Below are 237591 nucleotides of genomic sequence, written 5' to 3'. Positions count from 1 at the left end.
ATTGGCCGAGCACATTCTAGTCTCATACTCTCATGTGAAATGGTGACTTGGTGAGGCAAATTCTTTGACAGTGGTGTGAAATTACCTCCGTCTTCGCCTTTTCAATTAGTGGTATCATGTCTCTTCATTGCCATATACAACTTGGTTACTTAAAAACAAGACGGTTCATGTGGTTGTTATCTTTGTTGGGCTGGTGTTGAGTTAGTCATTCCCATTGGCAACCTCGATGTTTTCATGACAACAAAATGATAGTTATTTGCTTTTGTAAAAACAAAAAAGAAAAATAGATAGTTCCATCTTACGAGTTGTGATAACCTTCTTAGGGCTGTTTGGTTCATTCAGATCTGAATGAGTCAGATCTGAATAAGCCTCTGTCCCATTCAGCAACAACAATGAGTCTGAATGATTCAGACCTAATTTTAACCATTCAGATGTTTTTCTGTTTGAAAACAAACAGTCTGAAGTCTGAATGAATCAGATGTTTACATCTGAATGGTTTCATTCAGATGTAAACAAAGAGCCCCTTACTCTAGCTATTTAATAAGTTTATGCCAAAAACCTATATAATACAAAGAAGCAAGCAACACAAAAGACTTCGAAATGCTATGAAGATAAGAACAAGCAATCGCTAATGGTTTAGTGTTTTATTACTTAAATCAGTTCATCCCTTAATCTCATTGTGACCCATTTCTTTCAAATTTATTTTTGGTTTTCATTTGGCCCATCAGAAGTCCATTAAGCCCAATTTATTTGAGTACTTTGCAGTTTGCATCAGATTGTATATATTAACTAAAATGTAGATAACATCGAAACATAAGACAAGTAGTCAACAAGCTGCGCTGTCAAGGGCGAAGCTTTATTGAGGCTCGGGGTGGCCCCGCCCCCCTGTTTTTTTGCGCAATAGTGTAAATTTACCTGTTTTCGGCCGAAAATTTTTATACGTAGTGTAAGTTTAGCTTTTTTTGGCCGAAAATTTGAGCCCGGCCCCCTTGTTTGTGAAATTTGTATACATTTTGAGCTCGCCCCCCCCCCCCCCCGGTGCCTCTGTCCAAGCTTCGTCACTGTGCGCTGCTACAACCTACGCAAACAACAACAAGAACGCTACACAAAATAAACCCTCGTGCACAATCTATTTTGAGTGCTTTGGGCCTTTGGCCAATCAGAAGTCCATTAATCGGATGTGTGTGAAAAGTATTATCCATCGTAACTCATAAATAAACCCATGCACAAAGAACACAAACTAAATTGCATTTTGTTAAACTATAACAAATTAAATAATAAATAATCTTGAGCAAATGACGCTCATATAGCACGAAATGTTTTTACGAACCCTGATGATTGCCCTCTTTGCAATGATCACAAGGAATCGGCCGAGTACATTCTAGTGTCATGTGAAATGGTGACTTGGTGAGGCAAATTCTTTGTCAGTGGTGTGAAATTACCTCCGTCTTCGCCTTTTCAATTAGTGGTATCATGTCTCTTCATTGCCATATGCAACTTGGGTTACTTAAAAACAAGACGGTTCATGTGTTGTTATTTCGACGTATTTGGAAGGACTGTAACAAGACGGTTTTAGAAAAAAAAACTTTCTTTTTACTAGTGTAGGGGTATGGTACTAGACCCGGTTTTACGACCCTAAATTTATTATGTTTGGCTTATTTTATTATATGGACTAATACAATGTTATTGGGCTGAAGGGGTTTTGTGGAGGTAACCCTAACTGGGCTAGGCCCATTAGGGTACCATGATGGTGGCCATGAGGCTCTCTATATAAGGAGGTCTCCACCTCCTTATAAATCGTCATGCTCAATAAGAGCCACCACCATATTTTTGTGTCTGTAAAACAAGAGATACTTGAGATTTCTTAGCAGTCACCTCCACACCCCCAAAAGGCCATTGCAGATCTCAAGCAACCGGAGAAGAAGATCAAGACGTGGTTCGTTCATCTCGACATCCGTGGAAACATCGTCATGGATCAGGTCAGATTCATTTCATGCTTCGACATTGGCGCCATCCGTGGGACAAATAAACGGCCAGATAATAATAATAATGTCAACGAACTACCCTTCGATTTTCGTCTCGGTTCTCAGATCTCTCCCAGATCTGGAAGTTTACAGAAAGAGGCTTCAAGACATGTTCTATTAAAGCTCAAAAAGATCCATAGATCTAAAAGAGGCTTCCAGATCTGTGCAAAAATGAAGCTGAATAGGATTTGTAGATCCAAAAAAGAAACTACATGATTCGGATGATCAAGCCTCCGGATCTGTGATGGTTTTAAATTCTCTCCGCTCCGAGCTTTAGATCTATCTAGATCTGGATTACAGACCTGGATTTTAGGTTTAAAATTACAGTCTAGATTGCGGAGACTTTCGCCGCCATGCACGCGCGCCCGCGAATTCTCACTCCGCGGAAACCACCATGTGGGTTTTGCGCAAAAGACTCGCCGCCATGCATGCCCACAGCAACTCTCCGCCATGCATGCGCGCCCGCGAGTCACCACTCCGCCGCCGTGCATGCGCACTGCCAAGGATCAAGCTTCGCCACCATGCATGCACGCCCGCGAGTCACGACTCCGCCGCCATGCATGTGCAAGCCTGATTTTGATTTTTGCATACATGTTTCACACTTCCTTTTATTAATTTGAGCAATATGGCAACATTATATTGACATCAAACTAAAAATAAAACGAAGTAAAACATACATGCGCGAGCTTCAAGCTCAGACGCGTTGACGAGTTTTAATTCTAAAACGTCAGGGCCTTAACCCAATAATATGAGCCTTAGCTCAAATTACTTATAGCATCCATCCCACGTATTGCGCAGCTCGACCATAACATACCTAAGCACAACTAAGGCAAAGCACATGCCAAAACATAGTTGTTGAGGTTTCAGGTCGGGGCCGCGCATGGGATTATAATGGATATAACACATACTGACGCGTAAAGGCTAAAGAACTCATTCATAATTCCCTATAATAAATGCACGATAACATCGCGCAAAAGAAGAATAACGAAATGCCAAGGCGCGTGTCAGCATATTCAAAATATCGCAAAATAGCTTGAAATATGACAACTATTAAGGGGTACTTAATAATTTCCTGACAACCTTGTTCAAATTTCAATGTGTAAGCATACCTTATATTCAACAAGCACACGCGCGCGCCATCGCGCATGCGCCACCATGGTTCGATGTACCGCCATCACGCGGGCACCACCACGATTCAATACATCGCCATGAAGCAACGGCGCGTCACCACGGATCACAATGCGTCGTCACGGGTCAATAATCCGCCACCAAACATGCGCACAGTCGCGGATTAACATTCCGTCGACATTCATTCGCGCCATGACAAGTGAACATCGCCACCGCGTAAGGTCATTGCGCCACCACGCGTACACGCCACCAGCGGATAACCATCTGGCCGCCATGGTGCATCCCACCATGCATGAGTGCCACTGCTATGAAACAGCAGCGCGCCATCACACATGCGCGCTGGCGTCGAGCACCGCACCACCGCGATCCAACATCAACCAACCACGTGCATTGACGATTCATTTTAACCAAAGGGATGGAATTGCGCGCAACGCGCGTGCAAGAAAAGAAAAAGAAAAACAAGCCCTATTGAAAAAGCAAACTAGTCTAATATATATCTTATCTCGCTCGCGCGAGACAAGACACATTAGACTGGGGGGGCTTGAAGGGGGTATGCACCCGCCTTAACATCGAGCGGGGCGGGTCAACCCACAAAATATAAACGAGGCTTAAAATCAGGATGTAATGAAGACACAAAGCCAAAACCTATGCGCGTAGCGCATATCACATTCGCGCCAAACTTAAAGGTTGGGAATCCTCATAAACCCATAGGCCACGCGCCAAACTTAAAGGTTGGGAATCCTCATAAACCCATAGGCCACGCGCCAAACTTAAAGGTTGGGAATCCTCATAAACCCATAGGCCACGCGCCAAACTTAAAGGTTGGGAATCCTCATAAACCCATAGGCCACGCGCCAAACTTAAAGGTTGGGAATCCTCATAAACCCATAGGCCACGCGCCAAACTTAAAGGTTGGGAATCCTCATAAACCCATCGGCCACGCGCCAAACTTAAAGGTTGGGAATCCTCATAAACCTAAAGGGCCACGCGCCAACGCAGGTTGGACACACCTCATAATTTGCCCGAGGATGGGAACCATGCAATACATCCACTTTTAGTTGATATGTTTTTGCAGGTTCGGCTACGAGTCGCACAAGCACCTATGACATTATTATTATTATCTGGCCGTTTGTGCCTCCATTATTATTTTGAAGACAAGCCGAGATAGTCATCCTGCGCAGAAGAGGCCCTTATGGGCCAGTCATTATCATCATATTATAGCTCGTAAGTCGCCTCGCGCGCAAGCTTAATTATATTATAGCTCGTAAGTCGCCTCGCGCGCAAGCTTAATTATTCTTATAGCTCGTAAGTCGGCTCGCGCGCAAGCTTAATTATATTATAGCTCGTAAGTCGCCTCGCGCGCAAGCTTTATTATTTTTATAGCTCTTAAGTCGCCTCGCACGCAAGCTTTATTATTCTTATAGCTCGTAAGTCGCCTCGCGCGCAAAGCTTTATTATTCTCATAGCTCGTAAGTCGCCTCGCGCGCAAGCTTTATTATTCTCATAGCTCGTAAGTCGCCTCGCGCGCAAGCTTTATTATTCTCATGGCTCGTAAGTCGCCTCGCGCGCAAGCTTTATTATTCTCATGGCTCGTAAGTCGCCTCGCGCGCAAGCTTTATTATTCTCATGGCTCGTAAGTCGCCTCGCGCGCAAGCTTTATTATTCTCATGGCTCGTAAGTCGCCTCGCGCGCAAGCTTTATTATTCTCATGGCTCGTAAGTCGCCTCGCGCGCAAGCTTTATTATTTTTATAGCTCGTAAGCTGCCTCGCGCGCAAGTTATATTACATTATTATCGAGACGCGCACTCTATCTTCTATCAGGCCCCGCGCCACTATTGTTATGATGCGTGCTATATCTTATTCATGCTAGTGCACCATCATTATCATAAGGACCATAACATGTCACCATCATGAAGAAAACCTCCCAAAACTCAAAGACAATAAAGACAAGGCCGAAGAAAAGGGAAAAACCGCCTCATGTCCTAACACACCTCGTAAAATCCAGCGCTCCACCTAAACGCTTGCGCGCCTAGGAGCAACACTGGACTTGGGGGGCTTGTAGGGGTATGGTACTAAACCCGGTTTTACGACCCTAAATTTATTATGTTTGGCTTATTTTATTATATGGACTAATACAATGTTATTGGGCTGAGGGGGTTTTGTGGAGGTAACCCTAACTGGGCTAGGCCCATTAGGGTACCATGATGGTGGCCATGAGGCTCTCTATATAAGGAGGTCTCCACCTCCTTATTAATCGTCATGCTCAATAAGAGCCACCACCATATTTTTGTGTCTGTAAACAAGAGATACTTGAGATTTCTTAGCAGTCACCTCCATACCCCCAAAAGGCCATTGCAGATCTCAAGCAACCAGAGAAGAAGATCAAGACGTGGTTCGTTCATCTCAACATCCGTGAAAACATCGTCATGGATCAGGTCAGATTCATTTCATGCTTCGACAACTAGCATTAATATTGAGGAGATCAAGTTAATTCTCATATATTATATGGAGTTTGGATCGATAGGTGAAATGTGAAGATGGTCTTTGGGGTGTAATTGTGTACCTCATGATCGTCATTTAACTTAGATTTTTATAATTAAATATATATATATATATATATATATATATATATATATAATTATAAGTTATTTTAAACCTTAAATTCCTAAAACATTCTCACTCTCTATTTCTCAGTCATCGCCACTCACGAACATTCACTCTCCGGCTTTTGTTTCACTAAACAGCTCTTATCGTGTTTTATCGTGTATATCAGGTAGTAACAGGCTCGTGTTTGTTTTTGGGATACAGGTTTCACGATAAGTTTTCGTGCCGCATACAGGTATACACATTGTGTGTTCGTGTCTTATCGTGTACGGTTATACACGATATGCCAGCCCTAAGGATATCTCAAAATGTCTTTAATATACAGGGGTATCATAATATTTGCTCGGAATTCCGTTACATAAATTGAAGATACAAAAAAAATATTTTGTACTAATTTACAGTTCGTCAAGAAAATTGAGATAGTAGCTCGACACCCCCCGGCCCTGCCCCCCCCCCCCCCCCCCCCGACCCGGTATAACTTGATGAATTAGTTAATAATATTTTCAAATTAGTTTCCTATATATATTCTCACTATGGTCAACCTCATAACATGAAAAAGTGTAACTCAAGAAGTACAAATGTACGATATTATGTACTACATCTTTTAATGTTTTGACTTTTGTTATAATTATCCATACATGTCGGGATCAACCTTACGAAATTAGAAAAATAATGAATAACAAATTTAATTAACTTATATGATATTTCTGATTAGCTAGTTGTTATATTTGTATAAATATATTTTTAGAAGGTTTTCTAACAGGAAAAACTGTTAGAATATCACTTTTTAATATGAAATTAAATGTCATATGTTTACATAACTTATGAAAAATAGCCCATTATTATTAGAAAATATTATAGAATATATTATTAGAGTTTTAGTATTATAATGTTACCAGATTTAGGAGATTGTATTTGATTATGTTTCCTTGTATTTATCTCATTTTACTCCAGTATATAGTTAATTAATAATACATTATACCTGACGCGGTTTTCATTATTCTACATGGTATTAAAGTCTTAGGGTTCTTTTCATTCTCGTCCTACCCTAGGGACGTTTATACACATATATAATTGACTAGATACCATATCCCTTGAAAAGATAGAGTAAACATATTAGATATATTTAGTTAAAAGATACCAAAAGTTTATCTTGCAGGGGACAGTGATGGTGGTGATGATGGTGCGCGAAGGTGATTCAATGACATAAAAATAGTAAATAGATTAAGTACTTTCAGTTTAAAAAGGTACTCAGAGATAGAAAACCAGATATATTATTTATTGAAGAAGTTGTATATTTTTAACTTTTGTAATATTGTAAGTAATTAAAAGACTTAAGTTTATAAGTCTCTTAGATCTTGAGGCACATCCTTCACACCAAAATAGTAATTTAGAAACTAAGTAGCTAACAACATTTTGGAAGTTACTAAAAAAGTCAACCAATTAAAATTTATGTTGTGGGATATTGTAGAGTTTAGAGATAACATTTGTGATCTAATTAAATAAAATATTTATAAAATGGAATGAATTAGTGGCTTGATGTAACCAAGTAACCATCTATAAATAGTGTATTGGCCCAACTTCTATAATCACAATTGAAGTGAGTCTCTCTCAAATTGACTTTTTTTTATTACATTTTAAGTTAATCTTTCAATGGAGCTTCATCCTACTTCTGTTCTTCTCCTTCTTTCTTGCTTCATGGTTGCTTCTTATGCTCATAATGTCCACCTCTCTACTCTTAACCAATCCCTCATTGTCTCCGATTCCGCTACCCCGGGCAAAGGTTAGCCATGTCAAAACAATAATATTAACATACATATAATCCAGAATTAGTAATTTGTATATATCAAAGGTCAAAACTGATTTATGATATGTACATATTTAAATTTGGGTTTTAATTTTAATTATGCGACTTCCAGTGATTATTTTTCAGTCGATTTTAATCCTATGAAACTAATTCCGTAAAGCCTGATCTTGAGCATTTAAATTGTACTCATGTCAGCTTTGTAGACCACCTAAAAGTTGATTTTCCCGTCTCTATATTCTATTAAATATAAGATGTTATGTGTCGACTTCTGTTAAAGTCTAGATTTTAATTTACCACCCCTCTCTCCTGTTAAAATAATAATTTTCATTCTTTAATTTGCTATATAATTTGATTACAACACAAGTTCTATTTTTTAATTTATTATAAAACGTCTTTAACAAATAAATGATATGTTATTTAAAAAATACTTTAAAAAAAAACATTTATTTAACATGTATAATACAAATGTTACTAGCATGATCTATACATATTTGAAATATAACCACTAACCAGTAACAATTCTTTTTTGTAGTGTTGAAGGCAGGTGTTGATACACTTACAATCACATGGGCATACAACACTAACCTAACAGTTTCAGATGCTAACTACACCACAATTGAAGCCAAGCTATGCTATGCACCTTTGAGCCAAACAGGCCGAGACGATCGAAAAACAGATGACAACCTCGATTTTGACAAGACATGCCCATTCGACATCACAAATGGAACATACAAACGCGCAAACACATTTACATGGACCATTCCAAAAGACACCCCGTCGGCTACATATTTTGTTAGGGTGTACGTCATAAATGCTAAGAACCATGAGATCGCGTATGGTCAGACCACGAATGACCAAAAGACGACCAACTTGTTTCAAGTTGATGGAGTCGTTAGTGAACAAAAGGGGTCAGGAGCGTGGTCGGTGATTGGTAATTCTTTCGGATATCGCTATGCATGGCTTCTTATGCTTGTCTTAATATTGTGAATTGGTTAAAACTATTGTGATATGTTGTCACAAAGGAGTGAAGTTTGATTTGTCATGTTAATAATGTGTTCATCGAAAAATGTTTCGATATTTGTCATGAATGTTTTAAGGATTTGTTCAATTTTACATGTATTTATTGTGTGTTAATTTATCACGATCTCCACCTTTGTTTAATGTTGTTTTGTTTAATGTTGTTTTGACAATAAAAAATAATTAATGTTTCTATACAAAATTTTTAGTTATATTATTATCATACACATAGTATAATTTTAATAGTGAAAAATCATTGAGCGGAGCCAATATTCAAAACTAAATCATATGATCCGAGAGAGGGAAGATATACACTGCGACTTGCGGACGTTCTTGTGTTTGGCTGGGCAGGGGGTAAGCATATGTGTGTCGACCTCACTGGGGTGTCCCCATTGGTGGGGCTGAGAGACAGTGGCTTCGTTCCGAGACATGCGGTTTTGAGGGCGGAATCTAGGAAGGTTGCTAGGCATGAGGCAGCGTGTTTGGAGAATCAGCACGTGTTCATTCCATTTGCCTTTGACACATTTGGATCCCTAGCTCCCGAGACGGTTTGCTTTTTGGAGCGGGTGCAGAAGGTGGTCCATAGTGACTCACAGAGCCCGAGGAACCAAAGATTTATATTTAGTAGAATAGGCTTTGCGATCCAAAAGGGGGATAGCGGCGCAGCTTGTTGCTCTCTTACCCGTTATCCATATGTAATTTGGTTTGTGTTAAATGTTAATAAAAAGACTCTTGTTTCGATTTAATCATATGATATTGAAAGGGTATTTTTTTATGGTGACTTTCTTTTTGTGTTTAGGTCACAGCATCTCTAATTTGAAGACTCTCGTTGTCTGATTCCGGCCAAACTATTTTATTTTAATCGAGCCTAAGCTGGCTTCAAAGTTTAGCTTAATTTTTTTTTTAGATTTCAAAGTTTTACTGAAGTTACTTGCATTATTTTTTTTACTCATGTCAATATTGTTCAAGTTTCGTGATTTTCTTTTTATAAGTACAATTATAAGTACAACTTTTTTTTTTCTTTCTTTTAGGTAAATTAAGTGAACTAAATGAATGGTATGTGAAACATGTTGCTACTATTGTTATTTCTAATATTTAGGCTATTCAAAAACAGGATATAGTTATGTAGAAAAAATTCATTAATATTAACCAAATTTATGCTTATTCTATTTAAGTAACCCTGAAAAATAAGCACTAAATAGTAACTAATGTTCAAATATCTTTTATTGAAGTTAATTGATTTTAAAAAATAACACTTATAAAATTTTGTACTCATAATGTGGAATAATATTTACTTATTTAGGGTGTGTGACTTTCTTAAACATTAAAAACTTGGTTATTATGTGAATGATTTTATCTCTATTTGACTATTTCTATTTAGAAAAGTTCTTATTGATTAAAACTTATTTTAGTTAGTTTAGGAAATAATTTTTTTATGGTTGGTGTTATTATCGTCTTTTATAAATGACAAATGCTAATACATTACAATTTAATAAATAAACAAAATAAAAACTTAATAATAGTTTAACTTAAAGGGTTTGTATAAAATACAAATGACTTTTATCGTGGGAACTGTACAAATAACCAGAGTAATTATATTAACATTAGAGTAATTATTAATACTCTAAAACTTTTGAATAGAGTATTTTTTATCACATGATATTATTTTTTATAACATAATTACTCTAATTGTTTATATGTTAATTTATTTGTATTGAATCTCACCCCTAACTTAAATAAACCATTATTAAAATTATAGTTTTGTAATACTCACTATGATGATATATATAGTTATAAATTACAATTCTGTTATTTAATATAGACATTGTTTAGCATATCAATTTACATTTGTAATTGTCAGCATACGTGAAATAGTGAACAACAACAAATATAATATATTCTAATCTAATCTAACTATACTAATAAAAGAAAATATTAACATAGTTGGCAGTCATTTAAATAATTTATTCTTGGCTAATGTTTACCTTAAAATTTTTCTGATTTCTCTTCTCAATCATCTTACATATCCATAGATTATGGGTCAAAATTATTTTAGCAAATGAGTTATAAATTTTTTTCTAATTCTCTAATCTTCTATCTCATTCATCATGACTATCCAAGAGCCATGAGTCGAAACAATTTTGGCAATGAGTTATAATTTTACTTCTACTTAATTTATCATCTTATTCATCCTAGCTATCCATAGTTATAGGCCAAAACAATTTCAACAAATGAGTTATAATTTTTCTTCTAATTCTCTAATCTTTAACCTCGTTCATCACAGCTATTCATGAGATCATTGGTCATAACAATTTTGACAAATGTTGTATGTAAAGAGATTTTTTCAAATTTGTAAATTTGATGTTATAGACTTCTTATTGTTTGTAATATATATTTTATTTTTTTATCTTTAATTTTGTTCATTTTTTTATATAACGGACCATATTTATTTTTATCATTTCACAAATTTCGTGTATTACATGGGTTTAGAAGCTAATAATAATAATAAACATGGTAAAATATAATTAGGTGGCAATGTAGACATTTCGAGGCTGCTAAACAATCTTCGGATTTGATTTTGTATTTAAAAAAACAGTTTAATATGAACAAGAATAATGGCTATAAATGATATTATATTTTTTGGAAGTTTATAGTTAGTTAGTTATTTAAACCGCCAAAGTTAGGTTTTAAATTTAGATTTTTTTTGAACGATATAATTTAGCTATTTACTTAGTAACTTAAACTCCAAGCTATTCTACTTATAAATCTATTAATTTAGCTATTTACTTAACCTTCAAGCTATTAATTCTACTTATAAATCTATTCCTATAACCCTTATAATCAAATCATAATTTTTGTTAATCATTTATGGCTTCTTCTTATTCATACGGTGTTGTAAACCGAAGTGCAAGGATGTTCACAATCGTGAATGCCGAATCTTGTTACCATCGCGTCGATAGATTAATCGACATCAATCCGCCCCCTCCTGGTGAAATCCGGCAAAAAGTGGAGATCTTTGATTACTATGAAGGCATTAAAACCGAGTTGTATGAAGACGGTCCCCCTTACAAGACTCTTTGGTTGATATTCTCATCGGATAAGGAGTCGGTAGTTAGTTCTCGATTCGTGTGCTATGATACAAGTGGTCAAGAGTTGGATTATGTTGAGACCGAAGCCCATCGTCAAGAGGCTATGAGGATGGCTAGCTTTGTATTGTATTGTGACGGTTTATGTAATGAATCGAATGCGTTTGAAGATGTGGTGAAGAAAAGTGCATGTGTTAGAAAGGAACAAGACGATGATGATGACGACGAAGATGAAGAGGTTTGTGCAATTTGTCTGGACGAGTACAAAGAGGACTGTATGAACGGAACGCTGACATGCTAGCATAGGTTTCATGAGGAATGCATCAAGAATTGGTTGAAAAGAAACAACCTAGGATGTCCAATTTGTAGAGATGATGTTTTTCACTTTTAGTTAATTGTATGTACTACAGTTACAATTGGTAAATATTTTTTTTTTATTATTTTTTTTTTTGCCTAAACAAATTTTGTATGTGTTACCATCAATTAATTGTTGAATTTACAAAGGTTCTTGTATAAACTTGTGTGTATTTGGCTTAACTGAACATAACCGGACCGAAAACGTTATACTAGAAATATATTATATCAAGAATTGATTATAAATATGAACTTGCACTTGTATCATCTGTATTTTTTTCTTTTATTTTACTTAAAATTTCACATGAAAACAATAAACCTATGCAACTATCATATCTTGAATGTGAGTAATAACTAATATTCCATTTCATATTAATAGCATCCATTTTTTAATTGTTGAAATATGAATTCATTGGCAATAATTTTACATCTTATTAAACTAAGTTTTATTATATTGACGATGAAAGTCTTTGAAATAGTGTCACAGAAAGGATTTTATTTACTATGTACTTCTGAAAATAAGCTTTGCATATTGGATGTAAATGAATTAAATAATTTTAATCAAAACTACATAGTTTTGACTGGTTTAGCATGTAAGGTTAGACGTCTAACAGCACCGTATTCACTTTCTCCTTTTAACAAAACAATGACAATTTCGAAATCAACAAAGGTATAAGATAAAACATTATTGTATCCAAGTATTTGGAGTAAAGAGTGATTAATTAAGTTATTTAATACCTTTAATGGTGTCTCCATTTTGGGCCTGGGCTTTACATTTATGCACTCGAAAGTTGGATGCACATGTTATATGAACTAGAGATGAAAAGAAAAACGGTTTAAAATCCAACTTGGTACCAAACCGGTTTTCAAGCTGACCCAACCCGACGGTTCTTATATCAATTCGGACTTTGAATAACCACACAGGTTTAAAACAAATCCGATTTGGGAAAAATCGTTTTCCTTGCCTTAAAACTGTTTTTTACCACGTGTTGACTAAACCGGCTCTGTTTATAACCCGAACCGTTTTTTCTTCTAAATTATTTTTGTACACATCTAATATAAATGAGTCTCTAGACCTCATCTTCATATGCACAAGAATCAAGACTTAATACTATAATATGAAATTACATATATTTTTGATTTTTCATTGTTTAATCTTGTCTTCTAGAATGACTACACAAACTAACCAAGAGAAAATATCTGTTTGTATAACATATAAATTAACACCATGACGTAGTACCCTAATTAAAATAGCTCAGTTGATCAAATGTGTGTGATCGAGTGTTAATTTATATACTTACTTGAATTTGTTAAGGACTAATTTAGACAAAAAAAAATAATGTATCATGTTCATTTAGACGAAAAATATCTGTTTATATGACATTTTTTTTATTTGACCTTTAGATTATTAGTAATGATGCATACTTAAAAGTTAAAAATTAGGGATGACAATGGGACATGTATGGGATGAGTATTGAATAATTTTAGTTTCATACCCGGTTGTAATATTACCTTCATACGTGACCAAATACCGTCGAGTATTTGCGGGATAGCAACCCGTTAGGTGATGGGCATATATGCGTACAAAGGTTTTTTTTCCCTTTTAAAGACCAGTTCGGGTTGATCAAAACCGGTTTGAGGCAAATTGGTTTACTCATAATTTTTTTGGTGGAAAATATATGAAACTTATACAAACGGTTTAGGTCGGTTCAAAACTCAGGGGTCCAAATTGGCGATTTCAGTAGGGTTGGAATCAGGTTGGCTCAAATCGGCCCCGGCCGTATACCGGTTTGGGTTACGAGAGGGGGACCACTATACAGCCTAGCGGTTTGAGTCAGATTGGAACCAGGTTGGGTTCAAATCAGTTTTATAGATAGCATCAGGTCGGGTTACGAACAAGTTTCGAAATCCAAACTATTTTTTAACACATAATTCGCTTATCGAGTATACCCATTAATTTGTTAATAACATATCCGTTAAGGTTTTCAGGTATATTTTTTCATTCTTATTTTATTTTAATATACTTATATTTTATGTTTTTAACTATAAATAATACCATCAAAATACACGTCTTAAAAGGAAAATGTTATTTTATATGAAATGTAGCTAGTAAATGAAGCATTAGTTAGAAAAAATAAATTAAAATTAACATTTTCCGGTATATGGTTTGGATATATGATTTCAGGTAAATCAGGTCGGGCATCACCTAATCATGTATATGTGAAACAACTTTTTTCAATCTCATAACCGTATTTTTATCCCAAATGATTCGGGTTTTTTACTTTAAGTATTCGAGTGAGCTCGAGATTATTTTCAATCCCTATAAAAAAGATAGAGGTGACATGTGACATGGATGTTCATGTAAAGGAGACACTTTTGTTGCCTTTGTTTTCTAAGGGAAATGGAGTCTTCATCAATCTATAACAACCATACTTGATAGAATTTTAACCATAACAAAGCTATTTGTAGTGTTTGAAAAAGGTGAGATGTATACAAACCATAACAGCCAAGTATCAGATGAAAGTGGACACAAATTCTTTCAAGAGCAATTAATCACGACGGGTAGATATAATAAAACGGAATGTCATATATGAAGTCGGATCCACCCTTACAGTAAAATAGTCGGACTATCTGTAACCGAATCATGAATATAAAGATAAACCCAACTTCACTCAAACCTTACGACTCCTATAAGCTAGAGACCAAAATTATAATATGATCATACCATATGGACGAAAACCATAAACATACGAAAACTGTATATGTTATATTAGGATCAGGCAAAACGTACCCCCCCCCCCCCACCGAAAAACCAACTTTCATATATGATTTCGGGTTTCGGGTTTAGAGTTTAGGGTTCGAGTTTAGGGTTTATTTTGTACAAGATATGAAAGATATCAAGATCAACAAATAATATGGGATACAAATTATAAAATGGAAAATAAGAGGTTTGAATTGTATTAATACTTGAAAGGAGGGGGTATGTTTAGTGAAACTAGAATAAGCGTGGATACGTTTAACAGCACCCGTTATATTAATGCAGTTTTACTTTATCATATGTTTAAACATGGATTCACATTCATCCAAGAGACCAAGGCATGGTTGCTATAATCAAACCAAACTTACTTGTGGCTTAGTCAACCTTGGCTGGTGTACCTTTCCCAACAAGGAAAAGTACATTTATTTATGCAAAACTCGAATCCTTTTATTAGTCTTTGGCTCTTTAAATGCATTAGGAGACACCCCACAATATTCCACACAAATGTTATGAGTGTAAACTAAGTCAACTTACGTAACATTGCCACATCTCATCCCTTGAACATGATCAAGAGTTATTTATATACATTTCAAATTCCAACAAGACAGATGGTTTATAGTTGACTTTCATTATTTTAGAATGTATAGAGATTAAACTAATACATGTATTAGTTCATAAATATCTTAACTTGCATCATTGGGCTCTATATATACCTTACTAAGATTCTGAATCTTTATCAATATTCTCATCATCTAATCATCAATGGAGGTTCCTAGTTTCTTGGTTGTTTCTCTTCTGTTTTCGTGCTTTGTAGCGACTACCCGAGGGTCATACTTCTCGCAGCTTAAGAATACTCTTACGGTCACTGCCACACACCCTCAAGGCCAAGGTTTGAATATATCTCCGACTTTAACTTAACACAATCCAAGAATAATATGATCAACTCAAGAAGATATTTTATGAGTAAATTGGTTTTCGGCCATGTGGTTTGTCCAAATATTTGGTTTTAGCCCAATAGTTTCAAATTTGCGATTTTCGTCCCTGTAGTTTCATTTCACTTGCAATTAAACCCGAATTCATTAACCCTGTTAAGTCTGGTCGTTAAACCCATCAGCGTACCCCTCACGTGAGGGGCAGTTTTGTCCTTATTCTCCCCAAATAAAACCCCAATCCTAATTCACATGCCCCCTCATGTGAGGGGTTGAGGTGTATTTGGGAAAAAAAGACAAAACTGCACCTCACGTGAAAGGCACGCTGATGAGTTTAACGACCAGACTTAACAATATTAGTGAATTCGGGTTTAACTGCAAGTGAAATGAAACCACATGGACGAAAATCGCAAATTTGAAACTATTTGACTAAAACCGCAGATTTGGACAAATCACATGGACGAAAACCGCAATTCACTCTATTTTTATTAATTATGATTTGAATTGAGTTTTGCAGTTCTAAAGGCAGGAGATGATCAAATCACAGTGACATGGGGATTCAACCAGAGTTACCCAGCCGGGACAGACTCGGACTACAAGACCGTAAAGGTCAAACTATGCTACGCACCGGTCAGTCAAAAGGACCGCAAATGGAGGAAAACCGAGGACCATTTGAAAAAGGACAGGACTTGCCAGCACAAGATTGTGGCTCGCCCGTACGCAGCTTCAAACAATACGGTTACGTATACTATTAAGAAAGATATACCTACTGGAGTGTATTTTGTGAGGGCGTATGCACTTGATGCTCAGGAAGTAGAGGTGGCATATGGTCAAACCACAGATGCTCACAAAACTACCAACTTGTTTGAGATACAAGCGATCACGGGTCGCCATAAGTCGCTTGATATTGCGTCTATTTGCTTTTCCGCTTTCTCCGTCGTCTCGTTGGCTGGTTTCTTTTACATGGAGAAGAGGAAAGGAAAATCTTCCAAATGAGGTTATTAACAGAAAAACATTATCTAATTTGTCTTTCGCTTTTGTGGTGGTGTTTTGGTTTGATGCATGATAAATAAAAGTATGTTGTAATAGAGATAGTTGTTGATCATGTTTTTTACCTTAAAAGCATATTAAGGAACATGTTCTCTTTCTTGTTTTGAATGTTATTGTACAACACATTGGTTAAGAAAGTGGTTTGGGTTAATCTTTTCAAATTTGTTCATAATTTTAGTAATTTGTATGGGTGTGCGTGGTGCGGTTCGGTGCGGTTTTTGGCTAAAATCAAACAAAGGAACATGTTCTCTTTCTTGTTTTGAATGTTATTGTACAACACATGTGGTTAAGAAAGTGGTTTGGGTTAATCTTTTCAAATTTGTTCATAATTTTAGTAATTTGTATGGGTGTGCGTGGTGCGGTTCGGTGCGGTTTTTGGCTAAAATCAAACCGAAAACCAAAACTTCGGTTTTTGGAGTTTTTGAAACCGTTTGGTTTCGGTTTTGGTTTCGGTTTTTTCCATTTGAGCTTGAAAGTTTTAGGCCGAAAAAAAAGTTGTCAAAAAATAATGAATTTAGGTATAAATAATTTTGTTAATTGTAAAATAATAGACTGTTATACATTTGATCAAAAATACTATAATTACATATTTATTAAATTCTTACAAATTACTTAATATAAAATATAAAAAATTAAAAATTTAGGAATTCGGTTCAATTCGATTTTTTTTACATGCAAAACGGAAACCAAACCGTTAGTGCGGTCTTTACAAAAACATAAAACCAAACCGTCGATTTTTATTTCGGTTTGAATTTTTCAGTTTTTTTGGTTTCGGATCGGTTTTTCCGGTTTCTTGCACACCCCTAGTAAATAGTGTGCTATTTCAGAAGTGAAATTGGTTAATCAACTGCAAGATAAGCATTAGGTGGTGTGAATAGACTAATCTTTTTATATATTACATCTGCATCATGAACACCTCAAGAGTTGACAAAAATAAATAGTGTGACGTACCTTAACTTTGCAGGTGTAAACTGATAGTTGACAAAGAGATATAACAAATCTGGTAATTAAAAAATTAATTAGGGACCACAAATGAATATACTGTGATATTAATTAGAACTTGGAATCTTGAGATAGGTATGCGTAGGTTTCGTAATTTAATCAACTAGGATAGCTTTTGGAATCGTGTATTTCATTGACTGTTAGATTGAAGTATTTCACGCGTATGAAATTAATAATCGGATAAGACAAAGATATTTCTGCAAACAATGAGGATGTTTTTTTCTTTAAAAAAGTAGTAATTTGTCTCGAAAACAGGCGAAATGAATCATTTATATAGGGGTTAAGGTTAAAGGTTCACGACGCTTTGGGTGAAATGCTTCAACTCTTCATTAAAAAAACATGACACTCGGGTATAAGTATAACTATTGGCAGTTACATAAGTAGAAGTTTAGCAGAATATACCATCAGTGAGTTATCACTGCTATGAGTTGCCACTGAACATTAGTCACCACTGAAGCTACTTTGCCATTCTGAACCAAGTTGCCACCGACAACCATTTGCCAGTGATACACGGTTGCAACTGATGATCGGCGGTTCCTACTAACAACCATTTCATGCAACTTTAAACCAGCCTTTCCAATGAAGCTTCTTTAAGGCAAATCCGAGCATTTTCATACCACCAACCAGCCCCCCCCCCTCCCCATGGTCTAGGGGCTTCGCCACTTAGACTCTTGAGGTTCCATGTTGCTCGAAATCTGAATAGACTTGATTGAGTACGGACTTCATAAACCTTGCAGCTAGAGGGGGCAAATTCGACCCATTCACTTGCGAATGGGTCGATTTGGATTCTATAATATGCCGCGGGTCAAAGGATAACGGAAAATGGGTCCAACAGCTCAACTTTGCCCAAAAATATTTCTAATGCATACAAATAGATCTTTTTAATCAAAGATTCAGATTATTATTGCAGCAGTTATTTACAGAAAAATGTGTCCGTGGGACAATCTAATCTGACTCAGCCCGTTAACCCATACTTTAAAAAAACATGTTTCACCCAAACTTTCTTTGACCCGTTATCCAACAGCCCATTTTTAAATAAAAGAAAATCGCATGCCGATGAGTCATTTAAGTACACTGTAGATAGTTGACAATTTATATGATAACTGATACACCTAATAATTGTTAAAAAAAAAAGGAAAAAAAAAAATCATATACTCTACCGCATTAAAAACATAAGAAAATCATACCTGACTCATCAGTTTAATATATTACCATTTGATGTAATTACATCATACTTCTGCAGGAAAGAAGAGTGCATTCACATGACTGAAACACATAGCAGCACTCAGTATGAACTTCAAATAATCCACATTTAATACTTCTGCAGGTGTGCTACATTTCTTATGAGTGCAGAGAAATAATTTTAAAAGAGGCTGGATAACTAATGTAGTAGGAACCATCCGGTTCGGGTCAGGCTAACCTTATAGTTCTGAGTGAAAAAACAACAATATTACTAAAAGAATCTGAATCCATGAATTAAACTAGTCAGGAAGTTGCATGCAATAAAAAATAACTACAGATGACTTTCAACCCCTTCGATATGTCCTCCTAAAGCCAAACTATTTGGTTTGACCCGTTTGAGTTAAAACAAACCAAACCGAGCCATTTTAGTAGATGGATCAAAATTGGCACCTCTAGTATGTATGTAAATTGCAAAAAAGAAGATATAATAATACTTAGGGGTGGGATCCGGTACAAATAAAATTAACGTGATAAACATACAAATAACTAGAGTAATTACAGTTTTGAACTAGAGTAATTATGTTATAAAAAATATAGTGTAATAATAATTAATCTAGTAAGTTATAGTGTAATAATAATTACTCTAGTGTTAACAAAATTACTCTAGTTATTTGTACACTTTTCATGATAAAAGTAATTTGTATTTGATCCAAACCCATAATACTTTGTGGATATATTCATAAAAGAATGCATCATGTACGGATGTATCACTGTTTAATGTTTATTTTTTAATTAAGGAGGGGATCAGAAGAATATAAAACACCTAGGAATTGGAGACTTTGCAGTGTATGATAAGTTATTCAGGTTAACTTATCCTTTGAACATGGACAAGAGTTATTCAACCAGATAAACAGGAACAAGATGTATATACTAATGCAACTGTCATATTAAAAAATCAATATACCACACAAGTGGCTGGTATTTGACTTTCTGTTATATTAGTTAATATACTTGTATTTTAAGATGATTTAGAAGTATTTTATTTCTAGCCAAGTTGATAAGTATCAGTACCTTGCATCATTGGGCTCTATATATAGCTGCACAAATGCGATAATCCGATCATCTTATCATCAGAACCATCATAAGCAAATCGCATTCAATTGAGGTAAAACAAATTGAGGCTTAAAAGTCAACCCATCATCAATGGAGGTTCCTAGTTTCTTGGTTGTTTCTCTTCTGCTCTCTTGTTTTGTAGCGACTACCCGAGGGTCATACTTTTCGCAGCTTAAGGATACTCTTACGGTTACTGCTACACACAACCAAGCCAAAGGCCAAGGTTTGACCATATCTCTGACTCTAACTTTACACAATCCATGAATAATATGATCAATTCAAGAAGACGTTTTCTTAATCATCTTTTATTTGAATTTTGCAGTTCTTAAGGCAGGAGATGATCAGATCACAGTGACATGGGGATTCAACCAGACGTACCCAGCCGGGACCGACTCGGACTACAAAACCGTAAAGGTCAAACTTTGCTATGCACCGATTAGTCAAAAGGACCGTAAATGGAGGAAAACCGAGGATCATTTGAAAAAGGACAGGACCTGCCAGCACAAGATTGTGGCTCGCCCGTACACTGCTTCAAACAATACATTTACGTATACTATTAAGAAAGATATACCTACCGGAGTGTATTTTGTGAGGGTGTATGCACTTGATGCTCAGGAAGTAGAGGTGGCATATGGTCAAACCACAGATGCTCACAAAACTACCAACTTGTTTGAGATCCAAGCAATCACGGGTCGCCACAAGTCGCTTGATATTGCGTCCGTCTGCTTTTCCGCTTTCTCTGTCGTCTCATTGGCTGGTTTCTTTTACATGGAGAAGAGGAAAGGAAAGGCGTCCCAACAGAAATAAGATTATTTTCTGCATACTTAAATCCTAGTCTGTTTTATGTCTAAAAGATGGTTGTTTGTAATACAGTTTTAATCATGTTTGTTTCTTTGAATACAAAGGAATGCATACTCTCTGTTCATGTCTTATGAATAGTGTAATAAAATCTGATAAATATGTGTAATAAAATGAGCTACAGAAATGAAATTGATGAGTTGACTGCAAAATAAACTGAGGTAGTGTGAATAGACTAATGTATTACATATATCTAAATCAAAATGTCAAGGATGGCATCATCAATCTACAGCAGTTGGAAAAAACAATTGGAATGATGTATTGTGTAAGTTGATTTAACAAAAAAAGATATTGCATGTTGATGAGTCCTTCAAGTACATGATGGATAATTGACACAATATATAATAAACCTACTAATGGACAAATTAACTTGGAAACAAATTCATATACTTAACCGCATACACACACACAATATACAAGGAAATTTACACTCCCTCCGTCCCATTAAAAGTGTCCACATTTCTTTTTTATTTGTCCCATTACAAATGTCCACTTTCAAAATTTATTAGCCAATTTCCAAGTTTACCCCTAAACACACACAACTAACATTAATTAACAATATTTATGGACCCAATTTCCAAGGGCATTATTGTCATTTGGTAAGCGAAAAAAACAATAATTTAATCTAATTAAACTTTGCGTTTTTCAAACTAAAACACTTTGACCGGGACGGAGGGAGTAATATATATGGTTATGTTAAGAATTGTTTAAACCATATAATGCACTTGTATGTAATGTTGAATGTGATACATACGGATACGTAGCCACCACACTTTCTCTCTTCAACTACTTTAATGATTATCTATGCACTACGTACAGGTGCATTATGTGGTTCTTGCAGTTTTTAACATATTAATGGCTTATACACACACACGCACGTTGCCAACTAGTTAAAAGTTTGTACCATGTCTTATATAGGTATACTGCTTTACTGCTAGATGGAATAATGCATAGTTGACCATTAAATTAACTTAAGGATCTTTGACAAATAGTTTACATGATAAGCATAATTTAAAAGTGTCATAGGCTATCTTAATTCAGTATTAGGTGTGTATCCTAATGTGCATAGACAAATTATCGTGAGGAAATATATTTCATAAGCTGAAGACATATATGTATACACGAAAGTAATCATGGGACTTCAGGGTTGAAAAGTAAATCATATACAGATATACCACTACTGTGTCATTTAGTATTTACTTTTAAATTTAAAATGGAATCTCAAAAATAAAATATACCTCGGCATTCAGGAATCTGCAGTATATGATACGTTAATCGTGGCTAACTCAATCAATGAACAGCCAGCACAAATCCAAACAAACTGATCCTTTGAACATGGTTAAGAGTTAATCCGCCTGATTAATAGGAAAAAGGTAGGATATATTTATGCAACTGTCATATTAAAAAAGAAAAATCAATGTACTAGTATGCAAGTGGTTTGCATTTGACTTTAGTTAATAAGTAAATTAGGTAGCTTAATAAGAATGGTTTAAAATTAGTTCATTTCAAGCCAAGTTGATAGATAATAATACCTTGTATCATTGGAATCTATATATAGCTTCACAAATGCCATAATCTTCAGATCAGAACCAACATAAGCAAATTGCATTCGATACAGGTCAAACAGATAAGCTTCAAAAGTCAATCTACCATCAATGGAGGTTCCTTCTGGTTTCCTGGTTGTTTCTCTCCTGCTCTCTTGCTTTGTAGCTACTAGCCATGGCGTATACTTCTCGCAGCTCAAGGACACTCTTACGGTAGCTGCTACACACACCAAAGGCCAAGGTTTGACCAAAGCTCTGACTCCCACTTTACAAACCCTTAAATAATACCATCAATTTAAGACGTTTTGTTAATTATTATTATTATTATTATTATTATTATTATTATTATTTAAATTGAGTTTTGCAGTTCTCAAGGCAGGAGATGATCAAATCACAGTGACATGGAGATTCAACAGAACCTACCCAGCCAGGACAGACTCAGACTACAAGACCGTAAAGGTCAAACTTTGCTACGCACCGATCAGTCAAAAGGACCGCAAATGGAGGAAAACCGAGGACCATTTGAAAAAGGACAAGACTTGCCAGCACAAGATTGTGGCTCGCCCGTACAGTGCTTCAAACAACACGTTTACATGGACTGTTAAGAAAGATGTACCTTCTGGAGTGTACTTCGTGAGAGTCTATGCACTTGATGCTCAGGATGTAGAGGTAGCATATGGTCAAACCACAGATGCTCACGAAACTACCAACTTGTTTGAGATCCAAGCAATCACGGGTCGCCATAAATCGCTTGATATTGCATCCGTCTGCTTTTCCGCTTTCTCTGTAGTCTCATTGGCTGGTTTCTTTTACATGGAGAAGAGCAAAGCAAAGGCATCCCAACATAGCTGAGATTATTTATGCATACTTACACATGAAAAAGGCTTCAAGTTTGGTATTATAACAAAAAGATGGTTGTTTGTAATACATTTTAATCATATTTGTTACTTTAAATACAAAGAAAGACGTGCTCTTTGTTCATCTACGATGAGCAGTTACATAAATGTCTTGATTACTTTTCAAATGTCACAATGAAATTGATTTACTACAAATCAAATGAAAACATTCCAGTAACTCAATTGGTTCCAATACATTAACTGATATTTAGTGGTTAAAAACCATTTCAGTGTTGGCCATTCGATCAGTACCAATAAGCGATAACCTATCTTCATACACATCTACGTATCCAAATGCATCTGTGCCAGGTGGGCATTCCAGTGCTGCTTCAAGTACCCGATGATGCACCCCACACGAGTCAATCGAGTGTCCACCTTTATGATCATGGCCACCTAAGCAAACCTTCACACAGTCATACCGATGAATCACATCCATAACTTCATCATAATTCCATAAAAGTGCTTCTTTTGATGAAGCTCCAGGATCTAACGGAATATGGCAGCATACAACAACTTTTTGATTAGATTTCGTCGCATCTTGGAGCGTTTCGTCTAACCATTTCAACTGTTCTTTCCCGACACCTCCATTAAATTTCAAAAACCTTCTTTCAAGACCCACTAACCCATTTGGGCTATTTTTCTCCAAATTAGGGTTTTTATCGTTTAGGAAATTTCAGGCTTCAATTGTGAGAGGATGATCATGAGGCCAACCGATTTCACTAATGTCAAAACCATCAAGAACAATAAATCTAAACTCTGGGATAGGAGAAAAGTCATAGTAAGCACGATCAACATTAGGAAAAGTCAACAACGGAAGCAACTTGCTGCGCGGGAGGTTATAAAGACAGTGGTTACCGATCATATGATACACACGGCCATTAAAATTATCAAACTCTTTTACTACTTTCTTGACAGTTTCTAAAGATTGATCTTTGGGGCAATAACCATCAACAATGTCACCAAGATTTAACGCAAAACTGATATTTTGACGATTGTTCCAGTTTTGAATTGCCTTTTGCAACACTAGAATGCTGTTTCTGTAATATCTAGGAACACCAATAAATAAACGCCCATCGGGAATGTCAGCATACTGCACATCTGAGATAACTCCAAATGAAAAAAGAGGCTGCTTCCCTTGCGATACCAATCCATTTGGGTAGCTCATTGTTCTTTAACTAGTCAATGAAAAGAAATATCAAAATAAGCATGGCAGTTAGTGAGAAACCTATCCGAAACTGAAAAAATCAAAAAAACCAAACTGATAAGGCTGAACGAAGCAAAAAACCGACATTTTGGTTTTATGTTTTTGTAGAAGCCGAATTTACGATTCGGTTTTGGTTTCGCACGTAATAAAAACAGAAATAACCTAACCGAATTTCTAGATTTTCATTATTATATAACTAATTTATAAGAATTTAATAAATATGTAACTCAATTACTTGATCTCAAATGTATGATAACTAGTTAGTTATTTATTAACAAAATGATTTAGGCCTAAATCTATATTTTAAACCAATTTTTTTCGACCAAAAATTTTCAAGTTCACATGGCAAAAGCAAAACCGAACGATTTTCAAAAATCCAAAAAACGGAAAAGTTTCGGTTGTTGGTTTGGTTTTAGCCCTGGTCAGCGATTAGCAGTTCGCCCATCCGTAGTGGGCGATTTTTGAAGGGAACACCGCGCCCCCAGGCGATAAATGGAGCGATGGGGGGGGGGGTATTATTTGTTGCCGGTTTGTGTTTTGTTTTTTTTATTATTATTATATTGTGTGTGTGTGATATATATATATATATGTATGTACATATACGGCTACAACACCATTACACCCCTAAAACAAAAAACCACTCATTTGCTGACCGGAGCGCCACATGGCACAAAACGCCACATTTTGTAGCCACTCCACTACACATAGGCTTACATTTATGCTAATTTTGTAACTACATAGCTACCTGACAAGAGAATTAGACACACTAGGGTTTCCATGTTGTAGAATAAATAGCTTGATCAAGTGTACTTCAACAGTTCAACTGTTAAATATAATAAACTTTTAATATCCGAGTAACGCTATACAGAATACAGATCATGATGTGTTTGTAGAATCTAATAATAATCAAATAATAGGTTAACATTGAATTATAAAATGTACAAGCTAAATTAGAAACAATGACGGCTAATAATAATAATAACAATCGGATTGAAGCTACAGTAATCGGATTAAAAACTTACAATCTTCGATGATCGAATTGAATTGAATTGAATTGAATTGAATTGAATTGAATTTTTAGGGGTTTTCTTCTATTCCGATGATAATGGAGATCAATGTGGAGAGTGCGTGTGAAAAAACAAAACAAAGCAATATAATATGATAATAATATAATATCATTATCATATCATAGGTGATGTTGTATGATACGAAATAATTACGCACTTTAGCAATTCTGGGTTAAAAAAAAATAAGTTCTTTTTTTAAGTATAGCAATAGGTTACTGAAATTAAAGAAATAAAATGTTTGATTTTATTGTGTAGATTTTTTTTAAGAATTTATTTACTATAAAAAGTTCTCAATGTTTTAAAAAATTGGAGGGAACTTGAAAAATGTTAAATTTTGTGTGGTCTAGGCTTCGTAATTATAATTATTCTATTGTCTGTTATTTAAAATTAAATCAATACCGATAATTTTTGTTATATTTGCTGATAAGAAGCCTTTGTATTTTTCAATTTCCTACGTGAATATGTGAATATCTAAGAGAAACTAAGTTATTCACTTTTCTAATAGTAAGAAAGAATTTTAAGGTATAAAAAATGAGTAAATTTATATTTATTCATCTTGTCTAAAATTCAAGAGTGATGTAAATTGTAATATTCATCGGATCATTTAAATTTTAAATCTTGATTGTGCTCTTCAAATTTGAGGATTCCAGAATTGCATTGGTGGGCGAGATTGCTCACAAACCTATATAAGACACTGGTTCTAACATAGTAATCTAAATAAATTATGCTAAACCCACTAGATTAAACATTTTGATTGTATCTTTATCAAAATATGGGCATACTTTTAACCTTTAAAGAATTGGCATATTAAAAACCAACCAATCAAGCAATGTTAATTAAGAACAAAAGATTTGAAAAGTAGTATGAGTCCATGAAAATAACCAATTAAATTAATATACATGTAGCTAAACTTCAGTCGATGACTATAAGCAAGGGATTAATCTTAGCAGTTAGCTCCGGATCAAAAGTAGAGCTAAATCCCAATAAACCGCAAAATGCAGGAGCTAAATCTCATCTAGCGTCTTGGCAACTAAAAATAGAGGTTAAATCTCAGCGACGGCTAAAATTAGCACCATTTACACATGTTTTGATTTGGTTCTTCTTTTCAAGGTTTTTTCACGGCTAAGCTTATTAACGCTTTGATGATTGATTGATTTTAGATATACTTATTTTTTAAAGCCTAAAATTCAATGATAGCTTTACAAAGAAGTAAGTCAGAACGTCTATTTACATAATTCTCCTTTAAATTATTGTTTTAGTTATACAATGGTATTATACTTTGTCGACTTTACATGTTCATTCACCAAGTCTCTTGTTCACTCGCGAGTAACATGGATAGTCCTTGTTCATTCGCTCCAACAATCACTCATGTTACTCGTGTGTGAATAATAGAATTACATGTGTTATTTCTAATACTAATTAAAAACCAAATATGCATTGGAGATAAATAATTAACTCTGAAAATTATAATAGAACTTTTAATATCCTTGAGATACCTTTTCTTTGGTATGCAACTATACATTATATCCAAGACATCTCAACCATTTCTATCACCATGTGTTTGAGTAAATGAGTGACTTAAATTGGAAAACTGTCATAGAATAATAGTGGATTGATAATAAATATAAAAACAAACATTTGCATGCAATTAGAATAATCCAAAATGATGAAGAAATCAACATGAAACAATCACCCTCAGTTGAATTTATTAGTGTTATCATGACAAAATTGCGGACTCCGTAAAGAGTTTTGGCTACTTGTATAAACTAGTTAAACAATGTTATGAAATTTTAATGACAACATACACTGTTATACATGTGTAACATTATGCAGCTCTTCCGTTATTACCAGCACCAAGGATCTGATTAACGAGCTTCTCCGGCAGTTTTTTGGTTGCCTAAAAAAAACAGAATACACGTAAATAACCCACACGTAATTTTTTTTAGTTTCTTTGTTTTATGAATTACGACATTATGAAAATAACTCACCTGATAATGTCTCATATGCAGTATCGGTTCACAACCAACGTCTGCAATTAATTTTCCTTTTGGCGTAAGCAAACTAAATCGTCCAGCTTCATGTCGTGCAAGACCCTCTTTACCAAACAGTAGGCTATTGCACACTTTAAGAAGCGAAGTAAGAGAGTTCATCTGTTGCGTAAAATGAAATTATTAAACTTTATCTAACACAATATATATTTTTATAAACAAAACTAAAAATAGTGCACTCAGTCACTCACCTTCATATATGGACAGGAAGCACAGCCACCATGAAGAGAACACCCCTCGCCACTTGCAACTCCCGGTATTACAGAAACGTTTAATACATCACCCAAATTTAGACTCGTGGACGACTTTTGTGAAACTGTGGTAACGGAATCTGATGAAACTGGAAAAACTATTTCAACACTAACTTTTCCTGTCTTTAAAGAAGCTTCTGAAGAACATAATAATTGACGAACAGCTGCAACAATTGATGTCACCATTCCTGATTCTGTTCCCAACACAAACTGAAGATGATCATCGACGTTTCTATCGAGAGCTTCTTGTACCTGAGTTTTAATGAAATCTAATATGTTTTGGGTGGACCCCACCACCCCCATTCCTCTTCTTTTAGCTTCCATAGCTAATGAGAACATTTCACCCGGGACCTCAAAATGAGCGGTAAGAAACGCATCACAATACATGTCTTTAATCTTTTCCACAACTTCGTGCCCAAAAAGATGATGAACAATGCAAGTTCCGTCCTAAACACAAACAAAATTATAAACATTTATCAATAAGAAATATAAAGTCATAAGCTTTATTACCTTGAAATAATGCAGCTTAGGTAACAATGCTTTGATTGAGTTTCTAGTATGTTCCGGATGTATCTTGGCTATTTCTTCATCTGTCATAACCGTCATCTGCTGAAACAACTCGATGATGTTTGCACCCATGTAAGAATCAGGTCCATACCATACATTTAAGTTCGGTACTTGAGCAAAAGCCTGATAAACAAAACATTAAACAAGTAAGCCACCACAGTAGAGTAGCATTTAGTGAAATAAAACATACAGTTAAAAGAGAATAAAGAATAACCTGTAAGATGGTTTGCACAACATTAGAAGAAGTACAAGTAATCGTAGGCACAAGTTCATGTGAATGAGCTTTCGTTTCTAACGAGGTGTTTATGTAGACAACATGTAACGAAGGAGATGAACTAGAAGCTTCAGAAAGATAGTTCATGTATGCAGGGCTGGATGCAGCATCAGCCAACGAGCAGCCGATCTGTTCATCCGACATCCTGTACACACCAACCTGCAACAACAGTAGACCCATATAACTCGTTAGGTGTATGAAACTATGAATAACAAACAAAACAATATATTTCACATTTTATAATGATGATTACCTCAGGAAAACCTGCTTGATCAAGAATCGCACGAACATTTTCAGACATGAAATCTACCCCTAAAACAGATATGAATTTGCATCCTGCTTTCGCCATGTTAACAGCACTATCAGCCATAACTAACGAGTCCGATATATGAATGTGAGGCCAAAGCTTTTTTGCAGCAGTTAGCACGCCTTGCACCTCCGGATCCATGTAAAAATGTGCAACAACTCCAATTTGCTTCTCCTTTAACAAATTGGCAAGCTCTTGAACCTTTGCATCATCAGGGAATAGATACCTAGCCTGTAATTACACTAAAGTTCAGCTGAAACTAACAATTTAAAAATGCCAAAACAAAAGAACCTGCTCTAATACAATTAAAACCAATGTTACCGATTCGATTTCACCTAATCTAACCAACATATCGATAGTCGGTCAAAGCCAGTCTAGATCTGCTCAGATCGTTCAAAATCGGTCAAATTTCTGTCAAAATCTTTAAAGTATTTGAACAAACTATATTTATTAATCCAATCCGATTAATAAGTTTGAATAACTATATATAAATTTAAAAAAAAATTGTATAAATATATATAATTTTTCAAAACTACACATAAAATTTCCAATCGGATTATCCTGATTAATTGCAAGTCTGCTCCCCACCCCCGACTAGAGGTGGGCAAAAGAACCGGTTAACTGAACCAACCTGAAAACGGTTTGGAACCAATAAGAAATGTAGATTCGGGACCAGTTTGAGATTCTCTCCACCAAAACCAGTTCCAAACCGGTTAACCAAACCAAAACCGGTCAAAAAACTGATCATAAACCAGTTTCAACCCGAAGCGAAACCGATACCAAACCAATTTGACTTTTTGTTGACCAAATCGAACCGGTTTAGGTTTTGGAACAGGTTTTCAAATCTATCAAAATTTGTCAAAATTGGTCAAGATCAATCAAAATCTGACGTATTTAAAAATTTATACTCTGTACTAATTAATCTAATCGGATTAATAATTTTGAAAAGGCATAAAACTTTGAAGAATCAAGTAGTGTAATCATATATACATCATAGTGTAATATAATTACAGCATGGTGCACGTTAATTTAACATGTACGTTAATTTTCCCCTACATACAAAATTCCAATCCGATTAATCTTTTAATCCTATTAATCACTAGTCAGTACCCCACCAATACCTGCGCCTCGGCAAACCCCCCTCTCGCCTCAACACCTTCTCTCGTAATCACCAAACCCGGAAACGCCTCCCCACTCACCCTCCCATATCTCTCCGCCACAATCGCCTTCGTCCTCTTCTGCATACTAACCAACACATTATACCAAGTATTAACCCTAGAATTATAATCACCCTTCACATTATTCACTCCAATATTATTAACACTCAAATCTCCCAAATCCTCCGTCTTCAACTCCAACACCTCCTCCGGCATCGCTCCGTCAAGCACCGAAATTAAACACGAGCAATAACCTCTCGTCACGTCCGAATCACTGTCCGCCGTGAACCTCATCGTTCCGTCGGTGTTCATCTTCACGTCTAGCCACACCTGTGCCGTACATCCCATCACTCGATTTGAAACGGTTTTAATTGATTCGTTAGCTTCCGGTAGAAGCTTAGCGTAGTGTAATAGAAGCTTGACTCGTTCGAGTGAGTCCGGTATGGATTTGAATTCGGATTTGAGAGATTGAAGCTTTGTAAGAGGTGATATATGGTGGTGTGACGTGGAAGATGAAGTGATGGTGACGTCAGAGTAGGATAACATGGACCTAGGGTTTGCAGAGAGGTGAATTGAAGAAGGATTGAAAGAGGTGAGTGGGAGTTTAGTGTTAGTGAGTGTGTTGTTGAAGCGAGTGATGGAAGAATAGGAAGAAGAATATATGTTGAATGATGCAGAGTCCATCTCGCCGGAGAATATGACGGTGGAATACGACGGTGGTGGTGAAGGGAGTACAGAAGTGTTTAATGAAGACGAGTGTGTGTGTTTTTTATATAATCTTTGATTAACCCGCAAAAGGATATAAAAATGGAATAAGACCTTTTAAACTTTTAGATTTATCTAGTATTTTGTAATTTAATTGTGAAATTTCTAATGTTAATAATCAAACTTTTATATCATTATCAATGTCTGGTGTCTCTTATAGTGATCTAGTTTTTCTTAATATATTAAGTGATAAGTATATTTACTATTTAGATGTTATATGGTGTAATTTCAAATTTGTAGGTAAAGTTGTTTGGATTTATGTTTGGAATTAATTTGTAACCGTTTATATGTGTCCATTGGTGTATCTTGTCCATTAATGTTCAGATGTCTGTTTGTCCATTATTATCCATTAATGTTCGCTTATAATATTAACAAACGGACACAAACAAACTTAATTTCTTAATGGACGGACACATTGTGACAATCGTCAATTTCAGGTTAACTCCGTCAATTCAAACTTTAGATCACTGAATCTATAACGCACACCTCATTACATTTAAACTAGGGTTTAAATGACGCTTGACACTTACTACATGTGTAGTCTTTCGGGAATTGCACCGAAACGCAAACGAGTTGACACAAACGATTGGTGAATAAACGAGAAACGTCAAAACAATAATTATGTGATAATTATGTGTTAGGATTATGTGTTATGTGATAACATGTTATATAATGTTAACTCAATGTGCAAAACTAAGTTAATTAAGCTAGAGATGTAACATTTGGAAGTTTAGGGACTAAAGTGTAACATGTTATTATTATATAATATTATCAAACCCTAGCTCCCTCTCCCACTTCTCCCAAACCCGACGGCAACTCTAGACCCCCCCCCCTTGCGATCGGCCTCATATACACACATACAATCAATTATTCAAGCTTTTGATTGGAGATTAAGGTGCTAGGAAGGTATAAACGACTATCCCTTGCATCCTTTATACTTAATTTCGATTTTTAATGGGTTAATTGAAAACCCTAGGGGCCGATTTTTGTATGTATGGTGTTCATATGATTGTTGTTGATTTGATGATGTATTGATGATGATTTGATAACTAGTTTTGATATTATTGCATGTTAATTGTTGTGTCTTTGAGTTTGAGATCAAATAAAACCCTAACTATGTATGTATGGTGTAATTGATATGCATGGATAGTAGTTATGGTATCTAGAATGTTATATGAATGATTTGTGGTCCATAGATAGTTAAATTGTTGAGTTTGGATGCAAACAGTTTCTGGACAGATTGTGTTGTTGATGTTTGATTGACTGTAACGGGTGTAAAAGTGAAAATTGATTGAGATAATTGATACTACAGTAAACTAGGTTGAGTCTAGTTTCTAAAGAATGTAAATTTGCAATTTTTGGACGTGTAAAAGTTAACCTTTATGATTTTACAAAAACGTTGTGCAAAGCTGAGTTGTTAGACCTGCTGTTGGTTGTTTTGTAAATGTTATATCTCATGAACTACGAGACCAATTGGGTTGGTTCTACTTCTGGAAGTTGACTTATTGAGTTAGAAACCTAACCCAAGTGGTCTTGCATTTATTGGATTTTTCGTTTAACGGGAATTTCAAATAACATTCTGTTGCGCATGAATTTGACTGTTATGAGTTTGCTGTAATGATTTGATTATTGTGAGAAACCTATGTGGAATAAAAATATAATAAAATATGTTCTGGAAACCTAAGACATATATGCTTTAGTGATGATTTTTGGTAAATTAATTGAGATGCTATGATCGGTGGAATAGTACAATCTTTCAAGTAGAATTTCTGTCTCGATGAAACTAGTTGCTGAATTTTGTGAAAGTTGCATGAAACAACGTGATTTCTAATTTATTATCGTGTTTTGACCAAATTTCCCTTGCGGGGAATAATTGCTAATTGATTGTCATGATTTGACCAAATTGCCCTCGTGGGGAATAATTGCTAGTTAATTGTTATGTGTGATCAAATTGCCCTTACGGGGAGTAATTGCTAGTGATGTACATTATTAATACATGACACGTAAATAATTGCTCACACACGTATCGTATCACAAATGTACTTGTTAAGGTCACACACGATTCACAAACGAAACACGAAACATGCTGTGTGCATAGGTATTATGTGCCGGGTCTAAAGACTCGATAATATTCCGACACTTAGAAAAGTCTCTTTGTTGTTTTAGAACGCTAGAGAGAGTTTTTCTGTGACGCGCATCTTGGTGATTTATTTTGGGAATACTTCGCAAACAGTGAGTTCACTTACCCCTTTTAAACTGTTTTCAAACGCTTTTCTCTTGGGGGAGATAACATACTCCGAAAACGCATTTAAGATTTTGTTAATATAGATTATATATCACTTGTAAAGACTAAGTGGCAAACGCGTTAACTAAAGTCCTTCATTCACATCGAACCGTTTAATATTGGATAATAGCGAGTCATTGTTGAGTAGTACTACTGGGTTTGACAAACCCCACCCAACGCTAAACTCGACTGGAGGTCGAGTGGGTGTAATCTTGGCTAAACACATATCATGGTCGGGATAGACCTGGTGACAAGGCAAATGATAAACAGTCAGCTTCGGTGTCGAACACTTAGTAATACTTGTTTTATAGGCTAGCTACCTATAGATATATAATTGACATAACACTATCTGGTAACGCAAAACGCTTAACGCAAAACGCTGAATGCAAAACGCTGAACGCAAACGCTAACGCTTTATTTTATTTGAACTCGTGAACTCACCAACCCTGTGTTGACACTTTTAGTATGTTATTCTCAGGTAGCCGAGGCGGGCGCGCGGTTTAGGATAATGCATTGCTTGAAACACTTTTAATTATGCAAACTTATTTTAAACTGTTATCATTGGGTTTTAAGTCGTCCTGGGTGACGCAACATTGGTTTCTATGGTTTTACGCTTCCGCATTTAATTACTCGTAAACGTTTTCATGGTTTTAAAACTTTGCTTTATGGTTTGATTATAACTAATGATTCCGATCCTGTTAGTTCACACCCTCTGACGGTAAAACTCCGTTAGTGGATTTTGAGGGTGTGACACACATGCATGAATTTTCGTTCGGTAGAGTGTTCATGAATTGTCCGTTTGTCAATAAAAAGTTTAACGGACGGACACAAACATATTGACGTCCGATCCGGTTCGGTCTGTGTACACCCCTTATTGCTTTCCTCGAAAATTATAAGAATAAGGTCTCGTTCTATTTTTTTAACGATGACTTTGTTGTGTTTAGACCACTGCGTTTCCTAAATGGAGAGCCAGTTGTTCTACTTCAACCAGACTATATTGTTTTAACTGAGATCATGTTGGTTTAAGAGTTTGACTTGAGCGTTCCCCTAGGAAACCATACCACCTGCTTCCATTGGACAATCGTTGTAAAACCACAATAATGGAACTCTTTGGCGTAACACACGATGAGAGGAAAACCCGGGTGAGCTTGGGATGATAATATGATTTAGAAAAGTCATGCATACCATCAAATTTTTTTATGTGTATATTTCTTAGATATATTTTTTATATAACAAGGTATATTAGATTTAATTTTTTAGTTAACATAGGGTGGAAGCGAGGAGTTTTGAGCTAACATGGAGCGGAGGCGATGGTTTTGAGCTAACATGGTGGGAAGGCAACGGGTTATGAGCTAATATGAAGGGGGAGACGATAAGTTAAGAAGCATACCGTATTGATTTCCTAATGTAGAGGCGAAGACTATTTAATAAAGAGACAAAGAGGATATTTGAAATTTGAAGGGATATATTTGGAATTTCTCTTTAAAAGTGATATTTTCTCATAAATATTATATAGTTTTTGTTCTTTTTTTAATAATTATTATATAATATTATTTTTTTTTGTTAGAATCTTTACCTTTTAGACAAGGAACCACAATTTCACCCAATCACGAGGTATAAGGGCGGCGGACCTTATTCCATGCTTTTGTAGTAAACCTTGACCCACGATGATTCCATGACGTACTGCCACTTACAGTTACCCTTTTGGAGGATTTTATGGTGAGGTTTTGTTTTGTTTTGTTTTGTGGCGAATTTTACTTTAATATTGGTTGCAATCAGCCATTGAGTTCCCTTATTCGGTCCAACACCAACCAAACCTTTTTAAAGGGTTAAAATTATGTAGAGTCAAATAGCACCCCCACCATTACTTTACACATTTCAGCTTCCCAAGCATAGGCGGATCTAGATACTTTGCTCGGTAGAGGAAAAATCGTTAAAAGGACCGTGTTTTGCCCTCTTTTACAAACAACGTGGGGATAATACGTGTTTTTTATATCAGTCTTTCGTTCTTTATGGAAAGTCATGATCACGAATGAAAACTATCTAAATCAGCAAAACGAGATTTGAAAGATGGTGCTTTTGTTTCACAGATCTTTCCATAACATCAAATATAGAACCTGAAAGTTGATTTTAAACCAAGACAATAAGGAATTTAGATTGGTATGCCACTAGTACAAAAATTGAATTGGACATATAACCATTTATTGGTGGACTTTTTGATAGAATTGGGTTTTCAATTAGCTTTTAGAAGGAAAAAGTAGGGGACTTGTGGCTAATGATAGAACTCAAGGGGCCATCTTTAGTATTAGATCTACTTTTACAAGAAATATACAAATAAACTCATGAAATATGCAATAAACTCAGAAGTTGAGTGGGGGCTAATACCCCCGAATGTAAAGTCAATCCGTCACTATTCCCAAGGGCGGCGAAATGATAATCGGTTACATTAGTTGAATTACAACGACAAAAATAACAGTTTACTCTTTACAAAACAATTGGTTAATTGAGACATGGATTTTAGTTTTAGTTGTATCAAGATTGAACCAGAAAGAAGTATACTCACAAGTCCCGAGTAGGCTTGTTCATGGTCCAGTTCTAGTCAACCATTTTTATAAAATTTTCGATCAGACCGTAAGTATGATAAAAAATTTTATGACCCTACAAAATAATCAGATTAATAATTATGCCCTGACGCCACCCCGCGGCCCGTTTGAAATTTTGTCAGTATTACCAAAGAGGTATGTTCACCGAGACGGAGAAAAAACCGAGTATGGGTCGAACCACTGAATCAGATCAGAAATTCAGTCTTGGTGACTTCCATACAATATTTTATGACCCTACGAAATAATCGGATCAATTTATGCCCTGATGCCCCGCAGCGGCCAATTTGAAATTTTGCCAGTGTTGCCAAAGGGGTATGTACACCTAGCCGGAGGAAAAACTCAGTATGGATCGAACAACTAAATCGGATCAGAAATTCGGTCTTGGAGACTTGCATAAAATATTTTATGACCCCACGAAAGAATCGGATCAATAATTATGCCCTGACACCACCCCGCGGCTCGGTCGTAATTTTTCAAGTATTGCCAAAGAGATATATTCATGAGCCGGAGAAAAAACTGAGTATGGGTCGAGTCAATGAATCGGATCAGAATTTCGGTCTTAGAGACTTCCATACAATTTTTTATGACCCTACGAAAGAATCGGATTAATAATTATGCCTTCACTTTACCCCGGGGCCCGTTCTAAATTTTGCCAGTATTGCCAAAAGGGTATGTCAGCGAGCCGTAGGAAAAACTGAGTATGGGTCGAACCACTGAATAGGACCAGCAATTCGGTCTTGGAGATTTCCGTATAATATTTTATAACCCTATGAATGAATCGGATTAATAATTATGCCCTGACGTCACCCCGGAACCCGTTCAAAATTTTGCCAGCATTGCCAAACGGTATGTTCACAAGCCGGAGGAAAAACTGAGTTGGGCTGAACCACTAAATCATATCAGAAATTAGGTCTTGGAGACATCCACACAAAATTTTATAACCATACGAAAGAATCGGATCAATAATTATGCCTTAACGCCACCCCGCGGCCAATTCGAAATTTTGCCAGTATTACCAAAGGGGTATAATCACCGAGGAGGAGAAAAAACCGATATGGTTCGAACCACTGAATCGGATCAAAATTTCGATCTTGGAGACTTCCATACAATATTTTATAACCCTACGAAAGAATCGAATCAATAATTATGCCCTGACGCCACCCTAGGGCCAGTTCGAAATTTTGCCAGTATTGTCAAAGGGGTATGTTCACCGAGCCGGAGGAAAAACAGAGTATGGGTCGATCCACTTAATCGGATCAAAAATTCGGTCTTGGAGACTTCCATACAATATTTTATGACCCTACGAAAGAATCGGATCAATAATTATGCCCTGACGCCACCCCGGGGCCCATTCGAAATTTTGGCAGTTTTGCCAAAGAGGTATGTTCACGAGCCAGATGAAAAACTGAGTATGAGCCGAACCACTGAATCGGATCAGAAATTCGGTCATGGTGACTTCCATTCAATATTCTATGACCCTACAAAAGAATCGGATAAACAATTATGCCCTGACGCCACCCCGGAGCCCTTTCTTAATTTTACCAGTATTGCCAAAGGGGTATGCTCACGAGCTGGAGGAAAAACTGAGTATGGGCCGAACCACTGAATCGGATAAGAAATTCGGTCTTGTTGACTTCCATACAAAATTTTATGACCCTACGAAAGAATCGGATCAATAATTATGCCATAACGCCACCCCGCGGTCCGTTCTAAAATTTAGCAGTATTGCCAAAGGGGTATGTTCACGAGCCGGAGAAAAAACTGAATATGGGTCGAACCACTGAATCGGATCAGAATTTCGGTTTTGTAGACTTTCGTACAATATTTTTTGACCATACGAAAGAATCGGATCAATAATTATGTCCTGACACCACCCCGGGGCCCGTTTGAAATTTTACTAGTATTGCTAAAGGGGTATGTTTACTAAGCCGAAGCAAAAACTGAGTTTGGGTCGAACCACTGAATTGGATCAGAAATTCGGTCATGGAGACTTCAATACAATATTTTATGACCCTACGAATGAATTGGATCAATAATTATTCCCTGGCGCCACCCCGCGGCCTGTTCAAAGTTTTGCCTGTATTGCCAAAGGGGTATGTTAACCGAGCCTGAGGAAAAACTGAGTATGGGTCGAACCACTGAATCGGATCAGAAATTCGGTCTTGGAGACTTCCATACAATATTTTATGACCCTACGAAAGAATTAGATCTATAATTCTGCCCTGACGCCACCTCGCGGCCCGTTCGAAATTTTGCCACTATTGCCAAAGGGGTATGTTCACTGAGGGGAAGGAAAAACTCAGTATGGGTCGAACCACTGAATCGGATAAGAAATTCGGTCTTGGAAACTTGCATACAATATTTTATGACCCCACGAAAATATCGGATCAATAAATATGCCCTGACGCCACCCCGTGACCCGTTCGAAATTTTGCCAGTATTGCCAAAAGGGTATGTTCACCGAGCCAAAGAAAAAACCGAGTATGGGTCGAACCACTATCAGATCAGAAATTCGGTCTTGCTGACTTCCATATAATATTTTATAACTCTACGAATAAAATTTTGTTTGGAAGTCTCCAAGACCGAAATTCTGATCCGATTCAGTGGTTCGACCCATACATAGTTTTTCCTCCGGCTCAGTGAACATACCCTTTGGTAATACTGGAAAAATTTCGAACTGGCCCTGAGGTGGTGTCAGGGCTTAATTATTGATCTGAATCTTTCGTAGGATTATAAAATATTGTATGGAAGTCACCAAGACCGAATTTATGATCCGATTCAGTGGTTCCACCCATACTTAGTTTTTTCTCCGGTTAGGTGAACATTCCCCTTTGGCAATACAGGTAAAATTTTGAACAGGCCACGGGATGGCGTCAGGGCATAATTATTGATCTGATTCTTTCGTAGGGTCATAAAATATTGTATGGAAGTCACCACTACCGAATTTCTAATCCGATTATGTGGTTCGCATCATACCCAATTTTTCCTCCGGCTCGATTAACATACCATTTTGGCAATACTGGCAAAATTTCGAACGGGCCCTAGGGTGGCGTCAGGGCATATTTATTGATCCGACTCTTTCGTAGGGTCATAAAATATTATATGGAAGTCTCCATGATCGAATTTCTGATCCGATTAAGTGGTTCGGTCCATACTCAGTTTTTCCTCCGGCTTGGTGAACATACCCCTTTGGCAATACTGGAAAAATTTCGAACTGGCCCCATAGTGGCATCCGGGCATAATTATTGATCCGATTCTTTCGTAGGGTCATAAAATTATGTATGAAAGTATCCAATAGCGAAATGCTGATCCGATTCAGTGGTTCGACCCATACTCAGTTTTTCTTCCGGCTCGGTGAACGTGTACCCCTTTGGCAATACTGGAAACATTTCGAACTGGCCTCGTGATGGCGTCTGGGCATAATTATTAATCGGATTCTTTCGTAGGGTCATAAAATTATGTATGAAAGTCTCGAAGACCGAAATTCTGATTCGATTCAGTGGTTCGACCCATACTCAGTTTTTCCTTCGGCTTTATAAACATACCCTTTTAGCAATATTGGCAAAATTTCGAACTCTCCCCGGGGTGGCGTCAGGGCATAATTATTAATCCGATTCTTTCGTAGGGTCATAAAATATTGCTTGGAAGTCTCCAAGACCAAAATTCTGATCCGATTCAGTGGTTCGACCCATACTCAGTTTTTTCTTTGGCTCGGTGAACATACCCATTTGGCAATAATGGTAAAATTTCGAACGGGCCCCAGGGTGGCGTCAAGGCATAATTATTGATCCGATTCTTTCGTAGGGTCATAAAATATTGTATGGAAGTCTCCATACCGAAATGCTGATCCGATTCAACGGTTTGACCCATACTCAGTTTTTCCTCCGACTCGGTGAACGTACCCCTTTGGCAATACTAGCAAAATTTCGAACTGGCCCCGTGGGGGCGTCCGAGCATAATTATTGATCCGATTCTTTCGTAGGGTCATAAAATTATGCATGGAACTCTCTAAAACCGAATTTCTGATCCGATTCAGTGGTTCGACCCATACTCAGTTTTTCCTCCGGCTTGGTGAACATACCCCTTTGGCAATACTGGAAAAATTTCGAACTGGCCCCGGGGTGGCGTCAGGGTATAATTGTTGATCCGATTCTTTCGTAGGTTCATAAAATATTGCTCGGAAGTCTCCAAGACTGAAATTCTGATCCGATTCAGTGTTTTAACCCATACTCAGTTTTTTCTCCGGCTCGGTGAACATACCCTTTAGCAATACATGCAAATTTTTGAACGGGCCACGGGGTGGCGTCTGGTCATAATTATTGATCCGATTCTTTCGCAGGGTCATAAAATTTTGTTTGGAAGTCTCTCCAAGACCGAATTTCTGATCCGATTCAGTGGTTCAACCCATACATAGTTTTTCCTCCGGCTCGGTGAACATACCCCTTTGGCAATACTGGAAAAATTTCGAACTGGCCCCGGGGTGACGTTAGGGCATAATTATTGATCTGATTCTTTCGTAGGGATAAAATATTGTATGGAAGTCACCACTACCGAATTTCTGATCCGATTCAGTGGTTCGCCCTATACCTAGTTTTTCCTCCGGCTCGGTGAACATACCCATTTGGCAATACTGGCAAAATTTCGAACGGGTCCCGGTGTGGCGTCAGGGCTTAATTATTGATCCGATTCAGTGGTTCAGTCCATACTCAGTTTTTCTTTCGGCTCGGTGAACACACCCATTTGGCAATACTGGCAAAATTTCAAACGGGCCACGGGGTGGCGTAAGGGTATAATTATTGATCCGATTCTTTCGTAGGGTTATAAAATATTGTATGGAAGTATCCAAGACCGAATTTACGATCCGAATTTATTGATCCGATTCTTTCGTAGGGCTGGCATATCGTGTATACCCGTACACAATAAGACACGAACACGAAATGGGTATACCTGTACACGACACGAAGACTTATTGTGTACCTTTAACCCAAACACGAACACGAACCTGTTAATACCTGGCATACACGATAATATACGACAGTACACGATAATAACTCTTTAGAAACACATATTTGACAACATTTTAGCGAAAAAAAGTCGACGAAAGTTCATAAAAGTATTAAAATAAAACATAAATCCATGCTCCTTAACAAATTTAAGACAAAAACACATAGAATTCTAATCAAAACATATATTTAAAACAATATCAAGTTCCAATTGGTCTTTCTTCTCATTCCAAAAAATCAAACCTACACACAAAATAAGTATAGTCAATTAGTCATATTAATCATGGACAATTGGACATATTCATATAGTTTTATCAAGTAACATTATTTGAAAGTTTTAGAGTGAGGTACCTTAGGATTGTTCATTGTTTTTAGCGAGCAACACTACTTGAAGCATTTGGAGTTGGTACCTTAGGATTGTTCACCGAGTTTGAAGCATTTGATTCATAACTAATAGCAAGCGCCATTATATCTTCAGTGAGCTCTTCCACACTAACTTTGTTAAAATCTACAAAGTACAAACAAACATATATATTATAAAATTAATAATATAATATTATGTATAAAACTTATAAAAATCAAGCAAAGATGGACATTACAAAAATCTCCATGTAACCAATCTTTTGTGCATATTAAAGCCTCAACGGTAGCTTTACTTTTGTGCATATTACAAAAATCTCTCTTTTCTTTCTTTTTGTTTTCTCTTTGACCCTTATTTGTTATGGTTTATATCCTCTTCATCCACCAAACGAACCTCATCATCCACATCCATATCCATTGAGAAGTCATCTTCTAAATCAATTTGGATAGAATCACTCTCCGTCTAGAATGAATAAAGAAAAAAAATACATAAAGTTACACAAAAATAAAATCAAACTTGAACCAAAATAAGTATAGTTGAATCAACAAACATACCGTTATTTTGGCTTTCTTATCCTTTGCCTTTTCCACCTTCTTTTGTGGGTCACTCATAATTACCTAAATAGTAAATACTAACAAATGTGAGCCATCAAAAGTTCAAACCAAATAAGTAAAATAACTAAACTAAAACAGCCCTATAATAGTATTAAACTCATGTTACTAAACTCAGCAACCCACTGAGTCACCAACTCGTTCACCTCAATCAGTCAATCTCAAAATCACCAAATCAATTTTATTTTTTTACACAAACTAACAAACCCTTTGGTACAAAACAATAATATGAATTAATGACCGACAAAAGATGGATTTAATGTTTATGAGATGAATTGCAACAAAACAATAACTTACCAAGAATGAATGATGAACGAAACTGGAGGCGACGGGTGATGGCCTGCTGAAGATGAACGATGAATGGATTTAGTAATAGCCTAAATGAATGATGAACGGAACAAAACAATAACTAACCAAGAATGGATTCAGTAATAGCCTGCTAAAGATGAACGGAACTGAACGGAACGGAACTGGCGACGGGTGATGGCGGCGACGGGTGATGGCCGGCATGAGAAGGAAGGCCGGCGACGGAAATTATGGTAATGGCCGGCGACAGCGTGACTGCGTGAGAGGGAGGGGTTTTGAGAGTGACGGCTGTAAGTAAGAATTAGGGTTAGGGATAAATGTATAACGAGATATAATATAAGTTATAAGTATATATATATTTTATAATTTATTTAATATTAAAAATAACCATGTACTAACAGGTACCTAACAGGTAAACAGGTATTATACCTATTTAGACATGAAAATTAGCAGGTAATTTCGTGTCTACCTGTTTAGTACATGAAACCTGTTAAGGCCTTTGTAACATCGTGAAAATTTCGAGTTCAAAATGTCAACTTTCCAAAGTTAAGGGAATGAAATGGCACACCGTCTGCCACGTAGCGACACATGGCAGACCTACTGTCTGCGACACCAGGGCTACGTTGCGTTACGCGACGGGTGCCCTGAAGGCGGTCGTGTACCGCGATGGGAACCAAATTTTCGTCTATAAATAGCAGGTCCGGAGTTTCATTCTTGGCACACCAAAATCAGCTCTCAAGTCTCTCTCTAACATCTCTCTAAGTATTATAAACCCGACCCTCGATCCACCTCGATTTGCGTGCCCCGATTCCTCGTTTGTGTACCAACGTTTCCTCGAAGTGCGTGCCACCCTCCACCCACATTCAATCAAGTAAGGCGTTTGTTTTCGAAAGGCATGCCATCGATTGTCAAAGATTGGTGCTATCGTTGGAGTGCCAAAGTTGATCGAGAAAGTAAAGCGGCGTCGAAGTGCTGCTCGAATTCCTAATTTTTTAAACGCCATCAAGGTTAGGCGTAATGTCAATTGAATATAATATAATATTATATTAAAGGCTTAAGCCTTAAGTCGAGGTTATACTCGATGCCTCGATAAAAGAAATACAAACATAACAAAGAAATGAATAAAGAAATATTGTGATAGATAAATATATATTTGTGTGCAAGTATATATATATATATATATTCTTTGTTATGAAATTATTATTTAAGTAATAAGAAGTATTCTTAAATAATGAAAGAAAAAGAGTACGTTTTCTTGGAGAAGAAGAAACGTCGGGTTTTATATAAACTAAAGGTTTATAATTACTTTTAAACTAAAGGTTTTCAAGTAAATGAGATATATGAACTAAAGGTTCATCGAGGTATAAAACAAGACTAAAGGTCTTAAGCCGGATTGTATATCCGACTAACAAATATTTATACTCGTACTATAGGTGCGAGATAAAGAAGGGAAAGACCCTTGGACGGTGAGTGAAGCCGATCCTAAATCGAAAAGGTGAATACGCCCCCAAACTTTTAAACTTGTTTTAAAATGAGTCAACTTGTTATATGAAATTTGTTTACAAGGAACTATGTGTTCCTAAAACCGTTATAAATAAGGGTATGAACCTAGCCCTCAGGCTGTGGTATGCGTGTGTTTGGATCCTTACATAGGTGGTACTACGCGATGAATGGGCACATCGCACCACCCATGGTCGTAGGACGCTCTCCTGCAGGGAGTACGACTGTTGTGTATATTTACGGGTACTTAACTAAGTCGAACGCTGTGGTGTTTGCTGATGTGACCTAGAGTAGAGGCTCGTGTTTATAATGTTTTATTTGACTTTTTTATTCCTAAGCCACGTTGGGCTGAGGCAGGCGTAGTCTCGAGGAGTAATAAAGTAAAAGAAAATATTTTGCGTCAGCATGTTCACCAGCATTCGTTGCTGACGTATTTTCTTACATTTTGCAGGTGAACAAGAATAGCGTTTGGGATGTCGAAGAGCTATATTTAATCCGATGGCTCGGATTTTATTTTGTATAAACTTAAATATATAATGGTGGTTTTGTAATATAAAAACAAGTAATCCTTTGTACTTAAGTTCGGGAATCTTTAAAACCCCGACTTTTGTTTATATAAATATTTACAACTTAAATCCACAAGTTTTATAAGACTTCCGCTAAAGTAACGTAGCTCTGATTTATTAACACTTTTGGTACCAACTATTGATCATACTCCTAGGCATAAGATAGGGGTGTGACAGCCTTACCTGTTACCTGTTAAAGTCGTGTAAGTACGTGTCGTGTATTCGTGTCTGGTGTATAAATTGCCAGCCCTACGTCGGGGCATAATTATTGATCTGATTCTTTCGTAGGGTCATAAAATATCGTAATGAAGTCACCAAGACGGAATTGCTGATCCGATTAAGTAGTTCGGCCCATACTCAGTTTTTTTCTCCGGCTTGATGAATACCCCTTTGGCGATATTGGAAAATTTTCGAACGGGCCGCGGGGTAGCCTTAGGGCATAATTATTGATCCAATTCTTTCCTAGGGTCATAAAATACTGTATGGAAATCACCAAGACCGAATTTCTGATCCGATTAAGTGGTTCGACCCATAATCAGTTTTTCCTCCAGCTCGGTGAACATACCCCTTTGGCAACACTGGCAAAATTTCGAACTGGCCCCGTGGTGGCGTCCGGGCATAATTATTGATCCAATTTTTTCGTAGGGTCATTAATTTATCTATGGAAGTCTCCAAGACAGAATTTTTGATCCGAGTCAGTGGTTCGACCCATACTCAGTTTTTCCTCCGGCTCGGTGAATATACCCTTTTGGCAACACTAGAAAAATTTCGAACGGGCCGCGGGGTTGCGTCAGGGAATAATTATTAATTCGATTCTTTTTTAGGGTCATAAAATATTGTGTGGAAGTCACCAAGACCGAATTTCTGATCCGATTCAGCTGTTCGACCCATACTCAGTTTTTCCTCCGGCTCGGTGAACATACCCCTTTGGCAATACTGACAAAATTTCGAACGGACCGCGGGTGGCGTAACGGCATAATTATTGATCAAATTCTTTCGTAGGGTCATAAAATATTGTATGGAAATCTCCAAGACCGAATTTCTGATCCGATTATGTGGTTCGACCCATACTTAGTTTTTCCTCCGGCTTGGTGAGCATACCCATTTGGCTATACTGACAAAATTTCGAACAGGCCGCAGGGTGGCGTTAGTTCATAATTATTGATCCGATTCTTTCGTAGGGTCATAAAATATTGTTTGAAAGTCTCCAAGGCCGAAATTCTGATCCGATTTAGTGGTTCGACCCGTACTCAGTTTTTCCTCCGGCTCGGTGAACATCCCCTTTGGCAAAACTGGCAAAATTTTGAACAGGTCACGGGGTGGCGTTAGGGCATAATTATTGATCCGGTTATTTCGTAGGGTCATAAAATATTGTATAGAATTCTCTAAGACCGAATTTCTGAGCTGATTCAATGGTTCGACCCATACTCAGTTTTTCCTACGGCTCTGTGAACATACCCCATTGGCAATACTGGCAAAATTTCGAACGGGCCGCGGGATGGCGTCAGGGCATATTATAGATCAGATTTTTTCGGAGGGTCATAAAATATTGCTTGGAAGTCTCCAAAACCGAATTTCTGATCGATTCAGTGGTTCGATCCATACTCAGTTTTTCGTCCGGCTCTGTGAACATAACCCTTTGGCAATACTAGCAAAATTTCGTACGGGCCGCGGAGTGGAGACAAGGCATAATTATTGATCCGATTCTTTCGTAGGGTTATAAAATATTGTATGAAAGTCTCTAAGACCGAATTTCTGATACAATTCAGTGGTTTAACCTGTACTCAGTTTTTCTCCAGCTCGGTGAACATACCCCTTTGGCAATATTTGCAAAATTTCGAAGTGGCCCCGGGGGTGGCGTCAGGGCATAATTATTGATCCGATTCTTTACAGGGTCATAAAATATTGTTTGGAAGTCTCTAACACCGAAATTCTGATCGATTCAGTGGTTCGACCCGTACTAAGTTTTTCCTCCGGCTCGGCGAACATACCCCTTTGGCGATACTGGAAAAATTTAGAACGGACCGCGGGTGGTGGCGTCAGGGCATAATTATTGATCTGATTCTTTCGTAGGTTCATAAAATATTGAATGGAAGTCTCCATACAATAATTGAGTATGGGTCAAACCACTGAATCGGATCAGAAATTCGATCTTGTCTTTTATATATATATATGCCTTGACGCCACCCTACGAAAGAATTGGATCAATAATGATTCTTTCGTAGGGTCATAAAATAACTGAGTATGGGTCGAACCACTGAATCGGATCAGAATTTCGGTCTTGGTGACTTCCATACAATATTTTGTGACCCTATGAAAAAATCAGATCAATAATTATGTCCTGGCTCCACCTCGTGGCCCGTTCGAAATTTTGGCAGTATTGCCAAAGGGGTATGTTCACCGAGCCGAAAAACTGAGTATGGGTCGAACCATTGAATCGGATCAGAAATTCGGTGTTGGAGACTTCCATACAATATTTTATGACCCTACGAAGGAATCAGATCAATAATTATGCCTTGACGCCACCCCGCGGCCCGTTCTAAATTTTGCCAGTATCGGCAATGAGGTATGTTCACCGAGCCGGAGGAAAAACTAAGTACGGGTCGAACCACTGAATCGGATCAGAATTTCGGTGTTGGAGACTTCCATACAATATTTTATGACCTTACGAAAAAATCAGATAAATAATTATGTCTTGACGCCACCTCGCGGCCTGTTCGAATTTTTGCAAGTATTGCCAAAGGGGCATTTTCACCGAGCCGGAGGAAAACTAAGTATGAGTCAAACCACAAAATCAGATCATAATTTCGGTCTTAGAGACTTCCATACAATATTATATGACCCTACGAAAGAATCAGATCAATAATTATGCCTTAACGCCACCCCGCGGCCCCGTTCGAAATTTTTCCAGTATTGCCAAAGGGGTATGTTCACCGAGCCGGAGGAAAAACTGAGTATGGGTCGAACCACTGAATCGGATCAAAATTTCGGTCTTGAAGACTTCTATATATTATTTTATGACCCTACGAAAGAATCGGATTAATAAATATGCCCTGACGTCACCCCGCGGCCCGTTCGAAATTTTTCCAGTATTGCCAAAGGGGTATGTTCACAAAGCCGGAGAGAAAACTGAGTACGGGTTGAACCACTGAATCGGAAAAGAAATTCGGTATTGGAGACTTCCATACAATATTTTAGGACACTAAGAAAGAATCAGATCAATAATTTTGCCCGGACGCCACCACGCGGCCCGTTCAAAATTTTGCCTGTATTGCCGAAGGGGTATGTTGATTGAGCCGGAGGAAAAACTGAGTATGGGTCGAACCTCTGAATCAGATCAGAAATTCGGTCTTGGAGACTTCCTTAAAATATTTATGATCCTACGAAAGAATCAGATCAATAATTATGCAAGAAGCCACCCCGGGGACCGTTCGAAATTTTGCAAGTATTGCCAAATGGGTATGTTCACCGAACCGGAGGAAAACTGAGTTCGGGTCGAACCACCGAATCGGATCAGAAATTCGTTCTTGGATATTTCCATACAATATTTTATGACCCTACGAAAGAATCAGATCAATAATTATGCCTTAGCGCCACCCCTCGGCCCGTTCGAAATTTTGTCAGTATTGCCAAAGGGGTATGTTTATCGAGCCGGAGGAAAAATTGAGTATGGGTCGAACCACATAATCGGATCAGCATTTGGTTATTGGAGATTTCGATATAATATTTTATAACCCTACGAAAGAATCGGATCAATAAATATGCCCTGACGCCACCCCGCGGCCCGTACGAAATTTTGCTAGTATTGCCAAAGGGGTATGTTGATAGAGCCGGAGGAAAAACTGAGTATGGGTCGAACCACTGAATCGGATCAGAAATTCGGTCTTGGAGACTTCCAAGAAATATTTGATGACCCTCCAAAGGAATCGGATCAATAAATATGCCTTGACGCTACCCCGCGGCTCATTCGAAATTTTGCGAGTATTGCCAAAGGGGTATGTTTACAGAGCCGGAGGAAATACTTAGTATGGGTCAAACCAATGAATCGGATCAGAAATTCAGTCTTGGAAACATCCATACAATATTTTATAACCCTACGCAAGAATTGGATAAATAATTATGCCCTGACACCACCCCGCGACCCGTCCTAAGTTTTGCCAGTATTGTCAAGAGGTATGTTCATCGAGCTGGAGGAAAACTGAGTACGGTTCGAACCACTGAATCAGATCAGAATTTCGTGTTTAGAAACTTTCATACAATATTTTATGACCCTACGAAAGAATTGGATCAATAATTATGTCCTGGCGTCACCCCGCGGCCCGTTCAAAGTTTTGCCAGTATTGCGAAAAGGGTATGTTCATCGGGCCGGAGGAAAAACTGAGTTCGGGTCGAACCACTGAATCAGATGATAATATCGGTCTTGGAGACTTCCAAGCAACATTTTATGACCCTCCGAAATAATCAGATCAATAAATATGCCCTGACGCCACCCCGCGGTCCGTTCGAAATTTTGCTAGCTTTGCCAAAAAGGTATGTTCACCGAGTCTGAGGAAAAACTAAGTATGGGTTGAAACCACTGAATGGGATCAGAAATTCGGTCTTGGATAATTCTATACAATATTTTATGACCATACGAAAGAATCAGATCAATAATTATGCCCTGACACCACCCCGCGACCCGTTCTAAATTTCGCCAGTATTGCCAAAGGGTATGTTCACCGAGCCGAGGAAAAACTGAGTACGGGTCGAACCACTGAATCGGATCAGAATTTCGGTCTTGGAGACTTCCATACAATATTTTATGACCCTACGAAAGAATCGGATCAATAATAATGCCCTGACGCCACCCCAGGGCCCGTTCGAAATTTTGCCAGGATTGCCATAGGGGTTTGTTCACCGAGCCGGAGGAAAACTGAGTACGGGTCGTACCACTTAAACGGATCAGAAATTCGGTATTGGAGACTTCCATAAAATATTTTATAACCCTACGAAAGAATCGGATCAATAATTATGCTCTAACCCAACCCCGCGGCCCGTTCGAAATTTTGCAAGTATTGCAAAAGGGGTATATTCACTGAGCCGGAGGAAAAACTGAGTATGGGCGGAACCACTGAATCGGATCATAATTCGGTCTTGCGATTTCCATACAATATCTTATGACCCTACGAAAGATCGGATCATAAATATGCCCTGACGCCACCCCGCCGCCCGTTCTAAATTTTGCCAGTATTACCAAAGGGATATGTTCAACGAGCCGGAGGAAAGACTGAGTACGGGTCGAACCACTGAATCGGATCAGAATTTCGGTCTTAGAGACTTCCCTATAATATTTTATAACCCTACGAAAGAATCGGACCAATAATTATGCCCTGACGCCACCCCGGTGCTCGTTCAAAAATTATTGCCAAAGTGGTATGTTCACCGAGCCGGAGGAAAAATTGAGTACGGATCGAATCACTTAATGGATCAGAAATTTGGTATTGGGGACTTCAATACAATATTTTATGACCCTACGAAAGAATAAGATCAATAATTATGCCCTGACGCTACCCCGCGGCCCGTTCTAAATTTTTTCAGTATTGCCAAAGAGGTATGTTCACCGAGCCTAAGGAAAGTCTGAGTACAGGTCGAACCACTGAATCGGATCAGAATTTCCATCTTGGAGACTTCCATACAATATTTTATGACCCTACGAAAGAATCGGATCAATAATTATGCCCTAACCCAACCCCGCGGCCCGTTCGAAATTTTGCAAGTATTGCAAAAGGGGTATGTTCACCGAGCCGAAGGAAAAACTGAGTATGGGCGGAACCACTGAATGGGATCATAATTCGGTCTTGTGATTTCCTTACAATATCTTATAACCCTACGAAAGATCGGATCATAAAAATGCCCTGACGCCACCCCGCGGCCCGTTCTAAATTTTGCCAGTATTGCCAAAGGGATATGTTCACCGAGCCGAAGGAAAAACTGAGTACGGGTCGAACCACTAAATCGGATCAGAATTTCAGTCTTGGAGACTTCCATATAATATTTTATAACCCTACGAAAGAATCAGATCAATAATTATGCCTTGACGCCACCCCGGTGCTCGTTCAAAAATTATTGCCAAAGGGGTATGTTCACCGAGCTGGAGGAAAAATTGAGTACAGATCGAACCACTTAATGGATCAGAAATTTGGTATTGGAGACTTCCATACAATATTTTATGACCCTACGAAAGAATAAGATCAATAATTATGATCTGACGCTACCCCGCGGCCCATTCTAAATTTTTCCAGTATTGCCAAAGGAGTATGTTCACCGAGCCTGAGGAAAGACTGAGTACGGGTCGAACCACTGAATCGGATAAGAATTTCAGTCTTGGAGACTTCCATACAATATTTTATGACCCTACGAAAGGATCAGATCAATAATTATGTCTTGACACCCCCTGGTACCCATTCGAAATTTTGCCAGTATTGCCAAAGGGGTATGTTCACCGAGCCGGAGGAAAATATGAGTACGGGTCGAACCACTGAATCGGATCAGAAATTCGGTATTGGAGACTTCCATAAAATATTTTATGACCCTACAAAAGAATCGGATCAATAATTATGCCCTAACACAACCCCGCGGCCCGTTCGAAATTTTGCAAGTATTGCAAAAGGGGTATGTTCACCGAGCCGGAGGAAAAACTGAGTATGGGCGGAACCACTGAATCAGATCATAATTCGGTCTTGGTGATTTCCATACAATATATCTTATGACCCTACGAAAGATCAGATCATAAATATGCCCTACGCAATCCCGCGGCCCGTTCTTAATTTTTCCAGTATTGCCAAAGGGATATGTTCACCGAGCCGGTGGAAAGACTGAGTACGGGTCGAACCACTGAATCGGATCAGAATTTCGGTCTTGGAGACTTCCATATAATATTTTATGACCCTACGAAAGAATCAGATCAATAATTATGCCTTGACGCCACCCCGGTGCTCGTTCAAAAATTATTGCCAAAGGGGTATGTTCACCGAGCTGGAGGAAAAGTTGAGTACGGATCGAACCACTTAATGGATCAGAAATTTGGTATTGGGGACTTCCATACAATAATTTATGACCTTACGAAAGAATAAGATCAATAATTATGCCCTGACGCTACCCCGCGGCCCGTTCTAAATTTTTCCAGTATTGCCAAAGGGGTATGTTCACCTAGCTTGAGGAAAGACTGAGTACGGGTCGAACCACTGAATCGGATCAGAATTTCAGTTTTGGAGACTTCCGTACAATATATTATGACCCTACGAAAGGATCAGATCAATAATTATGCCTTGACACCCCCTGGTACCCGTTCGAAGTTTTGCCAGTATTGCCAAAGGGGTATGTTCACCGAGCCGGAGGAAAAACTGAGTACGGGTCGAACCACTGAATCGGATTAGAATTTCAGTCTTGGAGACTTCCATACAATAGTTTATGACCCTACGAAAGGATCAGATCAATAATTATGCCTTGACACCCCCTGGTACCCGTTCGAAATTTTGCCAGTATTGCCAAAGGGGTATGTTCACCGAGCCGGAGGAAAAACTGTATATGGGTCGAACCACTGAATCGGATCAGAAATTTGATTTTCGAGACTTAAATACAAAATTTTATGACCCTACGAAAGAATCAGATCAATAATTATGCCCTACCGTCACCTCGCGACCGTTCAAAAATTTTCAAGTATTGCCGAAGGGGTATGTTCACCGAGCCGGAGGAAAAACTGAGTACAAGTCGAAGCACTGAATCGGATAATAATTTCGGTCTTGGAGACTTCCATAAAATATTTAATGACCCTACGAAAGAATCAGATCAATATTTATGCCCTTACGCCACCCCGGGGCCTGTTCGAAAGTTTGCCAGTATTGCCAAAAGGGTATGTTCACCGAGCCGGAGGAAAAACTGAGTATGGGTGGAACCACTGAATCGGATCATAATTTCGGTCTTGGTGACTTCAATACAATATATTATGACCCTACGAAAAAATCAGATCAATAATTATGTTCTGACGCCTCCCCGCGACCTGTTCTAAATTTTGCCAGTATTGCCAAAGGGGTATGTTCACTGAGCCGGAGGACAGACTGAGTACGGGTCGAACCACTGAATCAGATCAGAATTTCGGTCTTGGAGACTTTCATACAATATTTTATTACCCGACGAAAGAATTAGATCAATAATTATGCCCTGGCGCCACCCCGGTGCCCGTTCGAAATTTTGCCAGTATTGCCAAAGGGGTATGTTCACTGAGCCGGAGGAAAAATTGAGTATGAATCGAACCACTTAATCGGATCATAAATTCGGTCTTAGAGACTTTTATACAATATTTTATGACCTTACGAAAGAATAAGATCAATAATTATGCCCTGACGCCACCCCGCGGCCCGTTTTAAATTTTCCCAATATTTACAAAGGGGTATGTTCACCGAGCCGGAGGAAAGACTGAGTACGGGTCGAACCACTGAATCAGATCAGAATTTCGGTATTAGAGACTTCTATACAATATTTTATGACCCTACGAAAGAATCGGATATATAATTATACCCTGACGCCACCCCGGTGCCCGTTCGAAATTTTGTTAGTATTGTCAAAGGGGTATGTTCACCGAGCCGGAGGAAAAATTGTGTATGGGTCGAACCACTGAATCGGATCAGAAATTTCGGTCTTGGATACATACATACAATATTTTATTGTCACACCCCGGTTTAGGGCCTAGGTGTGTGACCACAAATTGGTACCTGTTTTGTAAATATATCTGAGTTGCGGTTTATTTTTAGCGGAAGACTTTTGGTTTATAATAAGATATTAATTTATTTGAAAACTTCTCGGATAATAAATACCCAAGTTTTTGATATATAAAGCTTGTTGAAATACCGTTTCAATATTTTTAATATAAAAAAAAACTGAGCCATCATTACCTTGCGAGCATCTAACTCCATGAATGTCTTGATAAATGTACTAATTTGTATTCCCTGAAATGTGGGGAAAATACGTCAGCTATATGCTGGTGAACACGTATGACTCAATAAAATATTTGAATGACATTACAATACAAACATAGTTTTCTTGACAATCTCAGCGGAAGCATTACTACTTCCGGTATATGTACCACTGCCCTACACACATAAGGTATTCTCCGAGCCAATCGGCCCTGAACTGAGAACTGGTCATGACAGTTATGTTTGGATCCAGACACATGCGTATTCGGTCTGAGTTGATTTTATTCTCTACTTTGTATTATAACGTTTTAGAGATCACATGATCTCATGTATACATTTGATTGACTCGTTAAGACAAACACCCGTTCATCTTATCGAGTATAAATATGTTTTGACTAGTTGAAAAGGTTAACGTATTAACGTTATAAAAGGTTTGAACGTATTCACCTGTGACTGTCTGTTCTGAATGATATGGTGATCTCGTTTGAAACCTTGACTGTGAATGAATGAATGATTGATTGATGATTGACCTATAAAATAGTCCTTGTATGTTTAAAGCTTATGTAAACATATTTATGATAAAGGTTTGGGCTATGCCCCTGACTATGGTCTAAGCCATGTAATATAATAAAATAATGACTTAGGCAGAAGCCCTACCTTACACGGGTATTCGAAGTTCTTATTACTAAGATTGATTGAGCAACACTTCCACTCTCTATCGCGTTCTAGAGCTTAGATTGTTGGAACCTCAGAGCTTGACATGCACTACGATACTTGGCACGCAAAACGAGGCGACATATGGTGGTCTTCGTGTCGTGCACGTACTTCGAGATAGAACGTCGGGTTATTTTTCCGGTGGCACGCACTTCGAAGTATCGTCGGTATATGGCACGAATTACGAGGTGACGGTTGTCGGGTCGGGGCACAGAAACCGAGGTAGTGAGAGAGTAATTCTAGAGAGAGAAAGTGAACTGATGTGAGAAAATGAGATGCCATGAACCCATATTTATAGGCTGATCTCGCAACCCATCGCGATACGCGATGGGTCTCGGTGATCCCGTCGCGTATCGCGGTGCCATATATTCTACGCCGCCTTACAACAAGCTGACACGTGTCTTACCGCGTCATCAAGGTCCATCGCGATACGCGATGTCCTTTGTTCTGGGTTCATCGTGTAGCGCGATGGCTTCCTGAATTTAATTTTTTTTATCATTTGTTTTGTCATGAAACTAAATCAAACGCATGCTATTTGTTTGAAGATATGGAGATCTTTGTATGGTATATATAGAAGGTGTTGGGTCGGTTTGTTTATTGAGATATTTTCTCAATCATATTCATAACACATATGCTATATTATTTGTGTTGAATCATAACAATAAAGAAACGTGGCTTGCAATACACCACTTACTCCCTAATATAATTTGTTGTTTCTAGTATTATATATTGAAGTTAAATAATGAGTCCACGGTATTAGTTTCTTCAAGTTGAAGATTGTGTGTTTCTAATTTTATGGATTTAATTTATTATTTTTAAAAGACCATTTCTTCACTAAATATTCAACTAGTAATATGAGCTCATTTTCTCATAACGAGCTCATATGTTTTATCATTTATCAATGTCAGAGAAGTTTTCTCTTTCTTATGTGGAATATATGAACCTATTTTTCTTATTTACTAATTTTAGAGAATAATTTTGATCCTTCAACTTTACTAAGTTGTCAAATTTGGACCAAAACTTTGGGGATGTTACATCCTCCCCACCTTGGAATGAATCTCGTCCACGAGATTCGTTGAGTGTTTTCTTGCTTATCGATTTGTTAACAGATTCTTTCTAATCTGTTTATTGAGCTTAACTCGAACTATTTGAATGATTGCTATTCCCGATTTGTTGTTAACTTACATCTTTGGGTGATGTATTCAGTTAATAGTTCAGAATATCATAAGTAGTTGTAAAGGGGTATGTTCACCGAGCCAGAGGAAAAATTGAGTACAGGTCGAAGCACTGAATCGGATCAGAATTTCGGTCTTGGAGACTTCCATAAAATATTTTATAACCCTACGAAAGAATCGGATCAATAATTATGCCCTTACGCCACCCCGGGGCCCGTTCGAAATTTTGCCAGTATTGCCAAACGGGTATGTTCACCAAGCCGGAGGAAAAACTGAGTATGGGCGGAACCACTGAATCGGATCATAAATTCGGTCTTGGTGACTTTCATACAATATCTTATGACCCTACGAAAGAATCGGATCAATAATTATGCCCTGACGCCACTCTGCAGCCCGTTCTAAATTTTGCCAGTATTGCCAAAGGGGTATGTTCACCGAGCCGAAGGAAAGACTGAGTACGGGTCGAACCACTGAATCGGATCAGAATTTCGGTCTTGGAGACTTCTATACAATATTTTATGACCCTATGAAAGATTCGGATCAATAATAATGCCCTGACGCCACCCCCGGTGCCTGTTCGAAATTTTGTTAGTATTGCCAAAGGGGTATGTTCACCCAGTTTACTGGATAGAATCATCTATCTCGAGCATGGATCCACATCTTGAAAATTCCTGTTCGATGAGATTTAGTGTGGGGAAGGAGCGAGAGGTTTCGAGTTCTCGAGAAATGGTGAAGTGTGTTGGAGAAAGAGGTGATGGTAAGCGTAAGTTTGAGAAGGTTTGTGGAGTTAGAAAGAAGAAGACTAAGGTTGACGAATGGTCGGTTCATGATTCGATATCTTTGAGGGCATTGGAGTTCTACCAAGGTGGAGGAAGCTCCACTCTGTCCGCCACGTGATTCGCATAAACATGGGTTCTTGAGTGAGAACTCAAGTGTAGAGTTTGTATAATTTCTTTCATTTTATTTTTATTTTCTTTGAGTCACTAACGTATTTTTTTTGTAGTTCTTCTTTGTTTTGTGTTTTGCTAGGTAAAAGAAAGATTGTATGAGCTAGAGAGACGATCCCCCAAGGAAGAATTTAATGAAAAAGACAAGTGTGGGGATGGAGCAGTGGAGCCGTATACTTCATGCTTATTTATTTGCTCCTGATTATTATATTTATATATTTATTGGTGAAACACTCTAATTGCTTAATATCTATCATTTTGATAAGATACATTTATAGACAAGTTTGTTTTGTTTTGCCGCTTACGTTCGTGAGAGAAGGAGTTACCAATTGCTGAGCACGTTAGTAGTTGGAGGGAATTCATGGAAGAAGACATTGGCATCATATTTCATTCGCATATTACCACTAAGTCTTTTCCACTATCTAGCTTATTAACCTTTTTATTTTGCTTTTGTTTTTAATTTTTAAGTTTTTAGTTTTTTGTAGTCCGACTTTATTTTATTTTTATTTTTATTTTAAGTCGTCCTTATCCTTGCATTGAGGACAATGTAAAATTTAAGTGTGGGGATAGGATATTTGAGTCATAGTTTAAATTTAAAAAAAATTGAAAAATGTTTTAAAAATGTCCCTTGAATTTAGTTGTTTGCGTTAAAGTAGGAGATGATGATATTTATCGGGAAATTGGTTTTTCAAACTACTGATAATATGAGATAAATAAAAGAAAGCGCACTTAACTTGAGATGTGTCGGTAGGCTCAGCCTTGAAAATGAAAGGGCAATTTGATAAAATGGTTAAAACGGAAATCTTTTGCGGGTAAAGCGATTTGTCCATGGAAGATAAGTAATGAAAGGTCGGTCATACTCAAGCCTCAAATTTTGGTATGAAAAAAATGGAAATATTATGAGTTTTAAAAATATGAATACGTTATCATATGATGCTTGGGTAGGTTTAACGTTAGAGTATGTCATATAGCCTGTGATATAAATCTTAAACTGTTAGTTTAGTGTTTTACACCTCATTGGCGTATGGTTTTATAACCTTAAATCTTGTATTGATGGGATGCTTCGGGTCCGAAGACCATGGGTCTGTATGCAATTTATTCATCTGGGTATTCACAATTCCTAAGTGGGGTTGTGGATATTTAAAATAAAGCTATAAAGAGCAAACCCTTATAAGTCTATAAACCATGATCACAAAAGTACAAAAGTACAAATACACTACAAACTTGATCATCTACGTTGTTAGCCATGTGGGGTCCTCTTGCTCGCGTCTCATTACCATTAAGAAACGGATCACAAGGGACACGCTACATGTAAGCCTTACAGATGAAATTTTGCATATCATCTATGGTGATGGGTTCGGGGTATTGCTTGATAACGGGGGTATGTCATGTTGTGGGGAGCACTAGCTATTAAGTAATTGAACCTTAATCGTATCTAATGGCTGCTTGGTAGACTTTGATGCTTCAGCTTAGGTGGATAAATAATACCCTTGATCGTCTTAACTATTCATGAAAAAATAGAGCAACAAAAGTTTTAATTCTGCTAATTTTAAGGTTTAAGTCAATCTGGGGTGGTCTGGTCCGGTAAAAGCTGAAAATAAGCGGGTCTTAATTGTGTAAACCACTGAGTAATATTATTGTCGGATCTTATTTGTCTCGGTAAAGATTAAGGCATGGGTTTAAGTGGATAACAATATCGGTGATCGCGGTTTTTGCGTTCTTCTAAGCTTTAAAAATTAAATTTTATGTTTTTAAGACCGTATTTTCCGATTCTGATCCAACTGCATCAGACTTTTTCATGTACGAAAAAAGAGTAAGTGTGGGGATATTTGATATACATTTATTTATACATCTTGAATCCCTTGTAAAGTTTTGTTTATTTAATGTTTTGAGTTTGGTTTAGTTCGTGTTTTGTTTATCTTTTATTATTTAAGGTCTTGAGTCAAGTATTTTGTATTTATAGTGTTTTAAATTGTTTGGTGTCTTGCATGTTAAGCTTTAATTTTTTCTATCATTTCTTGTGAAGTTTAAGTTCGATTCTACTCATCATTGGTTACATGATTAGTTCACTTAGAGTTTTGATTTATTTTCATGTAGATGGTGGCTTGTGAGTCAAGGAAAAGAAGGCCTAGAAGGTTCCAATCGTTACTTGGAGTTCAAGGAAGAAGATTTATCAAGATTTTACAAGATATATAATAAAAAAAAGGAAGAAGAAAAGAAAAAATCCCATCCAGAAATGCACCGCGCCGCGCGACCGGGGAAGCCAAGGCCCGTCGCGCGGCGTCTAGGGCTTCTGATCTGCGATTTTTACAAGCTAAGGCCCAGTTCGCGTTATATAAATATATTTTTAAAACCTGGACGAAGATAAGACGAGTTCCGGCCGATTTTGAGAGATAAACCAAGGGCTTGGAGGAGTTTTAAGCTAGGAATCAAAGAAGATCATCAAGCTTTCATACGAGTGTTCAAGGGTCGATTAAGACGAGTTCTCTCGTTCCTTTTCATTGTTCTTGTTCATTATTTATCATGTATTGCTTCTTTGTTTTCAATACTTGTTTAGGATTGTTTTTAATAATGATTTTAGGCTACACTTCATGTCTACCTAGGTTTGATGAACATGTGTTGATTTGATTCTTGCTTTGGACAATTGATTTGATTATGGTTTCGTTATTTTAATAGTAAAAGACTTGATTTTGCTTTCATGATGCATATGAATGTTTATTATCTTGGTTGATTATTAACTATTGCTTTACATAGATCTTTTATCTTTTGATTGTGTTCTTTAGATTTAGGGTTTATGTTTAATCATTATTTGGTGTTTTGATTATTATGGTTGAATAGGCATATTAGATCATAGAAGCTAGGTGATAGTTGGTTAGGGTTTTAAATGTACTGCTAAATTCCAATAGCTGTAAGGTGAGGAGTTGTTCATGTGTCTTGGTCAATCGCATGCTAGGATAGATTAGTGACAATATTCTTGCTTATTGTGTTGGTCCTTGTTCATGATGTCGTGTTTAGCTTATTAAGTTATCTAGGGCTTAGTGTTTCGTAAGATTGCTTGCTTTAGATACTATTAATTAACCTTAATTGATAACTGTAAGGAAATCAATATAACTGATTGCTTAATAATCTAATAATTATTCTTTAGAATTTTACTTGATGCGATTGAGGATCCTTTAGGGTTTGTTAGATGAATACGTTTTGAAATCAGTTTCCATATCATGTTATTTGTCCATTGCTTGATGATTGCTGATACATGGGATTCTTACCTAGGTAGATTCCTTCTCTTATTGGTTTCGATCTTGTGTTTTATTGCTTATTTCTAGTTTACTCGTTCATTTAATTTCTTAGTTTAATATTAGTTTAAACCCCCCCCCCCTTAAAACATTTATAATAAATAGTCGTGTCATAAGTCGAGTCTAATTAGCTAATTAACGTTATTTATATAGTCCTGTGGGTTCGATATTCCGGACTTACTTAGCTTTAGTACAATTGATCGGTTCACTTGCCGGTGTTTTGTGTAGTTGAGTCTTAAGTCTAGTTTTTATTACTTGTTAATTTAGTTAATATTTAATTGACTGTTTTAAGCACATCAATTTCCAAAGGGGTATGTTCACCTAGCCGGAAGAAAAACAGAGTATGGGTCGAACCACTGAATAGGATCAAAAATCCGGTCTAGGAGACTTCCATACAATATTTTATGACCCTACTAAAGAATCGGATCAATATATATGCCCTGACGCCACCCCGCGACACGTTCGAAATTTTGCCAGTATTGCCAAAGTTGTATTATGTTCACAAAGCCGGAGAAAAAACTGAGTACGGGTCGAACCACTGAATCGCATCAGAAATTCGGGCTTGGAGACTTCCATACATTATTTTATGAACCTACGAAAGAATCGGATCAATATATATGCCCTGATGCCACCCCGCGGCCCGTTTGAAATTTTGCCAGTATTGCCAAAGGGGTATGTATGTTCACAAAGACGGAGAAAAAACTGAGTACGGGTCGAACCACTGAATCGGATCAGAAATTCGGTCTTGGAGACTTCCAAACAAAATTTTATGACCCAACGAAAGAATCAGATCAATAAATATGCCATGACGCCACCCCGGCGGCCCGTTCAAAGTTTTGCCAGTATTGCCAAAGGGTTATGTTCACCGAGCCAGAGGAAAAATTGAGTATGGGTCGAACCACTGAATCGGATCAGAAATTCGGTCTTGGAGACTTCCAAACATTATTTTATGACCCTACTAAAGAATCGGATCAATATATATGCCTTGACGCCACCCCGCAGCCAGTTCGAAATTTTGCGAGTATTGCCAAAGTTGTATGTATGTTCACAAAACAGGGGAAAAATCTGAGTACGGGTCGAACCACTGAATCGGATCAGAAATTCAATCTTGGAGACTTCCATACATTATTTTATGACCCTATGAAAGAATCGGATCAATATATATGCCCTGACGCCACCACACGGCTTGTTCGAAATTGTAAGGCCCCGTTACCGGTAGCCCTACTTTCGTGTTGGATTTACTCATAAACGTAGTTCCAAATATCAGAGTTAATTAAAGCATTCACGGAATATAAAAGATTTCATAAAACATTTCATAACAAAACTCTTCTTGTCTTAAAACATCATTTTATCTTTCAAAATAAACGAAACATTAAACTTAAACGTCTTGAGTCTTCCGATGCCAGCCTCTTATTCAGTACCACGTGTCTCCTCAAGCGAGCTGCCTCATCCTACTCACCTGCGTGCATACTAAAAGTCAGCTACGCTGAGTGAGTTCTAGTTAATCATACACTATACAATACACATAAACTTATATTCTTTCATTCATGCTTTCATACTTTCATACTTTCTTTTGTATTAACTTACTTTCATATCTTACGTTATAAAGAGCATTACGCCCTACATTCCTCGAGTATTATTAGGGCTCGGTACCCTCCTTCCTCGAGTATTATTAAGGCTCGGTACCCTCCTTCCTCGAGTATTATTTGGGCTCGGTACCCTCCTTCCTCGAGTATTATTAGGGCTCGGTACCCTCCTTCCTCGAGTATTATTAGGGCTCGGTACCCTCTTTCCTCGAGTATTATTAGGGCTCGGTCCCTCTTTCATCGAATATTAGTAGGGTTCGGTTCCCTAGTTCTCGAATATTAGTAGGGTTCGATTCCCTCTTCGTTACCATACAACCATCCTTTCCTTCTTTAATTAACTTTATCACATTCATACACATAAGCATACATATCATACTTACCTTATACTTAGCGTTACAACCTGACAGTACGTGCAATATCCGAAGATCGTTCACGTACCGTCAAGCCATCATTCATACATATCACATCATTCACATAAGGCATACACTTATCTCTTAGGATAAGCGTATTAACAAACATATCGAGTATGCACACAGCCCCGAAAACATAACACATAAATGGGGCTAGAAACTCACCTGAACACGGTTACGTTCACCGTTAATCGTAATCCCTTTCTTCAGTTGTGCACGGCTGACTGTATAACAAGTATACATATCAATTAACTATCACTACTCATATCATCTTTCTAGTCTTAATTACTACCCACAACGAACGGGGGTCCGGGGGCAGCGCCCCTGGCAGCGAGGTCTAGGGGCGGCAGCCCCTAGCAGGGTCCAAGGGGCAGAGCCCCTGGCTGGGGTCGAGCTGCCAGGTCAGCTTGGAAAAATTTTATTTACATTAACTGTCTTAACACATTTTCCATTAGGTTTTTAATTTATTTTCTAAGTGAACTTAACTTTAGGCGAAGTTAAACCTTAGGCGAACTTAGCTTTAGGCGAAGTTGTCATCAGGCGAACTTAGCTTTAGGCGAAGTTGTCATCAGGCGAACTTAGCTTTAGGCGAAGTTGTCATCAGGCGAACTTAGCTTTAGGCGAAGTTGTCATCAGGCGAACTTAGCTTAGGCAAAAATTGTCATCAGGCGAACTTAGCTTTTAGGCGAAGTTGTCATCAGGCGAACTTAGCTTTGCAGGCGAAGTTCATCAGGCGAACTTAGTTTGCAGGCGAAGTTGTCGGCTGCAGCTACTGTTCGTCCTTAATCGTCTTCGTTTCTTAACCAAATAACTCGATTTAGGTATCCACGGAATCGTCTGACCAGCGCCTACAAACCCCAACCATCAAATCGACCTAACATCGATGTTTAAAGGGTGCGATTTAGGCATATAGGTTAAGGGTTCTTTTATCAATCGATTAACCCATCAAATCGTAACCATTTTCAGTAAGTTTAGCTTTGTTGGATTCGTTTTTTCCACACAAACACAGATCTATCATTTCTATACTAATCCAAACCTAAACGAACAAGTTCTCGATATAAACGTACCGTAAATGAGTCGAACTACGAACACGAGCTGGTCTTGTTGCTTTGGTTCGTCACGACAATCTAGCACCAACAAGCTCGGGTCCTCGCCTTTGGATCTTGGTTCGGGTTGTGTGTGTTTTGGAGTGTGTAGAGATTAGGATGGATAAATGGATGGAATGGAAAGGATTGGGGTTTAAGGGGGTATTTATACTCCCTTAAGCCAATGGACTGAAGGCCCATATTTCCTTTTGGTCCATATCTAATCCCATCTAATTATCCTACTAAGTCTTCATATTTTGCTATTATTATTATCGTTCCACTAACTCGTTTATTTCACCCGACAAAATAATATAATAAATATTACTTTAGAAATTTCGGGATGTTACAGAAATTTTGCCAGTATTGCCAAAGGGGTGTGTATGCTCACAGAGCCGGAGAAAAAACTGAGTACGGGTCAAACCATTGAATCGGATCAGAAATTCGGTCTTGGAGACTTCCATACATTATTTTATGACTCTACGAAAGAATAGGCTCAATATATATGCCCTGACGCCACCCCGCGGCCCGTTCGAAATTTTACCGGGATTGCCAAAGGGGTATGTATGTTCATAGAGCCGGAGAAAAAACTGAGTACGGGTCGAACCACTGAATTGGATTAGAAATACGGTCTTGTAGACTTCCATACATTATTTTATAACCCTAAAAAAGAATCAGATCAATATATATGCCCTGACGTCACCCCGCGGCTCGTTCGAAATTTAGCCAGTATTGCCAAAGGGGTATGTTCACTGAGCCTGGAGGAAAAGCTGAGTACGGTTCGAACCACTGAATCGGATCAGAATTTCGGTTTTGGAGACTTCCATACAATATTTGATTCTACGAAAGAATCAGATCAATATATATGCCCTGACGCCACCCTGCGGCCCGTTCGAAATTTTGCTAGTATTGCCAAAGGGGTATGCATGTTCACAAAGCCGGAGAAAAAACTGAGAACGGGTCGAACCTCTGAATCAGATCAGAAATTCGCTCGTGGAGACTTCCATACAATATTTTATTACCCTACGAAAGAATCAAATCAATAATTATGCCCTGACGCCACCCCGGGGGCCCGTTCGAAATTTTGTCAGTATTGCCAATAGGGGTATGTTCACCGAGCCGGAGGTAAAACGGAGTATGGGTCGAACCACTGAATCGGATCAGAAATTCGGTCTTAGAGACTTCCATACAATATTTTATGACCCTACGAAAGAATCGGATCAATATATATGCCCTGATGCCACCCCGCAGCTCGTTCAAAATTTTGACAGTATTGCCAAAGGGATGTATGTTCATAGAGCCGGAGAAAAAACTGAGTATGGGTCGAACCACTAAATCGGATCAGAAATTCGGTCTTGGAGACTTCCATACAATATTTTATGACCCTACGAAGAATCGGATCAATATATATGACCTGACGCCACCCCGCGGCCCGTTCGAAATTTTGCCAGTATTACCATAGGGGTATGTATGTTCACAAAGCCGTAGAAAAACTGAGTACGGCTCGAACCAACGAATCGGATCAGAAATTCGGTCTTGGAGAATTCTATACATTATTTTATAACCCTACCAAAGAATCAGATCAATATATATGCCCTGACGCCACCCCGCGGCCCGTTCGAAATTTTGCTAGTATTGCCAAAGGGGTATGTTCACCGAGACGGAGGAAAAACTGAGTACGGGTCGAACCACTGAATCGGATCAGAATTTCGGTATTGGAAACTTCCATACAATATTTGATGACCCTACGAAAGAATGAGATCAATATATATGCCCTAACGCCACGCCGCAGTCCGTTCGAAATTTTGCCAATATTACCAAAGGGGTATGTATGTTCACAAAGCCGGAGAAAAAACTAAGTACGGGTCGAACCACTGAATTAGATCAGAAATTCGGTCTTGGAGACTTCCATACAATATTTTATGACCCTACGAAAGAATCGGATCAATATATATGCCCTGACGCCACCCGGCGGCCCGTTCAAAATTTTGCATGTATTCCAAAGGGGTATGTTCACCGAGCCAGAGGAAAACTGAGTATGGGTCGAACCACTGAATCGGATCAGAATTTCGGTCTTGGAGACTTCCATAAAATATTTTATGACCCTACTAAAGAATCGGATCAATATATATGCCCTGACGCCACCCCGCGGCCCGTTCGAAATTTTGTCAGTATTGCCAAAGGGGTATGTATGTTCACAAAGCCAGAGAAAAAACTGAGTATGGGTCGAACCACTGAATCGGATCAGAATTTCGGTCTTGGAGACTTACATACAATATTTTATGACCCTACTAAAGAATCGGATCAATATATATGCCCTGACGCCACCCCGCGGCCGTTCGAAATTTTGCCAGTATTGCCAAAGGGGTATGTATGTTCACAAAGCCAGAGAAAAAACTGAGTAAGGGTCGAACCATTGAATCGGACCAGAAATTCGGTCTTTGAGACTTCCATACGTTATTTTATGACCCTACGAAATAATCAGATCAATAATTATTCCCTGACGCCACCCCGTGGCCCGTTCTAAAATTTGCCAGTATTGCCAAAGGGGTATGTTAACCGAGTCGGAGGAAAAACCGAGTATGGATCGAAACACTGAATCGGATCAGAAGTTCGGTCTTGGAGACTTTCATACATAATTTTATGACCCTATGAAAGAATCGGATAAATAAATATGCCATGACGCCACCCCGGGGCCCGTACGAAATTTTTCCAGTATTGCCAAAGGGGTATGTTCACCGAGCCGGAGGAAAAACTGAGTATGGGTCGAACCACTGAATTGGATCAGAAAATTGTTCTTGGATACTTCCATACAATATTTTATGACCCTACGAAAGAATCGGATTAATAAGTATGCACTGACGCTACCCTGCGGCTCGTTCTAAAATTTGCTAGTATTGCCAAAGGGGTATGTTCACCGAGCCGGAGGAAAAACCGAGTATGGGTCGAACCACTGAATCGTATCAGAAATTAGGTCTTGGTGACTTTCTTACAATATTTTATGACACTACGAAAGATTCGGATCAATAATAATGCCTTGACGCCACCCCGCGGCTCGTTCGAAATTTTTCCAGTATTGCCAAAGGGGTATGTTCACCGAGCCGGAGGAAAAACTGAGTATGGGTCGAACCACTGAATCGGATCAGAAATTCGGTCTTGGAGACTTCGATACAATATTTTATAACCCTACGAAAGAATTGGATCAATTATTATGCCCTGACGCCACTCCGCGTAGGGCTGTCCAAACTGCTCGCCACTCGCCGCACGTTCGTCGTTCGCTCGAATTTTGCTCGAAAAATGCTCGTTCGATTTCGGCTCGGTTTGGAAGTGAGCCGTTCGGCTCGGTTCGGTTTAAAAGCAATCCAAGTACGAGCAAAGCCTCGCTCGGTTTGGTTCGGTTCGTTTTGCTCGAATTATTTTTTATTTATTAGTTTTATATATAATCTTAATGTATATATATATAAAAGTATACTATTTTTAAAGTTTTTAAAATTTTCCTCTTTTGTGTTGAATTCAAAGTTCAAATTTAAACCATAGCCACTCGTTTTATATATGTTTTGATGTTAACTATGAGTTGTATACATTTTATAGGTGAAAGTTTATACAATTTAGAGTTAAAAGTCTTGAATTAATGATATTTTGAAATTTTACAAATTTAAAATTGGAAACTTTGTACGAAATCAAGCAAAACAAAACCGAACCAAGCCGCTCGATTTCAAAACCAAACCAAGTTCAAGCATAAAGATATCGCTCGTTTCTTTAAATTCAATTCGCTCGATTCGGCTCGTTTTCAAACCAAACCAAGTATGAGCATGCCCGCGTTCAGTTCGGTTCGGTTCGGTTCGTGAACAACCCTAACTCCGCGGCATATTCTAAATTTTGCCAGTATTGTCAAAGGGGTATGTTCACCGAGCTGGAGGAAAAACTGAGTATGGGTCGAACCACTGAATCGTATCATAAATTCGGTCTTGGAGACTTCTATACATAATTTTTTGATTCTACGAAATAATCAGATCAATAATTATGCCCGGACGCCACCACGGGGCCAATTCGAATTTTTGCCAGTATTGCCAAAGAGGTATGTTCACTGAGCCGGAGGAAAAACTGAGTATGGGTCAAACAACTAAATCGGATCAGCATTTCGGTATTGGAGACTTCCATGCAATATTTTATGACCCTACGAAAGAAGCAGATCAATAATTATGCCCCGACGCCACCCCGGGGCCCGTTCGAAATTTTGCCAGTATTTCTAAATTGGTGTTTTCCTCGACCCAAAGGAAAAACTAAGTATGGGTCGAACCACTGAATCGGATCAGAAAATCGGTCTAGGAGACTTCCGTACAATATTTTATGACCCTACAAAAGAATCTGATTAATAATTATGCCCTGACGCCACCCTGTGGCCTGTTCGAAATTTTGCTTGTATTGCCAAAGATGTATGTTCACCGAGCCGGAGGAAAAACCAAGTATGGGTCGAATCACTGAATCGGATAAGAAATTCGGTCTTGGAGATTTTCATACAATATTTTATGACCCTACGAAAGAATCAGATCAATAATAATGCCTTGACGCCACCCCTTCGAAATTTTTTCCAGTATTGCTAAAGGGGTATTTTCACTGAGCCGGAGGAAAAACTGAGTATAGCCCGAACCACTGAATCGGATCAGAATTTCGCTCTTGGAGACTTACATACATTATTTTATGACCATACGAAAGAAACAGATAAATAATTATGCCCTGGCTCCACCTTGGGGCTAGTTTGAAATTTTGTTAATATTGCCAAATGGGTATGTTCACCGAGTCAAAGGAAAAACTAAGTACGGGTCGAACAACTGAATCGGATCAGAAATTTGGTTTTGGAGACTTCCATATAATATTTTATGACCCTACGAAATAATCAGATCAATAATTATGCCCTTACTCCACCCCGCGGCCCGTTCGAAATTTTGCCAGTATTGCCAAAGGGGTATGTTCAACGAGTTGGAGAAAAAACTGAGTATGGGTCGAACCACTGAATCGGATCAGAAATTCGGTCTTGGAGACTTCCATACAATATTTTATGACACTACGAAAGAATCGGATCAATAATTATGCTCTAATGCCACCCCGCGGCCTGTTCTAAATTTTGCCAGTATTGCCAAAGGGGTATGTTCACCGAGCCGGAGGAAAAATTGAGTATGGGTCGAACCACTGAATCGGATCAGAAATTCGGTCTTGCTGACTTTCATACAATATTTTATGACCCTACGAAGGAATCGGATAAATATTATGCCCTTACGCCACCTCGCGGCCCGTTCGAAATTTTTCCAGTATTGTCAAAGGGGTATGTTCACCGAGACAGGGAAAAAACTGAGTATGGGTCGAACCACTGAATCGGATCAGAAATTCGGTGTCGGAGACCTAAATACAATATTTTATGACCCTACGAAATAATCGGATCAGTAATTATGCGTGTTTAGTGGATAACTATTTTCAAATGAGTTACTCTTTTGTACATCTAGATGAAAGATGAATGTATTATTTTATTTTGTGTACCAACAAGTTTTGCATGCATTTTGCATGTTTGTTAGGACTTTTTTAAAGAGACAAGTAATGATTTGATTATTAATATTGTTCTTTTAAGGAAGTTAATTAAAAGCTTTTATAAAATTAAGCTTTTGGCATTAGAGGTGCACAAAATCAGTTATGGGTTCAAAATTAGTTTGGATACCGGTAAAAACCAGATTCATTAGCCAAAAGAGATCAAATTAACCTGTTTCAACTTTCAACAAAAGAGATCAAATTTATTGCAAACAGTTGGTTTAGTTTGGTTCAATTTTAATCGGTTTGTGGGTTACATCGGTTTCAGTTTAAAACCTTTTAGGAATATCAAGTTGCCATACTGAAGTTTTAGAGGATACATATTATATACTTTTATTTTTTTAAAAATAAATTTATTTTTTTTGTTAGAATTTTTACCTTTTAGAGTTTTAGGCAGGGACAAGGAACCACAATTTCAGCCAACCACAAAGTATAATAAGGGCGGCGGACCTTATTCCATGCTTTTGTAATAAACTAAATCTTGACCCACTGCCACTTGCAAGTTGCAACTAGTCTCATTGGATAGTTTTATGGTGAAGTTTTGGTTTGTGGCGAATTTTTATATTTATGTCAAAATCAGCCCTATTTGAGTATTTGGTTCAACACCAACTAAACCTTTTTCAAGGGTTGAAATATTATGTAGAGTCAAAAATCACCCCGCAATAACTTTACACATTTCACTTTCCCAAAGGCCAAAGGGCGGCTAAATGATCGTTAACACTAACCAAAGTTAGAGCCATGAGCGATCACCACTAGGGCTGTTCACGAGCCGAGCGAAACTAAGCGAAGGCTTGATCGTTGCTTGGCTCGTTTACAACTAAACCGAAACGAGCCAAAATCGAATCGAGCATTTTTCGATCGAACATCGAGCGATTTCGAGCACTATTTATTGCTTTTTCACTTTTATATTTTTAATATGAAACATGTTTGAAGGTTGTAAACTATATATATTTTATAAATAAATTAGTAGTTTTTGTAAATTTTTATTAAAAACAAGTTTGAAGTAAGATATAATGATCATGTAAACAAACTTCTAGTATTCTAAAAACTTGAAACGAACAGATAAAACTATAAAATTGACGGAATATGAAAAGTTTTTAATGGATAAAAATAATTGTAAGCTTATATTTATGTGTTTTATCTATATATTTATATATTTGTTCATTATAATTATATATAAAATAAATTAAAAATATTCGAGCCGAACCGAACCGAGCAGACCATTGCTCATTGTTTGGCTCGTTTACAAACCGAACTGAGCAGAGCGACTCGTTTTCAATGGAGCGAAAAACCGAGCAAGCATTTTCCGAGCAATATCCGAGCGAGAGGCAAGCAAGTTCGAGCGACGAGCGATTTGAACGGCCTAGTCACCACTTCAACTCATAGCCCAATATTTTTCTTTTAGGTTCAGCCCACTTCATGAACTTAATGTTAACGTTATAGTGATATACTCCATATGTCCAAATGTCCAATATCTAATATCCAACCCAGTCATTTTATTCTTGGGTTGATTAACAGATTTTTTTTATTTATCTTTTTTCACGAATTGTAATACCGAGTTGCTAACTCATATCAAAAGAATCTTCCTTCCCTCCATCGGTACCTCCCAATCGAACTTGTGCAAAAGGTTAGCCAACAAATTATCATTTGTCACCATTCCAACAATTTTGTCCAAATTATACTCGAGCTACCCACTGCCCGGTACCCGCGCCCATCCCCACCTCCCTAACAAGTTTGTCATCATCAAATATTACACTCTAGCTAATTTTGAACTTAGATGTTGGATGTTTGTTTGACCTAGTGGAATGGGAAAATAGATATTTCTTCATCATCAACTATCACACTCTTAATTATTAATTTTTTTGGTTTCAAAAACTTCCAAGTCATCTATAAATAGATCACATTAAAATACTAAAAGCCGTAGAAGATATTCAAGATACCTAGAAATTAACCATGGTACCATTGGTGTACATTCTAGCCTTGTTACTCCTGTTATTATTTCTCTTCAAATTACTCTACTTCACTAAACCATCTTCCACCAACAAAAACCTACCACCTTCACCACCAAAACTACCCGTGATCGGAAACCTCCACCAGATTGGTCCACTCGTCCACCGCTCCCTTCATTCATTGTCCCAAAACCTAGCCAGTCCAGTTATTCTCATCCACCTGGGCTCCGTCCCAACCCTTGTCGTCTCATCAGCTGATGCAGCCCGTGAAATAATGAAAACCAATGATCTTATATTTGCTACTAGACCCGACTCAAAATTGTCTCGACGACTCCTCTATGACTTAAAAGAAGTCTCGATGGCACCTTATGGTGAATTCTGGCGGCAAGCTAAGAGCATTATGGTTCTACATTTACTAAGCAACAAAAAGATCGAAGATCATCGTGAGACTAGAGAAGAAGAGATTGCCATTGTTGTTGACAGAATTAAAAAATCAAAGGTAAAATGAAAACCCCGTGAGATGTTTATTTATTATTAATCAACTATATATAATGATACAGTAAAAACATAATTAATGAGAATGAATATTATCGAGGAAGCCTAACTAAATCATACATTTTAGTAATGATATAAATATAATTACAACAAACACTAACTAATATATTGTATGTGATTATAGGTGGTAGATTTGAGTGATGTGTTCATGAGGTTTACCAATGATGTGGTGTGTAGGGTAACGTTTGGTAAAAAGTATAGCGACGGGGAAAGTGGGAGGAAGTTTAGGAAGATGTTGGATGAGTTTTTTGAGGTGCTCGGTAGTCTAAACTTCGAAGATCTTGTTCCTTGGCTTGCATGGGTGGATCGGTTTAGAGGGTTAAGTGGTAAAGTCGAGAGGGTTGCTAGAGAGATGGACGAGTTCTTGGATGGTGTGGTGGAGGAGCGGTTGAGGGATCATTCGACGACGAATGGCGACAATGGTAGAGAAGAGTTCATTGATATGTTGATAAAGATCCAAAAAGAAGATAAGATAGGTGTGGCTCTTGACAAGCTTGTCATTAAAGCACTCCTCTTGGTAACTAATTTTCCATCCATTTTATGCTATGCATTAAGAGATAGGACACAAAGTCATTTGAGTGAATTATTGGTTATCTATATTTCTTTTGTAAATGATAAGATAGGCCAGGGTGGCTCTCCATAGGCTTTTCAAACCAACCTTAGATTCTTGCATAAGTCTTTGTCAGGGATTTTCAAGCGAATATACGGACACACTCATCCGGTGCATGATTGAACCAGGGCGGTACCACATTAGATGAGGCGGGTGTCCCTATGCAGTACGATGTGACACATCGTTCTCCATGATTTAACTACCTACATATCAACGTTTTCAATCTCTTCTTATTCCTATCTCTAAACAATCTTTCAACTATGAAAACACTCTTTTTTTTTCTATCCCATATCCCATCCGTTACCATTCTTTAATATAATACATATAAAATCACCCATTTAAGTAATATAAATTAATGTTTATATTTTTTGTCTTATGATTTTATTTGTGCTAAAATAGCTTTAACACCATCTATAAGGCAAATTAAGTCAAATACTTGTTATTGTAGAGAGGGGTAAGTTAAGTCAAATGTGTGGTTCTAAAATAGATTTAGTGGTTAGCACAATGAATTCTTAATACTTGTTATTGTAGGATGTTTATACCGCGGGAACAGATACAACTGCGATAGTATCAGAGTGGGCATTTACTGAACTTCTAAAACATCCAAGGATTTTAAAGAAAGCACAAGATGAAGTAAGGACGATTCTAAAGGATAAGCAACAAATAAACCAAGAAGACATAGATAACATGACGTACTTGAAAGCCGTCTTCAAAGAAACTCTTCGGCTTCATCCACCCGTCCCAACTCTACTTCCTCGAGTAGCTAGGCAAGATGTAAAAGTCATGGGATTTGACGTTAGCAAAGGAACTAGGATTTTTATTAATGCATGGGCTATTGCAAGAGACCCTAAAGTATGGGATGACTCCAACGAATTTCGGCCTGAAAGGTTTTTTAATTACAATATTGACTTCAAAGGGCATGATTTTGATTTGATTCCATTTGGTGCCGGAAGGAGGGGATGTCCGGGGATGGCCTTTGGAATGGCGACAAATGAGAATTTGTTGGTTAACCTTTTGCACAAGTTCGATTGGGAGCTACCTGATGGAGGGAAGGGAGAATCGCTTGATATGAGTGAACAACCTGGCATTACAATTCGCAAAAAGATTCCTCTTTTAGCTATTGCGACACCAGTTTCTTCAATTAACTCTTATACGCCCCTAAGTAATCGGTGTTTAAAGTGGATTTTGAGATTGTGCAAATTGCAAAAGGAACTTCTAGTGTAAATTTACTACTATTGATGCTTGCACCAAAAGTTTATGTATTAATATTTATCCTTATATGTTGATGGCCCTAATGTTTTTTGTAATATTAGTTTGGGAATGAAGAATGGTCATATACAAATGTTACCCAAAACAAAAGTGTCAAAAGTAAAAAAGTGCAGGGACGGATGTGTAATAGTAATAATAAATAATTGGATTTTGATCAATTACATAACTTGGCAAAATTATACAAGAGAACAATGAAGAGACATCATATGAAGGGGTAACACCTCAAAAGGTTCCGGATCAACATAAGGACATGGACCGATATCACAAATCAACTTGGCAAGACTCTCCTAACCATATCACATAATGATCGGCAAAAATCCCCGACTAGAATTAAGTTACAAATCCCTTTCGGAACCTACTCTAACAAACCAAAACATAATGGTAGTGACATGAAATGGTCCAGTTAGGTACCGATACTGATGATGTCATAGGATGACGCTTTGTATGTATGTATGTATGTACATTATTTCAAGTGATGTTGAAGGAACTTGAGTATTCTCAATATGTTTGTATTATTTACTTAACTTTCTCCTCTCTATACTCGTATCTTCATCGTGATATCACTCAATGGAGTAGTTGTTATCGGGTTATTCGATGCTGATAAATGCTTACTTTAACATCATAAGCATTCTAACAATCAAGATTGATATTGTTATTGTTATTATTACTATTCCAAATCATTTAGGTTGAAGAAACTAATAAAAAGACAAACAGGTTAACATTAGGGGACAAATATCTATAATTTTCAATATTGGTACTCCACCCTGCCCTAGATCACTTTATGTCACTATCATTATACTATAATTTATTAAAGCGGGGAGGTATTGAGTTCAAGCTTCATATGTGACAAATATGAGGACAAACTGATATACGAGTTTCCCTTCGGGGACGTGCCACTCTGGAGCCCCAAGGTTCCGTACTCGAAGAATAAAAACCTAATTAAAAAAGTGGCTCGTCAGTGATCCAAAACCTAATTAAGAAAGTATTTATAAGTTGCAAAAGGGTCAAATTTATATAGAGTTGAATTTTGCAATCCAAATGTCTATTATCAACCACCATATAATGATATTCAATGGACCGCTATAAATTGAATGAACAAACAAATGAATTAAACGTTCTCACACATGCTATTGCTAAATCGTATCATAATTATTATTTAATCATTTGACTAAATATGTTTGGTTAAATTAAAATTATGGTCCCATCTCTTGAGCCCCTTGCCCGTTATCAGGGTGTGGCGTCCAAAGGGGCTCATGCCCTTAGCGTAATGGTTTGATCGATGTAGGTAAATAGAGCAAAGGATTGTGGATGTGGCTCGGTGCCCACTACAACCACATGAAATTGGCTATAAAATATTTCAGTAATTTTTAGTAATTTGTGTGTTTTTTTCCCCAGGAGTTTCTTGAACGAGTTTCTTGTTCAAGATACTAATCTTGGCCCCCCTCTTTAGTTCATTCAAGTTATATTGCTTGATTTGTGTCCAAATCAACCAACTTCTTATAAAAAAACGTAAGTTTTTTTAAGTTTGTGAACAATATTGTTTTGGTACGATTTAGCAACATGATCACAATTACGAGTATGTTTTATGTTTTTTTTCTTCTAAATTTAATGTTATGTTTTTTCTATATGTTTTATTTTTTTTTTACTAAAAATGTAAGTGAGTAAAGTGAGCTAGGATCTGACTGGTACTATACTGTACAGTTGTTGAAAATACCGATATCAAATTCCTAAAAGTGGGTACTGAATGCCTTACGTTCGTACCGATTTTTTTGTAGTACATTGCATTATTAGAAAACCTGAACAATGTTTGAGTCGTAAACTTGGTTTATAAAAGCGTGCCTGAGGCGAGGGGCTCTTCGCTTTAGGCTAGTCAAAGCAAGCAATGTTTAAAAGGCGAGTTTGAGGCGAGATTATTAGGCAAAAAGCGACCTAAGGCGAAGTTGAGGCGCTCGCCTTTTGTACACAAGTGGATTTTCAACAAGGAGATACAATGATATTTTATCTTATACCGTTGTGATGTTACAGTCAACATCGTCTTTGTTGAAAATAAACGTGGGCTTATGGCTTAGTTGTGAATTTGTGATGTTTGCCATTTCGAAATAAAAGTGGTGGATTAAATTACAGTAAATACAAGGGTATAAGGATTTGATGTACAAAAAACTATTCTTAAATAGAAAGAAGAACTACCGTGACCTTGCTCGCTTACAAAATGAATCGAGATTATGAACCGAACCGGCTCAGATCGGCTCATTTATTTTAATGAGCTGAAAAATTGAGTTCGAGCTTGGCTTTGTAAAAAGCTCGAGTCAAGTAGGGTCATTTGTAGAATTAAATATTATAACTCAATTCTAGTACTAACATATTTGTAGAATTAAATCTAAATTTGCACTTAGCTTCTTTAATTGTTATTTTTTTTTAATTTGTATTAAGATTAATCTACTATTCTAATAAAAGAAAATAACTGTGACACATGTCAGTTTGTGGTTAAACCTCATTACATTTTCCCTCCAAAATCAAGATCTTAATTGACCCTAATATATGTCATATTTACTTTCTTTTTACATTCTATTTACATTATATCTATACATTTGTCATATAAATTTATAAATTATAAATATATGTTTTCAATCTATCAATTTATTTTCTCGATTAATTTAGTAAACTATATATTTTTTAGGTTATTTAGTAAATATATATCAATCACTTTCATATATAACAAAGTTTATCATATTTAATTTCTTGATTTTTTATGAAGGATTGTTTCGGGTTTTGTGAAACTTAATTTTGATTTATACAGTCAAAAGTTAGTAGATAGATTGTTTGATACAAGTTAAATACATTTGTGTCAAAAATTGTTACGGGTCAAAATGAGCAATCTGAGTATCTTTAAAAGTTTGATAATACAAATAGATTTATCGTGAGATTTATTACGTGTTAAAAGTGTTGACTTGAAAATGTCAATCAGATGAAAGTTAGAATTTTAAACACGATTCGGGTTTCAAATTTATTTTCATTGACATTTTTGAAAATAATCAAAAGGTTCGGGATTTGGTAAATTGACTATTTTTTCCCTCGACTATTATAATTAAAGAAAAGATAGTGAGCACTCCCGACATGTCACCCCATGCATATCAATGTTTCTAACTTTTATCAAATTTGAAACATTTGTGTCAACATTAACTTTTCCTTTAATGGTGATCAGAACGTTGTATGGGAAGCATGTCATGTAAAACTATGCTCAAATGAAGCAAATTATACATAAAATTGAATGAGTTAACATGCTATTTTTTATGTTGTCATTATGGCAAATTCGAGAAACCTCCTGAAACTTATCAAGATCTTTCTCATGGCGTGACTCAGAAAAACATAATTATTGAAAAACATCCGTCATTATAATTTAATGTTCTCATTTCCTTCAATGGGTTGTAAATTGGTAAATATATCAATAAATGTAATGATCATTCGGTTTTAAGCCGTTGGTCAGAACTACTATTGTATGAGAGTCTTCTTCCTGAATTCTTTCAATTATACATATATGATACTGACAATGAAAGTTTCAATAAAAGGAGCATTCTCGAGTACATTTTTTAAGTTCATTTAAAAAAATCATTTTGTGGTATAAATAAAATCATATATGTACATATAGTATAGATATAAGCATAGATGTAACACATTTTTTATATATGTTATACAATTCTTTGCTTTACTTGTAATTTTATAATTTATATAATCTCGTATATTACATGGGCTCTAAATCTAGTTTTCAATATATTAGTAACTTGATTGAATATGAGAGAGTTGTATATGTGTAACATCCTAAATTTTATAATATTAAATAAAGAAAGATTTCGTTGAATGGTCCGACATTTAATAATATTAGCTAATATTAAACAAGAACGGATCATGGACTTAGATTAATTAAGATGGATTAAGGGTAATGGGCCTTAGGTCCATGGGCTTTAAGGGATATAAATATCCCCTTAAACCATCCTAAAACCCTAACTATCATTTCCATCTTTCATAAATCTCTACACACTCAAAAACACACACATACACTACACCTCTTACGGCCGAGAGAGAGGGAGCGGATTCGAGTCCAAAAATCAAGCCGACCACTATTAGATCTTCAATATACGAGATAACCAAGCAAACCGCGACCACACCGAACGTATAAAATGTATGTTTTGATCCTAAAGATTTCGTTTTTATAAACGTTTAGTCTTGAAACTTAGAACGCGAGTAGATCGGGTATAAACGAAACATAAAGTTGTAAACTTGATGATAAATACGAGTGTAATGAACCCGAAAATGGAAACGGCTCGGTTAATGAACCCTTAACATTAGTATTGAACGTTTTTACCATAAAGGTCCAAACTTTGCGTCATTCCGGGCTAAGTTTTATCCAAAAACAACCATAGGAATGATCGCGGGTTAGTCAAATACCATACCCATGGATTTCTCGGTAAAACGATGATGATTTTGGGGATTTAGGATGAACAGTGGCGGCGGCTGCACAACTTCGCCTGCAGGCGAACTTCGCCTGCAAGCAAGTTCGCCTAATTGATAACTTCGCCTAATTGACAACTTCGCCTAAGGCTAAGTTCGCCTAATTGATAACTTCGCCTAAGGCTAAGTTCGCCTAATTGATAACTTCGCCTGGCATAAGTTCGCCCTTGACAACTTCGCCTGGCATAAGTTCGCCCTTGACAACTTCGCCTGGCATAAGTTCGCTTAAGGTGTAACTTCGCCAAGTTAACTTCGCCTGATGATAAGTTCGCTTAACACTAAGTTCGCTTACAGTAAGTTCGCTTAATGTTAAGTTCGCTTATTGTTAAGTTCGCTTAATGATAAGTTCGCTAGAATTAGCAAATTAGAAAATAAATGAAAAACCTATTGAAAAATGTGTTAAGACAGTTAATGGAAATAAAATTTTTCCAAGCTGACCTGGCAGCTCGACCCCAGCCAGGGGCTCTGCCCCTTGGACCCTGCTAGGGGCTGCCGCCCCTAGACCCCGCTGCCAGGGGCGCTGCCCCCGGACCCCCGTTCGTTATGGGTTATATAAAGAAAGAAATACAACATGAGTAGTAGTAGTTAATTGATACATGTAAAATTATACAGTTAGCCGTGCACAGCTCAAGAAGGGAATAATGATTAACGGAGAGCGTAACAGGATTCAGGTGAGTTTCTAGCCCCATTTATGTGTTATGTTTTCGGGGCTGTGTGCATACTCAATATGTTTGTTAATACGCTTATCCTAAGAGATAAGTGTATGCCTTATGTGAATAATGTGAAATGTATGAATGATTGCTTGATGGTACGTGAACGATCTTCGGATATTGCACGTACTGTCAGGTTGTAACGCTATATATAAGGTAAGTAAGATATGTATGCTTATGTGTATGATCGTGATAAGTTAATAAAAGAAGGAAAGGATGGTTGTATAGTTGTATGGTTACGAAAAGGGTACCGAGCCCTAATAATACTCGAGGTATGATGTATGGTTGTATGGTAACGAAGAGGGAATCGTACCCTACTAATATTCGAGAACTAGGGAACCGAACCCTACTAATATTCGAGGAAAGAGGGTACCGAGCCCTAATAATACTCGAGGAAGGAGGGTACCGAGCCCTAATAATACTCGAGGAAGGAGGGTACCGAGCCCTAATAATACTCGAGGAATGTAGGGCGTAATGCTCTTTATAACGTAAGATATGAAAGCAAGTTAACACAAAAGAAAGTATGAAAGTATGAATGAAAGAATATAAGTTTATGTGTATTGTATAATGTATGATTAACTAGAACTCACTCAGCGTAGCTGACTTTTAGTATGCACGCAGGTGAGTAGGATGAGACAGCTCGCTTGAGGAGACACGTGGCACTGAATAAGAGACTGGCATCGGAAGACTCAAGACGTTTAAGTTTAACGTTTTGTTTATTTTGAAAGACAAGATGTTGTTTTAAGACAAGATGTTTTTGTTATGAAACGTTTTATGAAAGCTTTTATATTCCGCGAATGTTTTAATTAACTTTGATATTAGAACTGCGTTTATGAGTAAATTCAACATGAAAGTAGGGCTACCGGTAACGGGGCCTTACAATATGTACACGCTTCAAAGCATTTGCCTTATCAATTCAAACAAATAATAAAAATACATATTTTATAATTATTGCATGGGCAACACGTCATTATGTTTCTTTGTTATTTGTTTAACGATCAACAAAAACTTTATTGATGAAGCAAAATCATATATACAATAATCACACCCAATTACATACGTCACGAATTATTAACAAAACGAAAAAGAACAACAATCCCAATTCACCTCTATTAGCTTTTCTCTATTTTAAGGGCCTTTCAAACCGCTCGTCGTTCGAACTTGTTTGTCGCTCGCTCAAAAATTGTTCGCTGGTTTTTTCACTTGACTGTAAACAAGCCGCTCTGCTCGGTCTGGTTTGCAAACGAGCCAATCAACGAGCAAAGGTCTGCTTGGTTCGGTCCGGCTTGAATATTTTTAATTTGTTTTATATATAATTATATATGAACAAATATATAAATATATAGTCAAAACACATAAATATAAGCTTACAAATTTTTAACCTCTTTAAAATTGTTCTATTCCGTCAATTTTATAGTTTTATTTGTTCGCTTCAAGTTTTTAGAATATTAAAAGTTTGTTTACATGATCAATTTATCTCACTTCAAACTTACTTTTAATAAAAATTTACAATCTATTACACGTTTGTCTAAAAATTACTAAATTATTTATAAAATATATATTTTACAACCTTCAAACTTGTTTTTATTGAAAATTTTAAATGAAAATGAAATAAATAATGCTCGAAATCGCTCGATGTTCGATCGAAAAATGCTCGATTCGATTTTGGCTCGTTTCGATTTTCGCTCGGTTCGAATTTCAACCGTTCAGTTCGGTTCGGTTGTAAACGAGCCAAGCAAGGAGCAAGCCTTCACTCGTTCGAGCCCTAATTTTTTTTACCCAAAATATACTAAACTTCTTTATATCTTCCTTGATTCTATTTATGAATACTCGTTTGTTGTCAAATAAATCTTCGTTTCTGGTCTTCCAACGTCATTATCTTTCCAATTAACACATATAAATATGTCACTCTTTCTACTCCGACAATTTTCATAATAATATAAACTAAAGATATATAAGTTGAATTTTCTTCTAGCTAATTTTCCACAAGGTATCTTATCTTATATGTTGAATTTTTGTTTGATCTAGAAGAATAGGAAAAAGATATTTTTTCATCATCAAATATCACACCCTTAATTTACTAATTTTTTATATTTTCAAAATCTTCTATTCATCTATAAATATACAACATTAAAACACCAAAAACCATATATTATATCTAGTAATTAACCATGGTTCCATTGGTGTATATTCTAGCCTTGTTACCCCTATTATTATTACTCCACAAATTACTCAACTTTATAAATCCATTTTCAACCAACAAAAACCTACCACCTTCACCACCAAAACTACCGGTGATAGGCAACCTCCACCAGATTGGTCCACTCATCCACCACTCCCTACATTCTTTATCCCAAAAACTAGGCAGTCCACTTATGCTCATCCACTTGGGCTCTGTCCCGACCCTAGTTGTCTCATCAGCCGATGCAGCCCGTGAAATCATGAAAACCAATGATCTCATATTTGCTAGCAGACCCGACGTGAAATTGTTTCGTAGGCTCCTGTTTGACTTAAAAGAAGTCTCGGTGGCACCTTATGGTGACTATTGGCGGCAAGTCAAGAGTATTATGGTTCTCCATTTGTTAAGCAACAAAAAGATCGAAGCTCATCGTGAGATTAGGGAAGAAGAGATCGCCGTTGTTATTGACAAAATCAAGAAATCAAAGGTATATTAAAATGAAACAGTCGTAAGATGTTATTTATTATTAATCAACTATATATATTAACGACACAATTAAAAATGATATATAATTACAAAGCAACTCTAACCAAAATATACATAAAATAACTATCAAGGAAGGCTAGCTAAAATCATATTTTTGTAGTTATAATAAAATCAAGAAATCAAAGGTATAAAAAATGAAAAAGTCTTTATTTATTATTGATCAACTACATATTAACGATACAATTAAAAATGAATAATAATTACAAAGCAACTCTAACTAAAATATAAAGAGAATAAGTATCAAGAAAGCCTGACTAAAACATATTTTGTAGTTATGATAAACATAATTGTAATAAACACTAACTAATATATTGTATGTGATTATAGGTGGTAGATTTGAGTGATTTGTTCATGAGGTTTACCAATGATGTGGTGTGTAGAGTGACGTTCGGGAAAAAGTATAGCGACGAGGAGAGTGGGAGGAAGTTTAGGAAGATGTTGGACGAGTTTTTTGATGTGCTCGGTGGTCTTAACTTCGAGGATCTTATTCCTTGGCTTGCATGGGTGGATCGTTTAAGAGGGTTTAGTGGTAAAGTCGATAGGGTTGCTAGACAGATGGACGAGTTCTTGGATGATGTGGTGGAGGAGCGGCTTAGAGATCATTCGACGACGAATGGCGACGAAGGTAGAGAAGCGTTCATTGATATATTGATAAAGATCCAAAAGGAAGATAAGATGGGGGTGGTTCTTGACAGGCATGCTATTAAAGCACTCCTCTTGGTAACTAATTTTACATTTAAAGTGATTTGCATTAAATTAATTATTTATTATTTTAACAACTAACGAATAAACCCGGATGCCCCTTGATCTCAGACAGTTCTAGAAAAAGCCCGTCGTCTAAAAGCTCACAGTGATAAAACCCGATTGAGATCAGATTTAAACTTGATATCTTGATATTTAGCGCAAATCTATTAAGATAGGATAGAAAGTTGTTATAAAAACAAAGTTAGATTTGGTTTTCTATATTTCTTAAATGATAAGATAGGGGTGGCTCTCCATTGGCTTTCCAAACCAACCTTAGATTCTTAATATTCTCTCTTTTCACATCAAAATTTCAATTTTATACTTTTATCATATGTCTCATCCGTTAACATTTTTGGGTTGTATAAGCTTGGATGAGTTGTCTTACAATCAATATTTTGGGGAGCCCCTATTGAACGAATATATTTTTACTGAAAAATTGAGTATCTAGCAGAAGTCTTTGCACAGGTGTTTCAATCGAAATTATGGACCTTGTTCCAATGTTGTATGTGGTGACACATGATCAGCATCTCGATCCCTTCTTGTTGCCATACCCACCACCCTTACGGTGGATGAGTCGTCTTTCAAATCCATGTTTTTCACTATCAGCAATCTAGCATCAGCCTTCTCGATCTATTTTTCCCTTCTCTGGCGATGGTGGACGGCTAGCAGTGATGGTTGGTGGCAGTAACAAAGACGATGGCTAGCAATGGTGGTAGTGGGGGTGGTAGCGACGATGATGATTGTGGTTGGTGGTGGTGGAGGTGATGTAGCGTGATAGATGGAATGAAATTGTGGTGTTTTAGGGGGAATAAATTGAACTAATTAATAGGTCATTCAATTCCATTTACCAACCAAACACGGTTTTTTTTCATTATCTCACAACGGGTCATTCCATTCCACCATTAATTCATGCATATCAAATACTATCTAAGGGTATTGATTTGACAGTAGGGTTAAATTAGGTAAATTGTGAGTTTATGAAATAACTTTAGCACACTATATAACAAAATACTTGTGATTGTAGGATGCTTATACCGCAGGAACAGATACAACAGCGATAGTATTAGAGTGGACATTTGCTGAACTTCTAAAACATCCTAGGGTTTTAAAAAAAGCACAAGATGAAGTGAGGATGGTACTTAAGGATAAGCAACAAATAGAACAAAAAGACATAGATAGCATGATGTACTTGAAAGCCGTATTCAAAGAAACTCTTCGGCTTCATCCACCCATCCCAACTATACTTCCTCGAGTAGCGAGCCAAGATGCAAAAGTCATGAGATTTGACATTAGAAAAGGCACAAGAATTATCGTTAATGCATGGAGCATTGCAAGAGACCCTAAAGCGTGGGACAACCCAAATGAATTTCGACCTAAAAGGTTTTTAGATTGCACTACTGACTTTAAAGGGCATGATTTTGATTTAATTCCATTTGGTGCCGGGAGGAGGGGATGTCCAGGGATTCTTTTGCAATGACGACAAATGAGAATCTTTTGGCTAACCTTTTGCACAAGTTAGATTGGAAACTACCTGATTGAGTGAAGGAAGATCATCTTGATATGAGTGAAAGACCTGCTGGTGCTATCATTCGCAAAATGATTCCACTTTTGGCTGTTGCGACACCATTTTCTTCTTAACTCTTACATGTCCATAAATTAATAAAGTTAATATATGTATATAAGAATTAAGCATTTTAATTTATCATCATTAATTACGTGTCAACACTACTTATCAATTTTATATAATTATACTGTAGTTCGAATACTAGTAGTTCGAGTATGATACTACTTCGAAATATGTATACCATCTTTGAAGAATATTCGAATATGATCAAACAAGGGGTAATAATTAAGCCAAATGTGAGTTTCTAAAATAGCTTTAGGACAATCTATAATACATACTTGCTATTGTAGGATGCTTATGTCGGAGGAACAGATACAACATCAGCAGTAATGGAGTGGACATTTACTGAACTTTTAAAACATCCTAGGGTTTTAAAGAAAGCACAAGATGAAGTGAGGATGGTTCTTAAGGATAAGCAACAAATAAACCAAAAAGACATAGATAACATGGTATACTTGAAAGCTGTGTTCAAAGAATCTCTTCGTCTTCATCCACCAGTGTCAACTCTTCCTCGAGTAGCAAGCCAAGATGTAAAAGTCATGGGCTTTGACGTAAAAAAAGGAACTAGGGTTATTGTTAATGCATGGACCATTTCAAGGGAACCTAAAGTGTGGGAGGACTCCAATGAATTCCGACCTGAGAGATTTTTAGATAGCAATATTGACTTCAAAGGGCATGATTTTGATTTGATTTCATTTGGTGCTGGTAGGAGGAAATGTCCGGGGATTGCTTTTGGAATGACAACAAATGAGAGTTTGTTGGCTAACCTTTTGCACAAGTTCGATTGGGAGCTACCTGATGGAGGGAAGGAAGATCATCTGGACACAAGTGAAAAACCTGGTGCTACTATTCGCAAAAGAATTCCACTTTTAGCTGTCGCAACACAAGTTTCTTCTTAACTCTTATATGTCCCTAAGTAAATGTTGTTAAGATATGTTTTTAAGAATTAAACATTTTTGTTTATCGTCAATAATATAAGACAATGGTTTTTTTTTAATATATGTTAACAAAAGAAATAATTATGTCAAATATGAGCGTGTTTAAGCCCGTTTAAGGTGAAGATATACTTTGAAATGTGAACTTAGGGACTTCTAGTGCAAATTTACTATTCTTGATTTTTGGGACAAAGGTTTTTGTTTAAAGTTATCCTAATATGTAAAAGAAGTTACAAAGATGATTGACAATTTTTATTAGTATTAGTAATAATAAATAACCGGATTTTGATCAATTACAAAACATACAAATTTGTTCAAGAGAAACACTAAAGGAACATCACATGAAGGGGTAACACCCCAAAAGGTTCCGGACTAACATAAAGACCGGGAACGATCATATGCGATCGACATGACTCGCCTAACCGATATCACATATCTGATATCGGCAAAAGGCTCCTATTAGAATTAAGTACAAGTCACTACTTGGGTCTAATGTACTAAGCCATAACAAGATGATAGTGACATAAAATGGTCCTGACAGGGTATATGTGTCCGATTAAAAAAATTAATTAAAAAACAAATATCTGAATATCAGGCTATTATTTATAAGTTGCAAAATTGTCAAATTCAGGCAAAGTTAATATTTGCAATGTAAATGAATATTACCAACAAATAATTAATGATATCAAAGGAACGCACAAATACAATGAATTAAACCAACTCATAAACCCATTTGCTATGGCTATGTCCCTACTTCACACGCTACCATTGCTTCTTTCTTTTTTTTTCTTTTCCGTATTTTTGCTTTATTTTTTAACGAGGAACTACAATAATCCTAAACGACAAATTTTTTTTTCAACACTAGCTTCATACTCAAGGATTAACACATGAGACTTTCCACCAAGAGGCATAAATCTACCATTGGCCAACTACCCAAGTGGTAATATGCGGTACTACACAATCAAACCTAATAACACTGGTTTTCGATTTTCATTATAAATAAAACATTTTTACATCCATAGAAATTAAAATAATTTGAAAAAAAAAATATACAAACAAAGCTAAATAATATAATACTAAATATACGAAGACAAAGTCACAAACTAAGTTTATACCCGTTTCTATCCGGATTTTTCAAAATAGTAAAATTAACTAAGTTTATACCCGTTTCTATCCGGATTTTTCAAAATAATAAAATTAGCGCACCCTAAAAAACTTCTTACAGTTATGAATGCAATGAATACTTAAATATTATTACCAAAATGGTTTCGTATCAATGTATCATTTATCAATAGAGTTTTCTAAAAGATATAACACAGGTTTTACCCTAGATAAGTTTGTCTTGAAACAGCACGTTAGCTAGCTTTTATGACACCAGGCGTGGAGGAGTGGTTAGCTGAAGGCAACACACTGGTGATACCGTAATCTGTATCAACTATCTTGATCCGTTTTAAGTTAACAAATTACGATGGGTCTCAAGGTTTTAATAATATCGATATTGATGCTAGTAAGTATATCCTTGATTTGAAGCTGAAACTGCTAACTAACATAAATGCGCTAACAATGAATACGACGCCTGAAGATGGATATCTACTTTATATCACCCTTCGTTCGATGAATACCTACGTTATTGATTTAAATATAAATAAAAATCGAAAAATTATGTTTGAAGCATTATATATGTTAGGGTGTTGTCACCTCTGAAAGCATTATATATATTATGACCTCCTACAATAAGACAGTTGTCTCCATTCTACATTCCTACCATTACACATTTGTTCATCATCATATATTCTTATTTTGGTCATATTTTATATGCAACACACTAAACACGCAAAAACCGATTCAGTCACATGTTTTAACAAATGACAATACAAGCACCTTTACAATGTCGGAAACAGCCATCCGTTAGTAGCCACGTAACTGTGCTTCCCTACTTGTGAGCGGAACATAACGTACCGAAGTCTCGGTACGAACAGTCACAGAACCGTCCTCGTTTTTGTCAACAACTTTCAGTTCCTGAAATATGTTTCCAACTGGAATAATCAACCTTCCCCCTGGTTTCAACTGCTCTATAAGCGCCTTTGGAATCTCCGGTGCTGCTGCCCCAACGTGAATAGCATCATAAGGAGCAAACTCCGGCCACCCTTCTCTGCCATCTGTCATCATAATAATAACAATAATTCATAAGCATCAAATAAATAAAGATTGAAGTGATGAATAAAAGTCTGATGACTCACCACCAACATTCAAGGCAAGAGATCCATCTTTAAGTAACTGAGCAGCTGCACTTTTTTCAACATTCTTAATAGACATTGCAACGAGCTCGGGAATATGCTCAACACCAACTGCACGTCCCTGTGGCCCCACCATGAGTGCAAAACATGCAGTCAAGTACCCCGTTCCTACATAGGTTTTGATATATGATGTAAATCGATCATATATATAGCTAGTGATTTGAAAAGAAAAGAGATAAGTACCTGAACCAACATCTAAAGCGTGCATTCCAGGCTGTAAGTTTTTCTCCAACAACTGAAGGCAAGTAGCATGCATATGAGGTGCAGAGATGGTGGCGTTAAAACCTATTGCCATGGGACTGTCTTCATAGGCTGGAGCTCCATCAGGTACAAACAATGCCCTGTCAACAGCCTCCATTACTTCAGCCACTTTCTTGGACTGAATAATTCCATAACGTTGCAAATGCTCCACCATGCCTTTATTCTTATTCACACTACCTCCTGACCAGAATCGCTGTATGCAAATACAAAAGAATAATCAGCTAAAAGTAACATGTGATTATCACCTGTCAAATTGAATGTCAGGCAGCAATGTTATCATGAAATAAAATCTTTCTAACTCATCTATCAAGCCAAATGTTATCAAACAGCTCTCAAATTTTCCTCATCAACTAATACTTCTCAATGTTATTGATGATAGGCTAATACTCAGAATGTATTTCAAGCACACTAACAACTATAACATAAGCTTACAGTGAAAAATCATATCCCATAAGTACTAAAATGGATCAGCATTTTCAATCATCAATCAACCAAAATAAAAAAATTAACAATAGTACAAGCAACATAAATATTTAATGACCAGACAAGAAATTAAACCATACTCGATAAACAAATAATTTTAAGTCCTCTAGTTGACTAGTTTAGTTATTCAATTCTTAGCAACACAGACATATGGCCTTCTTAAAGTTTCTAATGTTAATTGCTTGCCTATCAATAATAATAAATTATGAGAATAATCAGAAAACAAAAAAATATCCAGACTAACATATCATAGAGAAACAGATACAATTCAGTTACACATTCATCAGCTTTGAAAGCATGAACTTATAGATTATAGTAGCATTCTTCTACAGCGATAAACCTCACAATCATTTTACTGTAGAATTCTGGCCTAATTTTTCAATTACTCATGCTCCATATTGGAGAAATCTGAAGCCAGTTACTCATTTCCACAAACTGCTTTTGCTCCTATACTGACAGTATACCTAATTACATCCAAAACACACCATACCTAAACATAATACTAGAATAGGATCAACAACACACAAAACAATACAAATAATATTAGTATACCTAATTACTGTATCTAATAAGGGGGTGTTTGGGATTCCTTATTTTACCTCCTTATGACTTATATAAGTTATAAGTTACAAAAAAAATGTTTGGATATACAAAAGTCCTTTTCAATAACTCCTTATTTACAAGCTTAAAATTTAAGTTTTCATAAGTTAGACTTTACTAACTTATCTTCTTATCAATATCAGATTTCCCATTACACCCTCCTTCCACCATTCCACCCAGCATCAGTTACCATCGCCTACCCCTGCCAATATCTAAATACATGTTCTTAATTCAATTCTGACCAAATAATATCAACCCTCCAGAATCATCAATTTCTGTTACTCAGATTCATCTTTTATTCTTTCATCATTTAAGCTTTTGAATTCAAATTCACAAGCTTTTTTAGAGAGAGAAAAACCCAATTCGCAATTTGGGGTTTCTTGATTTTGCAACCCAGAAGTTGAATCTGGAGGAATCTTGTTATTACCCAATTGGGTTTGTTCTGTATGTATGTATGTATGATCCTAATTAGTTTGTGGAATTGGTGTGTTTAATTGTAAGTATGTAAGTATGTATGTATGATCCTTATTCACTTGTATAAAAATGTCCTTTTTGGTCATTTTACATCAATAAGTTAATCCAAACACTTTTTTTAAAACTCCTTATCAAATAGTCACAATACCTTTTCTACTTATCACAAAAAGTTCTTTTCACCTTAAATGAGGAATCCCAAACACACCCTAAGTGCTAAGGTGGATCAGCAATTTCAATAACCGCCCAAAATCAGAAACTATAACAGTACATATATAATATAATGTACAATAATCAGACAATAAACAAACTATGCTCAGACAATAGCAAAATGCAGACCCTATTATTGACTAGATTAGTTATTATGCTAAACTATAGCCCTCTTGAAGTTTCTAAGTTAAGTTCTTGCCTATTACTGAGGATCAATTATGTGTGCAATCAGAAATCTAACAAACTATAGACTACATATCATTTATGCAGTCGATATCGCCGATATATCGGTTATCGGTCCCTTGGCGATATATAAATCAAAATATCGGTTCAGATAATTGGTACCGATAATATCAACGATATTGACCGATATTGGACTAATATTTGTCCGATATATCACCGATATTCCCGATATCAGTGTTTTAAGTCTTAATTATCAACTTTTAGTGTTCAATGTAAGTGTTTTAAGTCTTAATCTATTCTTAATTGCTACAATTGTTAGTGTTTTGCGATTTGCAAATGGTTAATTTGTTAATGGTGGGAGACTATACTGAATTATTAGTATTAAATTGCTATATATATGAATTTTACATGATATTAAAATTACCGATAGTCCACCGATATCTCAGACATCGGTCCTTGACCGATATATTTTTCCGCATTAACTGCTTAGCATATCAATGTTTTAAACTATAATAGTTTATGTAAGACATTCAAGGTTTTTCAGCATTATGTGCTCGTAGAGAAACAGATACAATTCGATCGATCTCACCTTAAAAACGACATTGATTATGAATGAATTAAGTAAATTATCTTCTTAATCTCCAACGTCAATCTCTCGTTATATCTATCTTCTTCAATTATTAGCGATCCCGTTCACGACAAACTCCAACCTAATATTTCAATCACTCATGCTCCAAATTCTATTGTAGAAACTTAAAGGCGGTTGGTTACTCATTTCCACAAATTGCTTCCTCCTATCCAAAACACTACATATATATCTAACAAATTTATTCGAATACTATTAAACCACTCCATACACAAACAGAAGCTACATGAACAATAATCACAAAACAGTAAGCAGCTGATACAGAATACATATACGTATGAACGAAATTCGAGTCACCGAGAAACATAACTACAATTAAAATGATTACCTCCATTCTACGGAAGAGTGAGTTCCCCGTGAAGTAACACGGATTTAATAGACCTAGACCGCAATATGATGATGATGACGACGTGGATTTGAATAGAACGGTGCACGGCGGATGACGGCAGAATAACGACGGGAGAGAACGGTGGATTAAAGGTGGGATATGGCGGAAAGTGTACGCTACAACTGAACTAGACATTTTTTTTTTTTTTTTTAATTTTTTTTATTATCGTTATTCGGTTGAAGGTTCGGGAATACATCCACGCGTTACCGACTTGGTTCGGTGACACGTTCCATATTGTTCTGGTGGGCTTGTTGGACTTATGATAATTTAGGCCCAAACAAAACCGGACCGATTCTCTAACTGGTTAATAACCGATAACTCTCTAAGCGGTTAATACTTAAAAAGCCACTGGTTAGTAACCGGTTTTTCATTTTGGCTCCAGAACTGGTTAACCCGGTTTTTTTTTCTCGGTTATAAACCGGTTAAGGTTTTTTGCCTGAAACCCGGGTAGTACCCGGCCCGACTAGCAGGTCTAGATAGTTAGTTGACCATTAAGTTACTTGGTTTACGTCGTTTCAAATAACTGGTTAACCGATCTGTGCATGTCTACTCACACGTAGAGGTGAGAAAAACGGTGTAGTCCTAGTAAACCGGTACCCAACCAAGCTCAAAATGATTTAAAAACTGGTTTGGGCCAAAGAGGTATGTAACCTGATCCAACCCGTAGGTTTTGCACCAGTTCGTATTCTCATTCTAAACTGGTTTATAACCCGAACCAGTAGTAAAAAAATTGGATTTCAAAACCGGTATGTAACCCAGCCCGAATCGGTTTGATTGTTTGGATTTTCGTCTTTCAAAACCGGTTTGTAACTCAAACCGATTTTGACCAGGGTTGATCAAACCATGCCGGTTTTGAACCCAAGCCGGTTTGGATTAAATCTGATTTGTGCGTCTAACTAAAAAGGTCCACGCGCTCCAAACGTATATGAAGTAGAATGCTACATTAACGCCTTCACAAGATACTTGAATATTAGAATCATTAGTGATCATGGTACGGTGACTTTTTCAGGCAACGACACTGATGGAGAAAACCATATCACTTTAGTGGTGATCAGCAAAAAAAAGGAGAAGAAAGGGTTGTGACCGATAACACTTTTGACTTTTTGATGATAAAATTTTGTACGCTTTTTATTTTTATTTTTTAATTATAAGGAAGTGTTAAGGCTAATATGACTTTTCATATCAAGTATGTATCAAATGCGTATGGATATTGGCTATGTATTTAGGCAATGAAAAAGAAATGTTTGGTTATGAAATTTTGACTTCTGATTATGCATCTTTGACTTGTTCACTTTATGGTTTTAAATGATTTTTCTTAGTGCACCAAGTTGTCACCTGGTATGATTTTAAAATTGCAACGAATATACATTACGAGGTTTAAACTTCAAAAATTTGATTTATTTGATAACCCAATATCTACATTTATTTTTCTTAATTGGTATATTTTGACCCGTACTGCTATAGTCACAGTCTATTCTTTCTTAAACCAATTAAGTTTTTCTTCAAATGAATGATCAATCCTAATTCAAACTCATTCTAACTCGAACATGTTCCGACTTGTTACCCAATCCGGCCCCTATATTTCAAAGATTAATGAAATTGATATTTGTAAGGGAAACATTATGCATATTGTTTAATTGTAAACTAGACGGGTGCCCGTATAATGCAGCGGGAAACACATAACTTTGTAATCATGTAACAAGTTTACGGGTGTTCGTTACTCGATTTGAAACCGAAAAATGTTCAAACAGGTCATTGGTTTGATTTCACAATTGATTTTTTTTATTAACTTTTGGCCGGTCGTTTTCAATTTTCAAAGGTCCATTTCGCTTTTTCGACGACAAAAACCAGTTACTAACGGTTTGACTCATGGTTTAATTTAAAAATCATCGTAACCAGACCGCAAACGCCCCTACGTAAAATGTTATTTTTTTAAATGAAACAAACTATAACAATATGATACTCAAATTAAAGAGAAAAACATGCTCGTTTTTATGGTGTAATTTCTTTAAAAAAATATTAGCCTATGAAAAAGTTATTAATGTTTAAAAATCATGAGGGAAGTTAAGTTATAAATGAAAATAAAAATAATATAAGAGTGAAAGAATAAGGATCATAGTTGTAACTATTTTTAAAATTTACAAAAGTTAAGCAAAGTAAAAGGGTCAATGTTGTAACTATTATGTAATAACCGTATATGATTTTTTTAGTTAACAAGTTTGCTCTTATCCTATATGTATTAAAGGTTGTACTATGTGTTGATTGACTTGTAAATCCTTTAAAATTAAGATGTCTTAATTTGCCCTCCTTTCATACATTATATATAGTATTATTTTATGTCTTACGATTGGAAAGGAGAAGGGTATTTTTTTCATAGACCAAGTAAACGACGACTTTGACTTTTAAATTTTTAATAATCTCAATGTTTTCACTTACAGTTTACACTACATAATAGTGTTTTGTTATTCGTTACAGATGGGCCATGACATCAGGCCCGATTGACCCGTCGTTAAACTATTCCGACTGTTTTCTTTAAAAATAATATTCAATTTAGATATTTAAATTTTAAATATCCACTTTCACTTAAAAAAAGGGCAAAAGTTTACCAAATTGTAATAGATAATTAGATGCAGACTTTTATATATACTTTTCTAAAACATGGAATATTAAATAATAATATAATAAATAAAGTTTTATATAATTACTTATTTATATAAAAACCACATGACATCACTGACCCTTATTAGAAACTATGTTCATTACACACCCTTCCTAATCTGGGAAGTAAAATGATCTTATTTTTCACGTAACGAAACAATATTTCGTTAAAAAGTAGTTTTTATATCAAAATGATAAGCAAATAGGCAAAGTTGTGTCGCAAAATATTTTTGAATAGTAAAACTAAATTGTTTAATAATTGCATCCACAGATCTTAGGGTCCTAACTCATAACATTACTATTCATGACCTGCTGAACACGACTAAGTAGCTCCACAAACTCAGACGCAAGGAAATCAAAAGTATCAAACACAAAAAGTATAAGGGAAAATTCCCAAAATAAGTGTTTATAAAAACGTTTTTCAGGCTTTAGGTGCCATTTGCAAGTAATTCCTAAAATATGTATTATAATCTAGTCGTGACGAGTAGTTTGTATAACCAATTAAAACTTGACACGTGTCTTTAAACTAACTATAACGAGCAGATTTACTAACCATTTACTCGTCACGACTAAATAAGTTTTATGCCTCGTAATCAACACCCACGAGTAATCCATAAGTTCTTTAGTCGCGGGTAGTAGATTGTAAGGTTAAACTAGTCGCAGCGAGTTAACTACTAATAAACTACTCGTGTAGGGAATGTAAACCAGGTAAACTAGTCGCCGCGACTAAATGACTTATGAATTACTCGTGGGTGTTGATTACGAGGCATGAAACTTATTTAGTCGTGACGAGTAATTGACTAGTGAACCGCTCGTTACGGTTAGTTTAAGGGCATATGGTAAGTTTTAACTGGTTCTACAAACTACTCGTGTGTAATCATAAACTACTCGTCACGACTAGTTTATAATACCTATTTTAAGAATTTTTTGCAAATGACACTTAAAATCTAAAAAACATTTTCATAAACGATTATTTTGAGAAATTTTCCAATATTTTAACAAGGGTAGTACAGGAAATCCACAAGTAGCAACTTGTTGGAAACTTACCAAATTAGTCAACAGTCAATACTCAAACATAAAGCCCACACCCCAACTCTCACAACATCATCATCATCATCATCATCATCATCATCGTACTCAGTATATCCCACCAATAGCTTTGGTAGGGTCTGAGGAGGGTAAGATGTAGACAGCCTTACCTCTACCCTATAAGGATAGAGAGGCTGCTTTCGGTGAGACCCCCGGCTCGATAGTAGTTTTGCATCAAGCGTTGGACATAAGGCACATAGCACTCAATCATCGGGACACCGGCTGATCGGTGCATGTACCCTTGTCTTTCGGCTATCAACGCCACTACATGATGCCTGATTAACCGTCCGTCACTTTTAACGTTATTTTCATGATATTAGTAAAATAACGTCAAAATTAGTGCAATTTCACTTTTGCCCACCCGAGGGTTCACACATATATACATCATATGTGCGCACCACAAGCAGGGCTAACCCCAACTCTCACAACATGACAACTATATCATATTATCATCACAAATACAAGATGCAAAAACATGTTTTTCAATCACAATCACAATCACAATAATAATAATAACATCCATCATCTCCGGCAATGACCACCGTATACCACCACCTCTGCTTCATCACCTTCACAACTCTCATATTATCAACACAATCCAATTCAAATAACTTAACCCTCTTACCAACCGACCACAAAGCCCTCGTATCAATCCACACCGACCTTGGTATCGGCATCCGCAACACCGCCGGAATATTCTATGAACACCGGATCTTCAACACCACAACCGTACTCCGCGTCACACGTATAACCCTCAACCACCGTAGACTCAAAGGCTCAATATCTCCAGCAATCGGAAAGCTAACAGAACTCAAAGAACTCTCAGTACACAACAACCACCTTATTAACCAAATCCCAGTTTCAATCTCCGGCTGCCGGAAACTTGAAACTCTTAACCTTCGTAACAATAGATTTTCCGGTCAAGTTCCGGTGGAGTTATCTTTGCTTGTTCGTCTTCGGGTTTTGGATCTCGCCGGAAATAAATTCTCCGGTGGTTTAAGTTTCTTGAAGTGGTTTCCCAACCTTGAAATACTGTCGTTAGATAATAATATGTTCACCGGAAAAATACCCGCTTCGATTCGGTCGTTTCGGAACCTCCGGGTGGTTAATATCTCCGGCAATGGGTTCCTTGATGGCCCATTGCCGGTTTTGAACCACTTGGAGCTTGTTCCAAAGCGGTATGTGTTCGCCGAGTCAAATCAAATTAAAAATTATAATAATAATACTGGTACCGGTACCGGTACTGGTAATGTTGATAATAATAATAATAGTATAGGTACTGGTACAGGTACTGGAAATGGTAATGTTGATAATATTAAGGCTCCAGCACCCGCGCCAGCTGGCGCGGGTGCTGGGTTTGGTAAACATAAGGACAAGAAGAAGAAAGTGATACGATGGGTGATCGGGTTTGGGGCTGGGACGATAGCCGGGATAATATGCGGGGGGATATTTTCGGTTTTGTTTAAGTTGGTTTTGAATATGATTAAAGGGAGAAAGAATGATTCGGGTATGGCGATTTTTAGTCAGCTAATTAAAGCGGAAGAACTCGCGTTCTTGGAGAAGGACGATGGAGTTGGATCGTTACAAGTGATTGGAAGAGGGGGGTGTGGTGAAGTGTATAAGACGGAATTACCGGAAAGTAAAGTGAAGACGATTGCCATAAAGAAGGTAGTGCAGCCTCCAAAGGATGCTGCTGAGCTTACTGAGGAAGATACAAAGCTTTTGAATAAGAAAATGAGACAGATTAAGTCGGAGATTCAAACGGTCGGGCAAATTAGGCATCGGAATTTAGTCCCGTTGCTAGCCCATGTGTCGCGGCCAGACTGTCATTACCTTGTTTACGAGTTTATGAAAAACGGTAGTTTACAGGATATTTTGCAACAAGTTAAAGATGGTAACCGGGAACTCGATTGGTTAGCTAGACATAGGATTGCATTGGGAGTTGCAGCCGGGCTTGAGTATCTTCACTTGAGTCACACGCCTCGTATTGTTCATAGAGATTTAAAGCCTGCGAATGTTCTTTTGGACGATGATATGGAAGCTCGTATTGCTGATTTTGGGCTTGCGAAGTCAATCCCGGATGCTGACACGCATATGACGAGTTCCAATGTTGCGGGGACTTTAGGGTATATCGCACCTGAGTATCATCAAACGTTGAAATTTACTGATAAGTGTGATATTTATAGCTTTGGAGTGTTGTTGGCGGTTTTGGTGATGGGGAAGCTTCCGTCGGATGAGTTTTTTCAAAGGACGTCCGAGATGAGTATGGTGAAATGGTTGAGGAATGTGATGACGGGTGAGGATCCGAAACAAGCGATTGACACGAAGTTGTTGGGAAATGGGTACGAGGAGCAAATGCTCCTTGTTCTTAAGATTGCGTGTTTTTGTACGCTCGATAATCCGAAAGAGAGGCCTAATAGTAAAGATGCTAGACTGATGTTGGCTCAAATCATTCATTAAAGGTTTGCAATGTGAGAATATAGAATAAGTGAAAGAAGATATAGTAAATGTTTCTTATTTTATCAGTATGTCATTTTTATTACTTGCAACTCCTTTTTGATTCAATCCAAATGCTTGTAATTGTATTTATGTTATGGAACATGTAGCATGATTTATATCAAACAATTTTTTTTTCGTTGCGGATTCGTATAACACCTTCCTTTCGGTGAAAAAAACGCAGACTTAGGAAGTGTTTGTGATCGCTTGCTAAAACTAGTTATTTGAAGTTTGGTTGGATAGGAGTGTCGAAGAATGCTTAATAAAACGAAGGGTTTGAGTCATAAGGTTGGTAGCCCGGTAATAAAGACAACGTCTTTTAAACAACTTAAAAAATTCGGGTTTAAATCCTGGAAAGCAGAAATTTGCCTTTCCATTTAAATAAAAAAAGAAATAAATAAGCATTTATTTTCAATCAAAATAATTAATAATTAAATAATTTGTAAATTAATATTCAAAACTCAATAACGAACTATTGACTTGGTAAATTGAGTAGACTTTGAACATACCCGCCCACCCACTACCTACCATTTCTTTCTATGTTAAATAATTTAAATCTTATTATTATTATTATTATTATTATTATTATATTCCATTGGCATCTTGAATTCAATCTTCAACTATTCCACATATTGCAAATCCTAACCGGTTAACAAAACTGGAAACCGAATCAAACCAAAACCGGTTATTAACCGATACGGTAGAAACCGGTTAATACTTAGTAACCGATTGAATACAATGGTTAGGAACTCGATTTGATTTTAGAGACAATAACCGATTTGTAACTTAACCAAACATAAGTTAATACAGTTCGTTTTAACAAAGTCAATTTCAATAGGTTATTGCCAGTTTACCAGTTATAACTAAACCAATAATAACTAAACCAAACCGGGTTACTTAGGTTATTGGTACTAACCGATTTTGACCATTTGACCGACAACTGGTTATAGTTAGTAACTGATATTTTAACGGTTGATAATAAACACCAACAATGTACTTAGAGATGTTCAAAACGGTTTGGGACTAGGAACCGGAACCGGTTCCTAACCGGTTCCTATATTCAAAACCCCATTTTAAACCGGTTCCAGGCTCGAACCGGTTAGGGAACCGAACCGGTTCTCCCACCCTCGGACCCCTAACCTATCTAACCGGTTCTTACCGGTTCCTAAACCGGTTCCTGTACTGTAACCGGTTCCAACCGGTTACAGTGTAAAAAAAAATTTTTTTTTTCGTTTTTCGTTTGCGATTTGGATTCTAAACTACGATTCGTATTTGTATAACATGAAAAATAAAAAAAACAATTAACATTAAATTCATTTTATTTACTTTAAGAAGTTCAAAAAAAAAAAGGTTACATGTTTTAAAATCTTCAAAAACAAACTAACAAAACATTAAACTTATAAATATAAAGTTGTGACATATTATTTCTAGAAAAGCCTTCTTGTTCGTCGTAATTATTGAGCGGCGACTTCTTCCTCGGAATTATTTGTAGAAATGCCTTCTTGTTCGTCGTGCACTCGAACATCAAGTGGTGTTTCATCTTCGAGAGTGGTTACGTGTTGAATACGATCGATTGAGTCCAAGTGATCCTTTAAGCAAATGCACATCTCCACCGACTCCGAATTTAGTCTTGTTCTTCTCACCGATATTACCCTGCCACTAAGAGAAAAAGCGGATTCCGAAGCTACCGTAGAAGCTTGGACGGTTAGTAAATCACGGGCCATGGTGGCAAGAATCGGAAACTCGGTTTCCTTTACCTTCCACCAAGCCAAAACATCAAAAGTGCCATATTCCTCTTCGGATAAACTGGTAGAGTAATCATTTGCACTATATCTTCCTAGTTCGCTTGAAGGGGTGTTACCCCTTTGTTTTTTAGCGGTTACGTTGCGAACGGTGTTCATAAGGCTAGTCATGGGATCTCGTACTCTAGTAGCACTTGAACTTGATGAAGACCCCCCCGGCATAGGCATGTGTATGTTTGACCCATATTTATTTAAATAAAAGTCATACATAAATTTGAAATTCAAGTTAAAATAATTTTTTGCCTCTGTTGAAAAGTTTGGGTCAACTTCATGCATATCTAAGGCTGAAAAAATTTCGTCTATCACACATTCAACCCCCGTAACATTTAACATTGGGTTTAAAGCGGCGGCGCAAGTAAAAACCGGTGGCAATTCAAGAAAGTATTTTTTTAATTTAAACTTCATTGGTAATATGATGTTTGAAAACATTGGACTTTTATTTTCAAATTCTTTAAGATTGTTAACCATTAAAAATAACTCCGAAAGAACCAAGGGACTTGTCGGATAATACGTTCCCGATAGTTTCGTAGTTGATGTTTTAAAAACTTCAAGAAAAGTCGATAAGTCATTGATAATTTCCCATTTCTCATTTGAAAAGGGGATTGCCAAATCATTCTCGGCAAGACTAGAATGAAACATTTGTAAATTTTCTCTTTGTTCCAAAGCACTTTGAAACATTATGCAAGTGGAATTCCATCGATGAGGTACATCCCAATTAGCTCCCAAAGCTTTTCTTCCCGTATCTTTACAAAATTTTCTATATTCCATTTGTCTTTTTTTACTTTTCTTAAAAACTTCATGTATCATTAGTCTAAAATCGTTTATAACCGATGTAACCTCATCCGAAGCAAGTCCGTCTTGCACGATTAAATTAATGATATGTACAACACACCTTGAGTGAAAAAATACACCATTGCAAATCGGCGTATATTTTAATTTTAATTTATCAACCGCCGATGTATTATTCGACGCGTTATCAAATGCCATTGAAAATATTTTATTTTCTAGTTTATAAGTTTTTATAACATAATCTAAAATTTCAAACAAATTATCTCCCGTATGTGGATACTCAAAGTGTTCGAAAGCAATGGTGCGTTTCATCATTTCCCACGATAACGGGTCTACCCAATGAGCGGTGACACAAAGATAAGATTCGGGTAGACCATGTGGAGCCGACCAAACATCACTAGTTAAGTTTATTCTCGTATTTATATTTTCAAAATATGCAATTAGTACCTCTTTGGCCTTCTTCCACAATTTTAAACAATAACGTTTAAGAGTATGACGACTTACGTGAGTGTATTGTGGTTGAAGCGTATCTCGAATCATGGCGGTTAAGCGAGGGTTGTCGAAGTGGCTAAACGGCAAAGCTTCTTGAATCACAAACTTCGCCATACGATCTTGAACTCGATTAATTTGGTATGTAAATATTCCGCCTTCACTATCCATTTGCGTTTGTTGCGAATCGACGTTCTTTTTCAACGCCTTGCAATACGGTTTTTCGATGTGTTTCTTCAAATTTGAATTCGAAAGTGGGTTTAAATAAATCCCACAAAACTTGCACCGAGCCTTCAATGAATGGTCACTCAATTCAACCAAATCCCAATTGCACCAAATCTCTTGATTATGATTATGAGGTACAATACGAACGAAACTTGGTTCGGCGTTGGAACCTTGACCAACCGATGATTGTGAGGCAGCCATAACAACAAATATGAATATAGAAGAAGAGAAAACAAGAGATTAGAGAACTCAAAACGTTGTAATAGCGTTTTTTTGTATTTTTTTGCGTTCGGGTTTGCGTTTTGAGTGTTGTGATGAACCCATGACACCAAATACCTATTTATACTAGTAGTGGGGTGCTTGGGGGAGCCAAAAAAACGGCTATTTTTGACCCCAACGGTCAAAAAACGGCCAAAAAACCGATTTCCAACGGCTATACTCGATCCAACGGCTAGAACCGGTTAGGAACCGGTTCCGGATGGAACCGGTTAGGAACCGGTTCCGGTTCCTACCCGCCCCCACTCAGAAATGCAAGAACCGGTCATGGATCATCGGGTTGAATCAGATAGGGTCCGGTTCCTACAAAAAACGGGTAGGAACCGGTTCGGTTCCGGTTCGGGTCCACCGGTTCGGTTCCAGGAACCGGTTTATTTGATCATCTCTAAATGTACTTAACTTACGCCTAGCAAACTCTTGTTTAGCTGATTAAAACAAAAAACTTTGATCCAGCCCAGTTAGCAATCAACCAGATTATAGCCCAGTAGAGCAGGGCCAATTAGCCCATTTATAAAATTCAAGTTCAAATTACTTTAGGAATTAGGACTTTAGGTCCCATTGTCCCAACTGCATACACACTATCCATGATACACAAAGTGTGAGTCGTTAAATTTCAATAAGTTAATATAAAAATTTAACACGTTAAAAAGTTTCTAGTTCTTTTTTATTTTTTAAAAAATGAATATAAGGAATTGTCGGGATTCAAGTATCGTCACGACTGGGTTAGAGATGTCTTATGGGATGTGCTTAGGCGTGCTGAGATCTCAACCAAGAAAGAGGCACCTGTTAACTTTCTGACTGATCCGCGAGAGGGGAGATCTACCCTGCGTCCTGCAGACGTTCTTGTGTTTGGATGGGCAGGGGTAAGCATACGTGTGTCGACCTCACCGGGGCGTCCCCATTGGTGGGGCTGAGAGACAGTGGCTTCGTTCCGGGACAGACAGTTTTGAGGGAGGAATCTAGGAAGGTTGCTAAGCATGAGGCAGTGTGTTTGGAGAATCAGCACGTGTTCATTCCTTTTGCCTTCGACACATTTGAATCCCTAGCTCCCGAAGCGGTTCGCTTTTTGGAGCGGGTGCAGAAGGTGGTCCACAGTGACTCGCAGAGCCCAATGAACCAAGGATTGATCTTTAGTAGAATGGGCTTTGCGATTCAAAAGGGGATAGCGGCGCAACTTGTTGCTTGCTTACCCATTATCCAGATGTAGTTTGGTTTGTGTATAGTAATTATTGTTCTTAATTAAAAAAAAAACTTATTTGATATAATATTCTCAATAAATATTAGTTTAAGTAACGAAATGTATAAAAGTTTGACGTGACAAGAAGATTTTTTTATCTGTATGAAGTGTTTTACACAATATCACAATATCTTAATGTTTTACTTTATAAGTTGAGCATGCGTTCGGCCATTCAGGGGCGTACCCCCCTAACCTTGTACTGATAATTTATATTTATAAAAACAAACTAGTTTTTGGCCCGCGTGTCACGCGGGTTACTTTAGACTTTTTTAAATAATAGGTTATGTGAATATATAAATTCATTGTTTTCTTCTAAAATTTGAACATGCTCAACTCTACTTTTTTATCTTTTTATCTCCTGTTCATATATTAATCTCTTAAATCTTGACACCTCTAACAAACAGTCATAATTCAGAAATTCATATTCATACAATAAAATATACACTCTATAATAATCATTTTCTTCTTCGTTTGTCAAATGTGACAATCATTATGTATAGTAATTCAACCCAACAAAATCCATTGAATTTCATGTTTGTTGTTATTATTGTTGTATTTCATTTTCATTATGTTGAGAATTTTAAATTTTTTAGTTCTATTATTAAGTTTAGTTTAAGAATTTTAGTACATTTGTATGGCCTTGATGTGGCGTACTTGTTTTGTATTCGCTTCTTTATACACATCTTTACCAAGAAATATTGTGTAATTGAACAAGTTGATTTTCAGCTTCTTGACCCATTTAAGTGTTAATTTCCGCAGGTCTCACATAGGTTAGGATCAACCTGTTTTCATGAAACGGGTTATAACATATTTCAGATGATAACCCAACTGAATGACTTACGACACTTGTGGTGATGCTGACATAATGATAATAATAATATTCAATTTTGTTTTTATTTGGTCGGTTTATGTAAAAATAAGTGAATGATTTTGGTTAACAAAGTTTGGACGTGTAGTTTTTTTATAGATCAGTTGAGGACTTAGCATATTCAGTAGATATGTTCATTCAGAGAGATGGATCTTTTGTCAATTAATTTATTACATGGCAGATTAATATATAACTCACTAATATAAATTTAAATAATATATTTGAAATATGTGAACCTAATTCAAATGAACATGTTATCCTTGCATGCAAATAATCTTACTCGAAACTCTTCTTCTGGTGCCTAAAATCCAGATCCGACACTGCCTTCTAGTGGTGCGATACATGGTTTAACATATTATAAAAAGTTGTAAGTTTCAAAATTTCGGAGTTTTCTATGTTGCGCTGCGCGCCGCCAAATTAAGTTCCATTGTTTCTATTGCCGTTGTTCCGCCTTCAACCTAATTTGCAACATGAATTAGTGAATTTTCACTTTATACATACATATGCATTATGTATGCACATACAAAAGAATAAGAACATCTAAATAAGAAATTACATCTAATATGTATAAACCTTCTATACAAAATATAGTAATATAATATTTAAAATTCAAATAAACAAACATAAATGAACATGAAAATAAAATAACCGAACAAAATATGTGCTCATGTTCGTTCGTTTAATTAAATGAACACACATTTTTTGTTCAGGTTCATTAATGAACTTGCCGCCGAACAACAAACTGTTCACTAAGCGTTCGGTTCAATTATATGCCTATAAAACACTAATTTACTAATATGTATAAAATAACAACATTAATGACTAAATTAGTTAACCACTGTGTATCTTTCATATCTATATTGAATGTAACTTTGGATTATACAAAAAATACCCTTTGAGCCATTACCCGTCTCTACCATTAGGGATATTGTCATTTTACAACTTCTCAACATAAACGAAACCAAAATGATAGTTTGATACATGGGCGGGCTTTAAGCTGAAAACTGACATGAAAGACTTATGCAAATATGCTAAAGAACAACATATACACTATAAAGTTAATTACTTGATTCTCTTCAATTACTTTTCAGTGTTTGGTTACAACGATTAAAACGCTGATCTCACCATAACGAATGGTTTCAGTTGAGTTCGCGGGTCAACTGAAGGCCCTAACTTTAAGTGTGTCATTTGAAGTTACATTTGTTATAATAGATTCACTATAAATAGCTATAAGAAAATAGATAAATAATTAATATTAATATTGACACAACACATGTACATAAATAATGTTAATTTCACCCATCACTGTAATTAAGCATTACAGTAGAAATAACTGATTGTAAACCTGACAATTTTGATAAAGTACTTGATAGTTATTTTTGTAGAATGTCAATAGCATAGCTTACCATATAATAATTTTGAAAGCTTCTTCCCTGTTGATAAAACCGAACAACTGCAAATGCAAGATCCTTCACGGGCCAATGTGCAAATCTTCCTCCCAAAGTTGTGTACCTTGCAAATAAATGAAAAACATATATAAAAGAATTGTGTTGGTATGTATTGAGCACGTACAAAGATGTATTCAAACGCCTAAAGCTTAAAAAAATAAATGTTCAAATTTTGAGAAAGCATATAAAATGTGTTTAAATTTGCCTTGCATCTGTCTCAATTTTGTTGTCCAAAGTACTGGTTTTTTGTTAGAGTTAGGTTTAAAACAATCACAATAGTATCCATTGCAGGCATCTATATGTAGGAAATAGTGGAGACACATTTAGAAACCCAGATCAGATAAATGAGTTAACAATATCCTTTGGAATAACTAAAACCCATGTCCAAACATAACCAGGTTGTGAAGTTAGGTTCAGTCTATATACAAGTAACAAATGGGTGGGGTGGGTCAGACGGATTTGGTTACGGATCAAAAGATGATAAGTATTTGTGGTTCGAAGCAGGCCAGGTTGGTTTGTCTGGTCACACGTTTTGTTCAAACTTAAATCTTCTTAGAAATAACCAAGTGTATCAATTATGTATAGAACTAATTAATTTATTAGTTATGACGTCTTTGACCATAACACTTTCTTTGTTTTACAAATACAATTATTTGATAAATATATATATGAACATTAGCTCCATGTAATAGCAAAAAATTAATCAAACAGAAAAGAGTTTAATATCAAGTTTAAAACCAATAATGTTTATATAAACGTAGGAATGAATGAATATATACCAATTACGTTGTTCTGTTAGATAAATTTATAAATGTTACTTTTATGTTTTACTTGCATATTATATATGTAGATTATGAAAAGTGACAAGGTTTTGTTGTCCAACTCAATGACCTAGCTACCTTATAACTCTAGTAAGAACGGAGGAATCGGGAAACAGAGGCAAAACGTTTCGTTTTTGTCTATGCGCCAGAATCGTATTAATCCAGAAGGCATGAGAGCGGGTTCTATTTTCCATGGAGACACTCTATTTGGACAAGGAATGGAAGACGTTTAACAACCCCTGACACGAAACTGTGCACTCTGGACAGCAGCATATCGTTAAACTAAAACTATTTAAAATCTTTATTCTTTGTGGCATTTTATCGAACACCTTGCGGGCTTAAAACTTATCTATCAAGATTGTTAAGTTACATGTCATATTGTTTACCAAAACACTATGTTAACAAATATTGATCCATCTGAGACAAAATAATTTGCAATCAATAAAAATCAATATTGGTTTTCAACTTTACGCAAAATATGATTTATCAAAACTATTGAGATGTTCACAGGTTGTCACAGTTGAGAAGAAGACTCACAACTGATGGTGCCTGATCGTAACAAATACGGATCAAATGATAAAATATCAATGGTATCAATTTACCTGGCGTTGTACACAAGGCCCGTTTAAATCTGGATGAGCTAAATGAATTGGAGATGGACACAGCACACGTCGTTCACAAAAGGAACCCCGTTATTCACATCGAACCCAATCGGAGGTGCTGTACCCAAACCGTCGTTCGAATAGACTTCCGAAATTGCCATCGTCTAAAACCACCGTTCGAATCACGTTCTTGCCGGAGAAGAAAGGAATTTATCGGAATTGGTTACCGGAGAAGTAAGGAAGTCACCATAAAAAAAGAGTATAATATCAATGAAGACCAGAACTCCAACGATTACCGCCGGAAAAATAAGCAGGGAAATTCCGATAGCCACCGGAATTCAAACGATTACTTCCACGGTTCCAGAGTTTTGGCCGGAATTGAAGTCTATGGTTTTGTTAATTTGGGGTGATAGGGTGGCTGAGAGGGAAGGTTTGGTACCAGAGAAAGGATTAAGGAGGTGTTATGACCCGTTTGGTAAGAATCATGACCCGCGAAATTTAACCTTAAACGGGTCGAAACCGGGTTAAATTAATGAGAATTAACCATTTTAAAATCAAGCAAATCTGGTTGTTTCAAAAAAATGGGGAACGATCACATCGCGACACCTAGTATTTTTGGGTTTTTGTTTATATATATTATTATATAGACATACATATAGATTAGTAGTAGTTATAATAAATGAAAGTGTAAGAAAGCAAAAAAGAATTATAACATGTGGCATGTTAATAACCATGATTGTCTCATACATTTCCTTGGCCGCACAACAAAAAAATAAATAAATGCATAATAAATTGTATCATTTATTTGTATATCCATGTCAGCTAAAATAAAAGGTTTTGATTACTATACGATCATTTGTGGCCGGTATAATATATCAACGAACAATACAACTACCTGGTTTATATAGTTTTGGTTTGAAAGCTCAACTTAACTGAACATTATTCATATATTACTGTCACAAAAAATGATTGTATTTATTATAGTTGTATTTAATATTTATAACTTTCTTTGTAGTTGTATTTGCCTTTTATTTTATCATGCCTTAAATGTTTTATTTCCTTTTAGAACCCTATCAATTTTATTTATTTTTTAAAATCCCTTTAAATCATTAGTTTTTATATAGATATATGTATTAGTAAATCTACTCTCGTACAGTGACTTGGAAGTACTTTCAGCTTTAAGTCTTATAATAAACTAGGGTGCAAACGAGCCAAGACACTCACAAGCTACTTGAATGCGGATCGATAAAAGGCTTGAAGTAAGCCAGTCTTTTACAAACTTGAGCATAGCCCAAGTCTCAAATAAAGTTTGTTTAGTTACCGAGTCCGAGCTCGTCGAGTCTTAACCAGCCTTATTGTTTTAAGTGTTACGTCTTTTGAAAGTTATATTAGTCTTACACTGCACGGTCAAGCTCGAGCCGAGCTTTGGCTCGTTTAAGGTTTTTCTTAAAATATATAAAAATAATTAAAAACTTGTATAAATTAATTAATAAATAAAAGGTGAACCGAGCATGAGTTTAAAAACAACTCACGGGTCAATCTCAAGACCAGTCGAGCTTTAGCTAGACTCGTTTACACCTGTGTGATGAACATATATATACATGTGATATGAATATATACTCGTGTTGTTACTATATTAGTGAGACGATCGGCTAAAAAGAAGATATATCGCATGTGAAAAGTAAATAAAATAATTAATAATAATTGGAATGGAGTGTTCACGTGGCTCTTGCTTTTGTCAGCTACCTTTCTCTTTTCCCCATAAACCTCCGTACACTCAGGCCATCGCAAATGGTCTACGAGTTAAATTTAATATAATGAGATATACTTGTTTTTCAATTTAAAAAAACTTCTCATCTAAGCTCATTATTTCTGGACATTCTTCTGAAGGCACGACAGTATGATAAGATACATTTTGTTCAGTTCTATAATCCAACTAATGAACGTCACATACTTGTCTATTTGTCTAGTCTTTCTTTATCTTCCTAATGCCACTGAATCTAAATGCTATGAACAGGAATCAAACCTAAATAATATGAAACACATTTATTAATTCTTTCCTTAAACAAACTACTCTTATATATTTATTTTTTTCAATTATCTCCTCTTTAATATATTGGTATATTGCAATATACCAATGTGTAGCCTAGATTATATGACAATTATACTAATGGCATGTTGTTGTCTATGAAAAGCAATAAATGAAACTATTTTTTTAACAACACAAATTAAAGAAGATATAACACGACTAATGTTCCTTTAGGTGTTTACCTGAAAGACAGTCCTAGTTACGTGATCTTGAACGGGTTGGGCACCGTAACTTAAGCGAGTACTATAAACGGGTTGGTTGGTGAGTAGCGCAATTTGGAGGATAACTCACAGATACGACAGTTGGCATTGGATAGGTGGTAATGGGTTCACAAAAACCAGGTTGTGGTTGCCCATGGGGGCATCATCTGTGTCCACGTAGATGCATCGGGTTGGTCTCCACCTTTCATCCCTTTAATAAGGCCAATGTACTGGCATCTTCGCCCTTAACACCCACTCATATCATTGTTTAACCACAACACTCAGTCTAAGAGTAATCTTATCAGTCATATCCCTCGTAACCATTCTACCAACCATACAACCCTAATTATAATTTGAGTAAATTGTGGTTTTCATTCATATGGTTTGTCTAAATTTGCGGTTTCAGCCCAATAGTTTCAAATTTATGATTTTTGTCTATGTGGTTTCATTTCACTTGCAATTAAACCCGACCTTACTAACCCCGTTAAGTTTGGTCGTTAAACCCGTCAGCATACACCTCAAATGAGGGGCAGTTTGTTATTTTTCTTCTCAAACAAATACCAGCACCTCACATGAGAGGGCTTGCAAATATGGGTTGGGGTTTATTTGGGGAGAAAAAGGTCAAAAATGCCCCTCACGTGAGGTGCACGCTGATGGGTTTAAGGACCAGATTTAACGAGGTTAGTGAGGTCGGGTTTAATTGCAACTGAAATGAAATCACATAAACGAAAATTGCAAATTTGAAACTATTAAACTAAAACCGCAAATTTCAACAAATCATATGGACGAAAAATCACAGTTTACTCTTATAAATTTCATTAATATTGTTTATTAAACATTGTAACTTAGTATAAAACTATGAGTTTGAACATCATGTCCGGCAGTGTTGCAAAAATCCCGACTAGGCACCGATTAATCCCCGATTAATCGCTAGTCCCCACTTCACTGATTAATTTTGGGCTAGTCAGCCAATTAATCGGTTGACAGTCATATCCGGCAAAAATCGACGATTTTCGACGAGATTCCGACCAAAATCAGTGGTTTCCGGCGAGATTCTGACCCAAATCAACTATTTTCGGCGATAATGCAGCAAATACTAGCGGTTTCCAGCGAGATTTCAGCCAATTTCCTGCCAAAATATGTTTGTGTATGTATAAAACTGAAAATTGCATATAAAAATGTGTGTGTTTATGTATAAAACTGAAAAATATACATTAAAGTCCGATCCGATTAATCTCGACTAATCCCGATTAATCGCTAGTCCACACGCCACCGTCCGACCACCAACTAACGATTTTTGTAACAGTGATGTCCGGTAAAAGAAATAATAAGATAAATGAAAAAGGACAAAGGGAAAAGCAACAAGATAAGAAGCCAAGAAGGTGAGAAGGGACGAGGAGGCATACACACGAAAAACAAAAGGGGACACATGTCCTGTCACTCTCCATAAATCCACTAAACTTAACATATTCTCCACAATATCCAATTCAAATAAATAATATTTTTTCCCCTTCGATTAAATATTGAGTATTGATATTGGCATATGTTTTTTTTCCTTTTAAAAAATATGTTTAATAGATTGGAATAAACTCATTGGTTCAATTTAAAGTTAAGTCATGGCATTTATATGTTTTCCATATTTAAATAAATGTTACGATTGTGACTAAAAGTAAGGGAAGATTTTATAAAACGAATATTACATATTTAACAATTTCATTATACTTTATTAATAATAAGAGGAAGTTGGTGTAAGCTATAATTATGATGGTCATTATATATATATTAAATGGAGGATTTTATCCTCCCTTCTACTATTCAATATTTTAATATTTTATTAATTATTAATTTATTATAACTACTCAATCACTAACTATAATTCCATAAATAAATTAATGGTTTTTATTTTTTTTATTTTACTTATTTTTTCAACTAACTAAAATTTTATAACATGCTATATTTTTAAATACAAAACTTGGACAAGTGCCGGCTTTACATGTTTAATTTACAGATTTAACGATTTTCTTAAACTTTGTTTTCATATTTTATATAGTTCGTCTTTATAATGAACGAAACTTTTTTCATGATTTAATATATCTCATCGTCGCACGGTTTTATATTCGCGTTTCATTGTTTGATACATCACATTTAAAATATTTTTATTGGCTTACTAATATATGTTTACGAATTTGTGTTGGTAACGCTAATACTAAACGAATTTGTATGAGTTTGCAGCTGTAATGTGCCGTGTAACATCCTAAAATTTTCGTATTTAATAAAGAAAGTCGCGTTTAGTTATTGGGCTTAAATAATTAGTTAGTATTAATAAAGATCATGGACTTAGACTAATTAAGATAGATTCAAGGGAATGGGCCTTAGGTCCATGGGCTTTAAGGGATATAAATATCCTCTTAAACCACCCTAAAACCCTAAATCCTCATTTCTTTCCATCTTATTCTCTACACACTCAAAAACACACACATCCTACACCACTATACACGGCCGAGAGATTTGAGCGAAGTTAGAGATCGAGTGGACGCTGGTTTGGTTTATTTGGAAGGCGGGCAACGGCTACATTTCCGACAATAAGCATGTTAAGAATTGATAACATCGTTAGCGATATTAAAATCTTAAGTTTCATGTGGATTAAAAATAGAGTCAATTGTTTGAATATAGATTGAAATGGTTGAAAAATCTTGCATGTATAACCTTGCTTCTTCTTTTAGATTTTAGCCTCTCCCTTTTTTTTCGGTAGGAGGGTTGCTTGACTGTTTTCTAATGAAATTTTGCAGTTCAAAAGGGGAGTAAACTATTTATTAACTATTTTTTTTCTTGTACTTACTTTAGATTTTGATGATTTAAACATATCTCATAGATGAAAATAAAAATTTACTTTATATAATTGTTTAAAACCCTTCTATATCCTTTTTATATGTTCTTTTGATTTTGACATCTCTTATATATAAAAAAAAGCTTTTATAAGTACAAATAATGATGTTTGATAAAGGGTCTCACCATAGCTATTTTAAATAGAGAATTGTAAAATATTATAAGAGTATAAGTTCTTTATATTATTGTAAGCATGTTAAATAATATTATATAAAGTAGTTGTAAGTGATTTTGATTTTTGAGTGAATAAAAAGAAAATATAATAATAAAAGTATAAAAAATATTATTTAAATAGAAAACAAGAGAAATTTTAGTATTATTTAACTCATTGTACATGTACAAGTGAAGTACCACATAAACTATTCACACATTCTTATACTTAAAAAGTTATTTTGAGTTAAAAAAAAACCGTTAAACGAATCTGCCCTTTAAACAATTTCTACCACCAATATATAAATTTGCTCACAAATCACAAATATATTATATTATATAATGTCTTAAAAGGCTTTAGATCATATCCCAAAACATTGAACTATGAAAACTCACATGATATTCTCATATTTCGCTTCATTTTCAAGTTACATGTTTTGGGTTATTTTTGTGTGACCAAGTAACAAAAATAATTAATAAATTGAGATCTACAAACATTTTACTGTAATCAAAAGGTGTTATATTTTGATATCACTAATTTAACAGATTGCAGATTAAATCTTACAGAAAATAATGTTAGACTAAAACATATAAAAAAGGTGATATAAAAGTTGGAAAACCTTTTGAAAAAAAATGATGTGATATAATTTTCTTATTAAGGTAACAAAAATGACGTAACAAAAAAATTAATTTATGCTTATGTTGAGTCCTCAATCAAGGATGTGACATTGTCATGTGATTAATTTCGGCCTTTAATTAGTCACCTCACTAATTTCATGTCACATAAATAACGTTTATCATCATTTACCTAACACATGAAATATCATCGTTTACCTATCACTATCAAAATATAAATACACTCATTATAAATTAAAGAAAAACTCCATGGTATAATATGCTCGTGTAAATTTACTAATTAATTTAAGAATATATTGTATAGGAGTTTCGGTAAACTATGTAAATAAAACACGAAGGACAAACCCGTAAGCTCCTATAAACAACGCAAATCATATCAATTAATACCAGCATTTACGACTTGCATGTTATAATGGAAAGCTTATGTAAAAAAATTAAAACATATTGTAATTCATTATAGCCAGAACATTGATAGTATCGAACCACGCATGTGTGTTGCAGCATGTTAACTTCCATTCAATCTGATTTAAGCTAATATAGTATAGAATAATCTATACTCTTAACGAAAGACTACAGTTTTTTTTGACACGTGGCTTCTATGCTAAGCATCACAAATTTTTTAATCATGAATTCGATTATTCAAACATGGTAATTCATTAATACTACTATTTATTTGTTAATATTTAAATATTGTATACTTTAATTCCTTGGCATTAATATTGTATAGCTTGTTATAATTTTAATATTTATAAATGAATCAATTTATTATTTGATAAACTAGCTACTAAACAGTAAATTATTTAAAATCATGAAGTCAAATTCATTATTTTCTAAACTAACTAGTTTTTTGTTTTTTTTATATACTAAACGGTAAATTATTTAAGCTTATGCGGTTCATTTTGCTAAATTTAATATCATATACACCAAATAACATTTAACTTTTTTTTTAAATAACTTTCACATATTTTGTATATTAGATACAATATACATAATACTCAAAAACCTTTAATTTTCATGTGTTTGTTCAATACCTATGCTTAAAATTTTATAATATGTTTTTTTATGTTTATATACCAAGTGTATTGTGTTATATTTATGTTTATAATTTTTAATTAATAATCATTTTTTAAATGTTATATTTTTGTTTTGTTTATTTGTTTCGTTTTTTATAAGATTCATGTAGTCTTAAAGGAATACAACAATAAATAACGTCAATTAACTATATAATTGTTTTTATTTAAATTGTTGTAAATGTACAATGACTTTGTATTTGATTGTTAAGCTAGTTAAAATAATAATAGTTAAATGAATTTGTGAAGTATCAGATTTATTAAAACTAAAAGTGTTATTTTTAACTTTTACCTTTTTTTACTATTCCAATATTTTTTGTCTATAATTTTCACATAAGAAAATTCCCAAAATGACCCTTTTTAAGAGAGAGAAAGTGGAAAGTAGCCATAAATTTCAACATATTTTGGAAATAGCCCATCAAATTTGGACTGGGGAGACGAGATCTAGAAAAATCCTTAGGCCAATAAAATTCTGAAAAGTGTCAAAATCTGACGGGTTTTTTAAAAATATTGGGGGACCAGTCCATATTTTCCACTAAAAGTTCTTCTAAAAATACAGTCTTTTCCGACGGTCTTTTAATGTTTCCTAAGGGGTCCCCTCAACTTCAAAAAATCATGGGATTGTGCATTCAAATTATTCTTTCAAGACGTATTTAGGGTGAATTTGTACCAAGAAGACCATAGATTTATAAATATTGAGTGACCTGCCCATATTTTTAAACTAAAATTTATTTTACAAAGCTTTCTTGCTAGACGGATTATTTAAGTTTCTTATCTAACTCCTACAAATTTTAAAGACATGAAAAAATGTGTCATTTCATTTTGTCTTTCAAGACACTTACTTGATAAATTTGAACTAAAGGGATCATATTTTTGAAAAGATTGAGGTACCCGTCCATATTCTTCACGAAAACTTAATATTAAAAAGTTGTTTTGCCATACGGTTTATTAAAATCTTGACCCTACAAATTTTGAACTCATTGAAAAATGTGCATTACAAATTTGTCTTTCAAGACACGAATCTTTAAAATTTGTACGAAGGAAACGAGTATGTAGTATATTCTTACTTGCCCGTCCATATTTGCATTATATCTATCATCATCCTCAATCCTCAATAAATCATTCACAAATTTTCATCAAACTCTAACTCTCGAATCAAATCATGAAGTTTAAGAGGGGTGATCAAATGGAGGTTATGGATATGGGTCCCGGGTTCGTTGGATCCTCTTATGACGACAACATAATCTCAACGTTCGGAAACGAGTACATTGTTCAGTTTTGCACGCTGCTGGAAAATGATGAGTCTGGTCCGCGTACGACGATTACCTAAGGAATAGCTCGGAATCCTATTTAGTACGACGCTAGTAAAATTTGTGAGGCGATAGTGAGAAAGACCAAGGATTACATAAAGTCGACAATCTACCATTTGAAACTTCATCCCGATCTATTGTCTATTGATGGCGCCGCAATGAAACTTTTAAAAGCCCAAATCTTGCTATAACCACTTGGGCTTGGCTACCAATTTGTCTTTGAATTTTCTTGCTCTAACGTTATTTATCAGCGTTAAAAATTCTAAAACGTGATTATGTACGTATACTTATTTCTCGATTATGTACCATTTTATAGTTTATTGATAAACAAAATGATGTGGTACTACAGTTTGCGAAAACTGGGAAAAGATATATTCACTATGGATTATCGCTACCCGTTACCTACGTTTCAGCATTTGCGATATGTTTAAGCAGTTTCGACACTAAACCCGCATGTGAATAAGAATAATTAGCTATATTGTCCTTGTGACCCGTTTCATCATGATTTTCAAATGTTTTCGCAGTTTCGCTCCATGTTTACAATATAAAGAATGGTTGTATGCAAGAAAATACAAGAGTACATGGAATATCGTCCTTATTTTTTATTTTTTTTACAGTTTTTCATTTATTTTTTTTTCGTTTTGCAAATGGGATTAAATCAAGCATTCAAGCAACATCCATTTTGTCATCTTTGCTACTTTTGTCCCTAGAAGCGTAACGACAACCATGTCGCCTAGGCTTCTGGGGATCGTTCGGGTCAGAGTCACTTGACTCCGCGAAAAGACCTCTGAGACACCTCCTTCTAATTGTATGCTTCTGTGATGGAATACTGTTGACTTTGACTTTCTTCAAGTCAGTTGACTTTATGTATTTCCTCTTTAGTTTCTTTGCATGCTTTTTATTACAAGAACCAAAATAAACTCCAGGACTCTTTTCGGTAATCGAGCAGTTGAACACCAATGAGTTATTGATCCCTTGAATGTTGCAGTTGATATACGAAGATTGTTCTTCGTTTTCGTTGGCTTTTGAATCGTTCTCTTTTTCGTTTTCGTCGTCTGTTGTGGCGTCCGAGATTTCATCAGGGTTGGGTTTATACCTGCGGTTAATATGGATCGATTTTTCTCGTTTGGTTGCACTAGTAGTTATATGCATGGATGTCCCTTTGTTATCACCTGCAAGTGTAATAATCGCGGGGTTTTCATTTGAAAACTGATTTGATGGGTTCGGGTTCGGGTTCGGGTTTGGGTTTGTGGGTTTTTCATAATTAGGAGGTTGTGGCCTGTTTGGGTTATGGGTTTTAGGAGATTTGTCATTTTGGTGTGAAATCATTTGTTTGGTTTGTGGTGTGGTAATGGGTTCATGGTTTTCATGATGGGTTTCTTCTAAATGGGAATCTGAATTAGATTGCTCACTTGATTGGTCCGTGGATGATGATGATGATGACGACGACGACAATGATTGATGGTTGCTTGAAGATGTTTCTGTTGAACTTTTGGCTTCAGGTGGTGGTGGTAGTGTCATTGAGGTTGGTTCATCTTTTGGTTGTGGTGGTGGTGACGATGATGGTGTTGGTGCCATTGAGGTTGGTTCATCTTCTGGTTGTGGTGGTGGTGGTGGTGATAATGGTGATGGTTCGACTAAAGGCTTTGGTGGTGGTACCTGAACAATCCCTATAGGTCTAACTGGCGATGTTGGTGCTGGTGCTGGTGGAGCCAAGGTTGTTTTACTTTTCAGGGATTCAACTGACATTGTTGGTGTTGCTGGTGGTGGTGATGATGATGATGGCTTTGGTGATGGAGTCGGGACTGTGCCTAGAGATCTTGCTGACGGTGTTGGTGGTGATGGTGATCTTGATAGGTTTGGTGGGGGAGCCGATACTGTGCTCAGAGATCCAACTGACGGTGTTGGTGGTAATGCAGGTGGTTCTTGTGGTTGAGCTGGGGATGTACCCCAAAGCCGAGTTGGTGGTTGTGGTTGTGGTTGTGGTGGTGATGGAGCTGGGGTTGTACCCCTAAGTTGAGTTGGTGGTGGTGGTGTAGGTGATGGTACAACAGGTGGTTGTGGTGGTGGTGATGGTGGAGCTGGGGATGTACCCCGAAGTTGGGTTGGTGGTGGTGTAGGTGATGGTACAACAGGTGGTTGTGGTGGTGATGGTAGATCTTGGGATGTACCTCGAAGTTGAGTTGTTGTTGGTGGCGGTGGTGGTGTAGGTGATGGTACAATAGGTGGTTGTGGTGGTGATGGTGGAGCTGGGGAAGGACCCTGAGGTTGAGTTGGTGGTGGCGTTGATTGTGTTGTTGATGGTTGAGGTGATGGTCGCACCGGTGGGTTTCTTGTAGTGGTTCGGGTGGTGGTGGTGGCGGCAGTGGTGCGAGGAGGTGGGACGGAGGGTCTTAACCGAGGAACACGAAAACGGAAGGCGGATCGCTGTTGGTCTGCCATTGTGTTTGAAAGAAAGAATGAATGAGATGGCTGATGAAAGAAAGAATGAGAATTATGGGTAAATAACAAGTATGATACCTTGGAAAGGTTATGAAAAAAGGCTTCTTAATCTCCATTATAGGCAACTTTATATTTCTTTCATTACAAGTATTCCATGTCCAATCTAACGTCCTTTTCAAATATTCCTGTTTATTTAGCCTCACATTCAAATGTATAATGATTTAAACTTGTAGATTCTAAACTGTATAATAACTTTTTACCAAACTGAATTAATGTGTATATATTTATTTAACATTGACCGGCCTTGGTAGTTTGGTACCATTAGGTTAGGTCCATTACTCTCCGCCCAACAATTAACTGGTTGGCCCATAACCAGCATATTCAATCCCTAACACCTAACGATTACTGTATATGTATATAACTAGTAATTTACCCCGGCACGTTGCGTCGGGACATGTAATAATGGCTTCTTGGGCTAGGCTCTTATCCATTTGCGTTCATAATTACGCATAGAGGTTGTTTAGTGATACTGTAATAAACATCTTGATACATTTCAGTTTGGCGGGTGTCCAATATACATTTCACCACCACCTTAGATAATGTATATGTACGCACCATGACTATAAAACCATGCATATGTGTTCTTTGTTAAATTATACATACATAAATATATGTGTGTGTGACTTTATTAGTTTTTTAATGGTCCTATCACTATATTGGTAGCTCACGTGCCTTACAAATTGGACTTGATAAATCATAAAAGTCCAAATTCTCATTCTATATGTTGTCCCTTTCAACTTTTCACTTTCCCATCTTTTAGTAAGTCAACATAGTTTCAACGTAATTTGTTTCCCTCCAATATTCTTATTACTTCACGAGTGTCACAATTCTCATATTGTAAATGAAAATGGGACTCTTAAGAAATCGCTTACAAAATGTTGTTTCATTAAAATTAATAACAAGATATTTATTAGGATACCATAAAAGTTTGGGTAATTACATTGTAGACTTTCAGTTCTTTTAATTATTTATTTTTTTTGAACGAATTTAGTGTAACCGGTTGAGACGTACCACCGCATGCAATTCAAATTACTGTAGTTTGAATTTTTAAGCAATTGTGTTTTACTCTATTATTTGTTGAAATAGAACTGAGACCTTTAGAAATTCTTATAAAATTCTTGCAACATGCATGATATGAACCTTGATACATCTCACTCGTACTCGCTAGCATTTATTAACTAAGCTGATGATCATTGACTTTTGATTAATAAGTTAAATAAACTTGTGGGTTACTTCTATTGGGCATTTAAAAAGAGTAATTAATAAATAGTTAGATTTTTTTAGGTTTATTTTATTCATGAAATATCTCATTGTTTTGTTGATTAAGTGTTCTCGGTTGTTGTACCTGTTAGTAGAGGTGCACAAATCGGTTTTTTTAAAAAAACCGGTTCGGTTATTAACCGGACCGTTTTTTTTTGGCCGGAAAAAAACCGGTTCGGTTAATAACCGGACCGGTTAATAACCGGTTTTTGTATCTGAAAACCCTAACCGGTCTAACCGGTTAGGACCGGTTTAGAAACCGGTTAGAACCGGTTAATAAACCGGTTTTTTTATTAACCGGTTTTTTAATAACCGGTTTTTAGGTTAACCGGTTTTTTTTTTTTTTTTTTTTTTTAAATAACCATTATTTTTTCACAGTATAAACAAACCGGTAACTACAAGGCAAAACGGACTGACTCCATTCTTTGCTTTCGTTGTTAGGGTTCTTTGCTTGGAATATTAAAAACACATAACTTTCATTTATAGCTTTTACATTAAAAATACAAACATTAAATCGTTATCGCATATTCGTAACTCAAAAATACAAACATTAAAGAATGCTTAGACACGATTACATTAACAACTTGCTGTTCTTACTCATTATTTGCCTCCATGTTTGCTGTTTCTTTAACTAATTTTCTTCGCTACCCGATCCCGAGCTATTCCTTAGGTAATCGTCGTACGCGGTGTAACACCCCGACCAAAGGCGGATTATACATCGGGGCGTCACATATTGTTTCATTACTCGTGACACTATTGGGTGTCAATATTTAATAAATACATTCATTCGCGCACACGCAAAGTAGACAGAAGATAACATAAATCACATAAATCAATATATTATAAGGCAAAATATTCGAACAACAATAACTTGTCTTGATACATTTTAATCTAGGTCCAAAATAAAGAAAACTTCCTACGTGTCCTCGAGCTCCAAAACAGCTACTGCAAACCTGAACATGTGTTAAAATAAACGTCAAACACTTGCGTGTTGGTGAGAAATCAAGTTTAATACAATACATAGATAACCATAAATCTGCGCGCAACATGTGTATGTCTGGTTTTCAACAAGGGTGTAATCTGATCGGGACCAACTCTAAGATTCATAAGACTGCCAGTGCTCACAATTGAGCTCACAAACAAGACAAACTGTGCATGTGTAAACAAAAGAGAAAATCATAAACGATAGTTCTCCCGTGTTCATCTAATGGTACCATGAGAACTGCGGAATAGACCGACAAGACGGTTAATGATCCACACATACAAATAAACAGCCAAGTCTACGTCCTCAACACATGGGATACTGCGCGACTAAAGTTCATAAACAGTTTAAGACTCTAAGTTTGTATGAACACATGAACATCCCAAAACATTAAAAAAAATAAAAAGGGATTAGGTACGAGATTACTCACTTGATAAACGATGTGAAGATAGGTAAAGCAAGAACCAAACAAGCAAGGTTAACCTATAATTAAAGATTATTGTTTGTTTTAATGTCTTGATTATAAGTTAGCATAATTAATAAGTAACTTAAACAAATTATTATATATAATAGATTACCGGAAAACAGGGCAGAACAGGGAGGAAGACGGAGGCAGAGAGAGGAGACGGCAGAGGACAACGGCAGAGAGCAAAGGAAGAGAAAGATAATAAGTATTTGTGTGTGTAGTGTTAAGAAAATAGCATTATTATTTATAGGGAAACCCTAGGGAACACAATCCCTAGAAAAGGGGAAAAGATCTCAAAAAGTAAAAGGTCCCAAAAGCAAAAGATATCAAAAGATATGGCAGCAGGGAAAAAGAGAAAAAGGCTGACAGGGAACAGTAAAAAGGCATGGGCCGGTCAGTTAAAGGTACTGGTCAAGCATGGCAAAAACAGATCTCAAAAGATAATGTCAGTCACTTTTTTTCTGCCAACCAATGGGGTTGGTGCGCATGCTGCGCCGAAAGTAACTTTTCAGACATAAAGCAGATTAGGTCAACAGCACAAAAGATAAGACAACACAAAAGCAAACGGCTAGATTAAACAGAAGAAAACTCAAAGGGTTTAGCGCGAGAAGGCTGACACAGAAGGTCAAGAGAGCGCGAGCGCGAAGGCAGACAGAACCAACCTTAACGCGTCGCGGAAAGAACTACATTTCTAAGCGCGCCGCGGGAAGAATCACATTTCTTAGCGCGCCGCGGGAGGAACTAAAATTCCTAGCGCGCCGCGGGAAGAACTATAATTCTTCGCGCGTCGAGAGATGAACTACGATTCTTAGCGCGCTGCGAGAAGAGTTCGTCTCGCGTATCGCTGAAACAGGTGGTCTTCACGCAGGCTTCCTTGTAAGGGGTCTGGCGCGTGGAGCTGCGCAGACAACCTTAGGCGGGAAGGAACAAAGGACAAGCAAAGAGTTAGAAGAAAAGAGGGAAACAAGGCGTAAGGGCGGGACGGCGACAAGAAGGAAAAGAAGGCGGAAAGAGAAAAGAAGAGGGACGGGACGGCGGAAAGAAAGAGAGAGAAAGAGGCGGGAAGGAAAATATATATTATTATTAAAAGTAAAGTATAAGTATAAATAAATATTAAATCATAAAAGAAAGAAATCGGGTCAGAGAAACGGGTACCTGGGTCGGGTCGGATCGGGGCAGATGTCACAGTCTCCCCTACTTTAAGAAATTTCGTCCCGAAATTTATCTCGAAGTAGGTTGCGCAGAGAACAGGTGCGGGTACTTGATCTTCATTTGATCTTCCCTTTCCCATGTAAACTCGGCTCCGCGCTTGGACTCCCAACGAACTTTAACAATAGGGATACGACTGCGCTTGGTTTGCTTTACCTCGCGATCCATAATCTCAACAGGCTTCTCAACGAAATGCATAGTTTCATCAACTTGAACTTCATCAAGTGGAATGTGAAGGTTCTCGTCAGCTAAACACTTCTTGAGATTGGATACATGGAACGTTGGATGCACATTACTGAGCGCGGGCGGCAGGTCAAGTCTGTAGGCAACTTTTCCCACACGCGCGAGAATCTTGAATGGACCAACATAACGAGGAGCAAGCTTACCTTTCTTCCCAAAGCGGACAACACCTTTCCAGGGCGACACTTTGAGGAGAACAAGATCACCAACTTGAAATTCAAGAGGCTTCCGCCTACGATCTGCGTAACTCTTCTGTCGGCTTCTGGCAGTCAGCAGATGATCACGGATCTTGGCGATTTTATCGGTTGTCTCTTGAACAAGTTCGGGTCCTGTGATTTGAGTTTCACCCACTTCGCTCCAACAAATCGGGGAGCGGCACTTACGACCGTAAAGTGCTTCAAATGGGGCCATACCGATACTGGAATGATAGCTGTTATTATAAGAGAACTCGATCAAAGGCAGGTGCGAATCCCAATTACCTCCAAAATCAAGAACACTAGATCGGAGCATATCCTCAAGAGTTTGAATAGTTCGCTCAGACTGACCGTCAGTCTGAGGATGATATGCCGTACTCATGTCCAAGCGAGTTCCTAGCGCAGATTGGAGAGATTTCCAAAAGCGAGATATAAAACGGCCATCGCGATCGGATATGATGCTCAAAGGAGTACCATGGCGGCAGACAATTTCCTTGACATAAAGCTGCGCGAGTTGCTCAACACGGTAGTTTTCACGAATGGGCAGGAAGTGAGCAGACTTAGTCAAACGATCCACTATTACCCAAATGCTATCATGTTTGCTTGCTGTCAAAGGTAACTTGGTAATAAAGTCCATCGCTACACATTCCCATTTCCACGTAGGAATTTCTGGTTGTTCGAGCAAACCAGATGGGCGTTGGTGTTCAGCTTTTACCTTAGAACAAGTCAGGCATCTAGCTACGAACACAGCAATATCCTTTTTCATACCGGGCCACCAATAAGTAATGCGCAAATCCTTGTACATCTTATCAGCGCCAGGATGAATAGAATACCGAGATTTGTGCGCTTCACTCAGGATATCAGCGCGAAGATTCTCATCAAAGGGAATCCAGATGCGATTTAGATAACAAAGAATTCCACTCAGATTAGGGACAAAGTGCGCTTCCGCGCCACACGCTAACTTGGCGCGAAGATTACCATTACTGATGGATGCGCGCTGCGCGTCGCGAATGCGTGATTCAAGATTGCTCTGAATCGGCGCAAAGTGAAGCTGGGTGCGCGGCAAGATACAGTTAAGTTGGCAGGGTTTTCGGCTGAGCGCGTCGGCTACCACATTAGCCTTACCAGGATGATACCGGATCTCACAATCGTAATCGCTGATGAGTTCGTTCCATCGGCGTTGTCTCATGTTAAGTTCCTTTTGATCAAAGATATGCTGAAGGCTTTTATGGTCATTGTAGATGATACACTTAGTACCATAAAGGTAGTGTCTCCAGATCTTCAAGGCAAAAACAACTGCGCCTAGTTCGAGGTCGTGAGTTGTATAATTCTTTTCATGAACCTTGAGTTGCCTTGATGCGTAAGCGATAACCTTGCCTCGTTGCATAAGAACACAACCGAGACCTTGGTTGGATGCATCGCAATACACGACAAAATCTTCATTACCCTCAGGTAGCGCAAGAACAGGAGCTTCACACAACAGTCGCTTGAGCGTCAGAAAGGCTTCTTCTTGCTTCGAGCCCCAAATATATGGTTTACCTTTGTGCGTTAGAGCTGTTAAAGGCAAAGCGATCTTCGAGAAGTTCGAAATAAATCGCCGGTAGTAACCAGCTAAGCCCAGAAAGGAACGGATCTCGGAAGGAGAGGATGGCGTAATCCAGTTCTTGATTGCTTCAATTTTGGATGGGTCGACATGAATACCCATCTTGTTTACAACATGACCAAGAAACTGTACTTCATCAGACCAGAATTCACACTTGGAAAGCTTAGCAAAGAGCTGCTCGGCTCTAAGCTTTTGCAATACCAATCGGAGATGTTGCTCATGCTCAGCCTTGGTCTTAGAATAAATCAGAACGTCATCGATAAATACAATCACGAATTTATCCAAGAAAGGCCTACACACCCGATTCATTAGATCCATGAAAACGACGGGTGCGTTGGTTAAACCGAAGGACATGACCAAGAATTCAAAATGGCCATAACGAGTTCGAAAAGCAGTCTTCGGAACATCTTCATCGCGGATGCGCAACTGGTGATAGCCAGAGCGGAGATCAATCTTGGAGAAACAAGAGGCACCTTGGAGTTGATCAAAGAGGTCGTCAATACGCGGTAAGGGATACCGGTTCTTAATGGTGAGTTTGTTCAACTCGCGGTAATCAATACACATGCGAAACGATCCATCTTTCTTTTTAACGAACAACACCGGAGCACCCCAGGGCGAAGAGCTAGGGCGGATGAATCCTTTAGCAGTCAACTCTTGAAGTTGGCTTGCCAATTCTTGCATCTCAGCGGGCGCAAGACGGTAAGGAGATTTAGCTACGGGGGAAGCACCAGGGACAAGATCAATACGGAACTCGACTTCACGAGCGGGAGGGATACCAGGAAGATCATCAGGAAAAACTTCAGGAAAATCACGCACAACAGGGATATCGCGAAGCTTCTTTTCTTCAGCAGGTTTGACCACATGGGCTAAAAATGCAACACACTTCTTCCGCATGAGTCTTTGGGCTTCGGCGCAAGACATAAGCTTAAGACCACTGGAGGGTTTTTCGCCGTAGATGTGAAGATCACCATTTTCTCGAGGTATGCGAATCATCTTCTTGGCGCAAATAACTTCGGCGCGATTCTTCGAAAGCCAGTCCATACCAATGATAACATAAAAGCTTCCAAGAGGCATGGGGATGAGGTCGACCAGAAAATCGTTTTCGTTAAGGTTAAGCGTACAATCATTGATCACAGAGTTTATTAAAATAGTTTCACCATTAGCCAATTCAACTGAAAAATCTTCTTTTAAGTTATCGCGCGGTCGCGCAAGCTTCTGCTCGAAGGCGCGAGAGATAAAACTTCGATCGGCGCCAGTATCAAAAAGTACAGAAGCATAAAATCCGTTAAGCAAAAATGTACCATTAACTACGTCATTATTCGCTTGCGCTTGGTGCGCGGTTATATTAAAAGCTCGTCCACGCGTCACTTGGTTTGAAATCTGGTTCACCGGATTCGCTTGCGTAATCTGAACTTGTAGTCTCGGGCACGCGTTCCGGAAATGACTGGGATCACCGCAGTTAAAGCACGATCTGGGTCGTGGGTTTTGGTAGGTTGGTTGTGGGTTCTGCGGGTAGACTGGTGGTGTTGGCGCAATTGGATTGGCGGGAAGGACTCTACAGTTCTCAGCAGTGTGACCAGCGCGGCCACATCGGGTACAAAGTCGACATGGGACTTGAGGTGGGTGGTGGAGTCTACAGGTTGGGCAAAAGGGGTGGTTTCCTGTGTAAGGTTTCTTAGTTGGCGGGGCAGGGAGTGCGGGATTGGTTAAGGCATAGTTGTGGGCTACAGGAGGTGTTGGGTAAGCTGACAAAGGGTTAGGCGCGTAAACTGGGGGTTTGGTAGATGGGTTGCTGGACAATGGGCGGGTTGGTAAGCGCATAGGCCTTGCGCCTGCGCTTGAGGTTGTTACGGTTTGAGGGTTCAGGTTTGGTTTCTGTTGGTTTAGGGGCAGTCTTGGTGGGTTTGGTCTTCTCAGCTCCCCGCAGGAACAGGGTTCCTGCTCTGACATGGTTGTCGCTGAGCACAGCGGCCAATTCGATGGCGTCAGAGAGGGTAACTGGGTTTCTGGCCCATACAGAATCTTGAATTTCCATGGGGAGGCCCCCAAGGAATTTCTCTATGGCTCGGCGGGAAGGGGTAACAAGGTGAGGGACCAGTAAGCTTAGCTCGTGGAAGCGCGTCGCGTACTCGCGCGCTTCTCCACTGTATTGCTTCAGGTTCCAAAATTCTTCCTCCAGGCGCTTTACTTCGTTGGGAGGGCAGAATTCTCGCGTCAAGAGATCCTTAAATTCCTCCCAGAGTATGCTGGAAGCAGCTTCTGCGCCACGCGCATGAGCTACTCCATTCCACCATGTAAGCGCTCTAGATTCCAGGACACTGGAAGCATACAGGGTTCGTCTGTCTGAGGGGCATTGGGTGTGGAGGAAAGTGTTTTCTATCTTCTCAAGCCACTGGAGCATCACGGTGGCTCCTTCAAGACCTGTGAACTTTGGAGGGTTACCCGCGTTAAAGGACTTAATGTTGTAACCAGAGGTGTTGGTATTGTTTTGGCTCAAGGCTTGGGCTATTGCGGCGGCCATTTCCTGGGAACGTTGCTGCGAGCGTCTGCGCGCGGCTTCTTTCTTCTTGAGATGGCGACGAGATAGCGGAGGCATTCTATAAAAATTTTAATTTTAGTTAATATCTTGGTTTTAGCGCAAAGTTTTAATCTCATAAAGCTTGGTTTCGCGGAGTCAGTTACTGTCAAAAGTTAAAGTAAAATAAATGACCCTAAATGCAGACTTAATAAAGGTAACAAATTCGAATCAAGAATCGACAATTCATGTATCACCATGACTTTCCGAATTCCCAATTTAAAATATACGAGCAAACGAGTATTGGAGATTGACGATTCATGTATCACCATGACTTTTCAATCTTCAATATAAAATATACAAGAAAATGAGTATTGGAGGTTGACAATTCATGTATCACCATGACTTTTCAAGTCTCCAACCTCAGAACATAATCGTAAATGGAAATTGAAAATCAACTATTCATGTATCACCATGACTTTTCGGATTTTCAAACCCAACAAACGAATATGTAAGTAAAATCAATAAAAATCGAAATTCAACAAAAATCGAAATATCGCGGAATAAAATCATATACGGCGCAAGCGCGAGCATATTCATAAATAACGAGTAATTAACAATAAGCGCGCAAACATGAGATTTCTCTCATGCGCGAGAAGGGACTCTTAGGTATTCTAGGCCGTTACGTCTAACCACCTATCCTAAAGTCAACGAGCTCTGATACCAATCTGTAACACCCCGACCAAAGGCGGATTATACATCGGGGCGCCACATATTGTTTCATTACTCGTGACACTATTGGGTGTCAATATTTAATAAATACATTCATTCGCGCACACGCAAAGTAGACAGAAGATAACATAAATCACATAAATCAATATATTATAAGGCAAAATATTCGAACAACAATAACTTGTCTTGATACATTTTAATCTAGGTCCAAAATAAAGAAAACTTCCTACGTGTCCTCGAGCTCCAAAACAGCTACTGCAAACCTGAACATGTGTTAAAATAAACGTCAAACACTTGCGTGTTGGTGAGAAATCAAGTTTAATACAATACATAGATAACCATAAATCTGCGCGCAACATGTGTATGTCTGGTTTTCAACAAGGGTGTAATCTGATCGGGACCAACTCTAAGATTCATAAGACTGCCAGTGCTCACAATTGAGCTCACAAACAAGACAAACTGTGCATGTGTAAACAAAAGAGAAAATCATAAACGATAGTTCTCCCGTGTTCATCTAATGGTACCATGAGAACTGCGGAATAGACCGACAAGACGGTTAATGATCCACACATACAAATAAACAGCCAAGTGTACGTCCTCAACACATGGGATACTGCGCGACTAAAGTTCATAAACAGTTTAAGACTCTAAGTTTGTATGAACACATGAACATCCCAAAACATTAAAAAAAATAAAAAGGGATTAGGTACGAGATTACTCACTTGATAAACGATGTGAAGATAGGTAAAGCAAGAACCAAACAAGCAAGGTTAACCTATAATTAAAGATTATTGTTTGTTTTAATGTCTTGATTATAAGTTAGCATAATTAATAAGTAACTTAAACAAATTATTATATATAATAGATTACCGGAAAACAGGGCAGAACAGGGAGGAAGACGGAGGCAGAGAGAGGAGACGGCAGAGGACAACGGCAGAGAGCAAAGGAAGAGAAAGATAATAAGTATTTGTGTGTGTAGTGTTAAGAAAATAGCATTATTATTTATAGGGAAACCCTAGGGAACACAATCCCTAGAAAAGGGGAAAAGATCTCAAAAAGTAAAAGGTTCCAAAAGCAAAAGATATCAAAAGATATGGCAGCAGGGAAAAAGAGAAAAAGGCTGACAGGGAACAGTAAAAAGGCATGGGCCGGTCAGTTAAAGGTACTGGTCAAGCATGGCAAAAGCAGATCTCAAAAGATAATGTCAGTCACTTTTTTTCTGCCAACCAATGGGGTTGGTGCGCATGCTGCGCCGAAAGTAACTTTTCAGACATAAAGCAGATTAGGTCAACAGCACAAAAGATAAGACAACACAAAAGCAAACGGCTAGATTAAACAGAAGAAAACTCAAAGGGTTTATCGCGAGAAGGCTGACACAGAAGGTCAAGAGAGCGCGAGCGCGAAGGCAGACAGAACCAACCTTAACGCGTCGCGGAAAGAACTACATTTCTAAGCGCGCCGCGGGAAGAATCACATTTCTTAGCGCGCCGCGGGAGGAACTAAAATTCCTAGCGCGCCGCGGGAAGAACTATAATTCTTCGCGCGTCGAGGGATGAACTACGATTCTTAGCGCGCTGCGAGAAGAGTTCGTCTCGCGTATCGCTGAAACAGGTGGTCTTCACGCAGGCTTCCTTGTAAGGGGTCTGTCGCGTGGAGCTGCGCAGACAACCTTAGGCGGGAAGGAACAAAGGACAAGCAAAGAGTTAGAAGAAAAGAGGGAAACAAGGCGTAAGGGCGGGACGGCGACAAGAAGGAAAAGAAGGCGGAAAGAGAAAAGAAGAGGGACGGGACGGCGGAAAGAAAGAGAGAGAAAGAGGCGGGAAGGAAAATATATATTATTATTAAAAGTAAAGTATAAGTATAAATAAATATTAAATCATAAAAGAAAGAGATCGGGTCAGAGAAACGGGTACCTGGGTCGGGTCGGATCGGGGCAGATGTCACACGCGGCTTCTTCATCGGTCATTGGTTGAGTGTGTCCTTGATTGACCTCGTCTTCATACAAGCCCGCCTCATACTCCATTTCCCCCTCGAGTGAGCGTTGATGTTGTGCCCTATCTAAAGAGTCCAAGTAATCCTTGTAGCAAATCGACATCTCTACAGCTGGTGGAGTGAGTCGAGTCCTCCTAATCGATATAACCCTGCCAGAAACAGAAAAAGCAGACTCCGAAGCTACCGTGGAAGCTTGGACCGTTAGTAAATCTTTGGCCATGGCGGCGAGGATCGGAAACTCATCCTCCTTACCTCTCCACCAAGCCAGCAAATCAAGACTTCTAAATTCATCCGGAGTCATGTGTTTCACAAAGTTGGTACCACCATACCTTCCAAGTTCACTGCTTGGGGTGTTTACCTTTTGACGTTTACCGGCGTCTTCCCAAATCATGTAGTACATCCTCATTTCAAGGTCGGTTTGGGATTGGGATTGGGCAACAGCTCTTAACGAGTCATGAATTTGGGAAGACGACCCGTATTTTGTAAGGTAAACATCATACATGTTTGACAAGGTGGTGTTGAAAGCATTCTTTAAAGTTTGGTTATAATAGGGGTTTTGATCGTCGTTTAACTCTAGCTCATCACAAATTTTTTCTATTAAAGCTTCAACACCACCAACATTGATGCAAGGGTTTAACGCAGCAGCACATGTCAAAACAGCGGGTAGTTCTTGAAAATATTTTCTAAATTTTTCTTTCATTTTTACACCCATATAAAATAAGGTGCACCCCTACAATGAAGTTCACTCAACTTTGTGCACATGACAGCAATTTTTGGTAAAGCAATGGGGCTTGTTGGATAGTAAACCCCGGATAAACTAGTTGTGCAAGATTTAAAAATTTGAAGGACCTCCGTAACGATCTCAATCAATAACCAGTTTCTAGGATCGTACGGTGCACATTTACCCCTACTTGACAAAATTTGATGAAACGCAATTAATGATTCTTTTTGTTGGATGGCTTTCTCAAACATATCACAAGTCGAGTTCCATCTTGTTGGACAATCCCAATTTGGCCCCAACCATTGACAATTAGCTTCTACACAAAATTTTTTGTATCTTGAAAATGTTTTATTGTTGCTAAAAACATCTCGTAACATTCTTTTAAAATTGTTTCTTTGCGTTTCGATCACGTTTAACCCATATTGCACGGCCAAGTTGATAATATGTGCAATGCATCGGCTATGAAAAAACGCTCCATCACAAATAGGTTTATACTTTAATTTTAAATGGCCAACCGCGGCCGTATTGTTGGACGCGTTATCAAACGAAATTGAAAAAATTTTATGTTCAATCTTGTATTGTCGATTGACTTTATCCAAGAGTTTAAAAATATTTCTACCCGTGTGCGGGTAATGAAACAATTAAAACGCAACGGTTCGTTTCATCATTTGCCACGACTCGGGGTCAACCCAATGAGCCGTCACACAAATGTATGAGTCGGGCGAACCATTAGGTACCGACCACACATCCGTTGTTAAGTTTACACCAGTTTGTAAGTTTGAAAAGTATGATATTAGTTCGGATTTAGCGTTTTTCCATGCTTTAAGACAATCTCTTCTAAGGGTCGAACGATTTACGTGTTGGTAGCGTGGTTGAACATACTTTTGCATCATCTCCGTGAATTGAGGGTTGTCGAAGTGGTTGAAAGGAAGTGTTTGTTGAATCACAAAGTTTGAAAACTGTTGACGTACCGCTTCAAGGTCGTACGTAAACACCGTTCCTTGATTCGTCATCTCCGGCTGCGAACTACTTCCCGATTCGTCCTTCAAGGCCTTGCAAAAGGGCCTTTGTACATGCGCTTTTAAAGTGGAGTTTGCATCTTTGCCATAAAACTTCAAACAATGTTTGCATCGAGCTTTTTGGCTACCGTTAGACATTTCGCATAGGTCGAAATGTTGCCAAACATCTTGGTTTCGTTTCGTGGGGATGACCCGAACGACCGTTTCTCCCGTGTTCGAGGCACCCATGTTGACGGATGAAGCAGCACTTTGGGAGGCCATGATAATCGACTACGAAATAAGAGCGTATGGAGTGGTAATGTGGTATAATTGAGCGTGAGATAACAAAATAATCGCGTATGAAATAAACGTTTAGAGCGTTTGGAGTTGTATAATCGAGTGTGATCTAACCAATACCCAACCTAAACTATATATAGATGTTTGTGGGGGTAAAATGGTAAAAAAAAAACGGTCAAAAAAAAAACGGCTATATAGCCGTTATACAACGGAAAAAAACCGGTTTTTAACCGGTTAACCGGTTATGGAAAAACCGGTTAACCGGTTTTTCCACAACGGTCAAAAGCCGGTTTATAAAAAAACCGGTTAACCGGTTTTTTTATAACCGGTTATTAAAAAAAACCGGTTTTTTTTATAACCGGTTAATAAACCGGTTTTGGCTCTAAAACGTATAACCGAAATACAAACCGGCGGTTTGTAAAACGGTCAAACCGGTTTTTAAAAAACCGGTTTTCTTAAAAACCGGTTTCCGGTTTAAACCGGCAAACCGGTTCCCGGACCGGTTTTTTTGACCACCTCTAAGATATTGTGTACTTTTAATTCCTTACTATAAATATATCGTACAATTAATTATAATTTTAATAATTATAAACGAATCAATTCATTATTTGTTAAACGAACTAATATATGTCTTTATACTAAACGGTAAATTATTTAAAATCACGCTGTTAGTTTTGCTAAATTTAATATCGTATACACCTAATAATTTTTACATTACATTAATTTTTTTTTTAACTTTATCTTTCATATATTTGTATATTAGATTCAATATACATAATATTTAAGCCCTTATATGCTTAAAATTTTATAAGAGGTTGTTTAAGTTATAATGTTTCCATACCTTATGCTTTCAAATTAATGTTTATATTTACTAAGAAAACTGTAGATTGAAAAGAATATTGTTAGATACCAAAAAAAGTTAAAAATGGCTCCACTTCTTCTAATATATCGTTACAAAGTGTATTGTGTTATATTTATTGTCAACGAATCATTCAAATGAACTACTCGTTAAATTCATTAAATCGGGATACACTTGTTTTTCGATTCAGGGAATAACCTCACCTAACGCCAATGTCCGTGAACACTCGCCTAAAGGAACGATAATAGGTAATAAAACCCGTCCGTTCAATGATCCAATTAGTGAAAGCCATCTACTCGTATAGTTTTTCATCATCACCCTGGTGCATTTGAAACTAAATGTTAAAGACATGGATCGAACATAAGTCACATTAAACACCAAGTCTTTCACTTACCACCCAACCACCATCGCATTAAAAAAAAAGTAAATCCATTGTTATTTTTCACTTTTTACTTTTTCTAATTTTTTTGAGTATCCCAATACTTATGTATACACCTATACATACATGATATACATATACATACATCCTCTGGATTCCAAACCATCATCACAGCTCACAACTCACACACCCAAAATATTATCGTGGCCGTCGTCTCTTCACCGGTACCCATCACTCACCTCCCAAATTACCCACCAAACTCATTTCAATTTCAATTTCACGAACTCTTCAATATGGGAGGTGTGAAGTCATCAATGGCGGCCAAGTTAGCCTTTTTCCCACCAAACCCACCATTTTATAAGCTAATTACTGAAAACCCAAGTGGGTTATTGCTGTTAGACCGGTTTCCACACCGTGAAAACGTCGACGTTTTGAAGCTGCAGACTCGTAGAGGTAATGAGATCGTTGCGGTGTATGTCAGGTACCCGATGGCGACCCGAACCGTACTGTATTCGCATGGGAATGCTGCGGATATTGGGCAGATGTATGAATTGTTTGTTGATTTGAGTATTCACCTCAAAGTTAATCTCATGGGGTTAGTGTTATTATTATTATTAATGTTAATATTTGTTTTCATTACCAAGTTATATCGTGTTTCGGGATTTTCTGAGTCGGTTTTTTTTTTTAGGTTTCTAAGTATTATATCCGGGATCAAAACCTGACTTAAATCTCTCACCGTTTTTTCGGGTTTGGGATTTTTCGGTGGGTTATCCACAAATTTATTTATTTACTATAAAATACAAATTTATTTACTTTTTTAGAAACTTAAAAACCTGACCCAAGCTTCTCATTGTTTTTTCGGATTTTTGTTTTTTTTGTTAGGTTAATTGGGTTTTAGAAAAAAAAAACATGACCCAAATTTCTCATGGTTTTTTTGGGTTGGGTTAATCGGGTTATCTAAAAAAAATCTGTTTTTTTTAGAAAACATACCCAAATCTCTTACGGTTTTTTCGGGTTTGGGTTTTTCAGGATGGGTTAATCGGGTTATCCTATAACACAAAGTTACCTTTTTTAAAAGCACGACCCAAATCTCTCACAGTTTTTTCGGGTTGGGTTAATCGGGCTATTCAAAGAAAAGGTTTTTTTAACAACCCGACCCAATTCTTTCACAGTTTTTTCGGTTTTCGGTTTTTTCAGGATGGGTTTATCGGGCCATCCAAAAAAAAGTTTATTTTTTTCAAACAGACGCGAATCTCTCATGGTTTTTTAGTGTTTGGGTTTTTCCAGTTGGGTTAATCGGGCTATCCAAAAAACAAGTTTATTTCTTTTAACAATTCGACCCAATTCTCTCACAGTTTTTTCGGTTTTGGGTTGGATCGGGATGTCCAAAAAAAACAAATTTATTTTCTTTAAAAACCTGACCCAAATCTTTCACAGTTTTTTCGATAAATGAAAGCTACAATGCTAAAAGTATTCGCTATAGGGCTGGAATGTGAGCTGTCGATATAGTTTCTAACTAATATCAGTTTTATAAAACAAAAACTTTATTCGGGTTTTTTGGGTTGACCCGAAACCAAGAAATCAAACCCGGTAGCTTAACCGAATTACTAAGGTAGTATAGTTCGGGCTAGTTCAGGTTTTCTCGTGTCGGTTCGGTTTTAAGTGACATGCCTAGTTTGTAGAATCCGAATCACTAGATTTCTTGAATTTTCGATAATTTTAGTTACGGTTTGCTAATAAACAGTACTTACAAACTGTTTTGTGACTTTATTGCATATTTAAAAGCTAGATTATTGTGTGTTTATGCAGGTATGATTACTCTGGATATGGACAATCTTCTGGAAAGGTGCATAAACAATTGAACTTCTATAAAGATTTTTTTTTTAATTTTAATTTTTTTTTAAATATTAAAAGTGACTTAAAAATGTTATTTTGTGCAGCCAAGTGAGCATAACACATATGCAGATATTGAAGCTGCATATAGGTGTCTGGAAGAGAGTTACAATACAAAACAAGAAGATATTATTCTCTACGGTCAGTCTGTTGGGAGTGGGCCCACCGTGTGTTTGGCGGCTCGGTTACCTCGGTTAAGAGCTGTTGTTTTGCATAGTCCTATATTATCGGGTCTCAGAGTCATGTACCCTGTCAAGCACACGTATTGGTTTGACATTTATAAGGTCTGAACTTTGAACTCGTTTCGTGTTACTGATAAATGGTTTATACTTTATATATATTGTTTATTGAAGTTAAGATTCTTGATTCATAATATGCAGAACATCGATAAAATACCGTTCGTCAAGTGCCCTGTTCTTGTCATCCATGTAAGCAACATTGTTCTAACCTTTTAAAAACTAACAAGTCAACACTTGAGGAAACTTAAGTTTTGATAAACACCTCAGAAGTTGTTGAGAAAACTAGAAGTCAAAATTAGTATTTTACGTATAAAATATCCAATTTGACTAAAAAGTCAAAGTTTTTCCTGGAGTTGTCATTTTGTTATTTAGCACGACGCTACAAAGGTTGCAAATTTAAAATGTTAGCGTAACGCATTTAAAAATGTAAAAAACCGAGGCGCATTTTCTTATATTATATTTGAAAAATCAGAACTTGATTTGGACTTCAAGAATTGTTTTGATGATAACCTCAAGAGGAAACAAATAGGATAAAAGTCAACACTTGTGAAAAATGAAGTATTGATTCAGGAAAGTCAAAATAAGTATTTTAGATTTAAAAGAAGTCCTAATTTGACTAAAAAGTCAAAAGCTTTTCTCAAAGCAGTCATTTTGTTTCTTAGCATGAATACTCTATGCAAAACAATAGATTTTTAGACGATGATTCGACCGTTGTCATTTCAAATATTGCAGGGAACTTCTGATGAGGTGGTCGACTGTTCTCACGGGAAACAACTCTGGGAACTATGCCAAGAAAAATACGAACCGTTTGGATCAAAGGAGGAAAACACTGCAACCTAGAACTCTTTCCAGAATACATCAAACACCTCAAGAAATTCATATCCACCGTTGAAAAACCGTCATCATCACGGAGAAACAACCACTCAAGGAAAAGCGTTGATCAGTCAACCACCACCACCCACCGCCACCATTCCAATAGACGAAAGAGCACCAACTGTTTCGAAGCTCCAAGAAAAAGCACAACCAAGAAAGAAAGTTTGGATTTTATCAATGAACTCGAACCCTTTGCTTTGAAATTCGAAACAAATGATGATAAAATTGGAAAGCTGAGAATACCTTATGAGCATATGGAGAGGTCTCGAAGAAGCGTGGAGTATGTCGAAAAGCCCAGAATTAGTACTGATATGAAACCCGAGTGGCCTCGTATGAGTGTGGATTGTATTGATAGAATTCGAAACTAGCTTTATAAAGATTTGTGAAAAAAATTACATAAAAGTGTAGAGGGAAAGGAGGGTGGTGGTTTAAGTTTTAATTTGTGTATCTTTTTTTTCTTAATAGTTGTTAAAATGCTGTACCTGTTTCATAGTTTGATTTGGATCTTGATAAAAAAAATTGAAATGTAATGATGTTTAGGGTCATAATATCTCTTTGGCCTCGTCGTCAGGGGTTTCCTTCTGGAGAGGTTTCGAGTTCGATACCTTGTACTCTTGTAGCGTAAAAAAATTGAGACGATTGAAATCTCGTCACAAGATTCGAAATTGGGTAATAGTGATTGGTGAACCAAAGGCTTGCCAAGGATTCAAATGCTGCTCCACAGCATTAATATTTTTTTTATTTGAAACACAAGGCTCCAGTGCTGTTGACTTCTTGGTCAAACCACTCGAGCTCGAAAGTCATGATTTTTTTGAAGAGTGTGGTTCTTATCCTCTTTGTTAAGTTTTCTCCCATAACTCCATGTAATGTTGGATCACACTGGAAATAATGGAACAAACCGATATGGTTAAGAACGCGTAGCATAACTTCTTTTGTTTGAGAACTGATGCCAGCATGATCAGTTAGAAAAATGTAGACAGCATTACTGCTTGAAAGCAAGCCATGAGTGGTTGAACCGAACCGCTAATAAGTGCACCGATGGTTCCTGTTAAAGTTGACTTCCATTCTTTTATTAGAGCTCTTGCAATTGAAATCCTTTGCTTCTGACCTGACATATGTGTTCCAATTCTCCAAGTTGATCAAAGTAAGGTAAATATTATCTATCATTTTACTATATTTTTTAGTATGCTGATTTTTTCTACTATGTTGACTTTTTACAACTCCAATCTGATCTAAGATAAATGACTTCCATTTCTAGAAAACGTTTATAATAAAGTGGCAGACAAACGGGCAACAAGCTGCGCCGCTACCCCCTAAGATAAATATTATCATTTTACTCTATTTCTTACCTTGTTGACGTTTTGGCTACTCCAATCTGATCAAAGTAAGGTCAACATTATCATTTTACTCCATTTTTGACCATGTTGAGTTTTTTTTACTATGTTGAGACTTTATGCAATTAGCACGCGTGAAAAAAAAACATATAAAAGTTGTGATTACCATTGTGTTATACCCGTTCTTTTAGAAGCTTTTATGATCTCATCACTCGTGGCATCTTCTTTCCTGAATTAAGTATTCTCTTTAATGGTTGCTGCAAACAATATAGGCTCTTGGCTCGCTAAGCTCATTTGAGTTCTTAACCATTTCAACTGGAGTGACTTTATGTCAATCCCATCGAGTAATACCACGCCCTCCGTTGGATCATAGAATCTTAGCAGATTGACCCTCGTTGACTTACCGGACCCACTTTGACCAACCAGTCCAATGGTTTGACAAGCCTTGATCTTGATGTTGACTTTTTTTAGAACCAAAATTTCTGGTCTTAATGGGTATGCAAACTCAACATCCTTAAACTTCAGCTCACCTTTAACAACTGACATCGTTGTTCCGTGTTTGTCTGTCGAGTCTATGCTCGGGGCTTCAGCAAAATGTTTTACATTCTTTAAAGAAGCTCCAAGGCCGCTGCAATCCCTACTACACAAATGGGCAAAAGCGACCAAAAATTGCGACCAACTAGGATGGTCGCAAAATTAGCAACCAAAGCAAAAATGGTCGCGAAATTAGCGACCAAAACAAAATCGGTCGCAAAGTTAGCGACTGAAGTTTATCGATCATTAATCGGTCGAAAATATAGCGACCGAAATTGTTTTGGTTGCAAACATGGTTGCTAGATCTAAAAATCTGAAAATAGGAATAAAACATAAATTAGTTTGGTCGCAAACGGTCGCAGATTTACCAACTGAATTAGTTCGGTTGAGAAGTTAGCAACCATAACAAAATTTGTCGCAAAAGTAGCAACCAATTTTTTTCGGTCCTTAATCGGTCGCAAATTTAGCGACCGAAATCGTTTTGGTTGCAAATGTGGCCCCTGGTTAAAAAAATTAAAAAACAATAATAAAAGAAAAGATGATATAGTCGTAAAAAGAGTCGCAAATTAACCAACCAAAATTGTTTTGTCGCATATAGAGGCGCCGTTTATTTAAAGTAGTGATAAACTAAAATGAAGACGTATGCTTTATATTCAATTGATTCCGCGGATAAAATTATTTTAAGGGTATGTGATATAATAATTGACAAAATCTAGCTAAATAATCTCTTCCAACGAGAGCCGTGGCTACATTAACCAATGTGTTCTTAGGATTTCCGCTATACGTATTTTAGAACTTCATGACGGAATTAATTTAATGTGGTAGTAACTAGCAATGAAATACTAATAATAATAATAAAAATAAAAATAAAATTAAAGTGTGGAATTCAAATATGACAATCCATTTTCTTCTCATATAATTAAAGTATGGAATTCATCCATAACTCTTCTCAAACAGATCTTATGAAATCCCTCCCTTAGAGCTCCTTCGCTACAAAAAGATTGCTCAGTTTTAAAGTACTAAAATATTTATAATCAGATGAGACATTTTTTAAATACTCGGGTATTTAATATAGGAAAGAATTTAAGCATACATAAATATTATATTTTAAACAAAAGTATTTCGCTAAAACAACTCTCAACTCGATATATATACAAAATAGATACTACTATTGGTCATATGCCTAAGCCCATGAAGCCAAGTGTGACATATATTGACTAATCAAATTCATTATTCGTTAAATAGAATCAAAGTTGGCTAAACAAAGTCAACAATGGCCAATCATAAACATAATTAATCAAATCTAACACACATATATATAATGTGACCAAATTAGGATCGTCACAACCTATTGAAATCTATTAGATCCAATATGATCCAATAAGACACGCATGACCTCACTGTTGCACGTAATAACCTGATGACTAATTATAAGTTACTGAAACCTTTTCAAACATAATACGACTCTTTAAAAGCCAAATATGAACTATTGAGGTTCATTATACCCCAGTAAGAGTTGTCATGAATTGTAAGACCCAATATGATCAACCTTATTACACATGGTGGTAATTACTCAAAAAGGCTCATTGTGGACCGTTACGACCATCCCATTACAACTCATTATGAAACTTATTGACACTCATATAGAATGATTCATAGTTAAAACATAGTTAGTATAGATTTAATAGTGATCATTGATGGTGACTCCTTGTCATACATTATAATTCATAATCAAACATCGGGTATAGCCGTAGGGGTGCAAATGAGCCGAGCTTTATCGAGCCCGAGCCCGAGCTTAAGCCTAAAAATGAGCTCGTTTAATAGACGAGCCCGAGCTTTACTTATCGAGCTCGTTTAAAAATTGGTTGTGAAATTAGCAGTCGCTAAAGGTTTGGTCACAAATATCGGTTGCAAACAAAATTCGGTCAAAAAAAGATTCGGATGCAAACTCGGTGGCTAAATTTGCAACTAAAACTCCAGTCGCAAAATCGGTTGCAAGAATATTTTCGGTCGCAAAAAATGGTCGCAAAATAATTCCCGACCAAGGTTTAACATACCGTCGAAACCGGTCGCAAAAGAGCATTCGCAACCGATTTGCGACCGAAATGGCGGCTGCAAATGCCCAGTTTTCTAGTAGTGAATAGTTAGTTAAATAGACGTTTAATTTAAATAACTGATTTATGTAAAAAATATGTGATATACTGATATATATACTTACATCCTCCATAGACAATGCATGCACCTGCGCTAATCATATCTTCACCTTTGATATTATATTTGATGACTAATATGCTTCCAAACCAGCTCATGAACTCGAAAATAAAAAATATAATCTCAATGCTACCAAAAACCATTACTTTTATAAAACATGGTTTAATCCCAAGAGTTAAAGTTGGCATTAACGCATCTGAAAACCGCTTCACCATTTTCTTCTCTCCAACATAGGAATGAACTGTTTTAATAGACGAAAACGCCTGCTCGGCCATCCCACCAGCAACTGCATAAGCTTCTTGTAGCTTCTCTTAGTTTTTCGCTAAAATATTTCCATAAACTACCCCTGGAATAATCGGCTAAAACATAGCCGGAAGTGCAACAATTGCTAATCGCCAACAGAGGTACACAGTTGTTAATTATATCCGGATTTCATATCATTTCGTGTGCAGCATCTGAAAATGAATCATATATTGTCATATTGATATATGTACCTTGGAGGTTTAACTGCCCAAAGTTGTTGTCTATTGATTTGTTCGTTTTCCGGCAGATAACTAGATTCTTTAGATAATTTGGAGTAGTTTAGGCATTGTAAGTTGACTTATTTTGACATGTGTTTTTGGTGTATATGTGATCCATCTCTAGGTTAACAAGGGGAATAAGTAGCTAAAATAAATAAGAAATCGATGCTCGAAGTTGTATGTTTGAAATATCTAAAGTTTCACAAATAAAAAGAATCTTGTACCACAAAGGAGGACGGTTATAAACCACATTTGTGTTATTAACCAATACTTATATAGATTATTACACAAGCCTCGTTTTTACATCGAAAAGTCATAAACTCAAGTCTAAACATATCCATGCACACAACAAAAGTATCCATTAAAGTATTCACAATCAGAGCTACTAGTTTGGTATATCTTAACCGAAGCCGTTCATATCACATGTCCATTCGACTCATAATATGACTAAATTGATTGAAGTGATTGAACCTAGAAGAATGATTTAGTTGCTATATATGATCAAGATTTTAGGAAAATTCTTATTTTCTATTATAAGTTGACACATTATGTAATTGCTAAAGGGTTTTTATTAAATATGCTTGTTTGATTACTTTAAGTAGTTTGAACAATCACAAACATCAATTATCACATACAAGTCATATGACATTAAAAAGCTACAAGCCTAATATCTCACTCAATGTTAAACCTAATTCATTATATTTTACATTGTATATTATATAATATATATAATAATCTAAATAGCTAAACATCATAACTAAGAACTACAATTTGGAAGAATAAAATATAACAATGTTACCATAACACTAGCAAGGGCGCGTAGGTTAAAACCGAGCTGAACTGAACTCTAAATATCTATAAAATTAAAACCAAAGACCAGACTGGTATACTATTAGTGTCTATGCATTGGCCTGGTCTCAAGTTGAACCAAGACTGAATACAAAACTTGTAAGTTAAAAATGTTAACCATAACTTCAAATCAACATCACTACACACATACACATCACCCGCCATCGTTTCACCAGCACAACCAGACCCCCAACCCCACCACCGCCACCAACATCATTACCCATGCCATCGATATCGCCATACTACCCCGCCATTGGCGTTGTCAGATATGTGGTGGTGGTGGTGGCACCTAGTAGGTTGGGGCCATCATGACATATACAAGAGGTGTGATAGCAACCGTGGCGATAGTGTCAAACATTGTGACAAGCTAGGGCGATGGTGAGCCAACGACTGGCAGCTTTAATCCGTATTTCTAGATTCAATTTTTTTTGTAATTGCTTTGTCGCGCAAATGCATATTATTTATGTAAATTCATATTATTTTAACAAAATTCAACTTTAAATCAGTTTCTTTTAAATCTTGATTTGTTTAATAAATTTAAGTTCTTTAGTAAAAAAATTTATATGCCTTTCTTATAAGAATATTAAACAATTTATATATTATATTTTAGAAAACATATTTTAATTTTTTAATATATTATATTTTGAAAGCGGTTGGGCGCAGCACCCTCCGCTATGACCACTAGGTGCATAAGGGCATATAAGAACATTACTATGGAATTTACTATGGAATTTCATCTCCTTATAAGGAGCTCAACATTTTTATCCACTTTCAATGTGGGATGGGATTTGCACTCCTTATTTATATCTATGTGCAAGGATTCCACTTTATTTCTTCCACCAATGTGGGATGCACCCTTCTTATCTTATTTTCCTTTTTTACAAAGTTTATCCATAGACTTTTTATATTGAAAATTTTTGTCCAAAATATTTATGGATTTTTATGGGATCTTACATAACGTGTATCATCACCACCTTATGGGTGTGAATTGATGACATGACATGATACGAAAGCGCAACATAAATCTAACACGAAATTTGTAGGCTTGGTTTAAATAGGTTCAGGTCAAACCCATGACCCGTTTAGATAAACGGGTCGGGTTTGAGTCAATATGACAAGTTACGAATTAACCCGTTTAATCCCTTTCTTTTATAATATGTTTATTATGCCAAATTAAATTGGTTGGTGTTTAAGTTTTATATAAAAATTGTACTTTTTTCTTTGTTGTGAAATACAAACTTAAAATATTAATATGTGAAATAAATAAATAAAACTTTCGGGTCAACTCACAAGTATATGGGTCGTGTCCGGGTTCACGTGCCTACACTATTTTTCGGGTTTAGGTCGCGTTCAGGTCAACCCACAAGTATGCATGTGGGTCGTGTTTGGGTTCATGTGTCTCACACGATTTTCAGGTTCTGGTTAGTCGACAAGTGTATGAGTCGTGTTCGGGTTCACGTATCTTACACGATTTTCGGGTTTGGGTCGTGTTCAAGTCAACCCACAAGTATGTGGGTTGTGTTTGGGTTCATGTATCTTACACAATTTTCAGGTTCTGGTCAACCCACAAGCAGTGTTGTTGATGCTGGACCAGCCGGTCAAACCGGTCCGACCAGGATTCAGTCCATCGACCGGTCTATGGGAACTGGCCGGTCTGAACCGGTTCGGCCGTTCGTACCGGAAAACCGGACCGGTTGAACCAGTTTTCTATGAAAAAATAATTTTTCTTTGAAAAAATCATTTATCCGGACCGACCCATCATTTTTTGACCAAAGTTGTTCGGCCGGTCTGACCGGTTGAATCGGTGAACCAATAGGTCGTCCGGTTCGGTGTCCGGCCCGGTTATGAAAACATTGCCCACAAGAATTTGGGTCGTGTTCGGACCCACGTGTCTTACACAATTTTCGATTCAAGGCGTGTCCAGGGTAACAAATTTTCAGGTTCGGGCCACGTTAAACCGTCAATCCACAAACACGACCCTATCTTTCAAGGCTTCAATAACTTGTTCAATCATATGACTCAAATTTTGCTATTTTCAAACACTTTTTGATTAATTTTTACATCACACTCATTCTTCTCTCTCTATTAACTCCATTATTGAATCTTGATAGTTGTTCATGCCATAATGAACCTTTTTACCACTTGTATCCATTTCAAGATTTATCAATCTTACACTCTTTAAACCACCCTTAAATTTTTCCTCTATATAAACCACTCTCCATATTCACAACTTTCATCATCAAACAAAACAAGCAAATGGCACTCAACAAGTTTCTTTTAGTCTCTCTTTCATTATCTTTAGTTCTAGGCCTTGCATGGAGCTTCGATTTCCATGAAAATGAGCTCCAAACCGAAGATAGTTTGTGGGAAATGTACGAAAGGTGGCGTAGCCACCACAAAGTGGCAGAAAACCACGAAGAGAAGCGTAGACGGTTCAACGTGTTTAAAGCCAATTTGTTGCATGTTCATGAAACTAATAAGATGGATAAGCCTTATAAGCTTAAGCTTAACAAGTTTGCGGATATGACTAGCCACGAGTTTAGAAGTGTGTATGCGGGTTCCAAGATTCGTCATCATAGGATGCTTCAAGGGGACCGAATTGGTAACAAGACGTTTATGTATGCGAATGTCGAAAGTGTCCCTAGTTCGGTTGATTGGAGAAAGAAAGGGCTGTCACACCTGTGAAAGACCAAGGGCAATGTGGTAAAATGTTTACTAAACAATAAACACTAGTATACTAAATATGCATGCATTGTGTACAACTTTTTAAAGGACTGATATTTTGTTATGTTTTTTTATTACAGGAAGTTGTTGGGCGTTTTCAACTGTGGCCGCGGTTGAAGGAATAAACAAGATCAAAACAAATGAGCTAGTGTCGTTATCAGAACAACAATTGGTAGATTGTGACACAGTCGAAAAATCATGGGTGTAGAGGCGGTCTAATGGACGTCGCGTTTGACTTTATTAAGAAGACGGGTGGTCTAACTAAGGAGGATTATTATCCTTATACTGCTTTAGATGGAAAGTGTGATTCTCAAAAGGTACAATCTTAACTTCTAAGCATAATATAGTTCTTCAAGTCATGTTGACCGTAAACTCGAATGATTTCGGTTTTTTTTTCTTGATAGGTGAATTCTCCGGTGGTATCAATCGATGGACATGAAGACATACCTAAACACAATGAGCGGCGCTTATGAAAGCGGTAGCTCACCAGCCTGTTTCTGTTTCCATTGATGCTGGACCTTTTCAATTCTATTCGGAGGTAATAAACAAAATACGACATATTTTAGATACTTATAAAGGTCTAATTCGATCGAAAATTAGGAAAAAGAAAGATTTTTATAAGCAAAATTTTAAACTTGAAGAACTCTTTCAATAAAAGAACTAAAACTTAATGATGTGATATCTTTATGCATAGATTCTTAGACACTTAAAAATCACAACTTTTGATTGTTCTTGCCTTAACCACTTAAATTCCATCTACCTAGTGGGCCTATTAGTTTTTCTTAATGGGTTCTCATGATCAACCAAGAAAAAAAAGCAAAGCATTATACAAAATTTAAATGTAAAAATGGGTTCTTATATGCAAATCTTGAAACTTGAAAGAACATAATTTGATCAAAATTTCGAATATAAAAATGAGTTATTCGAAGAATTGAAATATGAAACTCGGGTGTCTTTATGCATGGATTCTTGAAACATGAAAGGTAAAAAAAAATGTTCTTTTGTATGATGTAACAGGGAGTTTATACCGGAGAGTGTGGAACCGAGTTGGATCATGCCGTGACAGCCGTCGGATATGGTACAACACTAGATGGAACTAAATATTGGATTCTAAAGAACTCATGGGGTGAAGCTCGGGGAGAAAAAGGATACATAAGGATGCAAAGAGGAATATCTGACAAAAGAGGCATGTGTGGCATTGCAATGGATGCCTCATATCCTATCAAGAACACTCCAAACAACCCTACATCATCATCATCTCTCAAAGATGAACTCTAAACTACACACAAATAAATATTCACACACCAACACTTTTTATTATGAAAGTTTAATTTTTTACTCCTTATACATTATGGATTTATGATCTTGATGTAGTCATGGTACTTGCATGGTGTACTATTACTATTATATAATAAAGATTGCTTTACTCCTGTGCAAGACAGGTTACCCAAAAAATATCTTGATTTACATTTTTTTTGGTAACTTTAAAACTAATGACACAACAAAATCCCATATGAATACCCCAAATTTTGACACACACTCATAATTAGTACCAAGGTTTGAAAAAGAAAAAAAAAACTAAGCCAGCATTTTTAATCACCAATTAAGTTTTTGGTACCAATTTAAATTAAAATGATGATCGAGTTCTTAGATACAATTTGAACCTAAAATCATAATCAAAGTTGTCCTTCAATTCAAAGGGGTGGTGGTGCAGCTTGTTTGTCCGACTGTTTCGAAGCTCCAAGAAAAACCACAACCAAGAAAGAAAGTTCGGATTTTATCAATGAACTCGAACTCTTTGCTTTGAAATTCGAAACAAACGATGACAAAATTGGAAAGTTGAGAATACCTTATGAGCATATGGAGAGGTCTCGAAGAAGCGTGGAGTATGTCGAAAAGCCCAGGATTAGTACTGATATGAAACCCGAGTGGCCCCGTATGAGTGTGGATTGTATTGATAGAATTTGAAACTAGCTTTATAAAGATTTGTGAAAAAAATACATAAAAGTGTAGAGGCAAAGGAGGGTGGCGGTTTAAGTTTTAATTTGTGTATCTTTTTTACTTCAAAGTTGTTAAAATGTTGTACCAGTTTCATAGTTTGATTTGGATCTTGATAAAACTTTGAAATGTAATGATATGGTCTCATGGTCAAGTTAATCTTTCCCCGGTCGACAATATTATGCTTTAACGAGCCGGTTTCTATCTGTAATATCCTGCCCCTCGCACTACCAATATTGTCCGCTCTGCCCACGAAGAGCTCACAGATTTGTTTTTGGTTGCCCAGATGGAGACTTCCTAGGAGGTCACCCATCCTAATACTACTTCCACATAAGCACGCTTAACCGTGGATTTTCATGTGCTCCACAGCCAACTAAGCCCAAAACACGTTGGTGATTGAAGAGGCATTACATTTACTTATGAACCAAGGATCTCTCTTGTCCACGGCCGATGTGGGATTTGCCTAAGAGTGGGATGATGTTGTGTTTGCCAAGGGTGTTACACTATCTTTCCTTCGTGTTTCAAAACTGTATATATCCACTTTAAAGCACCTGTTCCGGCTGATATATCTTCAGTCATGCTTCGTGCTTCAACTATTAATATCCCTATTGTTACCACAATGTAGAATGTTTGAAATAAGCCATGAGTGGTTGAACCGAACCGCTAATAAGTGCACCGATGGTTCCTGTTAAAGTTGACTTCCATTCGTGTCTAGTCATCCGAATAAGGTCCCACCGTGATAGCTGACTGTACACTTCCTCTGCGTGTGTATCCATCACCTTTTGTTCATATAGTGGTTCTTCTAGTACTCGAGTTTCTTTGACTCTAAGTTTGACCTTTTCAGTTGGTGACGAAGTTCGACTTTTGTTGACTGTTGACTTTTGGAACCGGATCATTGCCGAGTAGGGACCAAACGTGTTTTGAATGAGTTCTTCGTGTGAACCGGACTCTATTGCGTCACCTAAACTAATGACAACTAAGACACACGTATCCAATCTTTGAAGTTAGTTACACGGATGGTGTATGTGGTTTGATCGTAATATCATTTGACACGTAACTTCTATTAATTACATATTTAGTCCTTACCGTTTGCGCAAACATTGCACAAATACTCCTTGTGTGAATGTCCATAAAATTTTTATTTATGCAACTATATTTAATCGGTTTGCGTTCACTTTAATAAGAGCTTCAAAATGCTAAAACAAATGATAAGTCGATGCTCGAAGTTGTATTTTGAAATATCTTAAGTCGAAATATGTTAACCACGTTTGTGTAATTAACTAATACTTATATAGATGATTACACAAACCTCGTTTTTATATCGAAAACTCATAACCTTAAGCCTAAACATGGATATGCACAAAACGAAAGTATCCATTAAAGTATCCACAGTAAGAGTTACTAGTTTGGTATATCTTAACCGAAACTGTTCATATCACATGTCCAATCGACTCATAATATGACTAAATTGATTGAAGTGATTGAACCTAGAAGAATGATTTAGTTGCTATATATGATCAAGATTTTAGGAAAATTCTTATTTTCTATTATAAGTTGACACATTATGTAATTGCTAAAGGGTTTTTATCAAATATGGTTGTTTGATTACTTTAAGTAGTTTGAACAATCACAAACATCAATTATCACATACAAGTCATATGACATTAAAAAGCTACAAGCCTAATATCTCACTCAATGTTAAACCTAGCTCATTATATTTTACATTTTATATTATATATATAATAAAATAAATAGCTAAACATCATAACTAAGTACTACAATTGGAAGAAAAAAACATAACAATGTTACCATAACACTAGCAAGTGCGCGTTAGGTTGAAACCGAGCTGGACTGAACCCAAAATATCTATAAAATCAAAAGCAAAGACCAAACCAGTACAGTGTTTGTGTCTATGTGTTGGCATGGTCTCAAGTCGAACCAAAGTTAAAAATGTTAACCATAACTTCCAATCAACATCACTACACACATACACATCACTTGCCATCGTTTCACCAACACAACCAGACCCCCAACCCCACCAACGTCATTACCCATGCCATCGATATCGTCATACTACCCTGCCATTGGGGTTGTTAGATTTGTGTTGGTGGCGGTGGCACCTAGTAGGTTGGGGCCATCATGACATATACAAGAGGTGTGATAGCAACCGTGGTGATAGTGTCAAACGTGTGACAAGCTAGGGCGATGGTGAGCCAACGACTGGCATGTTTAATCCGTATTTACTCTGCATTTTCGGGTTTAAAATACAAGGAAAAGAAATGATAAGACTGGATAAAGGAAGAAAGGAAAAGAAATTATATATTTAAAATGCATTCTCGAGTTAAAAGAAAAGAAAGGATTAATTACATTATTAAGTTAAATTGGAAAGAAAAGATAGAAAAAAAAACTTAACTTTACAATTATATCCTCATAGCAACATGGAAAATAGAATTAAGAAAGGGTAAATTAGTAATATGGTAATGGGCTATAAACTTTCATTCACAATCATGTCATATTTGGCTGGAAAGTTTTAAAGGAAAAAAGCTTTAACTTTTCTTTCCATTCCCTTTCTTTTCTTTTAATGGAAAAACTCAAGAATACAATGTTATAGATTCAAATTTTTTGTAATTGTTTTGTCGCGCAAATGCATATTATTTATGTAAATTCATATTATTTTAACAAAATCCAACTTTAAATTAGTTTCTTTTAAATCTTGATTTGTTTAATAAATTTAAGTTCTTTAGTAAAAAAAAAATTTATATGCCTTTCTTATAAGAATATTAAACAAGAATTTATATATATATATACAATTTACAAGTTTCTTTTAAGCCCTATAGCTTGTTGGATTTATTTACAAATATTTACATTTGTATTTTTCTTTAAAAAGATTATTTACAAATACCCATACGTAACACACAAGCTGTAATATACGAGAATTTGAAAGCCTAAAACATTAAATATCGAATTAATATAACGCATCGGTAATTATTAAAAACTGATCGAATATCAATGATAACTAACCGAATGTGATATATTAATTAATGTTACTCAATCGATATAATATAACAATAAGTTTAGGGTGTTTAAAAAAAAAAAAAAAAAAAAACTATTCTAGACTAGAAGGGCTATTCTTGCCAATTAACTAAAGTAAGATTTGAAAAACCAGGCTTATCTTCTTCTTCCCGACCTTTCCGACGAGAGAACGTGGTAGACTCAAAAACAAACTGTTGTTGATTTCGCGAATTCAGGGGGGTCGACTATCATAAATACAAGGAACGATTATTGTTTTCTTTTATCAAAACCTTAAACCTTAATCTCTCTCTGCCGAATACCCATCACCGCCGCCGCCCTAAAACTCGCCGGAAACAACCGTCAACGCCATTGGTTGTTAGAAGGAAGGCCGCGCTATTCGCTGGAGCCTAAATTAGTCACCGCCGCTCTGCAACTCGCCAGAGAAGCCGCGGGCACCGCAACCACCTCTACGCAAATTCTCGCTGACAACGCCGGTAGTCACACACCGCCGCTGCCTCAGTCCTCCGATCCGTTTTGCTAGCCGATTGAGGTTAAGACTTCAACCCTTCCTGATTTACGTGATTTCTTGTTCCGGCGACTAACATGCATAATAAATCTAATATATTTTTTTTATTAACAAAGAAAATGGTCACATATTTGTAGTTCTGCTCGTGCATACCGTGTCATGCATATTGATATAATATATAATATAGTCTTATAATTGTGGGTAGTTAATAATAATAATAATAATAATAATAGTAATAATAATAATCTGAATTGTTTTGTAAGTTGGTATATATTCGTGGCTAATTGTGACTGAATTTAGAATCTAAATTGGGAATATTTGAAGTTGTAGTCTTTTGATGAACTCCAAATTTTAAAGATTTTATACACATCAATCAATTACTTTTAATTCAAAAGACCAACTGTTTATATATTAAGCATAATGTTTATTTTGTTACATTATAGTATTAATTAAGAAAAACTTATATAAGATAGTTGTTGTGCGAAAATAATAATAATAGTGATGCCTGATAATATGCCATAACTAATTAAAGATTTTAAAAGTCCATGTCTCCGGAAAAACAGTTAATCAACTCATTGAACTATTGTAAGTAAATTGAAAGATAATTTTAATGTAGGTGCTAACACGAATTGAGTACTACCCGACTTTGTTTACATTTGATTTGTTAAGGTACGGTTTCCGTCTTTGTTTCCTCTTAGTATTATTTATATTCCGTTACTTCGTAGTACGGTTTCTGTTTTCGTTTACTCTTAGTATTATTATATTCCGTTACTTCGTAGTACGGTTTCTGATTTCGTTCATTCGTAGTATTAATTATATTTCGTTACTTCCTAGTACGGATTCTGTTTCTTGTTACTTCATAGTACGGTTTCTGGTTTCTTTCTCTAATAGTATTAATTATATTCCGTTACTTCGTAGTGCGGCTTTTGTTCTCGTTTACTAATAGTATTGAATCTATTCCGTTACTTTGTAGTACAGATTTTCGTTACGCGTCGGTTATATTTTGAGTTCAGTTATTTTATATAATATATTTTAGTTATATGTTTTTAGTTTTAGTACTCTGTTACCCGAGCATTTTCTGACTTGTCGTTGGGGCGTCAACGGGAAGGCACTTGTCGTGACAGTGCGTAATCAAAGTTCACGGCGTCTCTGAAAGTACTCATGTAGTACCTTGGCCACTTAGAGGCGTATAGATCGATCTTAGCTCCGACTCCTGACTCCTGACATGGCACTTATCGTGACAGTGCGTAATCAAAGTTCACGGCGTCTCTGAAAGTACTCATGTAGTACCTTGGCCACTTAGAGGCGTATAGATCGATCTTAGCTCCGACTCCTGACTCCTGACTCCTGACTTCTGTTTGAGATGGAACAATGTGTGCACGCCACCCATACCGTCTCCTTGGTGCATGGACTAGCTAGCTGTGTACCCCTCTGTTTAGGCTCTGGGTGCTTCCGTATTACACGACCTATTTATTTTAACATCATCGTCGTGTATTTTAGTAATTATATTTTGTTTCGCTATATTTCTGGTCCGTTTTGATATGTGTATATGCATTTGGTTAAATTTGAGTATATTCAGATTACGTTCCGATCGTGTATCGGATTATGTTTCGCATTTAATTATAGTTCAGTTAAATGTTACACGTTATATGTTACACGTCACACATTATATGTTACAAGTTATATGTTTCTGGCTCTGGGTGTTTTTGTTATAGTTCTGATATATTTCCGCATGCGTTTGACCATGTTCTGGCCAAGTGTCGGATCATACATCCAAATTTTATTAAGTATATGTTTAGGTAAAAAAGGTTGGTTTCGAGTTTGAATTGAAGTTCGTATATTTATTCTCTTACGTCTGTCCTTACCTATACTATTGTTCTTTCCGTTACTGGGCAATTTTTGGCTCAGCCGTGTTTTCTTGTTTTGTTTTTCTTATTTTGTTTTCAGGTAATCCGGGATTCTGGGAATTTAGTGATGAGAGATAAAAAAATGAAGTTCAAGCTTCTAAAAGTTAATTCATTTTGTTTAATAATATGACGTAGGTTGCATTAATTTTTGTTGTATTTTGGATTGTGGCGTTGATTTGATATCTGTAATAGTAACACGTTAGCCTGTTCCGGGTTGGGGTGTTACACAAGCTGATGTTTTATTTTTAGATTTGCACACCAAACTATGTAAGGAAAAATCTAAAAATAAAAATTTCTGATCTTACGCTATAGCATTATCCAACATTTTATTCAAAGTTTGAAGCAACCCAAAAAATGTACCAAGAAAAATGAAATGTGCACAACAAAGAAACCAATATCATTTGTCGCTTTTCCCCATTTGCATCCTCCTAAAGTGTATGCAATGCATACATCAACACCTTATGGGTTTGAATTGATGACATGATACGAAAGCGTAACATATATCTAACACGAAATTTGTAGGCTTGGTTTAAATAGGTTCAGCTCGAACCCATGAACTCGTTTGGCTAAACGGGTCGGGTTTGAGTCAATATGACAAGTTGGCGGATTCACCTGTTTAATCTTTTTTTATATAATATGATTATGTCAAATTAAATTGGTTGTGTCAAGTTTTATATAAAATTGTACTTTTTTTTGAATTACAAACTTAAAATAATAATAAGTGAAATAAATAAATACAACTTTCGGGTCAACGGGTCGTGTTCGGGTCAACTCACAAGTACGTGGGGTGGGTCGTGCCCGAGTTCACGTGTGTTACACTATATTCAGGTTTGGGTCGCATTCAGGTCAACCCACAAGCATGTGGGTTGTGTTCGGGTTTATGTGTCTCACACGATTTTCAGGTTCTGGTCAACCCACAAGTATACGGGTTGTGTTCGGTTTCACGTATCTTACACGATTATCGGGTTTGGGTCGTGTTCAAGTCAACCCACAAGTATGTGGGTTGTGTTTGGGTTCATGTATCTTACACAATTTTCAGGTTCTGGTCAACCCACAAGCAGTGTTGTTGAGACTGTACCGGACCAGCCGGTCGAACCGGGATTCGGTCCATCTGCCGGTCTCAGGGAACCGGCCGGTATGAACCGGTTCGACCGTTCGTACCGGAAAATAAGACCGGTAGAACTAGTTTTCTATGAAAAAATATTTTTTTTGAAAAAATCATTTATCCGACCCGTCATTTTTTGACCAAAGTTGTTCGGACCGATCTGACCGGTTGAATCGGTGAACCAATAGGCCGTCCGATTCGATGTCCGGCCCGGTATGAAAACATTGCCCACAAGAATGTGGGTCTTCGGACACACGTGTCTTACACGATTTTCGGTTCAAGGCGTGTTCGGGGTATCAAATTTTCAGGTTTGGGACAGGTTAAACCGTCAATACACAAACACGACCCTACCCTTCAAGGCTTCAATCACTTGTTGAATCATATGACTCAAATTTTTGCTATTTTCAAACACTTTTTGATTAATTTTTACATCACACGCATTCTTATATCTCTATAACTCAATTATTGAATCTTGATAGTTGTTCATGCCCATAAGGAACCTTTTTACCACTTGTATCCATTTCAAGATTTATCAATCTTACACTCTTTAAACCACCCTTAAATTTTTCCTCTATATAAACCACTCTCCATATTCACAACTTTCATCATCAAACAAAACAAGCAAATGGCACTCAACAAGTTTCTTTTAGTCTCTCTTTCATTATCTTTAGTTCTAGGCCTTGCATGGAGCTTCGATTTCCATGAAAACGAGCTCCAAACCGAAGATAGTTTGTGGGAAATGTACGAAAGGTGGCGTAGCCACCACAAAGTGGCAGAAAACCACGAAGAGAAGCGTAGGCGGTTCAACGTGTTTAAAGCCAATGTGTTGCATGTTCATGAAACTAATAAGATGGATAAGCCTTATAAGCTTAAGCTTAACAAGTTTGCGGATATGACTAGCCATGAGTTTAGAAGTTTGTATGCGGGTTCCAAGATTCGTCATCATAGGATGCTTCAAGGGGATCGAATCGGTAACAAGACGTTTATGTATGCGAATGTCAAAAGTGTCCCTAGTTCGGTTGATTGGAGAAAGAAAGGGGCTGTCACACCTGTGAAAGACCAAGGGCAATGTGGTAAATGCTTACTAAATATGCACGCATTGTGTACAACTTTTTAAAGTACTGACGTTTTATAATGTTTTTTTATTACAGGAAGTTGTTGGGCGTTTTCAACTGTGGCCGCGGTTGAAGGAATAAACAAGATTAAAACAAATGAGCTAGTGTCGTTATCAGAACAAGAATTGGTAGATTGCGACACGTCAGAAAATCAAGGGTGTAGCGGCGGTCTAATGGATGTCGCGTTTGACTTTGTTAAGAAGAAGGGTGGTCTAACTAAGGAGGATTATTATCCTTATACAGCTTTAGATGGAAAGTGTGATTCTCAAAGGGTATAACCTTAATTTCTAAGCATAGTATAGTTCTTCAAGTAATGTAGACCGTAAACTCGAATGGTTTCGGTTTTTTTTCTTGATAGGTGAATTCTCCGGTGGTATCAATCGATGGACATGAGGATGTACCTAAGAATACTGAGCGGGCGCTTATGAAAGCGGTAGCTCACCAGCCTGTTTCTGTTTCCGTTGATGCTGGACCTTTTCAATTCTATTCGGAGGTAATAAATACAAGACGACGTATTCTTGATACTTATAAAAATCTATTTCGATCAAAAATTAGGATAGAAAAGATTTATATGAGCAAATATTTATACTTGAAGAACTCTTTCAATAAAAGAACTAAAACTTAATGATGGGATATCTTTATGCATAGAATCTTGACACTTAGAAATCACAACTTTTGATTGTTCTTACATTAACCCCTTAAAATCCATCCGCCTAAACTAAGTTGTGGTTAGCAGGGTATTGGTGGGCCAGACAGTTTTTCTTAATGGGTTCTCGTAGTCAAACAAAAAAACCATAGCTTTATACAAAATTTACATGTAAAAATGGGTTCTTTCAAACAAATCTTGAAACTTGAAAGAGCATAGTTTTATTCAATTCAAAGATTCTTGATCCTTATAAGAACGTAATCCGAATACAAACTCGAGTGTAAAAATGGGCTCTTGTAAAGAAAACTTGAGACTCAAAAGAAACTAATGTGACAAAGAATTGAAATATGAAGATTGGATTTATGTGTACACCAATTCTTGAAACATGAAAGGTAAAAACTGGTTCTTTTGTATGATGTAACAGGGAGTTTATACCGGAGAGTGTGGAACCGAGTTGGATCATGGGGTGATAGCCGTTGGATACGGTACAACACTAGATGGAACTAAATATTGGATAGTAAAGAACTCATGGGGTGAAGATTGGGGAGAAAAGGGATACATAAGGATGCAAAGAGGAATATCTGATAAAAGAGGCATTTGTGGCATAGCAATGGAAGCCTCATATCCTATCAAGAACACTCCAAACAATCCTACATCATCATCATCTCTCAAAGATGAACTCTAAACTACACAAATATTATTCACACACATACAAGACACTTTTTATTATGAAAGTTTAATTTTTATTCCTTATACATTATGGATTTATAATCTTGATGTAATCATAGTACTTGCATGGTGTGCTATTACTATTATATAATAAAGATTTCTTTACTCATGACTCATGAACATAGACAAGTTACTCCCCAAAAAATATTAATTTGGAGTACAAGCATGATTAAAACACAATAAAAGTTCTTAATTTACAAGTTGTTTATGTTTTTGTAACTTTGAAGCTAAAGTCTAACAAACATTTATAATCAGTACCAAGGTTTTTTTTACCCAACAAACATTCATAATCTACCAATTGAGTTTTTATTACCAATTTAAACCTAAACTAAGATCAAGTTCTTGGTAACAATTTAGACCTAAAAATCTAAAACCATGATTAATGTTATCCTTCAATCGAAAAAAAAACTACGTGAAGATTAATAATTTATTTAAGTATGAATAATTTATTAAAGGGGTGTTTGGGATTTCTTATTTTAGCTCTTTGTAACTTTTTCCATAAGTTAATAAGTTACAACTTTGAAACTTATTAACTTATACCCTCACAATAACAACCAATACCAAACACCTTTTAACTTTATCAAAAGTTAATAAGTCATCAATTGCTTAAAATAAGCAATCCCAAACACCCCCTAAATGCACTAAAACGATTACAAAATATATAAATGAAATGAAATTTGGGTTTGGACTTCGGACTTGGGGCTCTAACAAAAGAATTAAAGTTGGGCTACAGATGAGTTCACGTTTTGGTGGGCTTCTGTGGGCCAGTGATGAACCAAAAGAATTACAAAGAAAGAGATTACGGTCTCTGCGGTTGGGATGGGAGTACCATGTGTCGGTGTTAAACATTGAACTTGTTTGACAGGAGTATTGCAATATTGCATAGATCCTGCCTGCAAAATAACATGTTTCATGTTTATCTGACTAGTCTGAAATGTTCCATATTTAGGTACACACGTTACATTGTCAAATAATAACTTAGGAGTGATCAACAGTTTTTATTTTAGTTTTTGAAATTAACTAAAAAATATGTAAAGCCAACACACTTTTCTTTTTCTTTTTTTCTTTTTTTGAGAATATAATATCTTACTTAATTATCTAAAATAGTTAGATACTTAAACACGAAATCCCGCATTTGTGGCCTAGTGGTAGTCTGGCAGGAGGCTTGGGTTCTCTAGTGAAAACTCAGGTTCGAATCTCACTTGTGTCACTTTTGGGTGTATATTAGCAATGAATGATTTGAGCTAGACCTTATGCAAAGGTTGTCAGTTCAAACCCTGAGCCCTCCTGGATTTTCGTCCCACCGTGTGTTACACCATAGAGTTATGCTCTTGTGGTGGCACAACAACTGTCAAGTGGCGGTCGACGGTATAGTTTCTCAGGGGAACACCCAAGCCAAACTCTTAAGCCAGTGTGAGCCCGGTTACGAAAACATGGTTTGGTCAGAGTAGGGCATCGGGGCTCTTCGACTTTGAAGAGTACTGTAGCTTAAATACACAATAAGTTGTTCTTAAAAATACTTAAACGCGAAAACATGTATTTTGTAATCTTGTGGGTAGACTGGTCATTAAAGGCCTCACTGAGCCCAACTTCATCGTAAACCTCGGCCCAAAATTCTTTATTCATATTTTCAAAGGTTAAAAAAGCTACTAAAGGAAAGAAGGTATGTGAGTTTGATTTTATATCATTGTTTATTTATAATTTACTTAACAAGAAAAAAGGAAAAAATAAGAATGAAAAAAAAAATGTAAACACGTGAATATGAACAGATATTGATGGTGTAATGGATGTCAATGTAGTAGGTAGTGACGGTAACGAGTTGGATATGAAACATGAATCGATTACCACTTAACTGATTTATAAAATAGTGTCATGCTTGGTTTACTAGATATCTGGTACATGTTTATAATCAATTAATCATGTTATCAAAGTTTACTTTTAAGATGCCTATTATCCAGAACTAGAACTGAAAATCGTCTAAAAATCAACTTAATATATCAGATACTCCGGTATATTTATAAAAATTCAATATTTTTAATAATTTCAATTTCTTATAATTCAACTTTCTATTTATTATATATTATATTAAGTTTTAATTTGGATAATGAACGTTTTTCACCGAATATCATATTCGTCCCAAGACCTTAACCCCATAGTCTTATAATGAATCTTTTATGTTGTGTGTATTTTTTATGTCCACATGTGAAACACAAATATCATATTTTACTTATATAAATATGAATATATATTACAAGAGTTTAGAAATGCCCACAAACCACGTTCTATCACGTTCAATCACATAGAATATATACCATTATTTCATGTTAAAATTTGAATTTTGAAACGTTTGACATAAAATCTCATAATTAAAACCTCATATTGTAAGTTTATATTATTTTGTAATTTTATTATAACTTGTCCTTCTAAGCCTTTGTTCATACACAAGACTTACTTTTATATCCCGTTACGATCAATATCACATACATTATTTTTGCATATAAGGATATAAAGATCAACAACGACCAAATCTAGAGCGCAAATATGTCGGATGTACACGAATAGCTAGTGGTGGATACCGTATTTTAAAATTTGTCCACATCTCAACCTCGTATTTTCGTAACAAATACGTTGATTTTTATGATTTTATCCACCAAACTACACTCAAGTCTACTAGCACATACATTCTTCGTGCGTACAAGGATATAAAGATCGACAACGGCCAAAGCTCAAAGCTGCAATACCACTATACAGGTAGATACATCGTCCACGTATGTAAGTATGCTTAAGGCTAAACATTTGTGGATACCGTATATTAATATTCGTCGTCCACATCTCCACCTCATATTTGCTCAATCTTAACTAACTTTTATATTATGTATGTTTCATTCCCGATCATCGTGTTTGTTTGACTACCAAGAACAATGTCATATAATCATTTATTTATTTTATTGTGGTGTTTTTTTGTCTTCCAATTTAATGTGGACAAAATCAGTTTTCGTGGCTGGCAAATCATGATAGAGTATATTTCGCATTAATTGATTGTGTAAACTTCAATATATTTATAAGAAAATATTTTTATCTATGGTATATTTTATTATCAACATGTAAAATGAGTGAAAGGATATATATGAAATTATGAAAGAACAATATGTCAGCTAATGTTGCTATTATAACTTATGAGTCAGGTTAACCGTTAACGTACAATAATGTATCATGTATCGTATCTTAACGTACGCGAATCACGTTCAAGGCAAAAATAAAATGCTCAAAGGCAAAAATACTAACACACTTAACCAAAAATACTAAAACGCTCAACACGGGTTTCATGAAGAAAAGTAAAAATTGATCGATTAACGATCCAAATCTGTTTTTTTCGGTGAATCGATGATTAATTGGGTATGTATTTATGACTTCGAGATGTTAGGATTTAATTTCATGGATCAATTTCTCGAATATAGGTATTTTTATACGTTAATGTACATTAATGATTATTATATTCTATCTTTTCTCTATAACTTTTAAGCAATTAAGCTTAACATTTTTATTTATATGTAATATAATAGTTTTTGTGTGCACGTAATAATAATGTGTTGAAAGATCATTGACTCGATATATCCATTCTGACTTATCAAAAACATCATTGATTGATAAGATACCGAAAAGATTGACAAGCTCATAATATATGACGTTGCTAAGATTTCTATTTGATTTTACATAACGCCAAACGTGTAAGAATTTTCTTATTTGTGGATGTTATTTTCGGATAATAAGCTCATTTGTAACGAAAGTGATGATTTTTAACAACTTTTAATTAAAAGAAAGACTAGCAAAACCTAGAAAAGAAATAGAGAGCGATTATATAATTTGAAGAGGATTTTTAAAACGAATCGTTCTTGTTTAACTTGAATTCATTAGTGTAATTATAGAGATGCAGATAAAGAACTTGTCGGGAACGCTCTTAGATGGTGACTTAACGGATTGGCGATTGGGGTGATCCATATTTATCATATAACCGTTAACTATAAATAATAAATGGTGATATTCATTTAAAAATAATATAATAAAATAAGCAACTTACATGTTGTTAGCATAATAAATTTAAGAATGTTCCTACCTTGAAAGCAGGTTCATTGTGATGTTGATTTAATTGGTTAACACGTTAAAACCTAGTATTAAAATATTAATCCAGATTAGCTTTTTTATGAAAAGAAATCCAGATTAGATTTGACCCAACAAAAATCAAGATTTAGTCAAATCTAATTAAACAAATGGAGTCTTTGTTCAAAAGCAAATGCGTTCCCATACTTATCCAGTTACCGTGTACACTTATGCATATTCAACCATTATTTTGATTAATTATAATATAAAAAAGTACAGTCTTAAAAAGAAGTAAGAGGATTGTCCATGTAATCTTTACATATAAAAGTTTTGATCTTTATATTTTGAGAAATTGCACTTTTGGTGTTTACTAATCTCATAAGTCTAAGGCTGTAAACGAGCTGAGTCGAGTCGAGCAAGAGTGTGCTCGAGCTCGAACTTAATCGAGCTCGGCTCGTTTTCTTTATCGAGCTGACAAATCGAGCTCGAGCTCGGCTCGTGTAAAGCTCGAGCCGAGCTCGAGCTCATTAGCCGGACTCCTTTAATTTTTTTTATTTTTTTATTTATTATTTTTTTATTTTATATTTTACAAATTTTAATATATAAAATACAAAAAATATAAATTTAACATACATATTATATAAAAATTTTTAACTAGAGAATTTATAAATTTATTTGTTTTATTTTCGTTATTCTTTTATAAGGTTTTAGGTATCGAGTGACATAATCTATGTGTAATTTTTATTTATTTATTTATTGGTATGATATTATTATATATAAATATTAAAATTTAGGGTTTAATCTAAACGAGTCGAGCCAAGACCGAGCCACGAGCCGAGCTAACCCTTGCTCGAGCTCGGCTCGTTTAGAAATCGAGCCGAGTCGAGTCGAGCTCATTTAGAATCGAGCTTTTTCGAGCCGAGCTTTTTCCGAACGAGCCGCGAGCTTTTTGAACAGCCCTACCCATAATGTAACATATTTGATCATTCCTTAACTAACGTCAAGTTTTGTGTGTGAATCTAATAGAAAACTCGTGTGGTTCATAAGTCTCAAACTAATAAAAAATAAAGCCCCATCCACCCTTTCTTTAATTTTATACACGATTCATTATTTATTACTCGACTTTGAAAAAAAAAACATCTCATAGTTTGGTTGTTGTAGTTTAACGCCAAGTTAGCCACCACAATCCATGTCGGAGCCGCTCGCCATGTCCCCTTAGTACCACCCCCCCCCCCCCCTCTCCCCCAATGAGTATTAACCCCAGCTACCGCCCCTTCACGTGTCTCCAACACGGTATTTAGCACTTCTCTAAAGTGATGTAGACTCGGATCCTTCACATCTATTTCGTTAAATCACAACAAGCAGTCTTAAAAGAACTTTAGCAGTTTACACGATAACTAATTGTTTGAAAAGTTAATAAAACACGTGTGACAGTGTGATTTTAAGCATTGAAAATATATTGTTAACATGACTATTGACAATTTCCAACTTTTTAAATAACTTCTTAAATAATTATGCAAATCCACAATAACTTATAATATCAATTCTAATAAAATACTGTCGAAGCACGAAATGAATCTTACCTGATCCATGACGATGTTTCCACGGATTTTCGAGATGAACGAACCACGTCTTGATCTTCTTCTACTGCGGCTGCGCCTGGTGACCTGCAATGTTGAGACCTGCGAATGGTTTCGGGGGTGTGGAGGCGACTGCTAAGATATCCTGAGGATTTCTTGTTCACAGACACAAAAAGTGGTGGTGGCTCTTATTGAGCATGACCCATGATAAGGAGGTGGAGACCTCCTTATATAGAGTCTCATGGCCACCATCATGGTACCCTAATGGGCCTAGCCCAGTTAGGGTTACCTCCACAAAACCCCCTCAGCCCAATAACATTGTATTAGTCCATGTAATGAAATAAGCCAAACATAATAGATTTAGGGTCGTAGAACCGGGTTTTAGTATCATACCCCTACAAGCCCCCCCAAGTCCAGTGTTGCTCCTGGGCGTGCAAGCGTCTAGGTGGAGCGCTGGACTTTATAAGGTGTGAGGCGGTTTTTTCCCTTTTCTTTGGCCTTGTCTTTATTGTCTGAGTTTTTGGGAGGTTTTCCCCATGATGGTGACAAGCTGTAAAAATAATGAAGCCTGCGCGTGAGGCGGCTTACAAGCTATAATAATACAGCCTGCGCGAGAGGCGACTTGCGAGCTATGAGAATAATAATGCCTGCGCGCGAGAGGCGACTTACGAGCTAAGTATAATAAAGCCTGTGCGCGAGCGGCGTCTTATGAGCTTTGAGAATAATAATTAAGCTGGCGCGCGGGGCGACTTACGAGCTGAGAATAAAAAAGCCTGCGCGCGAGGGGCGTCTTACGAGCTGTAGCATAATAAAGCCTGCGCGAGAGGCGTCTTACGAGCTAAGAATAATAAAGCCTGCGCGCGAGAGGCGTCTTATGAGCTAAGAATAATAAAGCCTGCGCGCGAGAGGCGTCTTATGAGCTTTGAGAATAATAATGCCTGCGCGCGAGGGGCGACTTACGAGCTAATAATAAAGCCTGCGCGCGAGAGGCGTCTTATGAGCTTTGAGAATAATAATGCCTGCGCGCGAGGGGTGACTTACGAGCTAAGAATAATAAAGCCTGCGCGCGAGAGGCGTCTTATGAGCTTTGAGAATAATAATTGAGCTGGCGCGTGAGGCGACTTACGAGCTGTGAAAGTAATAAAGCTTGCGCGCGAGAGGCGTCTTATGAGCTTTGAGAATAATAATTGAGCTGGCGCGTGAGGCGACTTACGAGCTGTGAAAGTAATAATAACAGCTTGCGCGCGAGGCGTCTTATGAGCTGTGAATAATAAAGCCTGCGCGTGAGGCGACTTACGGGCTGTAAGAATAATAACAGCTTGCGCGCGAGGCGTCTTATGAGCTGTGAATAATAAAGCCTGCGTGTGAGGCGACTTACGGGCTGTAAGAATAATAACAGCTTGCGCGCGAGGCGTCTTATGAGCTGTGTGAATAATAAAGCCTGCGCGTGAGGCGACTTACGGGCTGTAAGAATAATAACAGCTTGCGCGCGAGGCGTCTTATGAGCTGTGAATAATAAAGCCTGCGCGTGAGGCGACTTACGGGCTGTAAGAATAATAACAGCTTGCGCGCGAGGCGTCTTATGAGCTGTGAATAATAAAGCCTGCGCGTGAGGCGACTTACGGGCTGTAAGAATAATAACAGCTTGCGCGCGAGGCGTCTTATGAGCTGTAATAATAGTGGAGCTTGCGCGTGAGGCGGCTTACGAGCTACTTTATGTCACGCGCCACGTGCAGATGTTGCATGCGCGTGCGCGTAGACTTTGGTTTTGTGTTATGCGCCACGCGCAGATGTTGCGTGCGTGTAGACTGTGACATGTGTGAGCATGTGATGCGTAAGCATGTGTAATATGCGTGAGCATATGTGATGCATGAGCATATGGTATGAGGATTCCCGACCCCTAAGTTTGGCGCGTAGCCATATGGGATATTATGAGGATTCCCAACCTTGAAGTTTGGCGCGTAGCCATATGGGATATTATGAGGATTCCCATCCTTGGCGCGTAGCCATATGGGATATTATGAGGATTCCCATCCTTGAAGTTTGGCGCGTAGCCATATGGGATATTAGGAGGATTCCCAACCTTGGCGCGTAGCCATATGGGATATTAGGAGGATTCCCAACCTTGGCGCGTAGCCATATGGGATATTAGGAGGATTCCCAACCTTGAAGTTTGGCGCGTAGCCATATGGGATATTAGGAGGATTCCCAACCTTGGCGCGTAGCCATATGGGATATTAGGAGGATTCCCAACCTTGAAGTTTGGCGCGTAGCCATATGGGATATTAGGAGGATTCCCAACCTTGGCGCGTAGCCATATGGGATATTAGGAGGATTCCCAACCTTGAAGTTTGGCGCGTAGCCATATGGGATATTAGGAGGATTCCCAACCTTGGCGCGTAGCCATATGGGATATTAGGAGGATTCCCAACCTTGAAGTTTGGCGCGTAGCCATATGGGATATTAGGAGGATTCCCAACCTTGGCGCGTAGCCATATGGGATATTAGGAGGATTCCCAACCTTGAAGTTTGGCGCTTAGCCATATGGGATATTAGGAGGATTCCCAACCTTGAAGTTTGGCGCGTAGCCTGATGCGCGCATGCACGGCGATAGAGTGGTGACTCGCGAGTGCGCGTGCATGGCGGAGGTCTCTTGCGCAAAACCCAGATGGTGGTTTCCGCGGCGGCACATGCACGGCTGCGGAGTGAGAACCCACGGGCGTGCGTAAATGGCGGCGGAAGTCTGGTAATTTCTGGATCTGCAATTTAAGAGTTAGATCTGCAACTTTAGACCTAAAATCCAGGTCTGTAATCTAGACCTAGATCTGTGAATCAGATCTGGACAGATCTGAAGCCCGGAGCAGATTTAAAACCATCACAGATTCGGATATCTGATCATTCGAATCACGGGCTTTCCTTCTTGCCTAGATCTGGAAGCCTCTTTTTAAATCTATGGATCTTTTTGAGCTTTAATAGAACAAGCTTTGAAGCCTTTTTCTGTAAACTTCCAGATCTGTGTTTTTCTTGGGAGAGATCTGACAGCCGAGATGAAGATCGAAGGGCAGTTCGTTGCCGTCCCACGGATGGCGCCAATGTCGAAGCACGAAATGAATCTTACCTGATCCATGACGATGTTTCCACGGATTTTCGAGATGAACGAACCACGTCTTGATCTTCTTCTACTGCGGCTGCGCCTGGTGACCTGCAATGTTGAGACCTGCGAATGGTTTCGGGGGTGTGGAGGCGACTGCTAAGATATCCTGAGGATTTCTTGTTCACAGACACAAAAAGTGGTGGTGGCTCTTATTGAGCATGACCCATGATAAGGAGGTGGAGACCTCCTTATATAGAGTCTCATGGCCACCATCATGGTACCCTAATGGGCCTAGCCCAGTTAGGGTTACCTCCACAAAACCCCCTCAGCCCAATAACATTGTATTAGTCCATGTAATGAAATAAGCCAAACATAATAGATTTAGGGTCGTAGAACCGGGTTTTAGTACCATACCCCGCCAAACATAATAGATTTAGGGTCGTAGAACCGGGTTTTAGTACCATGACGATGTTTCCACGGATTTTCGAGATGAACGAACCACGTCTTGATCTTCTTCTACTGCGGCTGCGCCTGGTGACCTGCAATGTTGAGACCTGCGAATGGTTTCGGGGGTGTGGAGGCGACTGCTAAGATATCCTGAGGATTTATTGTTCACAGACACAAAAAGTGGTGGTGGCTCTTATTGAGCATGACCCATGATAAGGAGGTGGAGACCTCCTTATATAGAGTCTCATGGCCACCATCATGGTACCCTAATGGGTCTAGCCCAGTTAGGGTTACCTTCACAAAACCCCCTCAGCCCAATAACATTGTATTAGTCAATGTAATGAAATAAGCCAAACATAATAGATTTAGGGTCGTAGAACCGGGTTTTAGTACCATACCCCGCCAAACATAATAGATTTAGGGTCGTAGAACCGGGTTTTAGTACCATACCCCTACAAATACGTTTAATGTTTATTATTAAATATATTCTTTAGGTCAAATGTGCACACTTATATACAGTAGGTGAGTTTTTGCTTTAGTCACCTAAGTTTGTTTCTTTATAGTTTCATTCACCTATATCGAATGGTCGGTGTAAATTACAATTTTCTTTTTCCTAAAGTTGTGTTGCACATTTTGAGGCCACAAATCCATGATCATTCTGCCGTACCAAATATATTTTAGGTTTTTTATATGTTCACTTTATAAAAAAGTATATCTTATAAATAATTAATAGTGCTTGTATACTTTTCCCGAATTCATACGAAAGTAAACTAATGGATATATACCACCGACGCATTCATTCAAGATACTGTTTACATTAAAATAGAAGACAAACATGAATAAAACCGCATACTCGACCCTGTCTATAACATTGTCAACATGACAACATCTACATTACGCCACCCGCGTAGGATGAGTGAAAAGCCAAATAGTCTAATCGACCTAACTAAAAAAAATCATTTAAATCAAACAAAAAGCATCATGACTTTGAAATTACGGTTAACTATTTTTGGTAAACGAAAAATAATTGTTTTTTTTAACTGGTAACCTAAAGTTGATCGATGGTATTTAGCAACCCAAATATATATTCGTTTATGGTCTGGTTAAGTTTAAGACCATAAGTGAACCAAAATGACACATGACCATTGATCACCCATGTCATAACGTTTATAATCTATTCAAAACATTTCACTCTCAGCATATAATGTTACAGCTTATATATTTTCGATAATTAAAACCTAAATTTTGTTACTTTATGCAAATTTCATTTTTTTATAAAGAGGAATTTTGCATATTGAGAATAAAATTTTAAATATGATAAGTCGGTGAAGAAAATAAATAATTAACTCATATAATAATTGCCGACTCAAATGACCTGTAATTCAATAATTCTGTGTAGAATGTTTCTTTTGGACAACATTCAAACGACCGAACCTACCAGTTTGGATCCTACTTCAGGAGTGAAGTTAAAATTCGATTAATAGTTAAAAATATTATGTTCTAAAAGATGATTAATATGGTTATTGAACTTAGCTTTATCAAAATAATATTGAACTTAAATATCACATCTAAACTTTCATACCTTCAAATAATATGGTTTGCTTTCCTCGCTCTTATAGTTCATGATTTTTATTTTTTTATTTTTTGCTACCGAAGATTTCCAAGAAGGCCATCTTTTATTTGATTACTTTCACCTAGACACGCTTAACTATATTATAAGTTCTTTTCTTGTTTACATTTAATGCACCAAAATCACGCTAATGATGTTTGAAACATTATGACAAGATCTCTTATACTAGCGGAATGATATGAAATTTGTCTTAGGAGTTACATAAAATGATTTTGTTGGATCGTTTAAAGAATCCGGTAACCCTAACTTCTTTTTGATCAACAAAAGTTGTAAATTTACCTAACTTTCTACTAATGTGTTCAACAACATTTTAAAGATCTACACAAAATTTCTTAGTGGACCCTTGTTATTTGACTAGTTAATTTTTGGACCTATGTATGATAACTTATTGGTTGGTACCATGTTTTTTTTAACGTGCTACATTAATTGCATGGAGGTTGTTGCGCATGAGTTGCTACATTAATTGGATGAGTTGCCGACACTTGACAGAGTGTAGTTAGATCGTTTTGAAACCTACACAAACAACCTCAACTACTTCATCGTTTCAACCACTTAAAAGAAGAAAGCAAGTATATATAGATCTTTATTGCCGATCGCCTTTTGGCTGGTGTTATCGGGTGTTTATCCTCATAAATATTGGTATGGGTTCAAGTTCTAAAAAGTAAACATTGAATGGATTTTAGAAAGTAGATTTTGGAGGCGTGTGTTGTGTGTATTCGTTGTTCAAAACAAAAACAAAAAAAAATGTCGATGGTTTTATATCGAATTTGATTGGCTTCACGTCATTTATCATTAATTTTTACCTATCTTCTTAAAACTCCTAGGTGAGGACTAGGTTCATTCGTGTTTAGTCCATTAGTTCGTTAATAGAAGCAACGAAACCAACACTCTTAAGTTTATAATTTATGACCATGGGCTAGCAATTGCCCCATGACAGAAAGTTTACTTACAGGAGGTCGTGGGATCGAGTCACGCCTAAAGCAATTTGTTACATGTTCAACATGATAATTTTCTAGTTGTGGGTTTCCTCATAACTGTGTGGACTGTGTCATCACACTCTTTTCTTTAGAGCGTAATTGTGGTTGTCTGGACTTTTATTGTTAAAAAGAAAGTCAATAATTTATGAAACCATCTTTTTCATTGAACCCCAATTAAGTCCATGTGTTATGCTCCTGGTTGGCAAAAATGGACAATTTAGCCGGTTTAATTTATTGTTGAATTAGGTGCTTAAAATTATTTTTAAAAGGTTAAGAAACAACATTTTAGTGATTCTCCTATTCCAAATTGTTAGTTATATACTATTTTAGTATTTATATAAGAATTTAAATATGTTGTCACACTAATTAATAATTACAGGATTGCATTATATAATACAATACATTATATACACAAGAAAATTTACATAAGGATGAGAAGTATGAAACTAGATAAACTTGAAGTCATGACCAACCAACCCACTAGTTTTAAAAGATTAAATAAAAAATTAAAAGGATATAATATACATGTGAATTTGTACTGCATCCTCACACCCAACATATAATAATACCACTAACACATGGTTTTCCTATTTCCTTTTAAGAATTGAGAATTAAAAAGGAATCAAACCATTTATACATTGCTTTACTTAATTAACATACTAATTTTCTAATAACATGATTATGATTATGATCATTAGCCTCCCCACATGTTGTGGCTATTGGCTCTTCTTCCACTCTTTTTCTCTTTGGCAATAGTAATGATGATGTGGCTCTAGCCACCACCACTTTCTTCACTAGCAACTCCCATCTTTCCTCTTCCTTTTTGTTCTTCATTTCTTCACCACCTCTCATCTTAAATCTTCTACAATTAAAAAAAAAGGACTCGTTTAGCACGACACGAACCTAACATATAATTATAACGCTTGAATTTATATAAACATGTGTCAGTTTAAGGTCAAACCACTTTAAACATGTCTAGTTAAAATAATCGTGCGTTCATATATCAGGAAAACCTCACACCACATGTTAACCTTTTTTTTCCTTTGTTATTTTATAAACATGCTCTATTTTATAAATTAAAAATTGTTGGATAAATTACAATGAAATTTAGAATTACGAGAATTTGATGTGAGATTTTAATATACATTTTTATTTTTTCTATCGTAAATTTTTATCTTTAAAAAGAAAATCCAATCCGGGTTAATCAAATCATGTTTGTGTCAATTTATTCATGTCATGTTCAGGTTCATGCAAATCAAGTTTGTGTCAGGATGGACCTGTGAACACAACCCGACCGCACCTATTGTATTTTCTTGAAATTTACTAGTGTGTAGTTAAAGATAAAAGTTAATTCCAGCTTGTTACCTGCAAAGGGGAACTCTACAAGTAGAATCAGGTAATTCACAAATAGAGGCATGTAGTTTGAAGAGTTGCCACATCCTTTTGCATCTAACACATCCTCCATTCACTCTCTTCTTGCAATTTGCGAAATGTTGAATCGATAGTTGCAGCCCTTGGCACGTCGAGAACTTGTTACACGGAGCCTTATTCTTCCTCGGTTCCATATCGTGCGGTCCCACACTTATGCAACCTTCCGTGCAAATATGCTCCAAACAATCCATAGCTTCACTAAGCTCAAAATACAAACTTTGTTCTCTCCTATGCCTCTTGCTCCTCTTCCTCCTCTACATATTGCAAACAAAATAATTATATAAAACTGAATTTTTTGATTGATTAAAAAAAATTATTTGTTTTATCATTAAAATTGATACTTTCTTCAATTTCATAGAAAAAAAAGTCGCATCACATCGAAATAAAAGACAAACAGGAACAAACTATAATGATTAGAGCTGTAAATGAACCGAACGTTCAGCTAACTGTTTGACGGAAAGTTCCATGATAATCTTTTTTTATAAATGTTATTTATAAATGAATGGACATGAACAAGGAATTTAGTTCAATTGTGCCCATGAACGTCAGAACGTTCGATACTGTGTTCATTTACGACCATCTATGTTTGTTCATAAAATAAATTTAATATTTTTTTAATAACATTTTTATAATCTTATGATTTAGATTTAAGCAAAATTATTAAGCATGAAACAAAAAATATATATACGAGTATTAGTTTATTAACTTATATATAATTAACATATAAATTAATAAATATAAATGTTAAAAAAACACCGACACAAACTTAGTAGCTTGGACTAGACCACTGACACTAAACATTCTCGGTTAGCAAATCAAATAAAACATTATTTGTGTTCATAAACCGTTCACGTCTCACAAACAAGTTCATTTCCTTAATAAACAAACACGAACAGGAAATCTGATTAAAGCAAAACTAAGTCGTTTAAAAAATTCAACGTACTGATTCGGTTTCGTCGATAAACTGAAGAATCTCAAGTTCAAAGAACGGATCATGGTCTTGAAGAAACTTCCAACCTTCAGTTTCTTCAACAACCTTAAATTTACAAGACACGAGTTTCATGCATTTGAGGTACAAATCAGGTGCGTCACATAGTCTTGCAAGTTGAAGCACATCAACCACGTTCTCAACTGTCAACCGTTGGATTAATGCTTTGGTGCATTTAGATTTCAGTTGTGGGACCAGGTACACGTGAGAGATGGCCAATAGGTGAATACCGTATGATTCCATGTCTTCCTCAGAACACCTGTCAATATCGACGGCTGTGAGTCAATATTTGGTTATTAAATAAAAAAGTTAAAAAGATCAACGGTGAGTGGTGATAGATGTGCCATGTGTATGTTATGGGAAGGTTTGACGGTGTAGATTTTTTAATAAAGAATTTATTTTTCAGCTAGTGTATGGCTGAGTTGGATCAGCCGGTGACCGGCGGTGGTGTTTTATTATTGGATCATCCCGTATGGAATATATAGACAATTCTCTGTTGGTTAACCGTTCAAAGAAAAGGAAAATGACCAGACACAATGACCAAAAATATCAGTTTCTCATTGTTCACCTAAAACCCGGTGACTCGATTACGGTAACTTGACAGGATTTTTAACTAATCAGATCCTGTTATTTGTCTAAAAAATTATAAAAAATCTCGTCAGACACTAAGATAAATCTCGTCGAAACCCAAAATAATCTTGTTAGGCATCTAAATACACCCGTCGACTCCGATAATATTTTTTCTAAAGAAGAAAAAAACTAGGGACCTTGTGATTTTATGGCGCGTGGTAGAATCTGGCTAATTAAAAATTTCTTCGATAACTGATTAAATGATCGGTTAAATTGACGTTATGCCAGCATTAACATAATCGGATTATGTCATTTGTCAAAAAAAATTGGATAAATCTCGTTGGAACTCGTCAGGCACCGTAATTAATCTCATCGAAAGCCTAAATAATCTTGTCTAAATACACTGACCGACTCCGATAATATTTTTCAAAAGAAATAAAAACTAGGGATCCGATGATTTTATGACGCGTGGTAGAATCCAGCTAGTTAAAAATTTCGTACAGTAATATTAAATGATCGGTTAAATTGGCGTTTTGCCAACATTAACATATCAATATGGAGTATGGGCATTTCATTATATCTTATTTTATTATACAGCTAAGCTTATAAAAATATCTTAGAATTGATTACAACAAATGAATAAGACAGTTGGCGTGTGGTTGGTAACTGACCTGCCGGAATAAATGAATCCGATAAAAGCAACCACCGCATCACACGGCACACCGACGATCGGAATAGTTTTCTCAGAGCCCCCATGCTTACGTGGCCGGTTAATTAAGCTTTCCAACACCGTTGAAGCTGATGCCTGAACGCACATATTCATTTCAAAACATGTCAAGTTTTATCAACTACTTATTGAAACCTATTGTATTTATTAAAGTCTATGCAATGATATTGTCCAGTGATATCAGTGATATATCAGTCATCGGTCCCTTGGTAAAATACCGGTCAGAATATTGGTACCGATATTATCGGTGATATTACTGACTAATATTTCTGATATCAGTTAATTATCAATTTTTAATGTTCAATGTTCGTGTTTTAAGTTTTAATCAGTTCCTACTTGTTATGATTGCTAGTGTTTTGTAACTTGCAAAAGGTAAATTTGTTAATGATAGAAATATTGAATTATTAGTGTTAAAATCCTTTACACATATGAATTTTAAATTATATTAAAGTTACCAATATTCCACCAATATCCCACCACGATAAACGATATTTAAATATGATCCTTGATCGATATCCGATATTTTTTCACACTGACCGCTTAGATTAAATTTACAACATATATAAATAAATCGGACCCGTAACCATAAATACTATATGTTCCAATATAAAATATTAACTATATAAACAAATTAAATCATTAATGAGGTATGTTGGTTACCACTTACCAGAATGTTGGCATGAACCGGAATCTTTCGACCACCAGAAGTTAGAATCTGGATATATGTCTCCGAGGAATCAACGGAACCATTGTCGGATTCAGAAGGAGAAGCTGGTCTTCTACACATGTTGCCGGAATATCAATTGTTGTTATAACAAAATAATTAATTTCTTTTTTTATTAATAGTGGAAAGAAATACACGAAGCCGTCCAAGATTTTTGGTTGATACGTTAGGACCGGTTGCGTCTGGTTTTATAGACAGCTGAAGGGTTTAATTGTTTAGTCGTTGAGTATTATTAATGTGCAAGTTTAGTCCTTCAATATTTTTTTTTATTTGAACCGAATTTAATTATTTTTATATTGTTTTGGCTGTGAACAAAAGGGCATTACTAAAATGACATTGTTGAAAGAAATGTTTTCTCCGATTACCTTTTTTGTCAACCACTCTAGCTACATGCAAAAGTCGTGTTTAAGTCTGCCTTAAAACATTAATAATAATAATAATAATAACAATAATAATAATAATAATATAAATTCGGGATTACTGGTGTTTTATGATAATTCATTTTGGATTATTAATGTAATATAAAATACAATGTGAGTTTAGTAAGTTAATTATGATATACTCAGGCCCGCCTTCGAGAAGCCAAAAATATTTTGGTCGAATGCGAAAATTTTTTTGAGCCTCAAGTAAAATGAGTATTTTGTTAGATTTAAACAATTAAATTTTTAAATGGTCATACTTAGTTATGATTTGAGTTATGTAAAAAATTTTTATATAAAAATAAGTTTAAACATGTTTCAGATGGGACTAAAACCCACAACATTTTAGTTGAAAGTAATACCTCTTTGCCACTTAGCCAAACTAGTTGTTATGTAATTGGGTTTAAACATTAAATATACATATTTTTATTTATAAAAATACATATGAATTTTTTTTTTAAATTTCGGGCTTAACGGGTGTCGGGCCGGGGGCCGTCGACCACCCCGCCCTCCCTAAAGGCCGGCCCTGGATATACTTATCACTTTAATATATATTTTTATAAAGGTTTTATTAGTAATAATCGGATTAAGGAAGAACTCATGAACCTATCACGTCAACTCTAACACAACCACTTTAATGATACGTGTTTACGGGTTTAAACAGAATTTGACTTAGATTGGTTTAAGAGTTTAGAAAATCCGATACTGTAAAACTCATATTAGTTTTGTGATATGGTTATAAGTTTTCGTGGTTTAACTATAGGGTGACAACGTAATAGTCATGTCACTGCCATGTAAGCATGATGGTTTAACATAAACAAATCAAGTAAGAAAAAAAAGGACGGGTGACTTAGATGTTTCTTTGTGGGTCACAAAACTAACTTACAAAGCAAAGGAGGTGTTCACGAATCCTGGTTAACCGCCCTCACAGGTCCCATCGGCATAGCGCATAAGCCTCTTAGCGCCCCATCTTCACCGACGCATAATGGTGTTTAGTCCCCCGCCTGGTGATGTGGCAAGGGTCGTATTATAAAGTATGGAAAATATTCATCAAACGACAATTCGCTCAATGATATTTTGTAATGTTAAATGGAACATCTTTTTTTAGAGGTTAAGGTTTCAAGTACCATTTTTAAATGCAGAGCATAACGAAAAGTAGATTCTTCCGAGAAAAAGAAAACATCAGAACATTATACCCATATGTCCATATAACTGTGTGTCATTTCAGCCTTAATTGACTAGTGAAAAAAAATTGTTTTTTTTTAAAAGAAGATCAAGGTTCAAATCCTAGACCGAGATAGTTCTTTTGTCGCGGTTAAAGTGTACAAAATATAATAAAATAAATAAAGTGTTTCGGTCGCTATATTAGTCGTTATTAAAAACAATATATAACTAACTATGTGTCGAACCTGCAAAATGAATATAATCTCAACCGTCGAATCTTAAATCCAAGTGGGATAATATTCGAAAAGTGCACAGGGGTTGATCCTACGTGGCAAGAAAGCATAAACCAGCTCATCATGAACCTTAAAGGTCAGAATAAAGGAAAACCGGCCCTTGGAAGAAGGCAACATTGAGTCTGACGTGGAAGTAAAGAGACAAGTATTCGTCCACGTAGGCTGACATATCAACCTCATCTTAATCCATGTGTACAGAACAACACCACTTGTAATATTTAAGGATAATAATAATAATAATAATAATAATAATAATAATAATAATAATAATAATAATAAATGCTAGAAAAACAAATATGACTTTAGTAATAGTAATGGAGTGAAAACAACCCAAAAGTGGTGACCACAATGCAACTAGATATTTATAATAGATATTTTGGTCACACGTCTCGTCGTGTTCGAGTAAAATTTTGTTTTGTTCGAATAGTTGGTGTTGAAGATGACAAGTATTGAACATGATAATTGATAAGCAAATATCCATATAAAATTGTAGGACTGATAATCAATAGATTGATTTTATGGTGATAAATGTTCATAAAGCTCCATCCAAGTTTTAAGTATCCAACTAGTCTGGTATTCTAGTTAACCAATAGATTAACCGATGATAAGAACCAGACCCACCACGGGTGTGGTTCGTATGACTATTGGGTATGACTCAGTTAAGTGCCTCTGATATGTTTTGATTAAACTTCTTTTATACTACAATATCAAAACTTGAGCGTCTGCCAACCATATCGTGCCAAGGGAGGGGCAAGGTGGGAGATCACCCATGCATGAGAGAGAGAGAATAGGGGGGAGGGGGGTCAAATTCTTTTTAAAGAGTTTATATATTCTTAAATAATATATTTTGTTTATACATCAAAAGTTTGTTAGTGTAGTTAGAAAAAACCATATAAAAACAATGCAAGGGTCTTCATTTCAAGACCCAACATGTCATGATCTTTTAGTTTCAAGTCTTATATTAAATTTTTAAATTCGGAGGCTCCCTCTAGGAAAAGAATTTGAGCCACATCGAACCGAGATGACTTGGTTTGTAGATGAACTATACTTTTCAACCTAGTTTAGATTCGGGCCGAGCTTGAGATGGCTTGGTTGTTATTTTAGACTCATTTCTTATACTCATTATGTGCCACATAATTCTTAGAGATTCTGGTGGACGGCCTTACTACCAACTAATACAAAAGCATGTTGGTGTTATATTTCTAGATTTCTAAATTATATATTTCCAATTCAGAACACACTCCCACCCCTAAAAGGCGGAGATCAAAGAACCACCACGTTGTCGAGTACACGTCTCTTACGTTATTGTTTTCCATTATAAAAATAAAAAAATAATTTTTCATTCACACATATTAATAACTCGTGCTCAAACCTTATCGGCGTATGTGTGAGAACGTGATTCAAATTTCAAAGGGCCAATATTTGGTCCGTTATTGATATCATAATAGTTGATGGGCCAAAGATAAGTATGGGCGTTATCAATATAAACAAAAACATTGCATTAAATTGGTCGAACAAATAAGAAATTGACAAAAACAGATGGCAATTGGCAATGCTTCATTATCAAAGACTCATCAAAAACTATTATAAAGCCAAAATAAGTTGTATTATACGGTCACTATAGTTTTTATTGATGCATGTTTTAAATTTGGGCCTGGCCCAAACGTATCTGGGCTTAACACATAAAGGTCTATGAAAACTCTAGCCATGGATGGACGTGGACATGTAGAAAAAACCGGTTTGGGATTTGTAAACCGGCTTCCAACCCGACCCGATCATGCTCTATATCCGGCTCGGTTCCAGACCCAGCCGAGCGGTTTGACAAAGCCCCTTTTTGACCAACTTATTACACTTTCACCCAATCACAATAGTGAAAAACTCTCGCTAATCTCTCAAATCTCCAAAAACGCACATTATTCTAAAAAAATGTTGACACATCTCAAATGGCTTCATCTAGTGTGCAATCTTCCATTGGTTGTGGTGCCATTTCAAGCGTGGGTGTGGTTCGAACCCTTATTATGAATAGGAACCAAGATGTTTGGCCACACTATGGTCTATGTGAAATGCAATTCGGTCCAAACAAGACGCGTTGCAAGTATTGTGAAGTTTATTTTGCAAAAATATACAAACAACACTTTAAAAAACCACATTGTCTTTAATATTGCAAGGCCTTGAAAAGTAAATTGGATTGAGGTCAAACTTTAATGACAAATTATTGAAATATGTGGGCTTATGACGTTGATGTGGTTCAGGAGCAAATGTCGCATTTTGTGACACAATAAAGCTTGTCAATCAAACACTTCGACGACAAATATTTATCTCGACTCGTTTAAATAACCTCCAACAACATTATTCACGTTACCATAAAAGAGATAGTTTTAAAAAATGGAAAAAAGGTTAAATTAAATTCTATCGAGTTTTCACAATAAGAAGAGTCACATTAGATAAAACTCATGTAACCTTAGCTAGCTTAGCAATCAGAATGAGTTTCACTATTCATTAAACATAGTGAAATTTGAAATAAATACGTAACTCCAACGCACTGAACTTATCATCTTCCATCACCTCTTTCATTTGGGATCGATTAGCATACAATTACGGCTTACCAAATATCTATAAAAGTATAGATTCAAGTTGAAAGTATCTAGTTGAAATGTAATATATAATCATCTTATAATTGTGGCTATCCCCAAGTGGGGTTAGGTTGGCCTCAATAATCGCCGTTCAGAACTAAATAATTAGAGGGTGATGCTAAATCATGTAATTATTGAAAAATAATAGAGAAATAATAATATTGGAGTGACTAGTGAGTAATATACTATATTATTTGTTGGTCTAGTCAATTAACCGGATGTGACAAAGTGAATAAACAAGCTGGCCCAGTTTGTAGATCACGCACTGGAAGTGTCACGTGTGTGTGATGTGGTCTTGATATTTGATGACATAGTCTCAGCCTTTCACTAGTTTGGAACCTAAACCTGTTTCCTATGAGAAAAATGTCCTAAATACCCTTGGATTGTAACTTGTATAGTTGTATGTCACACCCATCCCCTGACTATTATTGCTTTTTACCTTGCTTTTACTAAGACCATCCATAGTCGTCACAAGTTGTGGCGTTTTGGCCACAAAACGCTGGAAGAACCCCCCCCCCCCCCCCGGCTTTTCACTTAGGCATTTTGACACAAGCGTTGTGTACAAAACGTGAGTTCGGCTCAAGTTTCAAGAAAATTGTGTATGAGAAGGGGAGAGAGGGGGGAATATATGTAATTATTGGTGGAGGGTTGTGGGCTTCTTACCACTGCACTACTTTTTGTGAAATTCTCCATTAGTGACGGGGATGCCACATATGTAAAATGTGCGTATTTATGAATCTATATAAATGTTTTGGGATGTGTAAATTGTTACTAACTTATATAACAATAAATATAGCGACTTAACTCGCTTTTATACCTTTTATGATTAAAATATACGTAAGATGGACTATTTTGAATGAACAAAAATAAAGATTTCTCAGTTTTAACCTGAAGACACTTGTTAAAGATAACGATTTGTTTTAAAGTTACATATTATCAACTTAATTACTTAAATAAAACAAGTAATCATACTTTTGGTTAGTGACCCACCCATTTGGGTGTGGGAAATGAGATCGGGAAGGGAATGCTCTTGTGGCACCTTTTTTTGACAGTGAACACCACCCCACACCCGTTTAGGGTTTATATTTATTCTCTTCGCTCACATCTTGTGAGTATGGGAGAATAGTGAATCGAGTAGAGATGTCTATATCTCATAGTCTAACCGTGTATTTTAATATCTATCAACAAGAGTATTTTGGGAGTTGAGAGGATGTGAAATATTCCTAGGGCCCATAGTTAGACCATGTGTAGTGGATGGAGCCCCCATGAGGACGTTATGCATGCATATGACGCCACGTCACGATAGGGGCTTTATGGTTACAATGAGTTTAGTGAATTGAGCGCATTCAAATCATTACATTATTATTGATTATTTTTATTAAAAAACAAACTCACCAATCACCTTCCACCTATTTTCCCCGCCCATCGCCATACAGGAAGTGCCCTCACCTGCATAGAGTCCATAGCCTCGGGAGGCAGTGGGGGATCTAGACTCGAAACCGAGCCGGAGCACTAAATTTTATTTCTCCCATGTTTAATACAATGTTAACGAAACAAATATAAAGAACACAACAACAAATAAATTTAAACTAACTGGGTTAACGAACCGACAGTGGTGGATCTAGGTTGGGCTGTAAATATCTCTTCGGTTTTTGATATCTTGAAACCAAGCCATTACATCTTCTTCATTTACTTTATCAAACGTTTCTTTTTCGACCGCACAAACTAAAGCATTGTTCAAATACTCATTACCCATTCGATTGCGCAAATCCGTCTTAACAAGCTTCATTTTAGAGAAACATCTTTCAACGGTTGCAGTTGCAACCGGTAAAACCAATGCTAGCTTCAATATCCGATAAATCAAAGGAAAAGTTGTGTGTTTTCCGGTTTCCACAATTACACGAGCAAGATCACCCATTCCACCAAGTTTTGCAAATTTATCATCTTCCTTTAAAGTGTAATAAAAGGTCGTAAGATCACCCGGAATACACCATCTTTCTTCGTTAGTAAAATCATTCGGATACATCTCTGAAAAAGCCACTATCTTAGATATGTCAAACTTGGAAAACGAATCGCAAGGATTTAAACCCGACATATTTTCTAACAAAGTAGTTGAGACCTCACTAAATATATTTCCAAGTTCTTGAATTTGCATATCCAATACCATATTAAAAACTTCAACCTCAAAATGATGTCGATTAGTAATGAAATACTTCCGGTTTCTTTTATTACCATTACTTTCCTCCATATCTAACATCTTAATCTTATTTTTTTCACAAAAAGATGTAACTTTTGCCAGCATCTTGTCAAATCCGGTTTGTCTTAGATTATTCAATGCTCGATTTGTCCCGTTTATCAACTTAGACGCTTTCAACAAATCTCGACTCTTTTTTTGAAGATGTTTTGATAAAGCATTTGTGATGCCTAAAATTTCGTCCAACAAGTGTATATAAAACACAAATTCAAGAGTCTTAACATATGATAGAATATCTTTCGCATTGTATTTTTGTTGCACACTATCTCCGTCTAATTTAATAAATTGAAGCACCTCAACAACTTCCGGGAATAATTTTAACAAACTTGTGATTGTTTTATAATGAGAACCCCATCGCGTGTCTCTGGCTCGTGCAAGAGAAACCTCTTGATTTAATCATTTTCCTGTTTTAATCTCACCAAAAAGAATTTCATTTTTCACCCTCTCACTTTTTAACTCCAACATCATATCTTTTCTTTTGCAAGAAGCACCAACCATATTAATAACCATGCCAAGAGGTTCATAAAATTCTTTAACACCGATATGTTTTTTTGCAACAGCCACAATCATTAACTGAAGTTGATGAGTAAAGCAATGTATGTAATGTGCTGATGGATTATCTCTTAAAATCAAAGCTTTTAATCCATTAAACTTTTCTCGCATGTTGCTTGCACCATCATAACCTTGACCCCTGACCTGTGTGAACAATTATAAACTATAAGTATAAGATACACATATAATATATTTTATTAAAGTTTGGTCTTTATCTTTTGATTGGGTTTAAAACATATATTAGTTGGGCTTAAAATTTTAGCCGGAACGTTATTTTTTTCTAGCCGTAACAAAACACGAAAATCGGCCAATTTTTTTTTGTACACTACCCGTAAAAATTTGAGCCGTAACAGAGGCTATGGCTCGGCATAAGGTATGTCCGCCCTTGTCGGGAGGCGGCTTTCCCGGCGCCGTGGGACTCCATGGATGCGGATGACCTTATAAACAAATTGTTATCACATGATATGGTCTTTGGGATTGCTAGATGTGGGAATTTATTTTTAAATTTATCAAAATGGGCCTTATTTTATGTTTTGCTTTAGGTCCTAAAAGGGTTGTGACCTGACTCTACCTATCAAACACGTTACGTAAATGCATTAGAGCATTCACAACATATAACATATTATTTATAAGACATTAGTTTTTATCTTCCGTATTACGGGGGTTGTTTTATATTGTTTGTTATAATATTTATTTATTTTTTTAATTTATATTTTTTATTGTATGAAAGTTAATAATATACGTATGGTTTGATGATAAATTGTTTCACAAATAAATGAGATGTTATAATCCGGTTTAAAAGTTATATGGTTTTGATGAGACCAAGACCCGTTTATTTTTTTTTACCATGAAATTGGTTTTTTAATTATAAATAATATTTATGATAGTTAATAATATACTTATGGTTTGATGAGACCCAAGACTCGTTTATTTTATTTACTATCAAATTGGTTTTTTAATTTAAATAATATATATATATATATATATATATATATATCTTTTTTTAAAATAAATAAGATATTATTTTTTATTATATCCTATTTTATAGGATTTTTACATAAATAATTTGGTGAGAGCAATTTTTAATTTAATGAGATGTTATAACCCGTTTAAGAAATATCTGGGTTTGGTAATTTCAAATTTCAACAAATATTAGAAAATTATAAAGTATGAATAGTGTTTTTCAAAGTTTACTCATTTACAATTAACATTTTCTCTTTTTTTTTTCTTCACGAACACTTTCAACCACACTCTAAAAGATAGAGAACATGCTCACGTCTTATGGATAATATCTATAATATATATAAACGAAGACATAAAAATCTTACGTGTCGCGATGTGGTCGCTCCCCCTTTTTTTGGAGTCACCAGATTTGCTTGATTTTTAAATTGTGGATTCTCATGCATTTGACTCGAATTCATGGGTATGAGAGAGAAAATGTAATAGTGTATGTATGAAAATGAAGATGTAGAATACTTAGATTTTAAAGTAAACTGCGGTTTTCGATCATGCAGTTCGTTCAAATATGCGGTTTTACTCCAATTGTTTTAAATTTGCGATTTTCATTCTTGTAGTTTCATTTTGTTTGCAATTAAATCCGAATTCATTAACCTAGTTAAGTTTGGTCGTTAGACCCATCAACGTGCCCCTCACGTGAAGGGTAGACTGATGGGTTTAACGACCATACTTAACGGGTTTAGTGAATTCGAATTTAATTGCAAGTGAAATAGAACAACGGAAACAAAATTCGTAAATTTAAAACTATTGGACTAAATTAAAAGATTTGAACAAAACATAGGGGGTTTTTGGGATTGCTTATTTTTACCAACTTATAACTTAAACTTTTTAAAAAATAATAAGGTGTTTGACATCGCATATATTGTGAGAGTAAAAGTTTCATAAATTATACTTTTGTAACTTATCAAACTAATGAAAAGTTATAAAGAGATAAAATAAAAAAATCCCAAACACCCCCGTAATAACAGAAATCATAGTTCAATCTAAAATTTATCATCTATCAACGTGTTGATAAACATATATATTGATAAGAACATAAAGACAAACATCATTTTTTGTTTTTGTATGTTTAATCCCATTTTGCCACCAGAAATATTGTCATGAGTGTCTTGACTCCCAAATGTTGCAAGCAACTGTTCTCCCCTGCAAAATAATAATAATAATAATAATACTACAAACCAACCAGCTTCATAGAGAGAGAGAATCTGACAGCCATCCTACTGTTATTATCCTAGAGAGAGAACACTCGTGACTGCAATGGCGTATACATCACCCTTCCTCCTCATAAATAATACTATCATTTACACCTCTCACATTCACACTCACACTCACATTCTTCTTCGTAAGCTCACTCACCAACATTATCTCTGTTTTAGTTTTAGGGTTAGGGTTTTTTAATTATTCAATCAATCAATCGCCCCCAAAAGTCTTCGTAATCCCGTAATACTCGCATCCGAGTCCCGAGACCTCAACATTATTATTATTATTATTATTATTCTCATCTCAGGTACATTTTATATCTATCTATTAATTTGTCGTTTCGCACACTGTTTGTTTGTATATACACTTCACATTGTACAATATACTATTATCCCTAAAGTCTTCCATTTTGAGCTCCGTGAACCTGCATTTTCCATTTTGTCAAAATGACATGAAATCAGAGTACTAATTTGTCCACTTGAGCTTCAATTCCTCTTAATTGTTGTTTTTTTATGTTTGCTCTGTTTTTGTTTACAGGTAGTGAACAAGGTAAACCTTCTGTGCTATTATTATTATTTTTAATTTTTGCTATTTTTGTGTGTTTGGTGGTGATGTATAGATGCTTTTGTGTTGTTATCTTAATCTTCCCATTTTAGGGTGCTAAATATGAAATGTGAGGTGTTTTAGTTATTATTATTATTATTATTATTATTATTATTTCATTTCATTTTTTTTTTCATTTCACATTTTAAGTTTTTAGCTACTAAATTGGTATTTTGAAAATGATATTATGATGATCTGTTACTGGTTTAGATTTTTTTTTTCAAATGTTTAAAAAAAATTTAAAAGATTAAAGTTCCTTGCTTTTGTGTTCTTATCTTAATCTTCTCATTAAGGTGCTAAATATGTAAAGAAATGTGAGGCTTTTTACAATTTTTATTTTTTTTTCTTTCAAATTTCAAGTTTTTAATTGGTGTTCTGAAAATGACATTGTGGTCTGAGAATTTCCTTGCTAATGTTCAGAAAAAATAGAAGATTAAAGTTTCTTACTTTTTTGTTCTTATCTTAATCTTCCCATTTAGGGTGTTAAATATGAAAAAAGGTTATCATTTGAGTATTTCCACTCTTTTTATTATTATTTTTTTAGCTACTAAATTGGTATTCTGAGAATGATATGATGATGATCTGTTTATGGTCTTTTTCAAATGTTCAGAGAAATAGAAGATTAAAGTTTCTTGCTTTTTTGTTCTTATCTTAATCTTCCTATTTAGGGTGCTAAGTATAAAAATGTTGGGCATTTGAGTATTTACACCTTTTTTTTTATTATTATTTTTTTAACTATGAAATTGGTATTCTGAAAATAATAATGATGATATCTGGTACTGGTTTAGATTCTTTTTCAAGTGTTCAGAAAAATAAAGATTAAAGTTCCTTGCTTTTGTGTTCTTATCTTAATCTTCCCATTTAAGGTGCTAAATGTAAAAAATAAAAAATAAAAAAATTAGGCATTTGAGTATTTCTGCTTTTTTTTAAACTACTATATTGGTATTCTGAAAATGACATGATGATGATCTGGTTTAGATTTTCTTTTACAAATGTTCAGAAAAAAAAAGAAGATTGAAGTTTCTTGCTTTGTATTGTTATCTTAAACTTCCTAAATTTAGGTGATAAATATGAAAAAACAAATAAGGTATTTGAGTAGTTTCATTTTTTTTTAAAATTTACATTTTATGTTTTTAGCTACTAAATTGGTATTCTGAAAATGATATGATGTTCTGGTTTAGAATCTTTTTCAAATGCTCAGAAATAAAAAGATTAAAGTTTCTTGCTTTTTGATCTTTTCTAGGAGACTGCTTTATGATTTTGTAATAATTCACCTTTTTTCAGGTTTATGGTTAATAACCTGAATTTGGAGATAATGGACGGTCGAAGACATTCGGTTGATCTTCCGATCTCGAAAACATTAATAGCTCTTCGACGAGTAAGATCACTTAGAGACCCTGACACCAACTCACTAAGCAGATTGTCTAATTTTGTTGATAATATAAATTGGGAAACAAATTATACCAATGAGATTGTTCTTGAACACGTAGATAACTGCCAGAACAATTTGGGTTTATTTAAGGCTAGGCATAGTGATGATCATGTAGTTAATTGGGAGGCATATCATGCTCAAAATACACATAAACTTAAGTCAGGGCTATGCAATAATTACAATGATTTACCATGCACGATGCCCACAAGAGATTACATGGAGGGTATGGCTTCATGCAATGAAGCAATGGAATTGTTTTTAGATCCGCAAAAACAAGATCATAAAGGGTTTAATAGAAGATCAAACCGTCGGAACCGTTATAAACCGTCTAAAGTTGTAGGTGGTGATGTCTTAAGTTGTGTAAGCAGTCCATGTTTATCTATCAGTGATGCTTCATTTGGTGGGTCCAGTTGCGGGACACCTTTGTATGAAAATAAAACTGTTGATAATCAAGAAACCGATTATGACGGGTATGGAATCGAATCTTGTTGGTCAAGTACTCCAGGATTCCAGGAACTCGGTGTTTCTAAACATTACGGTAACGAAACAGCTCCGTTTTCTGAAAGTCCTAGGTGCCTGAGTCAGAAATTCAGACCAAAATCATTTGATGAATTGGTGGGACAAAACATGGTGTCGAAATCTCTTTTGAATGCAATTTCAAGTCAAAAGATTGCTTCTTTTTATCTCTTTCACGGGCCCCGCGGAACGGGGAAAACATCTGCAGCGAGAGTTTTCGCAGCTGCTTTAAATTGTTTATCACCCGACAAGAAAAAACCATGTGGAATTTGTCAAGAATGCACATTGTTTTTTGCGGGAAGAAGTAGGGATGTGAAGGAACTAGATTCAGTTAGTATGAATCAGGCTGAAAATCTTAGATATCTTTTAAAGAATGCCATGCTGCCGCCAGTTTCATCAAGTTTCAAGGTTTTTATAATTGACGAGTGCCAGCTAATGCACGGGTCAACATGGTCAACTCTTGTGAATTGCATTGAAGAAGTATCACGTCATATTGTTTTCATAATGATCACTCCCGACCTCAGCAATCTGCCACGTGGAGTCATACCGATGCCCCAAAGATTCCAGTTTTTAAAGATTGGTGAAGCGGATATTGTTCAAAGATTGGTGAAAATTTGTTCAGAAGAAGGATTTGATTATGATCATGTAGCTTTAGACTTCATTTCTACACGATCGAATGGATCTTTAAGAGACGCAGAGATGACTTTAGAGCAGTTGAGTTTGCTTGGAAAAAGAATAACAATGTCACTGACATATGAAATAGTGAGTGAATTTATAACTTTTGTTATTTTTGTTTTATGTATATCAAGATTCAAGATTTATGTTCTTTATGCATCATTACAGATTGGTATCGTTTCTGATGAAGAGTTACTTGAGTTACTAGCTATGGCTTTATCATCCGACACCTCAAATACAGTTAAACGAGCTCGAGAGCTAATGAGATCAAGAATCGATCCTATGCAGTTAATACCGCAATTAGCAAATCTAATTATGGATATTCTTGCTGGGAAATTTCAGGACGATGCTTCCGAGGTTAAAAGACAGTTTTTCGAAAGACATACTTGTTAGTAAATTTCATCACTACAATACATTTTCATTTTCTAAATCATATTATTGAACGTATGTTAACCAACTACCTTTTTTTGTATATTTTAGCTGAAGCTGAATTGCAGCAACTTAATAATGCTTTGAAAATACTATCTGAAACTGAAAAACAACTGAGAGCATCTAAGAACCAAACAACATGGCTCACTGTCGCTTTATTACAACTGAGCTCTGCGCCGTCATTCAATCCAAACGATTCAAGTTTGTGTGTAAGATCAGAACACCCAAGAGGTATGAGAAACTATGAATGTTGTGAATAAGTTAAATAAGAAAATATAAAAAATCATCCTGTATTTAAATTTCTTTCGTTTTATTAGTTTCTGCTGACGAGAGCTTAAAACATCTTGTACTATCTCAATGCAACCACAACAATGGATGCGAATCAGAAACGCTAAAAGACAAAGTGGCACTGGAGTTGATATGGAGTAGATCCATGGAATTATGCAAATCTTTTTCGCTTAGTAACTTCCTTAAAAGACACGGGAAGCTAACTTCTGTTTGTTTTCACCAAGGTATTATTATTATTATTAATCTTTCTTGAATCGTGTTAGATGTATTGACATTGTTACTTTTATTTTACATAGGATTGGCGGTAGTTGAACTTGAATTCCAGCATCCCAAATATGCATCACAAGCTGAGAAGTCATGGAAACTGATTGCAAGTGCATTACAAGCTGCATTGGGCTGTAACGTTGAGATCCGGATCTGCCAGTCGGACAATCCAAAATATAAGAAATCATCATTTAGATTATTTGGTTGTGCTAGGAGAAACAAGAAGCACATCACCAAGTTATACGAAAACGCTAACAATGCGTTGGATAGTGGGCCCCATGGGTTGCATACTTGCGAGAGAAAAGAGGCAGCAAGAGCGATAAGAAATAGTGATGGAAATGCATTGAGTGTTCACTTTTCTGGTCAAGAGCCATGTCAGCAGCCGTGTTGTTGTTTTCCTCAAAGTGTGAAGCATCATAAGAAGATTCGTTCGTTAGATTCGTCTATGACTAGCGAAACTGATAATAATCTTGCTTTGGCTGTTTCTGAGACGACGTCATCAAAAACATGTTCTTGCACCGGTGGCGCTTTTGTCATTTGTGGTTTATGCAAAAAATTCACTTGTTGCGTTGGATTTGAAAGGTTAGATTCTTTGTTTTACTTAACTATATTTATTTAATTACGCGTAATGTAACATTATTAGCAACTGTGCAGGCAGAAAAAGGACTCAAAAGTGCATTGTTGGAAATCTCCCATGGTTCCTTTAAAGAAGGTACCGACTACCGATATGTAATGTTATGTACTTACATTTTACTACAAATTATGATCTATGTTCAAAGTTACAGTTTTTTTAATCTTGAAAACAGGCGTGGCGGCTGAGGCTTCGATCGCAAGGATCATAGCCTGATGGATTAAAAAGGTCTGCTAACGGTGTAAGTATTAATATTAAAGTTAACATATACAAGAGCTCATGACAATTCTAGATGTTTTGCTGTTGTTTATCATGAGACTTGTAGAATATGTACTACTATGTTTAAGAAGGATTTGTCTATAACTTTGAAAGATTCTAATCCCTTAATATTGAAAGATTCTCTCTAAAGTGTTTGTTAAAGTTTTATTACGAGATAAGTTTTATAAAATTTGAAGTCTAAATGAAAACCGTCCTGGAGTTGGTGGCCTAGTTACAGTCTCTTAAACGTTCAAAGGTTTTGACTTCAGAGTTCGTGTTTCGGGAAGTATAAGGAACTTGTCTTTTAAAAACGAAACCCGTGTTTGAAGGTGGGGGAACATTGATGTGAGTTGGTTTTTGGATTTGGGGATAAATATTCGATTGATGGACCCACCAGATGATTTTCAGTTTTGTCCTCTTTGGATGGATCATCTAAAATTGTTCCTTTGAAAACTGAACCTGTCTTGTCATCAGTTTGATTTGTATTTCTTACAACAATCATACCGAGTAAAAATCTCGTATATGCTATTGGTAACGTTTGTGAAATGTGAGATATGGACAACCATATGGTTCATACATATAGATACTCGGTATTTGATCATAATATGCAAAATATGATATAGGCATAAAGTGCTTTTAGCGGGATCTCAACATCAGCAAACAAACGAGGATTAAGAGGTCTTATGAAATCCTTGATATCCAGGATTAACACGTCGGCTAACAGATTGTATTATTTTGCCATTGCTTCATGTTCTTTGGCACCTCTAGCAATTGTAGCGTTTTTAAAATAACCATAAGATAAGAAGGCTCTGGTTCTGGCATTGATTCTATGAATTTATCCAGTATATATCACCAACCGGACCCCATAAAGTTCGGACTTGCCTTGGACGTTGGAAGTTGGATGATTTGAACAATTTTTACAGTCAAATGGGTTGATTTGAGTCACTCGTTTCATATTAAAATGTGGCAATACTAACTAGCTAACTTAAAACAAGTGATTATGAATTTTCAAAGGAAGAACTCAACCGTTCTTGTTTGATCTACGACCCAGTTTTCGAAGGAAGAACTCAGTAGGCTCATTTTGGTCATGTTTCGTTGAATTACGACACAATTTAACACTATCACATAATTTACCCATTCCTACCAACCCTAGTTACAATATTTAGCTTTTACTTGTGAAAAGACGGTAAAAAAAAGCTAATTACATTTTGTCATTATAACAAAAGAGTTTTCATGAATATATAAGCTTGCAAATGCATTACTATTTACTAGCATATGGATATTTAATGACGTGTTGTCGATCCTAGTACGCGTAACCGGCACCAGAAAACACATACAGTATATAGAAATGTAAAAATACGTAACCTACGCCACATGCATTATACATGTTTGAACTTTGAATGCACGTAACCAGTGCCGAAAACTAAAAGCAAAGCTAAAATGCACATTAATTAAAAAACAAAATTCTTAAATCAATCCGTTTTGACCCGAAACTCATTCTAAACCAACTCCTTTCAACCCGAATCCATCCCAAACCAAAATAACCTTTATTGAATCCATTCAGACCCATAACCCGAACCCGCCCGACCCGAATATAGTTGGCCGGCTAGTAGGGGTGCAAACGAGCCGAGCTGCTCGCGAGCTACTCGAGATCAGCTCGTTAAAAAGCTTGAATGAGCCGAGCTTAATCGAGCCTGAGCCCGAGCTCAAGCCTAAAAGTAAGCTCGTTTAATAAACGAACTCGAGCCCGAGCTTCACTTATCAAGCTCGAGCCGGCTCGCGAGCTTAAACGAACCTGCCATTTATATAATTTTTTAAAAAATATATTTAATAATTATTAATATATATATATATATCATGTTATAAAAATAAATAAATAATATATATTATTTTATACATAAAGTTATAATAGAAATAATATATAAAAATAATTATATTATTTTAAAAAATAACTTATAAATGGTAAACGAGCCTAGCCTGAGCCAAGCTCGAACTTGAAAATCTACTCACGATTCGAGCTCGAGCTTTGGAAATAGAGCTCGAAACGAGCCAAGCTCGAGCTCTATGTAAGTTTAACGAGCCGAGCTCGAGCCTGGTCGAGCTCGGACTCGGCTCGTTTGCACCCCTACCGGCTAGGGGTGAAAAACGAGCCGAGCCTGAGCTTAACTAGGCTCGTTTAACTTACATAAGCCTGAGCTTGGCTTCGTGAGTAGATTTTCAAGCTCGAGCTCGACTCATACTCGTTTACTAAATGAGCTTACTTTTAGGCTCGAGCTCGGGCTCAATCAAGCTTTTTAACAAGCCGATCTCATATAACTCGCGAGCAACTCAGCTCGTTTGCACCCGAATCATAAAATTGTGAGACTCCAAAGTCCACCCAGAGGAGCTTGAAGAAGCTGGGATATAGATAACAATGGCCGCCACCGTCAGCCTCCGCCTCAACCACTATCCTCCACCGTCATCATCCTTCACTCCACCACCGTCCACCACCACCCATCTCCACCGCCACAAAACCCGTCTCTCAAAACCCAGAAAACCCATCACTCTCTCCGCCACAAAACCCCCAAATCAAAACTCAATCTTCCTTCCATTCCTTCAAAACCCACAACCCGAACCCGATAAAAAAAACCAACCCATCACCATTACCGACCCAATTCACCAATTCTTCAAATCACAAACCAATACCCATCTCCCAGACCCACCTCACGAAGGCAAATTCACCCTCCAAAAGAATCGCCGCTCCGCCTGGCACCTCTCCGAACCACCCGAACAACCCGAACAGCCCGAAACCCAAGATTTCCTAACCGAACCCGAAAAACCCGGAAATGAATTTATGCCAATTAGTAATAGAAACAATAATGTGAACGAAATCATCGAAATTGCGAGGAGTTTACCCAACAATGTGACGCTAGGCGAGGCGTTAGGCGGGTACGAAGGGAAATTAAGTGAGAGAGACTGTGTTGAGGTGTTGGGGTTAATGGGTCAAGAAGATGGGTTGGTAATGAGTTGTTTGTATTTTTTCGAGTGGATGGGTTTGCAGGAGGTTTCGTTAGTTACGCCGTGGGCGTATTCGGCTTTGTTTCCGGTGTTAGGGAGGGCGGGGATGGGAGATAAAGTTATGATTTTGTTTGGGAATTTACCGGATTCGGTGGAGTTTAAGCAAGTTCATGTGTATAATTCGGCTATTTCGGCTCTTGCGTGTTGTCGGAGGTATTTGTTTTTAGTTTTTTTATGTTTATTGTGTAATACATTGTTGCATAGAATTAGATTATCATCAGTTCATGTGTATGATTATGAAGATATATGTGAAATTATGTAAAGGTACTTACTTTACCTATTCTTGATTTGAGAAATTAATTGTCGCAGTGCGAAAGCTAGTAAATAATAATAGATAAAATAATTCTCATGAAGATTCTGAATGTCGATTTGCCAAACTTTTGAAATTACAAAACAAATATGAAAAAAAGGGCCTGTCTGCCTTCAGTCTTGATGTAAACATTATATTTTATTATAATTTATGTACTTTAGTTGGGAAAATATATATATATATATGTATATGTATATGGAAGAGTGAAATTGATACATTAAATAAGAGCCTAAATTACTTAGGACAGCTAGAAAACGCGTAAAGCTAATTTTGAAAACGTTTAAATGTTACGAAACTTGTTGCAAAAGTCTTTTTTTTGGTGGAATTTTTTTTGGGGGGGGGGGTGGTTGTAAACGATGGAAATTGGGTCTGACAGCTTTGCCACGGGTCCGGCTTTCCGAGACCTTTCTGTTGACCAGTAATGGGCCCCGCCACTCCACTTGTAGCCAACGTTATGCCCTTTTTAAGTTCGGGCACTTATCTGTTTTTCTCGATAAAGCTGGCCCATATAAGATTCTGCTAACTCTTGGATCGGCTCCTCATCGTTAATTAGGGGAATTTACATATGTTTTAACTTTTAACAATGTTTATGCTAGGATATATTTTGTAAATCTTGAATTTCGAATTTTTGTAATAGGTACGATGATGCGTGGAGATTATTTGAGAAAATGGAACAAGACAACGTTGAACCGGATCATGTAACATGTTCTATAATGATCACAATCATGAGAAAAAAGGGCAACAGTGCAAGAGACGCGTGGGAGTTTTTCGAAATGTTGAACATAAGAGGACTTAAATGGAGTTTAGAAGTCATGGGCGCGCTAATTAAAGCATTTTGCGACGAGGGTTTAAAAAAAGAAGCACTTATTATTCAAGTAGAAATGGAGAAAAAAGGGATCGCGTCTAATGCAATTATCTACAACACGATTATCAACGCATATAGCAAATCAAATCAAATCGAAGAAGCCGAAGGTTTATTTGCTGAAATGAAAGCAAAAGGAATTGTTCCCACCACGGCGTCGTATAACATTTTAATGGACGCGTACAGTCGAAGAATGCAACCGGAGGTAATCGAAAGATTAATTATAGAAATGGAAGATATGGGTTTAAAACCCAATGTTAAATCGTATACTTGTTTAATCAGTGCTTACGGGCGCCAAAAGAAAATGAGTGACATGGCAGCTGACGCGTTTTTGAAAATGAAGAAAAATGGTATAAAACCGACGTCTCATTCTTACACAGCTTTGATGCACGCGTATTCAATCAGCGGGTGGCATGAGAAAGCTGACATCGCATTTCAAAACATGTTACGTGAAGGGGTAAAACCGTCAATAGAAACCTACACGGCTTTACTGGACGCGTTCAGACGAGCCGGTGACGCAGAGTCGTTAATGAGAATATGGAAAATGATGATTAATGACAAAGTCGAAGGAACGCGAGTCACGTTTAATATTTTGGTTGACGGGTTTGCTAAACAAGGTATGTATAGTGAAGCGCGTGACGTGATATGCGAATTTGGGAAAATCGGTTTTCAGCCGACTGTTATGACGTATAATATGCTGATAAACGCGTATGCACGTGGAGGGCAAGAAAGTAAATTGCCACAGTTGTTGAAGGAGATGGTTTCGTTACAATTGAAACCCGATTCGGTTACTTATTCCACCATGATTTATGCTTATGTGCGTGTTCGGGATTTTAAGAGGGCGTTTTATTATCATAAACAAATGGTGAAAAGCGGGCAGGTGCCCGATGCTAAATCGTATCATAAGTTGAGGTCGATTTTGGATGTGAAGGCTGCTACGAAGAATAAGAAGGATAAGAGTGCGATAATGGGTATAATTAGTAGTAAGTTGGGTTTGGTTAAGGTTAAGAAGAAAGCGAAGAAAGATGAGTTTTGGAAGAACAAGAAGAAATGGTCACCGGCTCGTGGGTCGGATGCAGTTGGAAACAGATGATTCTCGGGTTTGAGCTTTCTCGTCTTGTTCTGTAAGAAGGAGAGACGGGTTCGGTCCTTAAAACATGGATTTTGTAAACAACTTTGTAACTGATAATTTAATGTTAAGATTAGCTTCAACAGGTTGGTTCACAAGGTGTAAAGAATGTTTTGTTGTTTGATTACACACTTTAGATATGTATAGAAAATGTTGTATGTTTTTTTTATGTGAGTGGTATACAAGTTTTCTGGTTGTTATTGTGTCTAGGAATTAGGTTGTTTGGATCTCTAGGGGGGTGTTGTGAGTTGTGGCTTGAGTACCAGGATGCAAAAGAACCCGAACCGGACTGGAAACCGAAACATTTGAGAGGTATTTGGGTATAAGACCGGATATGTAATTAGTTTTAAAAGTTTTTGAGGGTATGGGATGGGTATGATATTATGATACTCGTTGGATTATTTGAACGTGTTTACCTGCATCGAATCTAAATGTATTTGAATGATACATAGTTTTAAAAAGTAGAATAAATAGTATTTGCAATTCTAAGAAATTTGACATTATTGAAATAATAAAATCGTTACATGAGTAGTTGAATATGTAGTATTTTAAGTCGGTTTTAAGATGAGTTAGGAAAAAAATTTTTGTGTAATGTACATTTGAACAAGTAAATTTTAACCACATGAGACCGAAAACGGATATACCCAACACTCGTAAACCAATAGGTAATAAGTAACATGCACCTGACGAGTATGACACTATTTTAGAATTGGACATGAACTTTTATTACTAAAGACCGTGTGGTTCAAGATAATTTTTAGTTTTAAGTCATCTTACAATACTAAAAAAAATAAAATTACTAGAAATTGATTTCACTTAATATCTACTTGTTTTTCCTTGTGCAAAGAAAATAATTTAACTAAAAACACTCGTATCGAAGTAATAAATAAAACACACAATCCTATACGTGTATGTTTATAAAAATATCAATCCTAATCAACATACACTTAAAACATGTAATTCAAACACAACCAGCTAACCTATAAACATACACAAGTCTAGTGGGTCGACGTTCTGTGATTAAGTTATAATAATGATAATAATACGATGATGAGTTAAGTACATGATCATTTACTAAATTTGATTATGTTCACACCAAATATATTCTTCTTCTTATTATTTTATAAAAAAACATAATTTTATAAAAAAAACATTATTTTATACAATGGAAGACTATATAAATAAACCCATCACACTATTGAAAACATTAGTCATCCATTTTATTCTTCTTCTTCAGCCTCCAACCACTCCACCCTAATAACATGTCCCAACCACCGCCGGCCACCACCACCGCCGCCGCGCCGGAGGAAAGCTCGATGCCGCCGTCACGACCTAAAATAGTAATAGCTGACCTCAACGTTGACCCTCCTACAGATAATGAAACCCTTGATTCTTTCCCCAGGTCTCTCTTACATTTCTAATTCCAACATCTTATTATTATTATTATTATTGTCTGTAATTTATATGCTAATTGAGTGTATTGGGCAAACCCACGGGTTTCAAGTATACCCGTTAATAATAATAATTGGGTAATATGTTTAATTAAAATGAATAAATAAAGAAAATTATGTCGGGTTTTACGGGTATATAATGGGGTAAATGGGGATATGTTATTGGGTAGTCGGGTAATCAGGCATGTTAAAAATTCTATACCCGTCTGAAATCCTTGAAATTTCAAAAGAAACTTCATACCCGTCTCATACCCTAACGGGATAGGTAATGCTCGTTTTAAATGTTTCGGGTTCGGGTTTCATCGGCATCCCTAATTTGAACTTTGGTGAGAATATTATAGAACTGTTATTTTATATTTTGAATGTTGAGAGTAATATCATTTTAAGTAAAAGTATTTATGGTATTGAAATATTTGATGACTTGTATTGAATAAGCGATCCGATTACTATTGGATACAGTTTCCTACTTATATAATATATCAAATACGATATATTCCATAAATGTATATAGGCTGGTAGTTCACCGCAGTTTGAGCGGGAGTAAGACGCCACAACTGCTGAGAGAGCCCTTTGGTGAAGATGTCGGCGTACTGAAACGCGGCTGGCAGATGAATAACACGAATGCAGCCTAAGCGGACCTTCTCACGAATAAAATGGATATCAGTCTCAACATGTTTGGTTCGGTGTTGTTGAAACTGGTTTTCAGATAAGTATCACCGCTGAAATGTTGTCAAGATACACAATCTTAGCCTTGTTTAACGGAGCATGCAGCTCTACAAGAAGATTGCAGTTTGCACATCCTTGAGGCTTCCAGCACTGGATCGAGAAATAGTCGGTTTTCGACGACCAAGAAATTAAATTATCCTGCAAGAATACATAATAGCCTAAGGTTGATCTCCGTGAATCCAGAAAACCTCCCAAATCAGCTTCGGAGTATTTCGTAAATATATCTAATGCGATATATTCCATAAATATATCTAGGCTAATAATAGCATGTATTTATAACTAAATAATATCATATCTGTGTAATAGACGTGGTTTTAACTTATATATATGTTGTGTAGGTTAAGTAATGAAGAAAACAATCAAGACAAGCTTAGTTTTGTTGGCAAAGATTTGGATACAGTTGAGCTAGAAAGTAAACAATCTAAAAAACTTGGCAAATCTCGTGCACGAATCGGTAAGATGGAATTCCCCATCGATTGTGGAGCCGATGCTGAAGGTGATCATAACGGTCCAGGTGCCCCGTCGTCTCGTGAGGAAAAAGTCAGCAGCCTTAAAACAGTGAGTTCTTATCTTTGTTGAAATAATATAGTTTCTGTAATGTTCGACAGATTTTTATGTGTGATGTGACCGGTTCCCTGAATGTTTATAGGGTTTGGTACATGTTGCGCGGAAGATGCCTAAAAATGCACATGTTCATTTTATACTAGGCCTAATGTACCAAAGAATGGGACAACCGCAAAAGGTGGGAATTCGGATCTTGCATTTATTAACTTATTCGGTATTATATTTTTGCACTAACGTTTAAGGATTTATTTAGGCGGTTTCTGCATATGAAAAGGCAGAGGAAGTCTTGCTTCGTAGTGATGAAGATATCGACAGGCCCGATTTACTTTCTTTAATCCAGACTCATCATGCTCAGGTACATTACATCTTTGTTATTACAGAAAGCCATATTCTTACAGTTATTAGTTTATCATCTGTTTATGTGAACTTGCAGTGTATTTTGCTGGGAAGTTCAGAAGAATACGGTTCAGGAAAAGAATTAGAGGGTAAGGAGCTCGAAGAAGTTCTTTGCAAGTTAAACGAGTCAATGGCATCTGATGTTAGGCAAGCATCCGTCTGGAACACTTTAGGTGTTTTGCTACTTAAATCAGGCCATTTGCAGGTAAAGTAATTTTTTTTTCCATTATTGCCCTCATCACAAACACAATCACGTTTACGATCCATCATTATTGTTTGTTTGTAGAATGCTATATCAGTCCTTTCATCTTTACTCGCGGTTGTCCCTGAAAACTTGGATTGCATTGGTAACCTCGGAATGGCTCATCTTCAAAAGTAAGAACCTCACTTTTAAACAGGGGTAAATTAGTAATTTTATGTAAACAAGCCGAGTCCGAGCTCGACTAGTCTCAAGCTCGGCTTGTTATGACTTACCGGAGCTCGAGCTCGGCTCGTGTCGAGCTCTTTTTCAAAAGCTCGAGCTTGGCTCGTGGGTTGCTTATTCAACCTCGGGCTCGACATGTTTATTATATATTAATTAATTTATATACATTTTTTACTTATTTTTATATATTTTGAGAAAAATCTTAAATGAGCCTAAGCTCGGCTCGAGCTCGTGTAGTACCTTAAACGAGCCAAAGCTCAGTTCAAGCTCGACTGAGTAATGTAAAACTAATACATAGAAATCCAAAAGGAGGTAAAACTTAAACATACACAAGGCTCGTTAAGGCTCGACGAGCCTAAATGAGCTTTCAATACAAGGCTCGAGCTCCGGCTCGATAACTTAACAAACTTTATTTGAGGCTTAGACTCAGGTCGAGCTTGTGAACGCTCGGTTTGTTTCGAGCTTTTTATCGATCCAAGCTTGAGTAGCTCACAGCGGCTCGGCTCGTTTGCACTCCTATAACTGACTTTTATACTTGTCATCCAGTGGAAACTTGGAACTTTCAGCAAAATGTTTTCAAGACTTGATCTTAAAAGACCAAAGTCACCCTTCGGTTTTTATCAACTACGCTGCCCTTCTTTTGTGTAAATACGGTTCTGTAGTTGCAGGTATGTTAATTATTGTTAAGATATAAACTTGTTAAGTAGACTCACCGTGTTAAACTGTTAATGACATCAAGGGCTCCAATTTTAGGTGCAGGGGCTAATGGTGACACTGAGGCGTGTTTGGATAGAAACACGGCAGTTAATGTAGCAAAAGAATGTTTATTAGCCGCTGCAAAAGCCGACCCAAAAGCTGCACATGTGTGGACTAATCTTGCTAATGCATATTACATGGCTGGTGATCATAGACACTCTGGCAAGTGTTTAGAGAAGGTTATTATCGTCTTTTTCTGTTATTAGTCATGTCATATAAACGATACACTTATTCAGTTTTGAATTAATTGCAGGCTGCAAAATTGGAGTCTAATTGTTTGGCAACTCGATATGCGGTTGCTGTTCATCGGATCAGGGAAGCTGAAAGGTCACAAAACCCTAGTGAACAGCTTTCTTGGGCCGGAAATGAAATGGCTTCGATATTAAAAGAAGGGGACTCACTTGCAGTTGGGCTGCCCATAGCGTGGGCCGGGCTTGCCATGGTCCACAAGGCCCAACATGAAATCACAGCAGGGTTTAAAATTGAACAAAATGAGTTAATGGAGGTTGAAGAAAGAGCACTTCACAGTTTAAAGCAGGTGGCTTTTCGCCTTTGAGCCTTCCATTTATACCTAAAAGAAAATGAATAAAATTATACGGAAGCATCTAAATTTTGTGGGCCCGTTTTGTATTTCAGGCGATATCAGAGGATCCGGATGATCCGGTCCAGTGGAATCAACTTGGGCTTCACAGTCTTTGTATACAAGATTTTAAAACATCCCAAACATACCTCAAAGAAGCCGTTGCTCGTGATAGAGAATGTTCATATGCTTGGTCAAATCTAGGTATTTTCTATAAGTTATTAATATATATATTAAAAAGGGGATTACATTCCTCTCACAAAGTCACTATTCATTTTTTTAATATTTTATTAATTATTATAACCACTAATTCACTAATCACAATTCCATAAATAAAAGTAATAGTTTTTACTTCCTTTATTATAAATTTATTTTCAACTAATTAAAATATTTAACCAGCTATATTTTTAAACGCTAAACTTGGGCAAGTGTCGGCTTTACATATTTTATTTTTTGTTAAACAATTTTCTTAAACTTTGCTTTCATATTTTTATAGCTCGCCTTTAAAATATTTTTTTGGATTACTAATTTATGTTCACGAATTTGTGTTGGTATCGCTGATATGAACCGAATTTGTGTTGGTTCGCAACAGTAACATGCCGGTCTTTTTGGTTTCACATTTGAAAATTTGTTGTATTTGATATTGACGGGTTTATTTCTTTTGTTTAGTTTCGATGTCGTAACTTTATACAGACTGACTTTGCATTGACTTGCACTAGTTTATGGTTTAACGTTTTTACTTATGTTTTTTGTTCGATTTAACGTTCCCGTCGCGAAGCGCGGGGTTCTAAATTCTAGTTTTATATTAATTTAAACCACAAAATTTATTTAACACTGCAACGTCACACCAGGTATCGCTCTGCAACTATCGGATGCGTCATCTTTACAAGCCGAAGAAGTATATAAACGGGCCTTATCGTTGGCAAAGCCCAAACAGGCCCACACAATATTTTGTAATTTGGGGAACTTTTACAGACAGCGAAAGCAGTATGAATGTGCAAAAGCTATGTTTACTAAGTCTTTGGATTTACAGCCCGGTTATGCCCCTGCATATAATAATCTCGGGCTTGTATTTGTTGCTGAAAGGCGGTGGGAAGAAGCAAAGTTCTGTTTTAATAAAGCTTTTCAGGCGGACCCGATGCTTGATGCGGCTAAATCCAATATGATTAAAGCAGCGGCTATGTGTAGAGTATGCGCGCCGCTTCTTAATTGACTTTTGTATGTGAATGTTGTTTGACTTGAATGTTTTACTCAGTTCTTGGATGTTAGTGTTTGTAAATTGTACATATTGCATATATTTAGTTCAATTTTCAATAATCTTTTGTTTCCTTTTTTGGTTTTGAGGCTTTGGTATGTGTAAAAAAGGAAATTACACACAAGTGACTAAAAACCATGCATGGAACCACAAAATCGATAAACCGAGCCAGAACTCGTGTACTCGGTTATAGTCATATTAAATTACCGGTTTTGGTCGAAATGAAACATGAAAAAAATAAGTAAACGATACTGGACGAGTTGTATGGTCATTGGGTTCAAGGGACGTTTTATACAAAACCAATTTTAAGTAGAGAATCATATAGCAGTATAGTATATGTGTAGGTAGTAGATAGGTTATTATACATACAAAAACAATGAAATATCATACACAAGAACTATATATTTGAGATGTCATTCATACGGTAAAACATTCTTATTCGGTTTCATCAATTCGGAACTAGGATAAACAACCGGTTTGAGAGAACCTGGTTTGCACCAATCTCGAAATCCTAAATTTATAATCGGTCTGAGAACCTTTTTTGAAATCGGTTAAAGTTTATAAGCTGGTGTTAAACCCAAGCCAGCCGACTTGGTTTTAAACCCAAACCTATTTGAAACTCAACTTATCCCTTATAAACAAGTTTCAAAATGACCTTATCCCTGCTAAAAAAAAATGTTGACCGCGTTTGAACGAAAATGTATCAACCCGATCCTATTTGAGCCTAGAACCCGACTTATACCCCAAAAAATATACTTAACAAAAGTTGGACCCCAAAAATTAATAGGTGTGGGCTGCATATGGGACTGAAAGTAGGGATGACAATGAAACGTGAACTGTATGGCAGTATGAGTATACTCGAAACATCTAGTATGGGTATAGGTCATTCATTGGACAAGGTATGGGATTGCTTTTAAAGTTTTTTACGGGTATGAGATTTTGTGATATACCCATTTATCTAACTCGATTATTGTTTGTTGAATGCCATTATTGTTGGTTCAAAAGCGCACACACGAGTATATAAACGGAATTATTTGCAAACACTCAACATAACTTTAGTTAAAAGTGAAAATAAAAAAATAGCGAGCAAGATTACCACCCATCACAAAAGAAAATGAAGTTACTAAGAAATCACTACTCCACATTCAAGATTTCAAGGTACCATCACATTAATTATTAAGCTATAACTAAAATAAATATATATTGGGGTCTAAATACAATTATGTGCGAAAATTTAATTATCTTAATGCACAAATACATCCCGTCACTTGCTAGTCACCTGTTAAATAAGATTTTCTAAAATACATCAAACACTAATTTTCATTCCAATCCTGCAAACAATTATACCAATACTTGTATTTCATATCACCATCACTATTATATCAATATTTTCATATTGCCATAATGATGTATATATTTTAATAAACTCATAAATAATTAATACATGTCTTCTTTTGGCCACGGATCACTCTTACACGGCCGAATAACTATGAAATCATTTGACTATGCACCAAATCAGATGTATTGTGGATGTACAAGACATGTTTTGGAAAATGATGAGGTTGAAGATATTGAGGCTAGATGTACGACACCAGCATCAGCGCAGTAAACTCATATTTCTATGACACCACACAAGACAAGGGAGAATACTCCACTACATACTGACAACTGCCTATTTCCGAGTCCACCAATTCCAACAAAATAGTTTCTTTCAGCAAAATCATAACTGCATAGACATGGTTATTAGAGGGTTGATGCATATTGTGAAAATTCCAACTAAAAAGTTAAGAGAGTCTAAGTTTATCATTATCATTTTGAACGAAAATTCAAAATGAGAGATATTTTGGTACTTACAAAAAAACAAACAAACAAACCAGAACCATATGTTAATTTTGAATATGAGACAAATATTCAAAGGATGTTAAAAGAAAACATGGGGTGGAAACGGTTCGATGTGGCTTTGGTTTAGTAATAACCATGGCTAGAGAAAAAGGAGGTAATGGCTACAAGGGTGAGAAAGAAAGATGGTGAATTGAGAGTGAGGCCAGGGTTCAAGCTTTTATGAAGGATGCATGGTTGATGGTGATGGGTCAAGGAGCGTCAGCGAGATATCCGGGATATGGTGTCGAGTTGTTATTGTTGGTTCAGTTGTTACAAGACGGGACCACACATAATTCACAAGATATGCGAAACCAATTAAAACTACATAGTTTTGATTAAAAACTTCTATTTAATTTTAATCATTTCCATATTTATAAAATTTCATATCTTAAATTACAACTCGTCTATTTTTTATGCTTTAGAAGGTGAAAACGTGTCAACTCTTTTGATTATAATGTATGTTTGAAGTTTCATCCCAAAATTCAATGTCTCAAGAGCAAAATAATTAATTTGGTTGTTAAGTATTTATAAAAAACAAAGTTTTTGCAGGTTTTTTTAAGATGGAATTTTAATGTTTTTATTGATTAAATTTGATTTCCATTTATTTTTAATTGAAGTATTATCTAAGACATCATCACGAATACGAAGTTTTTTTTTTTTGTATTGTTATTTATTATTGAACGGTTATATATAACCTCATTGTGAATACATTAATTATATTCAAAAGAATAATAGAATAATTTAAGAACGTCAAGCCAATTATGTACGAGTTGATCCAAAGGATTAAAAACAAAGTTATGTTTTGTGGTAGAATTTAGGTAAACTTGAGGGAAAAAAATGTTTTGAACATTCAAGATTACTATATAAAGATTATCATAAAAGAGGAATGCAGTTTAATTAAATGAGGGGTTTTAATCAAAATTACGTAGTTTTGATTGGTTTTATGTATAAGATTACACGTCTCACAACACCGTATTCATTTTCCCAATATATTAATATATAACACAAATGATAATAAACCTTTTGTTTTTCATCTTATTGTTATTTATTTTAGATATATCAAGAGAGCATTTTAGGTATATCAAGAGAGCATAAGTGTCTAGGGGATCATAAAAATTTATAGTGTAACTCGCACGTTGTTGTGTTCTCATTTCTTTTATCCAATTTTCCTTATGGCTTTTGGGTCGGGTATACCTAAGAAATATTTTTAATAAACTAAAGGTATGCCCGATGTCTGACTGGTAATTACTAATTACCTGATGGATACCCGACGAGTTTTTTAGGTTGGGTATTGGACAAACGTTATGTTTACCTAAACCTGTCTCAAACCAACTTAACGTTATCTGATAAACCCTTTAAGAGGTCCAGACTCCAAAAAAAATACAAGGAAAAGATATCAACACTTGGGGCTAGGCTTGTAAACGAACCGAACATTCAGTAAACAGTTTATGAACCGTTTTGTGGGAAGTTCGTTTATTTAATTAAACGTGCGAACACGAATATCATGTTTCATTCACCCGTTCACTTACGTTCGTGAATGTTTGTCTGTGTTCATTCATATATGTTCACTTACATTGGTTTATTTACGTCTGTTCGTTTATGTTCGCTCATATATGTTCGTCCGTTTATGTTCGTTTAACCCATTAAACTATGTAACTTTACAATTTTTATAAACAACGACTACGTTATGTAAATAACAACACAACACATATCTGTTTCTCACTTCCATGCAAAAAATTAAAATCCGTAATTGCCCTTATAGATGCTTTTAAACAACTATAATAGATAATCATGTACTTTCAAACAACTAATTTAGATGTGTCTTAACATTTTATATTTGTTCATTTGTGTTTATTGAAATCCGTTCATTTCTGTTTGTATGCATTCATTTACATATGTTTATCTATGTTCACGAACTGTTCATTTAGAATGTTAACGAATGGACATAAACGAACAAGAAAATTTGTTCGTCTAACTGTTTGTGTTTGCTCATTTCGTTTACATGCCTACTTGGGGCAATTTTTCTAATGTCTATTATTCATGCAGTATAGATTTGGTCCTAAAATCCGGTTCTGAATTCGACCCGGAACTGGTTCTTACCCATAACCGACCCACAAGTACGACCTGGTATATACCCGGAACCGGACCCGCCAGATGCTGTTCCACCCTTACCCAGTCAAAACCCGACCCTACACGAAACCTAAGGTTCCTACCCGACTCGGCTTTGACTTTTGTTGACCATACCCGGAACCGGTTCCTAACAATACCCGGTTTGTGCACCTCCAGGAACCGGACCCGTCCTACCCGACCCAAGTACAAACCAGGTTCCAGATCCGGAATCGAACCCGAACGGGTTCCACCTCCACCCGGGTCGGGTCTTGACTTTGTTGACCAAATTCCAACCCACCTGAATCGGCCCAATTAGTAAGCTGTGGAATCATTCAGCTGAGATACATACATTAATCAATTAGTAAGCTATCTGAGTGAGTGAATGAGTGATCAGTAGAATCAATCAATCAAAAGATGAAGCGATTCTTTAAACCAGTCCAGAAAGATGGGTCCTTCAAGAAACCCAATTTATCTTCTTCAGCCAATGATTCTGAAACTAAAACAGAAACAGTAACAGAGAAACCAGCAATTGGAGATGAACAAGAAGACAATAATAATATTAATAATAATAATAATGAGACCCAGAAGAAAGAACCCACAAAGTTGTTGACTTGGAATGCCAACAGCTTTCTGCTTCGAGTTAAAAGCAATTGGCCTGAGTTCACCAGCTTCATTGATAATATTGATCCTGATGTTATATGTATACAGGTCACATTCTGCTTCTGATTTTATTATTATTATTATTATTATTATTATTATTATTTTTTATTTTTTTTACCCTAATGAAATTGAAATTTAGTTTATTTGTTTTGTTTGTGAGAGTTTGAGGAATGGTTTAAAAAATTAGGGTTTTGAAATTGTGATATTGGTTAGAGCTTTTGGATTTCTGGAATTAATAATAATAAAAAAAAATAATAATAAAAATAAAAAAATAAAAAAACTACTTTTTTGGATGTGTTGAAATTGTGGTGTAAAGACTTAAAACTCATTTGGTTTAGTGGTGGTTGGTTAGGGTTGTAAATGAACCGAATGGTGGATGAATTGTTTGTTAACAATTTGGCGAGAAGTTCGTTTATGTTGGTTCGTTTGATAAATTTACTAATATGAACGGTGAATTTTGTTCGGTTAACTTAATGAACGAACATGAATAGAGACCATGTTAGTTCAATTTTGTTCATGAACGTTCGATAATGTGTTCATTTTTGTCAGTTTATGTTCGTGAATGTTTGTACATCTGTTAAATATAAAACACAAAATACATCTGAGTTTTATGTGATTAATTTATATGTAAAATTTACATATTTATATGAATGCTAAAAAAACACGAACACAAACTAGGTAGCCAGACAGTACTGTTGACACTGACCATTCTCGGTTAGCCAAATCAAATAAAACATTGTTTGTGTTTGTAAACTGTTCACGAACAGGTTAATTTTCTTAATGAACGCACACAGACAAGAAATTTCTTTCGGTTAGCTGTTTGTGAACCGTTGGCTTATCCGATAAAATCTTAACAGATGAACACGAACAAGGCCTTGTTCTGTTTGGTTTGCTTACAGCCCTCTAATTCTATAACCATTTGAATGTTTTTAACAAGTGATTAGCATGCATAACATATAATGATATTTAAACACGTAAATTACTTACTAATGCAACAAAGTTATGATAAAGCTAGACTTACAAGAAGCTTACATTTGTCATTGCATGATGCGAATCGACAACAAAATAATCTGTGATATTTAAAGATATATGCTGTCGTTATTCAATATTCATTTAACAGTAAAAATGGGTTGTAGGAAGTAAGGATGCCTGCAGCTGGTGCCAAAGGTGCTCCAAAAAACCCGAGAGAATTAAAGGACGATAATAATTCGTCACGCGAAGAAAAACTGGTACTTTGTTTATCTCCACTTTAAGATTCAAGATTAGTTTGAACTTTCATAATGCCTTGAAAACATATATAAATTTAATAACACGCTCTCTCTCTTTTTAACAAAAATGCAGATTATAACACGGGCATTAGCGGGTCCCACCTTCAGAAAATACGATGTGTGGTGGTCTCTTTCTGACTCAAAGTATGCAGGAACCGCGTTGTTTGTAAAGAAATGTTTTCCACCAAAAAAGGTTTCTTTTAATCTAGATAGTTCAGGTATTATATAAATATATAGACACGTTGCAGACTTGCAGGGCTAAAAACTTATGTTAACTGAATCATTGATAATGTTTTGTTTGTTTGTAGTTTCCAAACATGAACCAGATGGCAGAGTTATTATAGCTGAATTTGAATCGTTCCGGATAATGAATACGTATGTACCGAACAATGGTTGGAAAGATGAAGAAAATGCATTTCAAAGGAGAAGAAAATGGGATAAAAGAATGAAAGAATTCGTCTTGCAGTCTACGGATAAACCCCTTATTTGGTGTGGCGATCTTAATGTTAGGTATCTTTATTTTTAATCACTTATCTCTGCTTCTATTAATATTTAACTTTAGTTTTTTTATTTTATTTTATTTTTTTTATTTTATGAGAGGGTTTGATTTTTTGCAGTCATGAAGAGATTGATGTTAGTCATCCGGATTTTTTTCAAACTGCAAAGCTTAACGGTTATATTCCTCCGAACAAAGAGGTATTGTACTTAATTTTGTCAAAAACGAGATGCATGTCAAATTTGATATTTCATATTAATAAAACTAACTTGATTTGTTAACTGTAGGATTGTGGGCAACCTGGTTTTACCTTGTCTGAGAGGAAGCGGTTTGGTTCCATACTAAAAGAGTACGCATAACCTTAACCTTTTCAATAATATACCAAATCAAAGCTAGATTGATACAAAACTGTATGATGTCAAAGTTGCCCTTAGTTTAAAATAAGACAACCGGACAATTTGAAAACAGAAAAAAAAATAAAAAAAAAATAATTGACAATAAAGTTTTAGGGCAGTTTCGTCAATTGGCAAAAACAAAACCAAATTTCTACTTGGTTGGCTTATGACCTTATGTAAATATGCACTTATTATTATTATTATTATTTATTATTGTTTTTTATATTATGTTTTTGGATTAATTTTTAGAGGAAAGTTGATAGATGCATATAGATTTCTCCACAAGGATAAAGATATGGAGCGTGACTTTTCATGGTCCGGTCACCCCATCGGAAAGTATGTCCTTTGTGATACCAAACACATATTTACAGTTTATGATTTGTGTATCATTCTTGTTAATATTCATCTGGCTCTTTACAGGTATCGTGGTAAAAGGATGAGAATAGACTATCTTCTAGTGTCGGAAAAACTAAAGGACAGAATTGTCAAATGTGAGATGCATGGGCAAGGGATTGAATTGGAGGGTATGAATATATATGATGTGTTTTCATTCACGCGAACAAATATTTACATTTTATTGTCACATTTCATATGTGTCGACGTTTTTGCAGGATTTTATGGGAGTGATCACTGCCCTGTTTCGCTTGAGCTTTCGGAGCCAACCATCGACGCTAAGCAGAGTTAAAAATTTGAACCCAGGATTATTTTGGTGTCTAGATTATGGTAGTTTAAGGGTTTGTAGTAATGACCTTGAAATGGTTTTATTTTAGTGTTGATGCCAGTGCATGTTGCATTTTATATTTGGAATATATTATGCATGATTTAGCAAATATGTGTTCAAATGAGCACTTGTTTGTTCATGTTTCAAACCATTCTTGTTACTACATTTACGTTTGTGTTTTTTTTTTAATTAGGAGAGAGGCTATATGCACATTGTGACGTTACGTATGGTACCCTTATTGATTTGATGTTATACGGTTGTTACGTATGGTACCCTTATTGATTTGATGTTATACGGATGTATATGGGTGTATGATGTGTTACTATACGTCTGTATAGTGCAATCAACAACATAGTAAACGTCCACATTGTGGTATACAACCGATAAAAATGCTATGCGTTTGTATATCATAAGACTCAATGTAGGGGTGTGCAGGAAACCGAAAAATCCAAACCGAAAAAACCGAACCCGAAACCGAACGGTTTCAAAAACTCCAAAAACCGAAGTTTTGGTTTTCGGTTTGGTTTTAGCCAAAAATCGCACCGATCCGCACCACGCACACCCCGGGTTGATATGTTTGCTAGGGAGTGTGCATCCATAAATTAAAAACAAGCTAAGTTTGAATTTAAGGTACATCAAGTTATAAGATTGAACAATATAGAACAATTTTAAAATTGTTACCTTAAAATTTTTGTTACTTTGTTTTTTTTACTGATTGTATTTATTGAGATTATTGACAATCTCAACAGTGAGTTCTCTAAATAATAAACACATTAAAAATCCACCAAAATACTTTAAGTGTGTATCTCTCATTTTCTTTTAGTTTTATGACATGTCATTATTGTTACTTTATAAAATACTTGGGTTTTGGCCTTTGGGATATAAAAGTACAATTAATATATAATATAAATAAATAATTCTATTTGAAGTTTGCGAATATCACGTGAGTTAGAGTGTGTTTGAAAAAGAAAATGAAATTTTTGGTACAAGAATTAAATTAAATTAAAAGAAAAGAAATTCAAGATTATTTTTTAGTAAATAACTTCTGCATTTAATTTCACAACGTTCAACTACAAGTGATGTCATATGATAAAAAGAGTAACATGTTACTTAAAAGGGTCATTATTATTATTATTATTATTATTATTATTATTATTATTATTATTATTATTATTATTATTATTATTATTATCATTATCTTTGCATATATAAAGGAGAAAAGGGATGTCAACAACCTCTTTTAAAATAAATAATAACACCTTTAATGTTTCGTTCATTAAACGTATTTATTACACACCTCAAAATGTACTTTTAAATATGCACTAGTATTCTTTATAAGACTCTAACCTCCTATCACTTGAATAAAAAGCACTTTTATTATACATTGAACGGCATATGAAATTATATGTTAAGTATTGTGTTAAATTTTTAAATATATTATGTATATATAATAGGTTTTGTAAAATATGTAAGTTTACTTTCATTAACGACAGCAGCAGCAGCAACAACAATAATTAAACATTTAAAAAAAAACTAAAAAGAGTATTATTGTACAAATGTAATAATATAGTTTTTTTAATAAACAAAATATAAAAGTTTTAATTTGATATTAGATGAAAGTTTAATAACCTAAAATATTAGAATGAGACGTTAAACGTTTAAGTTATAATTTTATAATATTGTGATAACTTTGTTAGAAAAAACTCATGTGTTGTCATTTAATGTATTTAGATGTTTCTATGAAATATAAACATTGTTGCCCGCTTACCTGCCACTTTATTGTAAATCGTTTGGATGTTTCTATGAAATATAAAATAAACCCAATGAAATAGACGGGTGGGGTCTTCATTCAAAAAATTTATTTAGTAATAAAAAACTACATTGTTAACTTGTTAAGTATAATTTACAATCTAAAAATACGATTTTAAATATACAGTCAACAAAATTTGAGCCCATTGCTCCCATTTATTTAAACTAATTTCTTTCATACAACGAGTTTATATTTAAGGAAAAAAAACAAGATAGACAAACTCATCCAAAATACGGATGGTGAATTTGGTGAAAGGTTCAATGATATGTAAAACAAACAAAAGATATATATCTATAATATATATAAACGAAAACATACAAGTCGCGATGTGGTCGCTCCCCTTTTTTAAGAGTCATCAGATGTGCTTGATTTTTAAATAGAGGCTTCTCATACATTTGACCCGAATTCATGGGGTATAGGTCTTATCAAACTCGTATATTTCTTAAACGGGTTATAACATCTAAACTAATCTCACCAAATATTTGATATAAAAATCATATAAAGTAGAGATATACTAAAAATTAATATATGATTTATTTAACAAAATATATATGATTTATAAGTAATAAACCAATTTTATAGTTAAAAAAATAAATGGGTCTTGGGTCTCATCAAACTCATATAGCTTTTAAACCGGGTTATAACATCTCATTTATTTGTGAAACAATTTATCATCAAACCGTAAGTATATTATTAAATTTCATACAATAAAAAAAATCAAAAAATAAATAAATATTAGAAACAAATAACATAAAACAACCCCCGTAATACGGGGGATAAAATCTAATATATATATATATATATATATATATATATATATATATATAGTTACATAACTTAATTGAGTATCATTAAGTATAAACTGACTTTAGGTAATAAATTACAAGGAGTTAGAACAGTTTTTACATATCGTTTTCTCAAGACATGAAGGTTAACTAACCGTATTAATTTATCTACCCATCTTTTTTCGGTTACCTTAGAGCGTGTAAATAAATATTATACTTTTTTATCATGTTTCATCTAAAATTGGGCAAACGTCACGTCAGGGCTCCCAACTTAGCTTTTAAAAAAGTTGTACCCAAAAGACCCCAAGAATGAAGCACTTTTCAAGAAAAGAAAACACGTTCAATATCAGTTTATACAAAAAAAATCATGAACATTAATCACATTAAATACAATGAATAACCTCTTTAACCATTATAAATACAACCTCAACAATCTGAAGATGGACATTCAATACATTCACAATCTTCACACTTAACACACACGTTTAATCCGTCACAATTCACAACCGCTTCCTAGTTCTCTTCCATAGCATTTACACAATCAAAATAAGCCGAATTCAAGCCTACTCAGTTAAACAAGTTAATAATAAATAATAATAATAATAATAATAGTGGTGTTTTATTCAATTACAGAATCAAATAATTTGTCGTGTAGCTTTTGACACAAATCATCCGTGCAGTCACACGTTTCACACCTATACACACATTATATATATTTATACACACACTCACACACTCTCTCTCTCTCTCTCTCACTTATTAATATTATTATATTATTATTATTAGTCTTCATTCATTCTATTCTTTCAAAACCCCTTTTTCTCCGTTTCACACACAAAAACAATTTGGGGGGTTTTACGAAAATGAAACTGTAAACCCTAAACCCACAATGGAAGAAGAATCCAAATCTCAACAGCAGCTCGATGATGATCACCATCATCATCAACGGCAACAACAACATCTAGATTCTCATCTGCAGTCTCAATCTCAGCCGTCCGATGAGCTAGTAATACAAGCACTCACTCACGAGTTCCAAACCCTAGTTTTATCTTCCACCAACGGCAACCAAAACCCAGATCAGAATAGCTTCTCTGATGCATTTGCTGACGTGGGTCACTCGGTTCTTGACCCGAAGAACGGTCTCGACCCGGATCCGGATGAATGTAGGGTTTTTGAACCACAAGAAGTTGATGATGAGAGTGAAGAAATTAGAGGTGAGAATTGGTACGAACAGGGTGTTGGTGATGGGTATGATGTGGGTTTGAATAATAATAATAATAATAATCAGGAGATTGAAATTGGGGGTTTTGAGAGCAATGGTGAACAGAGGGGTGGGTATGATTATAATAATAATAATGATAATAGGGGTTATGAGTATTATCCGTTGCGACCGGATGTGGAAGACTGTGCTTATTATATGAGGACTGGAATGTGTAACTATGGGTCTAATTGCAAGTTTAATCATCCGCTTAGAAGGAAACAACATCAGGTAGTTGTTAATTAATTATTTGTTGCCTAATTATGTTTACATATTGCATAAATTTAGGGCTGTTCACGAGCCGAGCTCGAGGGCGATTTTGAAGTTAAACGAGCTGAGCCTAGGTTGATTTTGGTTCGGTTTCTAAATTTGATCCAACTCGGCTCAGGGTTGTTTCTGATCAAGTTTTTTTAGCTAGTTTTATTCAAGCGAGCCACGAGCCGCGAGTTTTTGAACAGCCCCATGCATAATTAGTTAACTTTGTTTACTTCATGCATGATTACTTAATATTATCGCGAACGCTATGTACGATAAGGAGACTATGTGTTTGATGGATTGCTTACTTGTTTGTGTAGCAGGCTAATAAGGATTCACAGAGGCAAAAGGATGAAAACATGGACATGCATGGGCAGATTGAGTGCAAGGTTACTTATTTACTGTCATTGTTATTTGTTCGTATTTATTATTGTGCAGTCTTGATGCTAATACTTGTTTTACTTTTGTGGTTAAGTTACGTAACTGGTATGCTATCATGTACACTGTTCATTGTTTGATGGAGGGTATATAAGTCTATGCCGTTAATGCGGGAAAGTATTGGATATCCTTGACCGGTATTTGAGATATTGGTTATCGTGGTGGGATATCGGTAATTTTAATATCATGTAAAATTCATATATATAGCAATTTAACCCTAATAATTAAGTATACCCTCCTACCATTAACAAATTAACATTTTGCAACTTTCAAAATACAATTGTAGCAAGTAGGAGTTGATTAAGACTTAAGACTAAAAGTTGACAACTATGACTTAAAAAACTGATATCGTGAAAGTCGGTGATATTTTGGTTAAATACCGGTTTAATATCGTTGATATTATTGGTACCGATATTCTGCTAGAGGTCCAATAACCGCTATACCACTGCTATAACTCTGATAATGAAATTGTTACAAGTTTGACTTGAGTTTGTTGCAGTATTATTTATCAACTGCGGGCTGCAAGTATGGGAAATCCTGCAAGTTCAGTCATGGTGGTAGTAGAGGAAAGACTGTTGTAACACCAGTGGTAGAGTATAACTTTTTGGGCTTGCCAATCCGACCGGTAACAATTTGCATTTATGAATTATGATTAATGTTGAATATTGAATTTTATTGTTATCTGATATAATATTTTTTTTAAAGGGAGAGAAAGAATGTCCGTACTACATGCGCACCGGGTCCTGCAAATACGGGCCAAACTGTCGGTTTAATCATCCTGATCCTGGTTCAGCTAGTGTTGATGCTCCCGCTACTTATGGAAAGGATGGACCTCTTCCATTACAACCTCCGCCTCAACCAAATATTCCCAATATGCCCTCATGGTCTGGCCTGAGAGCAGCGGACCCCACTTCCGCCTTTGTTCCAGTGATGTACCCACCAACTCAAAACATGGCCCCACCTAACCCAGAATGGAATAGTTATCAGGTAAATCGTTACATTCTGGTCAAATGCATTCTTGAAATATAATAATATATAAATACCTTTCGTTTTGTTTTGAATATTTAGGCCCCTGCTCCCGTTCCTGCACCAGTTTCTGCACATGTATACCCGAGTTCAGACCGAGGTCTACCGATACCACCAGCTTTTTTCCTGAACAATCAACCAAGTGATACAAACATGTACACACATCAGCAGCAGCCTATGGTAGGCTCAGAGTTTCCTGAGAGACCCGGTCAACCTGAGTGCAGTTACTTTATGAAAACTGGAGATTGCAAGTATCGGGCCTCGTGCAAATTTCATCATCCTAAGAACCGTATCGCCAAGACTACCCCATCTGTTCTCAGTGATAAAGGGTTGCCTTTGAGACCTGTAAGTTCATCTTCGTATTGCTTTCGCTTTCTTTTGTTAACTTTGGATCGGTTTTGTACTATCGTTTATTTTTTTAATATTTTTTACAGGATCAGAGTATCTGCACTTACTACAGTCGGTATGGAATATGCAAATACGGGCCAGCTTGTAAATACGATCATCCAGTAAATTATAACATGAACTCAGGAGGAAGGGGGTATGATGGATCAGGTCGGTCTGGGCCCCTGTTACAGCAGTCCGTGTGATCAAGTGGTGCTTTGTGCCATCCTCGGATACAACTTTAATGACTGTTTTACATGTTTTTGAATCAACTTAAACTTGAATTTCTTGGAGGCTTTTTAGAAAGTTGTTGAATGTTATCAGATATGTTCAAATTATCTTCATAGTTTTTATACTTATGATGTGTATGTTTTTGTTTGTGCGATTATTGTTCTGTCATGTTTGTGTCAGCTTCCAGGCCGACGGTCAGTTTTGCAGTGGTAGCTTTTTGTTTCTAAAAACATTAGAGGCAAACATCTAATTTTCTAGGTGTGCATGAAACCGTAAAAAAAAAATGAAAACGAACTCGAACAAAAAAATCTAGACAGAAATTAACGGTTTAAAACTTATGTATTCCTTAAAGCCTGACTTTTGCTTCGGTAAATTTTATTTTTACTTTGAACTTTAAGCACTGTATAAAGATTTAGACTCAAATTCATTATTTAAATTTTATATTTACTTTGAACCTTAAGCACTTTATAAAGATTTAGTTTCAATTTATTATTTAAGGCTAATTAGTTTTGGCCCAAAATTTACAAGCATAAATGGTATAACCAAAAGGCTTAAAGCTAAAACTGAACGGTTTTTTACGGCTCAAAAACCGAATTTTCCTGGTATAACCAAAAGGCTTAAAGCTAAAACTGAACGGTTTTTTACGGCTCAAAAACCGAATTTTCCTGGGCTATAAACGTGCATGCAAAACAACAAAATACTAAATCTCACCAAAAATATTCACATAGATCTCTTAAAACTGTCTCGTTTCCTCATTTACATCGAATGCATAAATAATACAAAGTTTACAAGAAAGCTAAACATCGAGGGTTAAACATGATCCATGTACGGATAAAACTATGCCTGAACATTAGCTTTGTTGCCAGCGAGGATAAGAGAGATCTCGAGCCCGCGACTAAACGCTTGATTGAACAGAAGACGGGACTGGAAAGTGGAGACAAACGGGAACCAAGATAACATGGCAATTGGTGCAAAAATTATGAAGCCCATACCCGCGTCATACATTCTTGCAAATTCTCTCACTGAATCCCATAGCCCTAAAGCCTTAACAACTCGTTTCCATGGCACCGCCAACTGTTCATCATCACCAAAAATATAAAATATAGTCAGCTCTTTTGGGTTACAAGTATAAAAACAGAGGTTAACGGGAGAATAGGTAAGAACGGGTCAAAAACCGCCCAAAGTGTAGTTTTAAACTAGTGTCAGGATTAGATTAAACATTTGCGAAGAAAATGTAATTTGCATAAATCTAAGAGAAGCAAATTAATATCGTAGGGTAAAAATGTAATTTTTATAGATCCTACGGCCAAATGAACAGTAAATTCTTCATTGCATATTGATAAAAGGGATGAAAAAAATGGTCTTTGTATTCCTTATATGTACTATAAATCAAAAGTTCAAAACAGTGGCAATACTTTATACTAATAATAATAATAATAAAATAATGAAGCAAGCATAATAGATGAGATGTGATAAACTTACACATAGTATGGCCCAACCAGTGGCAACAAAAGCAACACAGCTGGCAAATAAGTCAGGGACCGATAATTTTGTGAATAAGACAACAAGAATAAGCGCAGCAATAAGGCTTAGAGCTATAACTCCTTGAACGAATCTCAAAAATAACTGGAAGTTGAATTTCTTTAAGCTAAAAGTGAAAATCTGCAAATCAATTCACAAATCATAATGCATGTTCACAATTTAACCATGTGGGTAATTAACAGAACAATAAAAAGACAACGCTAATACAATACCAACCTTGAATATCAAGACAATTCCAGCCAACACCACCCATGAGAAGCCATAAATCTGGTCAAAGATTTAAGATACATGTAACCTTTTTATCCATGAACTAATCATAAATGTCTTAAGTCTACCTAGCAATCTAATAGTAGATGACGAGAATTGAACTTGAAATAAAGCATAAGTAAAACTGTACCGCAAAAGATGTGTGCCTTCCAGTGAGCTCAAGTTTGTAAACTATTCCATACTGAAACAAGAAAAACCTTAAACTCAAGATAGTTTCCAGTATCCGCCCTCTGAGTGTTTGGATATGTGCCTGTGAATCAAACAAGGTAGATAAAGGTTAAAACCTGAATCCAAAAGGAACTTAATAACATATAGATTGTCGTTTTTAGACAAGCAACAACACAAGTATAACAATGCAATAGCAAACCTGTTCTTCATCCCACCACGACTCCCAGCTATTGTCTCCTTTAACGCCGACTCCACCTTTATACAAAAGCCAATTAATCCAGTCATCAAAATCTTCCACAGTCCTGCTCACATAGCATATAATAGATAAGATGCCATTTCACACACAGATTCTTACAATCAACAATATAGTAAAAGAAGCATAAAAAGCATACTTCTGCCATTCAAAACCAGACGGGTTGAAAATATACGGAGCAAACAGCCATGAAATCACAAGAAACCAACTGCTGAGTGTCAGCAAAACGTATGAAATAGCACCTCCTTGAGAGTATCCATAAGCAATATAAACAATTAGAAGCAACGCCACTTCCAGTCTGTCAAACAATTTCATATACTTTTAAGAAAAAATGTTACTTTTCATAATTTAAAAAAAAAGGAAAAATACTGACGCCTTAACAAAATGACTTCTTGAGTAGAGCCTGTAGTTATCAGCAAACTTGATATGTCGCACAACAAATCCTCTGCCAGTTGCTCGATACTGTGGAATAATAACAAAAGGAGTGACTTGCAAAAACAAGTTTTATTGAATTTTTCCCAAGTGAATAAATGAGATAGTTTTACATACCTTAGCTCCACCATGTAAGATTGTCCTTCCAAAATAATGAGTTCTGGTTCCTAATGAGAACGTGAAGAATACAGAACATAACTGAAGTTGCATTGTAATAAAGCTAAAAACAGCCTGCAAAAAAATCACCAAAAACTTGTCTCGTTGCGAACTCAAAGAAATCTTGAAACTAAAGTAATTCAACTAGAATTAACAATATTATAATCTGTTAACAAACCTTGAGTAAACCAACTTCTAGTATAAAGCCCATAATCATTGGAACAGCAGTAAATACTCCAATCTGGACTAAAAATTGAGCATTTAAAACTGCATTAAACGCAGTATTACCAAGCAACATGGATCTACGAGTTATCCCTTGATCAAGTCCTGAGAACGCCTGAAATTTTCAAATGCAATAATGCATTAATACTAAACATTATTTATAAATACGTGGATATTTCTTGAATTATATTACTTATAAATGAAACTAAGGCTGAATTTACAAAAGAACAGAAACACTCAATTTAGATCACTATAAGTGGTTGCTTGCATATTTTATATTTTCCAGGCTAATATTCGTAAGTATACATTCAAATTTAAATTGGTACATAAGGAAAAGAAGAAAAATTTACCAGGTATGCCCTCCCATATAAAAAAATATAGACCGTAAGGACTGTCATCTGCATCCAAAAAGAGAAGCTTAAAGCATAAAAGAATGACGGCATAAAGAAATAAAAATGTAATAATAAATACTTGAAGAAATGCCATACCATTGTGCATACATAGTAACCAACTGTGGTAAAGTAGAAAGAGAGCATTCTATAAAAGTCAAAGAGTTGACCAATTCTGTACACATCTCTACTTAAAACTTGCTCCCCATTTCCACCAGCAACTTTACCTTCAAACAGAGCAATTTGATTTAAACCCACATCTCTTCCTTTCCCCACCTACAAATATAGAATATAGAAAGATTTAAGCGTTTATTTTAAAAAAAAAAAACAATACTAGAAATTATCAGACGAATTTTTACCAACCTGAATGTATTCATGATGTGTGATGTTACCCTGCCTCAAAGTGGAATTGAACCCTGCATATATATCTTCACTGATATTAATAACACGTGATGCCTTGCTTATTCCACCTCGAGTAATATGAAATATTCTGTCAAAGACATCAGGATGCCCGTAATGCATTCGCACTCTGCAATATAAATAATAAAAAAAAATATATTATAAATTTACTTCCGTTGACTTTATAACATGAATGATATGTAATAGTATAACATGCGTGCAAAATGCACTCAATAAATTAACTATTATACATGAAACTAATAACAAGGAACTTAAGTACATTTATGACATGAAAATCATATGCAACTTGTAGGTAACTTACTTGAGAGGATAAGCCAAAACACGTTGTCCCAATGTTACAAAACTTGTCTCTTGGTTAGACATAAACCAGGCGAGTGAAGAAACACTGTAGCAGATATAAAAAAATCAATATAAAGATACAAATGAAACTAACGATACATTTTCTTTGTTACTATTGGTAATTAACCAGATAGTTGTAACCTGTATGAATGAAATGATTAAAAGAAAGGCATACCTTCCGGTAAATACATGCTCTCTAACACCAAGAATAGTTGGAGGGCGCAAGCCATGATTTCCCCTAAATTCTTCAAGTAGATTTCTCATTTTCATTGCTTCTTCAAGATAATTATCCTTCATATAAGAAAATAACAATCTTTTAGAAAAAGCGTCCAAAATGAGATGATAAAAAGTTTACTGAAACAGGAAATATAAAGAGTACCTGATTCATATCTATGGTTTGAACAGCTTCTCCACGTGTGAAAACTATAGCATGATTTTGATTCTCAGGCTTTCCTTCCCCAAGTTTCGGATCTCCAGGGAGTTTAATGGAATATATTTCCTAAAATGTGTATTATGTTATATCAAATTCAGCTACTCTCAAATATATAAAAATCACTGAAAAATGCAGCATACCTGGTCTTTTCCTTGTATATCAGCTTTCACAAGCTTTGAATAAAATGATCTTACAAGTTTCCCATCATCCCCAGGACTTTCTTCCACATGTATGAAAGCAACTCGAAGAGCCTCATTCCTGTAGTTAGAAAAAATAAACCATGAGGTCCAAAATATATAGCAGATAACAAATAACAGATATAAATAAATAAATAAAACTAAATGTAATAACAAGATACCATTACCTTTGCAGCAAAAGAGCAATATCCGCAGCCTCTTTCTCTTTCCTTTGCTTTTGCTGTCCATAGATTTGGCATGAAACTACATATGTGAATTTTAAATCTGCTTGAGCTCTAGCTTCACGTGATAATTCAAATCCTTGAGCTGAAGGCGATGCCTGAGAATTTCTGTCTGTAACTTGAAAATTCGAAAATATATATATATATATATATCAATACAAAGTTCTTGCTTAACAAACCAGCCAGCATAAAACCCAATAGTAGTAGAGTACCTCCTATTGATCTGTTTTCTAAATAACTTTGAAGCATTAAAGCTCTTCTGTAATACATCATGCCACGAACTATACGAAAAAACGATGGTACAAGATAGTCAGAAATGTTAATGACCATAATGAACAACATACTTAATCAACCTTAAGATATCAGAAAAACTGACCAGTTCTAGCTAAGGTTTGTCCTCTATAAGACACCCAAAACCGAAGTTCTAATGCATCTGTAGAGTTATCTTGGAGTTCCAAATCTCCGGTATTACTACGCCCAATTCGTTCCAAAAAATTATCCCATTCATCTGAAATGTTGAAAATTTGAGTTAAATACATGTGTGTGTGTGTGTGTGTGTGTTTATAATTTTTAAGCAAATTACCTGGAAAGATCTTCTGAAGATAGAAGATTGTAGAAATTCCATCCTCATTTTCTTGCCATAATTCATGGGAACTATAGAGTACAATCTCACTATAGTACGGGGTGAATACACTGTTCTCAAACAAACCACAAAAAAATCAGAGCTATTACCAAAACAGTTTTACAATTAAAGAATAAAACAGTTAGGTTTTTCAAGATGTGAACACATACCAGAATGGCATCATTTCACTAACTGGTTTTGCAGCAGGCATATGCATAAAAAGAGAGTTTGTGAAAAACTCTAGTCTTCTTCTTGCTTCAAGATTCTTGGGGATATTATTAGCAGAATCCTTCACTTTTAAAAGTAGATTCAATCGCTTCACCTGCTCCTTCTGATGAAAGAGAACTAACTTATTATATGCTGTGAAAGAGAAACTGAACCTTGTTTTTATTAATAAAAAATAAGGAGCTTACAATGTCAGGATCTCTTGGCCATCCAATTCTTGAAAACAGTCGTCCTTCATTTCTTGCCCTTGCCAAGATGTTCCATATGTCGATTTGCTCACTGAAAAATTAGAAACTTTACTTTATCTCTTATGCCAGTAAGCAGTGTATGATTTCACAAGTAACAAAATGAATTGGTAATGAAAACAGGCATTTGATAACATACCCTAATTCAGATGACAGGAGACCATGAGTTACTACATCATATAACTCAAACACAGCTCTAGCGGCTCCTTTTGCAAGTTGAGGAGTTTCATCCATGATCTGATACAGCAATTTAAGTAAAAATGTCATGAAATAATTGAATCACCTAACTCGTGTATTCCAGCTTCTATAATTAACAATAATTACCAGAAGACCGGTCAATGCAGTAAATCTTGACAGCACCAAATTAAGCTTCTTAAGATTCAAAGTCATGACAAGTGAATTCTCCTCGATACTATTTTTGATCTCACGAAAAATTCTCTCAACCCTGTAAGAGTAAGTTCTTTAAATAAAAATGGCCCGAAAGAAGAAAACAATAATTATTTACAACATTACAGAAACGAACCAGAGTTTTCCTTCACCGTCAACTAAAGACAGTAAAATTTTCTCAATGCTATAATAACATTCCTGGACAGCATATGCCATATATTCATCTCTGGTAATTCTATTCCAAAGATCCTGTTGAGTATCCTTGCAATCTACAGCCAAGTCAATGGCCAGATATATCTGATCAAATAGTCGACAGTCAATACAGAATCAACATGTTACAAATAGATGATTTTTGTGGTCTGTTACTTATCATATACTTAAGAGTTACCTTGCTGCTTAACAAAAACAAAGGCCATTGAACTAATTGAAGACTTCCAGTATTGCTTGGCATAGAAAGCAAGTCCATTTCCCTGAAAATAAAAAGTAATAACTGCATATTTCAAAGCTTGTTATAAAAATTGCAAAAAACAAAAAAACTATGGGTCACTTGCCTATTACTGATGAAATCTTCTTCGCGCAGACTTTTGATTATTTCATTCCAAAATGGGGAAAACTGAGCTGCATACATCTTGTCCTTATTTTCTTCAGGATTCTGCAGATGAAAATTTAAGGTATAAGCATATAACCTAAGCAGATAAATAACTAGGGCATGATGTAAACCACCAACTCAATTTAAGCACATCACCTGCAAAGATTGTGCATTCATTGGTATCCTGGAGGAAGCACTGTAAAACATAAAATCAGAAATTATATACCAATCATATTACAATCAAACAAAAGCACCAAAAATAGAAGACTTATAGCAAGTGGATTCAAACCTTTTTCCTTCTGTAGACACAAGTTGCTTGACAAAGGCCTCTGGGAAGCTCTCAAACCTTTTATGTACCATCTCAATTGACCGAATCTACATAAAACACATGTGTCATAATTATCATTAACAAACTTAAAGAAGTTAGTTATCATGCAAAACAAGCTACCCTTTTGACTTTTGAGAGTGAATAATATTATAATACTTGCAAAAACCAGGAAGAAATTCTTCATACCTCACCTAACCGGGCACGTGCACCCATTACACCACCTATAATTGCTGATAGGAGAGTGTACCAGATATGAATATCCATAATATATATCTGAAAATTCAAAAACAACAAAAGTAAAACACCATAAGAGCTAGAAAACATTATGTGTCACCATATAAGATAATAGAACTCGAGTTCAGTTAAAAGCCTAAGTCTTTGTGTTTTCTATCATACATGTAACAGATGAGACTTTTCAAAATAAAATAAATACTGCTTAAAATAGATTGTTTTACAAATTACGTGCATGATTGGAAAGAAAAAAAGTACTCACAGACACAATAGGAGCCCATATGCTAATTAAAGTCAGAACATTATGATTATCTGTAAAAGCAAAATGATAAATGGGTGGGAAAATAAAATTCAAGAACTGGTCAAAAAGAACAAACAATGAGATGATTTCAACGCTTACTCTTTGAGACTAAATCATGCCAGGAATATGTCAGAGATCGAATGTCCTTAATAATGTTGGTGGGCTCAACTAATGGTTTTATCTGAAAATTTCAGAGTAGACATCATAGTTACGGACATTTAACATATAATCACAATTTCATACATTGCACTGCCAAAACTTATGCATCCCAACTTGCCTGAAGAAAGTATGCAAAGGTAAACTTGCAAGCAAAGATCACGAGCCAGTAGCTAACGTATCTGCAAACATTAACCACAAATATCAAGATGAAAAAATCATAAACACTATCACATTAAAGGTTCTGAATAAAAGGAAAAACGTGACAGTTATGTAATCAAACCTAATGTAATCCATGGGTTTCTCATAAAGGCCACGCCCAACAAAATACCGCTCCTGGATGACCAACAAAATTCCATAAAATTTAGCACTCAAAGACATTTTTCATGTTACCACAAGCTAAACTTCAAATCATGAAGAAAACATACCTCATAAATCCACTTGAAAAATTGGAAAAACGGTTGATCGGACTTTTCAGATAGAGAATGGCAGGCTGGGAATTTTAGCAGTAACGCAAAGACTACACGGATTGCAGCATATATACCCACAACAAGTAGATATATTCTATAATACATAGAATTTGAAGAATTGTCATTTCTTTCATCCATGAGTTTTCTGGAAAATTCAATGTTCACAAAGAAAGTCAGTTTAGAAGTGTATAAAATGCTATAAAAATAGATATTATAGACTTACATATATACATATGTTATAAAAACTGAGCTCAATCCACCCCAGAAGAACCTAATAACCAGCCTTGATATTGCCATGCCTCTTGCTGTGCTGTACGCCCCAAACATTAACAGTACATCCAAGCAACCTGCATGAAATAAAAAAGATCACACAAAAGCTGGAGAAAAAACAGTTAGTAAAAGAGCTGCAACATAAATAACTACTCACATTCTAGAAACTTCAATACAGCATAAGTTGGACCAATGCTAAGCAAAGTTTTAAAGGTGTCGAGATTTAATTTCCCATCATTGAAGGCTATAATTGTCAATCCCTGAAAACAAAAATGAAAAAAACTACTGACCAAAAATGAAAAAGATATGCACAAGAATTTGTGAAAATTCAAAGTGTACCTGAAACATGACTATCAAAAAGATCCACATGCGATGAAAACTACGATACAAGTGAAGGAATGTCCGATGCTCAACAAAAGTGCTTTTTCCAGTCTATTATGTAAAAAAGAAATCAAAAATCGGCCACATAAAAACAAATCACATCATAAATAATTCATGCAATGACCAACCCTTTTATGCCCGACGGGCTCTCGAAGAAATGGTGAATTTGGTCTCATAGGCCAGCTCAACTCAAAGCAGGCAGGTGACCTAAAATTATATCAAAGTATAAGCCCCCAAAACATATAATGAAATAAGATAATTTTTCACAAAGACCTACCAGAAATATTCATTGAAATCATCATAGTTCCGCCATGCTGAGTGAGCAGCTTTCCCGTTATTGTTTCTTGCAGCTTCCTGTTAAAAAGGTAAGATTTTACTAAAGGTTAGTGATAAATCATAAACTAGAATGGCAACCATTAGTGGCAACAATAAATCAATTGTTGCAAAAAATGGTGTATCAGAAACCATTATTTTATGGTATTAAGTGCTTTAAAAAAAGTTATACCACAACTATACAACGAACTCCTTACAAGATACAATAACAAAACAATCAAATTTATAACAAAGAAACGTAAAGGGATTCACTAACCTTAGACAATGTGTTATAAATTGGTTGAATAACTTGATCCAAAAAAGATACTTTATTGGATTCACCAATACAACTTCCAGCAGGGTGAGCTTCTCCGTGATCTAAAGTTGCATCTAACTCCCTTGCCATCTAAGTAATCAAAATATTAGTCAGTCTCCATTGTATGAAAAAAAAACATATGAAGTATGATAATTGATAAATGTGAGAAAACACAAGGTTAAAAAATTGATTGACAATAGTGACGAGAGGCTTACATGGTGGAATATATAGCAGATACATTCTGGAAGAAAACGCACATTTGCAGCTTCACCCCAAATTAAGTAGTAGAGTGAAACCAAGAAAAGCTTTCTGTCTTTATTAATGGCTTGTAAACTGTCAAAAAACAATTTTGTCACTGGAATCAGCAAAGCCCGAGAAATGATAATATAATAGGCAACCAGAGCAGGAAAAGTAAATCACCTATTCCAAACAAGACGTATACGCAGATACTTGCACCATTTGATGTGATTATCCAGAACCTTCAGAAAAACTTCTGTAATTGCTCTTTCATCTATTTTCTAAGATAAATTCAAAATTACACATCAGCAACATTTCTATTGATGCAAACAAACTTGGAAGTTGGAAAGCGGTTAAGAAAAACTGATGGAAATGTTTAGATGCATAAGTAACATTACTCACTGGATTAGCCCCGACAGGTATACCAAGTCGCGATTGTGCATTTGCTAAAGCAAGAACAACATTCTCACGCTGATTCCTGATGTTGTCTTTCTGCGCATGTAATATCACCATGAATATAAAATAAAAGAAATTGAAGAAAAAAATCCAGACCAACAAAATTTAGAGTCTAGACAGGTTCCCAAATAACAAAAAAATAGCCATAAACATCAATGATTCTCAGAGTGAATAAAGATTTTAATTTGAACAAAATTTGTGAACAGATCATTCTAACAAGCCTGCAAAAACTAACATTCTAACAAGCCTGCAAAAACTAACATTCTAACAAGCCTGCAATAACTAACAACTAACAAGGTTGGACTATGAAAGAATTCAAACCTGAAAACCAAATACAAATTCCAAAAGATCAAACATGTCGAGGTTACGCTGTGCAGGAACCTCAAAATCAGCTGGAAGCCTAGGATATTCTCCGTGGTATCTAAGTGCTGTTATTGCAGCCCTGACCTGTGAATCAGAATATGCAAAAGGGGTCTTATATAAAAAAGCCATGCCTAAAAGTGCATCACAAATACTACTAAAATAGACATCTAACTTACTTCTGGATAGAACCCGATAGCATTTGTCAAAGAGGGTGCATCAAGAGGAACAATATTATAAGGCGTTAGATCCCCTGCCAATCCTTGGTCTGTTTTCTTTAACCTTTTTAACTGAAGTAAACAGTTTAGAAAATAAACGTAAAAGGATAACACAAATTAATCAATACATAAAGGAAAATAGTAAGATACCTCTTCTACAATATATCTTCCAACTCCATCAGGATCAGCATCTTTGCTAAGGGCTTCCATTACCTCAACAAGCGCTCTCAGTGTGGTAAATACCTTTTTAGTTTCTCGAGATCTGAATCCCAAACTGAAAACCATATAAAAAGTTCTAGTTAGACTTCTATCTAAACGAGTAGTGACATTATTATTTCTACCATAAGGATACATGTCGTACGCAAAAACAATTAAAAGACAAAAAAATTAGTCCACAAAAACAATGAATGAATGTGTACCCGTCCATGTCAGCACTGAAAGTTCCAGATTCAAGCAGCTTTTGTTCCTCTCTCTGTATCTCATCAACTCTGTGTTTTCGTTTGTAACGTTGATAAAAATCCCATAAGTATTGAGCATCACGATTACGGTCTATCTGGCTCCCATCCTTTTTGGCTAGCTTTTGCTGCATCAGCCCCAATTTTTATTTTGTTAATAATGAACTAGATTAGATTCATATAGATTTTGGCCCAGAAAATAATAATGAGAAATAGCACAGGTATTCACACACATACACTAAAGAAGAACCCAAAGCTTTGGCCTCATTCTTACCTTGATTACCGACATTAAACCGGTCTTAAACTGAAGAACTCCTCTTCCATCACTGTTTGGGTCCAAATTCTGAGCCATGGTATATGCCTGCTCACACACTAAGATTTGAACAATTTAAGTTGTTTTGCAGTCATATGCTATTGAAACTTTATTAACTTATAATTTAGCCAAAACAGTGAAAATGTTGATGAAATCATGAAAAGGATACAAGCTGCATAGCCAATATACTTTAAAACACAAAAACATTAAACAAAAAACAGTAATCTGTCATGTCAATATACTTTAAAAGTATATACATAGTTATATAACCTTAGAATAACCCCACACCATGACCATGTACGTAGTCACACAACATTCTTAAAAAGTTAAGTCAGTATTTAGAATATTTAGTTCTTAAAGCTTTCCTTGAAAATCACAGAATGTTTAGTGACTGCATGCTGAATTATGGTTAATTGATTTTCATCAAGACCTATGACATATAAGCACAATTGCATAAAATTCCTTCACGTTTTCCTAAAATCCATAGGTTGTAGCACCTATCAATATTTGAGACTTTGAGTAGCTCTCAGGGGGTCTTCTTTAAACCTATTGACAATCCTTTCAATGAATTATACGAAAAGAAACTTGAGCAATAGAGAACCTCTTTATCTCCAACTTAATTCCAGTAACTTTATTGAGAACATATATAAACCTATAAACACCTTCTAGTGCAACTATGTATCTAATCCCTAACATAATTATCCAAATACACAAGGCATACTTCCACTTTATATACCCAAAGGTAGAGGTGCAAATCATAACCGGTTAACCGAACCAAAACTGGTTAGGAACTAGTTTGGACTTTTGAGACAGGAACCGATTTCTAACCATTTCACCAACTGTAGGCTAATACCGTTTGACCAATAACCCGTTACACTTAGTAACCTATACTCCAAAAACCACCTTAACCGGTGTTTGCACCTCTACCTAAGGGGCTAGGTTTGTACAACTGTGATGTAAAATTCAAATTTCTTCAAGATTAGTTTGCTAATCAAATTGAAAATACCACCACTACAATTAAAAACTCAACTGGATTACATTACCAGAAAAATACACATAAATGTGACCTAAATAGCACTAACCTAATCATTCAAATATACAGGGCATGTTTCCACTTTAGCTACCTAAGGTGGAGGTGCAAAATGTAACCATTAACCGCCACTTAACTGAACCGAACCGGTTATCAAGAGGCTAGTAACCGACTGAACCCAACGGTTAGGAACCGGCGGTTGACAGATCATAGGTTAATACCATTTGGCCAATAACAACCATAACCAATATTCCAAAAACCGGTTAACCTGTATTTGCACCTCTACCTAAATCACTTTTCAATCAAATTCAAGTACACTACCACTACAATTACAAACTCAACTAAATCACATTAGCATCAAAATCCACATAAATTTGTCCTAAATAGCACTAACATAATTATTCGATAATACAGGGCATACTACCACTTTAGATACCTAAGGTGGAGGTGCAAATTGTAACCGGTTAACCACCACTTAACCGAACCGAAACCGGTTAATAAGCGGCTAGTAACCGATCGAAAACGATGGTTAAGAACCAGTTTGAACTTCTGAGACACAAACCGATTAGTTGACCTATATTCCAAAAACCGTTTAACCTGTATTTGCACCTCTACCTAAATTACTTTTCTAATCATTCTAATCAAATTGAAGTACTCTACTACCACTACAATTACAAACTCAACCGAATCACATTAACAGCAAAATCCACATAATTTAATCCTAAATAAAACCCTAAACTCGCCACAATAATCAACTCGTAGCTGTTTAAACGTTGAGTCAGAGCAATAGAAGTTACACAGTAACCTATATGGCTATACTCCAAAAACCGGTTAAAACCTGTATTCACACCTCTACCTAAATTACTTTTCTAATCAAATTCAAGTCCACTACAATTAGAAACTCAACCGAATCACATTAGCATCAAAATCCACATAAATTAATCCTAAATAAGCCCTAAACTCACCTCAATAATCAACTCGTAGTTGTTTAAACGTTAAGACAGATCAATTAAACTTACACAGTAACCTATACTCCAAAAACCGGTTAACCTGTATTCGCACCTCTATCTAAATTACTTCTCTAATCAAATTGAAGTCTACTAAGTCAACCAAATCACATTAGCATCAAAATCCACATAAATTAGTCCTAAATAAGCCGTAACTTCGCATCAACAGTCAACTCGTAGTTGTTTAAACTTTGAACATTGAAACGGATAAACTAAACTTACATATCCTAGCAACATGTGCATCTTCCGCTTGAATCTCATCAGCCGCTTGCAAAATCGCATTAATATTGGTCGTCCGTTGCAACGAATCAGGAACCGCACTCACCAGTCCGCTGCTGGCCTTCCGTTCGTGACCTTGTCCGGCAACTCGCAGCTGCTCTCGCCGGAGTATAGCTCGCACCAACCGGTTCCAGTTATCAAACACTTTCGCCATCTTCAATTCAACTTGAAACTTAACCTAATTTTAATTTCATTCAATCAATAGTTTGAAACTCAATAGATCTGGTTATAAAGGTTCAAACTGAAAACGAGTACGCGTTGTGTAAGTTAATTGCTTATTTTTCAGACTTGGATCCGTGGATATACGATGGGGTCGTTACTGTGATCTAGTGAGATTCGGTCTACGGTTACGTGTCTATGGATTTTTGTGGTTCGTTGGATGAGTGATTAAATTTTGATCGTACGGTTGTGATTGAATGAATTGAATCTTTTGGGTTTGTCGTGTGTAGGTGATTAGGTCCTGGTTACGGTTTTTGCCCGCTCTTTAGCTTTGAAAAAGCTTTGACGAAAATAGCTTTTAATGAAGTTAATGGACAGAAAATGACAAACTCCCGTAACTCGGAGGGTGATTTGTGAAGTATTTTTATGTAGTGCACATGACACGATGACACTTGGGGTTTAAAAAGTAAAGTTGACAGTAATTTAGCTTTTCTCAAAAAGAAAAATTTTATTAATGATTTAATATTTCAAAAAATAATCTTTTTAACATCTAATATTTTTTATTCTCCCTAATGTTGTGAGACTTGAACACTCGTTCCGGCCGGATAACATCAACTCCTTTGCCATCACATAATATTACACGTATTGACGAATTAAAAGGTTAAAAATATTAAATATGTAAGTTTAATTTCTAACTGGGTGTCGCATCGGTATCGTGAAGAACCAGACTGATATTGATCTAGGAACATCGGTGTTTGTATCCATGTTCATTGTTTATGGTTTTTGATCGATACTAAGTTAACAATTAGTGAAAATGAGACATTAATATAAACATAGCATATGGATATATGAATAAAAGTTATTTTAGTAATATAGCAAGACATTAATAAAAACTTATAAGATCTTAAACAACTACTTATAACCGGTCCTTTTCGTTATTATTTTATATATTTAATATAATTTAAAATTTGTTTTATCGTTTATTATATATCATTATATGTTTACATAGTAGATTATAAAATATAATACAATGCCGAACAAACTATAACATATTGCTGAGTAATATAACAGAAAACCGAGCAAAAACACACAATGACAAAAATAAACAAATAAACAAACAAAAAAACACAATGATAAAAAATGACATCTATATGAATAAAAGTTCTAAAATCTACAAGCTAAAAATCGAAAAGTGAAAACCTAAATTCTAATGTCGTGGAGTTTGATGAGAAGGTTACAATGCCGCTATCTAATTCGAGTTTAATCAAAGTATGCTTGATACCCTGTTTACAGCCTTTTAGTTTTAGAAGACAACGGATATAAACCTAAATCCAAACCCAAGTTTACATACATAGTTTTATAGTAAAATAGTTTTCAAAAAAAACGAAATCAATTAAATTTAATTAACTTAGCCATGAAGTAAACACCACCACTTTTCTTGAACGAAAATACACCATGCATTTTGGTGGGCCTGGTAAGACTTTTTGTTGTGATATGATTAATAATCTATTTAATTTTTTCAACATTTATTTATCTGTAACTGTTCTTAATAGTTGATTAAGTATTTCTGAAACAGAATGTCAACCATTTATACCGATGATTTTTATGGTCTAGGCCAACTCACCAAGAAACACTATCAAAATTTATCTTGTAATGCAACAATGAATTGTGCGTTTACCTAAAAACGATATTGAATAGGAAGCGAGCATTGCTAAATGTGTAGTTTTGTACTTTTGGGTACGTAATTTGAAGTTAAGATTGAATTTTATATTACAGTTAACCAGAGTTTATACAAAGAGTCGGTAACAATTTTTTTGTATTTGTACATGCAATTTTACTTTTCGAGATTTCTATAGTTGTCTCATGTCTTGTCACTTGATTTCTTTCTTCTAGCTGCAAGACTAAGCCCATATTATGGTGGTGTTAAACCATTTAATTAACTAGCCATTTGATAAAATCAGGCTTGTTACTTATGTGAGCTAATTGATGGACTTTAAGATGATTATCACCCACCACCAAGAGAAAAATACACACCAATAACTCTCTCTAAGTTTATTTTGATCTATGGACAACATCATTGTGGTAAAGGTCCCCACGAAGGAACTGTTGTCCGACATGCGAGTTATCAATTGATGAGACATAACGGGAATGAATCATGAATCAACATGGCCTCATCTTCCTTTCTCTAAGGTCTCAATGGACATTAAGTATGTTCTTTAATCTTGATGCCTTATTTATTTATGTATATGACAGAATCCACATGTTAGGGTTATTGTTCTAACCCACTTTTTAGGATATAAACAAAATCTTCTACGATATGTGCATTAGCTTGCTATCACTATTCACTAGCTGAAATGCTGAATTGTGGTGAGTTCAAGTGTTCAACCTCGAATCTAACTGATTTTTAACTCTACACACGTAGGCGTTAGTAAGTATATTTGTGGAATTAAAAAGCATATATATATATATATAGGGTTTGGGTCAAATACAAATTAAATTAATGTGCTAAACGCGAGAATCAAGTAGAGTAATTATATATACAAGTAGAGGAATTATGTAATTACATCATAGAGTAATTATCATAAAGCAATTACATAATTACTCTACTTGTATATATAATTACTCAACTTGATTCTCACGTTCAGCACGTTAATTTCATTTGTACGTTAACATTCCCCATATATATATATATATATATATATATATATATATATATATATATATATATATAAACAACCAAGTGATACAAACATGTACATTGTGCACACTGTACACACATCATCAACATCCTATGGTAGTTTCGGAGTATCCCGAGAGACCCAGGCAACCTGATTGCAGTTACTTTATGAAAACCGGAGACTGCAAATATCAGGCCTCGTGTAATTTTATCCAAAGAGTCGTATCACTAGGACTACACCACCCGTTGCTTTCACATTATTCTGTTAACTTGGCCAATATTTCTCATGTTGTACTATTGTTTTTCTTGAATTGTTTTACATGATGAGAACATCTTGGTATCGAATAGGCAAACACGAGCCAGCCCGTAAATAAGATAATCCAGTATATTATAACATGAACTCAGGAGAACGGGGATATGATCGATCAGCTCTGTCTAGGCCTCTGATACAACAATCCTCGGATATATAACGTTTCACAAGTACAGTAGAAACTCGATAAATTAATACTCGATTATTTAATAAACTTTCTAAGATAATATTTTTTGCCGGTCCTGACTCGGGGATATGTTGCTAAATTAATAATTCGCTAAAATTATAAGATAATACATTTTTGATAATTTCTTTAGACCCTATATAAAATATAAATTAATAATTCCTTATGTATAGCATATTACATGAATGATTTATGAAGGTTTCTTGAAAAATGACTTAGTTGTCTTTTGTTTTTTGTTGAAATCAATTTCCCCTTGAATCTCGCCTCTAATTTTCCTTAGCCACTATGAACCCATTCTTGCATTGCTTTTGAGTGAGACTTGGATTATCCTTGTTGTGCTTGCATAATGCTATTCAAATCTCGTATGTCATTGTTGTTTTTTTCACACCTTTAAGATGGGAAGCCATGTTGTGTGTATGATTTGTTTGTGTTAACCTATTTTGATCTTGTATTTATATAGAAAATATTTTTAATGTACATAAAGTGATACATTGAACACAAGAAGCATAATAAGGTGAAAGATTGAAGGTTTCTTTCAAATTGGGCCGTTCATTTGATATACATGCATTGTATACAATAATTAAGTGGAAACTTGAAAGGTGTTTGTAAACTAGGTATTCTACTATAAATTAATAAAATATTAATTAATATATAAATTAATAATTATTAATTTATCAATTAATTAATAACTCTTTTAATTAATAAATTTTGGTGGTCACAAGTGTATTATTTTGTAGAGTTTCTACTGTATATTATCTTTATTGTATAATAATTAATTAATTATCAACTATAAAAGGATTTTAGAGTCATATTCATTATTTTAGGCCAAAAATCTTGAAGCACAAACGGTAAACTAAAAGCTCCCAAGCATAACTTAAACCAAGAAACTAAAACCAAACGGGTTTTTAAAAGCTCAAAAATCGATGATTTTATTTTTTTGGTGTTATATATGAGCCCAAAAGAAACCATTCACACCCCTAGAGTCCTAGACTATAAACGTGCATCAGTGCATGGATACATGCAAACAACAAAATCTTACATCTCACCAAAATATTAACACAAATCCCTTAAATAAGTGTCTCGGTTCCACATTTACATCAAACACATAAATATAATAAAAAGTTTACAAGAAAGCTAAACATGAGGGTTAAATGCGATCCATGTACCGATAAAACTATGCCTGAACATTAGCTTTGTTGCCCGCGAGGATAAGAAAGATCTCGAGACCGCGACTAAACGCTTGGTTAAACAGAAGACGAGACTGGAAAGTGGAGACAAACGGGAGCCAAGATAACATGGCAATTGGTGCAAAAATTATGAAGCCCATACCCGCATCATACATTCTTGCAAACTCTCTCACTGAATCCCATAGTCCTAAATAATTAACAACTCGTTTCCATGGCACTGCCAACTGTTAAATGTTCATCATCACCAAAAATATAAAATAAATCCTAAGGCCAAAATTCATTTCAATAGAAATTATGGTCTATGTATTCATATTTTATTCTATTTGTATATCAAAACATTGTCAATACTTTATAATAATAATAAGAGTAAACTGCGTTTTTCGTTCCCGTGATTTGTCCAAATCTGCGGTTTTAGCTAAATAGTTTCAAATTTGCGATTTTCATCATGTGGTTTCATTTCACTTGCAATTAAACTAGAACACACCAACGCCGTTAAGTTTTATCGTTAAACTCATCAGTGTGCCCGTCACAGTTTTGTCCGTCTTTCCCGAATACACCCCACCCCCTCCCGTGAGGTGGATTGCGAATTAGGGTTGGGGTTTATTTGGGGAGAAAAATGACAAAATTGATCGACCCTCATGTGAGGGGCACGCTGATGGATTTAACGACCAGGCTTAACGGGGTTAGTGAGGTCGGGTTTAATTGCAAGTGAAATGAAACACAGGGACGAAAATCGCAAATTTGAACCTATTGGACTAAAACCACAAATTTAGACAAAACACATGGACGAAACCGCAGTTCACTCTAATAATAATTAATGATAAATAATGAAGCAAGCACGATGAATGGAATTTGATAAATTTACAGATAGTATGCCCCAACCAGTAGCCACAAAAGCAAGAAAGCTGGCAAATAAGTATGGGACTGATAGTTTTGTGTATAAGCGGATGAGGATAAACGCAACAATAAGGCTCAGAGCTATAACCCCTTGAACGGATCTCACAAATAACCGGAAGTTCAATCGGTTTGAGTTAAAAGTGAAAACCTGCCAATCAATTCACAATGCATGTTCACAGTCTAATCATGTGAGCAATTAACAGAAGAATAATATGTTTAGGATCAAATACAAATGAAATTACATCATAAAGTAATTACATAATTACTCTATGATGTAATTAAATAATCATTCTACTTGTATATATAATTACTCTACTTGATTCCCAAAATTAGCACATTAATTTCATTTGTATGTTAACTTCCCCATAATAATAAACAAAAGAGAGATATACAATACAATACAATACAATACAATACAATACAATACAATACAAACCTTGAATACCAAGATAATTCCAATCAACACCATCCATGAGAATCCATAAACCTGGTCAAAGATTTAAGTTAAATGTAATCTTTCTATATATCTGAAGAAACACTGACGCGAATTGAACTTGAAAATTGAAATAAAGCATAGTGTAAAACTATACCGAAAGAGATGTACTCTTTCCGGTGAGCTCAAGTTTGTAAACTATTCCATACTGAAACAAGAAAAACCTTAAACTCAAGATAGTTTCCAGTATCCGCCCTCTGAGTGTTCGGATATGTGCCTGTGAATCAAACGAGGAACTTCATAATATGCATTGTCGTTTTTTAGACAATCAAGAACATGCGCGAGTATATATAGTGATGTAATAACAAACCTGTTCTTCATCCCACCACGACTCCCAGCTATTGTCTCCTTTAACACCGACTCCGCCTCTATACAAAAGCCAATCAATCCAGTCATCAAAATCTTCCACAGTCCTGCTCACATAGCATATAATGTAAGATAAGATGCCATTTTGCACACAGATTCTTGCAATCAATAATCGAAGTAAAAGAAGCATTAAAAACATACTTCTGCCACTCAAAACCAGACGGGTTGAAAATATACGGAGCAAACAGCCATGAAATCACAAGAAACCAACTGCTGAGTGTCAGCGATGAAACACCGCCAGCTCCTTGAGAGTATCCATAAGCAATATTAACAATAAGAAGCAACGCCACTTCTAGCCTGTCAAACAATTTCAAATATTTTTTACAACATTAATATTAAGATTATCTTATATTATATATTTTTAGTTTTGGTCTATCCGGTTAGTTATCGTTATGATAAATAAGAAAAACCAAACATATATTCTGATATCATTATATTTTTTCATTTTTAAGTGAAAATGTTACTAACGTGTCGTAATTTGATAAAAAAGCGGGAAAATATTCATGCCTTAACAAAATGACTTCTGGAGTAGAGCCTGTAGTTCTCAGCAAATTTGATATGTTGCACAACAAATCCTCTGCCGGTTGCTCGGTACTGTGGAATAATAACAAAAGGTGTACTTGCAAAAACGAGTTTATTGATTTTTTCGCATGTAAATAAATGAGACAGTTTTACATACCTTAGCTCCACCGTGTAAGATTGTACGTCCAAAATAATGAGTTCTGGTTCCTAATGAGAATGTGAAGAATACAGAACATAACTGAAGTTGCATTGTAATAAAGCTGAAAACAGCCTGCAAAAAAATCACCATAAAATCAAACTTGTCTCATTGCGAACTCAAAATAATCTAGAAACTAACGTAACTCGACTGGTATTAGTTATATTATAATCTGTTGACAAACCTCGAAAAGGCCAAGTTCTAGTATAAATTCCATAATCATTGGAACAGCAGTAAGAACTCCAATTTGGACTAGAAACTGAGCATTCAAAACTGCATTAAACGCAGGATTGTCGAGCGACATGTATCTACGACTTATCCCTTGATCCAGTCCCGAGAACGCCTGAAAGTTTCAGATGCAATAACGCATTTATACTAAAAGTAATATTATTTACTTGGATATTTCTCAAATTATAAGGCTGAATGAAACAAAAGAACAGAACACTCAATTTAGATCACCATAAGTTGTATAATTTACTTGTATTTTCCAGGTTAATATTCAAAAATACATTTAAATTTAAATCGGTCGGTAAATAAGGAAAAGAAGATAAATGTACCAGGTATGCCCTCCCATACAAGAAAATATAGACTGTAAGAACTGTCATCTGCATCCACAAAGAGATACTTTTAGCATAAAAGAATGATGGCTGAAAAAGTGAAAAACAATACATTTGAAGAAATGTCATACCATTATGCATACATAGTGACCAACTGTGGTAAAGTAGAAAGACAGCATTCTAAAAAAGTCAAAGAGTTGACCAATTCGGTACACATCTCTACTTAAAACTTGCTCCCCATTTCCACCGGCAACTTTGCCTTCAAACGCAGCAATTTGATTTAAACCGACATCTCTTCCTTTCCCCACCTACAAATTTAGAAAGATTTAAGCGTTTATTTTTCTAAAAAAACAATACTAGAAATTTATCAGATGAATTTTTACCAACCTGAATGTATTCATGATGTGTGATGTTACCCTGCCTCAAAGTGGAATTGAACCCTGCATATATATCTTCACTGATATTAATAACACGTGATGCCTTACTTATTCCACCTCGAGTAATATGAAATATTCGGTCAAAGACATCAGGATGCCCGTAATGCATTCGCACTCTGCAATATAAACCAATAAATTAAAATATTATAATTTAACTTATGTTAACTTTATAGAATGAATGATATGTAAAGGTGCAACATGCAAAAAAATGCACTCAATAAATCAACTACTGTCTATGAAACTAATAACAAGGAACTTATAAAGTTAAAACTATATGATGACATTAAAACTATATGCAACTTGTAGGAAACTTACTTGAGAGGATAAGCCAAAACACGTTGTCCCAATGTTACAAAACTCGTCTCTTGGTTAGACATAAACCAGGCGAGTGAATAAACACTATAGCAAATATATAAAAAAAATCAAATAAAAAATACTAATGAAACTAACAATACATTTTCTTTGTTACTATTGAATCTATTAGATAGTTGTAACTTGTATGAATGAAACGATTAAAAGAAAGGCACACGGCATACCTTCCGGTAAATACATGCTCTCTAATACCAAGAATAATCGGAGGGCGTAAGCCATGATTTTCTTTAAACTCTTCTCATTTTCATTGCTTCTTCAAGATAATTAATTATCCTTCATATAAGAAAATAACAATCTTTTAGAGAAAGCATCCAAAGTGAGATGATAAAAAGTGTACCGAAACAGGAAATAATAAGAGTACCTGGTTCATATATATGGTTTGAACACGCGTGAAAATTATAGCATGATTTTGGTTCTCAGGTTTTCCTTCCCCGAGTTTCGGCTTTCCAGGGAGTTTAATGGAATATATTTCCTAAAATGTATATTATGTTGTATCTATTAGATAATGAATATTTAAGCTAGATATTTGTAATTTATATTATTTTAGTTCATACCGGTTCAAGCCATCTGTGAACCGGATGATCATCAATCTAAGGCTTATCTATATACTATATATAATACACAAAACAATGGTAAACTAAGACACTTGATTTTAAGTAATTTACAACATTCAATGCATGATGTACATCTCTAAGTAGGGGTAAACTTGTCTTTTAAACACAATTCATTTAACTTACAAGTTTGGTCCCTTATTTTTAACCATATTATGTTTTTAATTTAACTTTTAAACTAAATAACTAACTTCTCATCCATGATTTTTAAATGACTATAACATTTTCATACATTAATATTTTTATAAAAAAATTATACCATAAAAACGGATATTTTATTCTCTTTAATTTAAATATGATATTGCTATAATTTTTTTCAATTTAAATAAATTAATATGTCAGGTAAGGTTGTTCAGTGTCGGTTTTGATGGTTTTTGAGTTAAGCTTGTGAGACCAACCGTTAATACCGATTTTTTGTTGTCCAAAACCAAAATGAACCACTGAAAGTTCAAACCGAATCTTTACCAAAGGCCTGATTCCAGTTTGGTTTCAACAGATTAGACTTTAGTAATAAATTTAGTTTAAAATAATTATTAATTTAACTGTACCATCAATTTTAACTAAACACCAACATAATATGATATTTGAGAGGATTATAATAAAGAATTATGGTTTTAGCTACATAAATGGTAAACATTAATGGAAGACATACGACGCGAAATAATAACAAGAATTACAAAAAGAATTATACTACAATTAGGTTAATTTAAAGTTGTAATAGCCAAGTCATATGTATTAAAAAGATTATGTTCAATAACATTTTAACTATATCTAATATATATAACAAAACATATCTAATAATTAATAATAGAAAACATTAAAAGGCATTCAACATTTACAGTCTGGTCTGGTTTCATATGGCCGGTTTCCAGTATAAACCGCGAACCAATCGCTCACTACGCTTTGAAAATTTTGAACCGACCAACTACCGAAAGTAAAAAAAGAAATAGAAAAAAGAAGCCAAACCAATGACCGGTTTAAACGATTTCAAGGTTTTAACTGAACCATAAACACTCATATTTGTTATGTGATTAACAGTGTCTGTGTTCAAACACCCGCTGCATCGCGCGGGCACCCGTCTAGTATAGTTATATATACCCTCGCATACATTCATTTGACGGTTACCAATTATTCCATCAATAACAAAAGACGAACTTTTCTATATTTCTTTGATCGAATACCAATAGTATCAAATTCAGCTATTCTCAAATAAATAAAAATCACGGAAAATTTATACCTGGTCTCCTCCTAGTATGTCAGCTTTCACAAGCTTTGAATAAAATGATACTACAGGTTTCCCATCATCCCCGGGACTTACTTCCTCATGGATGAAGGCAACTCGAAGAGCCTCGTTCCTGTACATTAAGAAAAAAACAAACCAAAAGGTCCAAAATAAATAGCAGATAATAGATATAAATTATAAGTAAATAAAACAACATGTAATAATAACAAGATACCGTTACCTTTGCAGCAAAAGAGCAATATCCGCAGCCTCTTTCTCTTTCTTTTGCTTTTGCTGTACATAGATTTGGCATGAAACAACATGTGTGAATTTTATATCTGCTTGAGCTCTAGCTTCAAGTGATAATTCAAATCCTTGAGATGACGGTGATGCTTGAGAATTTCTATTGGTAACTTAAAAATCAGAAAAATATATATAAATACAAAGTTCTTGCTTAAGAAACCAGACAGCATAAAATCCAGTAGTAGTAAAGCTCGTCTGTAATACATCATGCCACGAACTATAAGCAAAAACGATGGTACAAGATAATTAGAAATGTTAATGACCATAATGAACAGCATATATAGTCAACTTTAAAGTGTCAGAAAGAAAAACTGACCGGTTCTAGCTAAGGTTTGTCCTCGATAAGACACCCAAAACCGAAGTTCTAATGCATCTGTAGAGTTATCTTGGAGTTCCAAATCTTTGGTATTACTACGCCCAATTCGTTCCAAAAAATTATCCCATTCATCTGAAATGGTAAAAATTTGAGTTAAAAAAACACGTGTGTGTATAACCTATAACTTTTTAGCAGTTACCCGGAAAGATCTTTTGAAGATAGAAGATTGTAGAAATTCCATCCTCATTTTCTTGCCATAAGTCATGGGAGCTATAGAGTACAATCTCATCATAGTATGGGGTGAATACACTGCTCTCAAACATGGCACAAAAAAATAAAATAAAATAAAAAAATCAGAGCTATTACCATAAAACTTAAAAAAAGAATTAACTTATTATATGCTGTGAAAGAGAAACTAAAAAACTAATGGGCTTACAATGTCGGGATCTCTGGGCCATTCAATTCTTGAAAACAGCCGTCCTTCATATCTTCCCCTTGCCAAGATGTTCCATATGATTTCACAAGTAAAAAAATGAATCGATAATTTTTTATTTTATTTTTTTTTTTTGAAATTTTAAGCTTTTAATATCATAGAAACATCCAAACGATTTACAATGAAGTGACAGGTAATCGGTAATGAAAACAGGCATTTGATAACATACCCTAATTCAGATGACAGGAGAACATGAGTCACTACATCATATAACTCAAACACAACTCGAGCGGCTCCTTTTGCAAGTTCAGGAGTTTCATCCATGATCTGATACAACAATTTAAGTAAAAATGTCATATGAAATAATTGAATCACCGAACTCGTGTATTCCAGCTTCTATAATTAACAATAATTACCAGAAGACCGGTCAATGCAGTAAATCTAGACAGCACCAAATTAAGCTTCTTAAGATTCAAAGTCATGACAAGTGAATTCTCCTCTACAGAAACGAACCAAAGACAGTAAAATTAATACTCGATTATTTAATAAACTCTCTAAGATAATATTTTTTTCCGGTCCCGACTCGGGGATAGGGTGCTAAATTAATAATTCGCTAAAATTATAAGATAATACATTTTTGATAATTTCTTTAGACCCCATATAAAATATAAATTAATAATCTTTATATATAGCATATTACATGAATGATTTATGAAGGTTTCTTGAAAAATGTCTCAATTGTCTTTTGTTGAAATCAATTTCCCCTTGAATCTCGTCTCTAATTTTTCTTAGCATGGTAAGAACTTCTGGTGTTGTTTTCTCATAGCTCAACAAGAAATTGTTCAATGTGTTAACCTATTTTGATCTTGTATTTATATAGAAAATATTTTTAATGTCGATAAAGTGATACATTGAACACAAGAAGCATAATAAGGTGGGAGATTGAAGGTTTCTTTCAAATTGGGTCGTTCATTTGATATACATGCATTGTATACAATAATTAAGTGGAAGCTTGAAAGGTGTTTGTAAACTAAGTATTCTACTATAAATTAATAAAATATTAATTAATAATTATTAATTTATCGATTAATTAATAACTCTTTTAATTAATAAATTTTGGTGCTCCCAAGTGTATTATTTTATAAAGTTTATACTGTATACAACTAACTCCTTACAAGATATAATAACAAAACAATCAAATTTATAACAAAGAAATGTAAAGTGATTCATTAACCTTAGACAATGTGTTATAAATTGGTTGAATAACTTGATCCAAAAAAGACACTTTACTGGATTCACCAGTACAACTTCCAGCAGGACGAGCTTCTCCGTGATCTAAAGTTGCATCTAACTCCCTTGCCATCTAAGTAATCCAAAAATTAGTCAGTTTATGAAGTATGATAATTGATAAATGTGAGAAAACACAAGGTTAAAAATTTGATTGACAATAGTGACAAGAGGCTTACATGGTGGAATATATAGCAGATACATTCTGGAAGAAACCGCACATTTGCAGATTCACCCCAGATTAAGTAGTAGAGCGAAACCAAGAAAAGCTTTCTGATTTTATCAATGGCTTGTAAACTGTCAAAAAACAATTTTGTCACTGGAATCAGCAAAGCCCGATAAATGATAATATAATAGGCAACCAGAGCAGGAAAAGTAAATCACCTATTCCAAACAAGACGTATACGCAGATACTTGCACCATTTGATGTAATTATCCAGAACCTTCAGAAAAACTTCTGTAATTGCTCTCTCATCTATTTTCTAGAATAAACTACAAATTGAACGTCAGCAACATTTCTATTGATGCTCACAAACTTGGAAGTTGGATAAACGGTTAAGAGAATTAAACTGGTGGAAATGTTAGATGCATAGGTAACGTTACTCACTGGATCAGGGCCGACAGGTATACCAAGTCGCGATTGTCCATTTGCTAAAGCAAGAACAACGTTCTCACGTTGATTCCTGATGTTGTCTTTCTGCACATGTAATGCCACCATGAATACAAAATAAGAAATTGAAGAAAAACAATCCAAACAACAAAATCTAGACACAAATGATAAGAAATGTCGATAAGTAACAATGATTCTCATAGTGAATAAAAAAACGATTTTGAACAATGCTAACAGATCATTCTAACAAGCCTGCAAAAACCAACAACTAACTATGAAAGAATCCAAACCTGAAAACCGAATACAAATTCCAAAACATCAAATATGTCGAGGTTACGCTGTGCAGGAACCTCAAAATCAGCTGGAAGCGTAGGATGTTGTTCATGGTATTTAAGTGCTGTTATTGCAGCCCTAATCTGTGAATCAAAATACGCAAAAGATGTCTTATATAAAAAAAACCCATGCTAAAAGTGCGTCACAAATACTGTTGGACGTAATTTCAGACTCCAAGTCACCAGTCGGTCATAGTTGGTTATGCTTCCTAATTACAACATGTTTCCTAATTGCTATATAATTGTAATAGGTAAATATATATTGACTAGCAAGTTAGGTTAGTCTATATAAACCGAGTTATGGTTAGGCATTATAGAACGTGTGAGATGCAACCGAGTTAGGGTTCATATAGAGACACACATGAGATGTAACCGAGTTAGGGTTCATCTAGATGCAACCAAGTTAAGGTTCATCAAGAGTCAAACCGAGTTAAGGTTAGAGATATATATTGTAATCAGTTTTTTAAGTTATATTTTCTGATTAATATAAACGAGAGTTAGTCGTTTACTTTGTGCTTGATTATCGATTGGGACTTAAAATACTACTAAAACAGTTATCCAACTTACTTCTGGATAGAACCCGATAGCATTTGTCGAAGATGGTGCATCAAGAGGAACAATGTTATAAGGCGTTAGATCCCCTGCCAATCCTTGGTATGTTTTCTTTAACCTTTTTAACTGAAATAAACAGTTTAAAAAATAAACATAAAGGATAACACATATTAATCAATACATGGAAAAAAAACAATGGGATACCTCTTCTATAATATATCTTCCAACTCCATCTGGATCAGCATCTTTGCTAAGGGCTTCCAAAACCTCAGCAAGCACTCTCAGTGTCGTAAATACCTTTTTATTTTCTCGAGATCTGAATCCCAAGCTGAAAACCATATGAAAAGTTCTAGTAAGACTTTTAAGTTTTATTTAAACAAGTGACATTGTTATATCTACCATAAGGATATATGTTGTATGCACAAACAATTGAAAGACAAAAAGTTAGTTCACAAGAACAATTAATCGAAGTGTACCCGTCCATGTCAGGACCGAAAGTTCCAGATTCAAGCAATTTTTGTTCCTCTCTCTGTATTTCATCAACTCTATGTATTCGCTTGTAGCGTTGATAATAATCCCATAAGTATTGAGCATCACGATTACGGTCTATCTGGCTCCCATCCCTTTTGGCTAGCTTTCGCTGCAACAAACCCAAATTTTTATTTTGTTAATAATGAACTAGCTAGATTAGATTCTTAGAGTTTGGCCCAGAAAAAATCAAGAGATAAAGCACATATATTCACACACATATACTAAAGAAAAACCAAACGCTTCGGTCTCATTCTTACCTTGATTACCGACATTAAACCGGCTTTAAACTGAAGAACTCCTCTTCCATCACCATTTGGGTCCAAATTCTGAGCCAAGGTATATGCCTGCTCACACACTAAGATTTGAACACTTTTAAGTCTTCTTGGAGTCAGATACTATTGGGACTTTATTAACTTACAATAATTTAGCGAAAATAGTGGAAATGTTGATGGAATCATGTAAAGATACAAGCTACATAACCAAAATACTTTAATACACAAAAACCTAACACCTAAAGACAGTATTTTGGCGAAGCTTGGACAAAAAACGCCGGGGTGGTCTGGCTCAAAATCTTCTGATGAAAACGGGTAAATTTACACTATGTATAAAATAAAAAATTTCGGACGGAATACGCATAAATTTACACTACTGAGCAAGCAGTCACACAACATTCTTAAAAAGTTAAGCCAGTGCCATTTCAATAGACTTTAAAAGTATATATACATAAATACATAATAACCTTAGAATAACCCCACACCATGCCCATATCGTAGTCATACAACAATATTCTTAAAAAGTTAAGCCAGTACGTATTTAAAATATTAAGTAACCAGTATTACAAGCTTACATATCCTAGCAACATGTGCATCGTCCGCTTGAATATCGTCAGCGGCTTGTAAGATCACATTGATATTAGTCTGCCGCAACGAATCAGGAACTGCACTAACGAGTCCTCCACTGGACCTCCTCTCGTGACTTTGTCCAGCAATTTGGAGCTGAGTAGCTCGCACCAACCGGTTCCAGTTATCGAACACTTTCACCATCTTGCAAGTTGAAATTTAAATCAATAGTACTTGAGTTGTATAAGTTGACACATGTCTGTTATAATATAAACCGTTGGGACAATTTAATCAGTTTTATATTTTTGTGTCAATTTTAATATGACATCAACGCGGGCCTAATATATTATTCTTCTTCTAGGTTGCACCTGAGACAATATGTGAAGAAATACTTAAGACTTAAGAATCACACTT

General features: G+C 35.9%; 16 protein-coding genes and 5 pseudogenes across 24 annotated transcripts; 15 read left to right on the top strand and 6 right to left on the bottom strand.

Moving 5' to 3' along the window:
* The first annotated feature begins 7265 nt into the window (after positions 1-7265).
* LOC143556563 (high-affinity nitrate transporter 3.1-like) lies at positions 7266-8667 on the top strand. Its single transcript, XM_077045849.1, has 2 exons — positions 7266-7539; positions 8096-8667. Exons 1-2 carry the CDS (start codon positions 7410-7412, stop codon positions 8548-8550), a joined length of 585 nt encoding a protein of 194 aa, XP_076901964.1. The 5' UTR covers positions 7266-7409; the 3' UTR covers positions 8551-8667.
* Positions 8668-15394: 6727 nt separating this feature from the next.
* Positions 15395-16766, top strand: LOC143556593 (high-affinity nitrate transporter 3.1-like). The gene is made up of 2 exons (XM_077045878.1): positions 15395-15667; positions 16225-16766. The coding sequence occupies exons 1-2, from the start codon at positions 15541-15543 to the stop codon at positions 16701-16703; spliced, it is 606 nt and encodes a 201-aa protein (XP_076901993.1). The 5' UTR covers positions 15395-15540; the 3' UTR covers positions 16704-16766.
* A 3354-nt stretch (positions 16767-20120) lies between these two features.
* LOC143556592 (high-affinity nitrate transporter 3.1-like) lies at positions 20121-21035 on the top strand. The gene is made up of 2 exons (XM_077045877.1): positions 20121-20277; positions 20377-21035. The coding sequence occupies exons 1-2, from the start codon at positions 20145-20147 to the stop codon at positions 20859-20861; spliced, it is 618 nt and encodes a 205-aa protein (XP_076901992.1). The 5' UTR covers positions 20121-20144; the 3' UTR covers positions 20862-21035.
* Positions 21036-22490: 1455 nt separating this feature from the next.
* Positions 22491-23309, top strand: LOC143556562 (high-affinity nitrate transporter 3.1-like). Its single transcript, XM_077045848.1, has 2 exons — positions 22491-22697; positions 22824-23309. Exons 1-2 carry the CDS (start codon positions 22568-22570, stop codon positions 23306-23308), a joined length of 615 nt encoding a protein of 204 aa, XP_076901963.1. The 5' UTR covers positions 22491-22567; the 3' UTR covers position 23309.
* A 230-nt stretch (positions 23310-23539) lies between these two features.
* Positions 23540-25704, bottom strand: LOC143556561 (manganese-dependent ADP-ribose/CDP-alcohol diphosphatase-like; annotated as a pseudogene). Its single transcript, XR_013139391.1, has 2 exons — positions 25579-25704; positions 23540-24527 (listed from the first exon to the last, which is right to left on the bottom strand). The product of XR_013139391.1 is annotated as a manganese-dependent ADP-ribose/CDP-alcohol diphosphatase-like (transcript).
* Positions 25705-27312: 1608 nt separating this feature from the next.
* On the bottom strand, positions 27313-30946 carry LOC143556591 (quinolinate synthase, chloroplastic-like). The gene is made up of 7 exons (XM_077045876.1): positions 30192-30946; positions 29017-29301; positions 28704-28922; positions 28433-28612; positions 27863-28369; positions 27612-27773; positions 27313-27520 (listed from the first exon to the last, which is right to left on the bottom strand). Exons 1-7 carry the CDS (start codon positions 30909-30911, stop codon positions 27449-27451), a joined length of 2145 nt encoding a protein of 714 aa, XP_076901991.1. The 5' UTR covers positions 30912-30946; the 3' UTR covers positions 27313-27448.
* A 38948-nt stretch (positions 30947-69894) lies between these two features.
* LOC143556589 (cytochrome P450 736A117-like) lies at positions 69895-72694 on the top strand. The gene is made up of 3 exons (XM_077045873.1): positions 69895-70412; positions 70593-70985; positions 71610-72694. Exons 1-3 carry the CDS (start codon positions 69918-69920, stop codon positions 72300-72302), a joined length of 1581 nt encoding a protein of 526 aa, XP_076901988.1. The 5' UTR covers positions 69895-69917; the 3' UTR covers positions 72303-72694.
* A 6940-nt stretch (positions 72695-79634) lies between these two features.
* Positions 79635-83596, top strand: LOC143556590 (cytochrome P450 736A117-like). 2 transcript variants are annotated; one of them, XM_077045874.1, is made up of 3 exons: positions 79635-80229; positions 80616-81008; positions 82947-83596. In XM_077045874.1, exons 1-3 carry the CDS (start codon positions 79735-79737, stop codon positions 83553-83555), a joined length of 1497 nt encoding a protein of 498 aa, XP_076901989.1. In that variant the 5' UTR covers positions 79635-79734; the 3' UTR covers positions 83556-83596. The 2 variants fall into 2 exon arrangements, with proteins under 2 accessions (XP_076901989.1, XP_076901990.1); XM_077045875.1 differs by lacking the exon at positions 82947-83596 and adding an exon at positions 82057-82855 and having other exon boundaries at positions 79638-80229.
* A 1675-nt stretch (positions 83597-85271) lies between these two features.
* LOC143556588 (protein-L-isoaspartate O-methyltransferase 1-like) lies at positions 85272-89361 on the bottom strand. Its single transcript, XM_077045872.1, has 4 exons — positions 89071-89361; positions 86072-86342; positions 85832-85996; positions 85272-85750 (listed from the first exon to the last, which is right to left on the bottom strand). Exons 1-4 carry the CDS (start codon positions 89263-89265, stop codon positions 85500-85502), a joined length of 882 nt encoding a protein of 293 aa, XP_076901987.1. The 5' UTR covers positions 89266-89361; the 3' UTR covers positions 85272-85499.
* A 4005-nt stretch (positions 89362-93366) lies between these two features.
* On the top strand, positions 93367-95394 carry LOC143556587 (leucine-rich repeat receptor-like serine/threonine/tyrosine-protein kinase SOBIR1 pseudogene; annotated as a pseudogene).
* A 34094-nt stretch (positions 95395-129488) lies between these two features.
* Positions 129489-132695, top strand: LOC143556582 (uncharacterized; annotated as a pseudogene). The gene is made up of 5 exons (XR_013139393.1): positions 129489-129815; positions 131030-131066; positions 131161-131397; positions 131494-131541; positions 132085-132695. The product of XR_013139393.1 is annotated as an uncharacterized LOC143556582 (transcript).
* Positions 132696-139674: 6979 nt separating this feature from the next.
* On the top strand, positions 139675-141836 carry LOC143556586 (vignain-like; annotated as a pseudogene). Its single transcript, XR_013139394.1, has 4 exons — positions 139675-140377; positions 140479-140715; positions 140803-140936; positions 141416-141836. The product of XR_013139394.1 is annotated as a vignain-like (transcript).
* Positions 141837-149314: 7478 nt separating this feature from the next.
* LOC143556585 (vignain-like) lies at positions 149315-151546 on the top strand. The gene is made up of 4 exons (XM_077045870.1): positions 149315-150019; positions 150098-150333; positions 150420-150554; positions 151132-151546. Exons 1-4 carry the CDS (start codon positions 149572-149574, stop codon positions 151390-151392), a joined length of 1080 nt encoding a protein of 359 aa, XP_076901985.1. The 5' UTR covers positions 149315-149571; the 3' UTR covers positions 151393-151546.
* A 12244-nt stretch (positions 151547-163790) lies between these two features.
* Positions 163791-167871, bottom strand: LOC143556581 (BTB/POZ and TAZ domain-containing protein 1-like). Its single transcript, XM_077045869.1, has 5 exons — positions 167646-167871; positions 166923-167056; positions 165637-165940; positions 164628-164947; positions 163791-164124 (listed from the first exon to the last, which is right to left on the bottom strand). The coding sequence occupies exons 1-5, from the start codon at positions 167763-167765 to the stop codon at positions 163914-163916; spliced, it is 1089 nt and encodes a 362-aa protein (XP_076901984.1). The 5' UTR covers positions 167766-167871; the 3' UTR covers positions 163791-163913.
* An 11078-nt stretch (positions 167872-178949) lies between these two features.
* LOC143556579 (protein STICHEL-like 2) lies at positions 178950-182480 on the top strand. Its single transcript, XM_077045867.1, has 7 exons — positions 178950-180547; positions 180629-180848; positions 180941-181120; positions 181207-181401; positions 181474-182023; positions 182096-182153; positions 182248-182480. Exons 1-7 carry the CDS (start codon positions 179126-179128, stop codon positions 182281-182283), a joined length of 2661 nt encoding a protein of 886 aa, XP_076901982.1. The 5' UTR covers positions 178950-179125; the 3' UTR covers positions 182284-182480.
* Positions 182481-184743: 2263 nt separating this feature from the next.
* On the top strand, positions 184744-187683 carry LOC143556580 (pentatricopeptide repeat-containing protein At5g50280, chloroplastic-like). The gene is made up of 2 exons (XM_077045868.1): positions 184744-185540; positions 186335-187683. Exons 1-2 carry the CDS (start codon positions 184744-184746, stop codon positions 187650-187652), a joined length of 2115 nt encoding a protein of 704 aa, XP_076901983.1. The 3' UTR covers positions 187653-187683.
* A 1234-nt stretch (positions 187684-188917) lies between these two features.
* Positions 188918-193933, top strand: LOC143556578 (uncharacterized). Of its 2 annotated transcripts, none has more exons than XM_077045866.1 (11): positions 188918-189090; positions 190204-190423; positions 190515-190607; positions 190683-190784; positions 190863-191030; positions 191112-191200; positions 191796-191917; positions 192009-192184; positions 192259-192543; positions 192642-192789; positions 193437-193933. In XM_077045866.1, the coding sequence occupies exons 1-11, from the start codon at positions 188951-188953 to the stop codon at positions 193796-193798; spliced, it is 1905 nt and encodes a 634-aa protein (XP_076901981.1). In that variant the 5' UTR covers positions 188918-188950; the 3' UTR covers positions 193799-193933. The 2 variants fall into 2 exon arrangements, with proteins under 2 accessions (XP_076901981.1, XP_076901980.1); XM_077045865.1 differs by having other exon boundaries at positions 192003-192184.
* Positions 193934-198207: 4274 nt separating this feature from the next.
* Positions 198208-201378, top strand: LOC143556560 (DNA-(apurinic or apyrimidinic site) endonuclease-like). Of its 2 annotated transcripts, XM_077045847.1 has the most exons (7): positions 199826-199976; positions 200067-200268; positions 200376-200454; positions 200542-200603; positions 200899-200985; positions 201070-201173; positions 201261-201378. In XM_077045847.1, exons 1-7 carry the CDS (start codon positions 199826-199828, stop codon positions 201332-201334), a joined length of 759 nt encoding a protein of 252 aa, XP_076901962.1. In that variant the 3' UTR covers positions 201335-201378. The 2 variants fall into 2 exon arrangements, with proteins under 2 accessions (XP_076901961.1, XP_076901962.1); XM_077045846.1 differs by lacking the exons at positions 200899-200985; positions 201070-201173; positions 201261-201378 and adding exons at positions 198208-198538; positions 199627-199719 and having other exon boundaries at positions 199832-199976; positions 200376-200621.
* A 3364-nt stretch (positions 201379-204742) lies between these two features.
* Positions 204743-207677, top strand: LOC143556577 (zinc finger CCCH domain-containing protein 67-like). 2 transcript variants are annotated; one of them, XM_077045864.1, is made up of 6 exons: positions 204743-205454; positions 205802-205867; positions 206416-206541; positions 206622-206903; positions 206985-207287; positions 207377-207677. In XM_077045864.1, the coding sequence occupies exons 1-6, from the start codon at positions 204855-204857 to the stop codon at positions 207530-207532; spliced, it is 1533 nt and encodes a 510-aa protein (XP_076901979.1). In that variant the 5' UTR covers positions 204743-204854; the 3' UTR covers positions 207533-207677. The 2 variants fall into 2 exon arrangements, with proteins under 2 accessions (XP_076901979.1, XP_076901978.1); XM_077045863.1 differs by having other exon boundaries at positions 205799-205867.
* Positions 207678-208253: 576 nt separating this feature from the next.
* LOC143556576 (callose synthase 10-like) lies at positions 208254-222013 on the bottom strand. The gene is made up of 50 exons (XM_077045861.1): positions 221728-222013; positions 219430-219527; positions 219120-219283; positions 218851-218974; positions 218662-218772; positions 218444-218569; positions 218069-218158; positions 217850-217947; positions 217645-217762; positions 217391-217519; positions 217079-217155; positions 216930-217008; positions 216760-216852; positions 216578-216680; positions 216374-216497; positions 216109-216295; positions 215964-216016; positions 215802-215862; positions 215624-215705; positions 215486-215535; positions 215179-215265; positions 214954-215039; positions 214821-214860; positions 214627-214727; positions 214464-214545; positions 214212-214372; positions 214013-214133; positions 213828-213925; positions 213632-213722; positions 213389-213549; positions 213180-213289; positions 212973-213104; positions 212809-212877; positions 212543-212714; positions 212319-212436; positions 212125-212244; positions 211921-212036; positions 211708-211791; positions 211350-211515; positions 211086-211262; positions 210948-210995; positions 210554-210712; positions 210337-210450; positions 210161-210249; positions 209927-210085; positions 209734-209836; positions 209497-209616; positions 209316-209366; positions 209040-209219; positions 208254-208631 (listed from the first exon to the last, which is right to left on the bottom strand). The coding sequence occupies exons 1-50, from the start codon at positions 221936-221938 to the stop codon at positions 208395-208397; spliced, it is 5730 nt and encodes a 1909-aa protein (XP_076901976.1). The 5' UTR covers positions 221939-222013; the 3' UTR covers positions 208254-208394.
* Positions 222014-226288: 4275 nt separating this feature from the next.
* Positions 226289-237381, bottom strand: LOC143556566 (callose synthase 10-like; annotated as a pseudogene). Its single transcript, XR_013139392.1, has 33 exons — positions 237186-237381; positions 236596-236693; positions 236284-236447; positions 236012-236135; positions 235823-235933; positions 235214-235339; positions 234921-235010; positions 234698-234795; positions 234493-234610; positions 234261-234389; positions 233443-233535; positions 233244-233353; positions 233018-233108; positions 232793-232952; positions 232594-232725; positions 232438-232494; positions 232216-232387; positions 231990-232107; positions 230504-230613; positions 230306-230411; positions 230085-230168; positions 229720-229885; positions 229464-229640; positions 229333-229380; positions 228960-229118; positions 228737-228850; positions 228563-228651; positions 228199-228354; positions 228002-228104; positions 227789-227908; positions 227635-227685; positions 227167-227346; positions 226289-226525 (listed from the first exon to the last, which is right to left on the bottom strand). The product of XR_013139392.1 is annotated as a callose synthase 10-like (transcript).
* Positions 237382-237591: the final 210 nt, after the last annotated feature.

The sequence above is a fragment of the Bidens hawaiensis genome, unplaced genomic scaffold (assembly GCF_021521415.1).
Source record: "Bidens hawaiensis isolate Kalapana, Puna unplaced genomic scaffold, B.hawaiensis_p1.1 tig00018651_1, whole genome shotgun sequence".
Lineage (NCBI taxonomy): Eukaryota > Viridiplantae > Streptophyta > Magnoliopsida > Asterales > Asteraceae > Bidens > Bidens hawaiensis.
The sequence above is the reverse complement of the archived record's forward strand: the minus strand, read 5'-3'. Positions and strand labels throughout refer to the sequence as shown.

Coding starts and splice junctions, on each gene's coding strand:
- LOC143556563 (XM_077045849.1), top strand. CDS start 7,410: ATGGAGCTTCATCCTACTTCTGTTCTTCTCCTTCTTTCTTGCTTCATG. Junction 7,540..8,095: donor TTCCGCTACCCCGGGCAAAG/GTTAGCCATGTC, acceptor TCTTTTTTGTAG/TGTTGAAGGCAGGTGTTGAT.
- LOC143556593 (XM_077045878.1), top strand. CDS start 15,541: ATGGAGGTTCCTAGTTTCTTGGTTGTTTCTCTTCTGTTTTCGTGCTTT. Junction 15,668..16,224: donor CACACACCCTCAAGGCCAAG/GTTTGAATATAT, acceptor TGAGTTTTGCAG/TTCTAAAGGCAGGAGATGAT.
- LOC143556592 (XM_077045877.1), top strand. CDS start 20,145: ATGGAGGTTCCTAGTTTCTTGGTTGTTTCTCTTCTGCTCTCTTGTTTT. Junction 20,278..20,376: donor CAACCAAGCCAAAGGCCAAG/GTTTGACCATAT, acceptor TGAATTTTGCAG/TTCTTAAGGCAGGAGATGAT.
- LOC143556562 (XM_077045848.1), top strand. CDS start 22,568: ATGGAGGTTCCTTCTGGTTTCCTGGTTGTTTCTCTCCTGCTCTCTTGC. Junction 22,698..22,823: donor TACACACACCAAAGGCCAAG/GTTTGACCAAAG, acceptor TGAGTTTTGCAG/TTCTCAAGGCAGGAGATGAT.
- LOC143556591 (XM_077045876.1), bottom strand. CDS start 30,911: ATGGACTCTGCATCATTCAACATATATTCTTCTTCCTATTCTTCCATC. Junction 28,613..28,703: donor TTGTGCAAACCATCTTACAG/GTTATTCTTTAT, acceptor TTTGTTTATCAG/GCTTTTGCTCAAGTACCGAA. Junction 27,774..27,862: donor CTTCCTGTCCATATATGAAG/GTGAGTGACTGA, acceptor TTTACGCAACAG/ATGAACTCTCTTACTTCGCT.
- LOC143556589 (XM_077045873.1), top strand. CDS start 69,918: ATGGTACCATTGGTGTACATTCTAGCCTTGTTACTCCTGTTATTATTT. Junction 70,413..70,592: donor ACAGAATTAAAAAATCAAAG/GTAAAATGAAAA, acceptor ATGTGATTATAG/GTGGTAGATTTGAGTGATGT. Junction 70,986..71,609: donor TCATTAAAGCACTCCTCTTG/GTAACTAATTTT, acceptor TTGTTATTGTAG/GATGTTTATACCGCGGGAAC.
- LOC143556590 (XM_077045874.1), top strand. CDS start 79,735: ATGGTTCCATTGGTGTATATTCTAGCCTTGTTACCCCTATTATTATTA. Junction 80,230..80,615: donor ACAAAATCAAGAAATCAAAG/GTATATTAAAAT, acceptor ATGTGATTATAG/GTGGTAGATTTGAGTGATTT. Junction 81,009..82,946: donor CTATTAAAGCACTCCTCTTG/GTAACTAATTTT, acceptor TTGCTATTGTAG/GATGCTTATGTCGGAGGAAC.
- LOC143556588 (XM_077045872.1), bottom strand. CDS start 89,265: ATGTCTAGTTCAGTTGTAGCGTACACTTTCCGCCATATCCCACCTTTA. Junction 85,997..86,071: donor CGCTTTAGATGTTGGTTCAG/GTACTTATCTCT, acceptor AAACCTATGTAG/GAACGGGGTACTTGACTGCA. Junction 85,751..85,831: donor TCTTGCCTTGAATGTTGGTG/GTGAGTCATCAG, acceptor TTATGATGACAG/ATGGCAGAGAAGGGTGGCCG.
- LOC143556585 (XM_077045870.1), top strand. CDS start 149,572: ATGGCACTCAACAAGTTTCTTTTAGTCTCTCTTTCATTATCTTTAGTT. Junction 150,020..150,097: donor GAAAGACCAAGGGCAATGTG/GTAAATGCTTAC, acceptor TTTTTATTACAG/GAAGTTGTTGGGCGTTTTCA. Junction 150,334..150,419: donor GAAAGTGTGATTCTCAAAGG/GTATAACCTTAA, acceptor TTTTCTTGATAG/GTGAATTCTCCGGTGGTATC.
- LOC143556581 (XM_077045869.1), bottom strand. CDS start 167,765: ATGTGTAGAAGACCAGCTTCTCCTTCTGAATCCGACAATGGTTCCGTT. Junction 167,057..167,645: donor CGGTTCATGCCAACATTCTG/GTAAGTGGTAAC, acceptor ATGTGCGTTCAG/GCATCAGCTTCAACGGTGTT. Junction 164,125..164,627: donor TGTAGAGTTCCCCTTTGCAG/GTAACAAGCTGG, acceptor TTTTAATTGTAG/AAGATTTAAGATGAGAGGTG.
- LOC143556579 (XM_077045867.1), top strand. CDS start 179,126: ATGGTTAATAACCTGAATTTGGAGATAATGGACGGTCGAAGACATTCG. Junction 180,548..180,628: donor TGTCACTGACATATGAAATA/GTGAGTGAATTT, acceptor GCATCATTACAG/ATTGGTATCGTTTCTGATGA. Junction 180,849..180,940: donor GTTTTTCGAAAGACATACTT/GTTAGTAAATTT, acceptor TGTATATTTTAG/CTGAAGCTGAATTGCAGCAA.
- LOC143556580 (XM_077045868.1), top strand. CDS start 184,744: ATGGCCGCCACCGTCAGCCTCCGCCTCAACCACTATCCTCCACCGTCA. Junction 185,541..186,334: donor GCTCTTGCGTGTTGTCGGAG/GTATTTGTTTTT, acceptor TTTTTGTAATAG/GTACGATGATGCGTGGAGAT.
- LOC143556578 (XM_077045865.1), top strand. CDS start 188,951: ATGTCCCAACCACCGCCGGCCACCACCACCGCCGCCGCGCCGGAGGAA. Junction 190,785..190,862: donor TCCAGACTCATCATGCTCAG/GTACATTACATC, acceptor GTGAACTTGCAG/TGTATTTTGCTGGGAAGTTC. Junction 191,031..191,111: donor TTAAATCAGGCCATTTGCAG/GTAAAGTAATTT, acceptor GTTTGTTTGTAG/AATGCTATATCAGTCCTTTC.
- LOC143556560 (XM_077045846.1), top strand. CDS start 198,245: ATGAAGCGATTCTTTAAACCAGTCCAGAAAGATGGGTCCTTCAAGAAA. Junction 198,539..199,626: donor CTGATGTTATATGTATACAG/GTCACATTCTGC, acceptor AATGGGTTGTAG/GAAGTAAGGATGCCTGCAGC. Junction 199,977..200,066: donor TTTTAATCTAGATAGTTCAG/GTATTATATAAA, acceptor GTTTGTTTGTAG/TTTCCAAACATGAACCAGAT.
- LOC143556577 (XM_077045863.1), top strand. CDS start 204,855: ATGGAAGAAGAATCCAAATCTCAACAGCAGCTCGATGATGATCACCAT. Junction 205,868..206,415: donor ATGGGCAGATTGAGTGCAAG/GTTACTTATTTA, acceptor AGTTTGTTGCAG/TATTATTTATCAACTGCGGG. Junction 206,542..206,621: donor TGGGCTTGCCAATCCGACCG/GTAACAATTTGC, acceptor TTTTTTTTAAAG/GGAGAGAAAGAATGTCCGTA.
- LOC143556576 (XM_077045861.1), bottom strand. CDS start 221,938: ATGGCGAAAGTGTTTGATAACTGGAACCGGTTGGTGCGAGCTATACTC. Junction 211,516..211,707: donor GTTTTGGCTTATCCTCTCAA/GTAAGTTACCTA, acceptor TTTATATTGCAG/AGTGCGAATGCATTACGGGC. Junction 209,367..209,496: donor GAAGGCACACATCTTTTGCG/GTACAGTTTTAC, acceptor ATCTTTGACCAG/ATTTATGGCTTCTCATGGGT.